General features: G+C 42.1%; 1 protein-coding gene and 1 long non-coding RNA gene across 6 annotated transcripts; one reads left to right on the forward strand and one right to left on the reverse strand.

Annotated features, from left to right (window-relative positions):
• Positions 1-28,076: 28,076 nt before the first annotated feature.
• Positions 28,077-37,218, reverse strand: LOC119049128 (uncharacterized). The gene is made up of 3 exons (XR_008390413.1): positions 37,049-37,218; positions 36,731-36,885; positions 28,077-28,130 (listed from the first exon to the last, which is right to left on the reverse strand). It is a non-coding gene; the product is annotated as an uncharacterized LOC119049128 (long non-coding RNA).
• A 212-nt stretch (positions 37,219-37,430) lies between these two features.
• Positions 37,431-175,014, forward strand: MCTP2 (multiple C2 and transmembrane domain containing 2). 5 transcript variants are annotated; one of them, XM_053658865.1, is made up of 24 exons: positions 37,431-37,537; positions 37,807-37,877; positions 62,405-62,939; positions 71,028-71,090; positions 72,322-72,430; positions 84,493-84,635; positions 85,393-85,469; positions 86,006-86,117; positions 90,078-90,113; positions 99,849-100,013; positions 102,186-102,316; positions 110,509-110,695; positions 113,201-113,294; positions 118,208-118,310; positions 119,691-119,793; positions 129,369-129,470; positions 130,207-130,281; positions 132,207-132,326; positions 149,329-149,451; positions 152,067-152,108; positions 162,142-162,251; positions 166,717-166,826; positions 170,725-170,822; positions 172,984-175,014. In XM_053658865.1, the coding sequence occupies exons 3-24, from the start codon at positions 62,472-62,474 to the stop codon at positions 173,050-173,052; spliced, it is 2,640 nt and encodes an 879-aa protein (XP_053514840.1). In that variant the 5' UTR covers positions 37,431-37,537; positions 37,807-37,877; positions 62,405-62,471; the 3' UTR covers positions 173,053-175,014. The 5 variants fall into 5 exon arrangements, with proteins under 5 accessions (XP_053514840.1, XP_053514842.1, XP_037000981.2 ...); XM_053658867.1 differs by lacking the exon at positions 132,207-132,326; XM_037145086.2 differs by lacking the exon at positions 37,807-37,877.
• Positions 175,015-288,358: the final 113,344 nt, after the last annotated feature.

Here is a 288,358-nt window from a genome sequence, read left to right on the forward strand (position 1 = left end):
TTTAGCCCAGGCTACAATCAAAGGTCATCTGAACTCTTCCTGCCCCCACCCCCACTATCCATATCAAGGGAGTGAAACTCTGGAGCTGTTCCTTTCACCTTCTGTTCCTCCACCCCCTCCCTGCCCCACTCATCATCCACAGCAGGCAAGCTAGCAGAGCTCCCCTGAGCTCCACCTCCTGTCCACCCCTTCATTCAGAGTAGAGTGAAGCTTACTTGGGCTCTGCCTTCTGCCTCTCCCTCCCTCTCCCCCCCCCACACTCCATCACTTCCCACCCCCCACTATCCACAGCAGGCAAGGAAAGCTCCCCCGGCCCCTCCTGTCTCCCCTACCATCTACAGCTGGGAATGAAGCTCACCTGAGCTCCACTTTCCACCTCCTGTTGTCGCCAGTCTTCCAGGAAATCAATCCATGGTGCACAAAAGGTGGGGGAACCACTGCACTAAATTTTATTGAGGATGCTAGCTATGCATTCTCACACCTCCCATTTGGTAAGCAAGAGTGCATTGCCAGCATGCCTGATAAAATCACTTCTTGAGGTCATGCTGCCATCCTGTGGGCAAGCATGAGGTGGTATGTCAATCATCCCCAAATAAATCAGTCTATGATAATACACAGCATGTGTAAAAGAGCCAAGTTGCCCAGAATGTAACTGCTGAAATGTCCATCCAGTTGTGTGTGTCTGACTGCTGACAGTAGCTCATGACCTGGAAACAGTTGCATCGTCTTCGGTTCAGTGTCTCTGAGTTCATAGTTTATTGGTGCTGGAAACAAATGTTACCCCAGGAACTTGAGAACCAAGTATCATTAAGACTAAGGGAAGACATTCATTTATCTGAGATAGTTCAGATTAGTGACTCCCAAATGCTTCCTGTTGGATGTGACAGAATCAGCCGGGGGCGCTTCTTAGCTATGTCTGCCTTGGGTTCTAACTCAGAAATCCCTACAATCGGTATTTTCACTCCCCCATGACTAGATGAGCACTTCTGGGTGACATGCCTAAATTGACCTAAACGTTCTCAGACCTATTTTATTTAGATTCTTACAGAGTTGGAAATATGATAAGGAGCTTACATGCACTTCTATCACTAATTCAAGTCCTCCCTCTGGTATCTACTTCCTAGGCTGTGGCTGCCATTTGCTTAATGAATCAGTGAAGTTATATAATTCTTAGTTTCTTGGTAGACTTTCTCTTCCTTGCCACAAACCAGACAGCTTTGAGGAATGCCCAAGGAAAGCCACAGGTGCTCACAAAGACCCTGTGACATCAGTCATAAGAAAACCAGTAGCCCTCGAGGAAGCTCCCAGTTCCTCCAGAACGTAGCCTGCCATGGACCAAATACCCACTTTACCCAACTAACATTCCTGCAGATGAAATGATCAGAGCGCACCTGTTCCACCGCTGCCAGCAGGAAACCGCTGCATCCTTTAAGTTCCATCTCACATGCCAACTTCTACCTTAAGTCTTTGCAGACACTTGCAACCCACGGAGCCTTGTCTGTTGGGCCCGTGTCACTTCCTTGCAAACACCGTTGTGATGCTTACTGCCCTTTGTGCGTGTCTTTTTTTCTATCCACGCACAGGGTTTTGTTTTCATAGAATCAGGAGGCAGGGTCAGGGCACTCCAGTCTTCAGAATGCCACGTCCCCCGCCATGTCCCCCTCTGACTCCTGCACACACAGCCCCATCTGCACCCTCTAGAATCCGGCACTCAGCCTGTGTCACTGGCCCGGGAACCCAGTTTTCTAAGGACAACAGAATAGACAGTCCCCTTGGGAGGCTTTCTCATACTAACTTCACCAAGTTTTAAAGGGCACTGAATGGCAAGTAATTAACTTACAGTGAAGAGTGGCACGCTCAGATGTCCGCGTGATGAGGAGTGTGCGTGAATTGAGGGGCAGGATGAGAGAGATTAGTTATATGAACAAAAGTAATTACTACCATCAGCCTGTGGGGCTCAAATGAATCCACCTCACGATAGGACTTTACCTGTCAGCAGCAGAGAAGGCCCTGCTGTGGGCAGCACGAGAAAAGCAGTCCCGCCGTACTGTCTCCCTGTGCTGGCCCTTTCTCCTGAGTGTTCCTCCTCTGGAACGAGATCAGGCTCTCGCGTTCTGCGCTAGGATCCTCCCCTGCACTGCCGAACACACCGAGACAGAGTCAGGTGTTCTCACACTCTTCAGTCCCCTAATAATTAGCCGCCTGTTTGCTCCCATGTCTGGTGTGAATCCCACCCACTGTGTCAGGAGTTTCCTGTTCGGAAGGAGCCTCCGGGTGCAGTGTGTGTGTTGTAGAGTCTTCCCCCTTTTTAGGTTCATGCCACAGTGCCTGGCTCAGAACACGTTCCCAACCAATGTTTGAATCGACTTCGGTTTTACCATTCGGTGGTCTGTTTCACCCAGAAGGTAACCTTGGAGGAAACTGCATACATTGGAAGAATGTTGGTGTCACTACTAAACTGGCACAAGGCTCAATGGTAAGTTTATCACTTAGTCTATCTCAAAAAAAAAAAAAAAAGGCAGCCAGCATGTTCAAATGGGGAAATAAATCACAGTAACTGCATGAGGTTACATCATTATTGAAAAAGGTATTCTAAGACAGTCGTTCTCAGAGTATGGCCAAAACTGGCCACGGGACCTCAAAGAACTTGATTTGGAGAGCAGTGATGAAATATATTGCATCTTCCTCCGAAGGAAGATGTTCTGGTACATCTGGAAACCAGAGGAAAGGGGGCGGGGGAGGCAGCAGAGGGTAAAGGGGAACAGACGGTGATGGGAGGAGATTGGCTTTGGGTGGTGATCACGCAGTACACAGATGCTGTGTTGTAGAATTGTACCCCCTAAAACCTACATAATTTTATTCATCAGTGTCGTCCCAATAAATTTAATAAGAAAATAAAGAAAAAAGTACTAAATTGAAAAAGATGAAGAAGCTATTAGGACACTGTGGGGAAAAAATATTACCATTAGCAATGAGAAAGCTGACCCTTTAAAGAACAGGCAAGACTCTGTTACGGACACTGTGCAGATTTGTGAAAACAGAGGGTAGACCAGAAACTTTTATGCAAATGAGCAGTCACAGGAAGGAAACCATGGTGACAAACATGTCCTTCTAGGGACTGCAGATTGCAAGTCTATTCAACTATGGACCTCACAAAGGTCCAGCAGGCTTGCATATTGTCTCTGATGTCACCTTTAATCTCTCGGTGCATCAGAGACTGGAAGTTTTCGGGTGGGTGGGAAATACTACCAATAACACCCACAGCGCCCAGGACTGAGCCAAACCACAAACGCACAGTTCCCAGCGTACAACTTACCTCTTCTCTTCAACCTCCTGTTCACAAGTTCACTAACACTGAATGCACGGCTTGGCCTGAGGCAGCAGGCAGTCATGAAAAGGTGGAAAGTGAAGAGAAAAGCACCAGACACCCCCAAATACCGGCAGAATGAGAGGGAGCACCCTGGGGACATTTAGAAATGAGCCTGGAAGGAGATGGTCACGGGGGCCGCCATCTTTGTCCCAGACTGCACCTGCTGGTTCAGCCCCACACTCAGAACAATGGGCAGTTTTTGAGATGCTGGACTGAAGCCTCTGTCTTTAAAAAATGTGTGTAGTGTCTGTATTGAGAGCTCTTCTCTTACTGATGGAGGAACAGGGGGAAGTAGCTTTATTGCACAGTTGCAATTTTACCCACATTTGAGAAAGACCAGTGTGTTCCAGTACCATGGGTTTTGCTAACAGAGGAGAACAACACCGCTGGCTGTAAATCTTCAGCAAGAAGGAGTAATGTGTTCTCATCTTGTAACACTGATGTCCTCCTAGAATTGGTTCCAGAATGTAGTCAGCCTGTGTATCAAATTCAGTGGGAAAAATTCAGTGATAGAACATCACCAATTGACACACTCAAGTCGGAAGTGTACAGACCTCGGCTACGTCCTCACAGAGCCCTGCCGGCTCAGAACGTCTCTCCTCTCTGTCTTTTCACCAGGACCAATGCCTCACAGACACACGTAATTAGCTTCCAGCTAGTCCCAAACAGGCACAATAAAGAGCTGGACACCAAGCCCTTATTATATGAAATGTTAAAGGGACTTACCTAAGAAAAAGAAGATAAAAAAGATGAACAGTGAAAGGACAGCAAACTCACAGTTATCAACAACCACACCTAAAACAAAAGCAAACTAGAGGACAGCTAGATCAGGAGCGGAACCATAGAAATGAAGATCTCAAGGAGGGTTAGCAACAGAGGAGTGGGAGAAGGAGAAGGAGGGAGAAGGTACAGAGAATAAGTAGCATAGATGGTAGGTAGAAAATAGATAGGGGGGAGGGCAAGAATAGTAAGGGAAATATAGACTCTAAAGAACTTGAGATACGTGGTCATAAACTAAAGGGTGGGAATGGTAGGGGTGGGGGTGGGGGGGGTGCAGGGTGGAGGGGAATGAAGGGGGGAATGGGACAGCTGTAATGGCATAATCAATATATATTTTTTTTAAAAAGAGCTTGACACCAATTTTAAACTTTTCTTTTTTTCCCCCTCCCCTAATCATGTACTGCACAAGTAGCTCTACAGAATTTTTGTTTTTTAACCTGCATGCTCCATAAATCCTTGGTGCATTTCTCATATTCTCTGTCCCAATGCAAACACGCCTCTGTCAAGATTAAGTCCAGCCCTGGGCTGAGCACCAGATGTGAGCAATGACAAATTCCTCACCGTGTCTACACAGATACTCGACTTCTTCTGCTGAGGGTTTCAAGCTTGCCCTGGAAATGGACACAGGAAGCACTGCTGTCACTGGCTAGACGTCAACTTGAACTCTGACGTGTCGCTGCATCTGGACTTGCTGATGTGTTGTTTGATCTCTCATCCTGCTAAATTTTTTTTGAACTTTCTGCAAGATTTCATTCACTATGGAAGTCTAGTCTAGTTCTGGAACGGAGAATAAAAAATAACATGAATTTTTTAGGTCAGCTCTCTTTCATTTTTAGGTTTTATCATATAAACAATAGAGGATGAAGGCCCTAGCCACGTAGCTCAGCTGATTGGATCATCATCATCTGGATACGCCAAGGTTGTGGGTTCGACCCCCAGTCAGAACACACATGAGGATCAACCAATGAATGCGTCAGTAACTGGAGCAAATGGGTCTCTCTCTCTCAAATCAATAAAATTTCAAAAATATAAAAATAAAAATAGATTAAAATACAATGCAAACTGTGTCAAGTACAGACATACGCTCACCTGAAAGCCCTCCACCACCTACCATCTCTTTCATTTCAGAATAAAAATCCCAGCGTAAAACAGTCCTAAAAAGTGAGTAGTTGGCTTTAGGTGAAAATTATTTTTCTCTCATTCTTTTTGCAGTTTTGTCCTAAACATACAAGAATAATGGCATCAGGAAGAGAAATAAAGGCAAAGAAAGAATGAACCAGCAGAGTCTGACTCCAGCCCTTTGTGAAACAAACGACGTTTCTGTGAACTTGCCTTTTGGGCAAGGGGAACCGTTCTCCCTTCAGAAGCTCACTGGTGCTCTGACGTCCGGCAGACCTCGGCCAAGACTAAAGGAGACGGGGAGGTGCCCTAACTGGGTCAAAGAATGCACCTACCTGTGTTGGCCTCCTAACACGCTCACATCAGCATTGAAAAATCCACAGAATATCTGGACACAGAACATCAGTATCCGGGCCACTGACAGCTCCCGGAAGACTGGGAACCCTGGCAATACTGGGAAGGCACCCCCAGGACATGCCTTCAGGGGCAAGTCTTGTCAAAGTCATTCTGCCCTGGCCACTACTGAACCTCTTCATAGGGTCAGCCAAAAAGTCTGTTACGTTTTCTCCATACGATGGCTCTCAGAGTGCTGTGTCGTCCTTAACTTTGAAACAATCTTGTTAGATTGCATTGAGAGCAGCCAAATCAGCGTGCATTAAAAAAAAAACACACAAAAAAAAAAACAAAAAACCGCACCAAAACTGGTGAATGTTTGTACAGCTATTTAAATATTGAAGATGGAAGAAAATACACATTTTCAGCATATTATACTTTATTATTTCTAGAAAGTTAAAAACACAGGACAAATGCAAAAAAAAAAAAGATTTGTGCCATGTATGGAGAAGGTGCTCTGACTGATGGAACATGGTTTGGGAAGTTTCTTGGCACTGTTGACATTGTGGTCAAATCATTCTGTGCTGTGGGGCCGCCTCACACATGGGAAGGTGTTTAGCAGCCCCCCTGGCCTCTACCCACTAGACGCCAATAGTGGGAGGTAGCCGACATACTCAAATATCCAAATCAATAGTTATTGGTGCAAATGAAAAATGTGTCTTGTATTTTATGGAAAAACCAAACAGACCATTTGGCCAACCCTGTATTTATTGGCCACTAGCTTCTTTCATTACTATCAACCTACCTCGTGTCCAGTGAGTAGAATACCTAGGCCTGCAGGTTGGGAATATAAAATGTAGTGATGACCAGGGATGAAGGCAGACTAACACGGAGAGGCAAAACCCGGGCAGGACGGGAGCCTGACGTTCCCCACCTTTCTCCCTTTGGCTCCCCCTCCCAACACAAGCCCCAGGAAGGCAAGGATGCTAGAGGAGGAGGAAGCTCGGGCCAGCCACTGGGAAAGGCTTGGGTTTCCTCCTGGGTCTACACTGCTTCTCTCTCCCTGGGGGTCATGCTGAGAACTTGAACTGCACAATTTCATCTCACGGAAGAAAGAAGGGGTACTGGGGAGCTCGAGGGGCAGCCACTTTGCAAATATGGAGGCCTGCTTCACGATGTCTTCCTTGGCTTCTTCCACACTGAGGGGGCTCCTTGGAGATGCCCCATGCAGAGCTAATGGGGACCTCTAGGACCAGTTATCTATGTCCCCATGGCAGCAATCAGAGAAGCTGCCCTTCAACCCTAGGTTTACCTTATCCTGCAATTGCTGGGGAGAGCCACAAACCACAACCAGTCAGCAACCAGAGCACTTTCTCCTACCGTCGTCATTTTCCATTGCATTTAGGACCGGCTGCTGTAAATACTGGAAATGCCGTTTCCCTTAAGAGACCAAGCTGTGCCCTTTCTGGTTTATCAGAATAAAGCAAAAATCTATGGGCACAGGGTCAAACACAGCTTGAGGTTCTGAATGGCAGTGAGCAAAGGCAGCTGGGTTCTGCTGAAGACTTTAAACGTCCAAATTGGGGCGCTTAAAATAAGTGCCCCATAGACCTTTGAACTCTCAGGACTTTTTTATCAACATAAGGCAGGCCGCTCCACAGGGGTCTCATAGATTCCGAGGATTAAAGCGCCCGGGTTGCATTGGGGCTGAGACGGCACACGGGCACACTCCACGAAGAAGAGAGTTTCCATCTGGGTGTGTTCCACTCCAGCAGGAGCAGGAGCAGGAGCAGGAGCAGGAGCAGGAGCAGGAGCAGGAGCAGGAGCAGGAGCAGGAGCAGGTATGAGTTTTTGAGACTCTAATTCGGAAATGTTAGTCGTTATTTATTGAGTACTCTAACACACTCAGTAGGGAACATTCCAGGACTTCCTGTGGAACTCCATTTAACTCTCACAAACCAAACAAGATACTTAGTACCAAAGAGGAAGAACTTGAGGTTCACAGATAACCACCCAAAATCAAGTAACTGGTAAATAATGGAGATCGGAATTTAAGAAAGAAGAGATTTTAGAGATTCAAGGTCACAGTAGATCTTCCACACTAAAAAAAAAAAAAGTATTTTTATATTTATATATAATAATTACAGTGTATAATTATATGTAATTTATATATTCATATAATTATATATAATTACATGTAATTTGTATATATAATTTATATGTAATTGTGTAAATATAAAAATTTATATTTCTATATCTTCTTTATGTTTATATATTATATATACTTATATATTATATATGTAATGTGTATAATTTATATTATACATGTTATATAAACATTTATACATAGATGTATATAGAAATACTTATAAACATAAATTACATATTTATAAGTCACATAAATATGATAAAAATAAAACATATGTATACATATATTCCCCTTGATATATATATGATATTTTATATATAAATATGTATCTTTTCCATGAGGCTGACTTCTCTGATATATACAAAATATGTATTGCCATGTTTCTCCAAGTATAAGTTGGCATCATTTGACAGATACTCCTTCATCTATCACAAAGGAAAATAAACCTGGCAATAAACTGATGGATCATCAATTCCAAGACACACTTCGATTTCAGAGATGTAAAAATGTAGAGGAAAAACACCTTTTAAGATGATAAAAGTAGTCATTTAAAAGTTAATCTGAACTATAAAGAACAAGGGAATAACTCGATGGCCCAGCTGGGGGGTAAATGGATGGGACCCAGGTGTATTTTGGTTACAGCTTGTTCTCCTCAAGGCTGAGGATGAAACTCAGGCTGAGATGCAATAGTGGGTGTTTCAGGATTTCTACCTGCAGGGGGCAGTGCAGGCCGCTGAATCTGGCCTCTGGCCTTCCCCGAAACCAGTCTCAGAAGCCTTGAGAATAGGAGAAACAGACAGGAAACCTGTTTTCACAGCTTTAACTTTTATTCGCCACATCTGTGCTGGTTCCAACCTCACTGTCATTTCCACCCCATCGTCCTATTTCCTTTTTCTTTTCTCTGGTGTTTTTTCTCTGCCCATTAACTCTTTTTTCTACCTACATATGCAAAGTTCAAGACCACTAGACACGGGATAGAAGCAAACGCTTCCTTCCCCTCCCTCTAAAATCAAACCAGAAGTTCGGGATTTCACTGGTATCTTGATCACTCTACTATGCTATGATGTTCTTGTGCCCTGCTTGTGCCTCTCTGGAGAATATTTTAGACATAATCTCAAGATAGAGAGGATTCTATTTAGAGGCTAATTCCCAGGTATGAAGTCTTCGTGCCTCCTGAGGTAGCCGGTGGCCAAATCTGTTTGTCATTTTCCCCCTAGTATCTTCAAAACCTCCCTGAGCCCTGATCCAGAACCAGTAGCCAATGCCTGAGCATGAAAACCTGATTGTAGCCTCTGCCCCCCACTTCCCTGCACACCATCTGGGTGGGGCTCCCACTACCTGAGAACACCTGTGAACCCACGCTGTCTGTGTGGCCCTGAAACCTGCTGTTCTCACTCTCTGCCCATAAAACACGCTCATTCTTCAAAATGAAGTTCAGGTTCCTTAATGAAGCCTTTCTCACTTCCACTTCATGGCCCTCCTTGGACAGTCAGCAGCTCTCTGTTCATTGGACCGCTGGTCACTTCATTAACCATCAGTGTGACAACTTTCCTCCCACTGTCTTCTTTATATTGGTGTCCCCAGCAGCTAGCCCAAGGCTGGGGATAAAGTGGATACTCAAGTGACACCTGTTGAATAAATAATTGCTTGTTTTCTAAAATACAGGGTCCGGCACAAATAACACCCCTTCTTTATTACACAATCTTTTATTACAAAATCATGAGCATGTAATTCTGTAACATCACAGTATCACACTCAGGCACACCATATGACATTTTAGGTGAAATGTTCAAGTTCAAACTATAAATTATGACACCCATATTATTACCTGACCAACCACACTCAAGCAGGTGTTTCTTCGGCCGGACCCTGTGTACCAGAAGTGACTGATACTCCCCTGGAAAGTTTTTACCTTTTGCACGGTAAAACTACCTGAGATATTTTTTAAGTTCCTGATATCTAGACCCCCGCCAAGGACCCCACCCTTGTGACCAGTGCAGTCAGAACCTCTGGGGTGTGGCCCAGGTATCAGAATCTTCCAGCCCCGCACCCAGGGGGTCTCCGGGAGCAACCAATTTTCTACGAGTGGCAAATGGCCTTCCAAGAGGGGTGTTCTCAGAGGCCTATGAACATGGGGCACCTGTGTACATGCCACGTAGAAATCAGCTCAACCTTGACCGCTGGCCCAGGTTAGTCCTAGCCTTCTCTGAGACCTGAGTTCCAGCTGCCATTCTGACGCCCTTATGTTCCCCTCTGCTCTGTGATGTAGTTTTGCTCCAAGTGGGATTGGTAAAGTCTGCACTCAGAACATTGTTTAATGTAATACCAGGTTGCTTGTGTGAAAAGGACTGAACCTATGGTGGGGATTAGAGGCTGAGGAACAAGCCCAGCGAGGGAACACGAAAGCACTCATCCAAGCCGGCCCCTGGCCCTGACTGAGAGGGGCCAATAATAGTCTGTGCAAACCTGTAAATACGCCGGAGCCCAGCGAAAATACCAGACACGAACGCCGCTCAGAGCGGTCACTTCCGGGGACGCTGCGGTCAGAGATTAGGTATCCGGCCAGTGAACTTGGGGTGAAATCCAGTCTCCAACCTGTTACCCGACATTGGTCACAGTGCAGAACCAATGTGAACCTGAGTTTATTTCAACAAGAAAGGTAGTAATCATATGTGCTTCATGCCCTGACAGGGTAACTTAATTGTTTAGTGCGTTGCCCCATAAGCCAAGGTTGTGGGTTCAAACCCTCAGTCAGGGCAGGTATGTTTCTCTTTCTCTTTTCTTCTCTCTTTAAAATCAATACATACACATTAAAAAAAACATGAATTATACTGAGATTCTGTGGAGTTAAAAATGGTGTCTGATGCTGGGCTTGAGAAGTTCTGAAATGTTAGCTGCTATTATCATTATTTTAAATTACTAATACCTTCATCATCACCATCCTGACTTAAGGGATGACCATTTATCCCACCTGCAAAGAATCAGTAATAAAAACAACTCAACTAATTTTAAATGTAAACTATGTTTCACTGGGTGGGTGTTTGTGGACACAGCTAGACAATCCTTGATCCAAAATCACAGGTCCCATGTTTTTCGGAATTCAGAAATTTGGGATTTCAGACAAGCTCTCCAGGGCACACAGCCTACGGCCACAGCACCGCCACCCAGTCCAGAGTGTTGCTCTGTACAATCAGTCACATCCACTTTTGTGTCGGGGTCCCCGAGCCTTCCGCCTGCTCTGGAGATTTGCTAGGAGGACTCCCAGAACTTGGCATGGACTCACGCCCACGGCCGTGACATGTTACAGCGAGAGGACAAAGCAAAACCGGCAAAGCTAAAAGGCTCAAGGGGCGACGTCCAGAGGCAACCAGGCCTAAGCTTCCGAGAGCCTCCTCATCACAGTGTCTTCCTCCCAGGGAAGCCACACAGGACGGCCTTAATTTCTGCAGCTACACATTCTGACCACGCCTGGAACATGCCGCCTGCCACAGCGGCTCATCAGAGATTCCGTGCCCATGGTTTTTACTGGGAGCTTCACACACAAACACCCTCTGCCTAGCATATGCCAAAATTCAAGACTCCCAGAAGAAAACAAACAGGTTTTCAGCATAAACCACAAGTTCTTAGCTGCCAATCAAGGGCCGACCTCACAGGCAGGCCTTTCCAATGATGGTGGCCTCAGCTCTGCTGCATTAAGTCGTTCCGTTCAACTTTCTGTAGGGAAATGTATGAATAACCGCACCAGGAGGAATAAAGACTGTAACTAGCCTTGTTCCACTGAAGGTAAGGCTTTGCCTGTCACCAAATCAACTCAGATGAGGTCACATATCACTGTGAAGTGTGCCATGGAAGTTTGCGGTTTGTAGCGCTTCTTGGGTTTTGCCATCGCAGATGAGGGGTTACAGCTCTAGTCTGTTCTCTCTCAGGCTCTCTGGTGTTCTCACTTGCTCCCTCCTCCCCTTTCTTTCCCCTCACTCTGGCTCACATACCCTCTCTCCTCTCTTTGTTCCCTCCTTTCCTTTGTCTCTTTCTTTCTTCATTCTTCCTCAGTTTTATTAAATGTACAACAACACAAGTTAGGAAGCAAGAATTGGAAGTGTGCTGACAGGTTTCATATCAGGTGTAAAGCGTACGACATCATGTGAAAGTAGGTAAGTCCAAGTCAAACCCTATAGAAATGACTAAAATAACAAATGATATGGTGAATGAACTAAAAAGGAGACAAAATGGAATCACATAAACATATTCAATTAATCCCAAAGAAAGCAGAGAGAGAAAGAAAATGAAGAACAAATGGGGCAAATAAATAACAGCAAAACAAATTTTTAAAAAAAACAGATTGAAACCTAATCTACCACTAATCATACCTTAAATGGCAATAGCCCAAACACATCAAGTAAAAAGCAAAAATATCAGACAGGATAAAAAGCAAGACCCACCTAGGAAAGTGAACTTAAAATGACACGGATTAAAAATAAAAGAAAGAAAAAGATATACCACATTAACACTAAAAAAGTAGGATAGGTATATTATTATTCCACAGAATAAATTTTAACAAACATTAACAGTGAGAAGGTAATTTTTATGATGATAAAAATGTCAACCAACAGGGTACTTTCTGCACACACCCAGGCCCAGCAGAGGAAGGCACAATCTGTGGATCACTGATAGCTCCAAACAGGTTGCCCAGGGCCAACCTGCAGGCAGCATCTGACCTAGGTCTGAACCAGAGTCCTTGCAGATCCACTTAATACATAGAAACAAACACAAAGAGGCAGCTAAAATGGGAAGACAAGGAAACAGGCCCAAAATGAAAGAACAAAAAGAATTCTCCAGAGGGAGAACTAGATGAAATGGAGGCAAACAACTTATCAAATATTGAGCTTAAAGTAATGATAGTAAGGATGCTCAACAGCATGAAAAAAAGACACAGAAACCAAAGAAAAAAGGACCAGTCGGAAACAAAGAACTCAGTATCTGAAATAAATAATATACAGGAAGGAATAAACAAGAGGTTAGATGAAGCAGAGGATTGAATCAGCAGTTTGGAAGACAAGTTAGAAAAAAGTTGTCTAAGCAGAGCAGCAAAGAAAAAAATTATAAAATGAGGAGAGTTTAAGGGACATTTGGGACACTAGGAAGCAAAACAACATCTGCATTATGGGGATACCAAGAGAAGAGACTGAGCAAGGAATTGAGAATTTATTTGAAGAAATAATGACTAAAACCTAACATGGTAAAACAAAAGACACACAAGTCCAGGAAACACAGAGAGCCCCATACAAGATGAAGCCAAAGAGGCCCACACCAAGACACATCATAAATTAAAATGGCAAAGCTTAGAGACAAGGAAAGAATTATAAAAGCTGCAAGAGAAAAGCAGTTAGTTACTCAAAAGGGAGCTCCCATTAGAAGGTCATCTAATTTCTCAGAAACATTTAACATCTAACAGAAACATTTCAGGCCAGAGGGAATGACATGAAATATTCATGGTGATGAAAAGAAAGGACCTATAACCAAGGCTACTTTCTCCATCAAGGCTATTAGTTAAAATTAAAGGAAAAATAAAGAGGTTCCTGGATAACAAAAAGCTAAAGGAGGTTAACACCAAACCAGTACTGCAACAAATGTTAAAGGGCTTACAAGAAAGAAGGAGGGGAAGGTAGGAAGAGGAGCAGAACAAGGAAGAGAAGGAGAAAGAGAGGCACATTATTCTGTAGAGTAATAATATCACTGTAAAATGTGCCATGAAAATCTGCTGATTTTTAGAGGTTCTTGGGTTTTGAAATGGCAGACAAGGCATTAACAACTATATTTTGTTCTCTCATTCTTTCTGGAAAAAGAGGAAAAGGAGGAGAAAGAGAAGGAGGAGGTGAAGTAGGAGAAGGAATGAGGAGAAGGAGAAGGATGTGAAGGAGGAAGAGCAAAAGGAGGAGGAGAGGGAGGAGAAGGAAGAAAATGGGGAGAAGGTGAAGGAAAAGGATGCTGAGAAGGAAGAGGAGAAAGAACACAGGAAAAGGAGAATGAGGGAGAGGAGAAGCAGGAGAAAGGAGGAGGAGAAGAGAAAGGGGGAGGAGGGAGAAGGGGGGAGGAGGGGGAGAAGGATGGAGGAGGGGGAGAGGGGGAGGAGGGGGAGGATGAGGAGAGGAGGAGGATAAGAAAACAGAAGAGAAGGAGGCAAAGGAAGTGACAGAGGAGGAGAAGGTGGTGGAGGAGAAAGTGGGGGAGCAGGAACAGAAAAAGGTGAAGGAAAAGGAGACAAAGTTGGAGGAGGAGAAGAAAGAGAAGAAGAGGATGAATGAGGAAGAAGAGGAGGAGGAAAGAAGAAGAGCAGGAGGAGCAGGTAGAGAGAGAGGAGAAGGTGAAGGAGGAGGATAAGAAGGAGGAGAAGGAGGAAAAGGAGGAGGAGGAGGAGGAGAAAGGAGAGAAGGAAAATGATAAGGCAAAGGAGGAAGAGGAGGTGAAGGAGGAGAAGGAGACAGTGAAGGAGAATAAGGTGAAAGAGAAAGACAAGGAAGAGAGAGAAGAAGGAGAGGGAAGGAGAGGGAGGGAGAGGGAGAGGAGGGGGAGGGAAGGCTAAGGGGGGAGGGAAGGCTAAGGAGGAAGGGAAGGTAGAGAACAAGGAGGAGAAAGAAGGAGAGGAGAAAAAGAAGGTGAACGAGAAAGAAGAAGAGGAGGAGGCAGAGGAGGAGAAGAAAAGGGAGGAGAGGGAGAAGAAAAAAGAAGAGAACAAGGAGGAGAAGGTGAAGGAAAAGGATGCTGAGGAGGAGGAGAAACAGAAGAAGAAGGAAAAGGAGAAGGAGGCAGAGAAGAAGCTGGAGAAAGAGGAGGAGGAAAAAGGAGAGACAGTGAAGAAGAATGAGCTGAAAGAGAAAGAGGACTACAAGGAGTACAAGGAGGAGAGGAAGAAAAAGAGGGAGAAGGAGCAGAGGGAGGAAGAGGAGGAAAGGGAGAAGAAAGAGGAGAAGGTGGGGTGGGAGGAGGATACCAAGTTGAAAGAGGAGGAGGAGGACAAGGAGAATGAAGAAAAAAGAGGGGGAGAAGGAGGGGGAGGGGGAAAGGAAGGAGAGGAAGAAGGGGAGGAAGAAGGGGAGGAGGGGGAAGGAGGAGGAAGAAAAGGTGGGGGAGGAGGAGAAGAAGGGGAAGGAGAAGAGGGAGAATGTGGGGGAGAAAAAAGAAAGTAAACGAGGAAGGGAGGAGAAAGAGAAGAAGACAGTGAAGGAGAATGAGGTGAAAGAAGAGAAGGAGAGGGGAGGAGGAGGGAAAGGAGCAGGAGGAGGAGAGAGAGCAGGTCATAGAGAAGGAGCAGGAACAAAAAAAGGTGAAGGAAAAAGAAACCAGGTTAGAAGAGGAGAAAGAAGACAAGGAAAAGGAGAAGGTGAAAGAAGAAGAGTTGGATGAGGAGACAGAGGAGTAGGAGGAGGAGGAGAAAGAGGAGGAGGAGGAGAAGGAAAGGAGTTGGAGAAAATGAAGGAAGCTAAGAAGATGGTAGATGAGAAGAAGGCAGAGGAGGAGCCAGAGGAAGTGGAGAAGGAGGAGAAGGATGAGGAAGGGGACAAGGAGGAGAAAAAGTCAGAGGATAAGGAGAAGCAGAGGGAGAAGGAGGGGGAGAAGGAGGAGAAGGAAATGGATAAGGCAAAGGAGTAAGAGGAGGAGAAGGAGGAGGAGGAGAAGTGGGAGGAGAAGGTGGTGGAGGGGGAGCAGGAAGAGAAAAAGGTGAAAAGGAGACCAGGTTAGAGAAGAAAGAGGAAGAGAAAGAGGAAAAGGAGAAGGCAAATGAGGAGGAGAAGGAGGGGGAGAAGAAGAAGGAAGTGGAGAAGGAGGAAGGGGAGGAGTAAAGAGTAGAAATGAGAAACAGGAAGAGAAGAAGGTGAAGGAAAAGGAGGCTGAAGTGGAGAAGAAGAAGAAAAATGAGGAGGAGGAGAGGGAGAAGGAGAGGGAGGGGGAGAAGGAGAGGGAGGGGGAGAAGGAGAGGGAGGGGGAGAAGGAGAGGGAGGGGGAGAAGGAGAGAGGAGGAGGAGGAGGAGGAGGAGGGGAGGGGGAGGAGGAGAAAAGGTAGAGAAGGAAAAGGAGAAGCTGAACAAAGAGGTGGAGGTGAAAGAAGAGGAGGAGTTGAAGGAGACAGAGGAGATGGAGGAGATGGAGGAGGGGGAGGAGGAGATGGTAGAGATGGTGGAGATGGTGGAGGTGGTGGAGGAGGGGGTGGTGGAGGAGGAGGAGGAGGAGGGGAGGAGGGGAAGGAAGAAAGGAGCAGAAGAAGGCAGACAAGGAGGATGATAAGGTGGAGGAGAAGAGAAGGACAGGATATGACAAAGGAGGAAGAGGAGGTGAAGGGGGAGGAGTGTGAGGAGGAGACAGTTAAGGAGAACTAGGTGAAAGAGAAATAGGAGGAGAAGGAAAGGGAGAATAAGAGGGAGAAGGAGGGGGATGGTGAGGAGAAAGGGGAGCAGGAAGAGGTGAAGGAGGCAAAGGAGGTGAAGAATGAGTAGGTGAAGGAGGAGAGAGAGAAGGTGGTAGAGGAGGAGCAGAAAGAGAAAAAGGAAAAGGAGATGGCAAACAAGGAAAAAGAGGAAGAAGAGAGTGAGGAGAAGAAAGAAGAAAAGAAAAAATGAGAAGGTGAAGGAAAAGGATGCTCAAGAGGGAGAGGAGAAAGAGGAAATGGAAAAGGAGGAGAAGAAGGCAGAGGAAAAGCAAGGAATAGAGAAGGAGGGGGTGGAGGAGACAGGGAGAACAAGGTGAATGAGAAAGGAGTAGAAGGAATATGAGGAGAGGGATAAAAAGAGAAAGAGAGGGATTAAGAAAAGGGAGAAGAAGCAGAGAAAGAAAGAGCAGAAGGAGTAGGAGGAAGAGGAGGAGGAAGAGGAGGGGGAGCAGAAGGAGAGGGCAAAGGAGAAGGAGGGAAAAAGGTGAAGGAATTAGGATACCAAGTTGGAAGAGAAGGAGGTGAAGAAGGTGAATGAACAAGAAGAGGAGGAACAGAAGATGGAGAAAGGGGAGAAGGAGGAAGGGGAGGGGGTGGTGGAGGAGGAGCAGAAAAGAAAAAGGTGAAGGAAAAGGAGGCCAAGTTGGAGGAGGAAGAGAAAGAGAAGAAGGTAATTGAGGAAGAGGAGGAGGAAAGGAGAAGAGGAGGAGAAAGTAGAGAGGAAGGAGAAGGTAAAGAAGGAGGATAAGGAGGGGGAGAAGGGAGAGAAGGAAAATGATAAGGCAAAGGAAAAGGGGTGGTGAAGGACAAGGAGGAGGAGAAGGAGACAGGGGAGAATGAGATGAAAGAGAAGAAAGATGAGGAGAGGGAGAATGAGGGAGAGGAGAGGGAGGAGAAAGAGGAGAAGGGGAAGGAGAAGGGGAAGGAGAAAGAAGAGGAGGAGGAGGTGAAAGAGGAGAAAGATGGGGAGAAGAAAAAAGAAGAGAACAGGTGGAGAAAGTGAAGGAAATGAATGCTGAGGAGGATAAACAAGAAAAAGGAGAAGGAGGTAGAGAAGAAGCTGGACAAAAAAGGAGGTGGAGGATACAAGACAGTGATGGAGAACTAGGTGAAAGAGAAAGAGGAGTAGAAGGAGTACAGGGAGGAGGAGAGGGAGAAAGAGAGGAAGAAGAAGCAAAGAGAGGAAGAAGAAGCAGAGAGAGGAAGAAGAAGCAGAGGGAGAAAGAAGAGATGGAGGGGGAGGAGAAGACAGAGGTGAAGATGGAGAGGACGGAGAAGGTAGAGAGGGAGGAGAAGGATACCAAGTTAGAAGAGGAGGAGGAGGAGGAGAATGAAGTAAAAGGGGAAGAAGAAGGAGGGGAGGAGGAAAAGATGAAAGAGAAAGAGAAAAAGGTGGAGAAGGGGTTGGAGGATGAGAAGGAGGTGGAAAAGGAGGAGAGGGAGAATGTGGAGGAGCAGAAGGAAGAGAAGGAAAAGAGAGCGAATGAGGAAGAGAGAAGGAGAGAAGGAGGAGATAGTGAAGGAGAATGAGATAAAAGAGAAAGAGGAGAAAAAGAGGGAGGAGGAGAAAGGTGAAGAAGGAGGAGGGGGAGAAGGTGGTAGAGGAGGAGCAGGAAGAGAAAAAGGTGAAGGAAAAGGAGACCAAGTCAGAGGAGGAAGAGAAAGAGGAAAAGGAAAAGGAGAAGGCAAACAAGGAAGAGGAGGAGGAGGAGGAGGAGAAGGAGGGGGAGAAGGAAGTGGAGAAGGAGGAGTGAGTAGAGGAGGGGAATGAGAAGCAGGAAGAAAAGAAGTTGAAGGAAAAGGAGGCTGAGGTGGAGAAGGAGGGGGAGAAGGTAGAGAAGGAAAAGGAGAAGCTGAACAAGGAAGAAGAGGTGGAGGTGAAGGAGGAGTTGAAGGAGGCAGAGGAGATAGAGGAGGAGAAGGAGGCAGAGGAGAGGCAGGTAGAGGAGAAGGAGGAGAAGGAGGAGACAGAGGAGGAGGAGACAGGAGGAGGAGGTGGAGGAGGCAGAGAAGGAGGAGGAGAGGAGGAGGAGGAGGTAGAGGAGGCAGAGGAGGAGGTGGAGGAGGCAGAGGAGGAGGTGGAGGAGGCAGAGGAGGTGGAGGCAGAGGAGGAGAAGGAGGCAGAGGAGGAGGAGAAGGTGAAGAAAGAAAGGAGCAAAAGAAGGCAGACAGGGAGGATGATAAGGAAGAAGATAAGGATAAGACAAAGGAGGAAGAGGAGGTGAAGGAGGAAGAGTACAAGAAGAAGACAACAAAGGAGAACTAGGTAAAAGAGAAAGAGGAGGAGGAGAGGGAGAAAGCAGGAGGAGGAGCAGCAGGGGGTGGTGAGGAGAAAGGGGAGCAGGCGAAGGAGGTTAGGAAGGTGAAGGGTGAGGAGGAGGAGGGAGAGAAGGTGGTGGAGGAGGAGCAGGAAGAGAAAAAGGTGAAGGAAAAGGAGACCAAGTTGGAGGAGAAGAAGAAAGAGGAGGAGAGGGAGATGGCAAATGAGGAAGAAGAGGAGGAAAAGAAGGAAGAAAGGGAGAAGAAAAAAGAAGAGAACAAAAATGAGAAGGTGAAGGAAAAGAAAAGGAGGAGAAAGAGTAGAAAGAGGAGGTGAAACAGGAGAAGGAGGCAGAGGAAAAGAAGGAGGCAGAGGAGGAGGTGGAGAAACAGGAAGAACAAGTTAAAAGAGAAAGGAGTACAAGGAGGAAAAGAGAGGATAAAAAGAGGGAGAAAAAGCAGGGGAAGAAAGATCAGAAAAAGGAGTGGGAGTAGAAGGAAGAGGAGGGGAAGCAGGAGGAGAAAGCAAAGGAGGAGGAGAAAAAAAAATAAAGGAATAGGATACCAAGTTGGAGAAGGAGAAGGAGGAGGTGAAGGAAGAGGAGGAAGAGAAGAAGGTGAATGAAAAAGAGATGGAGGAGAAGGATGATAAGAAGAGGAGAAGAAGGCAGGAAAAAAAAGGGAAGGAAGGAGGAGGAAAAGAAGGGAGTAAAGGAGAGAAGAGGGGGAAGGGGAGGGGGAGGAGGAGCAGAAAAGAAAAAGGTGAAGGAAAAGAAGATCAACTTGGAGGAAAAAGAGGTGAATGAGGAAGAAGAGGAGGACAAGGGGGAGGAGGAGTGTGGAAGGGGGGAGGGAAGAGGAAGAGGAGAAGGTACAGAGTAAGAAGAAGGAAAAGGAGGAGGAGGAAGGAAAGGGAAAAGAAGGAGAAGGGAGAGAAGAAAAATAAGGCAAAGGAGAGAGAGGAGGTGAAGGACAAGGAGGAGGAGAAGGAGACAGTGAAGGAGAATGAGGTAAAAGGGAAAGAGAAGGAAGATGAGGAAAAGAAGGAGAGGGAGAAAGGGAGAGAAGAGGAGAAGAGGAGAAGAGGAGGAGGAGCCAAAGAAGGTGGTGGAGAAGGAAGAGAAAGAGGAGAAGGAAAAGGAGAATGGGAATGAAGAAGAGGAGGAGAAGGAAAAGGTGAAGGAGAAGAAAGAGGAGGAGAGGGAGGAGAAAAAAGAAGAGAACAAGGAGGAGAAGGTGAAGGAAAAGGATGCTGAGGAGGAGGAGAAACAAAAAGAAGAACAAGGAGGAGGAGAAGGCAGTGAAGAAGAATGAGGTGAAAGAGAAAGAGGATAAGGAGAGGGAGGAGGAGGAGTAGGAGGAGTCAAAGGAGGCAAAGAAAGTGAAGGAGGAGGAGAAGGAGGAGGAGAAGGTGGTAGAGAAGGAGCAGGAAGAGAAAAAGATGAAGGAAAAAGAGACCAAGTCATAGGAGGAGGAGAAAGAAGACAAGAAAAAGGAGAAGGTGAAAGAAGAAGAGTTGGATGAGGAGATGGAGGAGTAGGAGTAGAAGGAGGAGGAGAAAGAGGAGGAGGAGGCATAGAAGGAGGAGAAGGAAAGGAGATAGAGAAGATGAAGGAGGCTGAGAAGATGGGGAATGAGAAGGCAGAGGAGAAGCATGTGGAGGAAAAAAGAAGGAGAAAAAAGAGAAGGTGGGGTGGGAGGAGAAGGTGGAGGAGGAGGAGGAGGAGAAAGGAAGGGAGGAGAAGGGGAAAAGGAGAAGGAAGGGGACAGGGGAAGGAAAGTCAGAGAAGGGGGAGGAAAAGTCAGAGAAGGAGGAGGAAAAGTCAGAGAAAGAGGAGGAAAAGTCAGAGAAGGAGGAGAAAAAGTCAGAGAAAGGGGAGAAAAAGTCAGAGAAAGAGGAGGAGAGGCAGAGGAAGGAGGAGGAGAAGAGAGAAAATGAATACAGCAAAGGAGTAAGAGGAAGTAAGGAGGAGGAGAGGGTGAAAGAGGGGAGGTGAGGAGAAGAAGTGGGAGGAGAAGGTGGTGGAGGAGGGGGAGCAGGAAGAGAAAAAGGTAAAGGAAAAGGAGACCAATCAGAGGAGGAAGAAAAAGAGAAAAAGGAGAAGGCAAACAAGGAAGAGGAGGAGAAGGAGGGGGAGAAGAAGAAGGAGGGGAGGAGGAAGAGGAGGAGGAGGCAGAAGAGGTGAAGGAGGAAAGGAGGAGGAGTAGGGTAAGAAGAAAGAGGATGAGAAGAAGAAAGAAAATGAGAAAAAGAAAATGAGAAGAAGGAAGAGGATGAGGAGGAGGTGAAGAACAAGGAGAAAATGAAGGAGGAGGAGAAGGTAAAGGAGGAGGCAGAGGTAGAGCAGGAAGACAGAGAGAAACCTGAGGAGAAGAAAGGAAGGAGAAGAGGGAGAAGGAGGGGGAGGAAGAAAGAAGGAGGAGGACAAGAAGAGGAGAAGGTGAAGGAAGAGGAAGAGGAGGTAGAGAAGGTGGAGGTGGTAGAGGAAGAGAGGGAGAAATGTGGAAAGGAGGAGTAGAGGAGTAGGGGGAGGGGAGGAGTAGGGGGAGGGGAGAGAAAGGGGGAAGGGAAAGAAGGAAGGGGAGAGAAGGGGGGAGGAGAAGGGGGAGGAGAAGGCGGCAGAGGAGAAGGCGGCAGAGGAGAAGGCGGCAGAGGAGAAGCAGGAAGTGAAGGTAAAGGAAAAGAAGGCTGAGGTGATGGAGGAGGAGAAAGAAGAAAAAAAGGAGGAGTAAAAAGAGAAGGGAAAGGAGGAGGAGGTGGAGAATAGATGGTGAAAGAGAAACAGCAGGAGGAGGAGAAGGTGGAGAAAGAGGTGGAGGAGAAGTAGAGGGGAGGAGGAGGAGAAAGAGGGAGGAGGTGAGGGAGATGGTGAGAGAGGAGATGAAGGAGAGGGAGGAGGAAGGAAAAGATGGGGAGGAGAAGAGGGAGGAGGGGAAGGGAAAGGAGGAGAGGGTGATGGAGGTGGAAGAGAAAGAAGAGGAAGAAGAAAAGGAAAAGGAGGAGGAGAAAGTGGAGGTAAAGTAGGGTGTAGAGGAGGAAGTGAAGGAGAAAAAGGAAAGGAGAAGGCAGAGGAAAAATAAATAAAGGAGAAGTAAAAAGGAGAAAAGAAGAAAGAGGAGGAAGAAATAAGAAAGTTGAAAGAAGAAAGAAAGAAGGGAAAAGGAGTAAGGGAAGTAGGGAAGTAGAAGGAGGAGGAGGACAACATCATTATCAGAGGAAAAAGTTAAAAAATAAAATGGCAATAAATAGTATAGATCAATATTCACTTTAAATGTAAATGGATTGAAATCTCCAATCAAAAGACATAGGGTAGCTGAATGGATAAGAAAACAAGACACATATATATGCTGTCTCCAGAAGACCCACCTCAGGGTGAAAGATACAGACTAAATGGGATGGAAAATATATTTCATGGAAATGGAACAGAAAAAAAAAAAACCCCAAAGATCAATGAATCTAAGAGCTTGTTCTTTGAAAATATAAACAGGATACACAAACCTTTTACCAGATTCATCAAGAAAAAAAAGAGAACCCAAATAAAATAAGAAATGAAAGAGAAATAAAAACTGACACCAAAGAAATTAAAGGATTGTAAGAAAATATTATGAACTATACACCGATGAATTGGACAAGCTGGACAAAATGGATAAATTCCTAGAAACATATGATCTTGTAAAACTAAATCAGGAAGAATCAGAGACTCTGAATAGATAGATTATGCCTACTGAAACTGAAGCAATGATAAAAAAAATTCCCAACAAACAAAAGTCCTGGACCAGAGGGCCTCACAGGTGAATTTTATCATACATTCTGAGAAGAACTAACACCTCTCAAGGGGTTCCAAAAAATTCCAGAGGAGGGAAGACTCCCAAGCTCATTTTATGAGGCCAGCATAATCCTAATTCCAAAACCAGATAAGGACAGTACAACAAAGAAAATTATAGGCCAATATCCCTGATGAACATAGATGCTAAAATCCTCAACAAAATACTAGCAAAGCAAATACAGCAATGCATCAAAAGGATCATACACCACGATCAAGTGGGATTTATTCTGGTGATGACAGGCTGGGACAACATTAGCAAATCAGTACAAGTGACACACCACAGAAACAAAATGAAGGATAAAAACCACATGATAAAATCAATAGATGCAGAAAAAACATCTAATAAAATCCAGCACCCATTTATGATCAAAACACTCAGCAAAGTGAAAACAGAGAAAACATATCACAACATAATTAAGGCCATATGTGACAAACCCATTTCTAGCATCATATTCAACAGGCAAAAACTATAAGCATTCCCCTTAAGATCAGGAACAAAACAGGGATATCTGCTTTTACCTCTCTTATTCAAATAGTTCTGAAATCCTAGACACAGCAATCAGACAAGAAGAAAAAATAAACGACACCCAACAGGAAGAAGTAAAGCTCATTATTTGCAGATGACATGATACTATACACAGAGAACCCTAAAGATACCCACCAAGAAAACTACTAGAATTGGTCAATAAATTCAGCAAAGTAGCAGGATACAAAATTAGCATCCAGAAATCAGTTGCACTTTAATATGCCAATAACGAACTATCAGAAAGAGAAATTAAGAAAGCAATCCTATTCAAAATTGCTTCAAAAAGAATACCTAGGAATAAATTCAACCAAGGATGTGAAAAACCTATACTTGGAAAATTATAAGACACTGGGAAAGAAACTGAAGAAGATACAAGTAAGTGGAAGCACATACCAAGTTCATGGATAAGAAGAATTAACACCATTAAAATGTCCATATTACCAAAACAATCTACAGATTCAATGCAATTCCTAACAAGATACCAATGACTTATTTCACAGAATTCAAAATTTCAAAAATTTATATGGAATCAGGAAAGACTCCAAATAGCAACAGTGCTCTTGAAAAAGAAGAACCAAGTTTGGGGGGGATCATGCTACCTAATATCAAACTATACTAAGGCCATAGTAATCAAATCAGCCTGGTACTAGCAGAAAAACAGATACATAGATCAATGGAACAGAATAGAGAGCTCAGAAATGAACACATGCCTTTATAGTCAATTAATATTTGACAGAGGAAGCAAGCAAATACAATGAACTAAATACAGTTTATTCAATAATTGGTGTTGGGAAAAGTTGAACAGGTATGTGCAGAAAAATGAAACTAGACCACTTTCTTGCAACATACACAAGAATAAATTCAAAATGAATTGAAGACTTAATGTTAGACTTGAAACCATAAAAATCCTCAAAGAAAACATACACTGTAAAATCACAGACATTGCTTGTGGCAATATTTTTTTCTGATATATATCCTCAGGCAAGAGAAACAAACAAAAAATAAACAAATGGGACTATATCAAAATAAAAAGGGTTTGCATAGCAAAGGAACCATCAATAAAATAAAGACAACCCTCTAAATGGCAGAACATATTTCCTGATACATCTGATAAGCAGTTAATAACCAAAATTTATAAAGAACTTATAAAACTTAACACCAAAAACAATCCAACTAAAAAATGGGAAAAGGACCTGAATAGACACTTCTCCCAAGAGCACATACAGATGGCTCATAGACAAGCGTAAAGATGCTTGACATCATTAATCATCAGAGAGATGCAAATTAAAACCACAATGAGATATCACCTCACCCTGGCCAGAATGGCCACCATCAATACATCAACAAAACAAGTGCTGGTGAGGACATGGAGAACAGGGAACCCCTTTGCACTGCTGGTGGGAATGCAGACTGGTACAGCCACTGTGGGAAGCAGTATGGAGACACCTTATAAACTAAAACTGGAACTGCCTTTTGACCCAGAGATTCCACTTCTGGGAATTTATCCAAAGACACCCAAAACACTGATTCAGAAGAAGAACTACTACGTTCATTGTAGCAGTTTACAATAGCTGAGATTTGGAAGCTGCTCAATGTCCATGAGTGAATGTGTGGATAAAACAACTGTGGTACATTTACACAGTGCAATAGTACTCTGCTGTAAAAAAATTTTTTTTACCCTTTGCAACTACATGGATGGACCTGGAAAACATTATGCTAAGTGAAATATGCCAGTCAGAGAAAGACAAATATCATGATTTCATTCATACATGGAATTTAATGTACAAACGGAACTAACAAGCAAAATAGAGACTGACTCATAAATAGAGAGTAAGCAGACAGCTCTGGGATGAGGAGATTGAGCAAAAAAAAGAAAAAGGACTCATGGACAACAGTGCAGAGATTGTGGGGGAAGAGGGGGAGGTGGAAGAGGGTATAAGGGGGATACATGATAATGGAAAATGATAAAAATGTTTGATAAATTAAAAACACAAACAAAAAAGTCAACCAACAGGACAAAATAATCCCGAATGTTTGTGTACCTAACAGAGCTTTAAAACTCATGAAACAAAATGTATTGAAACAAGAAGACAGACAAATCCACACATATTTTCAGAGATGTTTGTACCCCTCTTCTCAATAATTGGTGGGATAAGCAGACATAATATCAACGAGGACACGGGAAAGTTGAACAAAATTATCCACATGTATAGGAAAATCCATTCTTTTCAACCACACATGGATCTTTTATAAAGACATAACTTGGGCCAGAAAAGCTGTAACACAGTAAAAATTCAAATCATGCAAGGTATGTATGTTCTATGAGAAATTTAGAATTAAATTAGAATTCAATAACACAGAGATCTCTTGAAAATTCCTAAAATATGGAAACTAAATAACACATCTAAGGAGTGCATATGTCAAAGAAGCAATCAAACAGAGAATTAAATATTTTGAATGAAAAAAGAAAATCAAAACACATGTTGAAATTTGCCCCCAGCCGTAGGCAACTGCCTAGGTTGCCTTGTACCCAGGTAAGTGTTCCACTGTCGGGAGAACAGCAGCCAGCAGCTGGTTGGTTGGGCATTCTGGGCCTGGTTCATGTCAACACTGCTGTTAATGATACCAGAATGCCAGCACAGTTGCAAAAACAAACAAACAAACAAACAAACAAACAAACACATTTGTTAACTGCTGTAAAATAACTGGAGTTGTGTTTATAGTACTAAAGGATCCTATTAAATAGAACAAATTTCTCAAGTCAATGACTGACGTTTCTTCCTTAAAGTTCTAGAAAAAGAGCACATCTGACCCAAAATAAGTAGAAGAAAGCAAATACAGAGATCACAAATAGAAATAAATGAGACAGTAGAGGAAATAATAGAGAAAGTAAAGAAAATGAAAATTGAGAAAATTAATTATATATAATGTTCACGAAACAGGTGGTGTGGAATACAAAGAGTAAAGACCCACATACTAATGACAGATTGCTTCACAACGAATGCTACGGATATTAGTGGATATCAGGGAATTTTATAAATAACTCTATGCCAATAAATTTAACACTGTAGATTATTTAAACAAGTTACTTGAAAGACAAACTAATAAACTTATGCAAGAAAAAAGAGGTCACCTGAGTGGCCCTGACCTACTAAAAATAGATGAAGCTTTATTAGGTTGGCCAAAGAGTCCATTATGTTTTTTTTTCTGTAAAATAAGACACGTAGTTCAGTTTCACCAATAACTTCATTGAGTTGGATATTTTGAGCGTGTCGGCTGTCTCCTGCTATTGCCTTCTAGTGGACAGAGGCCACCGGGGCTGCTAAACATCTTCCAATGCATGAGACAAGCCTGCAGCAGAGAATTATTTGGTTAATACGTCCCTAGTGCCAAGAAACTTTGCAAATCACTTTTGACATGTTCCATCAGTCACAGCACCTTCTCCATACACTCCACAAATATTTTTTTGCGTTTCCATTGTGTTTTTTCCTTTCTTGAAACAATAAAGCCCAATATGCCAAAGAGGTTGTATATTTTCTTCCATCTTCAATATTAAAATGGCTGCACAAAAACTCACCAATTTTGATGTTATTTTTAAATGCATGCCGATATGACAGCTGTCACAATCTAACAATTGTTCTGAATGAAGTTAAAGACAACTAAGCACTACTAGAGCCATCATATGGAAAAAACACAACAAAGTTTTTGGCTAACCTGGTAGTTAGAAACATTCCTTCTAAGGAAACACTAAATTGATGAATTCTGGTAAGATCTATAGCTTAATTTTTTTTAGAGTGAGAGTTACAACCAATACTAATGTAGGATCTATTTCGAATACTAACACATTTAATACACTCGAACCCAATGAAACTGATTTTCAAGTTCACCACGCTCTGTGAAAGAGTGCTTTGACAGTTCCTTCTGTGCCTCTGTGCCTGAAATGGAATTCACCCACTTAATAGACTAAAAGTTATCGAAAGTTCTCATTTTGAAGATTTACTTAAATAGCCTGATCTGTGCTGGTCTTCCTGATCTCCAGTTAACATCCAAAATACAGCAAAAGCCTGTGTAGGCACAACTGGGAAACGTGTCCTTTAGTGAAGCTGTAATTGCAGGCAGCGAATCCTGTCTTTTGCATGATCCACCGGGCCCCCGTCCCAAGGTTCAGCCCGTGAGAAGCTGGAATAGGAGACAGCGGCCTGAGGCCAAACTTTATATATTTAAGCCTATTCCCTGGGCACATAGCCTCTCTTATTTCCCCTAAGAGGAAGTGGGCACAGCCTATTGTAAACCAGCCATACAAGAAGCAAATAAAAAAAAAATCACTTTCCTTTGTTCCATATCTTCTCTCAAACTCACCTGAAATGAGTTGTTTTTTTAAAAATACGAAATGGTCCATGCAGGCAGAGATTTAATTCCTTAAAATATGTCATCTTTATAAAGAAAGACTGCCTCTGTAAGTGAAGAAAAAACACCTTAAAAAGAAAGAGACATTAGTTTTAGTCCATGGTACAGGCTGTTTTTTAGAAAACGCCTTGCTTACATGAATTTATGTAGGAAGGTCTGAAATGGGATTTTTTATTCCTTGAAAAAGAGGGCAACAGTCTCTTTCGAAACAGATCAGTACCACTAGATGTGTCTAAAAGGACTGAGGGTGGGCGTGGAGAGTCTGAGACACAACCTTCATTTTGAAAGTTACCTTGTCCCTTGACGTCACTGCAGTGGCCTTGAGTTTGCCCAGGACTGGCTCTCAGTTTACGGGGCTTGCTGGAGGAGGGGCGAGGCGTGACTTTGCAGAGTTGCGAATTCCTGGAAGCCCCAGCGTTTCCCCCTGCTCTGACTTGTGTGGAGGTAAGGCAAGCACCCTTTACTAGGGCCTGCGGTTTTTCTTGCTCATTCTTGTTCGGGGGGAGGGTACCAGCTCTGAGGCGCACCAGGCCACTGACTCATGGAGAGAGGAAACAGCGTGTAGGACAAAGGTCTGTACCTGCCTTCTAAATCCCACGCACCACGTACTCGAGATGAAATGCCCAAGCAAGACCCAACATTGAATCTCAAAAATGCTGACAAATTCTAGTATGATGGTTAACAGCACTGGTGATAACCTGTGGGGATTCTGTACCCTGCACACCCCCCAGCTGGATGTGAAAATAAAGGCACTTCACCTAGATGTACCTTTCTAAAAAATGACATCGCCTTCTAATCAAAAGAAAAACAACAGGCCATTGTACAGTGCACCTGGTCAGGACTCCTTAAAAGCTGTCAAGGTCACGAGTAAGAGAAAAACTGCCACAGGAGACCGGAGAGATGGAACAGCAATGCAACCTGGCACCCTGGTGTGGGGCCTGGAACAAAAGAGCCCATTAATGGAAAAAACTTGAACTTGGTGAATGGATGAACTTGAAATAAAATGGGGACTTTAGGGGACAGTAAATACCAATGTCATTTTTTTTCCTTTTTAAAAAATGTTTTATTGATTATGCTATCACAGTTGTCCCATTCCCCCCTTCATTCCCCTCCACCCTGCACACCCCCCCCCAGATGCCCCCTTTAGTTCATTTCCATGTGTCACAAGTTCTTTAGATTCTATATTTCCCATACTATTCTTGCCCCCCCATCTATTTTCTACCTACCGTCTATGCTACTTATTCTCTGTACCTTCTCCCCCCTTCTCCTCCTCCCACTCCCCTGTTGCTAACCCTCCATGTGATCTTCATTTCTATGGTTCCGCTCCTGATCTAGCTGTCTGCTTAGTTTGCTTTTGTTTTAGCTGTGGTTGTTAATAACTGTAAGTTTGCTGTCCTTTCACTGTTCATCTTTTTTATCTTCTTTTCCTTAGATAAGTTTCTTTAACATTTCATATAATAAGGGCTTGGTGATGATAATTGAGAGGCAGATAAAGTGCTTCTCAGATAAGGTCAAGTTCAATGCCATTTTCTTAACTGGGACAAATGTACCGTGGTATTTTCAGACTTTGCCAGTGGGCAGCCTTGGTGAAAGGCGCACAGGAACCTGGGGTACTATCCATCCCCTTCATCGGACCCTAACTTCCTTGGGGGCAGTATTATCCAGGTTGAGGAGGAGCCTTCGGAATCATGAAATAGAAGTAGAAATAATCCCCAGCTTTCCAACTTAGTTGCAGGGACCCGGAGCATTTCTCTACAGTATGCTTCCATAATAACATTAGGCACTAATAACTAATCACCCGAGGTGGACAGGCGGATTTCACAGCATTTTTCACTGAGACAGCACATGGGTGCTTGCTAATTGTTAACCTCTCTTCTCATTAAGGCGCAGAGACAAATACGTGCGTCCACGGAAAGCTATGCCTTGTCTATGACAGAACCTCCCAGACTGTCTGATTTTAGCCTTTCTTTGCCCTTGAACTATAGCTTGGTAAATTTTAGATGATTAACAGCAGTGCAAATCATTCCTGTGTCTATTATGCAAACGGAACGAGTTTCCCCTCCAGCACTGGACACGGCAGGTTTGCAGCCATCTGCAGGCTCACTGTAACCTTCTTTTACCCCATTGTTGCAGAGAGACACTGAAGAGAGTCCACCCGTTGGCACCTGAGCTGGACCCAGGCCATCAGAGACTCCTCCCCAGTTCCCTGTCCTCAGTGTGTCCCTTCTGCCCACTATTTCCCCACTGGGAGTCATTTCCAAGGATGCACGCAGCCTAGAGAGAGAAAGGGGTTGTTGAGACCCTAAGAACAGTATGTGACTGAATCCCATTAGGGCCTCTAGAAAAGCTCTTAAGATTCGGGCGGGCAGGGGCAGAGTTCCCTAGTTAAATCTGCCACCCGCTAGTCTCAAGTGGCCTGCCTCTGCCTTTGGTCTGCCCTTGTCCTCCTTGTATGGGGACCAGTTTGTGAACCAATATCCACATACATCCGTGGGGTGATTTTTTCCTTCTCTCATGGAACTGGGTGTAACGTCTTAATAAGGTTCCCTCATTAATAACAAGTAAAACCTCTGCCATGTGTTCATTTTACAACTGTGTGGTAGCCGTGATTTGACCACTCTTAGAAAATTACCCTTTAATAAGAACATGCATATTATTTCATTCATCTTTGGATTCCTTATGGCTGCCCTGCCAGAAGACATGTAGTGAATGGTCATCGGACTGAACTGACACTGGATTTCATATATGTGGGCAGTGGAAGGAAGAAATCTTGCCGGTTGAGATGAAATTAGGCTAAGACACTGGGCTCCCTAGTGAAGAGCTTCATAGAGCTGCAGGTGAGGGTCACAGTTCAGTGCTGCAGACCACTCTGCCTGGTTCTAGGAATTGTATCTCGACACCCTGTGGCTAAGGGTCAGGGACGACCTTTACAATGCCAGCCACAGGAGACAAAGCCTGTCTCTGGTAGCAAGCCTGCCTCAGTTTCCTCTCCCTGCCCCCAAAGCTTGGTCGGAAGTCAATGACAGGTAAGACCCCTCATTTCCTTAGGTTGCAGGGGGGGGGGCAACCTAAGCCAGACTCGATTACTTGGGAGGCCTTCATGGAAGGACTGGGGGGGGGGCTGCATCAAAGAGCAATGGGCTCTTACCCCCCAGCTTTGACAAAGCCCAAGTCCCCATGTTCTCTGGGAGAAGCGCTTCCTGGCTCTGATCCCCTTAAGCCTGAATACCTGATGGGCAGAGGTGCAGCTCCTTGTCTTGCTAGAGTGTGTCCTGGGGGAAAATCTGGCATCACAAAGACTTGCTGATAAACCTGTGAAATCTGCTCTGCTAAGAGTGCTTTCATTCATATGTTAAGGGTTCGAGCAGAAGAGCCTAAAACTCTGTTCCTGACAGACTCTGACTCAGACTAAGCCCTTTGAAATGTTATCTACTGTTTGATCCTTGCCACCCTGTATTCCTGTGTATTACAACCCAATAAAAGCCCCTAGAGGAGGGAGCTGAACGCCTTTTTCCCCTGAGAAACTGGCCACTGCTCATGGCCTTTTTCCTCTGGGAAAATGGCCACTTCTCCTCCCCAAGCAGATCACATCACATCTCAGTCATGATTACTCTCATCTGTGGTGGCTGGGGGTACCCCCATAGTTCAGTGTAATGTCAGGAGCATTTTCCTGTGGGAGGCAGCTGTGGTCTGACCCATTAAGGCCCAGAAAGAAATGCAGGTGCTTGGTGGCCACACAGCCAGAAGCAATCTTTGCCATTTAAGGGAAGCTGAGGAGGTTCATCATTAGCAGTAGGGACCCTTGAAGCAAACCTGCTAACTACTCAAATGGCCAAAAAGCTCATGCTCTCTCCAAAGGCCAATGTAAAGAGAAGCGTCACCCCAAAATCAGTCTTCATTAAGACAAGTATTGCTGTATTCCCCAAAACAGCAGCGATAGGTCTGTCTTGAGAAAGGTGTGATCACAAAGAAGAAAATACCCACGTTGCTGTCTGAGGGCTACACGCGGTCTGCTCTTGGATTATATTGGGCCCACCTGACTTCCTTATCCTCAGATGTTTTGATTTTCTCACCCTGATGGTCTGGTTTTACTGGGCCAATTTAAATGCCAGCTCGCTTCCCCACACTGTTCATTGATCACTTGCCTTTTCATTTTTAATTTCCACCCTTTAGATGTCCAGTCACACTTTTCACGGTGCTGCTAATTCTCCTGCCATGTTTCATCATTACAGGACCATGGAAGTTTCCAGCAAGTCGGGGACATGGCCTCCTGAAGCACACACCTCGCTACAATGTGAACTTCAGAGCCACGCAAAATGTAAGCAGACAAGAGGGCAGTGTCCCTCCTAGCGTAAATGCTGGTCCTCTGAGCCTACTCCTGACTCCCAGTTCTCAGGCTCTTTAACAAAACTGAAATTTGTGTTTTGGGTTAGGAAAAAAGTCGGTTGGGTTTTTTCCATATGATGGTTCTAGTAGTGCTTCGCTGTCTTTAGCGTCAAAACAATTGTTAGATTATATTGTGACAACTGTCCTATCAGCATGCAATTAAAAAAAACTGATCAAAATTGGTGAATTTTTGTGCAGCCATTTTAATATTGAAGGCAGAAGAAGGTATGCGCCATTTTTGGTGTATTATGCTTTATTATTTCAAGAAAGGTAAAAAATGCAACTGAAACACACCCACAGAATTGTGCAGTGTACGGAGAAGGTGCTGTGACGGATAGAACATGTCAAAAGTGGTTTGTAAAGTTTCTTGGTACTACTGACATTTTGGCCAAATAATTCCTTGCTGCAGGGCTGCCTCAGGCACTGGAAGGTGTTTAGCGGCCTCCCTGGTCTCTACCCACTAGAAGCCAATAGCAGGAGACAGCCAATATGCTCAAAATATCCAAATTGATGACGTTATTGGTGAAAATGAAAAATGCCTTTTATTTTATAGAAAAAAAACTAAACAGACTTTTTGGCCAACCCAATACTATGCTAAAATAGTCTGTTCACGTGAAGTAACAAGATGTTGGGATTTGCTTGATTCTCAAGAAAAGTGATTAGTTTTTATTAGTTGGGGGGGGGGAGGGAGCACAGGGGGCAAACACAAGGCCCATGGGCGGAATCTGGCCCTGCACCTTGTTTCTACCTGGTAGCAGCCCCGAGCGCCTTGCCCCTAGTTAAGGAATAGTTACATTTACACAGTCCTAACATTACATTTGGCCCTTTGAAGGCAACTATGAGGCTGATGTGGCCCCTGGTGAAAATGAGTTTGGCACTCCTGAGATACAGTGTATAAGAAATGAGGCTTTAAGTCACGAAGCCACAGAATGTTTTCATCTCCTACGTTAGTAACTTGGATCCCTATGTTAGTTTTTTGGGAATCCCTCAGCTTGTGGTACCAATGATGTGTATGGCGATACATACCCAGTATGCAATACAAGGCTGGGCTTTTCAAATGGGAGGTACCTATAACAGCTGCATTTTACAAATTCATCAAAGTCACCAGACACCATCAGGAGGGCAGAGCTAGGTCACAAGCCACTGAGGGTGGGTACGAATGAAAATCATAGTAGAAGATCGAGACCATACCCCACTATGTCTGCCATTGGGAGAATGGGCCGAGAAACTTCCTATTTTTAAATGATCTAAAATATCTTTTGTCCTTCCCATTCTTTATTTTAAAAATCAAGACAATAGGAAGTTCAAACTACACATTTTTTTTAAAAAGAATAAGCCCTTTATACAATGTATAATTTTCAGTACAGTTAGATGTTTCCCAGTGAGAAAAAATAGTGAGCACCTGAATACTGGAAGTTAAGAAAGTCATTTAATTTTAAAGTTGTGTTTCTTACTAGCATTTTAGTTTTATTTTAGGTCCACGTTTTCTTAGGAAGCATCAACAACAGTCATTAAAAAGATGTCCCTAAAAAAAATCTATAAAAGAGGTAATTGTATAGCAAGCCAGCTTGAAAATATTATTATTATGCACTTAATAAAGGCTCATGTGCTTCCTGCTTACTTTTCAATCCCTTAATTAGTGATTCTGTACTTTCTTTGTAGGTCACCATTACAGACAGTAATTGGAGGCTGGAAGAATTAAAACTTATTGGAATTACATGTCCCAGGCAGTCCCACAGATAGTCTGGAGACTTGAAGTCCAAAGTTAGTTAATGTCTTCCACCCAGAGTGTTCTTATTATTTCTGCCTAAGCATCTGTATGTTAATTACTGCTAAACACGTCTGGCTCCACTCTTCGAAATGACCTTCTCTCGCTGGCTGGCGTCTGCTCATCCCAGGGATGTGAGTGAGGGCTCACCCTGCTCAGGGCCTGGGCTGCGTGGAGTCACGCTCCTGCTAGTTGCTTTGTACACCCTCCACCTGGTCTCCTGGCTGGGCCCGGCCTGCAGGTGCTGCCAGCAGACCTCCTCCCCCTGACCACTGTAATGCTTATTCATTTCCAAGTCTTTTCCCTTCACCAAAGTGTGAGCCCCTGGAGGGCGGTGGCTGCCTTAAACTTATTTCCCAGTGTTTACCTTAGAGCGCCACACCTTGTTGATTGGGAGACATTCTCGGCCACCTGGCTTCAGGTCACCTGCATTATCTGGCCTGTACAGAGTTTGCAATAAGGCCTGTAGGACAGCATGTCCTAGGCAGTGTGTGACCCTGTCTATTTTCTTGTATGTGGTCTCAGTCACGCATTTACCTCACAGGCCTGGCCCTTGCAGGCATCCTCATGTCTGACCCTACATGTGTCGCTGCTTCGTACAGTTAGTTGTGCAAATTAGTGTGTCAATAAGTGGACATCTGATTGCACAGAGAATGGAGCATCACCCTAATATTCTGCTCTTGAAGTTTCCTTTTGTTTCATTCATCTCCAACATTGCAAAATGAGGTCGCAAAATACAAGTCTATTACACAACGTACAAAAAGAGCATTTCTGGACACTGGACCGACGCAGGCCACTCTGAGCACATCAGTAATAAAATTAGAGAAATGAAGTCACTTGCGTTTATCTGTGGAAGCCAGGGGGTGCAAACCAGCCAGCTGCTGCAGGGAAGCCGAGCTTTGTATTCCTGAGTGGACTGAAAACTTCTGCCCCCGATCATCTTAAAATGGGGACCTGAATTTTAAAAACAACCCTGACCAACATTCCCAGTGCTCAAGGCTGTTTGTAAGAGATTCTTCACTATGGCCAAGGGCAACAGGCCCAATGAAGGCCATTCCCCGAGGCTCATTGCAACACTGTACGGTAGGAATCAGTCCTTTGCCCTGTAGGCATCTGGGGGAAGGTTCAAGCTATTCACTAAGTGGATGGAATTCACATCACCAGGCAAAAATGTTGGTGATGAGTAAGGGGAAGCTTCACCTAATCAAGGCAATTTGGATTTGCTTCACCCCCCTGATGAGAGAGGGACTAAATCTTTTTAGGTTTAGACTCCATGCCTGTAATAACTTTAACATTTTAAATGCAACTATTACCAGATGTTCACCCTGGCTATGCAGTGCTTACCCATAAAAGCTATAACATCCACCAAAGTGTAACTCGAAGCAACTTACTCACTGTGAACATTCCCAGCTAACTAGCTTATGTTCAATGTTCAATATATGTCTAGGCATGAAATAATTTGTTCCATAGGATTATAATCAGTAAGACAATGAAATGCTGGTGTTGGTTTCCAAAGGAAGGCTTTAAAATAATTTTCTTTCTGAGTAATTAGAAAGTAGAACCCCTGTTCTGGGACGGCACCTCCTTTGTTCAAGAAAACGAAACGCTACCAGCCACCTGCAGGAAACCCCAATCGCTAGTTCCATGGCCGAGTTTGGTTTGGATTGAGTTGCTAAATTTGGTCTCTCTGCACCTGCTACAGAAAAAGATGTTTTCTCTCACCTGTTATGACGATTCTACAATGGGAAAAAATGTGAGTAAATATAATAACAAAAACTCTTTGCACTGACAAGAAAAGGTTTGCTGTTCTCTCAGGGTCACGAACCGAGTACAGATGCTTCCTCATAACACACTGAGCACCTGTCCCTTGGACAATGAACTCCACTTTGTCTGAACTATTATGCTGGCTTCACACCCCGGAAGATCAAGATTTATATGTTTAATTTTTATGTATTTATTTATCTTTAGAGGGGAAGGGAAGGAGCGAGGGGAAGGGAAGGAGAGAGGGGGGAGAATTATCAATGTATGGTTGCCTGTCGTATGTCCCCTGCTGGGAACTGGCCTGCAACCCAGGCATGTGCCCTGACTAGGAATCGAACCACGATCCTCTGGTTCACAGGCCCACGCTCAATCCACTGAGCTACACCAGCCAGGGCAGAGATTTGTATGTTTACATCTCCACTGTTTTTCTACTTCAGTTTCCATTTGCCCAGAAACGACACAAAGGAAAATGTGAGGGGTGCTTGGTGCTAAGGCCTTAGCAGATCTCAGAAACCATTCTCTGGGGCATTCAAGGGCCTTGTACTCACAAGAGTCACCATGAGTTCTCCAGCCAGAACAGGGCTGGACTGCCTCCGGGTCAGCTCTGGTAGGATGACACAGGCAGGCCTGTCCTGGTTCCCCAGGAGTAGAGAACAGCTGGAGCCCTTGCTCCTGTGCATTTACAAATGGGCTCTTCTGTCTCTTAGAGAAGCCTTCTCACACCAGGGGCAAGGACTCTAGGTGATGCCAGACACTGAAACGCGTCCTATTTAAATGGCTGTGGCTCACTCAAACGGGTACAGTGACATTGCTGGCACACCTCCACTGCCGAGCTGCCAAGTGTGCGAAGGGCAGCACCAGCGGTGGCAGCAGAGGAAGGCATGGATTCGCAGAAGACCCACCGGGCATTTGCCAGCTGCAAGAACAGGTGAACTTGTTAGACTGCCACGTGCGCGCCACGTGTGCTCTCGGGAGTGAAAGCAATTGTATCTGATGGGACGCTGGCACAGGTCCCATTATCAATCACCAGACTGATAATGGGCCTGTTTTTAAGAGGCCAGCTACCTCCTTGCCTCCGTAAATTCAGAAGGCAAGGCAGAGAAGACCGCCCATTATAAATGCAGATTTTGTTTTTCAACAAGGAGCCATTTTGACACCATCAACAGTGCCTATGAAGGGCCGGTTCAAAACCTGTTTAAATCAAGAAAGTCAATGTGACAACCGTGTATGGAACATGTATCAGCTGCATAGGAGTCCAACTGCTGTCCTAAGTGGGGTTGTGCTTTGGTAGGGAAGTTAAATCAGTGAAAGCAACAGCATTATCATACTCTTCCTTGCCCAAAGCATACTAGAAAGAGGCAGGTAGCATGCTGGGACAATTGAAAGAAAAAAAAAACAACCAACAAACCTCAATGCAGCTGCACAGAGGAATGCAATATAATGCGGGAAGACCATCTGATTTTAGAGTTCCTTTCTGTAAATGTCTCACTTTCTGTAATATTCAATGATTGAAAAATACTGTTAGTCAACTTGGACTTGCGGTTGGGCTGCAGGAACCACAGAACAGGAACTGCACTGTGGCAGGAGTTAGAAGGAAAAAGCTTTTTTTGTGGGTTCACTTACTATTTTAACTCCGTTGTTAGTCAGCGTTGCAGGTACAGTTGCCGTTTTTTCCTATTTCTTTTATTCTCTATTTTCCTCGGTTCCCGCTGCTTGGTTATTTCATGCTTCTTTTCCACATCTTACACCAGGGATATTAGGGACTGTCTCACTAATACCTGAAAAGTAAAACATGACGAGGTTATATTCTTGTGCACACAGAACACCAGTTCTGTGGGTGGCCTGATTTCTGGCACCTCTGGCCGGGGTTGGGGCAGTAAAAATGGAGCCTGTTCTCTCACCATTGATCCTTCCAGACCCACGGGAGCAAGGTGTACTTACTTGAGGATCAGGGAAGACAAGCTCTTATGCAATTTTAAGTCAGCAAGCCCCTCTTGCCTTCTTTCCTGACTGTGAACTAAAACGCGAGGGAACGCGACTCTCCCACCACTGCCAGACTTTTGGGGCACTGCTGCCTTTCCCCTGAGCCAGGCCAAGCTCAAATGAGCTACATTAACCTCTCTCTCTTTGCCCAGCGAAGCTCCCAGAACCGCGCACCTACGCCTGCTTGCATCAGCCGGACAGAGTTACGACGCTGCGCTCTGGTCGAGACCCCGCCAAGGTGACGCACGGTGCCGCCTCCTCCCCCTTGAAGGCGGGGCTCGCGTGCCGGGCCAAGGAAGTGGGGCGGCCCCGGCGGAGCCCCCGCCCCTGCCGCGTCTGAGCTGCTGCCAGCGCGGGCCAGCGGTGGCTACGTTGGCTGTAGATTCCGCGCACGTGAGGGGCGCACGGTGGTCCCCTTTGCAGCCCTCGGGACGCAGCCTTGGACAGGTGAGGGTGCTGCCGGGCTTACCTGGCAGTGCGCGCGAGCGTGCACCGGGGTCGCTACCAGCTCTTTCCTGCGGGCTGGCTTCTGCTCAGCCAAAGTGGGGAGTTGGAGACTAGGGAGGGAAGTCAGAGCAGCTACTACGGGAGAGTTGCTTGTTTGGGGGTCACTGTGTTGAAGCCAGGAGGTAGATATCTGAGGTGTGGGGTGCCAGGAGTGCTCGGGGTGTGGTGTGTGCGGGGTGACCTGCCTCCAATTTCTTTGCATTTGATAGGACACATTGGGTCTCGTCCGGGCGCAGCGGAGTTAGTCACCTCACGGCCACCACCAGGATTCTCTGGAGAGGTTAGTCCCTCACTCGGGTGGGACCTGATGCGGTCCCTTCATGGGGACCCGAAGATTCCATTTTGATCCCCTAACCAGACCTTTGCTCAGCCTCAGGAGAGCAGAACGCCTTACAGTGGTGTGGGGTCCAGTGCCTCATCACACTAAAAAGAAAAAAAGAAAGGTGGTAGTGGTGAAGTTGAGAAGAAATTGCTTCCGCAATTAGTTGCTCCGCGCACTGTCCCTTTGCTAAGCAAACAGCGCGCTGACGGCTTCTGCTAGAGGTCACTTTTCTCTAAACTGGGTTAGAACCCCCCCCCCCCCGCGGACGACCCTTCTGTGCCACGTCTGAGGGTTTCAGCCGGGTCCAGATGCTTCGTGAGTGTGCTTTGGAAAGGACCTCTGCAGCGTGCACTTCCAGTTACCGTACAGCTTACCGGGGAAGCTGGGGACCTTAGGAAGCCTGACTCGGGGACGCGGAAGCGCGAACAGCGCTGTGGATCGTGATTCCCATTAGCATTCATTTTCACCTGGCTCAGCAGCCTTTCAGGTTAACAAATATTTGTTGTACGCCTGTTAGGGGGGAACTCCGGGCGAGCCAGGCTGGTGTGCACAGGTGCGCACACAAAGGCGAGTTTTAGGGTGCTCTTCCTCACTGGTAGATATTCAGAGGGAGACCAATGGCACCTCCTACTTTTGCTTTGGCGCCTCCTCTTTAATCCCTGGTAATAAGCATGTGAAGGCAGGAAGAATGTAAATCTACGAAGAATGTCATTAGCCCGGTCTGTCCTTGAGAGTCACAAGGCTTATCAAAAACCGCCCTTAAAATAAGGTTGCTAAGAATCAACTCTTGGCCGAGGGTTCGCGCTGAGCACCCTATCTGGTTGTATAAATATGCGAAGTAGATATTGCTCCCCCTGTGCAGATGGGAAACTGAGGCAGGGAAGGACCTGGCACTTTGCTGAAGGTAACAGTGGACCTGGGAATTGAACAGGGACATTTCTGGCTGTAGGTCCTTGCCCATTCCCCATTCCATGCCCCGTGAGGCATTGTAAATCTGGAAGACTTTGTGGGAATAAGAATTTAAATTCACATTCAGAAACCATCCACATCCTGGGAGTTGAAGCGGCTGTCAGGAATAAAATGAGCACTGTTTTCATTCTACTTGTGTGGTTAAACTAGGACCAATCTGTGGCAAGACGATGAACAGCTATTTTTAAAATGTCAATTTTTTTTTTTTACTGTGTCTTTCTTAACATAGTTTTAAGGACCTAATATATCCAACTGGGGCAAATAAGTGAAACTGGACGTGTATGCCTTATGTATTATACATTGAAGTAACAGCTAATTTTCATATTATTCACGTGCTTTATATAATTCAGCTCAATTTATATGTTTACATAATTCAGTATATAAATTCAGTATATAATTCAATATAAATTGATCCCATTGCTTCCAGGTGAACAGAGGAGAGTGTTGCCACCTAGAAAGGACTTTGTGTTGGTGTATAAATCTATAATCGCATATAGCTGACACTTATTTTAAAAGGCATATCTCTTTTCCCTTAAATCTATCTCTGGAAATGTGGAGCACTACAACTTCTTTGGAAAGAAATCCTAAAATTCCTAATTTAGTCTTTGAGTAAAGGAACCATAACAGCTAAACTGACACTTTCTTTAAGTGTGCGTAAACCCCAAAAGTGATTTTCATATTGAAATTGTTATCCTGCATGGGGTGAGAATATGAGAGTGCTTAGAATTTTAATACATTTTCTAACACGAAGAATACTTGTTTTCTTCAAAACTTCCTTATACTCATCGGTGACCACACACGAAATGTGAGGGGTTTTACATTTCAATTCACATAAGAAGTTGATGAAAGTGTGTTTTGTTGAAGAAAGTCTTTCTAAAGCCTGTGTTGGGATGACCAGACAAGGTATTCTGCCTGGTACTTGCTTTTGACCATGACATTGATAACACACCTCGAGCTCCTCTTTAGAAGCTTGTATAATCCTGCCTAGAAGGTGTGTATAAAGGTGTGGTTGGCCTTAAGATGCTGTCATTGGAGGGCAGGGTGGGTGATGAATGGAAGAAAACCTTAGAAAAGCCAAAGGGTCAAGGAGCAGAGGACGTGGAGTATGAAACAGAGACCAGTCTAGATTTTGTGAGACCAAAAGGTCAGTACTTGAAACCAGGGATACAAAATAACATCGGATGTAAAATGTAATAGGAAAAAAAATGTTTTTAAAAGGTAAGCAAATTTGGAATCGTCTTGAAGAACAATAATGCAAAATAAGTGATCAAAGCGAATACATATTGAGAATGAGAAAAAGCAGTGACAATTCACTGGAGAGCTCTGCCTCTGCTGAGAGCGATTTGGGCCAGCTACAAGAAATGCTTACCAAGTACTGCTTCCTGACTGCAGCCTGGCTTCCGTGTCCCCAAGAACACTCAGCATCTTCCAGCAGCTTGTCGCAGCAGCAGGACCTGTGCCAGCGAGAGGCCAGAAGCTGGGCTCCGTTACCTTTACAGACTGAAAGGAACAATTGTTGGTTGGAGCCAAAGAGCTCATGGTCTCTGGGATGTAGAAGAGCCTTCTAGCTGGGTGGGAGGGCTTTGGGCTCATGGGGGCCTGGGGCCCTTCATGTCCAGTGGACAGTTCTAAGCTTGAAGGCCCGCAAGCTGGTCTCCAGTTTGCTTGGTTTTCCAGGGATGCCTTTGACTCTCTCAGTGTTCATTCCATCAGTCAGCATTTATGGAGGGTTCTCCTTCTTAGGCTCTGGTACATAGAAGTCTGAGTTCTAGGAAGCCTTCCAGATGCTTCTGGAGCTAAAGTATGAAAACTGCTCTTCTCAATAAGGAGAAGAAGTTCATACGAGGGCTGATATATCATAGCCGTATTATAATTATGATTATAACTTATATTACTATTGCTGACATTTACTGGGCCGTACATTGTGCTAAGAATTAACTTTTTTATTTTTATTTTTGTATTTTATTTTATTTGAATGTCATTGTTCTATTACAGGTGTCCCAATTTTTTCCCCATTGCTCTCCACTTCCCACACAACCCCCACCTGCTCCCACAATCAGTCCCTACTCTGCTGTCCATGACCATGAGTCATTCATACACGTTCCGTGATTAGTCCCTTCCCCATTTTTCCACCCTTCCCTCCCTCCCCATCCTCTCTAGTCCCTGTCAGTCTGTTCCTTGTTTCCATGCCTCTGGTTCTGTTTGGCTCATTTGTTTGCTTTGTTCATTAGGTTCCTCTTATAGATGAGATCATATGATATTTGTCTTTTGCTGCCTGGCTTATTTCACTTAGCAAAATGTTCTCTAGGTCCATCCTTGCTGTCACAAGTGGTAGGAGTTCTTTCTCTCTTTCTGCTGCGCAGTATTCCATTGTGTTAATGTACCATGGTTTTTTGATCTCACTTATTGATTGATGGGCACCTAGGCTGTTTCCAGCACTGAGCTACTGTAAAGAACGCTGCTAGGAACACAGGGCTGCATAGGTCCTTTTGAATTGGTGTTTCACAATTGAATTCTGTAACACAGTCCTGCCCGGTAGGGCTATTCTCACCTCCATTTGAATGCGAGAAAATGGAGGCACAGACACAGAAAGGGTCACGTCCTAGGGTTTAAGTGTAGGTAGCCCTCCCTCTCCCCAGGAGTCTTTGACATGCCATTGTCCTGTGTTGGTATGGTGGGAAAGGTCTGGAAGGCTGGCCCGAGGCTGCTTGGAATGGCTTTATGGGACAAACCTAGGTATTTTTGCTCACTGCCTGGGGTTAATGAGTTTTTCTTTAGGTACAGACTGCCTCAATGGAGGGGAAGAATGTTATTGTCATTCACTCCTACTGCAAATTTTTAGTTTCACAAACAAATGGACAGGATTGCGTATACCTGGTTACGTAAGGTGGAACTGCCTCTCTTCCTGTGTGACTGTGGGCTCCTCTGGATTTCCACAGTGGGCGGCCACAGAAGGTAGCCTTGTTTCAGACCGTTGGGGTTTGGTTTCTCTCTGCAAGGCCTACCCCTTTCCCAGGCCACAGAGGTCTTGAAGATGCTGGTGTGTGTGGCCCTTATGTCTAAAAGTGTCTAGAAGAACTGTCCCTTGCATTTTCAGTAGTTCTTTTCTGAAAGAGACAGTTCCACCCACAATTCTGGATGTTTGTCAGAAAATAGCCGCATCCTGGTAGGTAGAGTAAGAATATACAGCTGTAGACACGAGTAGGTACATCAGTGTGGGGAAAGACGGCTTGCCTTTGGGTGTGATACTCCAGTCACTGTGTCTTTATGTCTCCTCCAGTGACAAATGTTCAGACACACATTGATGTGAGTTTGTGGCTGGAGGCAGGATTCAATCCTGAGAGTGCCGGCCATCTCATCCACGCAGTCACTCGCTCGTGGGGTCATTTGTTGCTCGCCTCGTGCTAAGTGTCAGCGTTGGGCACACAAAGGAGACAGAGTGGAGATCAGGCAGACAGGATTCCCACAGACAGGGAAAAACTTGCTCTGCTGTGCTCTGGGTGACTGGCATTAGGTGCCCTAATTCTGGCTGTGAGTCAGCGCGAGGGGAGTTAAGAAGTTACCACAGTTCAGGAGTCAGGTTATGGGGCTTGGCTGAGGGCAGCAGGGAAGCGGAGGTGGGGAGGGATTCAAGAGTCATCTGGCAGCTGGTAGCCGTGGCCAGGCGGATTTTGGGGGGGAAAGAGGGAGTGAGGTTTGTGCCCCGAGCTGTTGGGTGGGTGCCAGTAACATGGGCCAGGACTAGAGGAGAAGACAGTTTTTAAAGAATAATAATGACATTTGTGGACATCGTGAGTTTGGGATGTCTGGACGGCCCTATGGTAGAAGTTTTGGGTGGACAGTGGCTAGGATAAGGGTCTGTGTTCCAGGAAAGAGGTCAGCAGTACAGAGGTTTGGGGAAACTGGTCTTTATGTGGCCATGAAATAATGAACTATCAACTGATTGAGACAGCTGATTTGACAATTGACATCAACTCTGACTCATGCCTCCTGTCAAGGATGGTTGGCAGGCAAGAAGCAGGTCACAGAGGAAATGGGGACATTTCTGCCGGCCAGGCAGCCGAGGAATGAGTTTAATGGGATGCAAAAGGTGGAAAGGTTTACTTCCACTCATTCATTGTGGGTGGAGATGAATTCTCCACTTCCTTTGGCCTTTCATTTTTTTGATAGCCTGAGTCACCGGCCTGCGAAAGCAAACAAGAGCAGGCAGGGGGCAGAACAGTGACGAGGGGGCTTGTTGAAGCTGGCTTGTAGCATCTGAGCCCATTTCATTGTCACAAGGTCAAATGCTTACTATCGACCCTCTCAATTTATTATCTTTTATTAGAAACACTCATGTGTTATGTGAGTTCACTGTAAATGAATCCTTTTCTTTTATATCTGAATTGACAGGTGGTTACTTTTGAGAAACTGCAAGTTTAGCATAGGCTGTTTCAACTTGGTCTGTTAAAGACAGCTGCCAAGCGGGAATGTTCATGAGAGACGTGTGGACAGATCAGGAAGACAAAAAAGAAAGTATCGAACATACCTGTGTGGCTAACCATGTTCAGATCCAACTTGTAACCAAAGTGGTGATGCAAAAAACAGAAAAGCAAGCAAACTACCCAGCAAAAAACTCAAACCAAACTGAAAACAACACTCATTGCATAATTCTTCTTCTTCTTCTTCTTCTTCTTTTTTTTTGGTTGTGTTTGGGGAACTATTTTTAGCATTATGAAAGATCTTGGGGGTTAGCCTGAGAATTTAGGTAATATGTTGGAAAAGAATGCTGTGTTACTTGAACTACAATAACCAATTTATTCTTGAAATTGTTGTGCCTCGTGAAAGATTTTACATATATAAAATTAGCTTAGCTTTCTGGGTTTGTCCACTGGGAATGACCTTTGGCACCAGCATTTAGCCTCCTGATGTCCCCTGTGGAGCAAGGAGATGCTGCAGCCTTGTTTACCCTCACGGGGTCCCCTGGTGACACAGTCTCTCCAGTCAAACGTGCCTGCAGTTCCTTATCCTGCAGTGACACGCGTCTCTGGAATGGGGCCTGTCTGTTTGCTGAAACACGTAAGCCTCTTTTGGAGTCTTTCCCTCCACAGAGCCGCCTCCGCCTTCCTCCTTTCCTGCTCTCTGCTGGGTTTGTTATGCCCTTTCCTCCGAGTTTATTTCTTGAACTTTGTAGGAGTCCTCAGTGGAAGGTGCCTTCCGTGTTTTCGGTCAGTCTAAACAGGGAGGATTTCGCTGACATTTCTTTTGTTCTTTTAAATCTCCTGTGGGCTGCCACGGAGACAGACAGCTGTGGCCAGGAATGAGGAGGAGGGTTTGGTAAAGTTTCCTGTGTTAATATTGAACCAGAAGACGTGGCAGGTCCAAGAAGGACCATGATGGATTGTTTTTAAATATCATGAACTATTTCTGTGACCAAAAAAAAAAAAAAAGGGGGGGTTTGAACACATAGGGATGTCCCTGGTCATTAGTCACAGATCGGTATTCAGTCATTTATTAATTACATCCTTTCCAGCTTCCAGCCTTGCGTCAGTGTCTAGCTTTATCACGAACTCATTCCTGATTCTCTCAGGAACCTGTTGGGTAAAAGTCATGCCCATTTTAAAGAGAGGAGCACTGAGGCTCAGAGAAGTGGGATATATGCACAGGCTCACCCAGTTGAGTGGACTTTTACTTTCTCTCCCCCTACTATTTCATTCCAAGCCATCCAGCATCTAATTTTAACCACTCTTCCCTGCCTTGCTTCCCAGTGAAGGTGTTTAATCACAAGGCTAGACAGTCTCCGAGACCCATTTCAACTAAGGTGTGTCTCTGACTCCAGGGCAGGGAGCCGCTGCTCTGTGCACCCCAGGGTTGGAACCCTTCATTTCGGCGTTAGTACACTGCCAGGAGTGCCTGTCTTAATGGAACCCGATGATTCTGCATCTCTAACACCTCACTGCACAGTATTTTAGCTCCCTGGGGAGATTTGTTTGCACAGTTCTGATCACTCCAAGCCTCTCCTTAGCTGCTCCTTCATGAAACAGGTTGCAGGCTGCAGGGCCTGAGAGTGGAAAGGATACTGGGGAAGTTCATTTGGGAATCATCAATGGAAACTGCTGGGTCATAGTGCCTGCTTCCTTGAGCTGTTGCTGACCTTGGTGGAATCAGAGTGGTGGGGGGGAAATCAATATAACCTTTTTAAAAGATAGATGGGTTCAATATTGATAATTGCCTTCTTTGCCTTTTCATTTGGGAGATGCGGCTATAATGGAATACCTGACAAATACTAACGCGTGCTGATCTCCTGCTGACAGTGAGCGGCCCCTTTGGGTATTTTGAGACAAAAAGGTTTGTGATCTGGGCACATTTAATGTTTCACTGAGAAGCCTAGAGATATATTTTTCATATAAACCATATTTCACATGAGCATAGGAAATCCATTGATCTATATTTTAAAATTTTTTTCTTAACTCACAGGCAGGGAAAGACTATGTGTGCATGCATGCCATTTTAATTCATTGACAGCAGTTTTCCTCATTTGGCTCAGGCATTTGGATGGGTTCAGAGGTGACTGGATGCATGACATCAGTTTCTCATGGATGTATCCCGGTGGCCTCGCCTGCGGCCATTTCTTGATCCCCACATGCTGGGACACCCCAGCTTTGTCCAAGACCTTCAGGATTAAGAAGTATCTCAGTTTACGGAAATCCACATGTTTGTGGGGAGAGAGGAAAGAGGCCAAATAACTGTGGACTTTGGCAGAGTCCTACCCAGTTCTAGGATCTTCAGTTCTTGCTTAATAGAGAGATCAGGTATATGGACCTCAACCTGTGGCCAAGTTCATGGGCTTCATTGTAAACTTGGTGACCTTGATTTTGTAAAGATGATGAGAGGAGTGGGTAAGAGGGGAAAAGCAGAGGGGAGATTCAGGCAGATAAATCATACTCTGTTCTCACCATGGTTATGCCCAGGCCTATAATGAGGCCATGTTGGGACTGGTCACCAGGACTGACTTAATGCTCCGTATCTGGTGCATGGAACTGCTCACACACCTTATCACTGAACAATAAATATAGTACCTAATGTTATTTAATTAAAATTGACCATTAATTAAAGAACTCAGCTGTGAGAATTTTTTGGTTGATGGAATATACTGGTGTCTAGGCAGGCTTGCAGTTCCAGTAAAGTCAGGATGAGGAAAAAGTAGACTTCTAATAGTTCGTACAGAAAGTAATACAACACTTAATAAATAATAGTACAAGAATAAACCCTGTGTTTTATGTACTGAGAACTTAAATCTACTTTCGCCCCACCTGGTATTCAGTGATGACAGTAGTGGAAGGAATTGCCCCCTGAATTCATTCATTCATTCATTCCACCAGAACCTGCATGCGCTAGGTATTGGTCTAAGTGCCGAGGTGGTTTAGGCAAGTATAGTCCCATCTTCTCAGAGGACTTCTTGTGGGAGGCTGGGTTGGGAGGTGGACTGCAGAGACCAAGTGAAAAAGAAGGTAATGAAATGATTAGTTTGACTGTGAAGGCTCTAATGACTCAGTGTGACAAGAGATTATGGTGCAGAAGTGCAGCTTTATACTAGAGGGCCAGGGTCACGGTCAGAGTTAGAGTCAGGGGTAGGGTAAGGCTTCATAAGGAGGTATGCTTGACCCAGGACCTGGAAGAGCCAGGACCTGTATGGAGAACAGATTATGGAGCTAACAGCCTCAAACCAAGACAAAGACAAAATCCCTAGACCTTCACCCCAAATGTTTGCAGCACCCATTTCTCCTTGCTTTGGGGCCTCAGCCTGCTCCTTTCTTTCGGGCATGAGTGTCACACCTGATAAGACTGAACATCCTGGAGATGATGGCCTCTCCCAGGTGAGGTCCTTTCTGTGAGCCACTGAGCCTTCCTCCTTCCACACAACCCAAGTCCCCTGAACTTTGCACCTAAAAAGAGCTCCCTCTCTGTTTACTTTCCAATCGCACTGGCTGGTGAGCGGAGCACAGAGGCTGCTTGAACTTTCCTTTCATGCCCAAAAGCATACGTAATTTCACTTGGTGCTTTCAGTGACACACCAGCCTGTCGTAGTGTCACACGGTCAAGATGCTGCTCGCTGTGTCGAGACACCTGCTGGAAATGAGAGCTTCCTCTTCTTTGCAACTGTGGATTATTTTTAGCCTTTTCTGTCATGTACAAAGTTTGAATTGGTTTGTGTGTTTGTGGAAAGTGAATGAATGCAGCTGACGAGGCTTTGCAGAGGTGCCAGTTCCTGATTTAACACCCCTTCATGCTTCGTCGGTGGGAACCATCCGGTGGCGTGAACCCAGCCGCAGTGGCTTGAGCGATTTCTGTGTATTTCTTGTTGATTAATTCTGAATTAGCAGTACAGTTTGGCTCCTTTAGTATTGAAAGACTTGGTTATGCAGAACTTGACTAGAAAACAGAAATTTACCAAATAAAATAAAAAACCCAAACTTAGATGCTATTCAAGCCCTTGTGTAGAGAGAGGCTTATACAGACTGTTCTCCCTCTGGAAGCTTCTGTGCAAAGACAATACCTATGAAAGCAGTTTCGTGCAAATCAGTAAGAATTATACCAACTTACTAACAAAACCCGGTAAACAGATGTCTGTTGTGATTTCCTGAGATGCATCTGTACCATGGGAGTGCAGTGACTGCATTTATTTGGAGAACTTTTTTTAGAATATTAAGATCTAAACCTGTGTGCATGGCTTTTTCTATATTGGCCATTGGGCAAGAGCTAAGTAGCTGTCACATCTTGAGTTGCCGAGGCCTCCTGAGTGGCTTGTTCTAAGCAAAGCCAGAGAATGCTCTTGGTGCTTTGATGGGATCTGTGTTTCTGAGGTTGGTGCCAGGATGGAGCTGGCAAATACCCGGTGCAGAATGGCAGCTCCTTGCCAAAGCGCAGAGCAGAGTCCCATGCTGACGACTGGCCTTTCTCACCGAGACCCGGGGTCCTTGGCAATAATAGCTCTTCAGGCAGCCGCCCAAATTGACCTGAGCTGTGGTCATCCGAAATCTAGTTTTTCTCCAAGAACATTTGGGATCGGATTTTTCCTTTCTGCTGGAGGAAACCATACACAAATGCAAAATATCACTGCACATATGACTTTTTATTTTTATGTGGATTTATTACACAAACACATTTACACCAATATCAAAGAGAATAAAAATTAAATTTTTGGAACAAATGCAAATACTCTCCTTCTGGAAAAAACTAGCCATTAAAAGTTTTCCCACGTTCCCATGTATTTGACTCCATGTGTATGCACCATTTTACAGAGCTGCAAACATAGGTTAGTTATGATTTTATAGTTTGTGTGCGTTCCGTTTAGTTCTATCATAAATCATTTTCCAGGTGGCTCCGTAGCATCAGAAAATTAAATTTTAATGGCTGCATTAATGGAGATGAGTGGCTCATATTTTCATTCACAATGTGCGTGTATCTCTACAAATATATCACTGGAATGGTGTGTGCTAAATTTCCTAGCCTTGTAGTGCATTTATAGTTTACATTACCCCAGTCATCACCTTGTGCAAACTGTGCAAGACATTCTATTCTTCACCTGTGATCATGGAGTAATTTAATATTTCACGTGGCAAGCATGTGTTGGGAGTTAGCATGAAAGCCTTTGGACCATACATTTTTTTGTGTGGATTTTCTTTAAAATACTCCAGATCTAAAAACACATTAAGGAAAATCACTGGGGTCTCTAAAGAACTAATACCATGGAAAAAACCTTCAAACCAATTCATGTAAGTTAATTTATACCTCACTATGGAGACTGAGAGTGGTGCATCTTTCCTTTTATTAGCTCTGTGAGGGTTTTTGTATTAATCTTCAAGGTGGAATCAATCCAAAAACCATCATAAAATTAAGAGAAAAATGGCCTGAAATAACACATTTGGCTTTTTATGCTTATTTCTAGAATTCAGAGTGAAGGGACTAAGATAGCAGAATCGACAGCATAGCCCCACAATTTTAGTACAAAAATGATCTGTTCTGGGGGAAAAAAGCTGTCTCCCTTGGACCATTCAGTGGGAATTGGTGTCAAGTATTTATAGAATAAGAAGCAGTAGAAAAATGTCCCCATAGTCAAATTTTAGCAAATGTTTTATCCAAATGAGAAGCAATTGGTCGGTATTTGTATAAAGACATAAAAAGCATGGCTTTGGAAAATGACTTGGAAATAGTGGCCCTTGAATGACTTTGGTTTGATTGGAAGTCATGGGTATACGAATATCTCTTTGACTTCCTGCTTTCACTTTTTGGGGGGTATATACCCAGAAGTATAATTGCTGGAATACATGATAATTCCATGGTTAATTATTTTCAGGGACCATTTTACCGTTTTCCACAATGATTGCATTATTTTATATTTCCACTCCACCAACAGTGCACAAAGATTCCAGTTTCCCTTGATCCTCACCCAGACTCATTAATTTTAATAGTGACCACCCTAAAGGGCGGTATTAGGTGGTATCTCATTGTGGTTGGTTTTGATTTGCATTTTCCTAATGATTAATGATGTTGAGTATGATTTCTTTTTAAAAGTTTACTAGTGCAAGACCTGACATTTTGGAGTTTCATAGACAGAAGTTGCCTGGAGAGTCAAAATATCCAGATTGTAGCCATGTATCTATCCTAAGTATCCATTTGACCTTCAGCTCTATTCAACAAACATTAACTATACCTCTACTAAAAGCCGATTGCTGCACTGGGTGCCGCAGAGAAGAGAAATATAAACCACAACTTTTCCATTCATGTCTCTTGTTTAGTTTTCTTGTCTCTGAGAGTAAAAAACAAAAACAAAACAAAAACCTTAATTTTTTTCCTAATTCTAAAGTCTTAAACCTGTAATCTAAGCTTGTAAGTATAATCCAGAGTCTCTTCAGACTAGGTAGGATTGCCTGCCATCACAATAAGACATGAAAAGTAAAATACACAGGGGGGAAAAAGGCAAATGTGAGGGTTTTTTTTGAGGGATCTGTGATTAAAATATAAACCTTATACATTTACACCTTCTACTTAGTTTTAACTTATGAGTTTGATTTTGAAAGTTTAATCTTTTTTTAACCAGTTGATACTATTTACTGAATGTTCACTGGCAGAAGATTACAGAGTAGCTCTCTCTGCACAGCAAAGTTTCTTAAAAGAGTATCTCTTGTCATATGTTCTTTCTGCTTCCCCAGATCCCTGAATTCTGGCTTCTGTGTCTCTGCTGCCCTCCCAATAGTAGAAAACAAATAAACAAACAAGAAACCAAAAGAAAACAATGGATATGCCCCAGTCTTCTTCAACCAACTTCTCTGTAGTATTTGAAATAATTGCTCCCTCTTTGAAGCTTCTTCATTTCTCAGCCTTCTTGATCTTTCCCCCTTGTCCTCCCTGGCTCACCTGTGGCCCATCTGGAAACCTGAGATGCCTGCCTTTGCCTTGCCCTACCCTCCCAACCCATATGTATCATCACTAGGTCACATAGTTCACTTCATCTCCATTCTACTAGCTCTTTAGACCCTTACCATGATAGCTTGGTACATCTTGTACATATTCTGTTAGGGTCTCATAATGGGTCATAGATCACACTGTGCTGTATTGGGATTGCTTTGTTATCGCTCTCCTACTGAACTCAGAAGAATGGATGCTGTATATTCTATTCTTTGAATTAATACCTGTGGGGGAGGTGGGGGGAGCATACCTTTGTTGCTATTTATAAGATTTTTCAACCATACAAAAACATGAACAGCATGAAAATCCCCTGACTTTCATGTCACAGATCTAATTCAACTACAATATTCACACAGTTGTAACCATTAATGTCCCACAATGGAAAATGAAAGTTTTCTCAACAGCTTTAAAAAATCTGGTATTGTTATAGCTCATTGGTAGGTTAAAAGCAACTTCTGCTTTGAACGTGGTTCTTTATGGTCTGAAGGATACTGTTTACTTTCACCTTCAGTGACCCAAGTTTCAAACTTGACTCCAGTTTCAAACTGTATAAATCAAGGTTGTGCATGTATGTGTGAAGAGGATGGGGCGGCAGTGGGTGACATGATAAAAAGCTTTGGATACTTTGATGGCGGGTGGGTGACAACAAATGCTTTAAAAGCACTTGGATGTGTCTTACTTTCTCATTGCTTCTGTGTATTATTGGTACTTATTTCATAGAACATTTAAATCTCCTTAATTTTTAATTAGCCTTTGTAATTTTCTGTACTATGTCCCACTCTAACATACCAATAATTATAATGTCATTCAAAAAGTACCCTTTTGGGTTTCTTAATGCTTACTTTGGAATTATGACTGATTTATGCAAAAGAGAGATTGGGTGATACCCCAGTTAGGGATGGAAATATAAATTAAAGAATAAGCACGAATTTTGTGGTTAGAGAGAATATGGTTCAATTCCTGGCCCTCGGTCATGTTGGAGTGTCCAGAATAGTTTTTGACATAGGGTAGAAATTAAATACACCCTTCCCCCCTGTCTTCTGAATGAATACTAATTTCCACTAATGATATATTTAACTTTGTCCTTACCCTGTTCCCCTACATAATATGGGGGTCCTTTCAGACAAAAATGAAAGTCTCAGCAGTACTTGGAACAATTTGCATGGTGTTATTTAGATCTGGAGGCTATTATAATGTTACTAAGTGAATATCAGGAAGGCACACTGTCTCGGGGACTGGTGTCTTTTTGGGGAATGTGATTCCCAGTGAAGTAACGGACCTTTATGAAAGGAAGTGTAACTTTCTCGTGTTCTTATTTCTTGCACGGACGCAGCAGTGGATAATGTAAGATGAGTTGTAGGCCTGGGTCATCTTTATGGAGATCCGAATAACCAGAAAGTGAAACACGAACAAGAAAACAGCAAATTGAAGAATCTTTGATCCTTCACTCTTAGCTGGTCTTACTCTTCTGGCTCTTGTTTCATTCTGGACACATTCTCCACAGCAGCCAAAGTGATCGTTAAAACATGCACCAAATCAGACCCATCTTCTGACTGAACTTGACCTCCCCATTCCTCCTGCTGCCATGACTTCCCAGCTCTCTTAAAATAAAGTTTCAACTCTTTGCTTGACCCAGCTCCTTCCCTGCTCTCATCCCTCCCTGCGATCCACTGGATCACACAGGTGTGGCTATAATGACCTCTTTGCTATTCCCAGGATACAGGGAGCATGCTCCAGCTGTGGCTCTGTGGGGTGGGGGGTGGGTTTTGCATGGACTCTTCCCTCTGTCTGGAATCCTTCTTCCCTAATAGCTGGCATTTCCCCTGCTTGGCATTTAAGGGTCTCTTCATATGATAACTCCTCCTTCCTGCAATGGCTCTCTCCTCCTCTCCGTACACATATATGGCCTTCAGAACACAAGCCTCATGAAGCACATCCCCTATTTGGTTTGGCTACTGAATGGGTGACTATACATGAGGTCAAGTCATGTTTGGAAAGCTGATCCTGGGAGTTCATTCAAAAGAGCAACTTTCAGAGTTTGTGATACATAGGGCCCAACTCAACCTTTTCTCCTGTATATTCTGCAGCTGCAACAGTGGGGTACGATAAGCACCATGGCCTGGGAGCACTCAGAGGAAAAGCCATTTTGTTTCTGGAAACACTGCCATTTGCAGAATATTTATGGTCATTTCTGCATATCGCCCCTTCACTGTGCTCCAGCCTCCAGAGCAGCATTTCGAGTCCCTCTGTGTTATTTATGATCTCACAGCTAAATCCAGGCTTCAGGTCACCAGATAAATGGATTCACTTTAATGTTCTGTGTTTGAATTCCTGCTTTTAATTATGAGTGATTCCCCTCTCAGTGGAGATGCAAATCTTTTTTACTTCCTCCCTTTGCCTCATCACCTGGGTGCACAGAAAATCATCTGTGTCTACAGTTGAAAATGCAAATTAAATGGATGGGGGCCGGAGGAAGCACAAGGAAGCAGAGCAGAGCATAGTTTGTGAATGTTAGAGTAAACCAGAGACAAATGAGATTGTTTGTTGGAATTAATGCTTAACGAATTCCCCAAGAGGAGCACCCTTTGGAGGAGGTGGCAGCGGTATTTACTGAAAATCCTATTTAGATCCTATTTGTTTAAAAAAAAAGAAAGAAAACACAAGCATCTTGCCTATTTTAGCTTGTCTGGACTGTATTATATTTGTTACCTGATCTTCTTTCTGAAAGAAGAGAAATGGTTCTGAAAATACTGCCGGAAGGGGGAAAGCAAATTCTTTTCTTAGTATTGCAGAGGTTTTTTTTTTGCTTTGTTTTGTTTTCTCAGCAGATTAAAGGATTTCATTGTTCAGGTGCTTTTGAAATGTTCTCTCCATTCTTTCTTCAGAAGACATCCCATCCACAGGCACAGCCAATGTAAGTTTACATATTTACTCATAAATTATGCACTTGTACTGTGGTACTGATAGTGCATGTATTATTAAACAGACACAAAAATAGAAATCAAAAGGACACATCAGATCAGTCTGAATGGACTTTCAGTGTTTCCTTTGCACGCCCCATGGTGTTCTGGTCCCTCCCTGGGGCATACTCAGTTTGCACTGGGGCTGCCCTCCCCCTCTCGGGGCTGCAGGACCTCAATGAAAAGGCACCATGAAAAGGTGCCCATACTCTGCTCAGGGAGGCTGGGAGGACAATAATTTGCCAAAGGGCCCTAAATAAGCCCATCGAAGGCTTCGTTTTCCATCTTCATAGCATGATGCCCGCTGTGGGGTCATGGTCAGGAAGCAGAAACGGATGTTCTCTGTCTATTTCTGGTGCTGCTCTAAGACTTCAGTGCTTACCGCAGCTTCGTGAATCTCATCCCAAATTTCAGAATTCAAAAGGTTCTGAAAATGGAAAGTTTTTTTTTTTTTTTTTTAGCGTAGCTGCCCTGATTTGGTCACTTGTACCGGTATTGTCATTGAAACCTTGACTATGATCGGATAGAGCATTAGGTGATTGGAGTCTCATCCACCTGCAACCTGATGCCCTCCACTGCACGATAATTACCTTTCCAGGCTCCAGACGCGTAGTGAGGATCCTTCTGATCTTCATGTAGGATCCTTATCGTTTCAGCTTCTCTCTCCCCCTTTGCCTGTTCACCAGCTGGCCATTAGTTTTATCTCAGGACTATATGTATCCATATACTAAACTATCAAAACCCATGCTCAACTGGTATTTGTGTCTTTCTTGGAATGAATTCATGCCATAGGTTAAGACTAGTGATAAACTTAAGTGTTTACCATCATACCTAACTTTGGGTGGAGCATCTGATTTAAACCAGTGCTGTCTGCATAGGTTGCATGCTTTTGTTATTCAGAAACAATATTTATTTCAGGGGTTTTGAAAAACATAATTTCTTATATGTGTCAATTAACTAAAGTAGACAAATATTTAATTACTCTTGGGAAACTAATAAGTCATTATTTTATTTTCTTCCCCTCAACTGTCATTATACACTTTAATCGAGCAATATAATCTACTGTATTCTCTTTTCCCAGGGTCATTTTTCCCCATTTCTTTTTAAAAGATAGAAAATCAATTATACTTAAAGGGCATTTACTTGAAGTCACATAAGGTATTGTAGTATTACTAGGTAGCAAGAAGTAAAACTATTGTACAATTAGACTTATTGTACAATTACCATTAAATACATTATTTCACGATACCCTTTACTGTGTATAACATTTGCTAACTGAGCTTCATTTGAAAAGAATGGTTTGAAGATTGCAGTTTTCATTTATGCTTCTTGTGTGTGTGTGTGTGTATGTGTGTGTATGTGTGTGATTTTATTATGTACCATCAACACAATGCAGTTGCACAAAAATGCTGGGGTTTTTTAAGCACCTTATAATGTGAATTGTGTCTTTGGGAGATGACTCAGAAATTGCTGGTTACCATGTTGGCCTAGCATCATTTATCAAGACCATGCAAATTAAACGAATGGGGGCTGAAGGAAGCCCAAGGAAGCAGAGCAGTTGCTCTACTCTGCATTTCACTTTCTACAAAGTCACTCTTCATATAACTTTCATTGTAAAAGCAAATCTGACAATGACTGCAAGATTTATGGGAAGTGATGGGTAGCAGTTTCATTAAGTTTGCATTCGAAGTATTTATCGCTCTTCCAAGCATATTTTAAAAGCCTTATGTTATATTACTTTAGTTGCAAAATGAATTGAGCTTAATAATTCTTCTGTGAAAAAATATAGATTATTATTTTTTTCTTTGTAGTACAAAATGGACTCCTGACTTCAGTCTTTGTGACCACTGTATTTTTGGCTGAATTTTTACTTTTATACAAGTATGTAGGCAGAGTCTGGCACGTAAGCCCACAGATGAAAGTAATTCAGTTATCCATCTTCAACTTTCCTTTTTACTTTTCTTAAGGATTTTATTATGCACCACCAACAAGACAAAACTCCCCCAAGAAAGTTAAGGAAAAGAATGAACTTGAAGAGTTCTCAAGGATGAAAAGGGAAAGATGAGACTCTGAGACTAGGGAAAGCTAAACTTTCAATTTGGCCTCGAGTACTATCCAGTCTCAAAAAAGAAAGGCCTGATTCTCACTATCTTTTAGATAAAAGCAGCTGGTTAGGAAGTGTGCAGCTATTTTTGGAACTGAGTAATTTTTTTCCTGTTTCCTCATAGGATACCTTGACATTCAGATGCCTGTTAGGCAGATTTGTCATTTGTTTGTGGGTATGTGTGTCTGTCACTCAACCTGGCATCTGGGAGGATGTGCATTATCCCACTGACCTTCAGATCCCGCTGACCTTCAAATCCGCAGGCCAACCACAAGGCACTAACTCTGCTGAGGAGTCCTTGCTTCTCACGCTGTGTTTGCCAGAACACGTCTCCTCAAGAGCTGTGTGTTTGCTGTCCCTCTGAGTTTATCCAGGATCACGTATGCCCAGTTCTAAGTGCAGAAGCAGGCACAGGGTGTTCCGCAGGGTGCGGCAGAAGTACCACCAGTGCGGTTGAGTGTGGTGGGTAGGGTAATAACAGGGTGTCATAACTTATAGTTTTAATTTGACCATGCCACCTAAAATGTCTCGTGGTGTGCTTCAGCGTGCTGTTGTTATCTTACAGAGTTATATGCTTATGATTTTGTAATAAAAGATTTTGTAATAAAAAGGGGTAATATTTGTGCCAAACCCGGTATAACAGTAGTGAAAGCGTCAGAGAGACAGATAAAGGACCCCAGAACAGTGTGGCTTAAATAAGGGGACACATGGACTTGGAGAGGACAACACTGTGGGTTCACAAAGCCACAGTCCCTTTTAGTCCCCGTGCTTTTCTATATAATTTTTAAAACATTCCTGTTTCTCTGCAGTTGTATGTGTATGCATCTATTTATCTGGAGATTGCATATACCTAGTCAGGACTAATATAATACGTACAGTATAATTGGCACTAAAAATGATGTTGAAAAGGAAGGATGACTGGTGTAAAAGTAGATTGTGGAGATGGTTGTATAACTCAGAAAACTACAAATTATTCAATTACACACTTCAAATGGCTAAATTTCATGTTATGTAGATTACGCATTAATAAAGAAGGTTAAAAAAGGAAGGATGAGATGGAGATGAAATTAGCAATATATAAACATTTATTATAAATATTAAAAACCTTTTGTCCTTATTCAATTTATTCATAATCACACATTCCTTTTTTACCAAGGCAATGGGGTTAACCATGTCATCATTAATACTTTGCATTACTTGTGTTTTTTTAAAGCCCACCCTAGGAATATAATCACCACTTTAATACTTCTGCCCATTTTTCATTATTAAGGATTATCTTTGGGTCCAAAGTTTCTTTGCAAGGCTGTCTTCCCATTACACTAGAGAGCATCTGTCAACCTCTTCACTCAGGCATGCAGCTACACACACACACACACACACACACACACACACACTCACTCCACAGTGTCTCGGTGGGCACACGCCTGTTTGACCCTGTGTACGTGGCCTGAGGTTCACCCCTCTGTACTGTGCAACTTCCATTTTCCCCTCAGAGTGGCTCACAACGTCCTGTGCTTGGCTGATGAGTCGGGGCAGAGGACCACGTCTCCCTGTTGCTGGCTTTATATTTCATCGTTAGTGACTTTCACCATGGCTTGTGTATATTTTGTGACTGGTTTGTATTTTTGTTATAATTCTTTTTTATCTATCCCCCTCCTCCAACACCTATGCTCCCTGAGTTCAAGAACTTTGTTTTGTAGAGTCAGCCTTGAGAAAATTGTTCTTATTTTTAAAAAGATGCACATATTAAATCATTTTGTATACAGATGTTATTGATAGTTTTTTTTTTTTTGACCTAAGAGAAGTATAGTTGCCAGATTTTCCATTCTGAATCAGGGATTGATCAGCGGAACACTGTTATTAATATTATTGTTTAAGCTATTAGTATAAAAACTTTTTAACATCTCCAGCTATGTCATCTTCTCTTGGATCAAATGCTGTTTATAAATTGTCCATTGAAGCAGTTAGGCTGGCATGGGCTTAGTTTCAAATTCTGCCAAATTTCAAGCTCTCTTCAAATTCACTTGTAAGCATAATTGATGTTTTTGGCAGATAATAATATAGGTTTATCCCTACAGCATTGGTTGTCTTGAGTCATATCTTTTCAGAGATTGCATTACAATGGTTTGGGCTTGGTTTCCCATTCTGCTAATTTTCAAGTTCTCATGAAATTCAATTGTAAGCATAATTAATATCTTTGATAATAACAGACTTATTCCTGCAACTTTGAGTATCTTGACTCATATCTTTTGAAGGACTGCCTTATAAGGACTTCCTGAAAACTGATGTCCCAGTTTGAATTTTCAGTGATTTTTATGTAAGCACTTTCACATGAATGTAGCTTTTAGAAGGATTGACTTTATCAGGCTCCTATGCATACAATTATGCATTGCTGTAGACATTCACCTAGTATTTTATGTTAGTTTTTCCTTCAAGCCCATTTTAATATACCTTGAGTTCTGAACAACATCTCCCTCTTTTTCCACAGATCCCGTTTTATTGCCAAGTCCATGGGCAATTGTTTTCTTACCCCAAGGGCTCTCAAAGCTCAACTCTACCTGAAAAATATGATGTTATTCTCTGGCCTGGACATTTGTGTTCCAGCTCTGATATTTGACAGTGATATTGTAGTTTAGAATTCAGAACAGTGGGTTAAGGTGTCCAAAACAAATGGTTTCAATGGAGAAAATAGTCCAGCTTTAAGGAGTTTCACTCATTCAATCATCTTTCTTATAAACGTTCCTGCTTTCTGTTAGCAGGATCAAACAAGGGTCACAGAGCAGTATGGTGGAATGGGCAGGGACTGGCTCTGTGACCTCAGCTAGTGCAGACAGCGTTTCTACTGGGGGCTGTGGAAGATGTGTATGACATTTTCAATTGTCACAATGGCAAAGGACATTGCTGGCATGTATGTAGGAGGTAGGGGCTGAGGTTCATATCTGCCATCCCACAATGCATAGGCCAGTCGCAGGTAACAAAGCCTTGTCCTGTTAGGAGTGCAGGTAATTCCTCCTATTTCAGTTTGCAGCACTGTGAACATGAACAAGTTGCATTTTCCTCATCTTTAAAGTTGGAATAAAACTATTTAAAAATACACATGAGCTCATTTGGAACATTGCTGATCATGTATGTAAATCCATGCACAAGGCTTAGATGCATCCTAGGAACTAGCAAAGAATCTGGCACAGTTTTTAACCCTCCAGTGGCTTTCTAGCCCACTCAGCGTAAAACCCAGGGTTCTCACAGTGGCCTATAGGGACCTGCCTGGTCTGACCTCCTGCTGCCCTCTGATCCCACCCCCATGCAGGTTGTCTCCTGAGCCTGCTCCATCGCACTGGCCTCCTTGCTGTCCCTCAGGGTCCCTGACAGATCTGCCCTGCTCTGGATCTCTGTACTTACTCTGTCTTCTGTGTGGAAGGGGCTTCCCCTACGTACATCCGCGTGGCTCTCTCCCTCCCTCCCTCCTCTTCTCTGCTCACCTCATCTGCCGAGGCTTTCTTGGTGTGTGATAGAAAAATCATGTGGCTTCTCCACAGCCACCCCTTCCCCTCTGCGCTTGCTCTTTCCCTGATATCAGCCGACATATTCAGTGTTTTCTTTCCTTATCCTTTGTTTCTTCCAAGTGATTCTCCCATCACTTTTAGTTGAGGGAAACATGGCCCTTTTATTTTTGTATAAGACTGCTTGAAGGGGGACCATCGTGTGATGATCTGTGAGTATGTGTTTGGAAACCTGTTGCAAATCTCTAAGGGACCATCAATAAAATTATCTGTAGCACATTAGAATTACTGACTTTTCCTGTCTGCTGGGAGGAGGTGTAATCTTTCTCTGGCTGGACTATAGGTCTTTGCTGTTTCTGTTAATACGAACGTGGGCTTGGGAAATGCTTCAAAAGACTATGTTATAAAAAGGAGTACTGGCTTGGTGTTTTGGAAGTAGAAGAGTACTCAGTGGTGTGAGATGCTTATTTAAAAGATAGGGATTTATATGCAAAATTGCCTTTGTGCTTTTGACAGGTGCAGCCATTTCTCTGAAAGCTTTCGCTTTGCATCCTGAAAAGTTTGTCTTTAGTTTAGTGGCTCAAAAATAGACAGGACTTGTACCCGCTCTGTATGCACAACAGAAATTGTGTAGGGAGATATATGAGAAAGGTTTTCTTTGTTCTAAGTTAATGCGTCTTTAGTCTAACCTTTTCCCTGCCTTGAATCACCTAAAATAGCTCCTGTGATACGCAGTGTACCCAGGTGGGATAAGATTTTTACTGCACATTAACAGCTTCCCCTCATGTTTTCCCTCCGCTGGGGACGTCCTAAAGATACTTAAGACAGTCTCTTTCCGCAGGTAATTCCTGGCCAAGAAAGCCTTTAAAGGTGCCGAGAAGGTCGGGCAGGGCATTTGAGGTTTTGCAGTTGCTTTCTAATGTAGGAACTGGTTAAGAGCTCTGTGTGAGCGGCTTACTTTGGGCTCCATTAAGTGCAATTATGTGAAGAAGTGAATTACCTTCCCTTCTGGTTGGTGTGGGGTGATGGGCTTGTTTATTGCACAGTGCTTGGTTTGCAAAACTTGGGTCTGTAGTTTGCATGGCAGATAATAAATATTCTGATTAAAGGAATCAAGAAAATGTGTGTCTGTTTGGCAAGTGATGAATAGCAGCTGAGTCAAGTAATGATTGATGGCACCCTGTCATCAGAGAAGCTTGTGCCTCTAGTCTTTAGACTATGGCACTTGTCTAGCTCGAACCATGATCAGATCCTCTCAACACGCCCAACTTATGTCCCTCTTCTGCTCCAGCCCGATTGTTTGCAAGTCATCTAATCTGTTGCCCCCATTTCTCCTTCCCCCTTCCCTTCCGGACCTATTTCACTCAGGCTTTCTACCTTCTAATGCCACCAACGCAAATCACACCGAGGTTAGCAACGATCTCTCTTGTACCATGTCTGTGGGCCCAGGCCTGATGGTTACCGACCTGTTGAAGCTGGTGACACTCTTGACCACTTCCTCTATAAAACGCCCTTCCTTTGTCTTCTCTGCTTCGAGTGCTATTTGTTACAAGATGATGCCACAGTTTTCCCACCTCTACGCCCTCTGTTTTTTTAAATTTTAATTCTCCTTTGCAAGTTTATCCTGCTCGAACAGACCATTAAGTGCTAGAGCTCCTTAAAGCTCATTCCACCTTTTCAGATTTATCCTCTTCTTCATCTTCTTCTTATCCTGTTCATCTTCATGCCTCCAGTTATGACCTGCATGCCATGCTCTCCAAAGTCTTTCTCTAGACTTGACCTCACCCCACCTCACCCCGTCCTCAGCCCCATGGTCACGCACGTGCCCAGCTGCCAACCAGGCTTCTCTGCTTTAACTTCTCAAACACAAAGAGCCAGCCAGCACTGAGCTCAGAGTGTCCTTTAAAATCTGGTCGTCTGAGTTCCAGGCCCTAGAACTCTTCAAAGGGGCTGGACTTGGCCCTGGCATTTCCCTCTCTCTCATTCTCTTTGTTGAGTTCTGTCAACCTGAAGAACATAGCTCTGTTCTGTACAGTCAGTCACTTTCAACTAACCGACACATAGCTGCAGGATTCCCTGTAAACTATGCGGTAGAGAAAACCTCCAGCTGCAGAGGAATGAAGACAGAGGAAATTGTTTTCCTGACTTACTCCTTAGGAATCAAGCCAGAAATCAAACCCAAAGATAAGAACATCCCATATGTTTTAAAAATCAAACACTCTACTTCCCCAAACTCCTCTATGTCCAGAAGAACTCAAAATGGAATGTAGGACATATTTTTTTATGAATGGTGATGAAAACAGGACATCACATTTACACTCAGGGAGACCTTGTGAATCTGTGTCTCTGAAAATGCCAATACCCATCTTAATAGCGTATGTTGTTGTGATTTTCCAACCTTTTTCTTCTTCCGTGTTTCTTATTCAGGGAGTGGTTGTGGTCCTGGTTCAATCAGAAACTTTTGGGCTGGCACTTCAAAGGGTTGTTCTTTTCCATTTGGCCCATTGGTGGCAGCTAGCTGGGGAGAGTGTCTGGTTTAAAACCATAATAATTGAAACTTGCATTAGGCTCCTTGGCTTGGGGCCACTTCCTGTAAAGACCTTGTCCTGCCCTTGGTGGTTTGAAGAAGAAGAAGGCTCATTTTCCTTCAATAAATAAAAGCTGGGGAGCAGAGGTTTCTTCATTTTTAAGGAGATTCTGTTTCTAGTGCTGGTGGGTATGGAGAATAGAGAACCCTTGGACACTGTTGGTGGGAATATACATTGGTATAGTGATTATGGAAAACTGTGAGGAGTTTCCTTAAAATATTAAAAAGCAGATTCACTATATAACCCAGCTATCATGCACCCCAAGGAAATGAAATCAGTACCTCAAAGTGCTCTCTGCACTCCTTGGCTCATTGCAGACTTATTTGCAATAGCCAAGATGTAGGAGCCACCTAAGTGCCCACTGAGGGATGAACAGATGGAGAAGATGTGGTCCAGACACAGGGTGGGCCAAAGTAGGTGTCCAGGTGCTCATATGGAAGACAATAGATTAATAAATAAATAATAATAATGCAAGAATAAACTTTGCACTTTGCATGCTCACAACCAGACCCATACTTTTGTCCACCCTCATATAGACCGTGGAATATTATTTAGCAATCAAAAGAAGATGCTTCCCTTTGCAACAGCGTGGCTCAACCCAGAGGACGTGATACTGAGGGAAGTAAACCGGAGATACGAAAGCGCTCTTTTTATGAAGCCTGGTTTTCATGTGTCAGCCAAGAACTTCATTAATTGCTGGAACTTTTCTATAACTACTTTAATTTTTATAAGCATCTTTAAAAATTCTGTTCTTTAAGTAGGCTTTTCCTGATATTCGTAGGCACTGCTGATCGAATGTTTTCATCTTGATCACTTGTGGGAAAAGTGTACAATTTCTGAGTCATGTTTTCCACTTCGATGGGCCTGACCACACACAGCAGTTTCACATTCTTTCTCCTTGTGTTCTGTTTTCTAGGAGTTGCGGGAGTCTCCAGGGGAGGCGGTGTCTTTTGTAGAGCGACTTCTGGAGTCTTCATGCAGCCATGGATCTGGATAAACCGTCCGTCTGGGGCTCCTTCAAACAGCGGACCAGGCCTCTGTTGCTCAACCTGAGCAAGAAGAAGGGGAAAAAGACCTCCAACAAGCCCCTCGGCTTAAGGGAAAGGCATCACCTGGACCGCCGCCTCAGCCTGTCCGTCCCTGACCTCCTGGAGGCCAAGGCCTTGGCCCCGGAGGGTCGGCCTTACTCCGGGGCCCAGTCATCCTACACCTCCGTGCCCAGCAGCTTGTCCACTGCTGGGGTCTTTCCTAAGAGTAGCAGTAGCTCCTTGAAACAGTCTGAAGAAGACTGGGACTGGAGCCAGGAAGAAGCGGGCCATGTCCGTGGGGCGGAGACAGACCCCGAGGACACCTTCGCCTCTCCCGCCGAGGACCGGAGGGCTTCCAGCAACGGCATCTTCGACCTGCTCCAGAAGACTCCGCTGGCAGAGGACGCTCTGGAGGAGTCGGAGGTGAGGCCAAGCCTGGGCACGGCCCTGTGGCCTGTTCTCTTCTTTTTTAATTGCTTTGAGTGCCCTTGGAAGATGAAATTAGGAGTTATTTTCGTGGTTAGCTTGGATGGAGAGGATGTCATTTTCAAGAATTTAAACAAAGGGAGTATCGATTGCTCCGAGTGTTCCCATCAGTTTTGGGTTGACCTCTATGTATTTTAAAACTATTACAATGAACCTTTCCAGGATACTTTAAGGCATTAAAAGCCCTATTGGATAAGTTTTCCTTTTTTTCTCTTCTGGCAAAGAAAGTAAGAGCTTAACTTTTCCTCTAAATTTGCTTAAGTATGTGTCTGCCTCTCTGTAGCTATTTCTATTTGACCAGCCTTACCATAGGCTAAACATGCTTTTAGTACCAGCCCTAAGACATGTATGAGTATATTGACTTCCAAAGAATTTGAACTTCCTTCTACTTCATACATGCACACACGCCTGCATACTCATTCATGTGCCTGTGTGTACTTATCTGTGGCCAACTTCACTTGCATTTTCTAAAAAAAGAAAACTAAAGGAAACAAATTCTTATCAATTCGGTGATTTTACAAAGCTTGCGCATGTATTTCAATGAGCCAAAAGAGCCAAATATAACTATAAGGCAAATCTTATATCTCTCAGAGGAGTTTAGTTTACATTCAGTCACCAGAGTATTAAGCCATGATTCGATGATCTATTTAATCAAATTTTTAAAGCATTCCTCCATTAATGGCATTGAAATAGGTTGGAATGTTGAGGAAAGGGATTGGTTTTCCTACATTATATCCCAAGTTAGTGGCATAGAATGCTGGTTATGCAGCTGGGATTATTAGTTTTGCTTTTGAAACCAAAGCCTATTACTAATGTCATATATTTCAGCTTAATTGGGGACAGGCGTTGTGACTCCCCAGAGGATGCATGCCATGCACAGATTCTGTTGGAAGCTTTACTGTGTTAAGACACCACCACCCAGGAAATGACCTTACTTACCTATTTTTCATTGCCATTAACATTTATGAAATCCCTTCTGTAGCAATTTTATGATGTTCCTGTGTTTATAAATTGGAACTATGTGTTTCCACCAATCCAAATATAAATTCAGTGAATTATTAAACTAGTTCAGTATGAAGGAGGTAACATGTTGAAGAACTGACCTATGTTAATCTCCACTTCTTTTTACTTATTAGCTAATGAGGACACATTAATGGGCTTCTTGGCTTTGAGATACTAACAATCTCAAATTGGAAGACAGAGTTGGTGATCGAAAAAAGTTGAGCATCAGAAGAAGGCGTGTATTTTTCTGTGTCCACTGTACCCTTTTAAAAGTCGGGATAATTACAGTGATCACATAGGCTTCTTACTGTCAATACCTAATAATCCTGATTGGAAGGAGTATTAGCCCCTGATCATCCACGTCATCACACCACGGGGTGCATCCTCCCCTAATGTTTTATCTGGCAGCTGGCATTTTAAACAACTACCTCTGGTGCCTGCTTATGTGGGTGAGTTGAATGGGTTAGAAAGGAATCCTATTGGGATATTTCTAGAAGCTGCTTGGCAACCACAGAGCTTCAGTTTAGGGACCACAGAGAAGCAAAATGACCAACCACAGAGAAGAGACAACCTGCTGCTCCCCAAATTAAACTAGTACGTCAGGTGCTCCCTACATCAATTACGGTATGTGTTCCTCTGTTTTCTCTCAGAAAGTCATCACTGACCATCACGGTGTAATCGGGACACATGTGTTAGCCGTATTCCAGGTTCCTGTGAGGATTTGGCCTCATTTTCCTTCTTCCCTCCCTCTTGCCTATCTGTTGAGCACCTCCTGTGCACTGATCCTGTTCTAGGCCTCAGAAACACAGCAGTCTCCAAAGCAGACAGAAATCCACTTCCTCATAAAGATCCTATTTTACACAGTGGCTACAGATATATTCAGAAAGTGATGAATTTGGTGGAGAAAAAAATATGCAGAAGAGGAGCTTGGGAGTGCTGGGTGGAGGTGTTCTGTTTTTAACAGAACGGTCAGGGAAGACCTTTTCCGAGGTGACAACATTTACAAAGAACTACAGGGGAGCAGAAGCAAGTTGCATGCCTCTGTGGAGAGAAAGCATTTCTGAAGGGAACGCAGCCAGCTGCCATGAAGGCTGCAGGGAGGCAGGATGTGTCTGGCGTGTATCAGGAAGAGGGAGGAGAGGAGGGGCTGAGGGGAATGGTAGATGCCAGTTACTTCTGAGGCCACATCCCATCGTCTTTCCCATCCTGCCAGGTGACGCTGCTGGACTCTGCCAGCTACCTGGGATACAGAATGAGCAGGATGCAAAGCCTGTGGGCTTAGTGCTCTGTCGCTCACAGGCAGGGCAGCAGGGGTGAACAGCACTCGGGGGCGGAGGCAGCGTGTGCAGGCTGAGGACCCGTGTGTGGGAAGGGCTTCTCCAGCCAGGTCCCTCTCTTGGTCCCGGTAACAGCGTTGGTGCGGAAGGGGTGCTAGGAATTCAGGGAAGGACTTGGGTCACTGACCCCCTTCAATGAGTTATTTTTTCTCTCCTCTTCCCAAACATGTTCACTATCTTAACCACAAAACAATAGTGAGAATATGAATAGTAATAGACTAGCAACACCGGTCTAATGGCACTTACTGGGAGCTAGTGTGAAAGGAACTCTGATAAGGGCAACATAAATATTATCTCATTTGAGCACATCTGTTCGGTTCCCTCCATATACAGCCTAGTACTGTGTCTGGCCCAGTACTAGGGGGGTGCTCGGTAGATCTCCTCTGAGTGAATTAATTTTTCTTCTAACACTTATAAGGTAAGTATCTCATTTGCCCCTTTTATAGACATCCCCTGTCATGAAGTTTAAGTATATTTTCAAGGACACAAAGCTAGGAAGTAGCAGAAGTGGGATTTGAACCCAGGTCTTTTTTTTTTTTAAGTTTTCTTAAAAAGAGATTTTATTTATTTGTTTTTAGAGAGAAAGGAAGGGAGTGAGAAAGAGAGGGAGAGAAACACCAACATGTGGTTGCCTCTCATGTGCCCCCTACTGGGGACCTGGTCCACAACCCAGGCTGGTGCCCTGCCTGGGAATCAAACCAGCAACCCTTGGGTTTGCAAGCCAGTGCTCAATCCACTGAGCCACAGCAGCCAGGGTGAACCCAGTGCTTTCTGACTCCAGAGCTTTGCCTGCCACTGTGCAGCGCTGCCTGTCAATATGTCAGGTGAGGTGTCCCGTTGCTGGATCCCCCTGGTTCTGGGCACAGCTGTGGCACAGGAAAGAGTAGATGCCCAGGTGCTCAGGTGAAGGGCCCTCTTGCTTCCCTTTCACAATGATCTAACCTCTTAGCTCTGGCTTCTTTATCTGCAAATTGTTAACCCTAATGACAGTGTATGGGCCCCTTATAAGAAGATAATAGAAGCGTGTATTTGTAACTTACCGAGTTGTAAACAAATGTTAAGGGAGCCATTATTTTTTTAAAGTCCCTACTGCTAATAAGCATGAAAAAAGAAGTGCACAGAAGTTCACAGATAAATATTACCAAATACGGAAAGAAAGGTTTAGTATACCAGGTGCTGCCAAACTTTCCGCGAAAAGGCCAGATAACTTACATCTCCAGCTTTGTAGGCTATAAGGACTCTCAGTTGCAACTAATGAACTTGGTGTTGTAGTGGGAAATCAGTCACAGAAAATATATATACAATAGGTGTGGCTGTGTTTTATCTATAAAAGCAAGTGTTGGGCTGTAATTTGCTGACCATTGTGTTTGAGTAGGGTGTGTGTACACGGACATGCACACACATGTACACATGCATGACTTGGGTTTTGTATATCAGGTAGTATTCTAGGGAAATCACCTTTAGAGAACAATCTTGGGCATAGGGGGCAACTAAATGTATAATATAATTAATACCCTCCAAAAGAGACACATAAAAATTGAGTATGAGCAGACTCAGCCATCTGGTAGACCTGACTTTTTCTGAGCAGACATTCCTGTTTTGACCCCTAATTGCCACATGGGTGATTTTGATTCTATCGCTGTACCCAAGCAGTGCTGGATGGTCTGTCTAGGCATCTGATTCTCCTTATTCATCTTGTTACTTCCCTTGCCCTGTAGGGGTTTGCATTTGTGACACAAAGGATTCCTATTCTCAACCACCTAGATGTGACTCAGTAATTAAGTAACTAGGTATCATAGGTGTGCTTCACTGTACTCACACACTTCAGTGGAGTGTTTTTCAAAGATTTTGTAAGTGACTGCCTCCACCAAATATTTTACTCTGATTCAGCTCTCCTGGATGTGGGTTTTGTCTCCTTCTACTGAAGTGTGAACAGCCGGCGATGAGTGAGATTGTTTATCATCTGGCTTCCTGTGCGTGCCGGACAGCAAGATCCTTGAGCCACAGGGGCAGTTGTATTTGTGCAAGATCACATTTAGCCTGCACGGAAGGAAAATGCTGTTTACACACCTCTGTGTCTTCCTCCTAAGGTCCTTGGTGACAAGAGAAAAATTTGTTTTGTTTTGTTTTGAAAAATAATCCATTCTAATACCTCTCCATATCCTGATGAATTTTAATAAATTTGCATTCTCGCAGATAGGATATTCTCATCAAAAGAGAATGCAAAGTGTGGATTATCTTCCCATAAGGGTCAGTTTAGCAAGGTAGAGTGAAAATACCAATGCAAACTCACTATCATTAAACACACCCCCGACTTACCTGGGAAGCAGTGATGAGCATTCTGAGAGATGAGTCACTACATACTCATTTTCACACTGAGATGTTAATGCTACATATCTAAATAGTCTGCCATAGTAAGACTTTTTAGCATTGATGATATTCAAAATTATTTTTCCTCACCTGATCATGTCCTTGCAAACAATTTGTTTGAAGTTATTAAAACCAATGCTTCATGGATAAACATACTGCAATATACTCATATGATAGAATACTACTCAGCAGTAAAAAGGAATGGGCTATTTTGAAAATAAGATTTTGTTTATTTACTTTTAGAGACGGGACGGGAGGGAGAGAAACATCGATGTGGGAGGGAAACATAGATCCTTAACTGGGAACTTGGTCTGCAACCCAGACATGTGCCCTGACCAGGAATCAAACTGGAGACCTTTCAGTTCACGGGCTGGCACTCAACCCACTGAGCAACACCAGCCAGGGCTAAGAGGAATGGACTCTTTAGACAGAAGACGCCTTGGATGGATTTCAAGGGCACTGTGCTGAGGGAAAGGTTCCAGCATCAAAAATTTGTACACTGTATGAGTCCATTTAGATGATGTTCTGGAAAAGATGAGACTGTTCTGTTGGTAACAGATGACTGGGCGCCATGGGTTGGGGCGGATGACTGACCATAGTGGGAGAGCAAAAGGGGTTTTTGAGGGTTGACAGAACTGCCCTGGACCATGTTTGTGGTGTTGGTTACACATAAGCAAATGTGTTAAATGTCACAGCACTATATATGCATAAAAAACAATTTTACTGTGCTTTATTTAAAAAAAAAAAGAAAGACTCAGAGTGCTTGATTAGGCTTCTTTCCAATGGGACATCACAAGGAAAACTTCTAAAGATAGTGGGATACCGAGAATTCCTGATGAGAAAAATATTTATCCTTTTTTTTTTTAAACAAAAACTCACTGATGTGGTTACACCATTTACATGGAAGATGCAAACAATGCACATTTTACTCAGTGAGTGATCCCCGAGGCTCTACACCGGGTGTAGGGGGAGAGTCAGTTACGTGTCTCCCAGCAGCAGGAACCCGGGCCTCCTGGGCCCAGGTGGCATTTTTGTTCTTCTTCATGGTGACTGCTTCCCTTCCTCACTGTATATATATATGGCGTGTGACAGTTATGGTGGCTGTGGGAACCATAACTTTAAGTTCTGTAACTTTTCTGTGAGTGAAACCAGCCGAAAGCCGAAATGTTGAATTCATGTCACGCTTCACATTTAGTTTCCGTGTTGTTGTAAGTGGAAGACTTATTGCACGTTTGAGTAAAAGCTCTGCACTCATTTTTGATAGCACAGAAGTGCCGGTGGTTACATGGACTAATTGTGCCACTTGATTAAGGTCATCAAGTGCAACGAGGCCAGCTTGGGAGAATGTAGATGGGAGCCAGTCTCAGGGGTAACACCGTTGGACCACAGATGATTCCAAGCCACCGTGATCCTCGGCTAATAGCCATTCACTCAAACCAGGGATTCTGATCCCAGCACCAATAGTCTTGTGACATTGCCTTCCAATGGCAGTGCCTTCCAAGTCAAACATCGATTCATTTCACAAAACTGGAGACACTACTGGGGCTGTGCAGGCTTTGGAAGCTCAGACAAGCAGAGGTTTTTGTCAGCCCTGTAGGTGGAGGCCTGGTTGGGCTTTTCTGGTTTTGAAAATCAGGCAGGAGAGGAATTCCTAAGCATCTGGAAATAATAATAACCTGTGGTGTCAAAGGCATGAGAACCCTTTGACATTGGAGGAGTCGGGTAAGGTTCTGATGGTCATCACTAAGTGGTCTTCAGTTCTGCCCAACCACGTAGGTGGCTTTTTACAGGTAAAGCAGATGGGAGATACTAAGAACCGGGATCAGGGTGTGTTTCGCAAAGACCTCCACTGCCTCCTTTCTTGTCTGCTAACAGGTCTAGCCCCACATCGAGAGTGAGGGCTCTTCTCCTGGTGGACCAGTGTGGTTCCTTCAGGATGCTCCAGTGAGCAAAGAGCTGGGGCTCTGAGAGAAGGGTCAAAGGGTCTGAACTCCCCTGTGACCCTGTATGAGTTCATCTGAATGAAACGAGATGTATTCATGGTCAAGGGGCATTAGACCTGGGAGAAACAGGCAGGTGTGAAGAACTTTCAGTGCCTCTCTTCTTCCCGGTGAGGGCTTGGCGGGCCCCATGTGGTCTGGGCTCTTTTCTGTCTGGTTGCAGCATTTCTTGCTCTCACTGCATGCAGTGAGGTAGACCAGCAAGCCCTGTTTGTCTGCAGCTGTCCACCCTCCCTCTGGGGGGCTGAGGAATGGCCCTCCTGCTTGGAAACACAGGTTCTCTCATGGCCTGAAGCTCCACCTGAGATCCAGGCAGGATCTCCAAATTGTGCAAGGACCTCCCTGATGGTCACTGTGAGTGGGAAGGACTGAAGCCCGCAGTGCCTCTGGTCCTCGCTCCAGGCCCCAATGGTTCCTGATCATCAGCAATGTCTGCTGGCGTGCTTCAGGTCTCTAAATTTGCCCATTCCTTTGGAGCTACCCAGCCTTCTTTGGAGAAAGAAATCAGCCCTGGCTAATGAGAGTGGCAAACCAGAACATCATCCAAATGTGGTGAGGCCATTTATTCATTTCCATTCCACACTCTACCCTTCTCTGCAGGCAGCCCCCCTTATTTCCTATTCAGAACCCCCCCAAACTCCCAGAGTGCCTCTGGACCCTGGGTTTGTGCAGTTCAACGTGAACCAGTGGCGATGTCTACTGGATCCCACACTAACTGCCGAATCACGCACATTGCATTGCCCTGCAGAATCATTTCCTGAGCATCTGAGGAATATTTAAATTAGGAGACATGGACACCTCCCATCCTGAGGTCATTTGTTCAGAATATGTATTTCCTACTCTTTGGGTGGTGTGTGGTTTGAGAAAGAACTTTCAGATCCCACTTTGAAATGTTTCCTCTGTCGTGAACAAGCTTGGTTCTCTGGGTCCTGAGCTGCCGTCTCCTCTCGATGGCTGGAGGCCAGGCGGGCCCACCCTGGGAGGGACCTAGCAGGATGGCCCTGTTGCTCCCGCTAAGTCTTGGGTGAACTGGGGGTGTGAGAGTAGCCCAGCAGGAAATCAGAATCAGCCTTGTCTCTGCTCTGATCAATGACTAAGTTGGCAGAGGCCAGATAGAGGCCACTCTGAGTCAGTCTTTAATTGCCAAGACTTGCCACACATGCGGGAAGATGGCCGAGCACCAGAAATTGAGTATGAAAATGACGGCTTCCCACAGGGGACAGACCTGATGCAGGATTTTCTTATCAGTTGATACATTTTTTTGCTTTTTAAAAAAAAAAAGCCGGGTTATTTTATTTTTGTTCTTTCTGTTACAGAAGCTGTGTGGAAGTGGAGATCTTAATGCTTCTATGACATCCCAACACTTTGAAGAACAATCTGTGAGTGACATCTCTTTAAGGCAAATAAATGCTCAAGTCAATATTATAAATATTCCTCGCTACCCATTCGGACCTGCAGTTCTTTGCCTCGTTTATTTCTCAAGAATGCTCAGCTGTAGCCACTTACGAAGACAGGCCTTGCAAATATTAGCTGGAAAAGATAAATTCAGTCCCTATCGATTTGTGAGCCTGGAATAGATTCTTCTAAAAATACAGAGAAGCTATAAAATTGAGTGATTTAGTACAGGAGACAAAGCCATTTTGAAGTGCTTTGAGACTCGGATGGGGAAACTTTCAGAAGAAGGCTGTCAAGGATGACCTAGCCACAGGATCAATGAACTTGAATGTCAAATAGATGAACAATGAATGATTTCATCGGTCCTTTCTCTTTGGGATGACAAACATTTGAACTGAAAGCCTGGTTCAAAACTTTAATTGCATTCATTTAATAAATATTCTAAAGTAGGCCTGAATTGGAAATGATGGCGTATAGGAGTTGATGCGTATCTGGAGGGAGAAGTGAGCTGTTTTGAGGGCAGTGAGGCTGTGAGGGCACATGTAAGATGCACCCAAGTGGGGGCCAAGGAAGGAAAGTATATAAAAGACGGGGAGGGCATTGGATAGAGACAGAGTGCGTCCCGTGCGGGACACAGACAAGGGCCAGGTGCTGGGTGGACGTTCAGGCTCAGTAGGCTGTCTGCGGAGTGGTTTTGTACAAAAACGTTTTTCTTACACATGGATGGGGAGTTCCAGAGTTGATGGGGGGCTGGGGGAAGGAGGGAGGAGAGGGAGACATTCTGCATCTGTGTTTGGAAACACAGACACCTGTTCATGGGAACAGGCCCCCCCCCCACACACAGCTGAACCTTTGTACGTCTCTTCCCCTCCCGGGACTCCACCAGGAGTGACTGATTCTTTATTAAAGATTCCTGCCCTCAGCGAATGGCGTTCAGGGAGATCCAGATGCTGGCATGGTACTCATTCCTCTTGGAGAGTTCACACAGTGAAGACATTTCCCAACTGCCTCTGCATTCTGTTAGAACCTCTCTGGGGAGAAATACAAAGAGCATGTTTTCCATGTGGCATAACCAAGTTGTCAGAGTGAGTGGGAGTTCACAGGTGACGACCGGCCATTGGAGTGACCATCCTCTTCCCTTTACATTTAGAAGTGTTTCTGAAATTCTCTCCTGAGGGGCCCAAGGCCACTGACTTGACTTCTCCATCTGTGCAGGCCCTCGGGGAGGCCAGCGACGGCCTGAGTAACCTCCCCAGCCCTTTCGCCTACCTCCTCACCATCCACCTGAAGGAGGGCAGGAACCTGGTCATCCGGGATCGCTGTGGTAAGGCCTAGCTCTGCTGCCTTCTTTGTAGCTGCAAACCTTTTTTTTTTCTCTCTAGCCTTGTAACAATGTGGTTAGCTGGCTTTTTCTATCTCAGCATGGTTTGCAACAGACAGGACCCCAAGTCTGAGCCTCTCTAGGAACCAGGGAATTTGCAACAAATTATTTAAACACACCGAACCTGTTCTGGCTGGTGTGGCTCAGTGGACTGAGTGCTGGGCTGAGAACCAAAGGGTCTGCGGTTCGATTCCTAGTCAGGGCATGTGCCTTGGTTGTAGTCCAAGTCCCCAGTAGGGGCCGCTTGAGAGGCAACTACCCATTCATGTTTCTCTCCCTCTCTTTCTCCCTCCCTTCCCTCTCTCTAAAAATAAATAAAATCTTAAAGCAAAATAAACACACCAAACCTTATTACCTTTTACTGTTATTAAATTAATAATAACAGTAACAATGTTACTGTTATTAATAATACCATCGTTACTGTTAATAATATTAATATTAATGATATTAATAATATCATTAACAATGATAATCAGCACCACGTATAGTTGTTTTAAGTGAACTAGGGTCACCGTAATAACTCAATGCCCAGCACAAGGCAACTGCGGAAGAGAATGTATCATCACTGATACATTTATAGCAGACGCCTAGCAGACAGCCAGTCAGCTTAGCAGTTGATGAAGAAGGCACCGTACACATCAACACAATAACCAAAACAACGCAGTTTGTGTGCATTGCTTCCTATCTCCCTGTTTTAGCACCAAGGAGAGGCCACAGTCCGCGCTCTCAATTCCAACCATTGTCATCTCTTACCGGAGTCAACACATATCACAATCTGGCTTTATCTTGTATAAACCCAATCTAATCCAAGTATAAATGAGGAGTTTATAAATGGTGCCATCCCAGCACCTGTTTCTTTTATAACCAGTAGCAATTGTTCCTGTCCATTTCCTTTATTGGCAAGATTAATCTTTATATACTAAGAAAACAGCCCTCTCCCAGCAAGTTCTTTTTCTGTACGTTGGGGGTGTGTGGCGGGTCTCCTTATGCTGTGACTGTGTTGATTTCTGAGGGTATGTTTGACTGCTCACTGTAGGTTTAGGCAGGAACTGATGTTATTTATCAGGGCAGCAATAGTTTCTATGGAGCCCCACCCAGCCTGTAAATTTTATCCGACACAGTCCTTTGGACCAGTAGTTCTCCCACTTGAGTGAGCATCTGAACAGCCTGGCAGGCTTTTGGAAATACGCATTGCTCACACCCAGAGCTTCTGATGCAGTAGGTCTGGGGTGGGGCCCGGGAGTTTTCTTCACTAACAAGCTTCCAGGTGTTGCCGATGTAACTTGGGCTGCTCTCATGTTCTCAAAATGAGCCTTATCTGAATGCAGTGAATGGTCCAGATGCAGCCTGAGCCCAGGTTCTTGAGCCATCTCTACGAGAGAATAATTGTAGTTCAGCCTGCCTCTTTCTGCTCTCAGTTACTGCCTGTTGCCTGTCTGTGGGTCTCTGTCTCCTTCTCCTTATCATCTTATTGTCCTCTGCTCTGTTTTTCTCCCCCGCTTTCTTCCTTCTAACTTCCTCCTTTTGTACCTATTCTCCCTTTCCTTCCCATTTTCTCCTGGGGGTCTCTGCAAGATGTATTGCTTTTGACCAAGCAAGACAGACACACACCTGCTTTAAGTTGACGATCTGCCCTTGTCTAGTAACTCTGGGAGCACCTACATTTTGACATTGGTCAAGCAGAAAGAACCTGATATGATGAATCGATCTGAAGTCCAACTGCTTTATAACTGGGCTGGCCATAGTGGGAGTTGAGTGCTGGCTCAGTCTCCTGCAGAAGGGCACGTGTCTTAGAGCTGCCCTGCTTTCTAGGCTTGGCATGAGCACCACTTTGTGATACAGGAAAAGTGCTCAGCTCCCCTTAAATCCCAGAGCATCAATTCCTGGGAAACAAGAGCCCTTGCATTAGAACCCTGTATTTTCTCTTACTGTCAAGGCACTGAGAGAGCAGCATCCTGCTGTGGGCCAGTGGAAGCCTGTGTTGTGGGTGCCCTCTGGTGTCCACTTTGCAGTACTGCAAAAGGGAAAGAAGAGTTTGAAGGAGTTCAATGTCATTGACCTGGGTTGCAAATGGGAAAATGGAGGGTTGATCTGAGTTTTAGGCCATGAAAATTCAGGATCGATTCTTCTAGCAAACTGTTCTCCCTCTGCATTGCCAGCACAGGTTTGTTTGTAGAACACATTACAGGAAGAGAGCATTTATAGGAAGAAGTCATTTCCCTGTTTGGAAAGAATGGTTTAGACAAAAGGTTTGAAGATCTCCCACTACGCTGAAATTTCTGCCATCTATAGGTGTTTAGTGAATTGCTGAACTGCTACAGAAATGCTCAAATGTCAGGTACCTCTGATTTCAGACCTGTTTTCCTTTTGCTATTTAATAGGCTAATTGTTATGGTTATACATTTCTTCTTTAAAAAGAAAAGATACTCTTATTAGACCTAAAGAGAAACATAGTTTCTTCCTTGCAGCTGCCAATGGAAGACTGTCCACATGTATAGAGAAGTTTTAGCAGAGTTTATTTGAGCCAAAATTTTGAGGACATGCCAGGAAACAAAATTTCAACGGATTAAAAAAATGCTCTAGAGAATGACAGTTTTGCAGTTTCCTCTATATATTTATACTCAAAGGAGAAGACATAAGAAATGTATATGAAATCCATCAGTGGTAGGAGAAAGCAAAACCCAGACATCTCCAAGATTGCAGAAAAGGCAGAACGGAGAAACACTTCTTTTACCTGTGGATACAGGATAGTTAATAACTTACGATTATGGCACAAAGAGATGTATTTGGGGAACAAGATGACAATGGGGGTTTTTGTGGTCTCTGTTCTGGTGCCTGCGGTCAGGCCTTCCTGGGGTCTAGAAAAGAAAATGACTCTGACATTTCAAAGGTGTGTTATCCTAGATGTATAAGAGCAATGGGCAGGCCTGGTGTAAGGATGGACCTTTGTCAAGGAAGCTATAGGCCTGGAATATGACTCCTGCCTTGGCTTGCCAAGTTCAGAACTTATGATCAGACTATCCTGTGTGTTTACTTTTGGTCTACGAGCATTTCAGGCCTGCCCGGTGGCCCCGTTGAGCTTGTCAGGTTTGTTATTACATAGCCCCTCTCATTCACGCAGATGTAACTGAGGGGCAGATGGGGGTGTTTCTAGATGGAAAAGCAGCCACACAGCTTGCCGGCAGGTGGGTTGTGAATGGGCTCGACCGAGGGACCTATTCCCTACCCTTCAGGGGCGCTCTGTCCAGCTTGGGCCAGCCTGTCTGCAGTCTCTTGCATTTTTTCTGCTGTTCCCAACAAAAATGATCACTTTGTGTGTGTGTGTGTGCCATGCTGTGAAGTGACAAGGGGGCACTGGACGCCAGGTAAGGCTCGTAGAATCTGAACCCAGACCACCCGGGTTTGAAGACCAGCTCAGAGACGATCTAGCAGTAACTGTGAAGATCAACCTGGGGTTTGTGGGCTGGGGGTGGGATGTGGAGACTTCTGGGGACTTGTGGGAACATGCGTGGGGTGCAGGGTAACATAGCAACATACAGTCACTTTGTTTATAATGTTTTTGTGTGACTATCTCTTTAAGCCTTGCAATTCTATTCCAGAGGGCTTCTTCCTTTTTTTTTTTTTTCTTTTTACCCAGAAAGGCCTTTTCTATCTTGAGAAAGATGCACATTAACCTATATCTATTCTCTTTCCTGTGGAGTTTGGCATTTTTCATGTATCTCTTGGACCTGCCCAAGTGTATTCAGATTTCTGGCCCAGAGTAGGAACTTAGTTTTACTTTTTTGCCAAATGACCATTTGATTAACTAGGACTAAACTTTCCTTTCTCTTTATATTTTGATGCCACTTTTCAATTTCATATTAAAATGCAGTGCTTCTTGGGTTTCTCTTTGATTCCTACGGTTGTGTTGTTTTGCTCACGTGCCAGTTTAGGTATATCCAAAGGTCACCATCAGTGCTTTTTATTTAGCAAAAAACTGGGATTGGGGTCACACTGGAGTATCATCTCTGGCCACCAGATGGCGGGAGATCACTGGATGTCGTGAGAAAAGAACAGAAACACACACAACCAACATACCACAGATTGGTCACCCAAGAGTCAACCTGAAACTCTCCAAGATGCAAACACCCACGATGAAACACAGCTAGTGGTTGCTTCTTCTCCACTCGTTGAGTTTTGGCAGCCTGCTCAGGTTCCACGGCAAACAAGGGGAGCTGGATTTTGAAAACTGTTTCTTTTTAGTCCCTTCCCGTTCTGATTGAAATCATCATCATTTGGCCCTGTCTGTCCTAATAGCCTTTCATGCGTCCCCACCACTGAGCTGTTTTGCCTCTGGAGATTTTTGCGGCTGGGCTTTGCTGCGCGGCTGTGCATCCTTGTGGGTTGATGAGAAGGTCCCGAAGCTCTCTTGCTTTATAGAGTCAGTTACCTCTGGCTGCAGAGGGATTTATCCCAATTCCCATGAAGTACCCTGGAGCAAAACTGGCCCATTTCCCACGTCTGCTGCCTGAAACAAATCGCCTCACACCCAGCCCAGGCTGATTGCCTTGAACTTAACGGAGCAGGTCTTCCATTTGGGTGAATGGGACTTCTTGGTCACGGGTGGTTCTATCAGTTGTTCATTTCTGTACCGATAGAATGATATGCTGGGTTCCAGGTAGTTATTTCTACTCACTGTGCTTCATTGTGTGTGATGTTGACGTGGCGTGTTCTGCTTCAGGGTGTGGGCATGTTTTACACAGAGGGTGAGACACACAGAGGGTGAACCCATGCATTTCCACGCGTCCCTGGCTTCATTTTGATTTTAGCTACAGCACCAGGCCGTGGGTTCTCTCCTGCCATTGTGCCTTAAACATTCATAACATGCGAAGTTTGAGGCCAGGTGCTACATTGATGACTCTCTGGCTTACTATTATCTTCCCTTTTCCCCTAACTCTTTCTAATTTCCTTATATTTCTTTATAACGTTCCAGAATTGTTCAAACAGGCTGTGATAAGTGGCAAAACAGAGAGCGAGACTGATAGACAGTTATGGAGAAAAACTTATTCTATAGTTGGAAACAACAACAAAAAAAGAGCTCGTAGAAGCAGTAGTTGCCATCGGCAGCGGGGCAGGCCTCAGGGAGAACTGGAAGCCTGGCTTGGAATTCTGCTAGACTTGAACCTACTGTTCTCTTCAGTGATATAGATTTTGCTGTACAGAGAAAAATGATGCTGCTTCTTTCCCACAGGACGGAGGAAAAATTCTCTCTCAATGCTCCAGACACTCATTGTGATTTCTGAGGAGGTTGGTAAAGCCCTCAGCTGCTACCGGAGCTGTAAATACCGCCTTGACTGCTAGAGGGCAGCAGCGGCTGCTCAGAAATCTCCACTGGCCAGTCCTCCAGAAACCAGGCCTGGCTCTTTCGATTTTAGCCAGCCCCCAAAAAAGTCTGAACTCATGCACCCAGCAGAAAAACAGCTCAGGTTTAGTCCTTCTTTTAATCTTTCTTTTCTGGCAAAAAGAAACGATTTTGAATATGTGAATATGCCGAGAGGATTATAAATATATGTGTATAAAACCAGAAGCAAAAAGTCAAATTTATGCCTCTCGTGTTTCCAAGTACGGCTTGTGCAGGACGAACTCTTCTATAGGTAAGTCAGTTGCCCCCAAGACTTGGTAGATAGTTGTTGCCTTGAACCTGAACTCTTAGGTTCTCCTGACAAGCCTGATCAGACATTACAAAATGTGAGCTTAGTATAAAAGCATGAAGATAATTTCCTTTCATGAACAAACAACTGCTCTGAGAAATGTGTTTAATTAGAAACCTTTTCTAGCCTGAGGCAGCCTTTCTCTGGGAGAGGCTGCACAGCGAAATTGTCTCACTCGACAGAAGAGCTTTGCCGATTGCAGATAAGTAAGGTTTGCCTGTCAATATGGCTTCTGCATTCAATGTAGTGGATTTTTAGTTCAAATTAAGAATGCTATTAAAATTATGTTAGGTAGTAAGTTTCCATATGTGTGGGTAAACATACACATAAATGACCATTAAACGGATTTGTAGAACTACCTGTATGGGCAGGTAAGGAGGCTGATATGTTGCTGAGTGAAGAAAACAGGTAAAAATACAATATGAAGGCTGATACCTTTTTGTGAGATGTGTGTGTATATAAGGTCTAAGTACATGTTGACATTAATTTTATAGATGGTGATAATTTCCTTTTTGTGTGTATCTTTCTACTTTTTCAAGCATTGCTATGAGTTGTTCTATTCAAAAAAGTGAAGAGAAGTTATTTCTAATTAGAGCCTCATTACAGATTCATTTTATTTGCCCATTAGACTGGTTCTCCAGCCAGTCAGGGTGATATTGTTGGTTCTGTTTACCACTTACCTGCTGCAACTGGCCATTCCCCCCCCCCCCATTAATGCTCTCCATGTGGTAACGGCCTCTCAAGATGATAAATAAAATACCAAGAGGAGAACAAAACTGTCAAATAAGGTAGTTCTTGATGACTCTCCTGATGACAGATTCGAGTTGTTGTGTGCCCTTCACACTGAGCCGCCTGTTATTTTCATCAGATTTTTGCCTGCAAAGTACCCTGAAATCCTCAATGAATAACCATAGGATTGGAGAAGAGTGGTAGCCAGGAGTTCTGGATACTTTGTTATTTTTAGTTTTTATATATCCCTTTCCTTCCAGGACAGCTCAGATTGTTGCATGGAAAATTTCCCCAGCCATGTGAGATCCTTGTAAGAAATGTGTAAAATAAGGCATTTTCAGTTCACTGGATGAAGAGAGGTGATAGAACTTTCATACCTTTAGAGAGGGCAATAGAAGGAATATGAGAGAGACAAATTATCAGTACATATTATCTTGGTCAGCCAAAATAAAGTGAGTGAATACTTAATTAGTACTATGCATATTGTTATGCGCACTCCCCTATTTAACTGAATTGAATAGTAATGCTAAAAATAGTAGCTCTTAACATGGGACTTTCTCAGTTAGTAGCTGGACCTGCTACCATTGATGTGCACTGGTTCATTCCATTTCAGTGTAATTCTTTCAGGTTGGGATTTTCCTTCTTGTAGGTGAAAACAGGAGGCAGAAGGATGTGGTGTTGCCCCAAGTAATGCAGTTATTAAAAGCAAGGCCTGCTGTTTAAATTCACCATGCCCATCTTAATCCAAACTTTATTAATTCACTTATCACCTATTTAAAATCTATGTACCATGCATACAACTAGGGAATTCTGGACATATATTTTATAAACGGAACTTTGAATTGGAGGAGTTTAATATTATGTTCATAGGTGCTCCAAGTCAAGTGTTCTGTGTGTTAAAACCATCTTACGAAATACAGAGGAGAAAAGTTTTCAGCGGTTTTATTGTTGTCTGTCTTTCATGAAGGTCTTGGAAGAAGTTCTAAGTGAGAAAATGGTAAATGGCTTTTCTCGATGGTTTTTGTGACTTAACCCTTCCAGCCCATGGAGCATCTCTTGAGACAAACATTCCAAAGCCCATGTTTGTGAAACTCTGGGTTTTTACTTCTTACAGTCTCGGGACAGCTTTCTTCCTTGTCTTCAATGTCCTGGTGCTGTATTATCTCAATGGCCAGGTTGGCCTGCGTTAGCTTGTTTCTTCTGCCTTCTAAATTATAAGCTGCTGCCAGATTTATATTTCTCGAGCTTGGCTCTGATCATTTTACTCTCCTGCCCATAAGCGAACCTGAATTTCCTTCCCTCCACACACTAAAATAATTCCAGATGGACCAAAGGCTTAAGTGTAAAAACCGAAACTCTACAAAATCTGTGGAAGAAAACATAGCTGAACTAATTTAAAATCCTATAGTGAGAAAATTTCTTCTAAGCAGAATGTTAAACTACAAAGCCATAAATGTGACTATAATTTGGTAAATTTGACTAAATAAAATGAAACTTACTCACTGCAAGAAATAACATAAGTGTAAACAAATTATGAAAAAATGTATAGCCAGTGACTGATTGCCTTAATTATGGACCTGTTCAAATCTGTAAGCAGATGATAAACCATAAACGCATACAAAAGGGGGGAAAAGGTTATGAACAAGAATTCTCTTGACAAAGGAATAGAAATGCAGGCCACTAAAATGGGATTTACTCAAATGCTATCAACAGAGAAAAATGGAGATACCACTTTTCACCTCACATTGGTTTTTTAAAAAGGTTTATAATGTCCAATGTTGGTGACCATGTAGAGAAACAAGTAAAAAATTATACATTCCCTCCACTTGGTCAAAGTATACATTTGACAGATTTGGGGAGGAGAAGTATTTGACACTGTCTGTTGGAACCAGAACATGCACCCATTAATTTGCCAGGCAGTTCCAATGTCAAAAATTCCTTTTAAATGTAACCACTGACGAACCCCAAGACAGTCATACCAGATGCTTATTGTAGTACCATTTGTACTAGTAAAGAAAATGGAAGTGATGTAAATGTCCATTATCTGGGGACTAGTGACATAAATGAAGACACACTAACAGAATAACTTCCGCAGTTGTTTCACTAAAACCCAAAATTAATGAATCCGTATCGGGGATCTGAGCGGAGACCAAAGTGCTTTAATCGAGAAAGTGAAACCATGCAGTCCAGTGCATGTGATGTGATGACATCTGAGTTAAAAGCAATTCCTATATTTTTGTTCTATAAAAACACCCGAGAAACTGGCACATGACAGGCGTGCGGGGGGGGGGGTGGTAAGGAAAAGTTAAGAGGGCAGAGACTTTACTTTTTATTTCATACTTTTCCGAGTTGTGAGCATGTCTTTCCTTTGTTAAAATACGAAAAAGAAAGACGGCAAAACAAAACAAAAACACCCTCTCTCTCTTCCAGAACAAAAACGAAACTCCTTATTCTGTTATTTCAGGGCACTTTGGTCTCTGACTCCAATCTGCCTCTTAAACTTCTTTTTTTATTACATTTTTATCTATCGTTTCTGGATACATTGAAACGCTTGTCTGGCACTACCTGCGTCTTGTCCCTTTGGTCTCTGTCCCCTCCTGCCCTTTCAGTGCCAATCCCTTCTGCTCAGGGGACCTCGGTCCCTCTCTGCACATCCAGCTTCACTCAGATCTCAACTCCCATCTCTCTTTCAGCCTCCCCCGACTGTGAACTTGCATAACTTCAAATTCAATTCTGTTTTGACACTTACCTCTTGGGTTATATTTACAGTCTGCCTGCTGCCTGCCAGGTGCAGAAGAGCAGGATCTGGGATTAATTTTCCTTCGAACCCCCCTCCCAGTGCCGGGCACTGAGCCATGCACTGTCACCTGTGCAGGTGTGTGGCACGTGAGCAGTGTTAGCAGGCCTGACAGGTGAGGAGTCCAGGGAGACTGGACGGGCCATAGTGTCGCTGAGCGTGAGCAGAAATGAGGACTGTCATGCAAGTTGTCAGGAGTATAAATGGGTAAGACATTTTTGTAGGACTGATGAACGGCTGTTCATCTATCTGAGAGTGTGCAGAACCCCAGTGTGTTTGGGATAGAGCAGGGGAGCTCAGGCCACGGATGCTGAAGGCCTTGATATTCTAAATTTGAGGTTGTGTCATGCCGTGGGGTCCCCAGGGCAGATTTAGTGGCAGCCCCAGCCTGGAGGCACGGTCCCTGACCTCCCAGTGTTCTTCTCCTCCCCAAGTACCACCCTACCCCTTTATTCCAAAGAGCTTCATTGTTTCTGAAGCTCCCAGTGAAAAAGGTTAAAGTCCACTCATTCAGGTGTCATCTCGCCATTTGTATAATCTGGGCGTTGCATTTCTGAGCCGCTGCACTCTTTTCAGAGCCTGCCTAGTTGAGACATCACGTCGCTGACAGTGAGGCACTTAGGCTCGGAGAGAAGAGTCACCCTGGACTCCCCCCTTCCTCGAATTTTCCCGAACAATTAACGCCGTGCTAACTTGACACCCTCTTTCCTTGTTTGGCTTTGTACACCCTGGTCCCTTTTTCTATTAATTCCAGACATTAATATTTTCTTTCACGCAACTGCCGCCATTCACCCGTGAAACAGTTTGAACATTATGTAGCTGTCAAGATGCCTGGGGATTACCCAGTATGCTTTGCCTGTGAGAAAGTGACAGTATCAAGGCCTGGTTTTGAGATGTTTATTTTGAGAGGACGCTGACAAGCATGAAGCCCTGATCCCGGAGTGGCAATTTCATTTAATTAAAGGCCTCTTTTTATTATAGTTTTTCCTCCACTTTATATATATATATATATATCAGAATGATTGTTAAAGTCTGACTTGTAAGGGGGAGTGGTGGGCAGACTGCTTGCTCACTAGTGAGTATTGCACCGAATGGCTATGGATGTGCTCATTTTTATAATCCCACTCAGAATTGCCACTTAACTTGATGTGTGTGTGTGTGTGTGTGTGTGTGTGTGTGTGTGTCTGTCTGTCTGTGTCTGTCCAAGTTTAAACTAGAGACAGCTGGGCTTTTGCCCCCATGTTGCCAAACTTAAAATGTGAGATTTGAATATGGATATGTGTATCTTTGTAGTTTAATTTTTTTTAAAGTTAGTAGCCTTGCGATCCTGGAAGACTCACGAAAATTATTCCTCGGCACATCCACCAAGACTTTTAAACAATGTGTACTATCTTGCTTGACAGGGATGTGGCTTTCAGTGCAAATAGTTAGGAAATGTATTGCCTTCATTTTCAGTAGTTTTTAGTTCTGCAGCTACATAGGAACCTAAAAAGGAGCTAAAGTAAAAGATTCAAGTAATTAATGATGGGTGTTAATGATCTGGTCATTGTTAGTGACAGAGTGGCCTAACTACTTTTTGATTCGATATTCTCAGACTGTTTTGACTTGACACTACCATCAAGAGTTCAACTCAGTACATAAGTGCGGGCCTGTGTTGGACACTGTCTGAGGCACCTAGGATAAATCAATGAACAAAACAGACTGTTGGTATTTATGTACTTATTCCTAGTTCTGTGTTTTGTGATTAATTATATTATACCTCCCCACATGAGATTTTCTCTTTCTGTGTAGCAGTATCAGCTGGCTGTTCATTTGTGTCTTCTTTATTCATAATTCACTAGGCAACAATGCACAAGTGTGTTCCAGTCGCTGTTATGTGTCCCAAGTATGATGCCACGCTTGCATGCATGTAACCCTCACGCACCACACGTAATCCATGCATTCTGTTGGCAGGCAGTTTTTTCTCCCTCTCCATTGATCTGAAAGTGTGGAGGAGGGCCTGTCATTGGCCCCTTTTTTTCTGCTTTGGATATAGTGGCTGGAGGGACCTTATTCATTTCTCCTGGCGTCTGTTTCAAAGCACCCCAGGAGGAGCCGGCGGGTCAGGGGTGCCGCCCCGAGGCCAGCTGAGGGCCTGGCTGATGTGGCGTTCAGCTGGCGGGGCTGAAACAGTGTTCTCTGCTTTACTGCAGGTGCGGACGGCAGCAAAGAATGGCAACTTTGTCCGTCTCATCTCAGCGCCCTGGTTCCAGTCTTAGTCCCCTCGCCCCATCTTTTGAGCCAGTGCTTCCAGAGATTGATTTATTTATTATGATTATATGCTAAAGTACAGGGTTCTGTCGAGTCAGCCATCTGGCCAAATGTTTGAAAACGTTTTTTTTTTTCCCTTTTTTCACTGATTCACTGCCATTCTTAAGAGGGGTGGGCTTCTCCCCAGGACTCCTGACATTGTTGGCTGGTACCAGGGGGGTTTTTATTTCTTGAATTTTTGTGGGTAATAGAGTGCTGACGTACCTACAATGAAACAAAACAGAAAAAGCTCAAGGAGCCTATTTATATTCCACCAGTGAAGGCAAAGAAGAATCAGTCATTTACCCCAAACTGTTTCATACATCTCTCCTCTCCACCTATGGGGCCTTCAATCTCTGCCCAGGGAGAGATTTGTTCTGGGTGCACACGTTGAAATGCTTTGAGCCCGAGGAGTGTGGAAAGGGTCTTTACTTAATGGCGAGATCTTAGGCTTTCATGTATATTTGAAAAACCTGTCTTGCTCTCTGTCTCTCTTAAAGGCACAAGCGACCCCTACGTGAAATTTAAGCTGAATGGGAAGACGCTGTACAAAAGTAAAGTCATATATAAGAACCTGAACCCAGTTTGGGATGAGATAGTGGTCTTGCCCATACAAAGCCTTGATCAAAAGCTGCGTGTGAAGGTAATCCCGGGTGGCTTTTGGAGCTGCTCTTTTCTGAAAAATATTTATTTCTCAGCAGTCTTTGCCTTCTTCAAACAGAACCTCCTCAAATTAATTTTTTTTGCCATTGTTGTCCTTAAGCACTGGGTTAAAAACATTAGTGTGGAAAGAACTTTTTAGAAGCTTTGTTGAAATTGTATATTTCTTTCAGGTCCATGAGATCTCCTCTCCAGAAACTTAGAGTGAAAACAATCTCTCCATTGATTGTATTTAAACTTACTGAATGTGGAAGAATTATTACTGCTAGTTCAGCAGCAACCAGTACTAAAGCCTTTCTCATTAGGAATAACTTTATACTTAATAGAGCTTCGAGCTACTGGTTGTAAGCATTAATTGCTCTAACATCTGGGTTAAGACTGCATGAGTTGCGTGCAAGATGAGATTGCTATAGAATATTTAACAAATTTCTGTTTAATTGACAGACCTGCTCACCGTGGAAAATACTAAATTTTAATGAGAGACCATTTAAACCACAGAGAGCAGTCCACTGTGCATGGCGTCTGAATGCATATGCATAGTGCCTTAGAAGTACTTTTCTGCTGCTGTTTTGGCTGTGCTGGGGGGGAAATGGACAAGTTTGAATAATCTTGTTTTCCCCGTCGGCTTGGCTAAATTTCTCTTGCAGTGTACCGTGTAAAGTTCTCAGCCTGTTACATTTGTGAGTGATTTGATAAACTGGGTTTACCATATTAACGTGTGTTCCTGGGCTTCTTTTAAGGTATATGATCGAGATTTAACTACATCTGATTTCATGGGCTCTGCGTATGTCATGCTCAGTGATCTTGAGTTGAACAGGTAATTGTGTTTTTACCTTTGGGTAGTTCTTAGTGGATTTTAGAGGGAGCTCAAGGTAATGGTGACTGGCATTTGTTTACCTCAAATGACAAGAAAAAAATCAGAATAAATGAAAGGGTGTTTTAAAATGTGACTTTTAAGTGATTTTTGCTTTTTAGCTCCCAAATGTACTTGTCAGATAGTAAATCCTCCACACTGTATTGTAGACTGTGTATTAAATGTTGTACCCTCATTTGTTAATATTCAGGGTTCTCTTCACCTATCTAACTTAAAATAAAAACAAGTATTTAAACTTTATTTGGGGCAGTGGGTGAGAAGAATCAGTTAACCAACTGTTGAATTAGGCAATGCCAAACAATTTCTCCACCTTGAAGAGGGTTGGTTTATTTTCTGAAGTTTGGGTTTTTTTATCTTGTGTCTTGACCCTTAGTCAGATGTAGGAGAGTTTTACCATGGGCTTCTGATGCATTATAAGTCTACACAGTACTGCCAATAAGTGTTAGCCTTATTTGTTTTTGGTTTTTTTTTGCTTGCAGAACCACTGAACATATCTTAAAATTGGAGGATCCAAACAGTTTGGAGGATGACATGGGAGTGATTGTGTTGAATTTGAACCTAGTAGTAAAACAGGGTGATTTCAAGAGACATGTAAGTATCCCCATTGTGTTCCTCGTGAAATCCTTCTTTCCCATTTCCCTTTGATTGTGGGCTGCCAGATGACTGATCTTTTTGCAGTTGTTTTGAGGGGAAAACAAATATTTAGAGACTTGGAGCACTTATCTGTGGTTATATATGTCCCCTCTTTGAGAAACCAGGAAGGAAAATCAATTAAGAATTTTCTCTATTTTGCTAGGGGTATGGATCGTATTGCTGTGATTAAAATATATATGTTGCTTGTTGTTTGCTTGTAATGTATTATCTGAAAAATACTTGTACTAAGTGTTAAGGTCTTTATTTACATTTCCTTAGGTACTAGATGCCTTGGGTATTATTTAGTTATGGAAAGCAGTATCTAGGATTTACTTATTGCAATGCTCATTATTAAGGTGATCGAGTATATATTTGAAGCATTTCAGTTTCTTTGTCTTTTCTTTTAGCTACCAAGTTCTCTAGTGAGAGTACTTTTGGGAGGATACAGATTTTAATGTTCTCTGGTCTGTGGTGTAGAAATTTCTAGTTAATGCACAGCCTAGTGAAGATTCCTATAACATCCACAAAGCATTGGGTTTTGTGATGGTATGGCTGGGATTTTGTTATTACGAGCAAATATTTGAAGGCAAATAATAATCTCGTTTTATATTTAGAGAATATAATTAAATCCCAAGCATTAAAATAAGAACTAAAAGCATCTTTGATTATAACTTATTTAAAAGGTATTTTTAAAGCTAGCTAAAAGACTTACTAGAAAAAGAACCAAGATGTGTTAAAATTCAGCATGTTTAGAATCTGGCATGAAAATGTGAAGCCTGTTTATAAATTAGGCCTCCAATAATGCTTCTTGAATTGAGTCACTGGGGTCGAAGAGGAGAATATTCTTCATTTTGACATCATCTTTGCTTGTAGTTATAATTTATTTTCACAATGAAAATCATGACTGATTTACTAGTAAACTCAGAAAACGGCTTAAAGAAGTAGAAAAACTACACAGTGACTTTCCAAATGCCAGAGGGTCATCTAAATAGTTGCTATTTTTACTGCAAAAATCTTGTGGGTATTTGTTTGACGATAACTGAAAAAAATAAAACCCTTCATCGATTCTTAAAAAAGTGTCAGTGTTGAAACTTCAGGTCTCTACAACGCTGATATTTTGATGGTGAAATGTCTTATATTGATGTTGAAAATAAATTTGTTTCTCCATCCAACTTAATGAAGAAGGGATTTTCTGTAGCTTCTCTTAGGCTTCCCAGTATCCCACCAAGGTCCATATCACCTACGTGAACAGTAGGCGACCAGTTACCTGATCTGGATTCCAGGTTAAAATAACACGCAATGTAAATAAGTATCATTTGCCACATGGTTGAGCAATTGCTAGCTGATATGTTCTAATCATTTCTTACACATTCAAGTGGGGTTGGTAAAATTGGATAATTTCCCCATGAAAATACTCATGTGTAAGCTGTGTAATAACTGCATATTTATTCCCCTCGTGAATTTTTCTGTGATACATTGGATTATGTTTAGTAGTAACAGTGACGCTTAACATCTATTGAAATGTTGCTGAAATTTGGAGTTTTAAAGCAGCGCTATCTTAGTTAGACAATTTATGTCAAGTTGCAGAGAAGTTAACATTAGATGCAGCTTGGGTTTGTTTTTGTAAAACATCTCAAGGAATATCTTTGAGTCCTAAAAGTAGCCACGCTTTTCCTCGTATTTGGTTTGGCTCTCCTTGCCGCTGAGCCCTCCCTTCCTGTTTTTTTGAGAGATTTTTCAGACTGGGTATGTGCTTTCTCATGCACTTTTCTCATTTTCTTTGTTCTTTGTCTGGCAGAGGTCTAGTGGGCAATACATTTATTTTATATATATTTTATGTGGGTATTATAATATAGAAAACCCTGCCTGCTCTCATTTGTTCCGATTGGTAGTTTTATTTTCCAGTGTCTATACTTGATCAAAGTATGCACCAGCAAGGAATTATTTATCAAGGGGCATGTGTAGTTACTTATTCAATTCATAGGGCCTATCAGGGGCCTTTTGGGTATAACACATAGCAGGAAATCTCTGAGTGCTTTTTGAACTGAGTTTCGGTTAATATTTAAGTCTTTTTATATTGGGTTTTTAAATGGGAATAACTCACACTCTAGACTGGGGAGGCAAGGACCTGTAGATAGGGAATCATGTCTTTAATATAAATTTCCATTTTCATTTCAAGTCTGATGGAGAGATTGCAGTTTGAATTCTCAGTTTTGTACCCATATCTCTTTCTGTCATCATTGAGGCAATCTTTGTCACATTAGAATCAAGCAGACAAAAATCTTAGTGTGTGCAAAGCATTTCTGAATTGCCCCTCAGCACAGACTTGTGTGCATGGGGGCCGTATACAGTTAGAAGGTAAGGCGGTAGCTGGAAGGCTGACAAACCTGGCGTTGTTTTCTTTTCCTTGGCAAAAGTAGGATTATAGTTAGAGTTACGGGCTTTGTCATCCGACTGCCTGGGTTTGAATCCCACCTCCAGCATGTTCAGGGCAAATTCACAGAACAACCTTACCACTCTTAACGACAGCTACAATCTCCTCGTGAATGAAGTGGTGATAAAAAAGCTCCCCTATTTCACAGAATTGTGAAGACGAAGATTACTTTATAGAGAGCTTGGCGTGGGCTAGACACTCTCTATATGGTAGCTCTTTGTTTATAGTAAGCAGACAGTAGTGATCATTTTTTTATTAATCTCCATATCCATTTTATGTATCTTTTAGGATTGTTATAAAATCGAAAGAATTATATGTCTAAAGGCCCTAAACAGCCTTGCGACTGTTGCATAAGATGGCAATTCATTTTGGTGTTTGTTTTGGGTTGATGTGTTTGTCGATATGCTATTAGGAAAATACAATAAGAACCGATTTCAGTACCTCAGCACGCAGTGGCCAGAGCTCTCTGCCACGTGCTGAATGCTGAACTCCCAGTTTCATCGGGGGAAGTATTTTGAATAAAGACTCTTTTCAAGTCATTTCTGTACCAATGTTTCTAGTTGCTGGTCATGGGAATGTAAGTGGATTTCCCCCAAAGACTTTATTTCCTGGTCCCTAATTTATGGGAAAGATGTATTGGCAGGTGGGTAGGTCGTTTGCCTGAAGGTATTTTTTTTTCCCTCAGCATAATAGTAAATGTGGTCTGCTCAATTAGATTCATAATTGAGTTGTAATCTCCCAAATTTATCCGACTTTGAACATCCAGTTAGCTGGTTAACCAGCCAGAGTAGAGCTTCCCTGTCCTGGACTGAGATGGAAGTGAGGAGAGGATTTTGCTAGCAGAGAATTTTAATTGTAAATGAAATTCAGCAGCCTTAGCATGACAAATGAGAGCTGGAAAGAGAACAGCAGTAAAGTTCCTTGCTGTTCAGAACATTTTTCCCCCTCCCTCAGTTGTATTAGCCTCTTTTCTTCATTGTGCAGGAATGACTCAGATGTTTCTCTTCTCATTTTGAAAATTGAGGTTTCATCAGTGGAAGTAACTGGAATTATTTTTCTAGAATCTAATACAATGGAAACCTAAATATTGTCCATGAATTTCTTAAATATTTTCAAGACACTATCTGAATATTTCGCATAGTGAAAATACACCCTTCCCCTTTGCTTTTAGAGATAAAATTATAATGTTTTAAGGCAATTCAAAACATAAATGGACTCCTGCGGCAGAGCAGTATTTATATGTCCTTGTACTTTCATTGTGGAAAGCACTGTTGGAAAATGATGTAACAGCCACAGAAATGCGATTTTTCTGTGCTTTTAACTGTTTTCTTGTCTGTAACTTCAGAGAAAAGTTGGGTGTTTGTCATTTGAATGTAGTCTGTGTGACCTAACTAATAGGATAACATTTTTATATTGGTAATGAATCTATTTCTCTCTTTCCTTTTGCCATTTTTCACCATTCAATGGACACAATGCGTGCTCAGCGGTGGACAAATCGGAAGCGGTTAAGTGCCAGCAAGGTAAATATTGTTGTTGTTGTTTTTTTATTCGAACCTCGTTTGGTTAAAAGTTCATCTTTAGATGCATACATGATTAATACAAACCACCCTTTGCATGGGGCAGTGTTCAGTCCCTTTTACTGCTGTTATGAATAAGGGCACAACCTCCCTTTTAAAATTTCATTTAATAAGGACACAGCCAGATGTTTGAACTTGCACTTGGCTTTTGTGGTGACATTTTATATGGACTGGCCATGTTAGAAGGTTCCACTTCATTAAGCTTAGATTATTTGGAGTGTATTGCAGTTAGATGTAGTATTTTAGAAAGTTATTTACCATTAGATAGAAATTAGCTTCGGTGTTAGAGGGAGCAATGAAAAAATTAATTGAAAGAATTTTATGGTATATTTTATAAATGTTTCATAGCTTCTGAAAAAGCCATTTATTGCTTTTTTAGGTGAGTTTTTTTTAGCTATTTCTTCATGAAGTGCTGGTGATTTTTTACATTGTTAGTATCTACTGAAACAATTATACCTACTGCTGTCCAATTTGTCTGTGTACCAAGGTAGAAACGCATTATAAATAATCAGGTTATTAAACTAGCGTGTTGTAACTTAAGTGACTAAATGTCTAAATTAGTGTAAAAATAAACCAACCAAATGTTTTAAAAAATTATACCTTAATTTAACAGCTTGGCTGCTTTGTTAAGGAGAAATACCGACATGGTGGGGGGTTTGCAGGTTACATGGGGAGGGCAAGCCAGCAATCTCTTTGTATGCATTTATTCTCACACACACGTGCACTAATATTTGACAGCTCTAATTTCTGACCTCACTGTGCTTCAGCTGTTTACTTCTCTGTAAAGTAAGGGGCTTGAAACAAAGATTTTGTGAATATGTAAGAGTTTGTGTTTGTCTCTGAGAGAGAGAGAAAGAGAGAGAGAGAAAGAGAGAGATTTGTAACCTGACAAGCCCCAGTCACTTAGGAAGACAGGCCAGCTGGTTCTAACAAAGCTTGCCTTTTAAAAATTTAAAGGCATCAAAGTTCTAACTCTTTCTAAAATGTACATCCTTTGCATTTGGAACACTAATAAAGAACTATGATCAGGTATTTGGTTATGTGACCAATTCACTTTGTTTCCAAGACTCTGGGTCTTTGGAGAAATTAGGAGACAATAAAAAATGCGAAGCTGTCTCAGAAATCCCTGCAACTTTTGCCTTATTCCTTTATAGTCACTAGAGGGTAGAAGAACATCACTTCTGGCCACAGAAGGGAGCCCAGCTCACAGCGCTCCCACATTAAGAGTCTCTGTAACCATCTGAAGCAGTAAAGTTTCCCAGCATGCTTTGGTGAAACCTGACAAAGCAGTATTTTCTCGTTTATTGATTCTGCTGCTGCACTAAAACTCTGGTCCTGGACATCAATAACCATCTTTAGTTAGGGAGCTCTGGCCTGTGGAAGAGCACTGGCAGTTTGTGGAAGAACATAAAGGCTAGAAAGAAAAATTGTGAGCTTGGGGAATACTGTAGCCTACGGGGGACAGGGGAGGTTATGGAAGAATGGCCAAAGGAATGAAGAGGGAGAGAAAACATGTTGACGGCCTGGATAAAGATATCAAAAATATGGAAGGGGCAGAGGATCCTGGAGAGCAGTATTTATATCCACACTGCACTGAGTATTGTCTTCTTGTTTTTTGTTTTCCCCCAGCATGGTAGTTTCTAGAATTTTGGCTTCAGTGCACTGGACTGAGAGTCATAATACATGCCCAAACCTTGTACCTGTGTTTAGTGAAACCTTGGATGCATAGACTCATTGGAAGCTATTTAGGATCTTATATGAGAAAGGCAATTATATGCTGGTGAAGAATTTCAACTGGTAGGTTGACTCTTTGATACTTGGAGTTTGCAGTTTTGGAGAGGCAGATGAGACTGCTTCAATAGTGGCTTATGAAAATGAGTCACTTGGAAAATCTGTAGATGCCATGCTTGACCTTGTATAAGAGCTCTTAAAACACCCTGACCAACCTATCTTGGTATTTTGAAGCTACAGTTATAAGCTTCTTCTTTAGGATTTTCATATTATATTTTAAAATTATGTAGCAGGAGTTTGACATGAAGATTATTACTCAGCTATGAGCATCTAAAAATTTGCTAATTCCAAGTAATGTGTTTCCTAGAAAACATCATTGGCTTTTTCACCTCCATTGTATTCTTATGATAATTTAACCTTATTTAGGTAATTTGCTTCTTAAATTTCTAAGTGTGTAAGTTTGAGTCATCGGAAGGAGCCCAGAATGGCAGAGTGGTTTTAGAGCCTCGTCTAAAGTGTTTCTTTCTTGCACTGACCTTGATTTTAATGTACAACATACAGAGATTGCCTCCAAATATACATTGAGGTTTTCTCCACCGTTTTTGTTGATGTTGTGATAAGCATTTAAAAAATAAGAAGCGAGACTCTGATTTAACAGGGCCTCAACCAGATAACTTGTTTTGGGTATTTGCTGTATATAATCTTTGCTGTGAGTAGATCTGTTTCTAAACCTTACTTCTCTCTTTGTAATGTCTGTAACAGTAATAGAGATAAAAATTTAACAGTAGTTACTCCTTTTACATCACATAGTCTCGGGGGAAAATTTGATGATAAACTGGGATTGACAAATTACTGAGTGTACTCGGATCTGAATCGATGTGCGTGGGCACACATGCTCCCACCTGCTATTATTTGAGTCTGCACAGTGCGATTTAGGGATTTTCTTTAGATTAATTTGCACAGGGATAAGTGCATACTCTTCCACAGCCCCTCTTCAACCCCGTTTTAGGCAGTCATAGGGCAGCAATCCAAGGTAAAAGATGTAACGAACCTAAGGTAGGAGACGTGCCCCATACCAGTAGAACTCTTATTCTGTATGAAATTAGTTGGCTCTTGGTGCCAGTTCTTGACTTGTTTGGCTTCATATCCTTTTATCTCTGCAACTCTGTTGTTGCAGAGGCTGATCTCTGCAAGATATGTTTTCAAGGTCCCCTGTCAGCTGGCCTCCAGCTGGCTTTGTCCAGGGGGAGGAATTGGCAGGATACTAGAGCAGAGGAGAGCAAAGGAGGTGGGTGTGTCTGCATTTTGCATCTTCCATTAGCCAGACCAGCTGTGGTTTCAGCTTCTACCAGGTGACCTTGACCCTACTATTTATTGTTTTTGTCTCTTTGGCCCAGGGGTCATGGAGCGGCAGCTTGAGGGCCAAGTCTGGCCCTAGGTTCATTTTCCCAAATAAGTTTTATTGGAACACAGCTGCACCCATTTGTGTATAAATTGTCTCTGGCTGACAGTGGCAGTGTGGCATCTTTGGGACAGAAACCTGGTGACCTGCAACTCTCAATGCTTACTGTCTGGACCTTTACAGAAGAGGTGACCCTCTCCTGCCCCAGCCTAAGAGTCTTAGAAGCTTCCTCCTATTGCTTACCTTAGGTTATCTCAGTATTCTGTTTGGTTTCTCTGCATTGGGTGCCCTGTATTTTCAATACCTTGAATGGTTTTCTTTTCCTGTTGACTTCCACTAACAAATACAGGGGCTAAGTTCTCGCTTTTAGCTTTTTTTTTTTATTTGCATACTTTTTTTTTATTGTGATTACTGTGTGAGAATCATGAATTACACACTGAGGGTTCTGCATGAATTTAGGTCATGCCTTCCCTACCTTCTTTCCCCTTTTCCATTTTGTTTTTCTTTTTTGGCTCGGCTTATCACTTTGTTTCTCTGACATCTAGGAGGTAGGGCAGGCAGGCAGCCTCTCAGAGAGGTGGAGTTGGTCTTGAACCCTGAGAGCTGTCCCATTGCATGGACAAGAACCTTCTTCCTCTGTTTGTTTTCCTACTTTACATAAAGTCTTCCAACCTTAGACTCATTGCACTGTAGATCCCGTGACAGGGTGCTTTTGGGGTCTTGAGAATATTTTGTAGACCAGGCCCCTTTGCAATGGGGGGATGTTGCACCTCTTGTTGGTTCTGACCCCTCTGATAGGCTCCTGTCCCCTGGGGTGACTGATGCTGTGCGTTAGCTGTCCGACCACATGAGCGAAACCTGGAAAATCTTTGGCAAATTTTTGTGGTTCTGCTTTTGCCTTTGACTCAGTCATACAGGTTGACAGTGTCAATGTTGCTTCTGAACACTTGGCAGAGACTTAAGAGCTCACTCGGGGTTGAGCACTTAACAGGCAACATGTTTGGAGGGTTACCCTTTTGCTAAGGGCTCAGCCTCAGGTACTTTGCAAATGTGGCTTTAACAAATTCAGCTAGTTTTATGTTGGGGGTGGGTAAATTCAATAGAAGAGGATGGTCAAAGAATTTGGAGTGAATGCCCTATTACCACACCTCTTTGTGTGATGAACTCACTTCCCTACTTCCCATGTAGGCCTGGGAAGTGGTACTAGCAAGAGCCTTTTGCAAGACATGTGGTCCTCTGAGGAGCTGTCTGGAGGGCGTCAGGCCTGGAAATCTTTTCCGATTAATACAGTGCTTTTTATTTGTTTGCTTTGTTCTTGTTTCATTGTCACATATTCTTAACTCAGTACCCACCCATAGTAGCACCTTTTTTCCATTTCATTTTCTTGGTTAAACCCAAAGGATTGGAGAAATGCATACCTAGATAACAAAACAGCCCTATACGTCTATCTACCTGTTTGTCTCTGTCTACCTATATACCTAAACTACCTAATTTTTTTGCTGTAAGTGCAAATTTTGACCCCCACTTCAGACCCCTTGAATTAGAAACTCCACAGGGGCGGAGCCAGCAATCCCTTAGCAAGCCTCCCAGGTGAGTCTGAAGCATGTCCAAGTGTGAGGACCTCTGGGGTGGACCAGGGCGCAAAGCCAGAGGAGTAAGAAGGGCGGGGTTTGTAGGCCAGTGGCTACACTGCTGAATCGTAGGTAGGGCTGGGATCAGGGGGAGGCAAAGAGGTGCCCAGGGTGTGAATCAGAAGAAGTCACTTGGGGGCTCAGACCCCATCCCTGTCCTTGCAGAAGCCCAAGAAGGAATGATCGCTCCAATTGTTTATACCCAGAGCTGCACTCGCTTTACTTAGTCCCAGAAGCATTTTAAATGAAGAAGAGACATAGAAACGTGGAACATAGATGTGAAGGCCCACAGATGATGCAGGTGAATCAAGGAAGATGAGATGATGAACATGATTGTATATGAGCCTGCTGGAGATCAGGGCAAAGCAGAAAATCTTATTGTATCACATGGCCTTCTTTTTATTTTATTTCTTTTATTTTTAAATACATTCAAAGCATCTTTCTGGTCCCAAACCCTGAGAGTCATTGGGTATTTATAGACTCTATTCATTTTTCAAGTCTCTTAATTTAATTTTTACTTTTAGTTACAACAACTGAGTGATGATATTCCCTCACAATTAAAAAAATATTAAACTGAATATAAAACTTTTATAGCTAATATCTTTGTACACACAGATTATTCATAGCCTTGGGACTGTGTTATTCATCTACAGATATAAATCTCATCTCCCGTGTCCATGTGGGAAATTTAAAAGGCTTTCTTTATATTCTTACGCGAAGATTTTTGTGTAGTTGTAGGGGAATTTATGCCTCCAAGATCCTCTTCAGATGATATAAGGCACTGTGGGTGGGAGGTTTTCTGGGCGCCCGCTGCACGAATGTATGGATTTTCTCATGTCACGCTGTAAAAGCTGTTGACAATGAGCAGTAGTTTTACATGTTGAAAATGCTGGGAAGGAATATTTCAGGGAAACCTCTTATAGACCCAGGGATCTCCCTTAGCTCTTCTAAGTCGTGCTGACATCGTCGCAATCTTGCTTTCCTGTTTTTTTTTTTTTTTTTTTTTTACTTACAAAGTTCGTTCTTTTCCATGCATTTGTTTTCATTGACTACCTTCTTTCTTACAATGACTTAGGGAAAACATAATGAATGAGAGTCAAAATAAGATGCATTGGCAACATTGGAACCCATTTTGCACTTCCAATGAGATGGTTTAAAAAGTACCCATGGAGTATTTGGCACCTACAAGGTATGCTCTACTGCAAAAATCTTGTGAAAATATCTTCTCACTGCCCCTCTTTTTAATTTTTATCTTTAACTTTTGGGGCATTCTGTTACACCCAAGGGAATCACCTCATGATATCAGTCAAGCTGTGCTCCACCTTCTATGTCCCAGGCACAGCAAGCCATTCGCTGCTCTGAGAGTCTATTCCTAGATCAGAAACTCCCCAAGATGCTCTCCCTGTCGGAAGTGAGCAGCAGCACCTCAGCTTGCTTGTACTTCCAGCCCGCCTCCTTCTTTCTTCCAGTTCTTGTCTATGAAATTTTCCTGACCCGGAAGTAAATGAATGGTTGGGAAGCTGTTTCATTTTTATGAGGTCCAGGATATTTCTACGTTAGATATCACACCTTGTTTTCACTAGTAATAACTAACACATGTGTTCTGGATGGAAGTCACTCTGTTTCAAAGAACGCTGTGGATTTGGTAAGGTGGGGGCCGAGGGAGAGAGAGCCTATGAATGAATCAACATAGAAATAGTAAAAGGTTCTGATCCTTGGGGAGGAAGGAGAAACATAACAAAACCCTGATGTACTATATTTTATCCGTTATGTCTGCTGAGAAATTAGGGTCAGGACCCAGAAACTTTGCTCTATCTCTGGGTGTTTGTTTCAGCTCAGGTGGGGTGGGCTTGTCCTTTGATGGGTCATTTCCTTTTCTCCTTTCACATTCCAAGCTGCATTAAGATGACAAATTTCCCTTCCAGGCTCAGGCACAGACATGAAAACCTGAGCTATTGAGCTAACAGAGTGAGTGCAGAGGAGTCGATTTATTGTGGGGAGAAAGGGAGTGTTTGAAGACCACTAAAGAATTTGAGAGCCCGGCTCTGCATCAGAGCTCACACAGGATGGCCCGGATGCGGCCCCCAGCCAGACGCTGCTCTGAAGCCTCATTGCAACTCTCCAGGGTGGAAGAGAAATGTTAAATTAATTAAGAGACTTTTTTTTTTTAAAGCCCGTGCATGTATTGCGGAATACATTGCTAGCAGATGAAACTTCATTTGGACGTAACCTTATAGTAAGTAGTCTTTGCAGAAATATTTAGGGTGAAATAAGCACAATAAAGGTTTTATGTTCTTTTCTATCTGTGAATGGTGCAAGGCACACTTCTCTTTTCCCACCCTGCCTTTAGTAAGGGGGGAAGAAATCTTGGACGGCAAAGAGTAAGTCCGTCACATCAAACATGGCTGCGCTACATGCTAAAATGTTCAAAGTCCGGCCGAGATAGATAAAGGCTTTGATGGAAAGTGGATATTTCCCAGGGACATTACAAGCAATAATCCAGATGTTATGGTGTAATGCAACGAGTGTCCATGGATAGATCAGGAGCTCCAGCCAAGCCGCGCCTGATGGAGGCCTTAGCCTCGCCCTCCCATGCTGTTCCGCCATATGGAACCTATCTCTAGGCCCCCTTAATGACCAGCTTTGGATCCCATTTTCACAGAGCTCACAGAGCTAAGTGGGGCTGTTTTATGGACAAGTTAGATAGAAGCCTTTCCAAGATAAACATCCAATTTGAAATTAGGACATACCAAGCCACAAAATTATTTTAGGGCATATTTCATAGAAGCACTGCCATTTTTCTCAGGCAATTGCCAGACTGTAGGATGCCCTTTGATCTCTTGTGGACATTACTCCCTTCTTTATAAAAAGGATTTTGAAATAGTTGCAGTGTTTAGGGAGGAATATATCTGTCGGGACTTTGAAGCATGGCCCCGGGACAGGTCATGCATTAGCTTGTTGGTTGGCAAGTCAAACTTGGAGAAGAAAAAACTTGAAAAAAAAAAAAAGATGTTGCAGCAGGATATATGAATCAAAATCTCATTTTCTTTTTAAAAGTAGATGTTTTCAGCCTATGGGCTTAATAAACTATAAAATCTGTTAAGTGTATCTATACCTGTATGTTTGCATGTAGATATATAAATATATATACATGTACGCATACATATTTATATATGTGTCTGTATATCATGAGGGCATGTGTTGTTCTTAACAAAGAAAAAATGGCTTAACTTTAACTATTTCATAAACTTTCATTATGGAGCGTCTTTGGTTCACAGCCCAACAGCAAACAGAAGTTACGAGAGAATGTTTCTGTTCTCCAGGAGAGAGGGTTTTCTCTTCTTTTTAAAGTTAGTTTTTTTCTTATCGTCCATTCTCTGTCTCTGCACCTCCAGCCGTGTGTGCGTGTTTGTGTTTGTGTGCGTGCATTTTAAGGGGAAAGTGGCATGGGTATGAAGTTTGGGGGTGTAGATCACCTTAAATGTTGAAGGTGACTATAAAATGCCCGGCCAAATGCTTGGTGTGGCACGGGCACCTCATTCGTTCGGAGTGGCGCAGTGACGTGTGTTGGATGAGGTAAGCTGGGACATAATTAATACGGTACCGACATACCATTTGTTGTGATAAATTGTGACTAACTGGTGTCCGAGCACACTGGTGTCTAAACGATCTTGAAGATATATTGAGCAGATGACAGGGAGGATATATAGTGTTAGAAATTCATTGCTTTACTATGATACTCGGCACCATTTACATTCTCCAGTCCATTTATTCCTCCTTCAAATAACGTGGTCCAGGCTCGTGCCATTTTATTTATTGAACAGAGAACATAAATGAACTCCGCCAACTAAATGCGCGTGTACATTGTATTGGGATCCTCTCCCAGACACACTAACTATAGAAAGACATTGTGGGGATGGTCAGGGAAATGTGAATATGTTCTGGGTGTTTAATGAATTAAAGGAATTACGGCTACTTTTGTTGAGCACAGCCATAGCATGGTGTTTATATAAAAGCAGGTATGGATCTTGCTTTCCAGTAGTTCAGCCAGAAACAGTGAAGGATAAGTGAAATAAGTTGGGCAAAATGTTGAATAAGTTCCATGGAGATTTCGAATACTATTCTGCCTTTGTGTATGTTTGAAAATTTCCATACTGGAAATTAAAAATAAAGTATGCTTGACCTCTTTATACCTTAATAATAGGGGATGTTTGCCTTCTTCAATATTCTGTTGAAGGTGTGTGTGAGTAGGGATGAATAACATAATGTTGAAAAGGAAGAAAATAAGTTGACAGTTACTGAACCATCCTGGGTTCCAGGCACTGTGCTAAGTGCTTCACCCATCCTTCCCTCCCCCAGATCTGCAAAGCTCCTTTGGCTGGATGATTGCAGGCTCCATCTGAAGTGGCGGATCTTGCAATGCCATGCGCTTTTTAGTAGTAGCCCAAGGAATAAAGGGAAGTGGGGACAGATTCAAGTGCGAAGGAGAAATTCAAAACCATTATTTCTGAATGCCCAGAGGTATTGTTTCCCTGCAGAGCGATGCCTCGTTGCTTCTATCTCTGTCTCCCAGAATGCTTTGCTCCCCTTCCTGCTATTAATGTAGCCAAAGGCCCAGGTGAAGGATTCTGAGGCAAGAGCTGGGTGGGAGGACAGGCCAGTGCTGAATGCAAGTGTTGCTCCTATTCATCCTTCCCGAGTTCGCTACGAGCCCCTCCGTGCTGGAGAAGGCAATCCCGTTACTGTGATTGCAGATCTGCAGAAGCAATGAAGAGCATTAACGCTTGCACCAGGCAGGGAGTGCTCTTTGTGATCACATATCGAAAGCTGGAATGCCTGTGATCCCCAAAGTCGCCCTCGAGAATTATCAGCAAGTTGATCTCTCTTTATTATTTTTTGTTGTTGTTGCTCTAGTCCTCTTTGATACGCAGCCTGCGGCTCTCAGAGGCCTTGCGAAAGAACCAACTCTGGAACGGGATCATAAGTATAACTCTGTTGGAAGGGAAGAATGTCTCCGGGGGAGACATGACAGAGATCTTCGTCCTGTTAAAACTGGGAGATCAGAGGTACAAAAGTAAGGTAAGTCTTGTCAATTCCTTAAGGAGAACATGATCTTTAAAAAACAACGTTTTTGCAAACAAATGTTTTCCCACGTGACACTGGACAAAAATAGAAGTAATTTGTTTTTAACCCTCTTCACTATGTTAGGATTATTCCATAAAAAGTGGTCTCAATGCAGTCAATTAATATGGGTATTTCAGTGCTGACTATAGTTTATTTTCATCCAGTACCTAGAGCTAGGGAAAGCTTGCTAAGCAGTAGATTTGAATGCGTGATTTTTGTTTTGAAAGTAAACAAACTATGTTTCGTAGAATGCAGGACAATGATAATGAAATGTTTTCAAAATCTAACAAAAATAGCAATGTATATTATTTTGGGGGTTTCAATATTTGTGACAACTAAAATATTTTCAAAATTATATAGTTTTCTTTGTCTTGATAGTATTTACACACACAAAAAAGCACTTTATGTGTTGCTGGGTTTTTTTGCTCTGATTTAAAAAAAAACCCTAAAGTATTGAAAGTGGTTTGTTTTGAACAAAAGTAATGCCTTTTTTAACTCTCTTTAAAATCAGTCCTCTTATTCTGTTGATCCCAGTTCCATTTAATTTTTAATCTTAGTAATTTGGTGTGGTTTTTATTTCACAAACCATCGTCTCCAAACCATGGTAATTAATTAGTTTTACATAACTGTCAGACAGGAATATTTTCGATGGTCTGTGGATTGAGGGAACGAGGATACTGAAGAGCGAAGCCCCTTGCCAAAAGCCACATAAGAAAAAAACATCAGTGGGAGACTTTGAGAGTAGCCCCGAGCATATCTGCAGTTCGGGCTTTCCCGTGTAGGAGGCATAACAGATGCTGGCACATTGGGAACATGATCCGAGCAGGCGCGGAGTTGTCTCCGCCGGGCAGTTTGCAGTGCAAAATTGAACACCAAACGTCATTTACGCTGGCACAAGCACTCGAGATTCAAAGCTCGTGTTGAAGAATCATTTATAAAAAAGATGTGGAAAACTGACAGCAGGCTGTGGCAGAAATACGCAGATACTGTTTTAACTGGGTCGTTTCAGGCTGTGCTTGGCAGAGAGTGTATCCAGGGTATCCCCACTAAGATTCCTGTAGCCAGCCAAGGTCGGGCTACGGATTTATAGAAAAAGTATTCATCACTAGGCACACTTAGCCCTTTGGACTAAGGTGAAGTGTAGAATTAGTCCTATATCTGCTCCATTACCCCTTGAGGGATATTGCATTTAATTTGTGGTCTAATAGGTTTTTCTTTTTTTTTCCCATGGTTTCTAAATTCTGTGGTCTGATACGTTAAGTCCAATGTGAAAAACAGCTTAAACGATGCTACAGCTGAGGTCTGACTTGGCCCTGTCTGTTTTCCCATGACGTCATAGTGGTCACTAAGATTTAACAGTGGCCGCTGTGTCCTTAGGGCCTGGTACACAGGAACCAACATTTCTGCTCACTTTTTAGTCACTAATTGAATCTCTGTGTAAACGAAACAAAAAACGAACATCCTGCCAGCAAATCAAACACACGAGCAGTTTGAAATCACTCTCGGAGAACACATAAACACTCGTGGCGTCCTCCAGCCACGCTTGTTAATTTCTGAAGTTGGCTGCAGTCTTTTCTCGCACTCCCGGGACTGGGATCAGTAAACTGGGATTTAAAGGCAGGCGGCCATGTACAAGAGATGGGTTTCTTGTGTAATGCATCTGACGGATTTAATCAAGACCCCAAACTGTTAATTTATATAGTTCTGAAGCCAGTGCTGAATGAATGTGCCAGTAAAAATGATTTGATTAACCAATGAATGGTAGTTTCTGTAAGACTGAACAAATGTCTAAAACAGCCACTGAGATATGTCCTATGTATGTGTGTATATATATATATGTGTGTGTACATATATACATGTTATAATTTCTTGTGGGGTAACAGTATTCTTCCTAATTTGGTGGATAAATGATTAAATCTGAGAATCAGCTAAAAGAGTGGCAATGTTTTGCCAGTTCCCAAAACCTCTGAGTCCCTTTCCTTCCAAAAAAGGAGGGTTCAACTTTGTGAGGGACAGAGAGGTGCATTTTCTCCTGCTGCAAAATTTAGAAATGAAATGAATGTGTAGCTGCTGTCACAATGAATGGCATTTTGAAGAAAATAAATATTATAACCGCATGTTTTCTAGACACTGTGTAAGAGTGCAAATCCGCAGTGGCGGGAAGAGTTTGACTTTCACTACTTCTCTGACAGGATGGGCATTTTGGACATTGAAGTCTGGGGAAAGGACAGCAAAAAGCACGAGGAGCGTCTGGGCACGTGAGTCCGCTCTGCTTTCTCCATGGTGGGAGCTGCGTGCGGGCTTTCTGCACCAGGCTGGTCTTTCTCTGCTGGGCGTAGAGTCAGATCTCATGTCCCCACCCCAGGGAGTTAGGAGTAAGCTGGACCCTAATCTGGGGGAAGTTTTTTTTCTTTTACCTAATAAATGCCATGCAGAATTGATTAAAATGGAAGGAAGTAGTACGTTTCAGGAATCCTGTGAAGAAAGATAACACGCCATGCCAGGCTATTTGGGAACTGGTTATCTATACTTCCTATGCACCATGTAATTTTGGTTTTCCTAGTTAGTGAACTACTGTGTAATTTAGTAAAAATAGGATGTCAGGTGTCCCAAAATGATGGAAAATGTTCTTGATGAACTTGGTGGCCAACCATAATGAACTCTCTGGAGGCCAGCTCTGTTTGCTTTTATTTCTGTATTTTTTTGCCCTTCCCACTGAATTGACTCTTACCTAATGAACAATACTGAGTATTATAGCTTCCTTATAGGAGAGTAGTCAGCGTACAGTGAAGTTCAGTTGTCCTTGCGTCGTGGCTGACTCACAGTAAGCACAGAGGAAATGCTGCCGGTGGAAGCATCGCTGTGTCCGATCTTCGGACTAGCCAGTGAGTTAGCGGCACTGTCCTCCTTGTACGGATGGGGACGTGGACTGTGGGACCCTTACAGGCAACTGGGCCACAGAGCTTCAGAGCAGCGAGCATCAGGGTCAGGGGTCTATGTTTCCAAACTCCAGGTTCTTTGCACCAATTCGCTGCCTTTCGTTCTTCTCCTATATACCTGACATGTCCAAAAATCATTTTTTGTAGAAAATAAGCATTTAAAGGGCTTTCAACAAATGTTTGTCATCTTTGTCAAGCTAGGATCTCCGAAACCCCACTTTCAGGGAGATGCCTTGGGGTCACCCCTTGGAGATGGAGGGGGTCTCCGGAAATTTTCCCCTGGAGCCAGCACATCTGGGGTTCCATTGGGAGGAAAAGTTTTATGGCTGAAAACTAAAGATCAAAAACCACTCATGTAGTATAATCTCTTCGTTTTACAGACGAGGGAATACAAAGACCCAGGGAAATGAAATTTTTTTCCATCAGCAAAGAATTTAGAGGCAGAAATGAGATGAGTCCCAAGCTTACCCCAAACCCCATGCAGGGCTTTTTCTGTGTGAGATACTTAGCACAGTGTCTGGCACCCAGACTCTTAGCTCTTCTTGCTTTTATGACCTGTCTCACCCCAGTAGCTCACCCTGAGGTAGGTCCTGCCACACTCTCTGGCTCATGCAGGAGGTTGAATTGTGGTCCAGCATTTCACAGCTGCTACCTGTCTGATTTCTGGTCTGGTCTCACCTCCCCCTCCTCCATCTCCTCAGGGTAACTGAGACACCTCATATACTTCTGAGTACCTCTGACACTTGTCACCACGGTGACATACCAGTACCCTGCCAACACCCATTGGTAGGAGGATCAGGAATTTTTTTGCTAGCCTGTGGAGTAAGGATCAGTTACATCAATGTGCAGATGCAGAGAACTCTAAGTCCCGAAGTGTTATCTGAATAGTGGGGATTTGGACCTCCCGTGATGAATGGCCCCCGTGTTATTTTAGTAGGAACGTTGAATAATGCCCCTTCACTCCACATGTCACTGTGCTGTCCGCACAGAGGGGACACTGTGCTGTCCCCTCCCCTCCCCCATAATAGGAAATGCATTTCCCAATGAGTGTTGAATTTCTTCACAGACACAGAAACTAATTTAAGATGTTCCTTTCATTTCGTGTCTTGTCATTTGGGTGTTTATTTATTCTTATTTAGCTATTTCCTGTTTGTAGCTTAGATGTATACCTGCCCGCGGTCATTCTGTCCTTTCTCTTCATGGATGTTAGAGCTTTTTTCAGTATCCTTTTCCTTTTTCCTCTCCTGCGGTGCAAAAGATAACAAAAGTTATCTCTCGGGAGCTGGTTACACAGCATTATCCTGCCTTGAACTTCCAGGTGGGGTGAGACCTAGCCGAAAATAGGTACCGATTCTCCCAGTGTGGAAGAGATTATGCTAGCGTACACATACCACAGACCTGTTCCTTACCACTTCCTTCTTATGGTGAAATTCACACTTTTTTCTCATATTCTTTTTTTTAAAGGATTTTTACATTTATTTTTGGACAGAGGGGAAAGGAAGGAGAGAGAGAGAGAGAGAGAGAGAGAGAGAGAGAAGCATCAATGTATGGTTGCCTCTTGCACGCCCCCTACTGGGGACCTGGCCCAGTATGTGCCCAGGCATGTGCCCTGACTGGGGATCAAATCAGTGACCCTCTGGTTTGCAGGCTGGCGTTCAATCCACTGAGCCACACCAGCCAGAGCTGAAAATGATATTTTCTTTTCTTTGTTGTTGTAATTCGAAGGCTCAGTTATTTGCTCTCCCGAATGTTGGGAAATGCCTTTTTGCATTAGGAGTCCCTTTGACAGTGTGAGTCCTAAGTGTCTTCTAAGGCCTCTCTGTCCCAAAGTTTGTTTTTGAACAACACCTTGATGCAATAATTTAAAGCTCTAATAACCTCTCTGAGGAAATTCGTGTCCATGGAGCTTCCCCTTGCAGGCAGCTTGACACGAAGGAAGGAACACCAGCCCTTGAGTTGGACATCCTGGGCTTGCTGGTTGCCATAGCGTTTGTAGCTAGGTGACCTTGGGCTGTGAACTTGCTTGTGCAATCTAGTTCCCTATCTGTGTGGCCAGGCCGCTGGCCAACTGCAGGGTCATCGTGACTCCCAGCAACAATGTTTATTGGGTACTTAGGTCTTTTTGAGCCCTGAAATTGTAGACATTGCTATTACTATTCATCTTGAGATTTCTCTGTATGGCAACTATAGTTACAACACTTGCCACTAAAATTATGCAATTTAAGTACATGAAGTATGATGAGTAAAATTCTGTACCTTGTTTTTTCCAACACAGGATAAACATTTTTAATTTCCTCTGTAGAAGTGAGCAGTGAATTTCTCCAAGATCATGGTAGTATAGATATTTGTTGAGTGAGGGATGGAGCAGTGTACATTAATTTGAACAATGTTGGGGTCTATAGCTGTGGATAAAAAGTTGGGGTACTGGGCGGGTGTGTATAGAGAAATCACATTAGCATTGGTGGGTTGTTAGCTTGGTGACAATGAAAACATGGACCTGCCTGTCACTCAGCCTCCTCTAAGCTCTCCCAAATCATGTGGGGCTTTCTGAAACCCTGCTGTGTCATGGTGCACCTGCCACATGAGCCACGGGTGACTCCTGAGCAGGTCAGTGCTGGTTGCTGGTGAGATGAAGGAGCTTGGGCAGTTCCCCCTGAAACCAGATTTACTCATAGGCAAAGAAGAAAGGGAAGGAAGGAAAGAAGGAAGGAAGGAAGGAAGGAAGGAAGGAAGGAAGGAAGGAAGGTCGGTCTTTGATTCTAGAGCCCATCAGTGGTCCAGAAAGAGTGAAGTTTTAGGGGAAGTAAGATCTGGAGCTAAGTTTAAGCTGCTTCTGCTTTTAAACAAAATCACAAAAATATAAGTTATAGACTCTTCCATTGCAAAGCTGTTCCATTTCAAAGTAATCATATCATTTTCTCAATGCATATCTTACATATCAAGGTGACTCTACAGATTAACCTGTTATAGAATCTCCTACACTTCATTTAGACTGGAAAATTTAAGAATGAAAATGCTCCAGCCCATTCAAACTGGGCTGCCTCAGAGCCTGTGTCCTCAGCCCCGCAGGGTGACTTAGAGAGGGGCCCTGACACTCCACCGGTTTATTAGTGACTCTGACGCCTTGGAGAATCGGGGCTGGAATATTTCTCTGGACAAATTGCATTCCATGTCGTTGATCTGCTTTTACAGCCACGCTTGACACATTCACCATTTTCTTCCTGTTCACCCCCTTCCTTAGCCTGTGAGATTTACAGCTTTTAAAACTATAGCACTCTTTTCTGCCCCTTGCATTTAAGTTAAAAGCTGACCAGTCTGTAATATAAAACATAGAATTATGGTAATGAATAAGAGGTTAAAAGCTATCACGGCAAGGGAAACTTGAGCAGGTTGGGCTGACTGATATGGTAAAATTATGTGTTGAATTAAAACATTAAAATGCTGTGGGATTAATGGAGAAAGACACGCGCACAGGAGGTCAGAAACAATGCTATATCAGCACATTAACTGCCTGTTGGCTCCCGAGGGTAGCTTTAATATATGCCTGTTGCAGAGGGGAAAAAAAAGTAATTTAGCCTTGTTTTCTTCAGGTGAATAGAACCATCAGTCTGGGAGGAGCCTAGTTGAAACTATGTCTTTCCATTCCTTCCTTATATATGGGGGGAAATAGAGATTGCCAAAGATTTCATTGCTTAACCAAAAACACTGCCTTTATAATTTGGATATTTTGGCTTTGAGTTTTGTTACACCACTGGAATTTATTATTTTTTTGTTTGTTCATATTATTCAACAAAGAGGGAGCCCATCAAGTGTCAGACAACTTGCAAAGGGCTGAGGGTTCAGTATAAAATGATACAGATGTGGGTCCTGTCCTCAGCCTTTAGTGAGTTTTGGGCTACACAGGTAAGCAGGCAGTGGCTTAGGGGCAGAAAGAGTCCACCTTCTGCAAGAAAAGAGGTTTAAGATGAGACCTGTGTGATGGGAGGTCATTCACCCAACAAGGAGATTAGAGGAGAACTGTCCAGAAACGTGGGACAGCAAGGGCAAAGGCCTAGAGAGGAGGGGAACACATTCTAAGACCCTTGAAAGGAATGGGAAGGGTGGGTGGCATCCCAAGATGAGACTGGAGAGCAGAGTGGGAGTGAAGCCTCAGCACCGCCGGCTTCCATCTCCTGCAGGTGAACCATGGCTGCTCCTCTCCAGGTACAAGCTTATCAGCGACTCTGCCATTTTTGCCCCCCATGATGTAAAGCTTGTGTAGCACCTTCTGAATGAGTGTGAGATGCGGTCACTGCCCTTGTCCCTGAACTCATACCCGATGCCTCTGGAACAGACCTAATTTGCCAATGCTAATTAATCTCAATTTTTTTTACGTGGATCCTCTGCGCACATGTTTTCCACATCCATCTTTCAGGTAGAAAAGCAATTTCATAAGTTTTATTGCTTTATCATTTTTTAAAAAATTTACATCCACATAGTTGAATAGATTGGCCAGGATTTCTTAGGCTGTGGTGAGTTGAAAGTTATTTTTTAAAAATGCCCTGGCCAGTGTGGCTTAGTGGATTGAGCGCCGGCTTGAGAACCCAGTCAGGGCACATGGCTGGGTTGCAGGCCAGGTCCCCAGTGGGAGGGGTGAACAAGAGGCAACCAGACATTCATGTTTCTCTCCTCTCTCTCTCTCTGTCTAAAAATAAATAAATAAAATCTTTAAAAATATTCTTATGTCAATATTTCTGATATGTTTATCAATATGTTTGTTCTGTCAGCAACCAATCTTGTCCATTTTTAAAATGCTTTCATTGGCATAATTCAGCATAGCTTAATGATCAGCATTTTTCTAGGGCAGGCATCAGCAAATTAGGGTCCCTGGTCCACATCCAGATGGCTACCTGTTTTGCGAATAAAGTTTTATTGAGAAACAGCAGTTCGTTTGTCTATGTTGTCTATTACCGCTTTTGCGCTACGTGGGGAAGGTTGAGTATTTGCAACAAAGGCCAGGATGCTGAGACCCATCAATTTAATTTGCTTCCTCGAGTCCCTAGGAAATTAAAAGAAAGTATCAGGCTGAAATCACTCATTAGTTAACTGAGATTGTAAATGCCATTCATTCTGTGCTGAAACCCCCAGTCTGTTCTTTATAGGGCTCTGCCTCTTTCATAGATAATATTGTGCAGGTGTTTTTTCTTCATTAGCTGAATAACCTTTAAAAACGAAATAGGTGCAAAAGTCTCCCAGTGGGTGGCAATGACTGAAAGTTCATGAAAATGTATTGGCTGTGCATTTCATCTGGTACAGGATTTAGCATTTGTTTAAAATAAGAAACTGCTCTGCACAAGTAAGTTGCGGCTTTGAGCAATCACTAGGAGAGTTGGCAAAGTTATTGTAGATATGTTACTAGGGCTCTCAGTCTTCTTAGGTAACTTTTCAGGATTAATGTCATGACCATTTTGAATGATCTACAAACATTTCTCTTGTCGCCTCATGACGCATCATTGTGACTCACACAAATTAGTTGCTCTCTGAGCTCTTACCTCGAAATAACTTTTGTTGGTTAAGAAAACCAACAAAACCACCACCATAACAAAATGGTACACTTAGGACAAAAGTAAATTTCCATTATTAATGATATTAAAATGAATGTGCCTTAAAGAGGTTATTGCTAATTTGTGAGGAAAAAAGTGATCGTTAGAGAAAATTCTCACAGATTTGGAGCCTTCATTTTTTCATAAGAGTTTTATTAAAGGAAAGGGCATGTGACCATATAAAATAATGCTCAACCAAGTATTCCTGCATTATAGATGCATTACTGCCGTATCAGTTAAGGATTTGTGGGTACTTAGTTTTACAGAAATGGCAGAGTTAAAGCCCCGGAACTTTCTTTTGAAGCAAAATTAATCCCCCACTTCCGTGCTTGCTTATTAAATAAAAAATAGTTTGTAACCTCTCTTTGCACAACAGTAAGCTTTAACTTTCAATACGCTCCAGGAAAAATTTGTTTTGATTCAAGTCATACAGGATTATGTAAAAAGACATATTTTTTGTAATGTGCCTTCAGTAGAAATACATAATGGATTTATTACATGCAAAAACTCTGATGTCTAATTGCCACCTCTTCTTGTAACTTGAATCACTTGTGTTAATTAGAAAATACCCACCTATGTTTAATTTTTATACATTCCTGTCAGTATTAAATTATTTTTTTATTCTCTAATAAAAAATGGTATAGACTTTCAATACTATTGATATTTTTCCTTTTAATTGGGAAGGGATTACGAGCTTACTTTCAATTTTATTAAACTGGAACTTTTTACAAATCCATATGGCTCAAAATTGTCATTGCTTTATAGTCTATCAGGTGAGTTTACTATTTCTAATTATCTGCACACATACCAAGTCCACTGAAAATTTAGGGTAAGAATCCATCCTTGTCACACATTATGAGAAGGAGCAGTGCTTTCATCCTTTTATAAAGTCTTAAATATTCATCTGACTTAATAGCTTCAGAGGACAAGGAAGAATTACGCACACAGTCCGTCCTTCCCTCTCCTCCACCCTTTTACGCACCAAGAAAGCAGGTGTGGCCCAGGCAAATCCCAAGTTTTCCGTGTGAAAGCAAATAAGCGCTTAGCACCTCGGTCCCCCGTTATTGGTGTTTGCTTCTGTATTTAAATGTGTTTGAAGTTTTCAACATCCCCAGAACGTGAGCTGTTAAGAGGCAGAAAACACACAATTTATAGCAAATGTGGACAGCCTTTCCTTAGTGCCTCGAAGTGGGATCCTGAACAGCACTTCATGCTCCATTTGTCCAAAAGGAAACCCCATGGAACCGGGCCTAGTTGGAAAACACCTTAACGTGTTTCTTTAAATAAAAACTCACCTGTTAGTGTGTTTCTGGAAGAAAATAGTTTTTTCATAAACTCTCTCCCATGTACATTTCTCTCTCTCTCTCTCTTTTTTTTTTACCCTTTATTCTCTTTGCTGGAAAAAGGCACAGTGCAGAGAAACCATACAGAGCCATGATACTTAAAGTAGGAAACTTTTTTTCTCCCTAGTTCTTACAAGTTTTTATTCATTGATTTTTAGACAGAGAAAAGGAGAGAGGGGAAAGAAGGGAGAGAGAGAGACACCGATTTGTTCTTCCACTTACTGACGCATTCATTGGTTGATTATTCTATGTGCCCTGAACAGGGATTAAACTCACAACCTTGGCCTATGTGGATGAGCCACCCGGCCAGGGCTTCTCCCTAATTCTTGATCTCCTTATCTTTCAACAGCCCTTATTTGTCAATGGTCCGACTCCTCTTTTTATTTGCAATTCCACTTTCTTTTGTCCCTCCTCTTCTCCTTCACTTCAGAATGTGTTGGGCTGGGAATGTAATGAGCCAGGGGAGCCCCAGCCACCACCCATGCGCGGTGTGGTTTCGGGGGTGAGAAATTAACATGGGTACTTTGGATGTTCCAAAGTGGCTGTGAGTTGACCGCTTTTCTTTCTCTGATTTCTGCTTTTCCAGATGTAAAGTGGACATCGCAGCACTGCCACTCAAGCAGTCTAACTGCTTGGAGCTGCCCCTGGACAGCTGCGTGGGGGCTCTCCTAATGCTGATCACGCTCACTCCCTGCGCGGGAGTTTCCATCTCTGATCTGTGTGTGTGCCCCTTGGCAGACGCCAGCGAGAGAAAGCAGATCACCCAGCGCTATGTGAGTTCTTCGCTTTGTTACACCGTTCCCACTTGCTCCGCCACCTTTAAGTTGCACCAAGGTCTATGAATCGAGAAACTGCATAAAAAGAGACCTTTGTCCCAAGTTTAATGGTGTGCCTCATAAAACAAGACATCAGATCTAGGGATTGGTGCGTTAATGAGAGAGTAGAAGCAGATTAGAGTTTACCTTCTTGCTCTTTTACAAACCACCAGAAGTATTTTGAACTTACAGTGTTAGGTACTTTTTGGAGCAAATCGAAGTTCTCAAGAAGGCCACCTACTGGGTAGCATGTCTGCATATGGGAATAGGACTTTAAACAGAAGTTCACAAAAGTCGTTCTTTTTAAGCAACCATTCGTGTTTGCAACGTTATCGATGCTTTTCCAGAGCCTTTTAGGTTTAAGTGAGAAATGCTGCTGTCTTATAAAGCAAAGCTGGGCCCTTGACAGGCCCAGAAGACTGTGGTTCTATGCCCCTTGGGACAATGTTGGCAGTCTGAGATTTTTGTCTAAGTAGTACAATGTGCTTAGAAGTCCCCTCAGCCCTTGTAAATCAAATAGCTTTGTCATCTTCACTTGTTTTTTTCCCTGCTCCAGCTCTCTAGGTGTCTTGATTTGCATTCCATTTTTAGCGCATCTTCTGTGCAAATCAATATGTTTATTTCATTGCCACACGTGGAAGACATGCTTTAGGAACGTGGCATAAAAATGAAGCAAAGATGAATCTTTATTTAATGGGAATGTTATTCTCAGCATAAACTCTAGTGCCTCCAAAGCTTTCCCTGGACAGGCATGTTGATTAATTGAAAAACTCTTTGTCTCCAGGATTACAGAACCCAGCCACACATCTTATCGTGAACACAAATTTCTTTGTACGAGGTTGGCATACTCTAAAGATGTTTTGACAGAACCCACTGTTCGTATTTTTCTGATGGCTTTAGTGAAGCCAATGAAAAGCTGGTGATGAGAAATAAAACTTCTCTCCACATTTTTCTAATGGATACATTGCACATTTTACCAAATTCCTGAGGAGTGTCACATATTGATAAAGTGGCACTAGGAAAATCATGGTGACTACTTTCAGTAATGCCTTGGGACTCACAGAGCACTAATTGAAAAGAGATTTGGAAAGACTAATCAACATAGAAGCATCAAGGTTTTTTTTTTTTTTCCAGTTACCAAGCTGGCTGGCCTGTTTAAGAGGGAAACACTATATTACAAGATACAAGTTTCAGATGCCTGGATTTGTTTTTTAGGTTGTGAGAATAGACAAACCTTCAAAAGCATTTCCACCTCTACATTGAAAAGTATTTTACTTAAATTATTTTCATTTAAACTTAAACACTATTTTTTGTTGGTATTTTTTAGGTTGAAAATACAGAGCAGAAACCACTTTTCGAAAGTTCTTAGAAATGTACTATTTCTAAGAATAGTACATTTGTAATGGTACAAAAAAGGTTAAGCAAACCTTAATGATTATGAAGCTTTTATTATTTTAACTCCAAATGCCTCAGTAATAAGGGTTTTTCTACCCTTCCATAAACCCCCAGGGTCTGCTTATCACAGGTTTTTAGTTATTGGATGATGGCAGAAAAATGGTATCAAAAGTGGCATCTCTTTTACTGCTCATGTTATAAAAGCATCTAAAGAGAATTTATCTGCTTATATCTCTTCTATCTCAGTTTTTGAAGGATGCAAACTACATAGACATCTAAAGATTGCTACACCTGCTTAAGAATTAATAGATACATTGAATATATATTTACTAATTTAATATATCAGTAGGTGAGGCAAGAGTAGATTTACAGTTGCTCATATTGAAAATAATACAGTAATTATTAAATAATAATACAAGAATAAACGGTTTCACGTAGTCACAACCATAAGCCTACTTTTGTCCTACTGTGTTGAAGCTTTGGCTCATGCAAAGTAAGCCTTAAAATAAATGTGAATAAAAGGTGATACTTGATGCTCAATCTCCGATTTAATGAGCTAGCTAAAGCATGGACCAGAAACGCACTCTTATTTCCATTCCCGACTCTGTTTGCCGTGCTAATAAGTATCCGCAGAGGGTCCAAGTTGAGTCCTCTGGTATCCATAAAGTTCGCACAAACTAGGTCAGAATAATGGTGCCTTTCTGGGTGATTTAAAAGTTTCATTAAAGTGAAAGAAGGGGAAAAGGAGAAGGAATGTGGTTGCCCACATATTTTCCCGGTGGGATGCCTGCGCTTTCACCAGGGGGCGATGCTAAAAGTTGATTGTATGTGTTTGTAATGTGTTTCTTTTGAGGCTGTAGTTAATTAATTCTCAGTCACTTTTAATCTGGTTGCTGTCAAAACCTAACTGTCCTGTTGACGGATATGATGCCCTTTGCGAATGTTTCTAAGCCTTACATGAGAAAGGTGGCAATCGGCCCCGAATGTTCTTCCTTTAGGACTTTGTGTCATTAAATGGTACGTTAGAAAGCTGTTTTCATTTGTGATCCATGTTTCTCTCCCCTTCAGAGCTTACAGAACTCCCTGAGAGATATGAAGGACATCGGCATTGTACAAGTGAAGGTTTTGAAGGCAGTGGACCTCTTAGCTGCAGACTTTTCAGGTACATAACATCTTCATTCCTTTTTAATTTTTACCTGTCTCTCTCTTTGACATGATCTATGGCATAGCAAAATGTCTTCATAAGTAGATGCATGTACACAGCAATCACGCTCTTCCAAATGGAGCAGTGATTTTCAACCTTTCTCATCTCGTGGTACGCATAACTCATCACTAAAATTCTGCAGTAGACCAAAAAATGTTATATACTTTTGCCAACCTGGCAAAAAATATGTATTACTTACTCTTTTTGCTCCAAAGTGGCTTTTTAAAATATCATGTGCCTATACTCGTATATAAGGATTTCTGGTACCAAGAGTCAACCAATCAGACAGAATCTTATTATGTGTATAAAATGTTGTCAGCGGCAAAGTGGCTCCATGGCCAAGATTTTGGGTTACTGTTATAGAGAAGTGTGTCAAATCAGCTGCCACACTCAGCGTTTGTAACTAACACTGTTTTCCACAAGGCTTTTCTTGGTGCTTCACTAATTGAAACTTTCAGACATTGGCTAGAATAGACATGCTTTGTGCTGAACTATGCTTGACTGGGAAGGGAGAAATCCGGACGTTCCAGTGTCTGAATGGCGGGCGACTCTCCACCCATCACCAAACCACCCCCCTGTACCAACTAACAACTTAGACACCTGCAAGACAGGTGTTCTTTACCAAGTAACTTGATGAATACAAAGAATATTATATACAGCATGGTTCTATTGACGTGGTATTGCATGTTTATTTCTTTCTCATGGTTTTAGAATGCTGTCTTCTCTCTTCCTCCAGCAGAAATAATTATACTGAATTTATGTAACCTCTGAACTTTTGATACTGAGTTTGAGGAAGCTCAAACTTTGGAAAAGAGAATTTTAATTTTAAGCGCTTTACAAAAATGATGGAAAACATTAACTTTGTTTAAGAAAAAAAATTCTCCCTCTCCCTCAGAAAATAAAACTATGGAAATTACCTCTTTATAAGCTCCAAAAGAAGATGATCTTGACCTTAAGGAAATACCCAGTGAAAAATCCAAAAATTTAATTTTGGCCAATACGAATATATAATTTATCAGGGTTGTAGATAAAAAAACATTGAAATGACTATTTCTAACAGCTATTAATTAGTTGGAAATATTTATAGTATTATACTGACTTATGAAAACAATTCAAACATTTCTCATGTGCCTTTGGTATTAGTAATTTTGTTATCACTAGTGCATGTGTAGAGTTATCTTCCAGTTTTACAATGCAAATTATTTTTACTTCCACCTAAGGATGTAGATACAGCACTTATTAAACCTACTGTTGTTGATATCTCAAGAAATTTTGTCTCACGTCTATTATCTATCTATCTATCTATCTATCTATCTATCTGTCTTGTTAATAAATTTAAGGCTTTGATCTATCCCCATCTCATTTAGAATGACCTGCCCATTTCTGCTAACCAAATCAGTCCTCTCCTAAACCTTGCTTTAAATCCACTTCCACGATGAATTCTTTGTGGACTTTAACCAGCCAAATTAAATTTCCTTGAACTTGAGTTTCCTCTTCTGCACCAACGTCCCTAGCCTCCTAGAGGATTAAACGAGAACCCGAGTCCAGCACAGAGTCTTGCCCAGAGTGGGCTGAAGCATGGCTCTCTCCAGCCAACGCCATCACCAGGAACCAGGAATGTCCTTGTCATCCTGTGTCACTGGACCATGACACTCTTCAGAGGGGTGGTAGGGATGTTCATATGTTGGGTTTACCTGCATGGGTCCCCTTCGATAAAATATGGGGCTAAATAGGGACCAGAAATGCACAGATATGGCATATAAGAGATATAAGGAAATAGAGATCAAAGATGGGAGTACCTAGTCCACTGGTGGGGACATGAGGGAAGTTTTCATGGAAAAGGTGACATTTGCTAAAAAAGCAGAGATTATTATGAGAGCGCTATAAAGGTAATGACCTGGTGGCGTGTGTCCATCAGGGCCTGGTTCAGTGCCAGGAGCAGAGTGCATGCTTAATAAATATCGGTCAGATGAACGACATGACCTCTAAAATGCATTTATGACTTGTCATTCGACTTCTGTAACTCATATAAAGGTAAAATTATTTAAATGAGAAACCTCTACTTGCCGTTCAAGGAATGTAAATGGATTTTTAAGTGGTGTCAGAAATAGGAAAGGCTATTGAGTGCAAGGTGCTAAAACACCGTGAAACTCAATCGCCAGTGGTGTGACCATGTCAAGGTGACTTGGCTTCCAAATGCAGAAGAGGTCACCGAGTTGTTTTATCTGCAAAAATAGGTGGAGCAAAGAGGAAAGTGCAGACCCGAGTGTGTACATGTCAGTTTGCCTGGGGGTGTTTGCTCAGTACCATTGGGGAACATTTGGGTGTTTCATTTATTATGGGAAATAATTTTTATCCCAAGTAAAAGTACTTGTTATTGAAATTTTATGGAAAGGCCCTTTATATTTGGAAACTTTGGGGGGAAAGAAATCAATCCATAAAGTATTCTAGAAACGCCTAAATGTCTTTGTTCCTTCTTCCTACTCTCTGCCTGTTTATTCTGTGATATTAATAAATGCAGCATTTTAATGAGCTTTGATGGAATTATCTTCAGAGAGTGCTGGTGCCGGGTGTTCTATGGAGACACGTAGCTGAAGCTTCCAGTTTCTAGGAGGAAGTCTGGTCCTCATTAGCTGGGACAGCTGAGTGTGCAGGAGCCACAGCTCATGTCCACCTGTGGCCGTGTACCACAGGCTGCCCATCGCTGCCCTGCTGCCCAGTCACCACGGGGCTTTCATTAAAAGTGTCCGATGGTTTCCCCGGAGCAAGTGCTGATGAAATGTCACGTTGGTGTCTCTGGAGGAGCTGCTCTGACACCTCCTAACAGTCTCCGAGAAACGCTTTAGTAGCTGTTTCAGCCTGGGCTAAGGAAGCCAGCATCATCTATGTCAGCATTAAGCCCAGAGCATGTACCCTGTCTCATGTTCATGGCCGTTGAGACAGTGTGTTCTTGAACACTGGCGGATTCCTCCCTACTGCATGCCCTGCAAATCATTCCCAGAGTAAAGCGGTCTTTGTAGAAGCAAGAACTTTACAGATGCATTTTGGCATCCTTTAGATTTGGGCTGTCTAACATCTGAACCCCCTTGTAGGATGGGGCGGTGCCCATGGTATGTTTTGGAGCAGGGCTCAGAGCCCACTTTCATTCACGGAAGCTGAGGAGCCTGCCCTCCCTTTCTGAGCACTGGTAGTTAAGGCACGGGTGCTTGGCTGGGCAGAAGCAATCAGATGCCCCCTCTGAGGCCTTGACATCAAGTGAGGCAGAAGCAGACACAGGGAACTCATATTGGAGGCAACTGTCCTCAAGCTCCAGAGACAGGTGTGCCTGTGGGGTCCATTGCCTTGGGAAGCAGGTGCCATGCCAGACATTTCCCAGTGTGACCTATGAACTGAGATTTTAGTGCCTGTGTCTTCCTAAGCACTTCTCGGTTTCAAGTGCTTCCTCAAGCCTGATCAGGGAATGTTTGCAATGATTCTGAGAGCCATTTAATATTATTTTAATGAATGCATATTCTGCTACTTTTAGCCAGGGGCCATTTTCGTTGTTTGTGACTGACAGCGCAAACTCATCCATTTATGTCCACGGCTTGATCACTGCCTACTGGCCGTGATCATAGCACTGACTTACAAGCTCCAGCCAGGCATCTAAGCATCCAGGCCTCTAGTCAGTTGTGTGGAATCTCCTGTTTCAGGCTGACCCTTAGCCATGCATCTGCTCTTCTTATCTCTCTCTCCCTTTTAAAAAATATAATCTTCCTGCAGGCTCCTCACATGTCAGTCTCTCTAGTGATGTGCAGTATCTTCTGGTTATTAAGTGCATTAGATGTAAGTTCAGCGACCTAATTGGTCGGCCAGCAGGTCAAGAGGCCTGAGCACTCTCTGCATTAGGCCCTGGCCTGGATCTCCTTGGCCATTTGCTGGAGGAGCATCTGTCCTCATGCCCCCAATTAATTTAGTGCGCGCTGCTTTGTAAATTGCAGTGAGCTGCGGCGGCGGGCCATGTGTTCCTGTCGTACGGACATTACAGAGCCATTCATTCTTTCCCTGACAGCTGCACTTCTGGATCTTCCTGGCAAACCCAGCATCAGGGGAGAGAATCTTTACGTGGTGACTTTCTGGGTCCAGCTTTGGGTTTGGGGTTTTCTCACCATCTTTATTTATTTATTTTTCTTTTGGAAGCTGTGTGAGATAGGATGGGAAAAAAAAAGGTGAGGTGAAATAAGTAAGGGGTAAGCTTTATTTTTCTTTTTAAGGTAAAAACTTTGAGCTGACTTTTGGGAATTATACTTTTGCATGTATGTGAGCACCAAAAATGTTGCATAGTTTCTCACAATGTCCTAAGTATCCAGGGACCATACATGTTTGTGGACACTTATCCCAAAGCAGTTTTAACCCCTAAATAGCCACGTTCATGCTTTTTCTCGCTTCTCTCACACCGTACACAAGCCTCTAAGGTATCGTAGGCTGTGGGTTGTAGAAGAGCACTGATCTGTATTAACTCAAAAGGAATCCAGGAGGGAAACAGAGATGAGCTACTGTTTTGAAACAAACCATTGAAGGTGTGCTTTCACACATGGCAAGTGAACACCTGCTTCTAGACACCTGTGTGGTCATGGGCACTCCAGGCTGCACCTGGGTTGAGTGTCTGCCCCGATCTGTTAATGATGTTAAAGTTTCAACACTTTCAGGACCTGTTCTTCTCCCGAATTCCCCCACAGGGCTTCTGCGTGGCTTGCTGGAAAGAGGGCACCCCTTCGTTCTTCCAGCCAGCACGGTTTTAATGTTAGAGAAGCATGTGGCTTCTGACCACGTGGCCTCTGTCGCTTCTGAGATTCATTTGTCTCTGACCAATGTCTGTGTTCTGTTTCCAGGGAAGAGTGACCCTTTTTGCTTGCTGGAGTTAGGCAATGACCGCCTTCAGACACATACCATTTACAAAACCCTCAACCCCGAGTGGAACAAGGTTTTTACATTGTGAGTGCTTTAGCTTCTGAAATATGTGGCGGGGAGGGTGGCTTGAACGTAGAGACCAGTTTTCCCTGATATGTTTGGGGCAGCCTAGGCTTTTGAGTGGAACTTTCTGTCCATTTTTATGTGCCAAGAATGAATTTTATTGTTTTTTTTCTTCTGAAAACCTTTTATCCTTTCATTTTTATAGACTTTAGTGTTAATAATAGAAGAGACCATTTGGAACTGCATGGGAGTGTTAAAAGAGGCATATAAAGCCAATCTTTTAGTGACTAAATTAATCTGTGAGTAAATGGAAGCTGCCCTATATGCAGATGGATTCATTTCTGGGTTAAAGAAAATTACAAACACAGACCCACCTTAAATTCAAGAAGCTTATATATTACATCATTATTTTAAGGCCTGAAGGCTTATATTCTGCCAGTCTTTTGGAAAAAAAAAAGATTATCTGTGATTCCTCAAATACTCCCAAAGGCTCCTTGCATTCCAGCTAATCTGAATGAAATGCTCCGTAGTGATGCCCTGTGCACTTTCAAACTCAGGCATTTAGGAGGCTGAATGTATTCCCTAGTTTGCCATAGATTCTGAGGCACCTAAGCATCCAGGTGTGGCCCCTGTCGAATCAGGGTAAAATAAATGGTGGCATTCTATCTTCACAAGACAGAAGAAGTGCTCTGTCTGGCTTATAACAGAAAGAATAGAGTTGGTGTTTAATGGTGTTAATGGTTCCCAAGTAGACGGTTCCCAAGGATCCGTAAGTGGGTGAACTCTCTGCTAAGCAGGTCTGCAGATGGGCTCATGGCAGAATCTCTTATTTGCTGAAGATATTTCCAAGGACCACAGCTTGGCTCCAGTTTTCACTGTAGCTGATGTTAGGCTTCGGGTAAACATAAAAAATATTTTAAATATGATGGGATTTTTAGTATGTGGTATTTCATTGATAGGAAGCTTCCCAGGGACCTCAGCAAATAGTGATTTTGATCATTTTTTTAAGTAAATTCTTCATTAATTTAGATGCAGTCTTATTTTTGCTCTTCTCACTTGGAAGCTACGTGGAAATCACTCTCCTTTTACTATTCCCCTTCTGTCTCCCATTCTCGATTCCTCCTGCTTATTTAACAGTCCTATTCATGATGCACATTGACATGGAAAATGTCATAGAGTTAAGAAAGTTGACTTTTTTTATATGGATGACTGAATCTTCGGTGATGGAAGGTTTGGGAATATAGTCAGTTTGATTTAATTTTTGGAATTTAATTAAATGGTAGTTTTATCCTCTAAGGACATACAGGCTTAATTAGTGAAACTGTGTTTTCAGATATTCACGGGGCCGACTTCACGTGCGTGTTTTTGTATATATAATAAATGGTGTGTTTCTTGTCTCAGTCCTATTAAAGATATCCACGATGTTTTGGAAGTGACGGTGTTTGATGAAGATGGAGATAAACCCCCTGATTTTCTTGGAAAAGTTTCCATCCCCTTGCTGTCCGTAAGTTACATTTGTCAATACACAGTGTGTGAGTCATTGTATAGTTGACAAGTTTCTGGGGTCTGATGTTGTTTTGTTTTCGTCAACCTGGGTGAAAAATACTCCTTCCAGCTCTGGAAAGAAACAACCCTTTTAGTCCTTATCCTTATCAAGTAGTTTCAGTAGTTTCAGCTATAAAGTAGCACAATTTTCTGTGTCCGTCGAATAGGATTGAACCAAACAAAACATTTTGACCAGTCATTTAATTTAGTCTCATACTTTTCATCTTAAGATGGGAATTCCTCTTTGGTTTGGAGGAATGCTTATCTATGACCGATTTTCCATTGGTTAATAGAAACATACTTGTATTTCTGTATGACCTCCTTACTACCCATTTCTTCAGAGGTGAATTGCCAGTAACTGCGCAGTTCTCAGTTCTACTAAAGATCCTTTTCTCAAAAATTGTATTTGTCTTTTTAGTAGTCTTGTTTGCTTTCAGTCTCAAAACATGCTTTGTGGAAGAAAGCAGAGAGCCTCTCTTGGAAAAAGAGGGCTGTTTCCAAAGTCCAGCTAAAAACCAACATGCCAGAGTAAGCTAAGAGCTGGAATCGAGGGGTGGGATGGGCAGAGGAGGGCAAAGGGGAAAAAATTGGGACAGCTGTAATAGAATAAGCAAGAATAAAAAAATCACAAAACCGTAAAAAAAAAGAAGTGTACCCTATAACATTCAGAGGAGAAAGCAGCAAATAATGACCTAACAAGGGCAAAGGAGGAACATTTAAATCTGAATTCACCTATTAATTATACATTAATGTTTGTACCACATGTACTCTTCTTGAAGACAGAATTTCAGTTTTTCATCCAGCCATTCATACAATTTGTTGCAGTCTTAACCAGTCAATAAGGCTTTATTTATTTCCTCCCAAAGTTGTATTTTTCCAAAGTGCACTATTAGAGCCCTATCACAGCTGGAACAGCCTGTAATTGAATCACGAGATGAGACCAGCTCACTGGTTTTTACAGAGGGGCCAACGCCGTGCCTCTCTGCCCCTCTTCTGGTTTTGATCGCTTGGCTAATATCTCCCCAAGTTCTCGTAGCCCTGATGTTGCTTGAAGAGACTGGTGAGGCAGCTGCTCCTTTGCAGAGCTGGCTTCTGCCAAATGCTCCGCACCATCGGCAGCAGGCCCTGCTGGCTCTCGGGGAAGAGAGGCTAATTTGGGATTTCCTCCTTTTTCATTGCAACTCTGTCACTTATTCCTAAAAGAACACATGTCACAGGAACATGGAGCAGGATTTTAGAGCGACCTGAAGGGGCAAAAACAAAGACTGTCCTTCCCATGTGTTTCCTTTTTCTTTCTTATACGTATTTTTGACATTTCTTGCCTTGTTTTTGTAGGTAAATCTTTAGTAGCCTATTTTATTCCTTGCTGGGTGAATGCTTCATACTTCCTATCTTTTTTTTCAACCTCCCCGTTTTGCCTATAAAAGCTTTGCGTATTTGGCCTTTCTGTAACACCAACAAGTTCACTGACTTTCTTACTCTCTTCCCTTGTACAATATCTATGTGCTGTTGACTTAGACCTAAGAAATTACCTCCAGCTACATCAGGTTTGGGCTTTCTCAGCCTTAGCACTATTGTCATTTTCGGATGGATGCTTCTTTGTTGTGGGGCTGTCCTTGGCATTGCAGGATGCCCAGCAGCAATCCTGGCCTCTACCCACTAGAGGTCAGTAGCATCCGCCCACCCGCCACTGTTCTGATAATCAAAGATGTCTGCAGACATGGCCAAAAGTTCTGAGGGAGGCAAAATCACCCCTAATGGAGGACCACTGACCTAACTTCATGCAGTTTTCAAACTCTGTCTTTTAAAATGCGACATATTATAGATTGATCAGTGGAAGACTCAGTTCAAATTCAAGCAGACCCCAACACCCTCAACTTTTTCCAGGTTGCTAATAAGTGGACCCACCGTCTCTGCACTCATTGTGTTTTTGATAAATATCTCCCCAGGGCCCAGTTTGTGCCAGGCATTGTCTTTAGATGATAATGCTCCAACCACAACGGCAGTAAAGCTGTCCCCTCTCTTGAAACTTGTATTTTGGTTGTAGGAAGCAACACACAAACCAAAACAAAACAAAACAAAACAAAACACAACCCCTTGTCCAAACAAGCAAACAAACAAAAACCCCAAACCAAAGACAGTATGTAAGATGCTATGTAGAAGGTAAAGCAGGGGAAGGGCACACTGAGAATGTGTGTGTGTGGGGGGGGGGGGGCAGGGGTGCAGTTTGTCATGGGCCGGCCAGGGACGGCCTCACTGCAAAGGGGCATTTGAGCAAGAACATAAGGAGGTAAGACAGAAAGCCATGTGGCTGTCTGGAGAAACTCCTCCAGATAGGACATCTTCAAGTTCAAAGGCTCCTATGTATGGCCTGGGCTGTCAAATTCCAGAAATAGCGTGGCAAAGAGAATGGATGGAATGGAGAGAGCCAGGTGGATGGTAGTGGACATGGAACAAAAAAAGACACAAGGACGGGGTCACCTGGGAGAGAGAAGACTGAGGAAGACTCTGGTAGTGTGATGTTTGAAAGACTTTGGCCCTTCTTTAGTGGCGAGGGAAAACTATTTGAGGTTTTAAGCCATGCAGTGTGATTTGATTGCATTGCTTGTTTCTAATATTACAGGACTGGGGCACTTGGAGAAGTCAGCTCAGGTCCAGAAGGTCTCTGTTGGGTAGAGGCAGCATGGCCTGAGCCACATTTCCTGTTAAGGACTTTGAGGGGCCCAGGGATGTTGAGCTGAACAAGATGCTTTAGCGACCATTGTGCAGTGTGGCTCTTTCAATTCAGAGTCGTTTCTGACTCCTGGACCAATGCTTTAGAAAAGGGATCCAGTCTTTCAGAGGATCTATGTGGGACCTATGTGGGATCTATGCGGGATCTTTTCCTGCAGCTTATGTTATCCAGATGAACTGATTCTCTGCCTAGCATGTAGATATAAATGTGATGGGAAAAATGCCAAAGTGCTACGTATGTATAACCAGAAAAATTTTAAGTTGATCATTTGAAATTCACATAATTCTATCTTGTGATTTAGAGGGTATTTTAAAATTTACTTATTTAGATCTAGGTTTTTAAAAATTTAATATCTAGACTTATGTGTAAGTAGCAAACCCTATACTGTGCACTGATCATCTATTAAGTCGTAAAATCTCTGACAACTTAAGGAGGCAGGTTTTGTTATTATGCCCACTTCCCAATGAGGAAACTGAGGCACGGAAAGGATTCTGTGAGCAATAGAGGCTGGAATCAAATTAGGTAGAGTGTCCTATGGGCCTTAGTTCCTAAGAGGATGCTATTCCACCTTATTAAGAAAATATTGGTTGGAAGTTCAGAAGTAAGCATTAGAAAGATAACCGATAGATTCTGTGTTCTGTGCTGCTTAGAAGAAAGATTTATTTCTCCACTTGCTTTAATATGAGAGAAAATCATAAAAATGGATTTATCAGTGCTTCAGTATAACATCTATAAGATATGGAACAGTATCTGATTATATCTTACTTTATATTTAAAAACAGAAATTATATTCCTTGGAGAAGAGTGTGAATAATTTTTCTGAGAATACATTTTTCAAACCGAGTCATAAACTAAAACTCGATTTACACTTTTGGAGAAAATGCAAAACCACCTTTTTAAATGTCTAAGCATAAGATAGAGAATGTTCTTCAACTTTGAATCTCTCTCAAAATGGTAACGTGCTAAGTGCCTTTCAGTCTGTTAGATAAGGAGCCTGTTGTGAATTCACTGCCTCTGTTAATCAGGGTGAATGTGCTAGTTGAGTATTGGCTCATTTAAAACCCATGTACTGAAATCAGTGCATTTATTCATGGTGGTGACTTGTCCAGAGCATATACATATGTTACACATTCATCAGAAAGGAAAGAATTTAGGCCAACGAGCTATCCTTATATGTATATATATAATTAAGTTTTTTTAAAAATTATTTTTGAAATAATTACATAGATATGCAAAATGTTTTATATATAATTGAAGCAAAAATGTGATTAGGATGAATTATTACTGAAGACTTCCAATGTTTGCCCATTTCCACTTTATTCCTTAAATTTTCTAATCAATAATATAGTAAATAGGCATTGGGAAACAGTATATACATTGTAGAGTTTTAAAACATTTCCAGCATAGACACCATCTCCTAATAATTTTCTGATGCCATAGATTTACTTAACATTTCTATCCTCAACTAAGTGACCCTAATTTTGTCCTGAGAATCTGGTAGGATTCTTCCTATCTAATAGGTCCTTCTTTTTTATTTAAACATATGTTTACCCTCTCAGAATTATCTCCTCGGCCAACTTAGGAAGGCTTTGAAAATTAGATTCCTATAAAATAAGAAAAGCATTTATTTACTATTATCTCCTGATATCTGCAGTGTGATGAGGTGTTACATTTCAAAGCAAATCCGAGTTCCCCATGCAGTCCATGCCTGCACGTGAATTTGTGGTCAGAGGCACAGACCTCACATGGCCCTTCGCTTTCTCTGTGAAGCCTTGTGCGGGTAACTAGCTGCACCCATAACCACTTCGCTTAATCAGTTTTGTGGGACTAATTCCCTGTAATTGCTCTTACCAAATAAATGTCCATGCAGATCTTTATTTGCGTTTCCAATCAAGTATTTGCCTGCGTTTCACTTATGATGAGACTTGCACATTATAATGGAAACATTTACACAATCGTTTTTTGTTTGTTTGGTTTTTTTTAAATTTTGGTTTTTTGCTTGTTTGTTTTTTTATTTTTTTGACTGAGATCTTGGCCATGAAAATAAATAATGCCAATATTTTACCTTGTATTAATATTTATACATGTATAATTACATTAAAAATTAAGACTAGTCCCAATGTAGGGCTAAAATGGCGATTTTTTGGGCCACAAATATTCAACTCTCCTTCCTGCCTAATTCTGGTTCAAGGTGTTCATTGAAATAAATAAAGGAAGATAAAAGAAGGCAAACTTCTCCATGTGTCCTGGAAACAACGCAAGGGTGTCTTTGAGGGGCTGGAGTTACCATGAAATGTATGTGGTATATAGAGTGGAAGACACTTGGTGAGGACAGACAGGCTAAGGGAGGAAGATGAATGGCCAGAAGGGTTTCTTTAATGTCCTAGAACTGGAAGATGGCATGTATAAACCTGAGCATATCATGCATGATAGATAGTAAACGTTGAATGATTAGACTTTGCTATTAAGTAGAGAAACTCTTTACAGTGATTCAGAGTGAAATCTAGCTGCTGCTTCTTTGAGACACCTCAAACATAGTACTACAGAAATGGATGAGCAAAATATCCTACAAATGTAAGGAAAAGACAAGTCCAACATGTGGAGCTTTTTATGTGTTAAAAGAGTCAATTTCATTACCAATGAGGTTATAACAAATGTGAACCTTTTATGTGAATAATTTCCCATAGAAATGTAGATATATAAAAAGTATATGAAATGTAGGAAAAAATTACAAAAGTCCCAAGTAGCTAATGTAGATACCAAAACTGCAGCTATAGAATTTAATAATAAAATAGTATACATAAAAACTGTAGATAAGGGCCAAAAGTACTGTTCAGAGGAAATTCTCACCTTGAATGTTTTTTTAAAATTTTATTTAGTTTGAATGTTTTTATAATTACACAACAAAGGTTGAAAGTCATTTAAGTGTCTTAACAAAAGGAGCTAAAATAAGATAGACCAAAGAAAATTTGAAAGGGATTAATGAAGATAAAAATTAACAATAATGTAGGAGATATATAAACAGTACATTTGATAAATTCAAGTACTAGTTCTGTAAAAAGTAATTAAACAGGTGAATAGATAATATCACTAACATTAAAGGTTTTCTATTTTAATCAATAAGGGAAAGACATGTCAACCTGGCAGAAAAGTTAATTTGAACAGAATAGTTAAACTAATAATCATATGAGTGGCTCACACTTTATTCACACATAATTATGATTATCAAGAGTATAGACAGTGGATCCAGACTGCTTGGGTTGGCACCCAGTCTTCTTCCTGAACTTGCTGTGTGACTTTTGGTAGGTCACTAAACCTCTCTGTTTCTATTTTCTCCTCGATGAAATGAAGACAATTATCATAATACCTACACTGAGAGGTCTGTGGTGAGGATGTAAATGGTTTGGCAAATGTAAAGTGATTACAGTATAGCACATGGTAAGCACGTACGTTATAAACTGTCATCTTCATCACCTTTATTTAACTTAAATTATTTAATTATTTTAAGCAATCGGATTAATAAATATAGTAAAGATTTTTCAGTGATGGTGATGACTAAGTATAGAGATAGGACTTTCAAACACTGTCGGAGAGAGCATGACTTGGGACAAGCCTTGTTGAAGGTACCTTGATAAAATGGATTAAAATTTAATATACACGTATCTTTGAGCATTTATATTCTAGGTCTCTGTTTTAGAGAGTCAGTGGAGACTCGAGGAGAGAGTCATTACCCGTGGTCACACAGATGCTAAATGCCAGAAATGGGAATTGAATCCAAGTCTATCTGGCCTCCCCATCCTACCATGGCCCGCTGTTAATAAACATATGAAAGAAAATGATCGGTCTCATTAGTTATTAAAAAAGCACATATTAAAACAACCCGAGGCCATTTTATTCCTGCGAAATTGCTGTATATTAAATAAAAATGCCTACAGTTGGCGGAGTTGCAAGAAAATGGATGGGCTTCTTCAGAGAGGCCTGGAGTATAAATTAACACAGTATTGTAGGAGGGGAAAAAACATCAAAATCGCTGTGTCCTAGGACATTGAATTTTCTTTTGGCTGTGTTTTAATTGCCCTGCTTAATGGAGGTTTTAAAACTATAACGTAATTTTCTGATTTCTAAGTATAAATAATAAACAGTTCTTGACAATAAAATTATGTTTTGCTCTTATTTCCTAACATAATGCTTACCTATAGGAGTTTGGCAAACTGGGAGTTTACAGAACTTTTAATCCTATATTCTAGCGTTTGAAGTTCAATTTCATAAAGGCTGTATAAAATACAGTAAAGGTTAAATTAAAAGATTGTAGAAAATGAAAATATTTAAAATTTTTTCTTTTTGTTTCCATTTCAACATTGAATTATGATACTAAATATTCCAATGCATGGATTTATTCTTGAACCAAACATATTTCACCTGTGAGGTAGTATATTCCCCCTTTTATTCTTTATATTTTCCCAAAATATATTCCTTATAGCAGACAGACTGCAAAAGTGGAATCAACCAAATATTCCTCAACAAAAAAATTCATAAATTGTGATTTATTCATATTTTGAACATTATATAGCAGGTTAAAGAAATGAGGTAGATCTATATACTAATACAAATTATTCAATATAAAATCATATTGATAGGTACGAAATGAACTTCCAAAGTACATACAGTTTGATACTCAGACCAAAAATTTTAAATACTTTTTTCAAGGATATATTTATGAAAATAAATTCTCAATAAAAATTTGGGCAGGCTACATATCAGATTTCTCTCTAATTCCCATCCAGGGGAGGAACTATGGTATTTATGGAAGTTCAAAGGTGCTTTAATGTTTTCTGTCTTTTTTTCAAACATTTTACAAATTTTTAAACTTGGAATTTACATATTTTAAGACAATATTGTGCTACAGTGCCAAACCTGAATAGCCTTAATTATCTCTCTGTCTTTAATAGCTACTTTAATGTCCCTAGGTAGATTCTGCGTTTTGCTGATACAATTCTAGGATATTGAGAAAGAGGAAACAATCATTTACCAAATTTAAAAAAAAAACCATGAAACAACAAAACTTCTTTTACTATGAAATATTTCTTTTTATACCGACACTTCTTGTTCTTCTGTTGACCTTCCCTAACCCTTAAGAAATCATGGAAATTTTAAGATAACGGTACAATGCCTGTGGGCCGAAGCAAAGCTAAATTGGACGAAAGTCAGCTTGGCAAATGGTCATGCTGTTTTTTGTATTTATTTCTTTCAACTCTCACACCCACAATTTATTAAGTAAGACCGTGAATAAAAGAGGAAGCTCCGAATCCTGTTTGGACACCGTTTAGGAAGGGAACCAGGTCTTTATGGCGCACCCCCTTCCTTTCAGCCACCGGCCAGGAAAACCATCTTTCTGTGTAAGACCTATTCAATGCGGAGAGGTGGGGCGACTTTGGCCAGGAAGGTGACCTCTCCCTTGTAAAGTGAAATGGCTGTTTCCCCCCGCGTGACTTATTCAACTCACTTCCACCCCTGTTTATAAGCACACTTGTGCTGGATGCTTGTAGTGACAGCAATAGTCCTTTAAAATACGGCTCAAATTTCATGGCCTCCAATCTCCTATGTTATTTCAAATCTTTGGTCATTGACAATCCCAGATGGAGCTTTCGGTCAGCTCCAATTTTGCTGATGTCATTTTGGAGTTAACAGGTATGTCTCTGGCGGGCCCGGAGTTTAATCAATACGTATACGACAACTGTGTGTAATAAAAGCATCACCGCTATCCGTTCTGAAAAGAAAGTGCCTTAATGGGAGCCGAGGTGTTTCCAAAATGATGCAGGAAGTGTTTTTCTTAGATACCTTACAAGCTGGAGTCCACAGCTAGATGAGTGTGTGGGATTGATGTAGCATGCCTGCCAGCACGGGCTATCAGAGGGATTTTTTTTTTATTTTGAAGGTTTGTCAGTATTTTGCACATTTTAAATATTTTTGAATTGTTTTGACCTCAACTTTAGCGGCCTGATTAATTTGCATGTCCCCCTGGCTGTGAAACACTGATCATTTTATTAAAATTGGTTCTTTTACTTATGTTTAAAACATTTTTACCGAGTTTTTTATTTTGGAATAATTTTCAACGTACAGAAAAGTCGCAAAGATAATAAGGAGTTCCAAGATACCATTTGCTGAGTTTCCTCTAGTGTTGACATCTTTTATAGCCAGGGTGCATTTGTCAAAACTTAAAACAAAACACACACACACACACACACCCAAAAAACCAACCAGAGACTGACATTGCACATGACTGTTAACTCGACTCTGGTCTTTATTTGAATGTCACCAGCTTTAAAAGTGTCTTTTTTTCTGTGCCAGAATCTAACCAGGGCACCTACTGCATGGCATTCAGTTATCTTATCTTCTTAGTCTTCTGATTTGTGACCGCTGGTCCCCATTTCCCTTTTCCCATGACCTTAGCCATCTTGAGGAATGCTGGCCAGGAATCGGGTAGAATATTTATCATTTTTTAAAATAAATAAAAATGCACGACCTCTGAGATTTTTGAAGGAAAGGCCATGTGGATGTAGTAATAATTTCTGTCACTAATTTTCCATTAGTGTAATCAGTTTCAGCCTGGTGATTGTTACTTTATCTTCTTATGAGTCATAGCAGCACTCTAGAATTAAAAGTTGTTTTAAGCTGATTTTCATATTTGCTAAATATGTGCTTCATCTGTGTTGTACTCTGCATTCTGCATTCTCAACTTTGTCGGTTCGTTTAGTTCAAGCCCCACAGAAAGTTTGTATTGTATCTATTGCTTATAACAGATTCGAGATGGGCAAACAAATTGTTACGTACTGAAGAATAAGGATTTAGAACAAGCTTTCAAAGGAGTTATTTACCTGGAGATGGACCTCATATATAATCCGGTAAGTTTAACTGGGCATATCTTCCAGTTTCACCATACTTAACATGAAAGGTGGCCAGTCTGGAGAGACTCAGATGTAAAATATTTCAGAAGTATTGCAGAGAGGAAGAGAGAAGGACTAGGAGAAAGACCCAGAGAGAGAGAGAGGGAGGGGGTGGGGCAGGGGGAAGGGGAAGGGAGGGGAGGGAGGGGGAGGGGGGAGAGGGGAGAGGGGAGAAGGAGAGAAAAGTGTTTTAAAGCAGCCATCAAATTGGAGCTGGACATTCCCGTTTTCAACTGGTATTAATCCTATTTCTCTGGCTCATTGAGAAGAAATGAGATTATCTGTACAAAGGATGTTTTTATGAGTGAAAAGCATATTTTCACATGCAAGATGTTATTGGTGAAAAAGTAGTTCAAAACTTTGATGTGAAGGGAAGTGTTCCTATTCAGACACTTCAGTTTGAGAACTTCATGAACCCAGTCTCTGCAGTGGTTTAAAACACCTCCACTGATTGGCCACCATTCTAGGCTGGGCCAGATCCAGTCTGACCTACCCAAGTGAGGCTCCTGCAAATGAGACCCCCAGAAACACCCGCAGGGCACAGGGGTGGCCACCGTTTCTCCACTTTCCCCCCTTCCCAAGGCCTTAGGGTCAGATGGTGTTGGTTTCCCAGTTCTTCCCAGTTATTAAGAGGAAAAGGAGAGACGTGAAATCCATAGAAATGCCTCTCTTTCTAACCACGATGTCTTTCTAGATCAAAGCAAGTATTAGGACCTTCACTCCCAGGGAAAAGCGCTTTGTTGAAGATAGCCGCAAGTTGTCCAAAAAGGTGGGTCTCTGTGGGGAGCTGGCTTATTGGGGCACTCAGCATGCAGGACCTGAAGTCCTCTTCGTCATTACTTGATGGCCTGTCCCCTTTCCTCTCTGCCTCTCCCCCTTCCTCCTCCTCTTCCTCCTTTCCTCTCTCCTCCTCCTCTTTCTCCTCCTCTCCCAAAACAAAGCCTTCAGTCAGCTTAATAAGAAAAAGACTTAAACCACCTCTATTGAATAAAACAGGTGCCAGCCTTCCATCAATCTCCTGAACCATCCTATAAACAGAAATTCCTGGCCTCAAGCCTCTGTAAGTGTTCTCAGGCTTCTCCTTGTCCTGCCTACTTTCCGTTAATCACAGCCATTTCTGTCTCTGTCCTTCCGATTTTCACGGAGGTATTCTGTCCATTTAGTCCATAAAGAAAATGAACCCTGTGAATCTTTAGCGGCTTCTAGTCTTAGACTCACACACTTCTACCACATTAGTGTCATCTAAATTTGGGGTTACTTCATTGCATTTTGAATGGCTTGTCTCCTATGCTCATTGCCCTGAATTCCTCTGTCTTCATTTCAACCAAAAGTGAAGGTCTGAGCCCAGTAGGGGAAGTTGCACTTTTTTTTTTAAAAAAAAAACATGACTTTTACATTTCTTTCCAGACCCCACCCTGTCCTGTTCAGACACTGTTCAGGATTTCACTTGGTACTTATTGTCCCTCTTCAGTTGTATAACAAAGAACAAAGTGTCCCCTTTTTTAAAGCGTTTATTACTTCCACCACTTCCTGTGGGGTGAGCAGCTGTTGATGACATAAAGCGGTTAAATATAAAGGCGCCTTATCATCCTTTTGTTTCCCATGAACTTCTGGGTGCACTTGGGAAAGGCCTTGAACGTCTCCTGAAGGGAGCATCCACATGTTTTGCTTTGGTCTGCAATAACATTAAGTGTGATATTTACTTTGTGTAATTGGAGTAAACCTCTTATTTTTGTATTATTCTTGTTGCCTTTGCTCTGTTTACTTGAAAGTTAAAACCTGAGTTGAGGTAGGTGGGGTGGCAGCTTTGCAAACAAATTGAAATGAATCTGCCCACAACTGGGAGAAGAGACATTTCCTTTGCCAAACACAGACCTCCACGTGGGGTGGCTGTGGGCTCTGAGAGCACTGGCGGGGGGAGGGGGGGTTTGGGGCTGGCATCCTGGGGCATGTTAGGGTCCTCCCCACATGCCTCTTAACCACTAGGTGTCCCCTACTACTAGGTGTCGCTGAATTTTCATAAAATTGAAACTTGTGTTTATGCCGTAAATACTTCAAAGCACTTACTATGCGACAAGCACAATTCTAAGCACTTTAGTTCTCTCCACAGTCTTTAAGATTGGTGTCAACCCCACTGTATACCGAGGTTAGACACTGGCCCAAGGCATGCAGCCAGGAGATGGGAGAACTAGATTCCTTTCTCAAAGCTACACTTTCTTACAGACTTCTTCTGGACTCGATGACTTAGGATACCTGTACACCTCTACTATCAATTATCCTTTTTCTTCTAAACTAGACAAGGTAGACACTTGGTCCCATTCCCTGTGTCTCTCTCTGTTTCTCTCTCTCTCACACACACACACACATGCACACACACATGTACACACACACGCACACACACATGCACACACCCAGAGGCCTGGAGGATCTGTAGCTTTTGCCAGCCCAATTTCGTGATGCTATTGAAGCAGTTTATTCTCTCCCAAAGGTGCCATGAAATGCATTGTATTTCCCTTTCCTCTATGGACGATCGTATTTTAAAAAGGGATTTTAGAAGAAGTGTGAGGACTTTGCCGTTCTATTTTTTAGCTGGCAGCAATACAGAATACAATTTAAACGACCGAGCCGCCTGGTCTACAGAGAATTTGGGGAGTATTCAAATCCAGTTCTCGGTTTTCCATTTCTTTTGATCAGATCTTATCAAGAGATGTGGACCGTGTGAAAAGAATCACTATGGCGATCTGGAATACAATACAGTTCCTTAAAAGCTGCTTCCAGTGGGAATCCACTCTGAGGAGCACAGTAGCATTCGTGGTAAGCTTCCTTTTTCATGCTCAAATTGTTTGCTCCTGAGTCCTAACGCCAAAGGCAGATGGGCTTCATTTCACTGCCGTGACGCAGAGTGGTACCCAGTCAGCCTAGCTGCCATTCACACCTACATGGAAACTTAAACATAAATGGTATCCATTCCTTTTTCTTAAAATATATTATGGTGTAGGTCATTATGTAGAAGATATATTTGTAAGATAGTACAGTACGTAAGTCAGATTTACCCTTGGAAATCACCTAATTTACCCAAATCTTACTTATATACTACCTCTTGGTAGGTTCCAGAGAGCCAATGTTCTGGATTATTTTAAATGTTTTTGTGGTGGTGTTGTAACCATATTAGTACAATCCCTGCTTTGTGCGGAGATCTCTCCTTTCGTTCCAGTGAATGCCAGTGGTTTTTGAAAAAGGACCATTGAGAAACCATGCCTAAATTAAGGCAAAATTGCTCTAATTTTTGTTTTAAGTAAACCATTCACCAACTTTGATATAAAAAATCATTTATTCATATCACATGACTTGAGAAATAATTGATTGCTACGCGTTACAAGTTGACTCAGCCCCACAGAGGAGAACCACTAATATATGTGGAATGTACTTCTCACTGATCATATGGGCCCATGTTAATAAGTGCAATAAAATCACAGAACCTCAGAGCTGCCAGAGACCCTAAAACCACTCTGGTCAACCACTGAGAGGCCTAGAAACTTAGGAGGGCTTGAAAGCCAGCACCACGCCCTCTACATCTCTGCGCTTTCCCCTTCATTTGTGAAGGGACTTGTCTTCGATCAGATTGGTTGGCTCAGCTGTGAGAGGAGAAACCAAGTCTCTCAACTGCTAATTTTGCGCCTTTCATATCATGCCATTTGCATTTCTGTCCTATGCAAAGATCTCATTGGGGGCTCATATGACATGTGAGTGGTCTGAGTCATGACCCCAGGGCATGACCATGGCCCTTCTGTCTCCTATTTTTTGTTGTCAAGGCCCTCTCCCCACTCAAAAGCATACCTTCATTTAAAAAAATAGTCCAAAATGTCAGTGAGTTCAAGGTCACTTCACCCTTTATGGTTCCCACCTATGGAGCAAGTATATCATCTCTTTCAGAGACTTTGTTCTTGTCATTGGAGAGCATCATGGCTGGTCTAGCTGTTGTTAAGTGTTTCATTGCTTTGGCATGTAGAGGGCTTATGATGGTTGCAGCCTTGACCTTCAATAAATTTTCTCCTGGGTCTGAAGCTGGTAAGACAATTGGCATTTGTAAAATCATTACTAAGGACTTTATTAATCCACATCTGCCTTTGTCTTGGCGTGTATTCACCCATTCCCTTTTCTCAAGTTCACCTCTGCTGAGGGCTTCCTGTATTAGGTGGTTCTTCAGCCACTCTCTCCCCGACTTCTTACCTGAATTCTCCTCAGCACTTTGTGTGGGACTTTCTGTGTGACTCCAGGCAAAAGAGGAAAGTCACCACGATCAGTGGCTTCTTCCAGTCGGCAGCCCAGCCAGCCTCTGCGGGGAGGAGAGAATTTTCTCTTCCTTGAGCTTAGTTTCTGGCACCGTGATTTTTAGAAAAACAGATCTGTTGCCCTGGGTTATGTAGGAGAATGACAGAAATGATTAATGGGCTGCCGGCCTGATCTGAAGAAAGATTACAACAAATGAATAGAAATAGGTTGTCTTAATGGGCACTCTGATCGGGAAGGGAGCTTTAGTGGGGGGTCACTTCTGCCCTGTCCATTCCCTCTGCCAGCGGCTTGCTCTCTCTCTCTCTGTCTCTGTCTCTGTCTCTCTCTCTCTCTCTCTCTCTCTCTCGTCCTGAAAGTACTGGAATGAAGAGTGCTCACTTATATGTGTTTGGTTTACAGTTTTAATTTGAAACTCTAGCTCTCGTTTGTCTCACACTTATGTTGACCACTGTAGGGAATCTCAGAGACACTGCAGCTATTAGAGGGGTGCCCCCCTCCCCAAGCTGGTGAAGTATAATTTTATTAGAGAATGTTTTTGTAATGACATCCCTGATGGGTCATTCCAGAACTCGTTCTGCTCTTAAAACAAGGGCAAATAAGAAAATGCACTTTTAGGATAAAATTTTAAAAAATACATATTTTAAAGTAAGGTTATGTGTAGCCAGACCTTTATTTGGGGGAGCAACATTTTGCTTTCATGGATCTTGCCCCCAGACTCACATTAACTGCTTATAATTAACACAATTGGTAGAACCAATTGTAACTATGGATTTTTTGGTTTGTTTTGGTTTTTATTGGGTACTAATATTTTATAAACCCAAGTATTATCTATAAAAGACCCAAGGTGTAGTTTGGCATAAATGCACTTGTTTTTTTTTATGTGACAATAAGGCTGTTACTTGACAGATGTCATCATCAGGAGATTATTTTCGATAGCAAAGGTCTCCTAATGCTGTAAAAAAGGATTGCACTTATGTAGTTTGGGTTTTCCGCCAATCTCTCAGGCACTATACACCTAGTGCATCAAGGGAGGCAAGTCTGTGGGGCAGTGATGGATTCCTTATTTTATTAAATTTTTTCCTGGACGTTTGATGTTAAAAGTAATCTAAATCCTCCATATATCAATGGGCATCTTCATAAAGCTATGATTTTCACATCTGTGAGGTTTTTCCTGAAACTTTTTGAGTGGAGGAAAAATGAAGAATGTATTCTTCAGAGTTGACAGGGTCTGCAATATGATACATAATTTAAAGCATCAATCAACTCCCCTTACCCCAGAAAGGTTAAAAATGCAATTCTCCACTTTCTCAGTGATATCCCATGTTTAACATGTACAAAATCCTTCATGTTTAGAGATCCTAGAATTTTGGGAAATAATTATTTATTAAACTTCAAAGCAACAGCAGCAGTAATAGAACTGATCCTTCAAACACACACAAACACACAGAAGCAAAAGGCACTTGGGAAACAAAAAAATTTCTCTGTGGAATGTTTTGTGAGTACAGTTTAGGCAAAATTTTATATGAGAGCGTCTGTCTCCGATCTCTTCTGTGGACCACAGAACATTCCAACTGAATTTGCATTGGTACAAACGACCACTACAATGAAAATTTGCTTTCAAATTTATTATTAATTTAGGACTGGTCAAAATTTTTTGATGCTTTTAGGTATTTATGTTCGCTGTTCCTAAAAGGTTAACTTTTTCTTTCAGTTCTATCACCAGTTTATTCATAATTAGCTCTACCTGCCTTTGATTAAACTTCTAGTGTCTGTTTCCACATCTGCTGGAAGTCACACTGCCTATTGGTAGGTGTTTGTGCAGTTGTAACTCAAAGATGAACAGTGTTTACCTAAAGCTGGAGGAAATCCACAGTTGCAATCACCATTTTGCCTGGAGAAGATATTTTGTAGACATCTGAAATGCATGTGTATATATAGTTATATGCAAAATGTAGAAATACATAAAATGCTTAAAATATTTGACAGTTTATTAGTTGGTTTATTTAATATTTAAGATGATTTCCCCCATCTTCCTTCCCACAGAGGACTACATAATATATTTTAAATAATATACAGCACTTTTTTTATAAGGACAATCCATTATTGCAAATTGTGATTCGAATTTTTACAACATAATTGCACCTTCTATTGACAACTTCTCAGGCATTAACTAATTATTCCATTTAATAAAATTACAGTAATTGCATTAAAAGATTATCTGTTGAAAATGTAAAAGGACAGCCTTAAGCATTTTAGCATATTTTCATGTTTATAATTTCTATTTTATGATTGAATTTTACTTCCAGACAGAATCACAGCTATGCTGACCGAAATCAGTTGGTATTTTTGGAGTGTCCCAGTTTTAACTAGTATATGTTACATCCTTATATTTTTGATCCTAGGTGCATTGCCAGTCTTTACTCAGCCCTGTTAGATGATAAGTGAACAGTTAACTTGCCCTTTTGTATTAGGTCCGGGCCCCGTGTGGGAGCCCTCTGTCACTCTTGTGCCTCCCCCGAGGTTCCTGTTGCGATGTACTTACAGGCACACTTTCTACGTTCTGTGCATGTTCTGGGTTAGGAGCCATGGTCTTTTGCAGATTCCAGTGAATTCAGTCCGGTTCTACTGTCCAGGGAAACCCTACTATTGACTTGAACTTGATCCTGATTTTGAGATCTTAAATCATAAACAGTCTGGAGAGCATGTCACTTCTTGAGCCAGCCAACACTAGATCATCTTCAAGTTCACCTTCTTCCTCCCTCCCTCCCTTTCCACAGCCATTGTGTGTCCAGTGTCCCATACACTGTGAGATACTGAGATACAAAGGTGAATTTTCCTACTAAGCAGTCATCGGTCTTACTCCCTCTTTCCCCCTCTCCCCAACACCCCTTCTCACCTCCTTTGCTGCCCCCTGCTTTCTTTCCTCCACTGTCCTCTCCTTATATATGATACTGAGGAGCTAACCTGTTAATTATTAGATCATACCATAGGAAAAATTAAATTTTCCTTCTGGAGATCAAATTAGATAATAAGCATAATAATATTTTAAAGTGAAGTATATGTAACTGAATAGATATAACTGTAAAAATGTGAAGTGAGCTACAAATGCAGGTGGGACTTCTATGATCTGATACGAGGCCTTGCCAACCACCTGTTCAAGAAGAGGGTAGAAATGCAAACCGTTGTATTACACGCCATGGAACTAATGTTCAAGAACCAACTATTTCTGGGTCTAATTAATGTGCATGGAAGCACCAAATCCAGAAGCAGGTGAGTCTATATTTAAGGCTGTGGTAGTACTTTCTATGTTTGACCTAATGCGTTAAGGTCCTCACATGAAAAATAGGCCAGTTATGAAAAGCTGCCACAGGGATGTAGAGGACACCAGAGGGGAGACAGTCAGTGATGTTGTAATCGCTGGGCGTGGTGTCAGGTGGGTCCTGGACTTATCGGAGGGTCACTTTGTAAGGTATACACATATCTTATCAGTATGTTGTACACCTGAAACTAATAGAATGCTGTACATCAACTGTAACTAAAAAAAATGTAAATCAAAGGGATTATTGGAATGACCTAAAACTGCAGGTTAATGTCATATGCTAAAACATTCTTTAGTACAACATAGCCATACTATTGAAGGATTGCTGTAGGACACTGAGCTGCAGAAATACCAAGGCCCAGTCTCTCATCTTTGTGTAGGTCCTTACTGCCTAAGATAGTGTGGGGTACACAGCAGGCATCTAATCAATGCATCTTGGAAGAGTGCTGAAACTAGTGTAAACCATCTGCTACTGCTTTCTTTTTATTCCAACTCCTCCTCTGACCATAACAGCCTATGGACCCCACCAGGGGGCAAAATCCATAGACAACCTAACAGCTTCACCATAATTGTGTCCGAGGTGCATTTTCCTAGCTTTTTCTTGCTCCTGCCCACCCACTGGATGGCGCTAGCTAGCAAAATGGCCAAAAGGCAGTCCTCAATTAGAGACGTGGGGGAAGAGGAAGGAACCTGGAAAATCTCTAACCCTGATCAACAGGTCTTGAATCTGGGGAGATTTAATTTTGGATTTTTAAAGAGCTGAGTGTTTTTTCCCCTTCCTTTTGACCTGTTTCTATGTGTGATATCTGGATGTGCCAGCATTTTTGTGTGATGAAAAAAATTGACAAGAATATTTAGGAAAAAAGAAGAGATGGAGGAATGGAAGAAGGGCAACAGAGGTGGGGAAAGGGGGAGAAAGAGAGGGAGGAGAGAGAGAGAGAGGGACACAGAGAGAGAGATATTGAGGTGTCGAGTGCTGGTGTGTGTGAAAAGTTACAGCCAATTTCCTGCTTCACTTTTGACCTGTTGAAGAACCATGCCCAGCACTTATATTTGTGGCTAATTCAATCCTGCTTTTTTTTTTTTTTGCAGTCTGAGCTTTGTCATTTCCTAAGCTGTCATTTTATTAGCCTATCTGCCTGATCTTTCGGGGCTCCCCATCAGGTGGCGTGTGCCTTCCTTGTCTGGCTGGGCTTGGCGAGTGATGGCCCTTTTATTGCTGGGCAATGCAGGCGTGCTTGCCGGGGCAGCCTGTAATTAGACCCACCGCAGGTGACTGTTACGAGAGAGCCTGGTAATCATTCCAGCGGCCAGACCTGATGTTTATGGAGGGAAACTGTCTTTGTGGTCTAGTTAGGCTTCACTAGGCCGGGTTGTGCTTTGCCACCTGATTTATGATTTAGGAAGGTGTGTTTTGCTATCTCTCCTCCTATCCTGCAGTTGTGGCATTGGCTTTTTAAGTAATAGAGCCAGTTTTGAGGGGAAATATTTCATTAGCCTGATATTTTCTAGCTTTCGCTTTTACAAAAAAAAAAAAAGGATACAGAGACAAATCAAAATCTGACTCAATACATCACCATCTAAAGCATGTTTCTCAACAGTGTTTACTGACTTAATCTCACTGGAATTTTCCTCAATCCCCAATCATTCACACATACACACATATATACATATGCCTTTTAAAATGACTTTTCTATTTCTGCCCAAGCTTTTAACATTTTTTTGTTTTAACTCATTGCCAGAGAGGCTTCATTTTATGAAGAAAAAACAAAAACCAAAAAACCAAAAAAAAAAAAAAAGAGAGAGAGAAATACACATCTTTGCTCAATGGATGTTAAAACCAGACCCCTGTGGCTCTTCATTTAAGTCTGGAAATGCATGGAGCTATAAGAATGTCAAGTTCCAGGGTCTTTCATGTTCATCCATAAGGGGAGAAACTGCAGGCCTGGTAATGTGAGTTTTCCCAGGGCCTCACGTCTTGTTAGGGCGGAGGGTTCTCAGCCCCTGCACGGCATCTGCAGGGTGTGACTTCTGTGGCCACAAACTTTGAAATTATGGTTTTAGTTCATGAGTCCAAGCTGCATCTACACAGTATCCATGGATTTTGTTATGAAAATAAAAAATTGTTTTCCCTTAAGTCTTACATTTGGAAAATATTTTATAAGTCTGTAGAATTGCTATTCTGGAGGGGTACTATGCCACGGAGGAATACAGTCAGTATTGTTCGGTCAGGTGCCTAACCCATCTGTTCCCGTAGATGAGGCTTCTCATCAGACTTCGTGGTGATGCTGATAATGATGGTGAAGAAGAAGATGATGATCTTCTTTTGTGACACTTGTAGTGAAATAGTATCTTACATTTGCTCCTTGTTTAAAGAGAAATGGACCTCCTAAGTATAGATTTGCTGATAGCACATTTTTCTGCTGTAGTATAAGCCAGGTACATGCAATTATAACTTTTTTTGTGTGTGAACTACTCCGTAGTCAAAGCTGCTTTCCTGGGAAAACATTTTTCCTGAGGGAATTTCTGAGGGCAGATGCCCTCCTCAGAATTATGCTTTGCAAAATGGACAATGTGATGTTAAAAAATGAGCTGCCTGTGGCCTCAGTCAGCTACACTTCTTTCAGTGAGTTTAATTTTGCATTTCAGGGGTGATTTTTAAACGTTTACTGATTTACATGTTTTCAAAAGAGAATCATTGATGTTTCTGGAAATTTAGCATTCTCTCTCACACACGCACAAGGGGGAAGAAAGGAAGAAAGGGAAAGGGAAAAGAAAATAAAAAATAGACTATGGCAGGTAGCCTGACCATTGCTCAAGTTCACTTAAACACAGTCCTGCAGGTGGCGATAGAAACTCATGAATGATGAAAATCCCAAAGGTGACTGTCTGTGGACTGCTTCTTGGGGATTTCAAGTTCAGTGATTTGTTTTTAATTTGATACAGTCATCTACATGCAGACATCACAGCATTAGTAAAAAAGTAAAATTTTCATGCTGTGTAATCTCTGTTTTCATCATAATTTTCTCAGATATTCTGTGGTGTGTTCATCTTTACACCCAAGGGACACAACCAGCGTATTGCCAAGTTGGTACCGGTTTCTCATGGCAAATTGCCTTTTTAGGCCAGCTTTTTTATTGTTACTTTGCCTGTCACCAACATTTGATGCTTGTGCCCTTTGTGAGGTTTATAAAATCCTTTGCTATTGAGTTTAAATGGCTTAGGCATAGTGCTGTGTGTGTATGTCCACAGAGACACCTTCAGATCAGAGTATCAAATCCAGTTGCTTCCAGAAGACATTTCTTTCTATGGCTAATTGTTGAAGATTATTTTTTAATCTGAGCGGGATCACAGATTTCTTGAAAGCTATGTTACCCAGAGATTAAAACACAGCATAAGCAATTTCTTTGAAAACATTAGAAAACGCGTAGTGGATATGATAACATTCTATTCAATTATCGTTGTCATTTTATGGTGGACATTAGATATTGTCAAAGCAAAGTTAAAGTATTCAGTAGATCTTTCTTTCCTGCTAGTTAAGGTTCAAAAGTTCTTAAATTGCTTTTTGTGAATATATATTTTTACTTGCATATTTTTTACAAGTTTGGGTCTGAAAATGCTAACGTCAAAGTGATTTGCTTAAACATAAAGCTAATTTTCAACTCTTGTAGTCTCATTTTAAAACCCTTTTCTGCACACATTTGCAAGGGGAACTGCTTTGATTCTAAGAAAATGTAATTATTTTGGTTTAAATGCTTTAGGCTTTAGATATTGAGTGTCATCAACAGACAACTGAGATGGTCTGGAGCCAATTATTTCAGTCTTGTCTCTCTCCTGAACATTTCACTAAGTCTCATGGCGAAGTTCAAAACCAATAAGCTCTTGTATACCACACTGTTGGATACAGAATTTCTTATAACAGAAGAAGGGGGAAAGAAAAAAAAAGAAAGAAAAGAAACCTACTAGCCTTTTCATATTCTGTTTCAATTGCTATGCCAATTACTCATGAGGGGGAAGAGTAGAAAGCAAGTCAGACCCTTGACAAACCTATTTAGTTGCCTTCATATAAAGAATATTCAGTTCTCTGCTCTGTTAGCAGCTGACCAAAATCTAATCCATTAAAAAATATATTGTGGTAAGCAGTTCTTGAAAATGTTTATAATAAATGGTAAAAGCCAAGCCTGCACTGTGAGATTAACAGTTGGAACAGGATATGTTCATCAGGAAATAGGTTATTGCCTGACCAGAGCGTCCTGCCACATGACTTGCAGGATAAATGAAGATTTAAAAGTGTGCAGTGCATGGAGTTTATTTGATTTCCCCCCTTTGCTTTCTTTTGCATAGTCAAGCATTGCTTATCACACACAGTGTTTTCCTCAATGACTCTATTATGAAGTTCACTTTGGAGACAAAAAGCATCCAGTGTCTTGAAGATGTCCCCACCTCATACCCTTTGCTCATCAAATGACCTACGCATATCCATGTCACTAATTTACTTTGACAGAATGGACTGGGTTGCTGGAAAAAACTACTAAGAGAACTGTGCAAAGTCTGTGTTCCAAAAGTCTGGACTCCCCCCACCCCCCCTTAAAGATACAAGAAATACTGCTGAAGATGATGGTGATTTTTCCTGCTTTGGATTGCGGTCCAGCCTCAGAGTGAGTGGACGGCAGGGCTCATGAATAATGCCTTCTACTCGGATGATACCTAGAGTAGCACATGAGTGACTAAGAGATCAAATACACTGGCTAAAAAGCCTTAGGGAAGCATTATGTGTCTGAGGTCTGATCTATTGTCTGGGAGGTCGGAGAGTGTTAATGCACTCTGCAAAGATTACACTCCCTCTCTAATTGCTCCGACACTTCCTTAAAGGATTTAAACAGTCAGGAGAGGTGACACTCCTTGTCAATTTTTGCCGTCTGCCCCGCCGTTGAAGTTTATCTGTCTTTCCACTGAGACCACTAGATCAAGTCGCCGGGCCCGGTATCAAAGGCGTAAACTCCGAACGGAGAGTGAAAGCAATGAGAGATGTTATTTACAGCTCCATTATTACTTGCTCTTTAAATGCTTTGCATTCCATTCTGGTGTTTATATTGTGAAGAGGACAGCATATCTGTGTTCAAAGCGGAGGTGGGGGCGGTGGCTATAAAGAATCCAAGGCTTCACGTGGACTCTTGATCAGGTCTGTTTTCACCATCTACCCTGAACACCATAAGGCCCAATGGGGCAGGTTGCAGTTAGGTTATTTGGTTCAAGACATTGGGAAGAGAGAACTTGAAGCATTTCCTCCGAGCTGCCTCCCCCACCAATGCACACTCACACACACACACTCAGTCGCCCCATTGTGAAATGTTTATCCTGAATTAGACCGACCCACATGTAGGGCCTGGCCATCCTGGTACATTTCAAATGTTGTGTGAACCCATTTTGGGAAGCTCTCTTCTTTGCATTTAGAGAATGCTGATTGGATCCTGTGTGTCCAGAGAGGACATAGTAATTTTATCAGACTCTATCTCTAATGTTGCTTCGATTATAAGTCAAGTATTCTACATGACACTGAAAAGCTTCAGGGAAGGTTTACCTATTCTTTCACCATGGCAGTTTAGGAAATATCGGGGACCTATACATTTGAGAGTACTTCGAGCCCCTTAAATTCACAGTCTCTATTGCTGTAGGAGTGGGGAGGGCAAGCTTGCATTTCACCCTGTGACTTTTCTGCCCACTAGGCACTGTTGCATCCTTCAGAGGTATGCATTCCTCTTAGATCGGTTCAGATTGCTAATACATGTGGCCTACACCCTGCACTATAATATTTATGTAGCTTTCTTGGGAGGATTTCCTGTAATTCAAGATGGTAGCCTCAATGATGGGTGTGGAGGGCTTTTTTTTTTTTTTTTTTCAAGAAAGCTTTGTTTGTCCCAAGGGATTTTCACACTTTTCATCCGATGGCACTGTATTTTACTCATACTGTACGGAGCTGTCAACGTATTCGTTCTGTGTGTTTTCTACAGACTCTGAGCAGATGACGGGAACAATTGCTGGAGGGGGGAAAACACATTGGAATCAGCGTCTTCAGAAGAGAATTTCTCTAGTGTCTTCTTTTCCTGCTCCTGCACGGACCGTCCCTTGTACTTTTTCTGATCGCATGTTCCGTCACACTGCTGGGTCGATTAGACTGAATGTTTCATCTGTATATAAAAATTAAAAATTCAAACAAAAATCTGGCCCACATGAAGAACAGGCCCTTTGGGCATATGGTTCATTATGCATATTCGTTTAATTACTAAAACACTTGGGATGGCTTCCCTGCCCTTGCTTTCAACTTGCAAAGTTGGATCTCTTCTCTTGCACAGAAAAATGTAGCCCACAATTCTATTTTGAAGGAGATAAAAAAGCAAAGAAAAGAAAAAAAATAGTCTTTCAAGAAATTATTGGAATTCACCAAAAGGCGGTATGATTCTCAGTATGCGAGTGATAGGATGAGGAATTTTCTCTCTTTCTCTTTTTCTTTCCCCTTTGGTCTCCCTCTTCTTCCCATTTCTAACGCAGCCCCAAAGGCTAGTTTTACCATGGTTAGTTTATATGAATACGAGCAGGGCTGGAATGAGAGACCTTGGATTTAGGTTTCAAGTTCATTTCTTCGGAGCGACCGAAGTCTCAGGACGAAGCTCAGTTTTGTTGGATAGAAAGGGACTTGCTAGGAAAGTGTGACTTTAATTGATTTTTCAGGGCTAACAGGTGGTGATAGTTTAGACATGTCCCAGCCTTGGTGCCACTCCTAATTTGAGGCTGTGCATATACTAGCTTTATTAAAATAAACAATTTCCTGGCCGCGCTCTTACCTGAACATCTGCCTCGTGGCTTTTAAAGGGCCTTTTCAAATATTTTCATTCTGTGCTTAAATGGATCAGATCCTTAAAAAAAAAAAAAAGCTGAGGAAGACTCTATTCTCTTTGTGTCATCAGATTTACCATTTTTGTGTTTGAAATTAGATGTAAACATTGTTGTTTCAGGAATTTGACTTGGTGGTGGAGGTGGTTTTGAGCACATTTATTTACATAATGCAACAGATTTTGAACATAACAGGCCAAACATTGAGTGCGTCGTTGCTGGGTTGAAATTTTAACTTTTATTTGGGTGATCTAATGATGGTTTAAGGAGCGTGAGTGTGTGTTGGTATGTGTGTGTATGCACACACACATATATGGTTAAAGACCGTATTTTGGATTTCTTCCTGGTTTATTGTGTCATCCCAGCACCGTAGGGATGGATGCTTTTGGGGACTCGGCTTGGTTACCAAAAGTTCAGGACCCCTAATTGATTTTAGGGAAAGGACATGGGCAGCATCATTACTTTTAGTGGTGAGTATACTCGGCTCTGATACAAACACAGTTTTTCGATTGTGCAAATAGGTAGTCCATCTGAGTAATGGGAGACCATCTGAGCCATTCTTAATCTGATTCCTGAAAGAACCGTACTTTGTTATAAATAGCATTGCTCAGTAATCACCACTGGAGGGTTCCCGAATTGAAGCACCTTGGTCGGTTTCAAGCACATTGAATATGCACAGAGCTATTGCAGGCTTAATGTGAACTTATTGCCACCCCGCGTCTTTTAGTGCCAGAAATAAAGCTGTAAGTGGAGTAACTTAATACAGTGAACTGCTTTATTCTGTTACTGCACTAATGCTAATTAGATACACTTGCTTTATTACCCAGAGCACTTTTGCTGTATTCATTCTGATCCAATCTTTCTACCAGCACGAAGGAGTAAGTCCTAAGTGTTAAGTTGAAGCTTTTAGTCGCAATTGCAGGCTGATGCTCTCATGTGGCCAAAGTCAGAGAACGCTCGGAGAGAACGCTTTGTCCACTTAGAGTACAATTAGAGCCCCGTCGGACTTCTCACACGGAGGGTGCCCACAGTGCCGACAATTATGCTTCGGAAATGAGTCAGACACTTATCGGTACATTTAATGCAATTTTTTTCTTGACCTCTTCAAGATACCCAGCTTTATGGGGAATAAATAAGTGTGTGAGGATTCCTTTCTCACTTCCTCTAATCAGAGCAGAGAATTTGCTGATGGCTTTGAAAGATGTATTTACCCAAATCAGACTTTCCACTGCACAATTACCAGCTTTTGCAAAAACACATAATGAGAAATTTATTGTCTGATTCTGGACCTGAAATTATGATCATTTTATGGGGAAAAGCCAGTAGTTCCAGCATATTAGATGCCTTCTTTCTTTCACTGAGTTCAGAGCTTTTCTATTTTTTAAGCTGGCTGTTCCACCTTCATGAGTGGTATGGGGATTTTTATTGGGCTGTAGATGAGCATTTGTTTTTTTCTACTTACATAAAGTCATCAAAAGTGTAAAGTAGATGTGGCCAGTTGCATGATGCAAACCATGGGATTTTCATACATGTTTCATATGAAAAAGAGAATAAAGATTACGTACTTGGTAAGAACCTTATATATAAATACAGGTTAGAAGCATTTTTTTCCGTTTTTTTAAATAAAAAATCCTATAGGACACTCAAAAGTCAACAAAAACTATGTGTCTAGAAGACTGTGGTCTAAAAGACTCTATGTTTAATATTAGGATTATGTGGACTTCTGTGTAGACTTTTTCTAAAATCAGAATACGGTCAGCTACATTCTTCATGGAAATGTTCACTAGAGTGTTACTGTGAAAGTGGCAGTTTGAAAATTAACATACCTTGTTTATTTAAACAGTCACAGAGCACAGTAAAAGTGAAAACCACATAAACCAGGTGTCTTTCTGCAAAAGCACTGGGTATAAGTTAGTTACCAGTTGGGTCATTCCCACACAGAACTAGAATTTGTGGGTGGAGTTTTATCTCTAAGAAATAAGAGAAAGCACCCAGTTTGACCCACCCCCCCACCTCCGTGAACAAACCAGGTCATTCTGTGTCATGTAGAATGATCCAAGACCATGCCAAAAAAACACCTGAAGTGTTATGTTTCTATGCACCCAGATCTCAAGAAAACAGACAGTTTGAAAACTATATATCTTGGCAACTAGAACATCACTCAGGGGAAGCAGGTCTAAATATGTTTTTTTTTTTTTTCCACTGGAGGAAGGAGGGGAAAGTGTGGGTTAAGGCGGGAACAGGGATTTCAGTTCTGGGCTTGATCTGAGTTGAGGTTTGCCAAGGCCTCTCTTTCACGATTGGTGCCTGAATATCCCCTTACCTTCTCGCTGGAGTCTGGACCCTTCATAATTTTCCTACGTGAGTTCACCCATTTTACATTATACTCTTTTATTAGTTTTCTATTTCTACTGTAACAAACTACCACACAAGTAAGTGGCTTAAGACCACACCAATTTATTATCTCACAGTTCCAGAGGTCAGGGCTCCACCACAGGTCTCACTGGACTGAGATGCAGGTGTCGGAGGGCTATTCATTCTGGCAGTTCTGCAGAATCTGTTTCCTTTCCGTTGCCAGCTGTCAGAGGCTGCCCACATTCCTTGGCTCCTGGCCCTTTCCTCCATCCTGCCATCCAGCGAGGGCACACTGTTGCCTTCTCACTCTGACCTTGCTGCTGCCCTCGCAGCTTTTCCTGACTTTGTTTTTCTGCCTCTGTCTTTCACTTCTAAGGACTCTTGTGATCACATTGGATTTAACCCGATAACCCAGGACGATCCGACTCTTAGCAACCTTAACTCCACCTGTAAACTCAATTCCCCTTGGCAATGTAACATAAAAACCCATGGCATTTCCACACACAGCTCCCCAGAGCTAATCAAAATCCAACACGTTTAAAGGACCAGCAGAGCTCTCTTTCCTGTACAATGGCCCTCAGCCTCCCAGACAAAAGTGGTCTTGCTCTTTCTTCTGGGCTGTTGCAGCTTCTTCCTAAACTGTGTCTTAGTTTCTCATTGCCTTACCCCACACCCATAATGAAGGGACACTTAGCAACCAGAATTATCTAGCCAAATATCTGACCCTATTGTTTCTCCGTTTAGAAAATCCATAATGACGTCCCAGTTAGGTTACAATTACGTCTTTGATTGGCCACGGAGACATACACAGTTTTTTCTCGTAACCAACCCCTGCGCAGTTCCCCACCCTCATCTCCAGCCCTAACCCTTTAGGATCCAGCCCTGTGGAATGTTTTACTCTCTCCAAGTATGGGAAGCCTTTTAAAATTTTACCGCCATCACATATGGGTTATACTTCCTTTCTCCTACTAAACTGTCAGTCTAACCTAAGCTCTGCCACTCTCCAGCATCAGGCCAATCAAAGTGATAACTGAGCAAATGCCACCTCATTGAACGAGAGAACAGCCTGATTGCTTTTCTACAGAAAAAACTGGGGAAGTAAAGACCAAACCAAGTTGCTCTTCCAAGAGGTTTTCTTCATGCTTATATTACTATCCATTGCACTTGGACAGTCATCTGCTTGAAGAAGCAGGATGATGACTCGGACTCCTCACTTCCTGTGCTTCTTTACCTTTGATCTGCTTGACCCCTGTGGGCAGTTGGGTGTATCACCCTTGGCCGGGGGTGGGGGGTTGGGAGGTGTGCTCACATTCTGAGATGGATATAAAATTAGTGGTGTTTCACAGGCTAATATGTGTGATAAAAGAAATTGTATTTTATTCTCAGATTAGTTGAGGAAACAATATATCAAGTGATAGGACTCGACAGAGGGTTTTTGTTTGTTTGTTTATTTAATTAGGCTTTTGAGAGTTATTTAGATCTCAAGGTATTTGGGGAAATAGCCATGTCATTGAACTTGGTGTCTTATTATGCTTTTTTACTAGTAAGAAAGGATGCGTATATTCAAAATGGGCACTAGGACATATTAATTACATTCAGGAATTAGACAATATTCTTCTCAACAGTTGTATTTAACATTACTTTGTTAGAAATAAAATTAAGAATAAAAAAGCAAGTTGCAGATATTAGAAAAGAGGAAACAAAAGCAGATTATGTAGATTATGTGACTCAGAAATCCCAAAAGAATGAAATGAAAAGTTTTTGAAACAATAAGAAAATTCAGTCAAGATACCAAAAAAAATAATGTATACAAATTATTTGCTTTCATAGGCCAGCAATTACCCACTTGAAAAATATACTGAGATAAATTATTAATTTATAATATAAACCAAAAATAAACAATAAGTATGTAATAGCTACAATTTTTTAATGGTAGAAATAGTTTTTAGTAATTGGTAAAACAATGCTGCTTTTGGAAAGGAAGTTTTAATATTTAAGATGCAATAATTTGCCTCTTCTAAGTTGGTAAATTATAAGAATGACCTTTTTTAGTACTTATTATGGATTGATATCTCTTCCTTCATCTTCTGGACTACTTGTGATTTGGACAAGAAAGTGAGGCTTAAGCCTTGAAATAATTTGCCCAAGACATCATGCCTGCCTTGTCAAATAATGACCGTGTGTTCTTTTTTTTTGTTTGTCCCACCAAGTAGTGTGTTCCTTGGAAGTGGGGCCCTGTTTCATTTGCATTCGTGTCTCCTGTGACCACTGGGGCAATAGATACTTGGGTTCAAACCCAAGCTCTTGCTTGTCCCATTTATTTATGGCAGGGGTCACAGATCCAGAGGCTGATAGAAACTGGGCAGGTGAAATGCATGTGTTCTCTAATGTAGACCATTCTAGCCCATGATTTTCTTGGGCCCACTGGGCCTCAAAATCGGAAAATTTAAAGATTTTTAAAGAGACCTTGGAAGCCTTAAATTTTTTTATCTGAAATATTTGGATTTTTAAATATTGGCAGCCTATTTAAAAAGTTATCTTTTTTTTTTTTTTTTCATTTGAAGTAAATCTTACTGGTGGCAAAATTCGGTCTGTGGCCTGCCTCTTTGAGACCCTGGATTTTTGCATGTTGCTTTTACCTCCTTTTTGGTACCATAAATCTAGGAGCAAGAAAGTAAAGAGGGCTGATAAGAGTAATGAGGTTTCCAGGTATGGGCTCCTGCATCTCTGTGCCAGAGGGTGAGTGGCCAATCCATTTCATCTTCATTCTACCAGTTCCAAAGCTGGGTGAATCATTGCACATTCGTGCATGGGTGTGTTCACCTGTTTGTAACTGTTTCTGAAAGAGGCTGCAGAGGGAGAGTCTTGGGTTTAATTTCCCGAAGTCCATGAGTAGGAATTTAAGATTGTTCCCATACCATCTTCTCAAGCAGTGGTTCTGTCTTGTCTCCCCATCAGGTGTTTTTGGTCACCGTCTGGAACTTTGAACTGTACATGATCCCCATGGCCTTGCTGCTGCTGTTTGTCTATAATTTCATCAGACCCATGAAAGGCAAGGTTGGCAGCATGCAGGACTGTCAGGTGAGCAAAGATTCCAGTAATTTTTAGAAATTAGAAAAAAATAATGTTACCAATAGTACACCACCACCAAATCATGGCCCAAGTTTACCTGGTTTGAGACTCAAGGAGCCACCCACACACTCGTCCGTATGAAAGTAGAGATCTTATATTAGGTGGTACCTGCGGTCTTCCTTCTCTAGCACCTTGTGTTGTTGAGTCTTGACCCAATTCCTCAGGATGGGGAGAGCCCTCTGGTTCTTGGTCATCCTTCCCTGCCAGTAGCATGTGTCCCTGTGTGCACCTGATGCTTGGGAAGGTTACAGTGAAGAATAGTCTCAACCACTAGAGAAACAGCCTTTGGTGGCTCTCTGAGCCTCTTCCGGGGACCCAGAGCCTCTGGGAGGCTGCCCGAGGTCTCTCCACCCAGTCTCCCCTGCAGTATTCACCTCTGGCCTAAAGGCTCAGGGGATTCTTGGAGGCTTGCCAACTCCCAGGCATACCTGAGCGGGGGTGGGGATGCACCCCGCTATTGTTGAGAGCCCAGGTTTTTCTTGTGATCCTCACACTTCCCATGGTGTTGAAAGAAGGTTCAGCAAAAGGCCTCGGGTCAAAGACACCCCAGCTGCCCCTTACTTTCCTTCTTCTCTATGTCTTCTCCCCCAGACCTCTTATCCCAGCTCGGAGACCTTTTCCTGCCCCCAGAGAGCAGGAACTCATTCACAGGCATGCTTTATGGTACACCCTTGGCATTCCAGATCCAAGACTCCAGTTTTTTAAATAGAAATCTAAGATTTTGAGACTTGGTCACAGATCAGCTTCACACTGGGTTTTTCTAGACTCAAAAGGTGATTGTCTTCACATATTTTCCCTTATAATGTCCTCATTATTTTAAAAAATCATCTTAAATTATGGATAGGAATACTTCTGGTATCCTTTGGGATATAGGGGAAGTAGGGTAATGAGTGTTTTGGCAGGGAGTAAAACCTCAAGCAAATTCAAATTCTGTTCTGTTTGATTTTGGATTGTCTAATGGAGCAGTCATGGATATGCATCAATAATAAAGGGCCTAAAGGTGTTAGGATCATCTGATAAGTAAATAACTTTAAAGGTTCTTTTAAGAACTAAGTTTCACAGAGGTACTGATAAGGGACATTTTTACTGAGAAATATTTATAATAAAAATGCCATCAACTAACATTTTACAACTTTCAGATTTTTTCTAGCTGTGTATATGATATGTATATTTATAGCATGTATATGTGTATTTTTATACATAATGTATATAAACATATACCTGGGTACATGAGTCCAATGTATATGCATGTGTATATAAGAACTTTTTAATTTGTAAAACATTTTCAAACTCATGACCTAATCAATCTTGATAACACAGCCATGATGGAGGCAAGAATTACTATTTTCATTTTAGGCTTTATGAAACTAAGGCCCAGAGTGCCAAAGTGATTTGCCCAAAGTCACACAGCAAAAAGTGCTGGAACAGTGTGTCAAGCTCAAGACCATGTCAAGCCAAAGACTTTGAAGTCCCAATTACAATTTTTTTCTCCCATTAAATCTTTTCATTATATTTGTTTTTATCCATTTGTCATGAATGCTGCTTGCTCCAATAGTGACTAGGTTAACTCTCCAGCATCAGTGAGTGTCATACCATGTGCTAGTTCAAGTTCATGGGGAGGGTGACTGGTCAATGGTTTTAATGGAGTATAGCAGAGTACTCTCTGGATACTTTGGAGTTACTCCCTCTTAAGAGCATAACATGGACAAATATTTTTTCATGGGAACAGTGACATCAAAATAGCACGTCTGACCTTTGCAAGGTTAAGTAGGAAGGTAAATGTTCAAGCTGAAATGGGCTCGGGTTTTTTAATACCCAGCATTCTTTGCAAGCTACCGAACACATTTGAATATGAACCAACAGGTGTTAGCTTTTAAATACTGCCGTGATATGATTGAAATTTACTTAGTTGATATACAAGACTTTAAAAAAAATCTGAACCGACCTATTTGCGTCACAGCTGGTGCTGTGACCCCTGAACCAAAGCCAGGTACCCTTCGGTCCATATCAGACCCTAGTTTTCTTCCCTCACCTGCTTTCCCCCACAGCCTGAGCCCAAGGAAAACAACAATGCCATACAGAAACCTGTGACTTATTCTTGAGATTGATTATATTCAGACTAATGGATTTTTCTACTGTCTAATGTTTCAGTAATGGCCCCAAAGGAAAAGAGAAATCATTATAACAATGAGCCTAGCACAATCGGGGTATGGTGTTCTCAGGCTTAACGCAGCAGTTGGTTCATTTGTCAGAATAAGAACAAAACTGTTTACAGAAAGTACAGCTCGGCAATGCATTTTTAGAGCTGGATGCCTCCAAAGGGCACTGGCTTAATAGCTTTAGTAATAGTCAAGTTTTGTAAAGATGATGTATATTGTTTCTACTTTGGCCACAGTGGCCTTGAACTTTAAAAGTGTCATTTTAAAGAGTGTTTTTGAAATATTGTACTTTAAAAATACTAGTGCTTAAATTATGTAGAAAAATTATTAAATGTGAATGAGTTTAGTTTGCATTTGGGAACTTCAGGTGATATTTTATTAACAAGTTGTGGGTCTTCCTTTCAGGATAGCACAGACATAGATGATGAGGAGGATGAAGATGACAAGGTGAGTGTGCCAAAGAAAGAAACACAAAAGGCCAGGGCATTAATGTTTTTGGCAGATACTGTATTCTTTGGACCATAAGATGCACCTAGGTTTTAGAGGAGGAAACTAGGAAAACAAATTTTGAAGCAAAAAATGTGGTAAAATATTTAATAACATAAATAACATAATATTTCACCAATGTAAATGTAAACAGAACTCAACAGCAGCGTTAACAACCTTTATTCCTCCCGAATTTGGGGCAGAGGCGGGAGGGGGTGCGTCTTATAATCCCTCAAACACGGTAACTTCCAGGTTGAGTCAAAATGCTTTTTTTTTTGTACTGTAGAGTGACCAGTATGTTAATATTTTTGTCATTAACAAAGGGATCCCTTTTTGAGATATACTTTTATTTATTTTGTTTCATTCATTTTTAAAAAAATGAAGATGAAAAGGGGCAAAATATAAGGAGTCACTGAAATAGCATAAAAAGCATACCTGTAGGAGGAGGCCTGTCATTGGCTGCGAGCGAAGGTTCGCCGTCTCCTTGGTGTGTGACAGGTGGACGGAAGATAGCCTGGGAAGTCGCGAGGAAATCCAGTGAGACCGCTCCTCCTTTAGGTTCCTGTCTGCACGCGGCGGGGTGGTCACCCACGTCCGAGCCTGTCACTTCCCCAGCTGTTGCTGGCAATGTTTGCAGCTCTGTGTCTGTGTACATCTGTCCTTTTCCTTCTCTTGGGGGACTCTCTCAAATCTGCTGCTTTTGTTGTCATTATGCTTTCAGACAAACCTTCTGCAATAAAATGAAAAAAGGGACATGCCAAATGTGACGCCATCAGCTTAATGGACTCCCAGGCCCCCAGAACCTGCGGGTACAAGGGGCACCTGGTGGCAGTATGGGGGCCGCTTGGCTGGGAGAAAAGGGGCAAAGGGGGAATCTTAAGAGTTAGTGTCGAATATAAAATGCTCAGGAAATAGAAATGAATTTAGAAAGCACCAGCTCTACAACACAAAGAGCCTTAAAATGAATCAAGAGAGCCAGATGGTTTTGCCCATTTGTAGCAAATTGTGGGGATTACGAGGTAAGTCTTAGCTGTTGTGTTAAAATGATCATTCATGGCAAAATAATAAAGTAGTAATTTTTTTTTAGTGAACTGCCCTTTTACAGAACAAAGGTCACCCAGTTGCAACTTTCTTTTTGATGAATCGGTGTGCGTGGTTTCTGAGTGATGTGACTCCTTGAACATTAGAAGTAGGTATAGCCAAGCTAAAGGGCATGATGGGCTGTTTCACTAGAGGCAACGCTGTCTTAATGAGGTTATTTTAGACCCACACTAGGAAAAATTCTAAATTTTATTAACAAAGCCTTGGCAGTGAGGAAGATTTCTTTCTGTTTGGCCAACCCTTTTGAAATGAGCCACCCATGGATGCAATAATAAACTGCCCTTTAGAGATCAGGGTGACCTTGTGACTTTGGCACATCTGATACAGCAGAGCCTTCAGCAGAAAGGCAAGGAATGAAAAGGTGGTGCCAATACACTGGCAGTGAACAGATTCAAGTCCTGGTCTCTAGATCGGTGGTTGTCAAGGTCTAACCTTCTACTGAGTTGTCTCAGAGCCTTCAAGTCCTTGGAGGCAGGGATGAATAAGTTGGAACCATAGCACCAAATTGGGTGAGCCTTGGAGCTGTTACATTCATCCAAGCCTGGCCCATCCCACACCGAGGGGCTTGGTCCTAGGACTCTCCCTACTTCCTCCAGGGCAATTTTGTTCTTGAGGCACTTTGTAGTATTTTCACAAAGCCCTTAATAGCCACCGTGTGGCCATGTCTGTTTTGCTTCCTCGATATACTTCTGAGAAATCTTCCAGCAGGAGTGTCCAACCCACAGCCTGTGGGCCGCATGCTGCCCAGGATGGCTATGAATTCGGCCTCACACAAAATCATACATTTACTTAAAACCTTTTTTTTGCTTATCAGTTTTCATTAGTGTTTGTGTATTTAATGTGGGGCCCAAGACAGCTCTTCTTCTTCTAGTGCGGCCCAGAGACGCCAAAAGATTGGACACCCTCTAAGAGGAATGAGTCTAAAATGAAAAGTGGACTTCTATTTATGTGTAATAGAGCCCCTCCATTGTTAGGGGATTCTGGCAAACTGCACAGTCCTCCTCCATATCTTTTCACTCTCGCTTCTGAAAAGATTTGTAATTAAGGGGATTTTCAACATGAAGACCTCCGGAGCACTCGTCATTCACATATATCAGAATTTTCCATGCACAGCAGCCTGCATACTGAGATGTGCTGGTCATAGACCAGCATGGCATTGCGGGGCTTACCCACATGGCCCTTCTGGCTTCTGTTGCATGTTAGACATGACAGACCGTGCTTCTGGGAAGTGTAACACACCCAGCAAGACAGGAACTGTTTACAAATTATAAACACACAGTCGTTTCCTTCCAAGCCAGAAGAAGACAGGGAACTCCTTTCTCTCCAAACTATCCATCTTGAAAGTGACACTTCTTAATTGCCAGCGCCCCTTCCCGCCACATACCATCCCAGACAACTGCGGAGATGAAAGGGCGCCGGGCCCCCCGGTACCCCTTTCGCGGGAGGTGGATGCTCTCCCATATTCTGCCTGTCTCCGAGGCACAGACCAGGACACTGTCTGGGGTCTGTCATCCTTTTATTGTCTGAAGCAGGGATTGTTGTAAAATGACATCACAGTAGCCTCTTGCTCCCTTCTCTTGTTCAGAGTTCATGGTAGCAACCTGTATTGGAAACCAAATTAGACTTCCCCATCTCACCTTCCTTTCTTTACTGGGCTTTCAGTCACAACAGAGAACTTGCTGGTAACTAATTCTCTGGTTTTTAGGGAACTAAATGTACAAACTAAACTTTGAAGAGAGGAAAAGATTTTTTTCACTTCTTATACCTGATAGGCCACACAAGACTCGTTTGTTACACGTAGAGTTTGCTAGGGACCCCAGAACACAGATAATGATGAAGTTCAACCAACAGCAATCAGCTGACATTTCCTATGTGTATTAGATTCCATATGTGGAATTCTTCCTTGTGGACCTTATTTGTACGGATGGATTACAATGAAAATTGCATTAATTTTCTACACGGTAAAGGTCAGTAATTGAAGCATGAACCAAGAAACTATTGTGTAAAATGCTGTATTCCATACTTAGGAAAGGTCATGCAAAGCACTAATATCTTGTTTTCATTGTGGAAGGTATAAATACTTGCATTCCAGTTTCTTTTTCTAGCCCAATAATTACTTACATAGAGTAGTTCAGCATTTACTATTAACATCAGGAAGGAGAAATCATAAGGGCATGTAATAATAATTTTAAAAAGTACTGTTTATTGCTCTCATAAAGACACTACACCACGATGCTTGACATTGTGCGTTTTTTGTTTTGTTTTGTTTTTAGCTCAGCTGTCAGAATGGGACTTGAGTAATCTGTTTTTTGGGGGGGGATGATCAAAAATTTTACAATGCCTTACGGTGTTTAGGGGGAGAAAATTACCCTTTTATATTAATTATGGGTAAAAACCAGATAGATATGTTTTCCTTTAAGAAAATAAGGAACATCCAATACACTTTGTTGATCAATGGTGGAACATTTTATAATGAAAAGATGAAAATAAATATTACACTGTATCTTCTTTTCATAAGTTAGGATGTCATTGTTAAAATTTAAGTACTTTTTAAACCATCGGTCTCAGCGTTTAAAATAATTTTCATCCTCCACACTGATTCGTCCACCCCTCACGACCCAGGCAAAGCCTTTTAGAGAAAGGAACATGTGACATATGAATTCAGAAGGGATTCCTGCCACAGGTTAACCTGCATAGTCCTTTGGGTGAGTTTGGTAGGCCCATCAGGCCTCACGTCTTGTGTTTTCTTGTTTCCAGAGAGAGAAGATGATCTGTAGTATCTCGGCCAAGGAAGACCCTCATTCTTGGAGGAAGTCTCCTCACAGTCCAATAGTGAGAGCAGTTTTACTTAGGATTCCTTTGTGATTTAGGAATACCCCAAACAGAGGAAGTTAGTTTGATTAGTGATTTTTTTTAAACTATTGACCGAATGCTGGTATGTTAGGATGGTAAGGGATGGTATTTTTAAGCAAGTAAAAAGTCAAAGAATGTCTTTGAAAGATTAGCAACGATTGAATACATTCACACACGTTTTAGAACCTCTGCAAACTGTGCCCAGGGCATATTGTGGAGGACCTGCTTATGGGTAATTTTCAGGGGAATAAAGTAAATGGCCCTTCTGATTTAACTGCTTTTAATTTGATTTAATATGAATTTTAGTGATGAAGTAATTTAATTGCTAACATTTCTACCATACCATCTTAGTGTCAAGACTTTAATATTAAAATGGATTCCAGCCAAATCTTAATGATTGGTTTATGCACATTTGAATGAGAAGCGATTGGCTTCCTTACTTCCCGTAGTCTTTTCTCTGACAGGCTGACCAGCTCAAGTTTTCCTGTTAAACATGAAATCTCCATTCTTTTTTTTAATAAATTTTTTAAAAAGATTTTATTTCTTCATTTTTAGAGAGAGGGGAAGAGAAGGAGAGAAATATCAATGTGCGGTTGCCTCAGCTGCCTCTCCCGCACCCATACTTGGGGACCTGGTCTGCAACCCAGGCATGTGCCCTGACTGGGAATCGAACTGGTGACCTTTTGGTTTGCAGCCTGTGCTCAATCCACTGAGCTACGCCGGCCAGGGCAAAATCTCCATTCTTAAAAATGCTTTGGCTTCATTACCTCTAGAAGGAGTCTAGAAATGTTACTAATCTGACCTTTTAAAGCATTCATCATCCTACTTACTATCAGGCTCACCAATCCTAGTACTTGTGCTTCGAGATTTCTACTGTAAGGATTATACTTCTGTCACTCCCAAATATGGTGAAATATGAATGTACCAGCGTGTACATTAGATGAATTATCTATCCTTCTACTAGCTAATGTATACTAACAGAATACAGTCATAGGCTCTGATTTTATAGAGTATAAGGCATCCAGATACTTAACTTCCCATTGCCTGAAATTTCGACATCATGCTAATGTAGAATGCATTGGACATTGTAGCTCAGTTTCACTGTTTTTCTGAGGATAGTAGTTCTTCCTCTTATTTTTCCTAATGAAACCCTTGTTTCAGAGTGGTTTGCGCTAAGTCCCAATTATCCAGTGAGTTTAGAAGATAACTGATAGGTGATTTACAATATAATTAATAGAAAGGTAGGGTACACCACTTTGTCCTCACTCAAGGGACAAGTAATAACTTACTGTAAGTAATAAATGACCCAAAAGTAATAATTTAAAATGATCATTTGGAGTAAGACTTAGTTAAATATAATTAGGTTTCAAAATATTAATATTTCTAGCGTGCTTACAATTTCCAGGCTGTTTTTTATGTGTTTCAGCTCATTCAGTACTAAAAATAAACCATTACATGGCTTTTATTTTCCCCATCTACAAATGAACAAACCCAAATGAAGAGGAATGAGCTGGATGGGATGGTTAGGTAGCAAGACTGAAATCCAGCTTTTCCGACATAAATCACGTTTATTTTTTTGACCATGCCACATTGTTATGGAGGAAGCATATCATTAATTTATTGGTTCAATTGTCTGCATTATTATACATTTATGGAGTCTTTTCTCTGTATGGGAGCCTCTGTAGGTGCAAAGATTGCGACTATAAACAAAGTGCTCCAAAAGTAATCGGAGTATAGTGTGATTGCTATTTTTATCAAGGTTTGCACATTGTGTTGGGCAGCGGAGATGAAGTGGGTGGCTGAATCAGAAATGCCACAGAAGTCCATGTTTGAGCCCAGTCTCAGGGTAATAAGAATTACTTGTTGCATTGTTTGGTTCCATAAATATTTTTCCTTCCACCCTCCTCACTCCCTCACCTCAGAGAAAAGTAAAGGGCTCCGTCAGCAACTCCAGCTCACTGCCTGCTTACCGACAATGGTTGCTGTTAGAGAAAACCACCATCAGCTCTGCCGGCCTCGTGGTCGCAGGCATGGCATCTGTCACTGGGCTCACAGAAACTTTTCATGAAATGTGGAAGCCCAAAACACGTGTTGGTAAATACCTGTCAGAGTGGAAGCGCTGTATGTCATGAACAGATAGGTAGAGCAGTTTAAAACCACTTAGAAATTATAGTGATTCAAAATCCAAACGGTCTGTTTTCTGTTCGTTTCCCAAGGCAAAAGTACTACTGGACAAGGAAGTACTCTCCTGAAGGAGTCCTGGTTTTCTCTCCCTCGTGGTAATGGCCTTGGACTTCACCGTGTATGTGTATCTTTGTGTCCCCCTGTCCCCCTGCACATACAGCCCTTCTCATGGGAAGAAGCCCTAAAAATAGTTCCCAGTACAATAAGCCAGGATTCCCAGAGAATGATTTTTAAACTTATATGTCAGAAATATTGTTTCTTGTTCTTTGTTATGACAGATGTTGAGAGCATTTTTTTTTCACGCTAAATGCCACTCAGTCTATTTCTGATTTTTTTCCAGTTTTCAAATGGCAGGCTTTTTAATATTCAGTGGGATGAAACACTAAACAGCCTCCCAGTTGCAGTCTGAAGTTATATTCTTTCATCGTTGCTCTGGATGGCTGGAATTACTGGGAAGGTCTGGAGGTGGAAACGTTGCATCAGTGCCTTTTGGGAACCCTGTGCATCCTCTGACAAAAATGACTCATTTTTTCAGCATGTATGGTTAATTTTCTGAACTGTGTTTCTGGTTTTGGTTAGGGTGTTAAAGAGAAAGGAGCATTTTTCTTAGAACAGGTAGAAAAGATTTAAAGTCTCGTACTGATCATATAATTAATTCTTAGTCGTGAATTCATTGTGATGGTATTAACTCTCCCCCAGAGGCACAAAACTAGTTTCTTGGACCACATCCCATATTCCTTGGGGACAGGGAGAATGCCACAGGGCCCTGAAGAAGGAAATATTGGCTTTTTGATTTCGTTTTTATTTCTAAAGAAAGAACAGTTCTGTTACAACGTATGTACATTATTTGTCCTTAATTCAACTGCTTACAAAACTTAGTGAGAGGACTCATTTTTTTTCTTTCTGATATTTTAGAAACTAATGGACAATGAAAAAAATAGTGATCTTGCCTTTATATAATATACCTATTTAGATCATAGAGTTGGAGTCGTTTTCTTCTTCCTAAAATGAGCGCCACCCTTTCTTTAAAGAGTATACAAAACAGAGGAACGTTATGAAATTTGAATTCTGGATTTGAAAATTTCATGCTTTCTTCTCTTCTGTCATCTGGTGGTACCAGCTTGGTTTATAAGTAAGTGGCTTAAAGTGGACCCTAAACTGTGGCTTCAAATTTCTACTAAGTAAAATTCATTTTTTTCTCGACATCTAAAAATATGTTGTTAGCCACAATTATGTTGCTTGTTTAATCCCATTCGTGGTTATCACTCTTTTTATCACTCATTTCCCTTGAATAATTGGAAGCCTCTCGTGTTAAGGAACAACTTAAGCCCGTATGATAACAGTTCTGTCTTTCCGAGTGAATCACTGTTACTCCTCCTAGGAAATTCAGTAGCTGCAGCAGATGTAATATTGTGTTTGCTAAACTATGTTACCACCACTTTCCCCGGTTCAATCTGAAACGTGTGAATAAAGCCAGCATGTTGCAGATAGAACTGTAAGATAATCTCACATAACACAGGGCAACATGCGTAGACTTGTCCTGCATGCTCCTTGCTTTGGAAACTTCAATCAACCCCGGTATTGTTTTGACTGGACCAAACATTGGTTAGTCATCCTTTTGTCGCTTGGCATTTTTGACAGGAAGGAACTTACGTGTGTGAAGCCCCTAGAGTTATACCAAGTGCTTTACAGATGACATGATACTTAATTCTCCAAAGACTCCTTATGATCTCCCTTCTCTAGATAACAAAATCTCGACTCAGAGAGGGTAAGGAATTGCGGTGACCCCAGAGCAAGGAGAACTCGGCTGAACCTAGGAGTCTCTGATTCCATTGCCTGGTATTTAGCCTGTGGAGTTGGGGCCTCTCACGGTGTGTGTGTGTGTTTGTGTGTGTATTTCCTCCCATCACCGAATTCTTGAAAAAGGAAAAGGATAGATATCATGGGAATCATTTATTATACTGGTGTCCTAACCCATGCTTTCTTTACAACCACAACATCAGCATTTGGGTGTTTTCTCAGGGGGAAAAAATCTGTAAACTGAAATAGGAAATTTTTATGTAATGGAGCCACATGGAAATTTGAGGCATTGTCCAAAAAATTGTTTTGACCTCAACTCTGCTGCTGCTGTGAAGAGGAAGCCACTTTTGCCCTTTGGGTTGAATTCTCCAATGCTTTCAATCCCCCTTTATAAACAGGAACGCTAATGTGGCCAACAGAGATGGGTTTTCACCGTTGTGCCCGTTCATAGAGGTTGGTGGATTGCTGTGCACCAACCGGGCCTCTCGGGTAGCCAGTCTGATCTGTAATGCAAACTGCTCAAAGAACTGGAGTTAACAAGAGAGTGAGGGAAATAAGGACTTTACAGTTAGGGTGGAAGAGTAAAAACATCTCGGCAGTTTGATGTTGCAAGAGGAAACAGTGAGGCTGACTTTTCCTTCTGTGCTGAATGGTTGGATAAAGGATGACAGACCAGGTGGAAGGAAGTTACTCAAACCATCTGAGTACACTTCATTGAAAAGGCGGGTACCAGTGGTCCACTTTGACCTTCATCACTCTTGGGTCTATTTCAGCCAAGTAGCTTCACAAACAAGGGCAGAGGCGGGGAGGACTCTTTGTGCTTTTGACATTTCTCCTGTATTCCCACAATTCCTACATAGGGTGGTGGGTTCTTTTTCTCTCCATCCATGAGTCCAGTTTGAGGGAATTGAGAATGCAAGATGAGAATGAATTTTTTTTTCTTTTGGAGCGTAGAAGGATATTAGAGAAATGGTCTTTTAAATTTAGACACTTTTGCTCAGTAACTGAGTACAATTTTAACCCAAGTAAAATTTTAGATAGGAAAAAAAAAGTTTTGTTAGAGTTATCGGAGGGTTTAGGTGTGATATATTAGATGTAGCAAGTATAATGTCCCAGCTTGGCAAGAATTGAGCAGGTACTCGGTGAATCCTGGAAGCAGTGGATTTTATAAGCTAGAATATCATATCAAATATTAGAAACTGTGTAAAATTTCCACTCTGGACGAAGTATACTTTTCTCCATTTGAGTAATTTCTAAATTACTTACAAAAGCATTCACTACTTAACAGGGTAAGGCACGTTTAAGTTTTTCCATAAGTAAAGATAATATTCTTAGAAAGCCGAATTCCACTTCACATGAAGAATTGTAGACCGAGGAAGATAGCCTTATATTTGCTTCCAATTCCATGAAAGAAAAAATAATCATTTGTTGGGCATCCTCCATGGAAATCTGCTGGGTAGGATGCGGTCCTCAGTAGTGTAGTATCTGGCGACTTTGCAGCCTGTGTCCTTACTCTGTTTCTGAGGTGGTTGCCAGAGGGTGACTGCAATGGTCATCAGGCCGGCAGTAGATTTAAAACATGATTAAAAATACAGTGGCATTTGGCTAAGAAGCCACAGTATTAGGAAACTGCAGCTTCTGAATAGCCAACACGCCCTGTTGTTACCTGCTGGAAACATTTCAGAAGTACTGTGAGGGAAGGGCCAGGGGAAAGTCAGCTGGCAGATAACCTTGCGAAGACAAAGATGAAATCAGGGGCAGCCAAACAGAAGGAACTGCAAAGTCCTCTGGCAGAAACATCTGCCCCCACGGGGAAAGGAAGCTCTTGGTTGTATGGGGCTTCCATGGGATGCTCCCACACTAAGAGTGGTTGCCTCTGAGTGAGGAGGCAGGGACTCGGGGGGAGTCACTAGATATGTATGTTGTGAAAACTGTGACACCTCTTAGAGTTGCTCTGTTGATAATAACCATGCTCTTACACCACAGTAAACTAATTTCTGGAGCGGGACAACAACAATACAGTAACTGAGTTAAATCTTCCTTTTATGTTTCTTAGGAATGCGAGAAAAAGGGCTTAATCGAAAGAATCTATATGGTACAGGATATTGTTTCCACAGTTCAAAACATCTTGGAGGAAATAGCTTCTTTTGGAGAAAGAATTAAAAAGTAAGTTCTACATTTGCATTGTGGTGTTTGAATTAGCGCTTCCATTCAGAAGGATGAGTGGGGGTGGGAGGGGCAAGATCATAAAATACAAAGACCTAAACCAAAAGCGATGGTGTCAGGCACACCCTGTTCAATTTGGTGGGTTTGCTGCCTGGGTTTGTCCGTCTCACAGTTGGGCAAGTCCTTTAGACAGGGGCGACCATATGGTCTGCTCTACACCAGTGGTCCCAGCATAATTACTCATAGTGCTCCCTCTCACTCTCAAAAATATCCTGGGTCAGGTGATGAACTAGATTTTAAAAAATAGATGGCCCTATTCACAAATAAAAGGGAAAGCACATATGCTTTAAAGGAGCCTTTTAAGAAAATATCTGACCCACAGACCAGTCATGCCTTGAGTGAAATGTTTTCTCAATTCTTCAAGTAATGGTACCTCACTAGTAGCATCATGGATGCAAAGATGTGAAGTTAATTTATTGTGTACGTGAGTGCCTCAGGACAGAGGTCAACAGACGTTCTCTATAAAGGGTCAGAGAATAAGTATTGATATTTCTGGCTTTGTGGGCTACATGGTCTCTGTCACAACTACTCAACTCTGTTGTTTCTGCGTAAAAGCAGTCACAGTTGATATGTAAATGAATGGGTTTAATATGTGTTCCAATAAAACTTTATTCGAAAGTGATTGCCCTTCCCTATCTTAGAGCATGGGGCTAACTTCTATAAAGGAGTCCCAATTGAGAAAGACTCTGCTATGACTTGTGTTTGTTGGTTTATTTTGCTTGTTTGTTTGTTATACATTATTAAACTGTACACAACTTGTTCTTCATTTGGTACCAATGAGTAGACTAGTTTTTAATTGTTTTTGAATCGTAAACTTATTATTTCTCCCTTTAAATGCCTCTTCAAAGAAGAATTGTGTTAGTCATGTTTTTTTCCTAAATATTAATTAATACCTTTTAAAAATTCTTGTTAGTCAATCTATTTTTTTTAAGTAAAGGAGATGATGTTTAGAAATTGCATTTGGGTAAAGGAGAGAAAAAATAGTGCTAAAAGCCTAGTGAAAGTTTTGTCTTATTAAAATGCAGAGAAATTGGTAAATGATCATTAATATCAGGAAACATAAATATTTAATATGAAACTTTCTTTGGATACTGATCTTCTTTCTCAGTTCCTTATCAAATGGAAGTACCCTTGCCTACCCATGTATTATTATCAGAGTAAACATGTTTCTTTTGTTTAAAAAATAGGTTAATAATCATCTTTACAGAAACTTAGTGAGTTCACCTTTGTAAAGGGAATTTGATAAAGGCAATTGTTATTCCCTTTATCAATGTCATAGAAAAAGAAAAATTAAATAGTAGAACTTTTGCTTCTATATGTCAATCTGCTTTATTCCTCCATTTGATATATGTAGACAAATGATTCCTGAATTTATCTTCAAAACTGTTTAACCAAAACATAACTGACAGTAGAAAACAGTGAAATGAAGAGGGAGAAATTATAATTCTTCATTCATTCACTCATCAACCATCAGTAATTGAGTTTTGAGCACTGACTTGGTCTAAGAATGAGAGGTGAATCCATAACAACAGTCAGAGCAACACCAACTGATGTCATGTACCTTCCAATCTTACAAGCCCTCTGCTCATAGTAACTTCTTTCAGGAGTTACTTGAAGGAATTAGATTAAGTGATTTCAATACCCCTGTGCATTAAGGATTCTTAACATCCCCATTTTACAGAGTAATTAACCATGTAGCCCAAGGTCACACAGCTAGTAGCCATGGAGCTTGGATTTGAACCTGGCCTCCTCACTACTGCATTGTAACATCATTATATACCAGGGATCTATTTTCCATTGAGGGAGAAGACCAATAATAAAACAATTTGAATTCAGGAGCATTGATGCTAGATAAAGATAAGACAGGATGTTGGGGGAGGTCTGACCAGCCTAGAAAGAGGGAAGTTCTGATGAAGTGACAATTTATCAGCTTTCCTGAGACTGGGAAGGGGTGTCTCTGGGTGCAGGATTGAGGAATGGTGGCTTCGGTAGGTACGGACCATTGTGCTAAGGCCCAAGGCTCAAGACTCTGCTCGACATAGGGAGACAGAGTGATATAGCACATCTGTGCCATAGGCCATGGTTATGGCAGGCCTGGAGGTGAGGGGTGCCATTCAGGGACTTGAGTGGATTGAAAAGCCATGGGAAAAAACGGAGCGAGGGACGATTGGCTGCAAGGAGGCTGCGAGGCTGTGGAGTGGGGGCAAGACCAAGGAAGGAAGCCCATGTCTTTGGTCAAACCATCCTCATGCCTGAAAGCCTGTAACAGACAAATGTGGCTCTTGTGTACTTGATAATGATCAAGGAAATGTGTCTGATGGGAGAAGAGGGCAGAGTGATTTAAACAGGCCTCCCCCCCCTGCCGCCCACTTGACAGTGCTTTTGAGGGCCGGCTGCGCCCAGCACAGCTGCAGTGGCCACGTCCGAGACGTATTTTCAGCCATGAACAGGGCACTGTTCTGCCCAGCTGCAACACAGGAAGGCTCAGCTCCTATTAATCCTCTGACCATTCATTACTACAGTGACCTTCATGTTGCTGCTGGGCATTCAAGTGGGATGGCATGTGTAACTCCGTTGGAATTCCATTGTGATTCAGTGCTTAAGGACCAGGAAAACTTTTACCCAACTATTGGCAACTAGCAAATAAAGACTCACATAAAACCCTGACAAATGCAAGGCTTCTCTGTTATGGATGGAGTGGATCCTATTGGTACTACATATATATGGAATGAACTATGGTGTTTTTTTTTACCTACTCTAATATTACACATATTCCAAAGGCACAGATATATCAGGCTAAAATGTGAATCACCACGTTGCATCTGTATTATCCCAGGCAGCAGGCAGGATATCAAAAGTGATTTATACGTCCTGTCTCTAGGGAGTGGTGGCTCAGACTGTTGCATTGTTGAGCCAGTAGGGAAATCTCCACGAAGGAGATGATGATGTTAAGGTGGACCTAGGCCAGGGACATCACCCCTGTAAATGGTCCAGAGTAAGGCTTCAAAGGTACATCCTCAGGAACCGGAACTTTTCTGGTTAGGACGTGATGTTAAGAAACATAAGTAATGCAGATGAGAAGGCAGGTTAAGTGCATTTTGAATTAAGAAGATCTGGGAATGATAAATCAATGTGTCTTATGTTTAACCTAAGAGGAGCATGCTGAAAGGGACCAAGAATAAAGGCAGAAAAACCAGAGAGAGGGCCATAGGCCACTTGTGAAGAGAGCAGTCACAAGTTAGTGTGAAAACCATGCTTGTACATTACAGAAGAATAATCTACATTCTACAAGATTGTAAATCCAGTTGTCTATTTCTGTGGGCAGGAGAGTGAAAGGACTTCATTCATTCAAATCTGGAAAATGAGGAAAACTGATTCTATTAAAACAAAGATCCAAGAGTGAGGCAGCCAGTTTGGTGAGGAGTAAGACTAGACAATGCATTTACCCCCACCTTTGCAGATGGAGCCACATCCTTTTTATAGAGTTGAAATTTTGAAAATGATATTTTGAAGGCATGCTAGTGAATCCCAGTGGTCGAATGAGTGAAAGCAATTCATTCATTTTTTTCAACTAATTGGAAGGTTTGGCTCATTTGTCTCATTACCACCCAAATCAGGGATTCCCCCCTTAGAATTTAGGGAGCTCCCCAGTCAGGGAAATTGAGGAAATCTATGAAAATGTTTAACAAATTCTTTGATTTCAAGATGGAAAGCTTTGATTGTCCGGGCTCTTCAACCTTGGGTGTTCTGTGGAAGTGCTAACCAACTACAGGACACTCCATGATAAAGGGAGAAAGAGTCTAGTAAAAGCTTTTGAGCGTCAGGGGTTATTACTAGACAGTGTACTGGCTGGCAGCCCTGTGAGCATGTGTGATAGCTTCACCAACATTCTCTCTGGCCCATGGCCCATGGGCTCCCTGGCCCATGTCAGGGCACTATGCAGCTTCCATTGTAAATGAGTCTGGAATTTCCAGATCTGTAATTAGAAAACACAGAAGCACTGAAGCACTGTAGTAATATCCTCCCCTTCCTAAATATGTACTGGCAGCCATGTGCTGAGAGACATATTGACTTCGAAGTGACCTAAATAACCCTTCGTTTTGAAGATCGCCATGCATGGAGCTAGGGTGACAGTATTGCAGTTTGTAATCACTTTTGAGAGCCAAGGTCTCTCTTTGGAACTGTTGGTTCCAGGAAGTTCAGTGGCACTTGGGCTGGAGACTTTCTCCGGAAGAATGTTTTTGCAGTGCCCAATCATTTGGGAAGACTTTCATCTCTAGGTTTCCAAAGCAACTTTTGCAGTAGACTGTTTTCATTTGTATAACTAAGAAATACACGTGACAGAATGAATCTATGTTGCCATTCATGCCTCGGAGGATGTGACACTTGTGTTGTTTTTCTACAGCACGTTTAACTGGACGGTCCCGTTCCTTTCATTCCTGGCCTGTTTGATGCTGGCGGTCGCTACCATCATGTTGTACTTCATCCCACTTCGGTACATCATTTTACTCTGGGGTAAGTTTGGCATGGCCCTTTTGCTATCAATTCCCGGTAAGAACCAATTACTCCTCTTTAAAGTGCGACTGTAAACTTTAAATGTGCTCCCGTTGGCAATTAAATAAGAGATTAAAGGAACCATGTAGGGAACCCCAACTTCTAGGACTTCCCTGCAAAGGCCAATTGTGTGAAGGATCTGCATAGCTATTGAAAAGCCTCTCAAATAACTGTGATCAAATAAAAATGGGATCTTGCATGTGACTTCCCTTTGGCTTTCATGGCAATAAATCCTCTTAAATAATATGTCATGTGGTCCAGGAACTTTCAGGATACACTGTTATCCAAACAATGAGCAAACACCTGTACTTGCTCTTGACATTATGTCAGAGTAACCAGCTTTCTCCTGACACTTCATTTCTTCTGAAGGAAAAATTAATACAACCCAATACTCAAATCCAGAAGCAGTGGGTGCAAGAGAACCGCTCTCAGTGACTTACTTAATTCAGGGCCAGAAAGGAGAGGAAGCTGTTACCAGGGGAAATGGTGTATACAGTTTAGCTGCTTTAAAAAGGTAGAGGTAAAAATGGCAAACTTGAAATAAATTTCACGACTTGATTTACTACGCCAGCCAGCCGTCAGATGAAATACGAGTGGCTCCGTGAATATGTGTAGCTCGCTGGGTGGGCTTGGGTTGCTAGAAGGAGGGTGCATTGCAGGAAATTAATTGCTGGAGACACCATCCACCTTTCTGAGTCTGTCGCAGTTTTCCGTTGCTTGGCTCCCATGACTGCCGCTGAATTCTCAATCATTGTCACTATTAGAGATCTTCCCTATTAAGATCTTCAGAGAGGTTTCCAATATAAGAGATCACAATGAGGTGCCTTCATCTTTACGCAAAAGCTAACAGCCCCCCACAAAGGTAGGATAAACCTACAACATTCCTAAAAGAGAAACCACCAAGGTAGAATCCCGATGTCAAAGGAAGCCAAACCTAGACAGTGAGAAAAGGGCAAAATCATAAGGAAATAGAATAACCCACAACATTTCAGAAGCAGAATGATTTTAGGAGAGCACGGTCCATTCATTCTCCGTTTTGTGCAGGAGGAGAACCATGACTTATTTAACTTTGTTTGATAGCACACTATCTCGTACCTGGAAGGCACTCATTCAGGATCTGATACAGAAGCAAGCAAAGCCCTTCCACCCCACCTCACCCACCCCCACCAATATACTGCAGTCAGGGCTACATGCCAGTCACTGATATAGAGGGGTGGGCAAAAATAGGCCTACAGTTGTTGGTGTGGAAAAACACATGCAGGTTATGATTCTCACCATAGTTTTATTAACTTGATGTCACAATGAGACTGGAAACTTACTTTTGCCCGCCTTTGTAAATACCGATATCTGAAACAATGTTATAATTCAGAATCACATATAACACATATTCCCCATATGTGCAAAGCAGCCGTGCAATTTTCCTCCTTCTGACTTTCTCCCGGTGATCTTTCAGTGTTTCACTGGCGGGCTCATTCCACTCCACTGATCTATTCTAACTGTGTTCTGAGACCGTTCAATGATAGTGTCTTTCTCAAATGGTACCCCTTGGTATTTGGATCCCACTGACTTTTTTTTTTCTTTTTTGGCTAAAAAATAAATAAATGAAAATTCACAGCAGACATGCTTTCTATCGGTATTGTTTAGGTTAAAAATCTGAAACTTTGGATGTGTGATCACAATCCTTGTAGTGTTAAGACCTCCCCAATTGCTGCCTTTTTTTGGTTTCTTGGCTTATTGCCATCTACAGTAGTGAGGGTACCTGCTTCTGTCATGGTTGGAGTTTCAGGTGATAGAATCCTCTTGCCTGTGCTATCGGGGGCGATTCTCCGGTCGACCAAGGAAACTGAGGAGGGCTGGTCTTTATTATTCAAAATTTAATACTAGAACCCTGAGGCAAGGGGAAGTCAAATGATCTGTCTGAAGTCACAGAGCTAATGCATGGGAAAGTCAAGACTGGGCCCCAACATTATTCCTAGCTCCTTGCCCCTTAGAGAGGACCAAGGAGAGTCCAGGACCCCCTGTTGCCACGTGGGGGCCTTGCGCAGTAGAAAATGTGGTGGAATGGCTGATATTTGAGCCTGGGATGCCTTCAAAAAATAAGGTGTGTTTTTGAAGCATGCAATCTGAGTGCCATATACGTTTTATTCTAAGTTTTTAAACATAGACAGTCTCAGTGCATTGCGGACTACTTCTGCCCTCGTTGGTGCATTGGAGCTGGTGTGCAGGTTTATAATCTCAGTAACTACGAATGTGGTGTTTTGATCAGCTGTGATATTATCACTGCCTTGCTATTCATTGCAAAGACTCCAGATGTGCACACTATATATAATTAACAATAGAAGATATATCTTTTCTCAATATGCCTTTGTCTTCTTTTATCATTCTGCCTTGTCTGTTTTCTTTTGCCAAAGAGCCCATGCTACAATTAATGTCTTTAGAATAAAACAGTGAGTGTAGTTTAGTTTAAAGGAACGCTGGGGGAAATCTTAGCTGGAAACATAAAGCTGGCTGTGGGGGCAGAGGGAAGAAAGACAGTGCAGCTCTGACTTGGGGGAAAGGGGATCATTTGCCAGAAGAGTCTTTGCCAGCCCAACACCAGGCTCCCATTTACTGGTGAACAGCGGCCAGCTGCCATTTGCAAAAACAGATGTAAACCTGACCATCTCTAAAGAAATGATTGGAGGCTGGCATTGTGTCAGGTACGGTGCCGTCCAGGAAGTCCTGTCCTTAGACAAAAGCAAAATAGTCGCTAATGAAATTAGAAAAAAACATCAAACTTTGTACGTGTTAGGAACCATTAAACAACTAAATGTCATCTTGGCCGTGGAATTGGAGCCAGTCAAGGTAGATATGCCTCAGCTGAGGATTCATTCAGCATGATTGGAATTAATGAGACCTTCAGATATAACCCTTGATAAACAAGCTCTCTGTGGCAGAAGCTCTGAAGGCCACCGAGTTGTTCTGTATGAAAAAGAGCTGGCATTTGGTGCAAAAAGTACAGTGTGTGAGCAGTGGTCCTAGGCAAAGAGCAAAGGAGGGGACAAAAGGTGGTTAGCGAAAATCCCCTCTGAGAGGAGATGGTGGACAGAGCCCAAGGCGCTGCCACCGTTAAACATGCCTTATGTCATGAACCTCCTGCTAATCATCATTGTCCCCAGCCACAATTAACACAGACTCCTTCGCCTGGAGAAACCCACGCCCCAGTGTTGTGGTCCATAAATTAAGTTAGCAACCACAGGAAGATAATTTTCCAATAATAACTTTTCACAGTTTCCTGCAGCCTCAAAGCACAATCAACATGTCAAGTTCTGTTCTGCCGGGAGAGAGGAGAAACCTGTGAAAATGAGTTGGAGGGGGGAAGATAGATTTCTGCACTTTCTTTTTAACAACAACAACAACAAAAAACAACTCTGGCCCTGCACCTCCCACTGCTACAGTTGGTCCAGAGCCCCCCAAGCAGAGACTTGTTTGGGCTAATGAAGGTCTTTTCCCATCTGGGACATGTGTTCCCTAGAAGAGGAGGCTGTTAATCAGCGAAGTCCAAACACACCAATGAGCGCCGCGGTTTCCGCGTGTGTTTCTGCCGCCCTGCTGCTGGGATTGTAATGGGATTTTCACAGCTGAAGAAGGCAGAGTCTTCTCCGACAGTCCCCCCTGCCTTCCTTCAAGAAAAGGCATTTGTGAATGATTCCACATGACAGCCACATGGGCATGGCTTGAGGTCTAGTAATTGTTTTCACACTAATTTTTACTTGCGAATGCCCCTCCTCCCCCCAGCCAGGCGCGTTTTAAAGACAGATGGCTAGACAGACAGACGAACAGACAGACAAAGAGATCTCCCTGTGTTTCTGTTTTGCAGGCATAAATAAATTTACAAAGAAGCTTCGAAATCCCTACGCCATCGACAATAATGAGCTACTAGACTTCCTCTCCAGGGTACCGTCTGATGTTCAAAAGGTACGTAATGAACGGTCACCACCAACAGGGGGCCCCAACACAGGAGCCTTGCCAGGCCCGGAGCCAGAGGAGCAGGAGGCTGCGTTCCTGTGAGTAACTGAGATAACGATTCAGAAAATCCTCAAAGAGGCCTGGCTTGCAGGGAGGTGGCAAGAAAACCTTTGTCCCAGGCATGAGATGATTGGGGAAAATTATCCTGAAAAAGAGCTGCTTAAGAATGATCTGGAACTCCCACTGTGCGGCTCGAATGCAGTGGTGTTTGTCCCTTTTTTGATTGCTTGCATCCCCCAAAGAGGATAAGATGGGCTCAGTGAGTGGCTGAGTTTGAGGTGCACAACTCTGGGAGGCTGGCTAATTTTTCTGCTCTTCCGGATGGCAGGCATTTTATGGGAAGTAGGGGATAGGAGGATTATTCTCTTTATTCTTGTTTGCTCTGATTATCTCCTAGGCCTCTCTTCTATCTCTTTCCCTCTAAAGATTTAGGGGTGCTTAGGGTAAAGCCCCCACTTACTCTAATTCGCACAGAAGCGGAGACGGTGTGAAATAATTTGAGATCAGTCAGAAGTATTATTCACAGGTAATGGTCACTTAGTCCAGTGGTGTCGCGGTTCTGTGGCTACACAGAGATTAACCAAGGCAACAATACCAGTGAGCCCTATAAAGTGGCCTGATCTGGGTCCCCGCAGATTAGGCTGCTGTTAACCCCAGGGGTGGAGGCAGGCAGCAATTTCTGTGATGGAGAATAGGGATCATCAAATCAATAGACTGGAGACTGTGGCATGAAATAGCATCACGGTGATCAAAGACACAGTTCTTTATTATCTGAGAGAATCCCAAATCAAATACCGATTTTTATCTTTGGGCCACTGTGACGTAATCATTCCCTGGAAGCTCTGGGTGGATTTTGGGGACATGGGCCTGAATGGCCCTAGAGGTTTCTATTTTTTTCTCTTCCTTCCAAATTCTAGAGATTAAAATAGACTCTATGATGCTATAGTCCTTTAATCTTCATTTCGATGCAATGATCTATTAGAATATATTCTATGAATGCGATTTTACCTGTTAACCTTTGCATTATGTGGTTATCAAAGAGTCACCTGGACTTTGGTTGTTTTGCACGGAAGAATGACAAGGGACCTTCACCAAATACTCTGAGGACAGAGGGCTTTTTTTTCATGTATCAGCTTTGGACCACGTGGAGCTCACCTTGGGTGATGGGTCTCCTGAAGTCCTTGGGGACCTTGGCACAAATGCTCAGAGTAGCAGGCACATGTGGTCTGCTATACAATACTGTAACTAAAGCCACGCCACCATCCGCCTATCAGAGCTCGCACACACCCCAGCGGTAGGATTGCAGCATGCCGTCACTCAGGTGGCAGTGTGAGTTCACGCCAGCATCATTGGAGAATGCAAATGGCCATCAAGCCCGCCAAGGACTGTCTGTACACAATGCAGGCACCGGCCCTCAGAGCGGTCATCCAGGTGGAGCTGGCAGGAATACAGAGGAACCTGACAAAGAGCATTCCAGGAAGGTGCATGGCCTGCCAGTGAGATCCTCCGTGCAGAGAGCACTTTCCAATAACACAACAGACAGTCAGCCACTGGGGACTCTCCAAGGGTTCATATTTGTCACAGATGTTTTAGCCATTCCATTGGAAATGAAGTTCATGTTTAAGAGTGATCTGTATAAGGCTGGGGCCAGTGTCCATTCCAACATTATTTTCCTCCCAGGCGAAATACGTGTATATAATTTGCAGACATATTTTCCCCCAGATTTTAGATATTTTTAAATGAATAATTTCTAGTAAGTGGCTGTATCATATACTAAGAGAAACATTCCCAAGAGGCTGTTATTAAGTTTACTCACGGTGGAGAAGGGGCACACACTGAACTGAAATCCTCCAGCAGCGCCCAGAGCAGGTAGACCCCCGTGCATCTCATTAGAAAAATCTGCTTTTAATATTTGGGTTTCAAGAAATGATGCATGACTTCTCAAATCCTTCCTGTAATTAATCCCTCCATGTTCCTGTGTTTAGAAAATGATTCATTACCTTTGAACCTTCCTTCCTTTGCCTGGGTGTGTCCTTGGGGAGCCATTAACACACGCTGCGGTGAGCTAGGGTTACCGAGCCGCCAGCGTCACTTCTGTTTGTTTTCACAGGTGCAGTACGCGGCGCTGAGGCCCTGCAGCAGCCAGAGCCCCCTTCGCAAGAAGCGCAGCGCTCTCTAGGGCGCGCACCGACTGTGGACACCAGTGCCCGATGCTGGGTTTGGGTGATTAGACCAGTGTTATCATTCTTTCGGTGGTACCCGTGGTGTCATTCTGACATGCATGTTGTGTAGCACCCTCTCCGGACTCTTCCCCCTTCCTTCAAGTGCACGGATGCACACATGCAGATGAGCACATGCACACACATGGGTGTCTTACTTGCACAGCGGGTCACCCCAGCAGAAGGAGACAGTCCGGAGACTGTAAAAGACTAAGGCTGCCATGGGTCCGAACGCTCTCCTTGAGAACAGCCAGGAGACTACTTGGATTCTGAGAGCGACTTTGAACTTGTTTTCACACCTCTGGCGGATTCTCAGTAAGATTCATTTATTTTCACTCCCCACCCCCACACTCCTTGCAGATTCCTGTTCACTCAAGTCAGTTTTATTCCCTGATCTAACAAGTCTTTGATAGACACCCTCTGTCCAAGTAAGTATCTTCTCAACAGATTTTTAACTAACAGCCAGAAGTAGCCCACCTATTTGGGAATCATGGAGCTGTGATTAGTAACGACCTATGTGTAACATTTCAGTAAACTCCTCGGTGTTGGGAGCCAGACTGTGCCCAGATCCATTGCTGGCAATGGACGCCCCAAAGGGTGCACTCGTCAAAAAGCAAAGGGTTCCTGAGAGTTATTTGGTTGCCTTAAAGCACCATTCCTTCCAATTTCACCGTTTGCTTATTTCCGAGATAACATGTCAACTAAAGCATCAGAAAGGGGGAGGGAATGAGGGAATGAATTCTGAGGCTTTTTAGAAAGGTAAAGACTATGGAGCAAGGGGCCAGTAAAGGTGGCTGCTTACCTGATTGTCGTAAGCAGTTCAATTGCCCGCATTTTTTGAGCAGAAATGAAAAATACTGTAGCAGTCCAAATTGATCCTAAATAAGCTACCCATAATAAAAATATATTTCAGAGTCTTTTTCCGAGGAAAGTACTGCTTCCTCTGAGAGTGTCTGATTCCTATAGGCCCCGCCATTTCACAGTGATGCTCCCCAAGTTAAAAAAAGTTCCAATTTGGGGCACATATATATACATACATAATATATGAAAATTTCTTTCTTTTCAAATGACATGTAAGTTGTAAAGACTGTATTTTGTTAACACATACTTTGTATGTACATTTCTCTCTCTATGTATATGTATTGTGAAGAAAAGTTGAGGTAAGAAGATCTGATTTAATCATAAGTTTTACTATGTTTTTTTTTCCCCTCCCCTCTCTGGGTTGTAATTTAATAATCTTCAAACAAAATGTTTATGAAAAATGCCAAAGATTCTAAACCTTATCGTCCTGTGTCTGTTTTTCTTCATATTATATCTTCCGGGGTTGCTCTCTGGCTGAGCCAGATTTCTGCATGATTTGATTTACTCCAAGTTAATGAAGCTGGCTGGAAAGAGTCTTGCAGAAATTATAAAAGCTCCAGTAAATCTCTTAGTTGTACATACAATAGATACCCGAGAACCTCTTTTGTTAAACCAGTTACTCAATCTTCTATGTAAACAATGCCTCATTGTCTCACTCCTCAGCTATCATCCAGTGTCTCATAGTCTATCATTTTGTAAAGACCTAAGTCAGACGTTTTTAAACAGACATATGAGATCTGATCAGTCATTTGAATGAAAACTTTCAGCAGCAAAACAACCCCTTATTTATTTAAAAGTGGAACCAATACTTCATTGTTGCTCTTTTTTTTTCCTGTAGAATTTCAAAATGAAATAATTCTCCTGACAAGAAGGCATCATTAGTTAGACTTATTTTCTTCGTAGCCCAACTGAAATCCTCAGCATTAAGTTTAAGCCACAAACAGCCACTGGAGTGCTGGAGCAGGACTGAAGCAACCCTTACTAAGCTATAGATGGAAAATGGGCGTTAATTGATTCAGTACACACTGGACATTAAAACTCAGTGTCAGTTATAGGTGAAATGTGAAAGTTTATGCACATCATCAACTAGATGCTTTAGATAAAATTGTATGGATTGTGGATTCACAGTGTGGTAAAGATATTTTAGCAGGTGAGCTGAAGTTCGGCCAAGCCACACTTCTGAAACCTCACACGCCCATCTCCTGCCCTGCCTTGGATGTCTCAAAGGCATCCGAACCTCAGCAGGGCAGAAACTCAACATTCCCTCTCCCTCCATGTCTCCAGCATTCCCAACCCCATCATCTGCTTCTAGCTCTCTGATTTTCCTTAATGGCGCTGGAATCTTCTGGGCTGGGAGACCCTGGGCATCCCCTTTTCTGTTCCTCGTGCTTCTCTCCCATCTTCCAATGCATAAAATTGGGTGTATTCAATGCTGGCACAGTATCTTACTCATTTCTCTCTTGTCCATTTCCTGTTGCCACCACCCTGGTCAAGGATGGCAATGGTCTGTCTCAACCACATTATCTCATGTTCATCCTCGTTTAGACTGTTCTATTCGCTGGGAATACTTTCTTCTTCGTTTCTGTCTAAATGATGTCTACCTTCCTTCAAAACTTTCACAAGTCTTCTGCCCCATCTAGGCTTTCTTAGTTCCTTGGCTGGATGAGATTCCACCCTTCTCCTTTGCTTCCCCACACCTTATAAATCTTTCTAGCATCTGTCCTATTCTGCCACAGTTCATAGTTACCAGAGGCCTTGACCTTCTCTGTCTTCCACTGGTTAGCCCATCCTATCTGGTATCTAATAGACAGTCTGTAAATACACATATTTAACTGACTAGGTCACAGAGGACTTTTCTTTCTCTACCCTTTCATGTGTGACTCTCAGAACAGGGGGCTGAGCTGGCTAGATGAGCGTGGTCCCTCTAAGGAAATAATTTCTTGATGAAATGCAAAGCTTATATTGTGTGGTACTGTTTATAAGCTCTGGCCATAATATTTGTGGGCTGTCGAACAATTTTTGGTTCTTTTTTTCTTGTCATTTATCCTTGATGGTCTCGCTCAACAAAACAGGCCACATTCCCTGAATAGAGCCAGACATTACACAGATGCTTTGGAGCTGTGGCATGACAGTCTGAAGTTTTAAAAAGAAAATTTCTCCTGCAGGTTGGCAGTTATGCATGTTCATGGAAGAGTCAATTGTAGAATTCCTGATAAGGTGGTAGGGGCCTGGACTTTCAAATGGTGGCACTGGAAGCAGGAAAAAAAATGGAAGTGAAATTGGGAGATGGTTAGGGGGTTAGCGGTGGCCTGACTAGGAGTGACGGAGAGAATAGAGTCAAGGGTGACTCTCAGTCTTCTCATCCCCAGGTCTAGGGAGTTGGCGCTGCCCTTGGCTGAGGGAGAGAATTTCAGGAGCAACCAGGGAGGAACTGCATGAGCCTAGATTTAAAAGGTGTTGAATTTGTGGTGCCTGAGAAGCATTTAATGGGGATGTCAAAGAGGTAAATGGATGTATAGATATGGAACACAGAATGAATACCTACCTGGTGCTTGAGGGAGACACAGTACTCATAGGAAAGGATTGAAGTTACATGTTTGAAGAGTTTTGAGCTCAACACTCAAAGACACATGGATACAGAGGAGTCAGCTAACAGTATAAATAGAACTAGAATGAGAGGAGGAAAAGGAGGAAGCCTGTGCTTTCATAGAATTTAACAATAGTGTTTCCAGACAGCAGGCGTGATCAATAGTGCTAAATTTCACTGACATCACATAAGGTGAGGACAGCATAATGACTTTAATTTCATGACATGGCAATAGGGGGGACCTTGTCAACAAGTCGTTTTAGTGGAGTGGTAAAAATGGAAAGCGGATTTGGATTGAGAAGTGATTGGGTGTCGAAAAACGGAGGCTCTGAATGAAGGTAACTCTTGAGAAGTTCCACTGGAAGGAGAGGGGAGAAGCAGGGCAGTGACTAGGAATGAAAGAAGGTCTATGCCATTGACCTTCTTAGAGTCACTCTATGGGATGATATTAGGAAAAAAATTAGATGTATCATAAACTCCGTGTACACCTATTAGCTACAAAAAATTCCTCATGAGCATGAGACAGAACTAACCATATTTGTTACTTAAAACCATCCACTCATTTTTATAGTATTCATCTAACTTTTATGGCAGCAGAGTGGTTGAAAAATCAAAATAGGATATCCTCTGAAAATGTTATGAATAGTTATGAATTCATATGAATGTTATGAAATGTTATTGATCGATAATTGAATGAAAATTGAAGGGTGATTTCTAAGGAACAGCTTAAAGCTCATGACCTCTTCATATAAGTTTCTTTTTATAAAGCCTGCCTTTTTATTCTGGCATTTTAATATAGTGATTTACATGGGGAAAATGGACAGTCAAGCATAAGAATAGTTAACATTTTATAACACTTATCAAGTGGCAGGTACTTTCTAAGTGTTATAGATGTAATTTAATAATTTAATAATAAAAATATGAAATCAAACAAAACACCAATATTATACAAACTCTGAAAAAAGCTAACACTTTTATACACATTTTATGAGGCCCATATAATCCTCATTTCCAAACCCAACCAGGTGATGCAAGAATGGAAAATTAGTTACCAAAATTCTTAATGAATATAGATGTAAAATTATGAAAGATGTATAAACCTCTACACTGAAAAAATAATGGGAGGAAGGAGATAAGTGAAAGGGATTCATGGGTTAAAATATTCAATAAATTAAGATGTCAATACATGGAATGTAAGCCCAATAGAAATGATAAGTCTGTTTTTGCACAAATGAACCAGCAGATTCTAAAATGTGTATGGAATTACAAGAGTTGGAGAATAGCTAAAGCAGTCTTGCAGATGATTAACATTAGCAGATACCAAGATATATTATAAAACTATTGTAACTAAGATAATATGGTATTAGACAAGAAGTAAAAAAGAGCAGAAGCAGACCCACACATATTTGGTGTAACCTCCGACCTAATTTATGTCCAAGGTAACTTATTTGCAATGTATAAGGAAGAGACCTTTTTGGAAAATGATGCTGGGTGATTTTAGTATCCACGTGGGAAAAAAAATGAATTGACCTGTTCTTTATACCACTCACAAAAATGAGTTCGACATAAATTTGCAGACACAAAAGTGGAGGGCAAAATAAAGATTTCAGAAAATGACATAGAAAGATGTATTCACACTTACATGTTAAACAAAGATTTTTTTTTTAGGCTGGAGACAAGACACTAATCATACAGGGAAAGTATTGATAAATTGGAGATCATTAAAAGTAATCTTTTCTCAAAAAAAGTAAGTGGAAGGATAAGCCACAAAATAAGAGAAGATATGTAATCTCTCTATATAATCTCATAAAGTATTCTTACCTAGAATACATAAAATATTTCTACAGTGAAAACCCAGTAGAAAGATGACTGAAAGTCTTGAATAGGCACTTTACAAAAGAGCCTATCCAAATGGCCAGCAGGTATATAAAAAAGGTGCTCAGCATCATTAGCTATCAGCCAAATGCAGGTTGAATCCCCAAAACAACACTCCTGTACATAGCCTGAATGGCTAAAATAGAAAAGATAGTATCAAGTACTGTCAAAGATATGGGAAAAGTAATTCACATGCCTGTTGGTGGGTGGAAATGTATGTTGGTATGACAACTTTGCAAAACTAGCAGCATCTATTAAAGGCAATCATCTGCATACCTTATAAGCCTTCCCAGCCTGTCACTCTTCGGTGTATAACCAACAGATAATGGGCCTATGTTCAATAAAAGGCATGCCCCAGAATATTGATAGCAGCACTCCTGGTATGATTCTAAAGTAGGAACAGTATATATCCCTCAATATCTGAGTTGATCAATAAGCTGTGACTTGGCAATGGAATACCATACAGAAAAGAAATGAGAAAACTAATGTTATATGCCACAACATGGATAGATCTCACAAACAATGTTAAGCACATGAACTAAGACACAAGCACAGAAAAATTCAATGCGTGATTTCATTTATGTAAAATTGAAAAGCAGGCAAAATATAATCTACAGTGTTAGAAGTCACTGTAGATTAGGAGGCTGGGGGCCTAGACTGAGATCATGAATGGGCTCCTGGAATGACGTTAATTTTCCAGTGTTTTGGTTTGGACTGTGGTTAACATGAGCTTGTCCACTTTGTGAAATTCATTGAGCTGTAAACTTATGCCTTGTGTAATTTTCTGCGTGTTTACTATAGAAAAAAAAGAAAAGAAAAACTATGAAACATGACAGTTTTATCCCTAATTTAGAATAAAGAAACTGAGGCCAATCACTGTTAAGGTTTTAAACATGAAAAATGAGAACTGATTCAAATAAACATTTTAAATTGTGTAAGAGCTAGGAGTCATTTTCAACAATAAACCCCAAAGAGATGGTTCCTCTATAATCTTATTGCATGTGAAACTCAGTTTTATTTTAGCACATATCCATCATCGGTTTTTAAAAACTTTGTTACCAGGAATACTAAAAATGACTTCCCCTAACTGATCACCTATGATAGCATTAAAAAGGCTTATACGCCGTCTGAACAGGTGAAGAACAGAAGAAAGGCACTTAGAACAGGAAGACAAATGGCTTTTTAGAAGAGGAGGAAGAAACATGTGGCACATGGGAACACAAACAACTTTTAGGGAAAATAGATCAGTCCTTAGGAGACCAGAGATGTGATAGCTGTATGTCAATCCCCCTTCCTGTGCAGTGTCTTATCATCATCTCAGGTGTTAAGAGTCAATCTTCCCAGGTTGCTCTTTGGGAGGGGATTCAAAACAATTGAGTTCCTTTGGGGGGCTCTGCTTTTATTCAGCTAAAGAAGTACAAAGGAAAAAAATCCTTTATTTGTTGATTCTCCAGTGCTTTCAGCTCAAAAAATAATTTTGTACCACAGCAGCATATTCTGGGTGCCCCCCTCAATATGCAGATATGTGTTTAGGTATATACACACCTATTCCAAAATTTTTCTGAAGTTACATGTGCCTCTAAAAATTGTCCCATAGACTCCAATTAAAATCCAAAGAACTTGTGTTTTCAGGCAAAACATTCAAAGTTTACCTCTCGCTGCATTTGAACCCTTGGGGCGAAGAGCATGTTTTTACGGAGCCCCGTGTCAGTAGTCTGCTCTGCCAGGATTCAACTCATTTATGATTTAATCCAGCTTTTCTCTTGGAAATATTTTATTAGGCCCATCTTTGGAGCTGAGAAATCCTGAGATTTCCATTTGTTTTTCTGTTCCTTTAATTCATTATGGTAATACATACAAGCCTCTCTTCTGCATGTGTTTTCATTATTAGATGAAAACAAGTGGTTGGAAAAGTAAAAACACATGAAACCATTTAACTGCATAACAAATAGCTAGCATGATTGATTTAGTATGCATCTCCTGGATTATGATCTGGTAGTGGAATTGTGATCTACATAGTGATAAATGCTTGTCTTAAATTTGTTTTTATTTGTGTGTGTGTGTACCTCCGAAAGGCCTGAACAAGCTGAAAAGATCCAGCCAACAACAACAAAGATAATAGGGACAAGTGGAACATTCCTTGCACAGTAAATGGAGACAGCAGATTGATTTTTCCCCCCTAATTGAAGCATGAATTGCCTACATTTTATGTGTTCTGCATGTTGGGCTGAGCCCGGGTAGAAACAGGAGATTGATGAGAATCTGATGGAACAACTAGGAGACAGAGTCTCTGACTTTGAGGAAGGGTCAGGCAGAAGGGAACAGGGGACAGATTCTCCACTTGTGTGGTCACAATTCTGTGCAGAGCTGAGTTTACTAGGGGGAAGAAATGCAGGGCACGTGTTGTCTTCAACTCTGAAAGTGCTGCACTTGACTGTGTATTGTCGCCCTCAGATACAGAAACTTTAGCTCCAGGGAATTTAGAAGTGCTATGTATACCTAGCCTATGATTCCGACTAGAGAAAAAGCCCCTCATGGTATAAGAAGAATATTATTGTCTGTACCTTAGATAGATAGATAGTTTCATTTAAACATTACCTGAAATATTTGTGCTGCGTATTCTCTCTTCCAAATCATTAATAAAGATGCTACAACAAGACAGCACATGCCCTGATCCCTTCCACCTACTTAACCAGACAGACACCTCTCTAACTAGACCTCGTAGTTTTAATCATTATCACTGTCTTAAAAAATATGAGTGGTTTTCAACCTACCAGTCTGTTTTTTTCTTTCCAGCAAATTAAGGTTGGATCTTGGTGAGACCCTGATGAATCTTGTACTACTTATTTTATTTAAATAGCAAACAGATCTTAGAATTATTGCCAGAAAACCACCCTCTACTCTCTATTTTCAAGTGCAAGCTTTATAGTTTGTAGCAGTGTATTTGCTTATAACACAGTGGGTCCAGAGACAATCAATCATACCAGTAGGTACCATTTATTGATGGGCATTTATATTCCAGGCACTTTGAAATCACAGTTTTTAGTCCATTACAAAGATATTTTGCATTAATTAACAGGATCTGTCTAGGCTCAAGGTTTTGACCTGTGCTCCAGTCCTTGATTTTACACGAACCACTTAAAAAGAGTCATGATTGGGGGTCTGGCAGTGGGGGGGGGGCGAATACTCTAGGGTCTCAGCAGTTTTAGAACTATTGATTCTTAAATGATGAGACTTGCTCCTGATAGTCCTTTTCCTTGCTCCTTGTAAATGGGTAGTTGGTCAAGTGGCCCATTTCTGTTGAGTATTCATGTTAGCTGCTCCTGTCAAAGATTTCCAAATGAGTAGTGTCTCGTTCATTCTAACAATTAATGCCCCCTTTTCTCCTAACCTTAGTTTTTAGCCTAGATTTTGATTATTCATAGTCCTTTGGGAGTAGACATGAATGCAATTTACAGGTGATCCTAAAACTTCCCATTAAGTTTTAAACTTCGGAGTGTCAAACTTCTCTCCCAATGTCCAGCCAATTTTTAACATTTCTACTTTATTTGATCTTTGTTTTACCCACTTCCTCTATTTTATAGCTGTCCATTCTCTAGTTCAGAGGCAACAGACATTTTACATGTCCTAAAATAGGCCTTATTCACAAGGGAGAAAACTCAGAGGACTGATTGAGCCCCAATTTGGACCATGCTGAAATAAAAGCCAGTTCTGCTTTTTCCATCTGTTGTTCATTAGCATTTGATTATTACTGGCATGGAGTTGGGTGAGCTCAATGACCTAGAGCCAGAAAGACAGAGGTTCAAGTTCAAGATTTGGTACTATGGTACTAAATTCCTGTATGTCTTTCGTCAACATATTTCTTGGAGCCTCCGTGTCTTCATTTCTAAAATAAGAATAATAGATCTTCATTTCTATGGTTCTGCTCCTGATCTAGCTTAGCAACAGGGGAGTGGGAGGAGAAGGGGGGAGAAGGTACAGAAAATAAGTAGCATGGATGGTAGGTAGAAAATAGATAGGGGAGGGCAAGAATAGTATGGGAAATATAGAATCTAAAGAACTTGAGACACATGGTCATAAACTAAAGGGGGGAATGGTAGGGGTGAGGGGGTGCAGGGTGGAGGGGAATGAAGGGGGGAATAGAACAACTGTAATGGCATAATCAATAAAATAAAAAATTTTAAAAAAGGTAAAAAAAAAAGAATAATAGAACCCCAATTGTGGGTGTTTTGCAAACATTTTTCCATATTATGATTTCTGTCTTATGATGTGTCAATGGTGTATTTTAATAAAAATGAGCTTTAAATTTAATGCAGTGTAATTTATTACTTTTTCTATTGCATGTGCTGTTTGTATCTTGCTTAAGAAATTTTGGTCTAAAGTCATAAAGACATTCTCGTTTGCATCTAAAAGCATTACTTGGTTCCCCCATGTACGGTTTGCTTTCTCTGGTTTCAGTTATCTGCCATCAAATAAGGCCTGAAAATATTAAATGGAAAGTTGCAGAAATAAGCCATTCAATAAACACTGTATAACTTTTTTTTTAAAGTCATCACCCAAGCACATGCTTATTGATTTTAGAGGGAAAGGGAGGAAGAAAGAGAAATATCTGTCGGCTGCCTCCCACATTCGCCCCTACCAGGGGCCCAGGTCGTGACCTTTTAGACCTTTTGATTTACTCCAACCAACTGAGCCACACCAGCCAGGGCACAAATGTATACATTTTAATGTGCGCCCCTCGGCAGCGTCAGGAAGTTCCGTGTGAGAACTCTCGCGTGACGAAATCTCGCGTGAAGACACCTCCTTAAAGGGAATACGTGTTCTGCGCCGCCCTCCGCGGGAGGCTGCGTGGTCCACGTTTGCCTGCGTTTCCAGAGCCTTCCAGAGTCCCGGCGGTTGTGGCGTACAAACCTTCTCCGTTAGCTACTCAGAGGCTGTCCCGGTGGTTGTTGGACAAATGGTCACTGTAAGCAGTGCTTGTGGTCGAGCGACCCTTATTTTACTTAATAATGGCCTTAAAAGCACGAGAGTAGGGAGGCTGGCCATGTAGCGAGGCCCCAGAGAAGCTGGAAAGTGCTCGTTAGGAAGGTTTGCCAAACACGCCGTCCTTCACATGATTTCAGCTCAACTTGGAGGCTGTTCTATCACCTCAAATTCACAAGAACGGTGAGTACAGGAAAACAAGGTGTTTAGTGAGTCGGCCCATTCACATACATTTTATTTCAGCATACCGTTACAATTGTTCTATTGTATTGTTAGTTATGGTTGTTTATCTCTCGCTGTGCTGAATTTATAAATTAAACTTTGTCGTAGGTGTGTGTGTATAGGAAAATGTAGTATGCATAGGGTTCGGTACTGCCCATGGTTTCGGGCATCCACTGGGCGTCTGGGGACATGTACCATGAGGACGAGGGGGGGGGGGAACCACTGTATGGTGTTACATTCACACTTAAGTCTAAAAACCCAGAAATGAGTTGGCCGTACTGTGTGAAATAAGGCTCATCATATCTATTTTTTCAAATGGCTATCCAATGGACATTGTGTTACTCATTTTTACATAAAATTATTTTCCCAGAAATTTTAGGGTAGAGACCTGGGTCAGGATAGCTTCATAGCAATAGTTGTTGCAAAGTGATTTAAACCATGTCCTTGCATTTCCCAGTTCTTCGCCCTTTTCTCGTCTCTTCCACAGCTGTCTAAACCTTTTCTTTAATATTCCTGTCCCGCTCAATTGTGTTTCCATTCCTGGCCGTTCTTTAACTTACTAGGGGGTTTTGGTTTGTTGGTTTTGAGATTCGAGGGTTCCCAGTGCCCAAGGAGCTCCAGCTGCCTCAGACCTCAAAGTTGGCGTGTGCAGAAGCCCTTTCTTTTCTGGTTCAGCTGCTGTCCTCACGTTGCCTGCCGTAGGCCTCCAGGTAGCTACTGGGCATTTGCAGGTTCTTTTAATCTCAGGCTCATTAGATGCCCCTGCTGGTAACATGTCAGTATTGAAACTATCAACAGTTTGTGCTTCCCCATTTATATTTGGGTACATGCTGAGGTCAGATCAGGTGGTTTGGGGGATGTGTTGTATATGTTTTGGTTATGCTACCATAGTTTCTCTGCTTATCTTTATGAACGTATTCAGGAAGACTATATTATATATAAAATTATATATTAATATATGTGCATAACAAATTATATATTATGTATTGGTATGTGTGAATATATATATGCATATATATGTGAATATATATACATATTATATATGTATCTATATGCCTGGTAATGGTAGTGGATGAAAAGGGACTCTAGCCTGTATCAATGAACTCCAACAAGGTCAATACTATTTTATTTCTACTATTCTATGGTCTGTTTATAACTAGTTGTATCTAATGTAACAAACTTCCCCTTCTGACATGTTTTATAATGATATACAATTTTAATAGTCTTGTGTAAGTGTATAATTTGTAAATAAATAAGACTATAATTATTTGGAGCTATTCAAAATGCTTTGCTCAGTATTCATAGATTTTTTAAAATGTAAAAATCTAGTAACTTAATGTGCATTAAATTATGTAACATCAGGATGTATGAATACTTATATGAAAGAAAATAAGAACCTTAGAAAACAAAAATTTAGTTTCATCTTATTTGTAACAGTCGGTTATAATGTGAGGGAAGTCGATGAAAATACATGAAATAATAAACAACTGTCTTCATATTGTGGATTCCGATTCTGTAGCTATCCAAATTTTATATGCAACAGAAAGTACAAATTACTGAAGTTTCATGTCATATTAGCTGCCTTGAAAAAAGAACTATTTAGAGAGAAACATTTGATGGATATTAGCAAAACACTACACACCAGACTGTTTTTCTCCCTTCACTATCAGCTAAAAGTATAATAAAGAGAAGTACAGTGAGGATGTCTGGAGGTACAGTCTTCTGAAATCATTAAAAACTAATAGAGTCAAATGGAAAAAGGAGAAGGCATTAAGAAGTACAAATTAATAGCTACAAAATTGTCATGGGGATGTTCTATGTAGCATGGTCAATAATATTGTAATAACCTGGCGTGATGTCAGATGGGCTGCAGATTTATCAGGGCGATCCCTTCATAAGCCGTATGAATGTCTAATCACTGTGTTGTGCACCTGAAACTCACATAACTTGTCAGCTCTAATTGAAAAATACAGAAATTATTTAAAAAATGAAAACGTTAAAGGAAAAAGGTTAGATTGATTGGCAGAAATATTCAGTGAGGTCTAATTTTGATGCAGTCTCCTCTTTAGGAGAATGTCTTATTGGTTCCCATTGCCAGTTTCGCAGGGGGCACACTTCTGCCTTTTTTCCTTAGAGAATTCTTTCATCCATGTTTATTTTCAAAGAAGAAGTTCTTACACCTGTATGGGTTGTACTCACACTTTCACATGTGGGTGCATATACACACATGAACACATTCCTAATTTATTCAGAGCATCAATGAAAAATAGTACGTGGAAAAAAACACATCCTTTTCATAATGAGATGATGTCCTATTAAAGCTGATGTGTGACATGGGGTGATACAGAGAACACTAAGATCAGAATCAGGACATCTCGGTTCCTGACCTGAATCTGCCCTTTTAGGAACTTTAATGTAGATCATTATCAGTAGTAATGCTGGAAACAGTGGGGTAGAGAGTCATGGGCGTTTATTTATCTCAAGGGTATAAATAAATAAGTTTCCCATCACTGAAACTCTATTGTGGAGCCTCCAAATCAACTAGTTAGTGGTCAGCTCCAGAGATGAAGGAGGGGAAGGGATAATCCTACTGCAAATTAGAGAAGAAAATGCTTTTCTATAGTGGGGACAAGCTAGGAGGCTCGTCTCAGTTGAATAAAAGCCAGGCTCCAAAACGCGAATTCTTTATGTCATCACTACTATTAATTGTTGAGACATTGAATGCAAAATTGCAATATATTCTAATTCAGTTTCTCTACTAAAATAATAGGATGATAAATTTAGTAGTAGAGTCTTAAACACTGTCACAGTGAAAAATATTTGCATTTTTTTAACATCTTGACATTGGATTACTCCATTTTACTCTGTAACAATATTCTGTAATGACATTCTGTAATAATATTTAGTGAAAGTGAATGATGAAACACCACTAGATATACTTTGGTATTATATTTCCCCAAATCTTAGTTTTTAATGAGCCATGTTATACTTGTCTCCTATCATTTCAGAGAAGCCACAAGTTGATAATTATAATTACTTAAATCTTTTTGAACAAGCTGTTAGAAATAGAGGCTTTAAACAACAAAAAAAATCAAGTCCTTTAAATTGATTAGTTTGGAGAACTCTTTGGATTTGGGCCATGATTGGATTGAAGTAACTGATCATCATAATAGTGTACTTAAATTTTAACCATTAAGTTGTATTACTTTTAACTCACTAGGAAATGATTTTGTCAGAACTAGAAACCATAAAGCTAGAAATTGTATAACAGAATGGCCAATTAAGCTGGGAGTTGCAGAGGCAGATTTGAGTCTTAGCTCAAACCTAAAAACAGCAACTGAAGGCATTTATTTTCTTTCTGGATGTTTTCTATTAATATCAGCTGCGTAGAACTGGGTCTGCTAAAGAGACGTTAGGTGTGCACATTTGGGAATGCACATATGCTTTTCAGCAAACAGACAACAGGTCAGGCTAATGAGAAGCGTTCGCCTGAGGAATTCATCTCCTTTTAAACAGGTTTGTCATATTGACAGGAAGGACCATGCTAGTCATCACTGGCGCAAAGGTGAGCCCTGGTGGTGCCCACCAGCTTTGCATTTCAATTCTCCGTGAATAAAAGTTCTGTTGGCACCTACTCCCTCCACCACCTATTATCCTGCAGGACATAAATGTAGCTAGGTTCAGTTTTGTGGAGAATTGTTTAATGCTTGACCAAGAGAAAAGGTACTTTTCTAGCTGTGTAAACTTCAGAGGTTAATCTCAATCTGTTTTGGTTTTCTGGTTTGTCAGATGGGGATTTTTGTGTGGATAAAATCTAGCAATTTCATGTACTTAAAAAGAGACGAGAGAACCAATGAGAGGGAGGGAGGAAGGGAAGGAGGAAAGGACCAAAGTTGGGGCGGGGGCGGGGGGAGGTGGGGAGAGATGGGGGGAGGGCAGGCAGGCAGTCAGAGAAAGGCCAAATGTTAAAGCACTTTGGAAAAGTGCAACATATTGTTACCATTATTGGAAGTGATACATTTTTTGTCCTAATTTTGGATAGTCTACGGGGGTTTAATATATAGATTTCTTTACTGTGAAGTAAATCCAGGTTATATAAGTGTTTTCTTTTCCTTTATTCCTTTCAACCACCTGCCTCTATTCTGTTACTCTTCATCCGCATTTCAGCTCCTCTGCATTTAAGAGCCCACCACACTCATCTGCCTCCCACCACTCCCGCGTACTGGGGTATGAGGTCCTAACTCTCCTGGGTCACGGCTCTGTGTTTCAGGGCCACGGGCCCCCTCTTTCCCGATTTTCTCTCTTATGCTGCAAGTACCTCTAGGAACACCTTTGTAAGGAAGAATATGTAGCAAGTGAACTATTTGAGCTCTTTACTGTCTGAAAATGTGTGTATTTAGCACTCACCCTTGCCTGCAGTTCAAACGTCACAGTTCAAGTGCTAGTTTCACAAGTGTCCCCTTTGGAATTCCGAAAGAATTGCATCTCATGGCTGACAGATGGTTGGTTGCCAAGCTAATTCTGCTTTATCAGCAACAATTTTCCCTTTCTCATTTAACTTTTTAAAGAAATTTTCTCCATCTTTCTTGAAATTTCATGAGAATTTCTCTAGGTCTATGTCATTTTTCAGTTCATTCGTGTTGGTTCTCAAGCGGACATAAACTCTTTCAAACTAAACCTTGTCCAATTCAGGCCTAGAAAAATTATCTATATTTTATCCAGTAGTTCCTCCTCCTATTTTTTTCTTTCACAGGGTTGCGTATAGACAGAAGTAAGGTATCTTTGAATAATCATTTATCTCTCTTTTTTCATATTTTCTCTTTTGCTCTGTATTCTGGAAAACCTTATTGCTTTTCTTCTTCAATCTTTTACTAAGGATGTAATTTGACCAGTAACATTCTTGAATTTCTTAGTTGTTTTCTATAGCAGTCTATTATTTTTTGTATCCTCTCAAATCTGAAGATAATAGAGTGTTCCCTTTCTTTCTTTTTATCTTTTAAGTTTTTAATCTATTTTCGTGGACATGTTACACATGAGAAAACTGAGACAGAGCTGGCTAACAAAATTGTTCCAAGTCACACAAGTAGTAAGAAAAAGAGCCAAACTCTGAATCCAACTTCTCTGGCTTTGGAGCCTGTGCCCTTGACCGGTACACATTCTTCCTCAGCTCTCTTCTGAGAGTTCAGTGATGTTCTCTGAAGAAGAGACCTCCCAGTTTATGGACTGAGACTTGACTGGTTGTGTCTTTTTATAAACTGCCTGTCATCTCCCTCTTCTCAGCCCATCTTTTCACTCATGCCCTTCTTAGACCCTGCCAGTGCCAAGCTGAGCCTTCTTAGGATTGCCAAGGACAAAGGAGCACCCTTGTCTATGCCATGGGTATGGATGACTCTGCACCGGTGTCGCTCCCTTTTGGCATTAACTCTCCCCCGGGACTATGATGTTCCATCTGTCCACACACTTCTCCATAGCCTCTGTCTGGGATGTCTCTTCTGCACTCTCTTAACTCTTGTGGATTTACTCTTTGTTTTGTTTTGTTTGGTTTGGTTTGGTGCTGTGCTTTCACTGATTAGCTTCTCATGCCAGAAGAGTCATTCCACCATGTTCAGTTGACCAGATTTTATGGCACCAAATTAAACAACATTTTTGGCCCTTACGTACATATTTATCAGCTCAAATGTTATACAACAACCTGTGGCAGTGAACACAGTGAACACTGTGGTATAATCTTCCTAACCTAGTAGACAGCTCTGATTAATCCAGCTTAGTCTCATGATAAAGATGGGAATGGATGGTATTGTTTTCCATATGCCTAGACTAAAATATGTGCCTTGACATATATATAATAGCCTATTTATAATAACACATCGGAAGACTCTTGAAATTTTATTCTGAAAGGGTCTTGTTGTGAAAAATGTATTCAATTTCCACTAGTTCCTTTAGATAATTTTAAAATAGTGATTATAATGGTAAGCATTGAATGAGTCTTGAGGGTCTGAGAAAAGAGAAATTCTCTGCCTTTTAAAGCCTCATGAGTTTGTGGAAAAGCTTAATTCTAGGTCTATTTCTCAGATCTGAGAAACAGGTTCTACTAATATAACAAAAATTATTATCTTAAAATTTAAACTGTCTTCATGAAGTCTGTTCTTAGACATTTCAAGTCACTGAATGCTACTTTTTTCCTATGAGAAAAGTACCCATGGAATTTTAGCTGGAAACTTTACAGAAAGTCAATGCCACCTCTTTGCATTTATCACTGCCAGTCTCCTCTGCATATTTTCTTTGGTATTCGCCATGCATTGTTAACGGTGATTGTCATGTAATTAAATCACTGCTCATCACAAGAGTCTGTTTTTATGCTGAGATAAGCATCAGAAGTGTGCTGCAGGACTCCAGATCAATAAAGATGTTCCCAGTAGGATTACAAAGAGGCTGGGGTTGAGCAGGGCACCAGAATTAATTAGGAATGATTTCTCTTTTTCTTTCTCCTTTCAATATATTTTTAATTGTTTTTCCATTTTCAATGGGCTCTACCTCCCTTTTTTTTTTTTTTAAAATTCTACCTGGCGCTCAGACACCTCTGTCCAGAGATTTGCAGGAATTGAGCTCTTAAACTCTCCCTTTGTTTCAGTCATATCCCCAAGCTGCAAGTTAGTTTATTCTCAGTGAGCATAGAGCTTCTTCATTTTTCAAGAAACTTCGCTGCTAGAGGTGGCCATCCAATTTCAGAAAGCTATTTGAACCTTAAAACCCAAGCTCTGAACTGTAGATGGGTTTCTCGTTGTAGTTGGCATGTTCTTGATAAAATGTAATATCCAGTTCCTGGGAATATCAGTGAACTCTAAAATGAAACAAAATTCAAATCAAACGTGAATTTAAAAGAAGTGAAACTTCTTGGTCTTCAGTGCACTGTGTGTGACATCCTCCTGGGAAGTGAGTGACGTGTAACAGAAGTAGGAACACAAGGACTCCATTTCTCCAGTGCAGACCTTGTATTCTAAGTAAGAGGTGTGTCCCTGAGCAGATGGGGATGCTCTTACAATAAGAGCACCAGTATTTCTACCTTCAAGCATTATTAAAGTCCCTGGCAGCAGAAAGGGAGGTAAGGAATTAGTGAAGCAGCAGTTGTATGTAGGTGAGAGTGTTGGTAGGGAGAGGAAGGTCTCTTCAAAGAGTGAAAGGTGTTGGGAGTATTTCCAGAAACTGAGCAACAGATTTCATATAGAGGAGGAAAGAAAAAAAAAAAACTGAATATTCCGAAACAGGAAAGAGAATGTGATCTATTCATGGTGATCCAAAATGAGCTCATGGTGAGATTCCACTATCAGCCACACACGGCCACAGCTGGGCTTTAACAGAGCAATCGTGGGAAGGGATGGTGACTTTGATGCTTCCTGCACGCACTAGTCTTCAACAATTAAGTCATGAATTCATTCTTTCTATCAACACACTCTTGCTGAGGGCCTACTCTTCTAGATATATGGCATTTAAAGGGCCTATCATACCCCTCTCTTCTCCCTGAGTTTAGAAATAGCCAACGGATAAATGCAGGTATCAACAAATGGAAATGAAAATCTGTATTTATTATTGTTGGTGGACAATGAGGACAAGCGGGCTTCGATTTAATACTGAAACCCAGAATTAAATAGAATTGCCCAGCCAGACACAGAGAGTGTTGGATTCCAGAGCCCCCTCCACCTCTCTACCTATTGCCCCACATAGGAGCATAGTCTGCTGCTGTGTAGACCTGAGCAGAAAGGAGCAAAGCAGAACCCCACTTTCTATGGACAGGAGGGTTCCAAAAAGAAGGAGCAAATGGGCCTGAGTGGCCTCTTCCCTGGGAAGGTGTTGATGGGGCACTGGGGGAGGGCAGGAGTGTTACTCTAGCATAGCTCTCTGCATGGCATTGTCTTGAGTAGTGGCCTAGGGCAAGGGACTCTTCCTCTGAGAAGCAGCTCTATGGGCTAGGAGGGAGATTCCTGCCAGGCAGAAACTGGGTATGGTTCCACCATGCCTTCAAGGAACTTACCATTCAGTATGGGAAATAGAGCAACACACAAACAATAATATGTGTAAGCAACTTTCTCTTCTGTCAAGGTGAGCATGATGGACTGCTTAGGAAGTAGCTGGGCCCAACTTAGTTTTCCAGTCCTATATAGCAGTGCTTTTCTCAGAAACATGGACAATTCCACTCAGACGCAGTGCTGTTCAGTCCTAAATATATACACTTGCCTTGATCTGGAATAGCTTTTTTTCCCCCTTTCTCTCCCCATGGCAACCATTCATTTTTCATTGCTTTTTCCATACTGCACTTCTTTGAGGAACATTTTTCAATCCCCACAACCCTGCACACCCTTTCCTGCTTTTGGCAATGTGTACCACTCTGTTCCTTTCTGATGGCATGCTTATAATATCCTATGTTGTATTGTAAGCGTTCTTCCACTCATCCCATTCCTTCTTGAATCGTGGTGTCCTCCTCTCTGAATCTCTCCTAACATCTACTTCTGAGGCTTTTCAGGTGGACATACCATAGTGGTGTTCAAGGAAGAGCAAGTACTTTTAAATAGGGAAATTGAAAAAAAAAATCCACTACTTCACCATCTCACCCACTGCTGACAGTCAGTGTTAAATTCTGGGTATTAAGTGACTGTGACACCCTGTTTGGAACCGAGTCCAGGAGAAAGCAGTGGCGAGAAGATGGTCCCAGGTCTCCTCTCCTCTATGACAGGCAGGCCTTACTCACTCACCTTTCTCTGTGTGTGCTCGGATGCCCCCACAGGGGAGGAGGCATAGAACATACAGCCAGAGTGACTTCTCTCAACCCTCCCCATCTCTCCGTGCAGGACTGCAACCGCCATTTACCATTTGAAGGTATTTGCATCTAGGAGGTGGCAGGTCTGTTGTCAAAGGGAATTCAGGTTTTGTGTAGAGTTCCATGGGAATACAGAATTTCATCGTTTGCTCTCTGCCGTTGTCTTCACGTCATCCCTTTGTAGGCTCAATTTTCCCTGCACTTTGTATTTTTCATAAAACAAAACATTTTCCCTTCCAAGTAGAGGCTCCCGGTGACCTTCACGCTGTTTATTGCATCTCTGGCTGAATTAAACCTTCACGCTGCGCCGTGGGACTTCTAAAGGACACAGGCCTCAAACCTGCCAACCTGTCAATTTAGTGGGGAGAAAAAATAGAAGTTGGCGCACCTCTCACATGCTTCAGATGGTTTTTGTAACCACACTGTTCACTAAGAAACCCACTCTTGCAGAGTTTAGATCAGCTGGCCCTCTCCCCTCCCCACCTTAGACCTTTCCAAGGCTTGCTCTTGTCTCTCGAGATGGAATTGCTGCTTCTCGTCCTGCAAGCAACTTTCTCTCCGAGGACCGTGATATAATGTCAAAAGCAAGCCACTCCAACCCCGCAAGTCCCCGGTAGTGGTTTGGGAGGTGACTTTCTGTAATGAGGTCTCGCTGCCACATGGGCCCTAAAGAAAATTATGGAGTAAGCCCTTGGAAACTCCCCCACTCCTTATCTGACTCCCCACACAGGCAATCAGTTTATTGGTTTTGTTTATTTATAATGATGTGTGGTTTTTAATTTTTTTTTAGATTTATTGGTTTTTAGAGGGGAGGGAGGGAGAAGGAGAGGGAAAGAAACATCAATGTGTGGTTGCCTCTCGCAACCCAGGCATGTGCCCTGACTGGGAACCGAACCAGCAAGCCTTTCATTCACAGGCCAGAGCTCAAATCCACTGAGCTGCACCAGCTTAGGGCTGGTTTTTAAATTTTGTGGAATTGAAAAATGCCCTCTTGAGTTCTTTCTTCTGCTTGTGAGGTGTTCTCCTCTATCCAGCATAGGCAAATATTACACCCAGGACCGGAGTCTTCTTTAGGTTTCATATACAGGCGTGGAAGAGAGCTGCTAGATTTTTTTTATCTCCGCCTGCTGGGTTGGAAGGAGCTACTGGCAGCTACCTTGTCTGCCAAGTGGACTAAATCAGCCTGCGGAATAAAACCCAATAGAGACAATAACTGTGAGATGTAAGCTCTCGGATCCACCTGGAGCTGAAGCGGGAACCGTTCCCAGACACCCTAGTTAACGGAGGCAGTAGTTTCCCTTCCTGAATAATTTACGTTGTGTTGAGATTCTGTCAGTACCACATGAGTCTTGACTAATGCTCATGATAATGCAAAAATGCTCATTACGTGTGAGACTGAGCATTAATTCATGTTTGCTGGATATTTCTGTTTCTTTCCTAATTGTTTTTTTCATGCTCTTTGCCCACGTTTGACAGTTTTCTTTTTGTTGCGTAATCATGTTTTATATAGCTGAGAGTATTCATTTCTTTTCTGTCATATATTCAGCAAATATTTTGCTCCAAATTGTCATGTTTTTGACTTTATTAGGTTTTCTTGGCAAACGCATGCTTTTCTTATGTGTTCTGCCTTTGACACTATGCTTAACAAAGCCCTCCCTAGTTCAAGATTACTTTTTTTCAATTCAGCATACAAAATAAAATTAAAAAATCAATAGCATTTTTCTCTTTAAAAAGATTTTATCTATTAATTTTTAAAGAGAGGGGAAAAGAAGGAGACAGAGAAGGAGAAATATTAGTCTGTGGTTGTCTCTCATGCACCTTGTACTGGGAATCTGGCCCACAAGCCAGGCATGTGCCCTGACTGGGAATCGAACTGGCGACCCTTAGGTTCACAGCCCAATCCACTGAGCTACAGCAGCCAGGACCAATAGCATTTTCTTATACTGTGAATAACCATTCCCCCCCAAAAAAACCCCAAGAACAAAGTAAGATGCCTTTTTCCAAAAGCAGCAGAAGCTACAAAGTGACTAGGGTTTAGAGTGTCCAAGACTGACATGTGTGGAGACCATACTAGAAGAATTAAAGGACATAATACTATATTTGGTTACATAAAGGGATATACTATATTCTTGGGTGGAACAACTTGATAGTGAACTTAATATTACTCAATATTCTCGGGGAGGGGTCACAAAATGGCAGGCATTTTCTAGAGGTCTTCTCGTGTATTAGCATTTCAACCACGCACTAACACTAAGTAGTAATATTATCTATGGCATTGGAGTGGGTGCTTGCTGGGCTTGGAAAGTGTAAAGTCTGAGACATGGAATGATGAGAAGAAAGTCAAGAAGATGGAGCATGTTTTACAGACCCATGGGTGATAGCCCTGAACTGAGCACTTTTATCAGGTGTTTGCCCCTGAGGTCCAAAAGCAAAGAAAAAAACGGAAGTAAAAGAAAATAATAGCCTAAACCCACATTACCTTCTACTACTTTTAATGTGTTATTTTTATCTGGTGTAAATCGTGAGAAAGCATTGACCTTATTCAGTTTTCTCTCCTCCCCTTAAAAAATTTTAGCTAATTGCCTGAATATATTTTATGGGTAATCCCTTCTTTCTTAATATTTCAAAATGCCAAGTGTATTTTATAATAATAGATGGATCTGTTTCTGCTTTTTGTCATTCTGTTCTTTTCTTACACCAGTGACAAACTTTAAAATATATTAGCTTCATATAGTCTTTTGACTTTCCATCAATCAGTCACCAAATCTCATTAATTCTACTTCTGAATATTTGTGAAATTCTTTCAATTTCCATTGCCAATGCCCTCACCCTGGTTAATTACACCACCATCTTTCCACCGGAATACTGCATTTTCCACTGTTTAGTCTCCCTGTGTGCATTCTTAATCTATTCCAAACCATTCTCCATAAAGTAGAAAAAAAAATAAACTTCTTAAGCCATTGATTTTATTATGTCACTCCCCTGCTCAGAACCCTTAGGAACATTTTCACTGTGCTCAAATAAAATCCATTTAAAAAATCTATTCCCTTTTTCATGGTCTGCATGCGGTCCCCACTTCTCTCTCCATGTCATCCTCTGTCAGGAGTTTCATTTCTTGTCCACACTGAACTCCTTTGGTTTCCTGACTGTGCCAAGATCTTCCCATTGCTGGGCATTTCAACTTGTTGTTCTTCTACTGGGAACTCTCTTCCTCTTTCCATCTTTGAGCAGGTTCAATGTCACTGACATAAAAACCAACATTTATGGCTTTGGGTGTGTTTCATGGCAGGCCAGTGGCACCATCTGTGTGTCAATCAGAGTGAGGTCCTCTAATTTGAGCAGAGAATAACTGCACCCCTAAGCACTGCTTCTCTGCAACCTGTAGCTTGCTTTTAAAACACATAGCCCTGGATGGTGTGGCTTAGTGAATTGAATACTGGCCCGCAAAACCACAGGGTTTCCGGTTCAATTACCAGTGTAGGGCATGTGTCCCGGTTGCAGGCCTGGTTTGGAAGGGGGCATGTGAAAGGCAACCACATATTGATGTTTTTCTCCCTTTCTTTCTCACTCCCTTCCCCTCTCTCAAAAAATAAAGTCTTTTAAAAAACCCACATTATAATTTGTAATTCAGTACTTATAATTTTGTGCCATTATTTTTACGATCTGTCCTCCATCCGATTGCAAGTTTCTGGAAGGCAAGAACCATGTTTGTTCTCTCCCTCCCACAAGCCAAGTGCACAGAGTAGCTCCTCAAAATATTTACTCAGTGAAGGATTAACTCTGCCTGGTCGTGCCATCCCTTAGCACTTAATATGTGCCAGGTATCTCTTCTAGTGTATTTTTCTACATAATCTTTTGGAAGATTGTGTATTTTTCTATATAATCTTTTTTCTACATAGTCTTCAAGCTGTAACATCTCCTACTGGAGTTGTATTACATTCATAGATTATTTTGGGATGGTGTACCATGTTCACAATATTAATCTCTCAATATATGGACAACAATAGTATTTTATAGTTTTGTTCATAGTAGTTGTACATATTTCCTGTAAGGATTATTCCTACTGTATTTTGTGTTTATTGTTACAACTAGGTGAAATGTTATTGGAGAGAGGGATCTTTTTCTTATTCTATTTTCAAAAGTAGATGTATTTCTAATGTAGATAATTACTAGCAGTTTATGTATAGTTTTTAATTGCCAGGTGTACTTAAATCAATCATTTGTTTTAATGACTTCAGCAGATCTTACTGAATTTTCTTAGGTAGGCAATCATGTCATTTACAGACAACCTTTTCTTTCTCTCTTTCATTATTAGAGTTATTACATTTTTGTATTTACTTTCATCAGTTATTATTTACACAATGATTTCCAATAATAGTAGACAAATGAGGTGACTTTATCATGTTTCTAAATGCAAAGAGAATTTGATCAGCATTAAGTATTACACAGTTACCCGGTATATATTTGTTTTTATGTTAAAAATAAGTGTTTATCTTCTTTTTCAAAAACGTTGAAACTGAAAATGTTTTATCTGAAAATGGTATTTAATTTTATCAGATGTTTTTGAGTTCCTAATGTGATGAATTAGAAGGAATATGACTTGGGAAAAACAACTGTGAAAGCTCAAATTTGAATACCTTTAATAGCACCTTTTTCACCCTTGATGAATTGCAGTCTTAGGGGCCACACAAAAAGCTATTAAGTACTGACTTTACCAACTTTCTGTAGCCTACAGTGCAAGCCACCTAGTTTATCAGATACTTTGCCACATACTAGTCTCTTCATTATGATTTCTCTCTGATTCTGCTGCAACCATATAATATGGTGCCAATAACATGGTTGAAGGGAAAATAGTGTTATAAGTCCCACATAAAAGGAATACTCGAGCTCATTATTATTAACTCTGGGATACAAATGCATCTTCCGATTTTCTTCATCCTCTAAGCTACTGCAAAATTAAATATGAATTTCCTTGAAGAGTAAGTGACTTTACTTTCTTTGTGTTACTCTTTCTGCTCATGTGGGTCAAAACTCATTCAGGAAAATTACAGGTCCTTGATCATTTTTGTTACAGGGAGCTGAATCTCTTTTCTCCCCTATTATGAAAAGAATTTTTATTGTATGTGTGTACATGTTTTGAAGGAGAAAGAAACGTAAGAGCCATCATACCTGGCAACATTAACCCATTGTCCTTGGGTGCCTAAATTAAATCACCAGAGGTGTGGGCCCCCTCCGCTCACCATTGTCTGTAGCTGTATGGACCCAACACCCTCTCTCCTTCCCCCTTTCTGAGAAGCTGGCAGTGTTCTCCTTCTCATCCTTGGGCACCTGTCATCCCAGCAGCCCACACAGAAGCATTCCTCACTTTCGCCAAAGCGATCCCCATTTATGGAGCAGCTGGCAGGAGCATTCCAAGGCCAGGCACTCCCTGAGAAGCGAGCCTGCGTCTCTCCGCTGTCAAAGAGCTTTATGAACTAACACCCTCCTCCGAGGAAGTCAGAATAGCAACAGGAAAATAACTAAAACCTATTATAAAACAGTTGTCCAAGAACGTGGGCGCGGCGCGGGGTAGAGATCGATACACTGTGAAGGTTAAATCTATTTTCACATTGTGTTCTGTTTCACAGTTTAATGGTGTTTTAATGTGTCTGTCACTGAGCCCCTTCATGATCTGCAGGTAGAGCCTTTGCAAAGCGGGAGGAATCTGGCTTTTCAAGCTTTGCTGTAATATCGCATTTACCAGCTGAGATCTGAAATGTTCTCTTTCTCTTCCAGGGCAACAGCCGGTCTGGCCTTCCTCTCAACACCCCCTGGCTCCTCTCTTTCCTCATTGGTACCTCTGATTTTGCAGGAGGCAAACAAAGTTGGGGTGATTGATCTGAGTGACTCTTAGATCCCTCTCTCTCTGAAAACTTTCCAGGGTGGGTGCTGGTATCAAAGAGGAACATGTCTAAGACTTTTGGGACCCTTTCACCTTGTGTCCTCAGTTATCATCCTGCCTTTTGCTGGGGACCTCAGCTGGTTCTGGTTGATCTCACTGTCCCCAGGGCTTTTTGCTCAATCCCCAGCCTCATCTTTCTCCCCACACTAGAGGTCCCTGAGCGCATCTGAGTCAGGGATCTTCCCCAAACTCCCCTACCCTTACAAGAGAAATCCTGACTACTTATTTTTACCCCAAAAGATGTTCCTGTGTCCTTTATATACTTTAAATCATATAGAAACGTAGCAATTGAATTAGTTTCCTAGGACTGCTATAACAAGGCACCACAAATGTGGTGGCTTAAAATGGTAGAAAACGATTCCCTCGCTGTTCTGGAGGCTGGAGGTCTGAAATCAAGGCTGGCAGAGCCACACTCTCTGTGAAGGCTCCAGGGGAGAATCCGTTCTGTGCCTTTCACTTAACTTCTGGTGTCGCCAGAAATTCTTCGCTTTCCTTGGCTTGTAGACACAGCGCTCTGATCTCTGCCTCCATCGTTATGTGGTGGCCTCACAATGCATCTCTGTCTTGCCCACTCTATTCCACCATGACATCATCTTAACTAATTGCCACTGTAACAACCCTTATTTGCAAAAACATGGTCACAGTTTGAGGTTCCGGGAAGGAGATCATTTTGGGGGAACACTATCTGTGATGGTTAATTCTGTGTAGCTCCTTGACCAGGCCATGGTGCTCAGGTACACGACCAAATGTTATTCTGGATGTTTCTGTGAGAGCCTTTGTGGATGACATTCACATTGAAACAGGAGACTTGGAGTAGAGCAGAGTGCCGTGCATAATGTGTGGGCCTTATCCAATCAGTTGAAGGCCTTAATAGAACGAAGACTGACCTTGCCAAGAAGGAGGGAATTCTGCTAGCTGGCTGTCTTTGGACTTGAATTGAAGTCTTGGCTCTTCCTGGGTCTTCAGCATGTACCCTAAAGATACATGGGCTTGGCTACCTCTATAATTGCATGTGCCAGTTCCTTCAATCTCAATCTCAATCTCTCTCTCTCTCTCTCTCTCTCTCTCTCTATATATATATATATATATATATATATATATATATATATATATATATATATATTTGCCATTTCAGTATACAACACTCCTGCCAAAACTACCATCCTAAGGACTTGCAAAATACATATTGTCCTATGTTTTATGTTTTACTTGGCAGCCTTACTCTGGAATTATGACCCATGGAATGGCCACTTACTAAGGTAGCAAAGACTAGGAGAGAAATACTTGTCAGTGAATTGGGTAAATCAGTTGCATGCTATTAGGACAGGTCAGGATGTAGATGAAAATTTGCAAATCATCAATATGTAGAGGGTGTTTCAACTGTGAAAGAAGAGAAAAGGTATATAGAACAATGTTGCTATTGGAGGGAGGGAAATGTAACAGAAAAGAATCAGCCAAGAGAGGAGGGAGGAGTGGCCATTGATGTGGGAGAATAATAAAATGTGTATGTTTGAAGATTACATGACTTTAAATATTCGGAATTTCATGGTGTTTCACAAAGAGAACGATGCCTTCTGATCTCTGCCATGCAAACAAATGTGGGAATCATAGTGGGGAACTTTGTGCTCTGAACCAAATATTTATTGATGTCTGCTTCAAAGAATGAGGAGAATAATAAAAGCTTAGGATAAGTCATTCATTTATTCATGTACTCATTCATTCACTGAGTTTATTCTAGAAAGCCTGTAAATATTAATTAATTCATGCACCGAGAATATAAATTTAATAAAATCTTCTTTCTAACCTCAGCTAATTAAGGAAGGTTTTGATAAAAATATAGGACCTGAACTTGTATTTGATTTTGATGGGGATAGAGGGGAAGACTGAGAAATACCTGAGAATGACAGATTTGGGTTTTATCTGTAATTTGGATCACAGATTTTTTTTTTCAAACAACTTATCACAGGATTTAACGATGCCGAGTGAATGTGAAACTGGGAGAATTAAGGGGAAAAAATGGCCAGGTCAAGTTAATTCATGAGATATTCTGAAGCATTACCATTTCTCCTAGAATTGAGACTTTTTATCGCCATTTTGCACTTTCCCAGTGAGGTTATGAACCAGCTGCCTACTGAGCAAAAATATTACCATCCAATTAATATTTTGGAAGCACTGACAGACTGTTCTAACCTCCTGGCTCAGCAGTCTGCTCAGAGAGTCTGATCATACAGGAAGTGGGATAAACTCAGGGCCAGTGGGTTCATCGGGTCCTCACCACAAAGAGCAGAGGCCACTTACCGACGTCTGAGAATCACAGAAGGCTGCGGCAGGGGGGTTTGCATTTGAATTATGAATATTTAAATAGGCTTATTAAAACTGTGTCCACAGAGAGCAGAAATGCATTTGCTTTTAAGACAATTAAAAATACAAGGGGCAGTGTGGAACAGTCACTAAACTCATAAAATTTAGAGTCTGAAGATGCACAGTAAATCCCTAGCACCAGCATTGCCTAGCCGTGTGGCATGGGGGAATGAATTTGACCTCTACAAATTCATTTTAGTGACCAAACCCCCCACTCCTTCACTTATTCTCATTTGTTTAGTGAATAACAATCTTAAGAGCAGGCTTGTTTTTGTGTGTTTTTTTTTTCCCCTGGCGCCAGGCTGTCTAGATTTGAATCCGGCCTCTGTCACTTACCAGCTATTTGTAGCTGTTGCTCAGCCTCTCTGTACCTCAGTTTACCCTTCTGTCACTGAGGATAATCCTGGTATTTATGGAAGGACTCGTTGTGAGGGTAAATGGGGTAATTTATATAGTGCATTTATATAATAAACACAATAAGTGTCAGCTCTGACATTAACTATTATGTTACTAGTGAGTACAAGAAACTCTGCTTAGTGATCAGATGAAAGAACGAGCAAAACAAACACAAACTTTGTTCATATCGAGACAATTAAGCACACCGTAACAGAAAAGGTGTTGTGAAAGTTTACTATGGAAAGTGCAACATTAAAGGAGCCCCAAGGCTAGCATTCAGGGGTCAAGGAAGGCTCTCAAAGAGAAGTGACATTTCCGCTGAGGCATGACAAGTGGACAGGAATCAACCAGTAGCATGAAGACTCCATAAGAGTAGGGACCTTATCTGTTTTGTTCGTCATTATAGCCAGTGCCTTAAACAGTGCCTCATGTGTAGCAACCACTGTATAAGTAACAGTTGGATAAATATTTTTTTAAAGATTTTATTTATTTATCTTTAGAGGAGAAGGGAAGGAGAGAGGGAGAGAAACATCAATGTATGGTTGCGTTTGTGCGTCCCCTGCTGGGAACTGGCTTGCAGGGAACCTGCCTGCAACCTGGGCATGTGCCCTGACTGGGAATCGAACCATGATTGTCTGGTTCGCAGGCCCACGCTCAATCCACTGAGCTACACCAGCCAGGGGATAAATATTTTTTTAAAAAGCTAAATAAGAATTCTTTCAATACTCAAGTCTGGAAAGAACAGGGGTATTAGAAAAAAAATAAGTGAGGGAGCAAGACAAAGAAGAAAATCATGTTCAACAACATCATCGTTTTTGTAAGTTAGTAACATGAGAATGTTACTAATTTACAGGAACTAATGATTTTGACAGTAGGAATGTAATTTTTTATTGTATTGGATTGTTGACCCTTGGGGAGTAAGGATGGCCTGTGGGAACCCAGGTAAGGGCCACTGAGATAGTATTTTTCTCGCAGCCATTTTTTTTTGTATGCTTGCCCATTTTTGTCTTACCTCTTTGATTTTGGCCTCACTAAAGACAGAGATCATGTATTACACTTCTTTTTATATCTTTTATAAGGTGTGTCATTTGTCTTTGTCTGTTGGACAGTTGTAACAAAATGCCATAAACTGAGTAGCTGAAGATTTGGCGTCTGGTAAGGGTCAACTTCGTGGTCCATAGACTATGTCTTTTACTGTGTTTTCACATAGCAGAAGGAGCTAGGGAGCTCTCTGGGGTCTTTTTTAAAGGCAATAATCCCACTAGAGAGGATTCCACCCTTGTGACCTAATCACCTCCCATCCTAGCACCATCACAATGGGGGTTAGATTGCAAGATACGGATTGGGGAGGGGCACAAAACATTCAATCAAAAGCCCATTTCTTTGAACACAAAGGCTATGTATATATACTGACCATTTGTATTTTGGTGCTCATTGAAGATTTCCCAGTATTTCTTAGCCCTTAATTAACCTACACTGAAAAAGGAAAATAGAACAATGTGAGAGAAGGGTAAGAGGGAAAATGTGATTTCATGATTCTGCCATCACCATAAAACTGTTTCAAGGGTTATAGTCGTGACCTCCACCAGTGCCTAGCAGAGCCAATGATGGGAGAATTTAGGATTGTCTTAGAGCTATGTCGGGCCATGTGTATTCAGGCAAAGAACTCACTTAGAAAGCATTCAAAGAGTATTATAGAGGCAACTTGGTCATTGTCTGGACTAGTTTCACTAGCTCCACTGTCTTGGGTTCAGTTCTTTCAGAAACAGACCTGGGAACAGGATCCAGTGGTTTCCCGGGAAGCACCCTCAGAGTCACAGGGAAGTGAGTTAGAGGGTGCAGGGGAAAGAAGCCAGCAAGGAGCATTGATGAGCAAGTTACCGCTGCAAACAACTGGAACTTCACTTTGCCAGGGACATGTGGGGGATGAGTGAGGAAATGGGAGTATTTTATATCTCACTCCCATTCCTCACTGACTGGAAACCACTTTGGGGGGGTGTTACATTTCCAGGATTTTGTCGGCCTTGCCTGCAGGCCAGGAGAAAGTCCTTGGGAAGAGTCTTGGGTATAGATGTTTGAGGGTGGGATGTTATTGGCATGTCCCCAAATAGAGAGGGCTGAGGGGTACTGGGGGCTATGCATAATGGCATCTGCCCCAGTAGTGTCAATAATGGATCAAGAGTGAGACCTAGCAAGCAACTGACAAACGGCTAATGTCAGGCAGTCACAGCCACCCTCTCCTCCACTGGGAAGTTGGATAATCTCCATGTTGTGTCAGTAATCAGTACTTCTCTCATTTTCAAGTTCTTGTTCCCTTGAAACTATTGCAACCACTTATTACATCTCTTTCTCTCGCTCTTTGATTTCCTTAGCCTTTGGATTTTTTAAACTGTTTTTTTCTCTCCCCAGGAATAAAATACATGCAATTTCGAAGGGGAAGATTTTTGTGACAACCACACATGTCCTGGCTTATTGGAATACCAGGATGCCTGTAGGTTTAGCTGGGATTTGGAATTCACGTAGTTAGAATTATAAAAAGAACTTTTTTTCAAATTATGGGAACAAATCCATTTTTCTCATCTGAGAAGTGTATCACCGAGTTGATTTTAGCATTGCCTCCCCCCTTTCTGCTTTTATAAGTCTGATTTTGTTTTATATCTTCTACCCTATTTCCCTTTCAAGACTACTGGCAAGGGGAGAACATGGTAATTGCTGTTTAATAGTAGGTACTTAAACGGAAAACAAATTCCCTCACATGGCTATAAGCACCAGACTGAAGTTTCCTTTGTGAGAAATATAATAAGGGCTGAACACTGAAGATGGTCAAAAATGATAATTATTAATGCTATTTTTGAAACTCTGGGACAATACAATATGATGAGATGTGGATGTTCTCTGGTGTGGCATAGACTCAAAATATTAGCATTGTCGTATTAGCAAAATATTAACATAAGGCTTGCAAGTGTTTTTCAGGGACAATATTTTATCCAGAAGTACAAACTCAATTGACCAGTCAATTATCACTGTCCAGATTTTCTTAGCCCTCTCCCAGAAAAGGCAGCGTTAGTACAAGAGTTAGAGGACAGTTTGACAAAGAAAATAGTCTAAATATTGATACTAATAGTGGCTCTTTTGGTGAAAAGTACATTAAGCCAACATTGGTAAAATCAGCTGGTGTGATTGTCAGACACAGTTCAGTTCATTCTTGTATGTGCCCTTATTAGAGACCTGAGGAGACGGACCTCGTTTTATTTTGTTACATTGCTCTCTTTTTGGGGTGAGGGAACTTGAAGGCCAGTGGTAAGTAAACAATTATCTTTCCCTAAACACTAACCCTTGGCCGTGGAGTTCACTGAAAGCCTGAGGCAGGAGGAATCTCTTTCGACTCGTTTTTAGAGATATTATTTAGTATGGCACTTCAATAATGTTTTTAACAGTGGCCTGGTAATAACCTGTCTGTCCCTAATGTTGGATGTCTGTCCAAACTGAGGAGCAATCACGTGGTTAAGTCTGAGATACTGGCAACTCAGCATTCTGCATCTTATTCGCAAATATTGCCTTCTATTGCTTTAACTGACCACCTCTGGAATAACAGGTATTAGCGCTGTCCTCTAAGGTCTTCGAATTTCTTCTGGATAAGAAACCAATTATTATTCTCTTCCTTTCTAATATCAAAGTATGGAAAAATTATTTAAGAGATTGTGGGAGTAGGACAAAGGCACAGAAGTTTGTGATTCTTAAAGGTCGTTTTCCCAGTAAAATCCTCAAGTCTGCCCAGTATTTTGATGAGTTGAGGCTGTGCTTTCTGTCCCCATTAAAAGAACTGCTGTCCAGTGGATTCCAGCCCAGGATAATCCTCAGTTCTAATTAAGGTGCTTTGCAAGCCCACTTATCTGACAGGAGCACGCAGCAGACAATACGCACTCTGAAATGAAACCTTTGTTTTAAAGTCCAGTCTTTTGCTGCCTCCCCATTTACACGCCAATTTCCTGGAGCACAAAAAAAGGCCTTGACAATCCTATCCCTGGCTCCAGCAGCTGCCTCCATGGCTGTTGCTCACATTGCTTCTTCTCCTCAGTCTTTTCTGCTGAAAGCAGAAGGGAAACCACTCCAGCGAGGGAGCCATTCAGCTATTGCATTGACATGCCCACATGGGTCCGTATTAAAAGCATCTTTATTTTTGCAGTCACCCCCAACAGGTGATTGACACTCGTTTATTTGACAATGAAAAGGCGAACAAGCACATTTTAAACACTGCAGTTTACAAATGTTCTGAGTTTACTACCATTTCTCCCCTAGAATAGACTCTTGGAGGAGAGAGGGCTTATGAAATACATACATACATATATATATATATATATTACATTACATATATGTATAATTACACATATATAATTACATTATATATAGAAATACACATATATAAATTAACATAAGGCTTGAAAATGTTTTTTAGGGACAATATTTTATCCAGAAATACAAACTCAATTGACCAGTCAGTTATCACTGTCCAAATTTTCTTAGCCCTCTCCCAGTAAAGGCAGCATTAAGTACGAGAGTTAGAGGACAATTTGACAAAGAAAATAGTGTGAATATTGATATTAATATAATATATAATTATATTTTGGCTTTCTCTTTAGCATTTTTGTTAAAGCCATGTATCAATTACATTATATATAGAAATACACATATATAAATTATATATATATATATATATATATAAAATTTAAAGTTACAAAATTATGATCACCTGGAGTAAATGGGAATGGCTTAAAAGCAGAGGGTTTCCATGATGGAAAAATCTTGGGGATTATGTATTCTTGCACCAAATTTTTTAAAGAAAGTATTAAGGGACAGAAAGGTCAAGTGACTTCCTCAAGGTCATATAGACAATCAGGGCCTATTGAGACAAGTACCTCGGGGCCTGCTATTTTATCCTGACAGTGCAATACTCCTCAGAAGCATTGACTTTAGAAAGCAAAACGAAGAAACAAAAATGCAGTATTGAATTGTTAAGTGAGCATGGATGCACACACTCAGGAATCATGCCATTTTGACAGGCAGTGAGATCTAATAAGTATCAAAGGTGAAGAGGTTATGGAATGTCGGGAAAATCCGGAAGCTTCATGGAACTCATAAACAGAGTATTGGTCTGTAAAGAATCACTTGGGTGAAGGGGTGACTAGAAAGGGGTAAGGGGTACTGGTCAAGTTCTGTGTCATAATGTGGGAGCAGGTTGCATGTCTGTGTTCACCTGGTGAAAAAATTTCCAACTGTTCACTTGTAGTATATCTCAAAACATCCTCCTATGCTATAATAAAAAGTTTTACATACATCTTTTTTTCTTAAGGAGTTTAGCCTTCCCTAACTTTCAAAAAGTAATGTGGCTGAGTCTTAATCTGCATTTTTCAAACTTTAGGGAGAAAAGTAGTAATCTTGGTGAAACCTTGGAAAATCCCATTAATGGCCTGGATTCGAGGGTGGTTCCAGATTCCATCAGACACCACTGAACTCTCTAGCTGTTTTTTTAATCTTTAAAAGAGATATGATAAGACATTTACTTCCTCAAAGACTAGGGGCTGTATATAAAGGCTGTTGAAGTACTTACCACTAAAGTGGGAGATGGTGTAGTGGTGAACAGATAGGACCAGTTTGGAGTAAGCAGAACCCCTCCCTCACCCGAGGCCCTATGTGGCTATAGAAGCACTAATACTGACTCACCTGCACTATAATTTGTCCCCAGTTCTCTATACACCAAAAATCACTCTACTTGGAAGCAAATGTAAACATCTTTAGCCACCATGTACCATAACAATCTTTGGGTTAACTATTCGAAAGCCCACTCAGACGCAAGAGATGGGACCAGAGACACAAATCCACAAATCGACAGGAGGAAGTGTCCAGGAATTTTACAAACATGCTTTAAAACCACCATAGCTGTGGTGGTTTAAAAAAAAAAATCTATCCTTGCCTTTTGATACACGACATGGCTTTAACAAAAATGCTAAAGAGAAAGCCAAAATAATGATAGACTGGCCCTCAGACCCATGGTGTGCAGTGTGAGTTGCTAGGCTGAGTCATAAACAGGGATGAAGCTTCTGCTTTGTTGAAATGTTGGCATTAGAGCTCTGAGCGGCTTATATAGGAATCTGACCATCCTGAGATGGCCATGTTGTGAGAAGGCCAAACCGTAGGAGATGCCACATGGAGGTGCTTCATTCAGTCTCTGAGTCATTCCACCCCCAATACCAGGTGTGTAAGTGATGGAGCCTTCAGATTCCAGCCTTAGCCACTAAGTCACTCCCTTGTCTTCCTAGACTTCAAGTCATCCCAGCGAAGGCCCTCGACCTTGAGGGGCAAGTCATCCCCACTGTGCCCTCACTGAATTCCTGGTTCACAGAATTCCTGAGCATAATAAAATAATTACTTTTAAGCCTCTTAAACATTGGGGGAGTTTGTGACGCAGCAGCAGCAACTGGAATAAGAACCTAAGGAAAACTAAAAGTTTAATTAGTTTTAGCCAGTATGATTCTACTGGAGAGACTGGGCTCTCTTTGTATGTGCCAGGATGCATCATGGTGAGTTGAAGTGTGAAATGGGAGACAGACATGGGTGCAGACAGACAACCATGGCTGTCGACTCTGAGCTTTAGTTGGGTCATTTGCCAGTATAGGAGTCTGAGTGCCTTCCCTAACATAGTCCTACAGTCGTGACAAGGCTCATGAGAGTGCTTAAGAAAGCATTATCTTTCTAAACTATGCACATTAGGGAAGTAGTAGCTTATTCTTAAGTTATACTTTCTACTTAGGGAAGAGGACTCCATGCTAGTCCTATTGACAACAGCAGCTCTTCTAGCCCAGGTAATATTGTGAGAAATCACAGACAGCTCTGGAATGACTGGGCCATTTAGAAGAGCCACCATATCAACCACTGAAATACAGGGCCTTGCTCATGGTCCCCTTTTAATCAGCTCTTGTGATAGTAGATGAGCTGCGAAATGAGCCTAGGTTCTAGGTAAAGGAAATAGCAGGCTGAGTGTTAGAATAATGTCTGCATTTGTGATTGAGGCACATCTTATTTACTTCATTTTTTTCCCCCACTCTACGGGGAAATGATATTTGTGGCATACTAAATAGAAAAATGATTTTTTGTAATTGTTAGATCCTTTATCTTTGGTCACCAACCTTTAAAAACCAGGAGCTCTGAGCTCATCAAGTTGAGAGAATTCTCCCCCACTAAAAACTAAAGGCACCCCCTAAACTCTCCTGGCTGCCAAAGACTTCATCCTCATACCCAGGATATTATTATAAACAATAATTTGGGCAGCATTGTCTCACTTGGTTCTACTATAAAATGAGGATAACATTCCTCGACAGGAAAACTTTTAATTAATACGCAATGTTAAGAGTTCACAGTGCAAGAAAAGCATTAGGTGATTAGTCTTATACTGTAGAGTCCTGGAGGGTGGAGGGCGACTAACCTCAATAATGTATAAGGGAACTAATTCTGAATATCAGATTAAATTTGTTCTCGTATATCCCAGTTTGTTTTTTTCATCCAAACAGTATTGTATGTCATACATTGTGTTGAAGTCTCCTCCCTGTGTGAAGGCTGGGTTACATCCCCCACCCTGTATCTCTTAACAAGCTCCTTGGTGCAGCTGGAATTAATGCTTCCTGTCATTTTAAATAATGTGACATTGAAATACAATTTTTTAATGTGCTGGCATTTAACATGCCACAATATTTCAGTTATTTTGCATTCATTTGGGTGCTCTAGTGTTATTACAGCTGTTATGAAATTCTGACAAAGAGATGCATTTCTTTCTTCTGTTCCACCATAATTGCTTTTTTGCTGCATCTCTGAACCGTAACCATGGCGATCTGCAACATTCATCAGAAGACCTCTTGTTATTTCCCTCGTGTGAATAAAAAACAAAGTGGTATAAATACTCAGAGAAGTTTTAAAAGGCAGTTTCTTTCTTTCTTTCTTTCTTTCTTTCTTTCTTTCTTTCTTTCTTTCTTTCTTTCTTTCTTTCTTTCTTTCTATGTGTTCCTCCTTTCTTTCATTCTTTTCTTTTCAGTGTTCTTTCTTTTATTTTAAAGTTTTTGTATGTGGTCTACTTGAGGGGAAATTAAGCTGCATGGCTAGGAATTTTTATTTATTTTTAATGAGAAATTATACAGAGGCTTTCTGTGGAAAACACAGAGAGAAAATGAGAAATTAAGTCAGTTCCTTCAGGAAGAAGGAACTGCTGTCGTCAAGAATAAAAAAGGAAATGAAAGGTTTAGTCTTTTCTAAATTTGACTTGTTACAAACAAGCTCTTGTTTGAGCTGCTTAATGTGTAATATCATTACCATATTGGAACAACTTTGTTGATGTTTTGGCTTGTTCTTCCTTTTTGGTGGGGAGGTTGAAATTACCATGTGCTGATTGCACTTTAAATTGCTGTCTTTGTGGCAGTTGAGGAGGATGCAGGGAGGTCAACCCTGTCTCATTGATCTGTACTCTCCCCAACTCTTCTTTACAATGTAACATAGTCATGGGCAGGCTGCCCATGACTTTTACCAGTGTTCTGTTGGTTAGAAACAACACACATATTTGCTCACCCCCAGGGGAGTGCATCACTCCAGGGTATGACTCATGGACATGGGGTCATCATGGGGTATGCCCACCACTTCCTGGTTTCCTCTCCCATCAAATGACTTCTTCCTGTTTCCTTTTAGTCTATGACTTCTAGTAGGCCTGGACTACCAGTTTGTTGGACATGACTTGATATGCCTCAGTCCTTTATGCCTCCATTGTGCATTAGCATGGACTTTTAACTGCACCTTTAAAATGCATGCCATCCCTCTACTTGCCAATATCTTCACTTAACCCTCTTATTCCAAGTACTATCAGTGTTGTCTGCACCACTGCCCATGAACTGGTCTCCATCCTTCCAGGGCTCCTACATCCCACTTCTGACAGCTCAGAGCAATCCTTTAAAAAGTCAAGAGGCAGATAGCGTTGTTCTCATATCTTAAACTCTCCGGTGGCTTCCCCAATGTACTGAAAATCCAAACTTCGCACCACAGTCAACAGGTTGTCTTTACTCAGACCTCTGCCTCAAACACAGACCTCATTTTCCTCTCCTCAGGGAATTCCACAATTTCTCCTCAGAAATTCCACAAATGCTGGATTGTTACCTTATTCTCTTTTAAATCTGTAAGGCCTAGAATAGCACCTGGGAGATTTAAGAGACCCTTAAATCTGGTGGATGCTTCTTAGGCTTGAGTTGAGAATTCGTTTTACCAAGAATGGAGAAGTGAAGGTCCTAGGTTAACAGAAAAACACAGCACTGTAACAATGGGCTCCACTCTAGAGTGAGAACTGGGTTGAGAGCAAGCTGACAAAGGACATCACTGGGGCACTGTAGCCAACTGATAACACGATGCTGCTCTAACAACCCGAGTTAAATGTCTTTTAGCTCATGATATGATCCAGCGTAGCAACTTGCCCTCTCCTACCAGCCCTAGTCTCCAGTTCCTAGGAGTCAAAAATGAAAAGTCCACTGGTGGCTTCAGGATAGGAACCTGATTTTCTGGGACTCGGGCCCTTCACAAGTATGTGCATGGAATTTTCTAGATTGGGTTTCTAGCCTCTGGTACTACCCCCAAAGCCAGCATCTAACGGTTTCTGACTTTGCCTTTTAGTCTGATATTCTCAATCTAAAAACCTATTTTGAGGTCCTTTGCTCACTTTTTATATTGGATTATGATTATTTTTGCTGCTGAGTTTTAGAAGTTCCTCCTAAATTTTGCATATTAAGTCCTTATCAGATGTATCAGCAAATATGTTCTCCATTCAGTGGGCTGTCTTTTCATTTTGTTGATGTTTTCCTTTGCTGTGCAAAAATTTTTAGTTCGATGTAGTCCCATTTGTCTATTTTTTTCTTTCATATCCCGTGTCCAAGGCAATATATCAGAAAACATTGCTATGAGCAACGTCTGAGATTTTACTGCTTATATTTTCTTCTAGGATTTTTATATACTATTTCAAAAGAATGTAAGCATCCCTATGGTCATTGCAGTGTTATTTACAATTGCTGAGATTTGGAAGCTGCCCAAATGTCCATCAGTAGATGAGTGGATAAACGCACTATGGGGCATTTACACAATGGAATAGTACTCTGCCATAACAGGAAAATTTTACACTTGCAACAGCATGGATGGACCTGGAGAACATTATGCTAAGTGAAACAAGCCAGTCAGAGAAAGACAAGTACCATATGATTTCACTCATATGTGGAATCTAATGAACAAACTGAACTAACAGCAAAATAGAGGCAGACTCATAGATAGCAGGCTGATAGCTTTTGGGGGCAGGTGTTGCTGGGGGCTGGAGTGAGTGAACAAAAAAGAAAAACAGCTCAGGGACATGGACAACAGTGTGGTGATTTCAAGTGGAGTATAAGAGGGTATGGGAGATAAATAACAATGGAAGAATACTGTAAAAATGAACTATTAAAAATAAAAACAAATAAAAACCAAATCTGAGTTCCCACCCTGCTTGTGTTGCTCTGAATTTAGGAACAGCTCCTTTCAGATAAGAGTCTGTTCTCCACCTCCATGCCTGTGACAGACACTGATGATAATAAATCAAGATGCATTTCCCTCCTGGATGATCTCCATCGCCACTTCTCAAGTCCATGTCAAATATGTCCCCAGTAGCCATCAACGGGTTAGTATTCAGGATGAAGACTATTTAGCACTCTTTAGGAAATGGAGACCTCACCACCAAAGTATTAACCCTGTTCTAAGGAAAGGTGGTTCGATCTTTTCTTCCCCATTTTAAATCCTCAGGGTCAGCTTCCCTCTCAGTGAAACCCACTCTCTAGAAAAATGCTGGCAAATGTCTTTCAATCTAAGTTGCAAATTTGGGTCAGCTGTTAGTGGCTGCTGGAGCAGTGTTGAGAGTACTCCTGTCATGTTTGGGCTCAGGGACAAAGTATGTTTTGGTCCAGGATGAAAGCTGCTATGAATTTCACATCCTCCTCCTTGTTCTCTCTGGAAACACCTTTTCTGTGGACGAGATTGACAACACCGCGCTTGACAGTTCCCTGGGCTCACGGCCCAGGATCTCTCTGCATTTACTGACCCCATATTTCTCAGAAGCAGCAGAGCTAGGCTGTGAAACTTCCTTCTGCCATTCAAAAGGACACAATCTCATTTCCTGGCGCAGACAACTTTGAAATCCATACAGGACACCTAGTGTTTTATTTTAATTTAATTTCCCCTTCTTTGGTTCCTGGCAACACAAAGCAGAAGATGAGGGGCACAGAGTGAGTCTTAAGCCATCAAGAGCTGCCCTGGCTTTTCCCGGCACAGTGCATTGGGAGACACCATGTGGCGTGAGGCATTCACTAGCAGGTACAGAGCCTGTAAAATTGTATTCTAAAACTTAAAAAAAAATTAATTAGAAGGCAGCATCTGTGAACTTTTTGCTGGAAGCCACTATTTCTTTTCCTGACAAATTATTCCAGCTCTGTGTCCCCTTCCCACCATGTCAGAGACCGTAAAACCAGCTCCTCCTCCCCTTGTAATGCTCTGTAACAGTCAGATGGAGATTTCTCTGCTTAATATTTAACGAGCTACTGATACCGATTTCAATAAATTGAAAAACATTTAATTTAGAGCCACTTCGTTCTTCCTGGATTTTCTTGGCTGCCCTGCTTTTCTCTCAATCCCTTCTTTCCAGATGGTGCAAACAGAAGCTAGGTATGGCTTCTGAGGAGTGTATCAGCTTCTCAATCTCTTCCTGATGCCGCCCTCTGCTTGAACCAATATAATCCACCCCAGCAGCCAATTTGGGGAGCCACTGATAAAAATAATCGTATTCCAAGTGGGCACTAGTTTATCAGATGCAAAAAAAAAAATCCTGCCTAGCAATGACGGGTTTCTGTTTTCATTTTCTGAGCCAAGTTGGGCAGAAGTTGAACAGGACAAGCAATGAGCCAGTTGTGCCATTTGGTCAGAGGCATCTGGGGATGTTGAGGATGTGAGCCTTCAGGATTCATGGCCTGGTTAGCCGAAGAGAGACAGCTAGTAAGGGCAGGTGGGTTGTCAAGGTCTACAGCCCAGTGATGTGTTGAAACACAAAGAGGCAGGTCAGGACACTGGGAGGCTGGCTATAAAGACCATCTGGGTCTGAGTCTATGAAATGAGCACAGAGGGAATAGAAGAGGTGGTCCCTGAGCTGCTAGTTTTGAGGGTCATGAATCAAGGATGATGACCAGCAGAGATGAAGGCATACAACTGGACTAGAAGAAGCCTAAGGAGCAAGGTGTGGAGGGCACAGATCAGAAAGGCTGGGCTGCAGGGCTTTACCAGCAGACTGAAAAGGGGCTGTGGGTTGAATTGTGTCTTCCCAAAAGATGTCGAAGTTCTAACACTCAGCACTGGTGCATTTGATGTTATTTGGAAATGGAGTCTTTGCAAATGATGAAGTTAAGATGACATCATTAGTGTGGACCCTAATCCAATATGATTAAAATGGGGAAATTTGGACCCAAAGACCGACATTGAGGAAGCCATATGAAGATGAAGCCAGAGGATGGGGTAATGCATCTACAGACTAAAGGATGCCAAAAACTGCCAGCAAACCACCCAAAGCTGGGGGAGAAGCATGGAGTAAATTCTCTTTCAGAGGTCTCAGAAGGAACTCAGCATCCTGGCCATTTGATTTCAGAATTTTACTGTGAGACAATACATTTCTGTTGTTTGATCCTTCCAGTTTGAGGGACTTGGTTATAGCAGCCCTACCAAACTAATGCGGTAGGTATCACACCCATGAAGCAGATAGGACTAGTTTCCCAATGTCTGGTTTCCACTTCTTTTTTACAACTTTGACTTCGAACTGCTTTACATTACCAACTGAAATAATGTCTATTTCCTGGCCTTCTTCGCAGTTGGCTGTTCCAGTAAATTAAACCGTGGTGTGCTATGGGGAACCTTAGAAAGACATCTTATGAGAAAGGGAGCATAGATTGTTTACTTTTTCTTTGTTTCTTTTTCTTTCTTTCTTTTATTTGTAGTCTACTCTGCTTCCTAATTCTTCTGGAATTTAGTTCCGGTAGGAGGGCTGGAGCTCCTGGTGCTGTGGAAGCCAGTGCTGAATGGTAGGGCAGCGAGACAAAAGGAGCTCCCGTAGCAACCTTGCCAGCCTGCCTCTGTGCCTCTTAGGTATGAAAGAGAAACAGTTCTCATTTAATATTGTTTAGAGCTTACTGTGGTAAGACACGCGACCTACCCTTAACCAACACACTGCCGTTGTACATTTGAGAAGACTCTAATTCAGGGAGAAGTCATGACCCACCCAGTGACCGGAAAGCTTTAGCAGTTGGCAGAAGCCCAAGCCAAAGTTCATGTTCTCTTGCACACTTCAGCCTTTACCTGAGCGTAGTCCATGTACCCTCTTTAGAATCACTGACAGTGATGTTTGAAAATCTGATTTATGTCTGTGCTCAATCCTTCTGGATTTCAGGTTTTGGAATTGGAGCCTGGCACTCTGCTTTGTGATCAGCAATGAAGTTGATTCTTAATTGCAATGCAGATTGAGAACCCCTCTAATTCAGGCCACCTCAGACTCAGGCACAGGGGCCTGGAAACCACAGTGACATTTCCCAGATTCAATCTTGTAAACAGAGGACACTGTTGGAATTACTTCTTCAGGAGTGAGTGAACAGGCAGCAGAGCCCTCTGCCACAGTTGCCTCGGTAGAGGGTGGATGGAGAGTTAGGGGACTCCCTGACTTTCCCTGGGAGTGTAGGAGGGAGCAGGGAAGAGCTGTGGTCAAAGCAATTCCTGGGCATTCCAGCATACCCCACAGTCATCAGGATCTGAGGCTATGTGAGTCAGTCTTGCTCCTATCACTGCTTCTACATGATTGTCCTCCTTCCTTTCCCTCCCTAAACCTCTGCTCCTTTGAGGCTCCATCTGCTTGTCTAGACTTCCCTCTCTCCCTCCCCTTGTCAGCATTTACCATCCTCTTTGTCCCTCCTCCTCAATCACTGATTACTTCAGCCACTGGTTTACAGCCTCCCTTTTCATCTCGAATCCTTCCCATTAACCAACAAAAAATTTTGACCTCTCATCCTTGACCTTATCTTTTCCAAAGCTATTCTTGTTCTCCCCACCTCAGGCTCCCACATCCACTCTCACACCTGAAACTTGTTAGCAGACCCTGCACTGTTTCTGAAATCACCAATCAAAACAGCTGATTCTCCCAAAGTAACCCTTTAGTCTCTGAGCATCTCTGCTCAAGTACACCTACTGCAGTATTTTATCAGACCTGGATCCCTCCCTATTCTCTTCATCAATTAGTCTCTCTTTTATTCAGTTTGTGTGCCTCCTGCTCCTCCACTGAGGCAAACATTCTTTTGCAAATATGTTTATCTCCCTGCCTCTTGGCCCGTTCAACAGGAGCAAAATCCCAGACCACAGAGAGCCCAAACACTTGTGTTCTCCATCTCATATCCATCCTAAAAATTAAGCCCTACTGGGGGATGAAAATCACACAATTAGGCAGATTAGAATCATTATGAATTCATAATCTTTTAATCACCTGCCTCAGCTGGGCTCTCATTAAAGTCTAGCAAACATTCTATTTCTCTCCTCGGCTTCTACTTCACTGTCCTATCAAAGGAAGATCCATCTGCCCAAGCACTAGCTGCCAGGGATAACACTGCCTTATTCCCTGTCTACCCGGTGTTATAATTTTCTTCCCTACTTTTGCACTTTTCCCATTAGTGATAAGCTAGCTTGATACTCTCCCATCTGTAGGAAACAGAAACAAGCACAGAAGCTAGAACTTGGAAGTGGCTACTACTGTTTCACTTTACTCACCTTCACGGCCACGTTTCTGGAGCTCTTTATACATGCTACCTCCCCATCGACACCTTGCAATCATTTATAACCTGCTGCAGGCTGTTCCTGCCTCTGCCCCTGTCCCAAAGTCACGGGTGCTCCCCCCATTCTCAGACCCAACCATAAGAGAAGGTTCTAGTCTTCATTTTATGTTGCCTGTGGGTTGTTCTGCTTCTGTTTCATGTCTCATTCCAGAGCCCAGGCTGATCCTCCACCCCTGTCTGGATTATGCCCCGGGACAGAACATTCTCACGGTGGAAGGAAAAGTTCAACGGCCAGTTGAGCAAAGGCTCTTCTGCCTTCCATTAGGACGTGGCACAGGTTAAGTCTGCATCCTTCACACTGGCCAAATTAAGTCACATGAAGTGTGGTTATACTCCTCTCAAGAGTGCAGGCAGGCAATACACTGCTCGACACACAGTGACAGGGAAAGGGTAGGCAAATACATCTGCCACAATGGTTTGAATTTCTTGGCTTTTCCCAGTTGTCTTATTCCATCACATACGTTGTGGTCTCACTCACCTCTGTACTTCCTGGTCCCTCATGTCAAGGCATCGAAACACAGTAATTTGCTAATTCCCTCCCACTTGACTATGCCATTTCTGCCTTGGTTAACTTGCTCTATAGTTTCTTTTTTTTCTCTGGTCCTATTATTGTTGTGCATTGAGGAATAAAGGGGAGGAGAAAAACACCGTTGGCTGAGTCCACTGTGTGGCTGTAACTTTATGGGCTCCTCACTGCTATAGTCTTTCTTCCATGTCTTATTGAGTTCCTTGTGCGTATGTCTGAGGCTCCATTAAAACAGTCCCCGCCCTTTTCTTTCTCTGTGTCTCCCCATGGTGTCTTCATTTCAGTGGATAATCTGGGCTTTGGTTATGTGAAGATGTTTCAAGCTACGCGATTTACGTTCCATTGGTTGTCTTCCTTGCTATCTCTAAATCTCCAAATGTTCCCTCTCTTCCTCTTCTTCACCCTTCACAGCACTAGAAGAAGTGTTTTTTTTTCACCCCTCTGGAAAAATCCAATTTTCATTACTTTATATTCCCTTGGGATAGTATTATAACCTTACTGTATTCCATTTAACGCTCTTTACCGAGAATGCCTTAATTACTGGTATAGGGAAAATACAAATAAATAACGTGACTTTATCTTCCCAAAGACAACCGGGGTTACATATGTGCCAAATAGAACATAATAGATAGGGACTTATTCCTCCATTGACTTTTCAGGCTTGCTTATCTTTCAGAGTAATTTAAATTGAAATGAAAGACAAATCCTTATTTGATTGTTAGGCAATTTCTGTGCCATTTATTTTGTGTAAGTTGGCATGGGGTATAAGTGCACTGTTGTTAAAAGGCTATTTAATGTCACAGAGAGGGCCTATTAATTTTTTTTTGATAAATCACCAACATGTCCAGTGAGTTGCATCCATTTAATATGGGGAGTCCATCTCTCTGGATGTCTGTCTCTCTCCTTTGCAGGGATGGTGCCATAGTTCACATGCTGTTAGGCCCACAGCCTTTGTTCTCAGAAGTCTGGAGATAAATCTCAAGGTAAATGTGTAATTCTGTTAGGAGAGTTGGGTCAAAAGAGCAGTACAAGTGTTGTAGCACAGCTGATAGTTAACAGGCAGAGCAAGGTGGAGATTATTTTCTTTATTTTTCTCGACGACTTGATTTGTATTGGAAATGGAAAGTATAATGACTGACGTTGAATTTCAACATATTGTTGGGAAGGAAGTCTCCTTGTTTATTCTTGATGCTGGACCTTATGATAATCATTTCTTCTATGCTAGATCTGAAAGGCCAGAACTCATAAAGTTGTTTCTTTTTCTTGCCTACAATTCCCATATATTTACTAACAGATGAGTGCTGATTCCTGGGATATACAAATGGCCTGTTGAGAATAGAGACAAGATAGACAACAGGGACAAGATTACTCTAAATTTCAAATAAAGGCATACATTTCCTGGTGACTAGTTTTTTTTTCTCATATGACTTATTGGGCAAAAAAATGTAAGGAAGAATGTAGTGTCTTATACAATCGGGAGTCTTATCTGTTTTAAAACCTAGCACAATACGTGAACATAGTAGAGTCAGTAAGTATGTGTCAAACGGATAAGCAAATAAATGAATGGATAAAAGGAGGAAGAAGAAATACAGATGGTACCTGTGGCACACTCACCAGAAGAATGAATGCGGATTGAGGTTTTGACAAAGTACACTGCAATGAAATAATAATAGCAATGATAATAGTAATAGTAAACTTTAGTTAAGCTGCAATCTTTTTTTTTAATCCTATCAAGAAGGGATACAGGTGTTTCGGGGAGATGTAATACAGCATCAGGGAGCAGGTCGAACATTAAGCTGGAAAACCCTGGGGCTGGCAGGAAGAGAAGAAAAGAAAATGTGAGGGTCAAAAGTGAGGGTCATGCTGCCAAGAACATAAGGGAAAAGAGGTCTTGCTGAACATATGAAGAGAAAGATGGAGACAGATTAAAATAAATGAGAAATAAAAGAGAGAGATGAATGAAGACTTAAAAGGATTAGAGAGAAAAAGAACAAATGAAGAATAAAAGAAGATCTAGCCCATGTGTTACCGATATTTCCAAAAAAGAAAGCTGAATTAATGGAAAAAATAAGAACTGCTGAAAGAGATGAATGTTACAAATCCCACAAGTAAAATAAGACTGAATCTATAGATTTAAGAAGTACTCAGTGCCTAAGAAAATAGCATAGAACAATCCAACAATAAGACGTATACTGGTAACGTCGCTGCACTTTACAGAGAAACAAATATCCTTTGAATGTTAAGTAAAACTATTCAGTTTCTAAAAAGGAGATAAAGTCAGACTGGCATAAATGTTCTTGTTCTCTTCCTCTTTCTCCCTCCCCTCACCCCTTCTCCCCCTGTCCATCCACACACACACTCACACACTCACACACTCACACACACACACAGCCATAGCCATACCCCACATAACAACATTCCAGTCAAGGTTGGACCACATATATACAACAGTGCTCCCATAAGATTATAATGGAGCAGAGCAATTCCTATCACCTAGTGCCATCATAGCCTTCATAACTTTGTAGCACAATGCATTACTCATGTGTTTGTGGTGATACTGATGTAAAACAAAACAAAAACAAAACCGACTGGACTGCCAGTCCTGTAACAGTTTAAATACACAAACAGTCACCATTGTGTTACATTGTAATGAAACCACATTATTCAACAACCTGCTGGGCGTGAAAAACAATGTTTCCTTTCTCTTAAGCAGGTTACTAAGAGTGCCTGCCTGCAGAAATCTCCCGATTGCAATCTTCCTCTGGTCATAAGGAGAAAGCTTCCGTAGTTGGGAAGAATAAGAACAAAGCACTAGGAGAATCAAAGCTGATAGATGAAGAAGCCCTGATAATAGAGCTGGAGCCTGTGGATGGAGCTGTGTTCAAACTTGTACTTTCAAGTTACATGAGGCTACACATCCCTTTGAACCAGCTTGAATTTGGTTTCTGACACTTATATCTGTATGGCTCTTGCCCAATACCAAATGTGCCTATGCCCCAGTTTTCATGTACATTATGTCTAATCTCTCAACTACAGAAATACCATTTTCTTCCTCTCCTTTGAGATAACAGACACACTGAGAGTTGAAGTACAATATCCAAGGTCATGTCACTTGCAAGTGGCTGAGCTGAGACTGGACATCAGACTCGTAGGACTCTGAGAACACAGAGCCACAGTCATAATCCTTGCATCCCAATACCTTTTTTGGCGTTCCAATAAATAAGACATTGCCTAGACTCTTAGACCAAAACCACTGGGTGCACAAATGAAGTGGAAGGAAGACCCATGTGGGTATCATGCAGAAATAGAAGAGCATGTGGGCATACTAGTAATTTTCTAAAGAGAAGACAGAGTAAATTTAGCCAGAATCATGTCACAAAAATTTGAGAAATGTTATAGTAGCACCTGATATCTGTATGACTATATTCTACAAAGCAGCAAGATACATATACACTGTCCTCTTCCATAGACCATTTAAATGATTCTGATAAACTGGCATTGAAACCACTGTCATTGCCCACAGGTCCTTTTGAGGTCTCAGCAAGGCACAGTTCCTTGCTTAATGTTTCATAGTTAGGAAGTAACTGAAAACTAGAGTTGAACCCACCACTTCTGACTGCCATTTACAGTGGTCCAATTAACAGAAGAACATGGCATTTTTAATGCCGTGACTCTTCTGAGGTTATGTGCGATACTGTGTGAACTCTGCTAGGTAACGTACGTACGTAAAAACTAGTTTCTTTGTTCATATTTCTACCCTCCACTCCTTCTCTCTGAATCCCTTACCCCATGTGACCTGGATGCCAAGTCCCCTCACAATAAATGGATTAATATGCTGATTTCTACATGCACATTGAATAAAACCACTGCCACACTTGAACTACTGCGGATCACGTTTAAACCCTTCATTTTCGTCAAGTCCTGAAGCAGTCTTTATCATGCGAGTCCTTGTTTTTAAAATTCACGCTCTGCTTGCTGTCCTCTTCCACCCCTCACCCAGTGCAGACCCGAAGGTGAGCTGAGCTGGGGTTCTAGCGCCAGAAGGGCTCAGGTGAGGGACAGAAATACTCTGGGTTTTGTGTTTTTGAGCTGCAAGGCCTGGCCTGCTGCAGAGGGAGAGGGGAATAAGCGCCTGACCTTGTCAGCAGGCAGAGGACAATGGGCTCATGTGTGAACATCACTGCAGTGAGGCTGGGAGTGGTTGCCGGAGAGAGGACAGGAAACAGCTCAAGGAGTGCATTCCACAAGTTCCTGGACAGGGAGCTGCTGGCTTTTGTAGTTTTCCAGTTTGGTTTCCATATATCTAACTTGGTTAGTAAGATCAAGGTTAAAGGAAAGAGGAGAGATACTTCTATGTAAATGCATGCTATGCCATTGAAGCATGTGATTTTGCTTTAAAAATATCTAGGGGAAAGAAAACATGTAAAGAGAGGCTTCTCTGATAACCCTGAAATGACTATTAGGAAAAAAATATGGTAATAGTGCAAATAGTCTGAATTTTAGCATTAATAAAGTTAAATGGGAATTTGATTATGCTGTGTTACAGCTACACATAATGTTCTCAAGCATAACTTTTTGCAAATCTGTTAATTCCACTGGTGATTAGATATGTGCATTTCAACACATCTTGCTGCCCTTTGAAATCTAGTACAATCAAGATGTTAGGTTGTACGTTATTTTCTGGTTATTAAGATGCGTTTCAGTCCTCATCTTTAATCAACTGAACAGTCCCAACATGGCTTTGATAAGCACACTGTTGTGAGTGTGTGTATGTGTTGTTACTGTCATCTCCTGGGCCTCAGGATGGACCCTCCAGTAGACGTGACGAATAAGGAACCTGTGTGGCGTTTCTTTCATTTGTAAACGGGAGGGGGTGTTCGAAAGGACTCTTGGCATCTTAAGGTCCTGGCTGGGTGCCCTGAGGCTTGGTTCCTCCTGCTAGAGTCTGCACTGGAAGGCAGAGCTCAGAGAAGTGGGGGGAGGCAGCCAGTGGGTAGATAACGCCTCGCTGCCCTCCGACCCTTGGGTTAAACTGCTGTCTGGGCTGCTCCGTCTGGAAGCCGAGTCCCAGGAAGGGAGCGCTGCCAGTTATCTGTCAGTGCACCAAGGCCTGCACTTCATCACAGTGAAGCACAGAGACAGAATCTTCCTAATGGCCTTCTCTTGCGGGGCCCCCCCTCCGCTGCAGCTTGGAGGCCAGGCCAGTGTACACAGTTTAGGGAGTTTCCCAATTACCCAGGGACCGACAACTTCCCTGGACATTCCAGCGACAGTAAATGACCGAGCATGTTTACAGACCGTTGTATCTCAGGCCTTCGGTTGGCTATCTGGGCTGAGGGCATGGGGCTGCATTTGCCAAAGTGCTGCTGTCACCATGAAACATGTGGCAGTCCCGTGATCGACATGAGTGGCGTGGAGCGCCTTCACCAAGGATCTTAGTCTGGGGTGGGAAGGGCAGACAGGGTGGTTTTATGAGTTAGACGCCACTAGGTTACACATAAAGGGAAAGCCACTGGACGGAGAGCAACAGAGACAGTGAGACAGAGAGAAGAGAACAGGAAGGGACCCCAGAACAGAGAGGGCAAGATGGGGAGATGCAGACAAATACGTGTACACACACAGCTAGACAGACAGACACAAGGAGAGACAGAGTTGGAGACCCACAAAAGGGCCAGGAAGGCAGAGAGGGATGAGGAGAAGAGGCAGAGAGGGACACGGAAACCTGTGCAGAGTGAAAGAGAAGCAGACAGCGAGGTGAAGAAATGGGTAGAGAAAGTGGAGGAAGAGATGGACAGACAGAGCTGGAGGCTACAGAGCTTGTTATGGGAAAGAGCTGTGGAGGTGCAAGGTGGAGGGGGCTGGAAAGCTGGGTCTAAGCTATGAGATGGCTGGTAGGGAAGACACCCTTGTCTGCTGGGGTGTCCTCTGAGCACCGGGGTGTGGAAGGTGGCCCGGGCATGGGAGGTGGCAAAGATGAGAATCCCCTCTGGTTGAGCTGAAAGCCCATAGGCTGGCCTTTCTCTCCCATCAGCTCTTCAACCCTCCTCCTCAGAGGCCTGTTTTTCTTTGCTCCATTTTCTCCTCCCCTCCATCCCTCTGCTCCTGTCTTTTACTGCATCTTCCCTCTGTGAAGGCTCTGCTTCCTAGTCTTGTCTTTTCTTTTCTTTTCTTTTCTTTTCTTTTCTTTTCTTTTCTTTTCTTTTCTTTTCTTTTCTTTTCTTTTCTTTCCTTTCCTTTCCTTTCCTTTCCTTTCCTTTCCTTTCCTTTCCTTTCCTTTTCCTTTTCCTTTTCCTTTTCCTTTTCTTTCCTTTTTCCTTTCCTTTCCTTTTTCCTTTCCTTTCCTTTTTCCTTTCTTTTCCTTTCCTTTCCTTTCCTTTCCTTTCCTTTCCTTTCCTTTCCTTTCCTTTCCTTTCCTTTCCTTTCCTTTCCTTTCCTTTCCTTTCCTTTCCTTTCCTTTCCTTTCCTTTCCTTTCCTTTCCTTTCCTTTTTCTTCCTTCCTTCCTTCCTTCCTTTCTCATCCATCCATTCATTCATTCACTCATTCTACAAATATTTATTGAGAACCTTCTACGTCCTCAGCCTTTCTCTAAACCCTGGGAATAAGTCACTGAAATGAATCAGCTGGGGCTCTCCTTAATTAAGGGTTTTGTTGCCAGGGTCCCTAAGCATCACACACGATGGTGACAAGGATTACATTCCATAGCCTGCGTGGGCAGAAAAGTAGAGCCAGTGACCGATGTATTGAATGAAGACCAGTGTGATATGTGGACAGAATTTAAGGGGGGTTTGTAGTACTGGGCATGAGTAAAGGGAGAGAACCGCCCACCACTCCCAGGCCCGATGGCTGGTGTGTCTCATTCACCTGTGTGCCAGGCACTAACTAAGCATCTACTATATACCAGCACCTGGGTCAGATGCTTTAGCTGATTCAGGGTTAGCATGTTCAATATGAGTGGAACTTAGTTTGGGTTCTTCCACTGTTTTCCTCAACTAGTCATGTGCAGATGCAAAAGAGGCAAGCAGGCAGCAAGGTCAAAATCAGATGTTGTTTGCCTGTGAGTCACTGAGGAGAACAGGCTCAAATGACTTTGTCCTTTTTATCCAAGGTCATCACCGGCTATTGAAAGTTTTTGTTGGAAGTTCACGCACTGCATAAAAGACTCTGATCTCCACCGCTGCTTGCACCAAAGCTGCACTTCTCGCTGAAGTACAGCCAAATTAGGCAGAAAGCAAGCGCCAGAGAACATCAGTGTGGTCCCTCCGTGACAGCTGAGATCTGAGGCATGGGTCCGCCTGCCTCCCAGAGCCACCGACACACTCCAGCGGTGGCTGGCGGTCCCTGACTGAGCAGAGGAGGGAAGTCAAGGTAAGCAAAATAACTGTCTCCTGGAGACATTGTCTTTTTCACAATCACATAGCTTTCACTTAAGTTCTGTTTAAACCTGGGGTTCAGTGACCCCCTGTGGCCTGGACGCAGCTCACATTTTGACCTTTTTCTGGAGTGTGGAAAATCATAGTTCAGTAGGTGGTGCTGTTTGCTTTCTAGTCACCCTCAGACGGGACCCTGGCCTTGAACTAGGGCAGCCTAAGGGTGGGAAAGATCACGTGTTATATGAAGGGAAACTGTCACTGCAACATAAAAGAATGTGTGCCGTTTTATAAATAAGGTTTTTAGGCACAAACTCAGCTGAGTATGACCATTTTTCATGCTCTTCTAGAACTATTTACTGATAGCACACAGGCATTTATTTATGCATTCATTTACTCAGGCCATAAATGTATACTGAATTGCTCTTCTGTACGAGGGAATATGTGGGACTCTTTCCGAGACTCTGTTAAGAAGAGGAAAGAAAATGTGTAAAATACGATCCCTGCTACCTGAAGCCTTTAAACTGGTATTAATAAAACACATTAGTTGAGTACCTACCATATGTTGTATATTAAGTGTTTGATATACATACATATGTGTGCGTGTGTATAATTTCTAGTCTTTTAAGAAGTTTTCACTTGCCAGCTGCACAAATGGATATTTTGAAATGTGAAAGGACGTACTCATGGTTGCACAGCCAGCAAGTGTCTAAAAGGGAGTTTAAGGCCAAGTCTATGACCTTAAACTCCATTTCCTTTGTGTTGCAATGAGGTTATGTGGCTCAGACTAGGACGGGACAAGTGAGGTGCCTGCTGGAACTTATGGTCACACTGGTAAGGCATAGGCAGAGATTGGGGGGCACATATCAGTCAAGATGGGAGATCCTGGGGCTCAAACCCCAGTGTCAGCTGAGCAGCCTTAGGCAAATGACTTGATCTCACTCTCTCTTGGTTTACTCATCTGGCAAATGGGGATCATAACAGTACAAGGCTCTACGCTCTATGTGGGGAGCAAGTGATAGAACATATATAAAGTACTTAGAATAGGGATGAACACATAGCTAAGCATTAGATATTTTTATTAACGTACTGAAATGATTAGACAAAAAGGCTGTAGGTGAGAAATCTCCTCTAGAGAGGCAGTTTAAGCTGTTCAGTTTATACGATAAAAATGTCTTTAACTAGAGTGACCTTGAAGGTTGCATTCGAATTGTGCCTTGACAAGACTGAAGGATTTTGACAACTTCACGTGATAGTATTTGCAGCAACAACAACCCCACTTTATTTAGTCTTTATGCTAAGTGTTCTGCTGAATCCTTTGTCTTCATCTCCTCATTTCATCCTGTGAGAACTCTGTGAGGTAGATACACTTATTACCATTTTCAACTCAGTCAGGGCTCTCTCTGTCCATGATCACCTGGCTGATAAGTGGTGGGACTGGATGTCCATTTCAGGTTTTCCTGATCTCAAAATTCATGCTCTCAGCCTCTGGGTAGTGCCATGGGGTAGAGTGGTCCAGGCAAGGCATGGTGTAAAGGGAGGCCCACCATGGGCAGATGCCCTTGTTCTATTTGGAGCATAGTGAGAAATCCACATTATCTCATGCAACCTAGGGTAGTATAAGAGAACAACATGAGAGTCGGTATGGGCCATAACTTGAACTTGAAAGGTTCTCAAGGGCAGGCAACAAAGTCTAGACACTACTAGGTCCTGAATGAGAAACAATTGTGGTTTGAAGACTTCAAATAACAAGTATATTTGCCAGATACATTTATATGATAATTGAGAAAGAGCTTGAATGACCCACAGTTTGGTTAGACTTACATTTTAGAAACGGACAATTTAGGATTAAATCCTCCTATAATCTTGTATTGTTGAAATGATAGGGTTCTTTGTATCTATCCTAGAAGAGGCTGTTTGAAATTTTATGAGTTTAAAAAAAAAGGGGCTAGAAAAGTGAAGAATTTTAAAGTGCCAATTGGTTATATTGAATTACCTGCCTTGGCTCTTCATTTCCGCCTCTTTCATTAATTCAAATGCATGTACCACCTAGGGAAGCATTTTGAAAGTGCAGCCAGGCATTCTTCCCTAATAGCATGGGCTAGGATATTTCTAAGAAAATTGCGCTCTGAGCACAGAATTTAACTCTTAAACCAAGACCTCATTATTATCCAGAAAGATTTAACTATAATGCTCTTTCTTGAATACTTAAATACCTGCACCCCTCTCCTCACCCTCACCCTGTACAACATAACCAAGTGCAAAGGATTTCTGCTGCTCTTGGCTATCTAAATTCATCCTGCCCTAAATGGCAGCAGACAGGGACCCTGCCTCCCTGACTTTCAGCAAAGCATGCTAGAATGAAGACCTCCTAGTCATAATGGTTGTGGTTTATTTATTCTTCTATGAGCCTTTGCTGCATAACCACAACACCATTATGACCGGGCCAGACCACAGGAAGAGGAAGTTCCCGTAATCCTCCTCCTCTTTGCTCTTCTTTTTATGTTGCTGGAAGTCAGCTTCTCTCGGCAGCTTGCTTCACGGGCTTCCGGACTTCACTGGGGCTTTGTTCTTATCAGCGATGCCCTCCTGTCTCATGTCCCTCCTCTCCCCCTTCCTTCTTCCTCCAGACTGTGATGAAGGGGAGCCAGTGAATAGCATTTCTCGGACCTGAACCATCGTGGAAAAACATGCTGGCCAGGAAAGTGCCACACACTACTGGAATGACAGGGTCTCCCTTTCTCGTCCTGCTTTTGTCCGTCTTAAATAGCAACTGTAGGAACTGATGCCTTTCACATGGGTTCCTCAGGAGACCACAGTTATTAAGCAAGTGCCGATGGTGTACTTAAGAGGAACAGCATTGAGTAAGCATGTGTCTGTGAAGAGGGATGAAATTTTATGGTGGGATTCCATGCACTTAGGGAAAAATTTCTTCTTTGATTTAGGAGGATAAGGCAGAGTGTCCCAAAACAGAGAAGAAGGATTCCAGAGTCTCAGGTTTTCCATCACTTTTAATACCTCCTTCACGTGTTGCCTTGCTCAGATCATCCCATGTGACCACAATGCTATGTGGGGTACGTGTAGTTCATCCGCTTTGCCTGGACAGCTCGGGGTATGGTGAAAAACACACATGCTTCAGAGTTGCCTGAACGTGCATTTGAATCCCAGTCTCGCCATTTTTCTAGCTGGGTACTGTGGGTGGAAGGCTCATAGCCCCTCTGAGCCTCGCTTCCCTCAGCTGTGTAACAGGGAGAATGATACCTGTGATTAAACAAGACAACATCTGTAAAGTGTCAGGTAGGCAGTAGAAGCCTAACTAATAACCACTTCCCCTCCTGTTCCTCCTCCTTTGTCTTATTACTTTTATTTTTCTCATTATTGTTATTGGGTTTTTTTTTTTTTTTGGTAATTCTGGGAACTGTGGCAAGTAAGGGTCAGTTTCTGAGTCCTGGCATGAGGAGGACTCAGCTCAATGTGATCTTACTTGGTTGTGTCATATGTACACCAAATAAGCAAAGGCTTTTTGGAAACCAGCCGCCCTGTTGCAAAGAAACCCAATGGCTTTGCAATTAGAGCTTCTCAGATGGAGAGAGGTTCCCATGCATCACTAATGGGAAGGGAGGCTGTAAACGCAGTGCTGGACTTATTTGAAAGTTTCTAAATTCCTAGGGTTTCACCCAGTCCTTGTTTCTGTCTATACACAGTGGCTGAGGGCGCAGAGAATGGAGGGCCAGGAGTTTCTTTGAGATACTGGGATTTAGAATGCAGAGTGAAGCGCATGCCACTGGTCGTGATCTTGTCTGTTTACTAAAAGCTAGGATTTATCAGGAAGAATGCGATACTAAGAAGCATGCTTTTAAATCAGGTTGAGTCAGAAAACTAAACTAAACGTTGAACCTGTATTTACTTTCCCTCTTTCTTTCATAAATATTCATGGTAGACCATTTATGTATTAGGCACTGGTAAAACAGTGGCGAGATAGCCACAGCCTCCTTCAGTATCTGTGGTGGCTTCATGATGGCCAAGAATTTTTTGACGCTCCTCTTGAGATTTCCCTTGAATCTAGGCCCACTCTGTGACTGACTGCTTTGGCTAATAGTGATGTGATATCAGTCTATTAATTTCCTCGGGCTGCTGCAAGAAAGTACCACAAACAGGTTCACTTAGACAACAGACATGAATCTGTTCACATTTCTGGAGGTTAGAAGTCCAGGGTAAGGTCTCGATTGGGTCGGTTCCTCCAGAGGATTCTGGGAGAGAATCTATTCCGTACCTCACTCTAGCTTCTGATGGTTTGCTAGTAATCCTTGGCTTGTAGATATATATCACTCCAACCCCTGTGTTCATCTCTACAAGATGTTTTCCCTGTGTTTGTTCACATCCTCTTCTCTTTGTGCATGTCTGTGCCTGTGGCCAGTTCCCTGATTTCATGAGGACATCAGTCCTATCGGATTAGAGCCTACTGTTATGACTTCATCTGAACTCGATTATATTTGCAAACAGCCTGTTTCCAAATAAGGTCCCATTCTGAGAGACTCATTAGGGCTTCAATGCATTGGTCTTTATGAGACACAATTCAACTCATAACAGCCAATGTTCGAGCCCTGGTCTTAGCAGCTTCTACTTTCTGTCTCCTGGAACATTGGTTTTGGAAACTAGCTGTCACGTTATGAGGCAACCCAATGGCTTTGTGGAGAAGCCCATCCAGAGAGGAAATGAGCCCCATAGCCAATAGCCCTGGTTTGGTTCCTCAGCACCAACTTACCAGCAGTGAGCAGGTCATCTTGGAAGCGGACCCTCCAGTGAAGCGAACATGACCGACTGTGTGCTGAGTTGTCCTTTTAGTTATTGTGGATGAGCTCACCCCAAATTGTATATTTGTGAGCAAAATAAATGACCTTGTATTTTAAGCCTTAAGTAATGGGGGGCTATAGAACCATAACCATATCCTTGAAAGCAGAGTGTAAACAAGTAGTTAAGTGTGGTAAGTGCTAGAAAGGAGAAGTCCCTGGGGGTATGTCAACAAGACAGCTCACCTGGTCTTGTCCTGTTCTGCTTTGTTACTAAGTGAATGCTCTTGTCTGGAAGGATCAATCGTATGTGTTTTACTAGTTTGGTATTCCCAGCAAAGGCCTTTGTTCCTGCCCACCTGACTTTCTGAGATGCATTTAATTTGAAAACACCTTCACTCTCTTTGCATCTGTGTTTCCCTTTTGGGAAGTGGGGAGGGCAGGAACATACATCGGTGGGGGGAAGGCAGTGCCCATCCGAAGTGAACTCCATTTACTTTTCATCTCCTTCATAATAGCACAGAAAATGGAGCATAAAAATGTCTAGTGGAAGGTTAAGTGCTCTGTGCGAAATGTGGAGGGTGCAGAGGAGGCAATGAAGCGAGGGTTGGAGTGAACAGAGAGGGGTGGGTTCTGATGAGGGGTTTGGGTTTTTTGCTTTTGCTACTGTTCAAACGAAGCTATGTGATACCACAACTAATAGTAAAGGGAGATTGCACAGAAGATAGGCAAGGGTGACCTCTTTTGATAGAAGTCCCTATCCGAGCAGATAACCCAGAGAAGCAGCATACTGCAACAAGTAGACCCAGACAAGGCCATCTCGTCTACGAAGGAAACCCGAGGCTGGGCTGTGTGTGTTCCGAGTTTGGGGTGAGGGATAGAGAGACCGGGATGGAGCCTGATGCAGGTGACATGTTGATCATCATCACCGCAGGAGAGTTATGTTGGGAGCCTGGGGGGTATTTAATTTGAGGAATCCAAGTGATCCAGGCTTGAGACGACAGTGGAACTTTAAACCTGGCTTCCTGGGTTGGTTCACTCGGTATAGTAAATGCCTTTCACGCACCAGATATTGGTGTAGCGTTAAGGGTGTGGCAGAGAACTAGAATCTATTCATGTGACACACTCATTCTGTCAAAAGAAGGAGAATATACAAGCAATAAACCAATATATGTATGTATATATACAAGTACTAAACACATACATAATTTTTGATAGAAATGAAGTCTTGTCAGTCCTTTTATTCAAAAACCTCTCATTCAAATGGTAAAATTTACTTATTTCAGAATAAAGTGCAAATGATTTCTCCTGGCATTTAAGATCCTATACAATCTAGTTCTGGCTACGTTTCCCAAATTATTATTATTTCTTCTTACCTCATTCCCGAAGACACAGCCATATACTTCAGTCTTATGAGGGAGTGAAGAGCAAAATCTCTGGCATCAGACTCCCTGGGTTCAAATCCCAGCCTTGGCACTTACTAGCTGTGTGACCTCAGGCAAGTTACCATCTCTGAGCCTTAGCTTTGACTTTTATAAAATGAGTAGAATGACACTTCTATTTCCCAGGGTGATCATGAGAATCAGATGGCCTTGGGAGAGCAGCATTTATAGTCAAGAAAGACATGACTTGCTTACTGATATTAATGACCATAGTATCTATATGTATGTAGGTCTCTATTATATACAATTTCACCATGGCTCTGCCCTTGGCAGACTATATTCATATCAGTGCCGCATAGTAAGACGTGGACGGTGCCTGCTTTACTCTTCCTTCCCAGTTGGTACATGCTAGACAAAACATGCTCAATTCCCTTGTGCATCCACCAGTGAGTGGTAAAGGTCCTTAACCAGAGAGACACTGTTTCACAAGGCTCAGAATAAGTAATTAGGAGACTGTCGGTGTGAAGCAGTGAAGAACTGCGCTCTTTAGCTTTAAGATCTGAAGTTGGGGGCCGTATTATGAGAATCCGTATGAGCCACTTGGCAGCATTAGAATTCTGAGACAGCGATCTTCAAAGAGATCCCCTCCCCTTGCAGCCGGGTGGTGAGGTGGCCCCAGCTACACTAGAAACAGTGGCGAGCCTTTTATCCTTTATATATCATTCCAGCAGGGACAGCCAAAAGGGACAAAATACTGAAAATAAAAGTTAATTAAAAAATAAAATCAAGAGAAATGTCTCTCAGAGGCCACCTCTGTTCCAGAGACCACCTGTCCTTAAGCATTTTTCCTGTCTATAAACCCGAGATTGTGAACCAATGGACTCCTCCGTTGTTTAATTTTTAATGCTGCCTGTCTGGTCTTGGAGTAGCTGTCACAGTCAGTGGCTGTGGCGTAGATACGTCCCTTGCCCGGTGAAAAAGGGAGTGTGCCCACTGCCAGAGTGGACAGCCACTGGGAGGAGGAACCCAGACCCCACCCAGGGAATCTGCTCTCACAATGATGCTCTTTTCTCCCATCACTTTGGATGAATTAGTGTGATAAGAGAGGAGGGAATGTCCTTGGGAGGAGGAGACCTAATCATGGCTTCTCAGCAACAGAGCATCATCTTCTCGCCATCTATCTGATTCCAGAGCATCATCTTCTTGCTGACTCTCCGATTCCTTCGGTCCTTGATGCAGTAGGAATGTTTCGAGCATCCACTAGGTGCTATGCATTGTGGGAGGTACAGAGGTGGAAGCAGTGAAGCCATCGGGGAAATCTCTATTCTCATGACCGAGTATTCTGCTCAGGAAAGGGAGAGAATAAGCACGTTAGCAAAGAAGGATGCCGGGTCATTTTAGATGATGATAGTTCAGGGAGAAGACAAGCTGATGATATGGTTGGTGATCTGGGAATGAAGGCTCCCTGAGGAGGTAACAACTGACCAGTAAGGTGAATGGCGAGAAAAAAAATCAGCAAAACTAGAACCACAGGGAACAGTGTTCTAAGCAGAAGGAACAGCCAATGGGGATGGTGTCAAGAAACAGGTTTGGCACTCTGCTAAAATAAAGGCAAATAGGCAAATGATGAAAGATCAGGCAATTGAAAGAACCTGAGGACTCAGAACCTGTGGGAAAGGGAAGGATTTGGTCTATGGATTAAGTTTCAAACCTGGGACCAAAAAACCCAGGTACAGATTCATCCTTGCAAATGTTAAAGAAATGTGTGTGAGGTTATGAATTCATCTTCAGTGAGTTGATTCACTTGGCTACGCTTCCTAGAAATGAGAAATGGCATCTTACAGACCTCCTGCCTGAGTCCGCTCAGGACTAGTCCCCTCCAGCTGGCATGAATGCAGTGGGCTCCCTGCCAGGACCCCTTCCTTCATTCTAGGCCCCAATATTCTGTCCTTCCACTGCTTCACTCTCAGTTTCCCAAACCACACCCCAAGACGCCTCCCTCCTGCTCAGTCGTGGGCTTCATATTTCAACAAGCAGCTCCAACCCCTCACTTTAGTGCCCTGGACCCTCACGGTCTGCCATCTGCAAGCCCCAGAGCCCATGTGGCTGTGCACTGTGTTCCTACAGTCACACATGCTGACATCAAGCTCAGTGGCCTGCTGGGCCTCCACTACCTTCACCTGGGTTCTGGTGTTTGCCTGGATCGCTCAGCCTCTCCCTCAGCCCTGGGGAGAGGCTTTCTTATTCCTCACGTGTTACTCCAAGCTGCTGTTGGCTACCTTTGGGAAGCCTTCTCAATTTCCCAGTCTCCTAGAAAGATGTTTCCTCTGAAAAAGGGGAAACTGGGCCGGGTGAAGTGTTAGACTGGAGAGCAGGTGGAGGCCGGGCAAACTTCAAAGGGAAGAGTATTCCAGCAGAGAAAATGGCAATGCATAGACCTGGGTTGGAAGTGAGCTCAATTGGGTGATTTCCCATTTACCTTGCTACCTTCTGAGCTCTGGGCTCCTAGGGGGCTGGGCTGGTGGGGCAGAGAGTGCCTATGGCTTGTATTTTGTGCCTCCCCCAGGTTCTGCCACACATGGGAAGAGCTCATCCTATTTTATAAAATATATTTATTTATTTATTTGCCTACCTGCCTGCCTGCCTACCTATCTATATTTAGAGGGAAGGGAGAGAGAAAGAAAGGGAGAGAAACATCGATAGGTTGCCTCTTGTACATGCCTCTTGTACAGGGACCTAACCCATAACCCAGGCATGTGCCCTGGCCAGGAATTGAACCAGTGACCTTTTGCTTTGAGGGATGATGTCCAACCAACTGAGCCGCACCAGTCAAGCAAGGCTCACCCTATTTTTGAGCTGGTATTTTGAAGATCTTTGCAGGAACGTAGAGGGGGGAAATCCTGTAGTACATTTATTAAGTGGCACTATGAAAATGAGTTCTACTGTAGCTTCTGTCATGAGAGTCATAAATAGCATTTAATGTTTAAAATCTCATTTTTGGAGGACTGTAATTTTGTTGTTCCAGGAATGTTTATAAAGTAGAAAGGAACTCCTGGTTGCATAACTGAGCAAGGGAAGCTGTTTCAGAGGGGCCTGGAGAGATTTACAATACTCTCTGTTTCTACCCTAATTAAGGCAATTGTGTTTTAATAGCTCCATGGTATCTTGTACTAGAGGTAACTGGGTTTATCAACGGCTTTTTTCTCAGGAGGGGAGGGGAAACTTTCCTTTCCAGTTATAAATTGTAAAGCCCTGAGTGGGATGATGGCGAATCATCCTCATCTACTATCCCTAGAGCGCCAGGCCCTGGCCCCAAACTGCTGAATCTGAAACGCAGCGCCAAGGGGTCTAGAAAGCTGCACTGGGACACAGCCTGCAGGTCATCGTCATGCCTGCTCCACTGTGAGGACCACTGAGATAAAGAAACAATTCTAATTGAGTCTTTATGGGCCAGGCACTCTGCTGGGTTCTTGCTGCTCAAAATGTGGTCCTCAGACCTGAAGAACGCAGGTCCCCTGAGAGCTTGTTAAATGACTCTCAGCACTCTCTGAGACCTGCCGAGTTCTCCGAGCTACCTATGAGACGGATGGGATTATCACCGTGGAAATCTTTGCTATATGTGTTTTTTTCTAAAACCACTCTTCTGCTTTTCATTGTATTTTCTTCTTCAGTTTGGTGATTTCCAGCAGCTCAGCAGCAATTTCCTTGTTCACAGTAAAGCTTCAATTTAACCCCATAGAGTCGCTTGCTGAACAAACTTTTATTGACTTGACTTCTCTCCTTCCCTAAATCCCCTCTGTCATTCTCCCTTCCATCACTAGTGTTTTTTTTTGGGGGGTGGGGTGGGGAGGCTATACCATCTATGCAGTGGCCTATTCAATTACCCAACTCCCATAATTTGGGCATTTAGAGTTTTATTGTTTCATGACCACTGTGGTAGGCAGCTTCTAAAACAGTTCTCAGTAATCCTATAACCACAATAGAAACCCCATGACCCTTCCTCCTTTCTGTCTGTCCACTCCCTTCCGTATTCATTAAGCCCCCAGGACATCAGATTCTGTAAGAACAAAATAGACCTGAGGGTCTATTGACCACAGAAACACTTGGGTCAAGCTAAAGATAACATCTTGACTTCAGTTGTGTTTCAGCCCCAGGACCACAAAAACTGAGTGATCTTAAGAGCCACACTCTCATGAAACCAGACAGAACAAAGCCATGGCTGACATCAAGACCTGATGTAATGATCAGCTACTCCCTACCCTGGCCCCAGCCAATCAGTAGAGCCCATGGCCTGAGCTCCTTTAGCCACCATGATCAATGATTTTTTTTTCTCTCTATAACCTATCCCCTGGAAGGCATTGGAGAGCCAGGGCTTTGAGCTTTAGCTCACCTATGACTGCAGGCTTGGCACCATTTCTTCAGCTTATTAACCCTTACTTTCTTGGCTGCAAACTCCTTCTCAAATTTGATTGGGCTTCAATGTATGCAAGCAAACGGACTCCTTTAAGTCTGGTGACAATCCCCACCTGCTGGCTTGTACCTGTTTTAGTGCTTCACTCCCCTTGAGTTGGGCTGGACTTGTTTTTTTTTATGAACAGATTATGGCCAGTGTGGTGGGATGTCCTTGTGAGATTAGGTTATAAGTGACAGTGACTTCTGTCTTGCTTACCCTTTTCTCCCAGGTCTTTCTTGGGTGGCTAACTCCAATGAGCTGAGCCACTACAGTGTCAGGGGCCCTATGTCAAGGCTCACATGTCAAGGGACTAAGAATAATCTCCACCTGACAGCCATTAAGGAACTCAGGGCATAGGTATAAGAACCTCGCAATGAACTGATTCCTTTCAACAGCCAATGAGTGAGCTTGGTATTAGATTCACCCCTCTTTTGAACCTAGAGATGACTTCAGCCTTGGCCGATAGCTTGATTATAGGCTGGGAGTTACCCAGAGCCAGAGGTCCCATTGAAATAACACTTGGACCTGACCCACAGATGCCGTGGAATAATAAATGTTATTGTATAAAGCCACTATGTTTTAGGGTAATTCAATATGCAGTAATTTTAACTACCATCATGTTCCCATCATTGGAGGTTCACTGATTCAAGGTCCAGTGTGTAGGATTGTTGGAGAGGTTCACTCAAACTGTGAAACCTTTAGAGGTTTGCTCTAAAACTGTACGAAAACTGTGAAACCTTTAGAGGTTTGCTCTAAAACTGTATGAAAAAATCTAATGGCAGAGACCACAAGCATTTTTCAAATCTGGTTTTTCTCCCTTTCCTGTATACAGTGTAACCCCCATTTCCTGATCCACCCTGATTCCAGATGGAGAATGGGCCTGATAAAATGTGCCTAGACATGATGAATACCTGGCAGAGGCACCCAGTTTGGTTCTGAAAACACACCCCATTTAAGGAGATTCCTTCATGTTCTTCCTCTTTGCTCGTTAGCTGGTTGGATGCAGAGGGCCAAAGAGAAGACTTTAAGGAATATTTAAAGGATAGTGAGCTGATGGAAGAAATTTGGTCCTGAGTGACTACTTTGAGGAGTGTCTCCTAGGAAACTGGGAACTAGGAGCATTCACATTGAACTTTGTGGGATCAAGAATCAATCTTTGTTTCACTGAGTCTTTGAGATGCTTGGGTTGTTTGCTATGTAGTTAACACAGACTCTCCTGGCCATTCATTTATTCTTTGTAAATATTTATTGGCTGCCAGGCACTACGCTTATATTGATGCAGAGCTCAGAGTTTCTCCTTTAAAAAGTTCATAATAAGTTAGGAAAGTAGACACACAAAAAGGCAATTTAATTGAAATATAATAGGGGTATACTCATAGATCTCATTCAAATTCCTTGACACATCAAGCACTCCCCCACCCCCTGTCTTTAACAGCATGAACCTTACAACCTTCTTCATCACATTTATTGAACATCTACCATGTGTGGAGGCAGGGAAGTGCGGCTGTTTCAGATCGCAATGAATTTGGCTCAAATAGAAGTATTTTGTATGTAGGAGATAAAAAATGAAGTCACTGAAGGAAAACATGCCCAGACATTTGAAATGCATTCACAAGGCACTGGGGAGCCATTGATGGTTATAGAGAAAAGATACAGAATAAACTTTTATTTTAGGAAGATTTATTAGGAAGAGGTATGCAGGGTGGCCTGGCAGAAAAAGGCAAAATGCGTGCAGAATGTCTAGGTGGAAGGCTGACTGCATAGTAGATTAGGCATGAATCAACGGAGTCCTGCCTGAAGGCAATAGGAGAGGAAATTAATGGATAGAAGTTAGTTCTAAGAGAAAAATCTATAAATCTGGCTGAGAGAAATTCCCCTCACATGATCTGAGAAGATTGCTTGGTGGTTAACTTTTTATTTCTTCCATTTGTATTTAAGGGTATGTGTGTGTGTGTGTGAGAATCATTTTCAGAGTATAAGATGTGACGCTATATCTAGAAAAGGTTCTATTTCTAATAATAATATTGAATTGTAGTTATCTTATACTTTATTCTGTAACAACCTCCCCCCTCCATTCAACACACTTAGGAATAAAGTTAGAAAAACCTAAATATACTAAGCCAGGAAGACAGGGCTTCATTCCTGGTGGGTAATGGGGAAATGGGAAGGGAGGGGTCTTGAAACCATATGATTTTACACATGGCTAGCAGTAGGGGAGCCTGTGACTCACCGGGCTCTCTAGGTGCACAGGGACCACTCAGTGTGTGCTCATAAACCAATTACCAGCTGCATCTGCGCGAGAAAGGGAGGCTGCCATGGGGAGGAGCCTTGTGGGAAGACAGCCCAGGTGGCCGGGGTAGGCTGAGTCTAGGACATCAAGGTCAAAATCATTGTCAGTGAAGCAAGGATACTTTTCACTGGAATGACCCAGTTGTACTGAATTCACCCTGTGGACATACCAGAGATGAGAATGTAGAATCACAGGCTAGGACAAGATGTCAACTTTCCCAATGTCTTGACTATTGGACAGACAGACATGGGAGGAGGTAAGTCCTGGCAGAGCGAGCAGAGCCAAAGAAGACCTGGAGCCATGCACAAGTCTGGAGAGCTATGCTCCTCTTGCCACTTCGAGTACAATTCAGACCAGCAGTTTGGTTGGAAATCAGCATTGCAGTCTCCACATGTAGGGTGTGAGGCAGACTGTGGAGCCAGGAGGGGACAGATCTTGGAGAGCCTTCATGTGCTACTGCGTCATTTGGAACTTGCTACTGTGAGCTCTTTGAAAGCTGTGACCCAGATTACTTCCTCTCAGTGCATCCCACAGTGCATCGCACCTGGGTGCCCACTGCTAGGTCCAGCGACCACAAGGGATATGACCACGCGATCTTTGTTTATCAACTGACCCACCTCTGTTGGTTCGCCTGACCTCTTGATCCACTGTTTAAAGGTGGAGTCATAGCTTTTCTCTTACTCAGAAAAAAGAAAACAGAGTGGTGTTTATCTTCTAAAATAGCTCAGCACCGTGATGGCAGATATGGAGATAAGTAGATCCTCTTCCTCCTCCTCCTCCTCCTCCTCCTTTTCTTCCTCCTCCTCCTTCATTGTTGCAGACCAGTTGCTGGTGAACTCTCCCTGCTCCTACCTCCCAGTCTCCTAGGCTGAGGACCTGGCCCTCCCATTTTAATGGTGGGCATAGCAAGCACTGGTTATTGTGGCTAATATTTCTAAAGCCCTGGAAGGTCACCTGGGATTAAGACAGATGCAGCCTGAATGGTAAGGTAGCATGCTGCTGTTTTAATTATGAAAGACACAATAAATAAAGGGAAGCCCCTGGAACGAAGAGAAGAAAATTCCAGCCACAGCCCAACAGGTGAATAGGCTTTTACTGGAGCCTGGGGCTTAGGCTTGGGCTTCCCAGGGCCTGGGATCAAAGAGGAGGCAAGAAACCATGCAGACCTCATCTCCTTGACAGTGTGATCCTACTAACCCATTTTCCTCAGTAATGAGCAGAGCCTGTCTTGAAGAGGACAGAAATTGGAGATAAGTTCGCAGACCTACGTGTGTCTTTTACTCTCAACAACATATGTTTATGCCTGCGAAATTGTACCTCACTTTTACTTAGAAGGAAACAGTCATTTGCTCTACAGAGAAACACGTGTTTACTCTCTCTGAGGCTGTTTGAGGTGATCCATTTTGCTGGAAACAGACAGAGCAGGTTTGTGTCTGAGAATCCACAGAGGCTCCATGGCTGCATTTCCTGGAGAGGAGGTTGTGCTGTTAGGCACTGTAATTTTTCGATTTTGTTACACACGCAATGTCTCGGAAAATGGATATGTCTTTTCCAACAACCATCATTTTTATATAAAATGGAAGGTATTCATGTTATATCTTCATCTTCCGTATCTCAACTAGTAACAATATCAGAACTACTCCCTCCTGACAACTATATTCATTTCTCATTAAAGATATTTCATGTTTTATTCAGGAATTTAAATGAAGCTATCAGAGCCTGGAATGGCATCCACTTGGAATAATTGTATCTCACTGATGCCAGCCCCAAGAGTTCTAATTAATATATATTTAGCTCCCTGACTGTCTTTAGACCAAACGGCTGAGCGTAGAAGACAGGAAGAAAAAAAACACATTGAGATTTGAACGGGAAAAGTCTTGTTTAACAGAGGGAATTTTTGGTAATTGTGCATTTCAAGTTCTCTGTTCCAGTATCTATGACAGAAATTATGTTCTGGCCACTGAATGCTTTATGAAAAATGGACTACTTGACAATAATTATTTTTATTGATCACATAATGAAGTTATTAATTTTTAAATCTCTTTTCTTTTTCTGTTGTTACAGAAATGTTCATGCCCGGGGAATTGTATGTGCTCATAATCCTCCTTAGGTCTTCTCTCCTCGTTCCTTTCTTCCTCCGACATCACACTATTAAAACGAGATCTTGTTCCTTTTTGCCAACGAGAAAATAACTGGAGCCATCTTGGGATTAATTGTCCTCCCTAAACCCATCATAGGAAAAGAAGCTAATTGGGTACCAACCTCATTCCTTATGGGGTTTGCCATTCCCCCTTATTCCCTCCGACCACATCCCCATCCTCACTTGCAGGAAATGAGTTTGGGGACATTTCTTGTGCTGGTCTAACGTTGGAATTCACAGCACTTGTGTTCACTTAGAAGCCTCAATTCACTTCGGGTCCCGGGATGCCATGGGACTGTGGTTTATAAATCATTGCAGTGGTGCACGGCACGCAAGAGATCAAGACCCCTGTGAGCTCCAGTCTTATTGAATTGCACCAGACAATGGCGTGTCCTTGAGTTTACAGTAAGGAAAAACAAAGGTCTTATAAATAGAACAATTCGGCTGACCTTACGCCATTTACGAGGCACTGTTGAAAAGGGAAAGGGCCCTATTTTCCTTTGTTTGCAACCTCAGTCTCATTCACTGCCGAGGGTAGCTCTCCAATAGGACCTACAATAAACTGGGGTTTAGAAATCACCTGCACCAAAAACCTGAGTTGTTATTTAAACAACGTTTGGGGATCATTTAGTAGTTTATTAGCTTGCCATAAACCTACCAGGAACCTGGTTTACCTGGGGAAGATTCGTGCTCATCCCTGGCCCTTTGTCAGTGATGTCGTTGACACTTCTCATTGATGTGAGAGAGACGGAGGCAGGTTCTGGCGTTTGCGACACGCGTGATGTCATGAGGGAAGCCTCCTGTCCCTCAGGAGCCAGTTTCTCAGCGTGAACCCAGCATATAAAACTGTGTTTATTTCACTGGGGGTGTTATTAGGCTCACTGTGATAACAACAAAAAGAGTAACGTGCTGTACCGGATGCTTATCTTGTCGAGGCATGGTACTAGTGCTGAACATCCATTTTCACACTCAGGAACAAAGATCTAGTGTCAGTTGTTGTAAGTGACATTCTTACACCAATGTGGATAATACTGTTAAAATCTGTATTTAACCAGGTTAATATCTGCCACCCCACAGGGAAATCAGACAGGGTACTCTGGGGGAAAAGCAGAGTTTTTGAAAAGATTTCTGTTGGAAGCTAGGTTCAGTCTATTTCCCATTTTGTCCAAGAGAGCATCTTTCTAAGCAAAAACAGTCTTCCTGGGCTGGGGGTTGTGGAGCGCACAGGAGTGCTCAGGCACTCATGCTCAGTTGCTTTCCAGATACATTAGCACACAGCCGTGTTGACTACCACTTCCATTTGACCAGGCTCAGAGGGGTTTTTATTATCTGAAACGCCTCACTGCGTGGGCACGATGACAGTTGTGTCACGAGGAGAACAATAACCAGAAACAGATGCATGGAATATTCACTAATGTGTCAGCAACTACCATGCATGTCAGCGGTGTGCATCCTCACCAGAACAAAAAAAAAAAAAAAAAAGGAAAAGAAAGAACATTTATTTCCACAAAGCCAATTTCCATGCCAAACCGAGCATCTGTCTGGCTTTTGTGTTTGGTATAAACAGGACTCACACACACTCAAAAATACTGTCAAAAGTTCAAAGGGTGGAGAGTTGAGAATTCTCACGTGGGTAAATAAATGAGGTCTGCGGATTGGCTGGCCTTCACTCGGCTTTACATGAAGTGTCTCCTTGGGGCCAGGGTGATGTGTGGCTTTGATTCTCTGCCCTTGTCCTTCCATAACCTGGTTTGGAATGTAGCCCAGTCCTAAGAGATTGGGGGTCACTCCAGCTTGATTGTGTAAGGTCAGAAAATGGAATGAAGCTAGGATATCTCAATTGAGATTTGAGTATATAAAAGTATAAATCAAAAAGCAAAATCCTTGAAGGTACACCTTGCAGCTGTTGCTACAAATGAAAGGTTTCAAAGTAAGTAGATACAAGAATGTTCAGACTAGTGCCACTAATAATCCTCCTGGAGTTCTATTTGAAGAATGCGAGAATATAACCAAACCCTGAAAAGTGAGGAATACATATTATTCCAAGCAAGATGCTGCCCTGAATTTTTTAATTTTGTACTGTTTCAGGGGCACTAGTTTGAGTATTTTGACCAAAAAATAAATCCCCTCTTTCACATGGTATTTAGTAGCATGCAAATGAAAAACTCTACTGAGGAACGTAAGTAAATATCAGAATTTATGGGATTATTTCTTTTTGTTCTTGGGAAATCTGGATAATCTCGAAGTTGAGCCACTCATTCAGGAAGGAAAAAAAGTAAGAGGATTTTGTTTGCTGTTACTCCTAAATGCCACAGTCTCATTTGGCTGTAGGATATTCATGATTTTATGTTTATTTAAACAGACATATCTCTAGTTTATGGGCATATTCCAGAATAGAGCTGCATGTTGCTTGGAGTGTAATTCTTACGGGCAAACACCTGATCCCCTTTAATAAAAGATAAAAGGGAAATGATTTTCCTGCCATTCAAAGACCATCCTGTGTCTTGCTCATAGACACAACCTTGTAACTTGACCTTTCGAACTGGTACATGCATCTCATGTACAGAACTCCAGGTACAGTGAGTGCAAATGACTCTTCTAGCTGCTACTTTAAAATTGACCATAGCAGAACTTGTCCAAATACAGGATTGCAAAACAAGACTTAGGAGATGGCGAGGTATCTGTGATGGGTATTGAGAATTAACATTAAACTACATCAGATTACTGCCCTCTAAAATACCATCAAGGCAACATTTTCTCAGACACCTGCTTTAAAGCTATAATTTCCTTCCATGGTAAAAAAAAAAGCATCCCAATTTTCAGAACACTCACCTTTAATACATTTATTTTTTTAGGTTATTATTCTCTTGTTTGGAGAAAGGCAATGGATCATAGTTATACAACTGTGTATATACCAGCTAAATCAACATTTTCCAAAGTATTTTCTATGATACACAGATCCCAAAGAATGTTAGTAAGTTATAGACAACTAAAGAGACTCTGGGGAAAATAAGTTTGAGAAATGCTGAATTAAATGTGGTCCAAGAGTTGTATTAAATGTGGAACTTCCTAGAATCTTTAATATGCAAAGCAGCAAGTCATTTCTTGGTGGAAGGTATGCTGTTTCTTCATAGTTTTCAAAAAGCTGTGAATCTCTATTTCTAAGACTGTGTTTACTGGTCTAATGTTCTAAGGGATGAACTTGGGAAATGCATTGCTAGGTGCAATGGCACACGTCTTAGGCTACTTGACAGAGAAGACTGCTACTATTACGATGGTTAATGTTAGGAGCGAGTGACAGTGGAGTTTAAATGAGCTCAACTGGCCCATGTTTCTGTCTAAACCAAGCTGAACATAATGAGGACTTTAAAACTAAAAGGGCTTTAAGACATGCCAACCTACCTCTTCAGCAGCCACCCACTAGATAACTTCATAAATCATTTAAAATGTGACAAGGCAAAGAAAATCTGATCAGATGACTGTCCAAATAATTATAGTTTATTCTTCAGCATTTTCTCATTGAAATCACATTGTCATCTGACTAGTCTGTTCGACACAACTAATTATTACTATCCGAGGAAAGAAAAAACCCTCAAAATGTCATTTAACCAATTCTCAGCATTATAAGTAATCGTGGCAAAAAGGGAGAGTGGAGAATGGAATTCAAAATATTTTCCTCTTTAAACTTCTGCTCTGGCTATCCTACCCAGGTACCTCTGCACCGCATTTGTCTTTTTCCCCTTTTCCTTTAACCTCTCTTGTCCCCATTCATCTGTCTCTTTGTCCCATAGTTTTAGCCTTTGGTCTCATCACAGGGAACCTACATGGACAAAACCAGTTGAGAAAGACCCCTGGGGATGTACAATGGCTCATGGGTCCTATCCAGCTTGCCATCCAGGGCTGGGACCTTGACCTAGCTTTCAGTCTTCCCAGGTTCCATCTCTTCCTCTGAAAGATGATGCTGTTGGACCAGGCAGCTAAAGACTCTGAGAGCCCGAGTCCCATGACTCTACTATTTTTTTCTTTTTTGAGAAATCTACAACCTCAAGGCAAACTTCAGAATTATCAATAATTGGCAAACTGTGTGCCTTAAAAGGAATGACAATCAAAGAAGGCAATAGTCAAATTGACCTGTGTGAAAAAGGAGATGGCTTTCTGAAGGTGTGTGCTCCAATTCTGATCACTGCCTGGGTGCTAAGTTGGACATCTCTTCCGGGGCCCTTTAATGGACAGCTCCATATCAAGCCTCCCGTGTTCATCCCTTGAATCTCCGCCTGGGTTCCTCTGCAGCAAGAGCGATGAAAGAACTGGCCTCCTCACCACTGTCTTTCACAGAGAAAGGAAATTGCACTCTGTGCCTGCTCACATCCAGGAGGCAGGAATTAAATCACTCCTGAAATGGAAGCATTCAACTCTGATCGCTGCTTTTCTCCACGGTTATTTCTTAGGCACAGCCTCTGTTTATGTGCCAGCCCAAGTGCAGGAAAATAAAAGCACCTCCTTGAAAGTAAAACTGCCTAAATATTTTGACACAAGAATATTTTGCTCTTGCCCGAATTCGGGGTTGCTTCCCTGTCCTGGTTGGTCCTGGGATTATTCCAGGGAACACGTTCCGGAGGATGAGAATGAGGCCAGTGGATGCTGACATTAAAAGGACATGGCATCTGCACAAGGCGAGAGAGGAGGCTGGTTGCACAAATTAAAGTCAAACACATCACCACTCGATTAGCAGACATGGACTTGAGTGCGTTGTCTAGGATTTTTTTCTCTCCCTCCAAGTAACAGGAAGGCAATTAAAACAAAGGGCCAACTCCATTTGTTTTCTATCATCATGTCCTCTCACTTTCCCTGGTCCTGGTTTCTTACTCTGTTTATCATGAACACAAATCACAAATTGAAGACAAGAAAAATTTAAATGTAGATACCTATTTAATTTCTCTCTGATTTGTTCTGGTCAATGGGAGTTTTCCCCCAAATGCAGCTTAAAAATATAAAACTACTATAGCAAAAAACGCGTACATGTAGTATTGGAATAAAATTAGTTTTCTTACTGCCAAAAATCAGATAAATAGCGTATTTTCTAAAAAACAGATTCAGGATTTGATACTCCCACCTTTTCACATGCCACAGGATTCCTTTCAGTGGGTGAGTTGTTCACCCCATGAAGAGCTTTAATTACTTGCTACGTTAAAATAATTTTTTATTATATTGAGAGAAGGGGAAGCAGAAATGAGTGAGAGACATTTGTGTGGGAGAAGTCTAAAGCTATATGTGGGAGGCAGAGAGTTTAAAATGCAATGTCTTTAATGAAGAAGAATTTCATTCCCGCAGTAGGGAGCAGTTTTGAAAATGTTTCATGGCCTGCTGCCAGTGTGGTGGTGGGGGGGGCATTCTATGAGGCAGCAGGGTGGTGAGTAGAGCTTGCAAAGGCGGTAACCACTAGTTACAAAAAGTTTGTTTGTTGTTCTATTTTATTTTTCTCAAATCACATTAATTTCTGTCAGGGAACACGGAGTGAAGGACTCACGGGTCTGGTACAGGAGGGACAGTTAAGCAGACACGAGGAGGAAGAACTCAAGGAGCTTCCTGCACTCCTTCCGGCCTGAAACCTCCTTTGTTCCAATATTCTCGACACAGCTGTTTCCTCTTCAGCCACAAACCCCCAGCTGGTGGAGTCTCCACCTCCTGGCTCCTGCGGCACATCATGTACAGCAAATCTGAACGCTGATAAGAAATGCCCTTTTTCCCCTCTCCCCCTCCCCCTGCCACCCTGTCCCCCAGCCCAGTATTCCCTTTGATCTTCACGGGGAAGAGTAGTGAGAAAAACGGCCAGAAACATTTCACATTCAGACCTTCAAAATGGCAAAGTAAATCCCTGAAAATATTTAGAATCTCGGATTTCTAGTTTGGAAGCATTTCAGAAACCTCCTTTGTGAGACAGAAATTGATGGTTGGCATCACTTTTCCAGCTTGCTTTTAGAAATCAGTACATGTTAACAAACATTAGTGTGTGAGCTCCTCTTTGGTAGAAACTAGAATATAACTGAACTCAATGTAAAAGAAGAAATAAACAGTAAGCGGTAGTCCTTCCTTTAAACATTTATAATTTTATTTATTGCTACCCTCATTCAGATTTGGGGGCAAAAAGTAGGGAAAAGGCTAGGTCCCACTCATTGAGGAATTTATCAATAAATGTAGAAGAAAAGACATGTAAGTAAAAAGGAGGAGAAAATAATGAAAAGCCATATTTGAATCGTTGCTAAATATTGGAGCTTTTTATCCTATTCCTTGATGTGTGGCTGGAATGCAGGGTAAGAAAGGGTCCACAGAGCCCGTGCATTGGGGGAATGGGAAGGGAGAGGGGTGAGTGGCAGAAAGCCCATGGTAGAGGTGTTCTGTCTGAGTGAGTAGGGAAGGAGGTCAAGGCAATGGGAGATGGCTTCAACAGAAGCCCAAAAGGGGAGGCACAATCTTTGGATTTCAGATAGGCCTTAGAATGCGTAGGAGCTGCTGCCTCGTTAACCACAGGGCACAGTGAATTGTGGAGAAGGATGCTCCAGCTCCAGGTTGCAGAAAGCCCAGAAGCAAGAGCAGAAGCAAGAGCAGAAGCAAGCAGAACCAGTGTCCTCTCTCTTCCCCATGACACCACTCTGCCTACAGCTATGCCTCTCTGCAGCCTGTGTGGGTGATTCTCCTGTGCTATAATTGGGAAGGGCTTGCTTGCACCTCAGAGCCAGAAGAGAGGGTGGGTTTAGAATTTAGCTGTGCCACTTATTTGCCATATAATCTTAGGAAAGTCAGTCTACACTCTAAAATTTTCAGATTTCCTATTGGCAAACTGGCAATGAATTGCATCTTGCCCCTTGGGCTATAATGAGGATTAACCAAGGGATTAACCAAATAGCTGTAGAGTTACATAAATGTTTGCTTTATGTACTAATAATACAAATTACCATTATTAAGAAAGAGGATATATTTAGGCTGGTAGGGGATTGACTTAGCTAGAGTCAATATGTTCTCTGAAAAGATGCAAAGAAATTCATCTAGACAGATAAACCATCAAAGTCATATTAAAAAGCAATTGATAACAAATAATGTTTAATATGAACAAGAGAGTTTTTATATCTTGTTTTAGTTTATAATATGGTTTCTCCAAAGTGAATTTTAAAAATAATTTTTAACCAAAAATTAGCACAGCGAGTAGTTGATGCCCACAACCATTTTTACACTTTATTGAATTATTATAGTCTATGGTCATTAATAGCATGGATGGTTGAGCCAGGCTGCCTGGCATTGGAATCCAGCTCTGCCATTTAGGAGCTGTGAGACATTGGGCAAATCACTTAACCTCTCTGGTCCTCAGTTTTCTTATCTACAAAATGGGAATTAGGTTGTAGAGGGGAGTAAGTTAATATATACAAATGTCTTTGAACAGGGTCTGAAACATGGGTGCCAGGTATTATTATTAAAAATAATCCTTTGGTTATATAAATAATAACAATAATGAATGAATACAATTAGAATAATACAAAATAAATAATAAAATAAATTAATAATCACTACATAAATATTAAATAATACAACTATCACAGGTAGATTTGTTGTGATGAAAGCATAACTAACTAACAAAAGCTTTGGAGTGTCCTTCCTACTATTTACATGGATGGATGCTCTCTAAATAATTTGCCTGCCAGTATTTAGATGTTACTTTGCACCAGGTGGCAGCAATCACAGTGATAGGCTCAGTTTGAGGGGTGAAATAATCAGTCTTATAGAATCAATGAAGTTCTAAGCCTCTAAGTACTTCATGTTTTATAGGGCCTACAACTACTTTTGTGTTTGCTGTGTCAATTCTCATACTTAAAGTGTGATTGGGAAGGGGGTTTCATTGAAACTCTCTAAAATCCACTCATAGTACAGCTGCTTCTTTGGGCTTTTCCAAAGCATTGGTGAAACAACCAATTATGCCAAAGTGGCATCCTTGGGCCAGCAGCCCCAGCACTGGCTGGGTGCCAACTAGAAATGCAGTTCTCGGGTGCTCCCCACCTGTGGCATGAGAAACTCTGGGGTTGGTCCAGCAAGCTCCCACCCTGGATGAGAGCTTCTGATGCCTACTCAGTCTGAGGACTACTGTGGTACATCAACCTAAATACCAGAGTTGGCATAAATCAAGCATTAATCAAGTGATTATAATGGCTGCTGGATATCGCTGGAGAGGCGTGCATGCATTTTCTCCCCTCCACTCCAATTTCTGTTTCTTGCTGACACATTCTTCCTCTTAGATGTGTTAATATTACTAGCCACGCCATGTTGAAGTGACTTTTCCCCTGAGCCTCAGAACCATTTCTGTCACCTCCTATTATGCACTGATTTAATTAGTTTAACCCTGGGAAGGCAACCTTAGTTTCAACTTTGTAAATTGCACACCCCTGTTCATGATTTACCTTTGCCAGTGATTCTAATACTCTTTTTAAGATCACACACTTATGGGTGCTTGGCAATGATTAGTATAGGACCTGGCATGGTTTCATAGGGAGGGTGTGTTTAAAATTCACAGGCTGTGAGCTTGCTGTTTAAAGATTGGCCATTACTAGAGAAACTCGGGTGGGGCTGGAAAAGAGAGTGGATGGGGAACTAGAGAAAGAGACACCATAAGCAAACCTGGATAAGTGTTTTAGAGTGGGACTGGAATTCTGGTGCAATTTCAGGGCTGATGGGCATCAGAGGCTATGACAGTGACATTCAATTCTGGACAAATCTCAGATGTTCTGTGCTACTTTGCTCCATGTAAGTTGAAGGTAGGAATAGACAGATGTATTTTTCCATCATCCATCTATCCACCCACCCACCCACCCATCCAACAAACATCTATTGAGCATCTCCTATTTGCCTGACTGTGGTATCACAGTGGATAAACAGAAAAATATCAGCCCTGTGAGGTGGATAAAGCTAGTTGAGTCACACCTAAAGCATTAGGTGTGACTACATATAATAGACTGCTCTATCCCTAACTATTGTGGCTGACACACAATAGCATTTATTTCTCATTTTGTAAAAAAATTTAGAAGGGTAGTAATACAATAGCTCCAAAGGCAATTTTTCCAGTGATGGCTGGCTTCTTCCAGAAAGAGTGTTCCATGTGACTAAGGCAGAAAGCTCCTTATAACTGCAATGGTACCTTTGTATTCGTTAATTCATTCTGGAAGTCATAATGATGAGTGTCAAAACCAATGAGCAACAATGAAACATTTTCTCTTGTAGGGCAGTGTCATGATTCATACAAGTTCTAGCAAGGGCAAAGAGTCTCAAGTAAGTGCTGAGTGCTGAAACATTTTTTTATCACCAAAGTGTGATGAGTACAGGGTTTGAAGTGTTCTAAAGGCAACAAGTAGCAAGGTACAACTGTAGCTTGACAGTTATACTTCTCCCACAACTCACTCAGGCCAACTCAGATGTAAGGGTCGGGTAATTAAACTCCACATTTCATTGGGAGGAGTGGAAAAAGATTTGCAGCCATATTTAATCTACTACAAAGTGGTTGCAGAAGAAAACTGGCTAGTAAGTCCATTGGCTAAGCCTGGAACTTAGACTTTCCTTTGTATCATGAGGGTCCAAGCAGCAGGTCTTGGTGCTCTTAGAGTCAATGAAACAAGCTGATTTTTTTTTGAAGCATGGAAGATCATAGCTGGTTATGGGACAGCAGGAGGCAGTAAGACTTTGCAGCATTGGTATCTTTCCTGAATGCCCAGACTGCAGCACTTTGGAGAGTGCCCTGGGGCTTTGCACTCAGCCCTTTAGGCTGAGTCTTCTACTAATTGTAGCTGGTAATATTGGTTATCCTCTTCCCCAAACCTCCTTCCTCTACCCCTTCCTGCTGAACAACTGGGCTACTGCTTCATTGTCTCTCTCATATTTGTGAATACTTTCTCCAGTCTGGGAAATCAGATTGTCTCATTTAAATTTAATCTGAATTTCTGTTTGAAGACTCAACCTGAGACATCAAAGGGAATCCAAAAAAATGTACTACAAAATAAATGATCAAATGACTTCTGAAAACATTGCACTTCTTTATCTGGAAATATTGGATCAAAACTCCAATTTTTTATTGTTAAAATTAAAGGGAGACTTAAAAGAAATTGCCATGTAAGTCTGACATGGCATTTAACCAACAGACAAACTGTTATAACCTTGTAGGGTTGTAATCATGCATTTGCTTTCTAACTCGTAATGACTCAGATTCTTCCAGTCACTAAACTTCAGCTTGGTTTCACCTTAGTTTTCTTCAAGTCATGAAAATACAGGTCACAGATGCCTAATTTACAGAATGGGAATAATTAATTTGTCAGTTTATCTGCTCAAAACAGTAAGTTTTGTGTTGAAATGTGGGCTTTGAGAAACTTTTTAAACAAAAAATTTAACCTTAATTATCTGTGCATTTAATTTTTGAAGATCTGAAGGCCCTTTCCTCCATTTTCATATACTTAGAAGTGGACATTAGAAGAATCAGTCCCACAGCGAATTAGTACTCAATGCAAGTCCTGGCAGGTGCTTGGGAAAACACAAGAGAAGCAGGGCTTGCAATCTGTCCTCAGGGATGCCAAGGTGCTCTTCCCAGAGGGAGGAAGAAGAGCACCTGGTGAATGAATGAGCCATCACAGCTGGTCCCAGCAAGAATTTGATGGATGATCAGAAACTTGAGTGAGTGATGTCTTGCCTTGTTAGGAACTAAAAGCCCAAAGTGATGGAGAGAAGTCAATTCTCTGCAGAGAATTGGAGACAAGGAGTTTCAACCAAAGGCCATGATCCAGAGGGAACCCTTTCAGCCGGGGTGAGAGGAGAAGATTTCCTTGTTTTCTGTTGACCAACAGAATTGGGTTGGAAGAATCCATAATGAAGAGTTAAAATCAAGAATTATTTTTTATTTTATTTTATTTTTATCCTCATCACTTTTCATTGCTTCTAGAGAGAGAGAAAGGGAGAGAAAAAAACATTGATCAGTTGCCTCATGTACACTCCCCAACTGAGTTTGAACCCACAACCTGGGTATGTGCTCTGACTGGGAATCAAACCTGCCACCTTTCGCTTCTGGGAAGATGCTCCAACCAACTAAGCCCCATGGGCCAAGGCAAAAAATAATTTTTTTAAAGAGAAGGAAATGACTATGGAATTCTGGGAAAGGAGTAACGCTCCAGCCAGGGACTCATGGAGTTGGCTGTTTTGTGTGCGTTTAGGAAAATCCACTGATGGACCTTTTGCCAACACCCATTCTCCTCTCTCCTGCTGTGGAGTTAAAGGAGAGGCTTCTAACAAACACAATAGAATTTTTGTTCGACCAAATTATAGCACTATGAAATCTGTCTGAGCAATATGGTTTGATTTTCAGAATGACTGGAGAAATATAGGAGGAGTGACAAAGGGAAAGAATCCCATAGGAGAGTAAACCCCTCCAACAAAACAGCAAGTCCCTCCAAGAGAAAGACTGGCTGGAGGGAAGCTTCTTGAGGAAGGCAGCTTTGCAAGATTGAATGTCCACGTTTATATCAATTCCTGTTCTGATCAGTGCTGAAGCCCCTCTGCCTCATGCCCTCATCCCTACTAGGTACCTTAGTAATGGTGCTCTTTGGGGACAGTGGGGGAAGGGTGCCTTTTTGTGCTTGGGGCAGTGACGAGGGAGTCCCTGAGGATAACAAGCACAGAGGGTGAGATACTGGTGCTTCACTAGGCTATAGCAGCTAAGCATGCTGCAGTGTGGACCAACGCAGAGATGTGAGCGGAACATTCATTCCCCCCACCTTTATGCACCCCCAATACCAGAGGAGCTTGACCCCTCAAGTGTGTGTATTTGTGTTGCTCTGCATGTGAAAGAGCCTTGGGGAAGAGAGCCAGCCCTGCCCTTGGAATGGAGATGAGCTAGTCAGAATTCAGACCCTCTGATTGTGTGCGTCTGCATTTTAGAGGAGGCAGCAGTGTTCATGTGGGTGCCAGAGTGATTAGAGTCTGCTTTCCTCCGAAAGGAAGGAAACGTCTCCATGCACCTCCCTGGGAGCTTTGGCTCCATATCAACAAGCTTTCCCTGCACAACCCCTCTGCACTGCTCTGGTCCCTGCAGGATACTACAAAGGGCTCGTCTGGTACTCTTTTTCTTAAGTTCAGCAATAGGAGTTTCTGCCCTTTCTCCTGGGATGTCTTTTATATTTCTCCATTATGAACTCACTGTATGGATTTGAGATGTTGTTATTTTAATTGATCAAACAAGCAACAGAGAATTGTCTGCCAGTCCTGACTCAGTAGAATCTAAGACTGTTCCAACATTAGAAAAATTTCCAACTGAAAAAGGTGATAGAGGAGGTGAAGGTGTAGGGGGGAGGGGAGATTTGCTGATCCCTGCCTAGCTACTGTCCCATTTATCTCTGACATGTATTCCCACCCGATTTTTAAAAATACCATCTAACCTAAGTGCCTTTTCTTCCTAAAGACCAAGAATGATAGAGTATTTTTCTAACTGAAAGGTAGGAATTGTGGTTTATCAAAACGTATTGATTTCGATATATTCAGTAAACATGACTCTATCAAATCTGGCCACTGCCTCCATCCCTTTGGCTTCTGCCTCACATAAAATCCTCATCACCTAGCTGTCCAGCTTCGGATCCTTCACACTGCTTCCCAGGCTGTTTTTCTAAAACACACATCATCATAGCTTGCCACTTCCTTGCTCAAAGAGTCACAGTGAATATCTTTTGCCCTCCCGAATCTGGCTTTTCCCGGTCCCTAAGCCCCTCCCACCGTTAAGCCAGTTAACCATGTAGAGACCTTGGAAGTGGATGGGCCATCCTTCAAGTGCAACTTGCTTTTTCATTCTCCCACACCTTTCGCATCTCATCCCCTAACCTGCCCTGGCTACTACTACTATTTGACCATCAATTCATGGACAAAATTACTAATGAATATTTCCTATGAGCTACACACTGGGAGAAGACTTTTTAAGATAATGCCTGCATATGTAATGATTAATAAAGGGGCATAAAAGAGATCCTGTCTTCAAAGACTTGCATTGTAAAAGAGAAAAAGGAATAAACCAGTACTTTCATAAATGCAGGATTATCCTTATAATGAAGATTTGAGAAAAACAAGCAATGACATAGTGCTCAGCCCTTAGCATGTGAAAATGAGATAATAGACCAAAAGGGATAAACAGAGCAAAAATTCTTAGTTTTCCAAGGCTATCATTCCACAGAATTTTAATAAATTATACAATTTAATATAATAAATTATACAATTTAATATAATAAATTATACAATTTAATATAATAAATTATACATTTATTATATTGTTTGCTCTTTGTACTATTGTAATTACTTAAAATTAATTTTAAGGCAAGAAAGTAGCTATAGCAGATTGGGTTAATACATTGAAGTTGCATGGTATTTACATGCCAAATAGCAAGCTAATGTGGGACCACATAAAATATTTTGTAAACTATTAAAACATTGAATTTTGCAGAAAAGTATATTCTAAGTCATGGGATATTGTTTCAACAAAGAAGCTTGATAATGGAGTTTTGGGGCAACCAAGCATTATAATAGTGACTAATACCCAGGATAAGCAGGCTAACCAGGTAGAACACGTAAGCCAGAAACAATACTGGAATTCAGGGGGCACAGTGAGAACCTGAAAGATCAGGGAGAGGGAGACAAGACAGGACAAAGAGAGGGGTGGAGATGAGTGTATCTGTGCAGCAGGTACACTGGAGATGGGAACGATGAGAGGATGGGAAGGAAGGAAGGAAGGAAGGAAGGAAGGAAGGAAGGAAGGAAGGAAGGAAGGAAGGAAGGAAGGAAGGAAGGAAGGAAGGAAGGAAGGAAGGAGACTGCAAAGATGAGTTAGAAGGAGGAAAAGTAAGAAACAAGAATCACTAATTTTAACTTGTATAAAGATCAGCTCCTTGTTGAGTCTAAGTTGGGCCTTTGTGAATATTCAGTAAATCTTTTAGACCTTGCCAATAATATATAATTAACTAGGAAAGATTTTTTTCTAGCCAATTGGGTAAAGTTGAATGCAGACTTTCCTTACTACCTTTCACCATATACATTTTCATAGCCATAAGCTAAGCTCTTGATGTGTTCTAGAGCAAAAATAAATGAACTCTGCCCACAACTCAAGATGATTCTAGAAATTGGTCAAGCTAATTTAAGGCTGGTCCATTAACAGCATATTTGTTACACCTGGCAAAGTTTGAGATGTTTTTAAAAAGATATTAACTATCAAATTTGATCAGAACCAATGTAAATGAAAGTAAGAAAAGGTATAATCATAATTAGTAGAGATGATTGAAAACATTGAGAATGGTGAAAAAATGACCAATGCATTGCACTTGGGATGACTTATTCAGTAGTAAAAATTATTTTTAAGGACAAAGAACCCATCTTAACAACATGCAAAAGTTTAGTAGCCAGTGAGGCAAATGGAAAAACAATTGATTGAATAGATTATAAGGAAGAACAGCTTAAAACCTCTAGTATGACTAGAGGCTCCACTTCACGTTAGAGTCTATTAGCTTAATCTTTGCACAAGTGCAGGGTGAGAGTTGCTTAACCTCTCAGTGGCTAAACCTAGTGTCACATTGCTGCTAATGCTTACACCACAAAATGAAGGTTCAAGACCATTTCCATAGTGTGTGGTCTCCAAGGGAGGGACGAGTAGGTGAATCTGGGAGCAATTGACATGCATATGACCCTAAATCATTGAAAATGCTGGGATCCTATAAAAACAGAGTATGGAAAGTGAATGAAGAATTCTATAGAGTTCTGAAGAACCTCACTTAGAGGTTTAACACAGGGGAAGAAGCCCATGAAGGAACAAGGAAGGAGCATTTATTCAGAACTGTGGAAGGAAAGTCAGAGTGTCTTGACCCAGAAGTCAAAGAGAGACAGGATTTCAAGAAAGCTGAAGGAGTCAAATTTTAAATCTCTCTGAGCCTCAGTGAGAAGAGGATAGAAAAGCTTCCATTGGTTTGATAACCTGGGGATCTTATTAGTATCTTCTTAGTGATACTAATAAAAAGTTCTTATTTATTGGACTAATGAATAATATTGCAATGGACTGAAGCATAACTAAAATGAGGGAAATGGGGGACGGCTTCCATAGATATTGGCAAGGAATCTCTTTTGACAGAGAGAAGAGATAATAGCTAGAGGAGTCTCTGGGGTCCAAGGGGCATTATTTAAAGAATGGGAGGCTCTAGAGCATGTCTGTGAGCTGTTGGGAAAGACTGGGTGGGAGAGAGAGGGAGAGCATAACTGGAGAAGCAGTGTTAATTTTTTTTAAATAAGACTTTATTTATATATTTTTAGATAGGGAGGAGGGAGAAAGAAAGAAAGAGAGGGAGAGAAACACTGATCGGTTGCCTTGTGTCTGTGCCCTGAGTGGAGTCTGAACCGCAACCCAGGCGCGTGCCCTGACTGGGGATGGAACCAGTGACCTTTCCCTTTGCAGGGTGATTTCCAAGCAGCTGAGCCACACCAATCAGGGCAAGAAGCAGTGTTCCTGATGAGACCCTGTCATCAGGGAGAGGCCAGGACTCAGGAGGGAGAAAGGGAAGGTGCATATGGACCCAGGTGGGTTTTTGATAGATGGGAGAACATTCAGTGGTGACTTTCATGAGCACAGTGACCCATGACACAAGACCATCGGCTGACACTAAGGAAGGATGGACCGAAAAGCAGTGGGTGTAGCAGTGAGGTGGAGGTGTGATACAACTGTGATGAGCAGACAAGTCCAGAGAATAGAGAAACACGCAGAAGATGCTGGTCTGCATAGATCACCACATTTTTAAGGTCAGAGTATTGATGCATCATGACAATAATCTGTATTACCAAGCGATTTTCTGCAAACACTTGGTTGCATTGGTAGAGGCACAAGACTCATGAATGGATATTAGGACTTTCCAGGTGAATGAAATGGAGGGAGAGAAGAGCCAGGGAGTTGAGGGTCATTGAAAGGGAATGATTCTAATAATGAGCTAGAGTCTCTGAGTTGGCTATGAACACAAGTGAAAGAAGGAGGGTGCTGTACACACCTAGTAGGATGGCTAAAAACCCAAAACAAAAATGTGACTATTCCACGTCTTGAGGAAGATATGGGGAAATTGGAACTTCTGTCCATTGCCGGTGATAAGTTCATCTCTGAGGCTCCCCTCTCTCTACTCCACCCTTTATTCTATCTCCCACCCCAAACCCAAGCATATGGCCGACATTAAATAAAAATTTATTGATTGGATAAATGAATGGCACACATCAACTTTGCATAAATGGAAACTATGTATCTATTTTTTGACCTGAGCCACCAATTTCCTTTTCGTGGAAACCTTTGCAGAATTCATCTTGTTTGAGACTTCCTCCTGTTTGGGAGATGCAAAATTTAGGAACCTGAACTTTGTACTTTCTTAGGGTTTCAAGTGTGGAGGTTTTAATCTTTTTTCTTTGAACGAGTTCCTTTTGATGTTAGCGCTAGACTATGCACTGGCTTTGAAATGAGAGCAACAGCCTAATGCTTTATTATTTAATCATTAACATTTCTTGATGTATTTGGGAGAGAGTTATAAACATAGCAAGCTACAGAACAGAAGGCAGCTGTGGAGGCTGGGGCATGTTATTGAAAATGGAAATAGCAGCGATCTTGATGGAAAACGACGCTGTCTGTGCGTCTGGTCGTGAATGTGCAGTGCAGTGTGTTGTGCTGTGCGTGCTTTGCACTAACAGGAGTGCTAATATGATGTATTAAATGTCAGCCCGGCATCGCTGGGTATGTGTATCTCTCCTGTGGTACTGCCTGTTTATGCTTATTCAGCCCTTTGAATAATTTAACATGTTTCATACTCTAAATTACTCCCAGCAATTTGATGGGGCTTCTGGCAGTTTACTTGAAGTGCTCAGTGTTAGGTCAACACAGGGTCCCAGCTTCTGCTAAATAGAAGTACTCTGCCTACTTAGGAAAACATAATTAGTTTTCTCCGTGGATCTCCTGAAAGGTGGGGTGGAGTGGAAGAGTGAGTGAGTGAGTGGGGAGAGCCGGAAGGTAGCCACTACACGTGTTCATCAAGTTGTTGATCCAGAAAATGCCAGCCATGCAAGAGTTAAAAATTTAATGGGGCAGGAAGCTGGCCTTCAGGATAAGGAAGAGTTGAAGGGCATGGAAAACAGTTTGAGTGTGCTGTGCAAATGGGTGTGTATGATAAATGACCCTCATTTAGTCCGTACTGACAGCGGCTGGGTCCTCCTTTCAATTTAATCCTAATGTAAAACTGGCCATCCTCCGTGAGACTGGCCACAGCCCCGTGGTGGAGGTGCTGCCGTGTGGGGTAATCTGGGCAAGTGAAATGGCGAAGCACTGTTTGATGGTAGCCTCTTCATTACTTACCTCTGCCCTCAGTTTACCTGTGTGGAAGCTGCCAGCTGCTCGGAGCTCTGCTCAGAGCTGGAGGTGCACTGGCTCCTTTAATGTTCTAAGAATGTAGTTTTAAGAAGTAGCATTCCCTTCACCCTTTTCTCCCTCATCTGTGACATCCAGCATAGAAAGGGCTTAGACTTTCGTGAAAGGTGAGTGTTTTCCATGAAGACTTTAAATTTTACCTTTGATGATGCATCACCTTGAGTGAGGTCCCAAGTATTCTAGGGACCCCAGGCAGCCAGTGTGGCAGTGGAATGATGATGCAGGAGGCCCTGGGCTCTGCTCTTTGTTATGTGGCAGCAGGACACTCATTGACGGCACCCTCTGGTTTGAAACTCCCCCACCGCTTTCTGGATATGCTGAAAAAACCTTCTTGAGGATTCTGAAGAGTCTTACATATACCAAGACACACGAAGTGCTTGCTTATCATCCATTTTTACCCCTATGAAATAGCCTGAGCCTCTATTGTGACCTTGGGTCAAAACTATTCAGGGTGGTGGAAATTCATGATAAATACATGCTTTTGAAGGTTAGAATGCCATCAGTTTAAGAACATCAGATTATCCTTTACATTTAAAAAATTTAAAAAACTCTCCAAAGTGTAAGGAGGACCAGATGAGTGTGCATAAGTGAGTGTGTGTGTCTATATCTGCATTTGTCACACTCAAACACAAAAATGGAGCAATTTGCACATCAAAATACATAGACATCCATTTAAGCTGTTTTGTTTAAGAAATGAATGGCATTTTGAGTCATAGCAGACGAAAGTTACATATATATGCATGTATATGTATATATATATATAAATATCATTTACTATTAGAAAGAAATATTCCATCATCTATCTGAAAGTCTATATTTTTTCTGGCAAGAAAGTGAACACTTAAATTTCATTAGAAATAAAGTCACTGAAGAATACCATTTCCATGGAATAATACTCTTGAATAGTCATCATTACCTATATTTATTGGCATTATCAAAATATAAAAGCACTTGTATGACTGCTCTTTTAACAACATAGTTTTATTACTTAGAATAATATATATTTAAAAATTTTCTGACCAAAGTAGTACATTGGGTATATAAAATTCATTTATTCTTTTTATTCACAATAGAAGCCACATTTTTCTCAGTAAACACACCACATTCATTAGAAAAATGTTATCTATAGTTTAATATTTATTTTGGTTGCTTTTTATTCCCAGAAGGTGGAAAGTTGCCTTGGTAGGGCTATCATCAAAAAGAGTACTTTTAAATTCCCCGTCTAGGTTTCTGTAAAAACATTGTTCAATGGACACAGGGCAAGTTTATTTTACTGACTGCCTATGCAAGTTAGTAAAGGGAGGCCTGCTCTCAGCCCAGAGCTGGAAAAACCTCTCTAGGACTATGCTGAGTTTTCCACCTTGCATGCCAGTGACCATGGTAGTGTAACCAGTGAGGAACTGACAAGTGTGTTGTCTCTGGTCTTTGAGGATGGTGCATTTGCAAGATTTACTCTGTGGGAAAACTGAGCATCTGGACTTCAGACACCCAGAAGGCAGACACAAAGTCCAAAGCCAGAATTTCCCAGTAGTCATAATCCCAGCTGACTGCACAAGATGGTTTGAGCTGCAGTATTTGGGTAGTCAGTCTTAGCGTCCTTCACTTTCAGCTCACTCTCTTGAAGATTCTTTTTCAACAAGGGTCAAGGCGTCCATTCCCTCAGATGCCTAGCTCTTATACCTTCTGCCTGTAAACAATAGATTTTCCACATGAAAAGAAAGGGTGAGTACAACTCGCTGTCAATTCTGACTCAGTGGAGAGATGCAGTGCACCATCTCTATTATTTCCCCTTCAGTTTTTTTGGTGACTGTTGCTAGGTGATACCTTTTCCACTAAGCACAGGAATCTAATGGGAGGGTTTGGAGACTAGTTTTCATTATATAATTAGCTTTTGATGTGTTCTAGAATCTCACATATTTGTGTTCAGGTGAGAAAAAAAATGTTCCCAGACAATCCTCAGGAATATTTACAGCTGGAGCGTGTAGTGATCACACAAAATTAAAAAGTGCCCTCTTCCTAGTATCTTAGGTCCTTGCATTTTACTGCTAATATCATCTTGAGTTATTCTCTTGCAGATTTGCTGCTGGAGTGGATGTGTTAGGAGCATTTGTAGAAATAGCAAAGCTTTGTGGACATTGCTCTTGCAAAGTGGGGGTTTCATAGAAGGTACATGGGATATGCATAAGGTCAATGCTTACCAGCAGGAGGATGTACATATAGCCATAAACAAAAAAGTAGGAGGAAAGAAGAAATGGGCAGGGCAGTGTTATCAAGTCTCCAGTACACAAGGAGAACAAAACATGAGAACTGATGTCCGTTGACCTTCTAGTTAGAAAGGAGCCTACTCGTGCAGGATCAGACACCGGAGCCCTGGGCTTGGCCAGCTTGGTCACCTCTGCAGGTTCCCCAGTTGTCTGTGAGCAGAGCAAGGGGCTTAGTCCCTGTCTAGCGTCCTATTGCTGGGAAGTCCTATGATGCGGCATTATTTGGGTTTAATTTGTGTTATTTTGCTGCATGATAAAAAAATTCTCTCCTTCTACAAATGATAGAATCACCAAGATTCTTGATGCCCATTCCTGCTCATCTACGATGGTCTTCTTCAGTGAATCACAAAGTGTGTGATGTTGAGGGGCAGAGAGTATGGGGGACCAAGTGGCAAATGAGTTCTGGTAGCAGGAAAGGAAGGGGTTTTGTAAACAGGTAAAGCCCCTCAGAAGAAGAATGAATGCAGGCTAAAGGGTGATACACATAATGTGTGCTGGGGCTGGGCAGGTGTTGCAAGTGGCTGAGGCTGATGGGTGAGACATCAGACAAGGGGGAGAATAGTGGGGGGAGGGCACACACCTCCTGCCTAGGAGGCTGGGGTCATTCCTCCGGAGAAGCCTAATAGTGAGCTTTCAAGTGAAATCTCCTTATTTTCAAGTGTCAGCAACTGCTTTAAATATAGAAACATTGCACAAACGTGTCCAGGTATTGAAAGATTATTTTCTGTCATATTTCAGCATCTATCTTCTTAAAGCACGCCACAAAACAGTGATTTAAAGTGGCCAAAAGATCTCAGGTTTATATTAAATATTATATCCTCCCTACAACATGGAGACATCTGGACACCCTTACACAGGCAACTTCTGATTTCCTATTTTGAAGATGGAATTAATTTTTTCCCTTTAAAGTTATGTGTCCTACAGAAGAAAAAAATCTCTTTGTAGAGTGGAAAATTTTAATTTATTTTCTCTTAGGGCCAAAATTAAGTGGAATAGATTAAGTAATTTTTTTCAAACCCACTTCAAAAATGGTCCTGCAAGCAGTGAACCATTCTTAAGACCTGACAGATTCCCCCATTTTGAATAATTCCAAAGTTAACAGGAATATTAACAGGAATAGGGAATATTCGATTTGAAAGAAAAATTGAGAGTAATCTGAAGTATTTAACTCCCACTGGGGGTCAATCATGTTATTCTTCTTCTTAATAGCTTTTTTATAAGCTATGGAGTTCTTTCCCTATGGCTGGAACTTCCATTCAGTTTGAGAGAAAATCCTTCCTCTTTCAGACACCTTGAAAACCATCAAAAGAGCATTTCTAAAATGCCCTCATTTTTAGGGAGTCAGAGGGGAGAAATAGGTCTTTTCTTTGTATTTACCCCTCCAGAGGCTTTCAAAAAAGATGTCTTCTGATGAATTTGTATTCTAGCTAATCTGACCATGGCTTCTTCAGAACTGTGAGCAATCTGCTGTGTGACTTTGGACAAGCCACATTCCCTCTCTGGGCTTCAGTTTCTTTCTTTGAAAGGGAGGGATTGATTTAGGCAACCAATGTTTTCTCAGCTCTCTAGTTTATGGTTGTAGGCTGCCTTTTAAAGATAATAAAAACCAGGACTGAGTTTTGAGAATGAGCTGGGCATTGAAACCAGGAGGTGCACCTTTTCCTGTCGTGTGTGGAAATGGTTGTGAACTTCAGAGAGTTCCTAAATACCCCTTTCTAGAAGGTCTCACTCTACCAGCAAAACAGATATCCCATTAGCCATTCATAATTATTCCTACTGTTAATCAACAAATCTTAATATGTATCAAAACACAGCACTTCATAAATATCAAGTGTTCTGTTGCCTCTATTCAGCATGTGCTGGGTGAATTAGAGACATGTAAGTAATCTCGAAAACTGTTGCTATTTTAAGGGCAACAACAACAAATTGGAATGCTATTTATTTGTTTAAAACCCCAAATAAATTAAACCCCTCTGTCTTTATTCTAACTGCGCTAAATGTATCCAGGCACCCACCACTGGCACAAAGGCTGGTGCAGTGTGTGTGCAAAAATCTCAAGCGAACATTGGCAAATAGTTCAAGAACTAAGTATATAAAATCCTAGTCACATCATGTATGCGCCATTAATCTAAAATCCAAACCATTAGCTCTATTAGATCCCTACTTACAGTGGTAGAGAAATATTACTGCATACAGAGGAACATTTTTCACGGCAAGAGGACCTGTATGATAGCTGTAATTCATTAAACAACTTCTCTATAATCTACATATCCCTACTCTCCATCATACATATCCCAGCAATCTAAGAGCACTTGGCATTTTGTGAACATGGTGTTTATATTTGAGGTTAGCCACGAGATGCAAACCCTAAGGAGGTTTAAGAGCCTTTTGCAAAGCCCACTCCATCTCTTGCAATACCACACACATGGAGTGGACTTTCCCCTTTTGGCCTTATTCATGTGTAAGATGAAATGTCAACATCATCTCAGTCACATTCATGAATCGTGAAATCAAACACAGGTATGGGAATGCTCTAAGGTTCTATGGAATCTTAATGTGGTTTTGTGTCAGAAAAAAAAAATCTAAACCAAACAAGAGTGAAGGAAAAGCAATTGTAGCACTCAGAGATGAGATGGAATTCATAACACACTGGTTAATATGGTGGGCCCTTGAACCACATGATTTGAAATCCAGTCAAACCACATGTTATCTTATAACTTTGGGCAGGCTGGCTTTTCTGAGGCTCAGTTTTCTCATGTATAAAATGGAAAAAAATGACAGTTTTTACCTACTGATAATGATCAGGATTATATAGGTAATACATATAATGTATTTAGAACAGTTCCCAGCAATGTAGCAAGTGAGCAATAAGTATTGTTTATTATTCCTTACTGTTTCAGCCAACACCAAAAGCACCACTTTAATTAAATGGGTTTTGTGAAAAATTTTAATGTAAAAAGGTCATCAAAGGATCTGAGAACTAATCTAAAAGCAATGATAATTAGAAAAGAAATAACATTTAAGTTATATAATTGGTAAATTCCTGTGCTGATTCTGGATGCACAATAAGAGACGCACTTCTGCCAAATTTAATCTAGAATTACAGCTATAATATACAACGTTAGAATTTTAAAAGGGAATGTTATTATAACTATGCTTATTAGGAAAACTAAGAATCCTGTATGCAGTCTTATAAAATGATTATTCGAAGAAATGTACTCCCTATGAAACTTTCAATGGCATGTTTCACAAAACTAGAACAAGTAATTCAAAAATTTGTATGGATACTCAGAAGACCTTGAACAGCCAAAAAGTCTTGAGGAAGAAAACTAAGTTGGAGTTATTATGTTCTCTGATGTTAAACTATACTACAAAGCTATAGTAATCCATACAATATAGTATTAGCATAAAAACAAACAGGTCAATGAAACAGAATCTAGAGTCCAGAACTAAACCCGTGTATATGTATGAACAATTAAGTTATGACAAAGGAACACACAAGGGAGAAAGGACAGTTGCTTTAGTAAATGGTGTTGGGGAAACTGGACAGCCACATGCAAAAGAATGAAAGTAGGTCACTATATTATACCTTACACAAAAATCAAGTAAAAATGGATTAAGGACTCAAATGTAAGACCTGAAATCATAAAATTCTTAGAAGATAACATAGGTAGTAAGCTCCTTGATGTTGGTCTCAGCAATATTTTTGTGGATCTGACTCCAAAATCAAGGGAAACAAAAGCAAAAGTAAACAAATGTGACTACATCAAACTTAAAAGCTTCTGCACAGTTAAGGCAACCATCAACAAAATGAAAAGGAAAGATACTGAATGGGCAAATGTATTTGCTACTAATATATGTGACAAGGGGATAATATCCAAAATATCTAAATAACACATGCAACTCAACAACAACAATGACAAAAAAATAGGCCAAGGGTCTGAATAGACATTTTTCCAAAGAAGGCACAAAGATAGTCAACAGGAACATGAGAAGATGTTTTGCACCATGACTTATTAGGGAAATGCAAATCAAAACTAGAATGTAATATCATCTCACACCTGTTAGAATGGCCATTATCAAAAAGACAAGAAATGAAAAATGTTACAGAGGGTGTAGAGAAAAAACAACATTCTTATACTGTTAGTGGAAATGAAAACTGGCATAGCCACTATGGGAAACATTATAGAGAATCCTCAAAAAGTTAAAAAATAGAGCTCTACCATACGACCCAACATATCCACTTCTTTGTATTTATCCAAAGAACAAAAGAACACTAATCTAAAAAGATATATGCACTCCTATGTTCATTGCTGCATATTTACAATACCCAAGACACAGAAAGAGAAACAGCCCGTGTCCATCAATGGATGAATGGATAAAGAAGATGTAGTGGATAGATAGTTGTAGATGGAATAGAATAATTCTCAGCCAAAAAAAAAAAATCTTGGCATTTGCAACAGCATGAATGAACCTTGAGGGCATTATGCTAAGTGAAATAACTCAGAGAAAAATGAAACATTTTGTTTTGTGATTTCACTCGTACGTGGAATTTGAAAACAAAACAAACAAGACTCATACATGGAATTTGAAAACAAAACAAACAAGCAAAGCAAAACAAAAGCAAACTTATAGATAGAGGGGATGGATTGGTGGTTACCAGAGAAGAGGGGTGGAGATTGGGAGGGATGGGTGAAGGGGATCAACTGCATGTCATGGACGGTAACTAGATTTTTGGTGGTGGTCACTTTGTAGTACATGCATATGCAGATGTGGTCCATAATGCTGTACACCTGAAACCTATATAATGTTATATTCTAATTTAACCTAAAGAAAAAAGTATGACTATTAGAGAAAATAAAAGTTGATCCCAGAAAAAAATGTGTATAAGCTGTTCAGGTAATATTTATATATTTCCAAAGAATAAGGTACTGACCCCAGATGGTTTATTAGGTAAATTCCAGAAAACCTTCAAGGAGTGAAGAATTCCTGTTCTGTTTAAAATATTTTGGTGAGAAAAATGGAGAACATATGCTCAAATTAATTTTATTATATTAGCATAACTTTGCCTCTGAAAAAAATTGCATACTTTTCTGGTTCACCATCAATTAGTTGCACATATTCTAAATTAAATGGTAACAAGATTAAGTTGAAATCAAGGATGTTTCAACATTGAGAAGCTATTAAAATAATTTTTACATGCATAGGTCAAAGGAGAAAAACATGATTATCACAATATATTCTGCAATCCATTTGAATTCCAACACCCATTTTTCATAAAAATTATCAAACTGTAAAATAATCTTTTCTTAATATGATAAAAAGATATGCAACCAACCACGAGCATTACAGATGTTGATGAAAAGTTAGATTTATCCTCATTAAAGCTAGGAGAAAATATTTTGTAATATCTATGAAAGTGGCTCCCAAAAGATGTCCCTGTCAAATTCTTGGTACCTGTAAATGTGACCTAATTTGAAAGGAGGGTCCTGTCTTTGAAGATTCATTTAAGGATCCTGAGATGAAGGTCCCCTCATTTACCTGGGTGGACTCTATATCTAATAAGAGTCCTTAGACATACAGAGTAGAACAGTTAGACCCAGAAGAAGACTCTGTAAAGAGGAAGGCAGAGACTGGAATGCCAGAAGCTTCCAGAAAGTGTGAAGTAGCAAGAAACAGGATGTCCCCTAAAACCTTTGGAAGGCCCATGGTTCCCATCCTGATTTCAGACTTTGCTCTGCAGAAGTGGGAGAGGAAGCATTTTGGTCATTGTAACCCACCTGGTTTGTGGTAAGTCATCACAGTAGCCACTGAAAGCGATGCATAGGCCAACAGGCAGAACCTCAATCCCAAATACACGCTCAGGTTTCTGAGCTCTAAATGGTGAAGAAGAAGCCCAGAAGGAAGTCACTTTGGTCTTTGTCACACTAACATTGGCTCTAGTAAGAAATAAACCAGTGTAAGAATTGGTCAATTGGTCAATACCCTGCACAATTCACAGAAACCACACCCCTGAAATCAAGAGACAGGCGACCCTGCAGAGCCATAGACAGTGGAGAGCAGCCCCTCCTCTGCCAGACTGGGAGCACTGCCAACCCCACGAGACCTATTTTCATGCACAGGAACTTCTAGAAGGGAATTACGGTGACATAGGAAAGTGGTTGTTGATGAACCATAAGGAACAGGGGAAGATGGTGGTCCTTATATCCCTGTGGCTGGCAAGACATACAACTTGTGTTTACCTCTTCTCTTCTTTTTTCATGTCTTTGTTTCTTATCCATGTGGTTAGAGTGTCTGTTAGGCTGTTCAAAGGAAATTTTTACCCTTGAACCTGTGTATATGTGTGTATGTGTATAAGGGGTATAATAATTAGAGTCAAGGACATTCTGACAGCCCAACAACCAAGACTAGCACCATGTGTACCAATCTCTGTCTCCAAACTGCGATTTTCCAGGTAGAATAGGTTTAATTATTTTGTGTAAATCAACCGTATGTCAACCCTAAGCACTCATCCCCCTGAACTGTGGGCTGTGTAACCCCTGTCACTCTTAGTGATCCTTCTCATCCCTAGTTCAGGAATGGAACCAAGTTTCCAGAATCTTTCTGTAATGTCACACATGAGGGATGTTCATTCACCAGCTATGGGCCCCAACCCCTTTGTCATTGCCATGAATCTACCTCAGTCTGAATGACCTCTTCAGGTTCAGGTTCACTCATTCTCTGGCACTTTCATTTGTGGCCTGGGGCTCCTGGGTGAAGGTCTGAAATGCATGGCCATTGCCCCTACAAGGTGTACCCAGCTGCAGGTTTCCATTTTCCAGAGCCCGCTGACCTCTTTTTATTTTCCCAGGCTTTGGGAGACTCTTCCAGTAATTAAAATCCTTTTCTCTCTTTGCCTGGAGCTGCATCCCCCATGCCTCTCCTCAGATAAGATAATGTTCTCTGTGGTTTTAGACTTTTGGAAACAAAATGCAGGAATACTTCGTGCCCCACCTCACAATTCTCTGGAGACAGACATGTCAGAGGCTGTGAGTTGCATGAACCAAAACAAGAGAGAAAATGCAGGTAGAAAAAAATAGCAATGAAAAAAAATTCTCAAAAATTTACTATGCCATTTTGTCTGAACACATTTGTGCCACAGTTTACAACAAACATTTGCTAACCAGCCTGGACAAAGGGGCCATTATGGACCTCAGCCTCAAACTAGGCTTTGTTTGAAGCCTAGTTCAAAACAAACTAGGCTTTGTTTTGAATGACCACCTTGCAGTGGTCATTCAAACTCAGGGAGAAGGAGGGAAGGGAACATAAAGGTCTTCAAAAGACTTAGGAATTTGTTATTAGCATCGTAGTTTGGAACTACAGATCCGAGTTAACTTCCTCAGCTTCCCAGCCTTCTTGGTTTTCTTTCTTAGACATGTGACTGCCAGTTCATCACCAGCAGCCCTGTGGGGCTGCAGGTGACAGAGGGGTGATGGCTATGCCTCTGGTGGCACTGCTTGTCCCCCGGTATGAGGACATTTGTGAATGCCAGGGAATCTCAATGTAGCTTGTCTTCCACTGACCTGCAGAGAGCTGTCCTCAGGTAAAGTCGCTCAGCTTCCAAGGGGAAATTACACTCTGCGATAACAACATTTTTAAAGCTCTGTGCTTAGCAGAACTTGACCACATGACTGCACACCCACCTATTCAATTATATACTCAAGGATAAAAACCTCAGAGACACTGAGATGCTCCAGAAATGAAATGTTTCCTTCTCTGGTCCAGCACACGGGTGGTGCAGGTCCATGCGGATAGAGTGCTGCGAAAATCTCGAGAGGCACCATTTCAATTCCCTTTATGGGTCTGTGAACGTAGTCACTCAAAGGAACTGACCAAATGTGACGTTTTTCATTAGCGCACATCTCAGGGCAACGCGTCTCATTTTCTTCAACTTTCTTTAACATTCAGAAAAATATTTGGTAGTCTTCATTAAAGATACAGCCTCAACTACCATCCCTTTCTGCTCGTATCTTCCAGATTTATGTCTCCAGGCAAAACCCCTCTCCTTTGGGTCAAAAAGACTATTCGATGTACTTGAAATGTCATCTGGTGTCAATCGGGCCTCTCTGCAACATTTCACAAACTTCCCTCACAAATGAATTTCTCCACAAATGTCCTACTTCTCTTGTTTTCTCCAGTTTGGCTAATGCAGCACCATCCTAGTTACTCCAAGCAGAAAATAGACTGCGAACTTTCACTCCAACTCATTTAACTCTATTCCTTTCTATTAGGCTTGTGTTCATCCTGCAGTTTTTTCCAAAACTTTTTGCTCAGCAGCTTACAACAAGCTTGATATCACGTACACAGACGTATCTGAAATACAAGTTTTGCAAAACACTACAGCCTCTACTTTGGGTAGCACACACTAATAATTTACTATTGTATTCTGTTGTGTTCTATTTCACTTCTTTTTTATATGCCTGTTGTGTTCCCTGAATTGGTCCCACAACCCGCTCATGGGTTGCAACCTGTAGTTTTAAAAATATGGCCAAGTGGAACCACAGAAAATTAAAGACATGAATGTGATACCTTTGTGAAAATATACTAATACACTACAAATATGCAAATATGCTTTTAAAAACATTCAATGATTTTTGCCTATTTTCTTGAATTTCTATTTTTATTCTTTCTCAAGTATTATCCTAATGGAATACAGTTATATGTTTAAAAATCCTTTCTTAATCACTGTATCATACATACCTATGACAAAATGTACACACATGGTCTGCATACATATAAAAAATATTTTAATATGTTTCCTGTGGACATAACTATTAAAATTTTTTTCCAGATTGGGGTACCATTACATTATTGTTAAGCAGTATAAACAGATTATAAATTTTGACAGTTACTAACGGTGAATGAAATTCTATAGGAATTGCTTTTATGGGTCAGATAAATTATGCCCAGAGTTTTTCTGTGCATTAATGCAAGAGACACAGTTTGCTGGCAAGAACTAGTCTGTCTGGAAGCCAGCATATTAGTTAAAAAATATGAAGTAGGAATTATTAAACCTTTTATAGGATAAAATAAAATGACAATTGACTATAATTCAAATACATATTTAATGATAATTGTTAAAAATTAGGCTTTAATAACACCTTGAAAAACACAGGGAATATGAAATACATCACATAAAATTTTTATCTGAGATTTTAACCAGTGTCTCTTGAAAAATTTGGTAGTCCCATAAAATACTCCAGTTACAGTGAAAAGTTCCAGTCGTCTGACCACTCTGCTTCTGCTGTTTGGAAGGAGCTTAGCTCTGCAACTCTCTCTCTCTCTCTTTTTTTTTTTTAATTTTGTTTAGTTATTTTTAGAGAGAGGGGAAGGGAGGGAGAAAGAGAGGGAGAGAAACATCACTGTGTGGTTGCCTCTCATGTAGCCTCTAATGCCCTGCAGGTCTGGCTTTCCCTAAGGATAGGTACTGAGCAGAGCGGGAGGGAACTGCTTGCATTCAGATCTGGGAAAAATAAGAAGCAGTTTTAGCCTTTCACTTTTCTGTGTTCCCTCTAGTTTCTTGTGCTACGTTGACAACTGCCAAAAAATGGAAGACTCCAGTCCTTGCAGTAGGTCGATGGGTTTATGGTAGCTTGGCCATAGTCATTGGAGGAGGCTTCCCTTTGTATGGCACAGAGATTTTCCTTCCTCAGGATGCTGGACCACATTACACTTGGGGCAGCTTAGGGGAACGCCTTTCCTTCATGAAGTCGAGAAGGGAACAGACATTCGAGTGAGTTCTCAGGCCAATTCGTTTTCTAAAAGAGGCTGCTTGGAAGATGAATATGTAGGAATTAACTTCCTTACATTGATCCATAATCTTTTATCCAGTATAAGTCCTTTATGCTTCCTGTGAGTATCCAGGGAACGTGACTTAAAACCAAACTTCAAAACAAAAGATTCTTCTTGGAGGTGAAGGACTGGTCCCGAGTAACTCCTTTACTATTTTAGGGGTTGGGAGGTAGGTCTGAAAATTTCTATTTATGTCCTTAACCTAACGTGCTTCCTTGGAGCTCCTAAAAGATTTATAAATCCATATAATTACATTTGCATTGCAACATAATTTTTGGGAGCATGGTGTTAGATCCAAGCTTTGATCAGAATCCAAAATAATGTGTGACCACAGATAAGTTTAAGAGTAACTGCCTTGGGGTACCATTTTTGATCCCTGTGGAATCTCTAAAACTACATTGCAAAATACAATAGTGGATCAGTGTATCAATATTAAAATATAAATGTGTGCTGTGTAGCAGCAGCAAAACATTAAGAGAGTCAAGTTACATCTTAGAGTCTAAATCTCAAAGTCTTTCCTGAAGAAAGATGACTCTAGGTTTCACCTGAGACATTTCAAACAGGAACGTGCCTGAAAAGATGATATACACATACAACCTTTAAATATTTTCCTTCTCTGGAAAATTTCAAACCTGTGTGAGAGAATTAGTATTGATAATGCCAATAGCTATAATTAATGACCCATTACTATGTTTCATGCACTTTACATACAAAACTTCCAGACACCTGCTGCTTTTTAAGAAATGTGAAAAATATGGTTCAGAGACTTTGAGTAAGTTGCCCGAGTTCATAGCCTGCAAATGTCAGACCCGAGCTTGGAGCCCCCATGGGTTACGATTCCCTGCATGGTCCCATTTTTTTTTTTGGAAGGATGAGTACACTGGACCAAAAAAAGCTGCCAGTTCCAGAGATGACAACCTTAACTATTGTTCCAACCTTTCAAATGTCATTTGAGACTTTGGAAACCTGGTCCGAAAGGGATTCAGAAGGAACTTGAGTGCCCGCCATGACCCACCTTGTCTGAGCTGTGTTGTGCTTTCTCTGGGTACTCATCACTAGGTTGTACTGTCCTTCCATATTTCCTTGGCTTCTGGTACCTGTCAAGCATTCTCCAAATCAAAGGGGCTCTCTTGCATTGGCTCGCTTATTTCAACATGACTGCTGAGTCTTTAAAGAAGATATATTCGACACGAGTGCGATTTTTCCTTCTCACTTCTCTCTCCCACTGAGTTATGTCTCACATTCATTCCTCCCTCTGCTGCTGTATATTATATCTCCCCAAATTCTCATTTGTTTTTCCGACATTTCTACCTGGAGTGTCCAGTCTCTTAGGCTTGTCATCGTGTTTGTACTCCACTTGTCTTACACCTCTGAGGGATTTCACCTCTTAAAAGCTCAGTGCCTTGGCTCATGGGATCCTAACACCTTGCAGGATCAAAGCAGTTGGCATTCAAATGATTCTAAAAACTTCCTAACCTTTCTGCCTTCTGGAGTTAAAATAACAAGTGAAAATCAGTGAGAAGCAGATGTTTTATTTGCATTTTCATTTGCAGCAGTTTAAACTAGTTTGTCTGGGTCATCCATTTAAGTGGGAGTAGTCTCAAGGAAAGCAAATTTACCTTTGGTAAGGTGTAAGCAACATCTGACATGCTATCTGATGAGCATCCCCTAGTTCCCAGTTCATGATGCTTTCGTTTTTGCAAGTTTGGCCACAAAGGAATGGCTAAAACTTGTATGAAATAGTTCAATTGGGTGTTAGTCTTAGAAACTTCAACTTAGGGACTTTGCCTTTTGTTTATTTTTGTGCTATACATCACACACTTGGAGATTTAAGATGTTACTAAAAGCTTTCATATTGATACAAATCACGCATTTGTCATTTGATGCAAATATGGAAAGTCTCTTGTGAGACAGGGTACCTTCTATCTAATGTTCAGAGACTTGGGGACAGGAGCCACACTGGGTTCATATTCATTCCATTGCACTTAGCCCAGTGCCTGCTGCTTATTAGAGCAAAGATGCGTGTGGGCTGAATGAATGGATGCAGGCTCCCTTCTATAAACTGGAATAATGTTCTTGACATACTGTCCACAAGACATGTGTATTTCCTGTAATAGAGACAGACATGTGCCTGGCTCCTTCCCCCTCTGTGGCATTTCATTGGCTGGCCCAGATTCTGGCTCATCTTGGCATCAGGAAGCAGATCAGCTGGCTGGCACGTATAGGGACGTAGTTACAGATGCCTCTGCTTCTTAAAACCCAGCCTCCCCTTCTGGATAACTGAGTCCTCAGAGATCTGATCTGGCCTGACATCCTTGGAGGTTGGAATGTCAGAGGAGGCCGTGGAGAGTGCAGCAGGGCATCTCCTGGGCATAGATCAGTGGGAGCTGAAGTCTCCATCCACACGAAGGTAGATTCAAGAAGCTGAGAGAAGCCCTGGAAGCAAGTCCAGGAGACCAGAGAGACAGCAAAAGAAAATTGTCATTGAAGGTTTACAACAGAGGACCAGAGACTGAGCAAGCTGCTTCCGAGGCCAAGCTGGAAATGATCCCAGGAGTGATGAGAAACAGAAAAGCAGCCTTTTACGCCGAAGACAGGACCTCTACAGAAGCCAGCTGGGAGGGGGGCCAGCTGGTGAGGTCACTCAGAGAGATGAGTGCTGATGCTAGCTAGCTCTCCAAGAAGCCCCCTGTGCCGAATGAATCTCAGGACTTCGGGTTGTAAAGACCTGGTGGGTAAAAGATGAAGAAAACAAAACAGGAACGCCCTGACCTATCACCCACACAGAACTGTCACTTACAAGCAGTGAGCAATTTCTGTTTCTTTAGACTTGGGTACTTGAGTTCATTGTTGGGGATACTTCTTTTCCACGAAAGCCACCGAAATGAGCTACTTGGTTACCCAAAGACAAAGCCAGGTTCCTTTCCTGACCCGAAGACATGGCTCAGAAGCTTTTAAAATAGGCTTCAGAGTGGAAAAGGGAAGATTTTCTGTGCAAGAGGCAGGGTCACCCAGAGGCCACGCAGCTGCTTCTGCAGAGGGTGGGAAGGGCACACAGGGGCAGGGCAGGCATTGTTTTCCATCCTCTCCTCCACTGTGCTCGGGATCCTTTGGTCTAAGTGTGTAGATGGGTGCTGGCAGCTATTTCCCTGAGTGACAAAAAGAGCATGTTCTAAGGGAGCTACTTCAGGCCCCCGTAGCAAAACATGGCACAGGGCTGATGAGAGGGCCAGCCATCCTGCCCGGTCCTCAAACCTGGCATGGGTCTGCCACCTCAAGGACTATTGACTGTTTGAGTGTCTCACTCTCAGTGTAATCGTGGGGCTGGGTCTCTTGGTGGCACCATTAGCAGAACCAGAGCGATGCTCTTGCAAGTAGCAACTTAGGTAATGGATTGTGACATATGGGCACCCATGCAAGAAAAAAAACAAGGTAGTGTAGACCTTGTGGGCAGCTGAGAGGCATGTGAGGAGCCCCCATGGGGGGCTCCCAGAGTCTGTGAGAGAGGCTGGAATGCAGATCGTAATAGCAGTACAGTAATACTAACAATAGGGTTCAATTGAGTAATGTGTGCAAAGAACTTAACAGCATGCTCAGTAAATGTTAGCTCTTACGAATAAACTTGTGTTTGTAAGGACATTTAAAATGATGTCAGCAGAAGTTGAGAATGGCCAGGAAGTTAAAAGCAAAGATGCCACTGAGCTTGTTTGCTGCATAATGTGCTGTTGTCAACAAAGCGACTGTAGGAAGTTTGCCTGGATTGAGTAGATACTGAGAAACAGGTTGCTAATGTGCCAATAAAAATGACATGTAACACGAAGCTGTAACACTTGAGGTAGAAAGCTCAGATCTTGGGGAATGTGTCAATGATGTGAGCCTGCTTCCTGTTCCACCTCTTCCTCCTGCTCTCGACAGCTCACTTCCCTGACGTCATTCTATTCCTGGGACCTGACTAAATGTTGTTTGGCTGGTGTCCCCAAGCCATCTTTCTTCTGACTTTATTTCAAGGTCAAAGAATGCCTCTTTCCAATTTTATGGGTCCTTGGTTCACAAAATAAAGTTTGTAGCTTTGTAGTTAGGAGAATATTAATCTTCTTACCCCTTCTAGAAGTTTTTTGTTTGCTTTTTTTCCATGAAAGGTACTCTGGTGTGCCTGCACTATTTTAGGTACATGATTGTTATTACTAATAATACTGCTGCTGTTTTATTATCATCATATTACTATTATTCTTTAGAAGGCCAACCCTTAAGAACGCCAATTTTGATGGCAAAACTAGACCACAATGTGCCTTTGCCTGGGTTCCTGTCTAAGACCTCTTTTAGTCCTAACATTGCTTCACGTGTCTGGCCATCTGTTGAATGGATGACGGAAAGGATACCTGGAGGAGGAGAGAAAGAATGTACAAAATGAAGGCTAAATGTATGCATGATCTGTGGGCTCTGACTGTGGAGCTAAAGCCCAACCATGGGCCAGCTGGTGGACAGATCGGCTGCAGCCATAGTGGTGAAGTGCAGACCAGATGGTTCTTTCAGTGTGGCCTGGGTCTCTGGCATCCCTGGGCTGCACCGTATTTTCCAGGATGAGCTTCCCAGCTTCTTATGAACTAGAAGGGCCTGCTAGCTTTCTCTTTTAGTCCAAGAGAGCCAGTGTAGGCCTTTGCTGCTTGTAGTCAAGAGCCTTGACTGACAGCAATGGGCGTGGATGAACCCAGAGAAAGGAGAAGAACACAGCTCATAGTCAGCAGGACATCTACCTGGCTCTGTGGGAAAAGAACAAGGAAGAAGAGCTGGCAGTGGGGAGAGCTCAGTGCCACGGAGAGAAAGGGAAGATAGAACCTCTGTTTGACTGACTACTGCATGCCAGCCCCATTTCCATGAACTGCCTTGGTTAATCCTCATGGTTCTGTGAGTTGCAGACATTGAAGAAAGATAGGAAATTTAGGGTTTATTTTTAATTCCCAAGAGAACATGGTGGCAATGTCGGGTGTTGGGAACTGCCCTGCCTGGTTTCAGAAGCTGTAACCCCCCATGGCTAAGGCTGAGTGAGCGACCTTCAGACCACAAGCCACTAAGGAGACAAAGCTTATCTCCCTGGCAGGGGCACCACTTCTGCTCCTTTTTCTTCATCCATAACTGGCCCCCAATGCTTGATTGGTTAGCCAATGATGGGTAAGATTCCCCAAGCAGGGAATTACCTAAGACAGGCATGATTACTGTCCCTCCCCAGTAATTACTGGAGGCCCCAGGGAAGGACTTGGGGGGCTACAGCAAAAGGGGGTGATAGACCCTCACCCCTAGGCTCTGACAGACCGTGAGTCCTCATTCTGTCTGCAAGAAGTCTCCTAATCTCTTGGCTGCCTTACTTCCCCTGCCTGACTTAAGCCTGAAACAATGACAGAGGGCAGTGTGGTTCTTTGCTGGAAAGGGCAGGTTCCCTGGGTGATCAGGCCTAAGAAAGAATACATAGACTCCTGTGAAAACTGCTTTGCTAAGAATGCTCTCAATTAAAGGATAAAGGTCCGAGCAGGAAATGAGTTTGTTTCCCGAAGTTTTGTAGCCCTTTAGCTAACAGACCCTGACTCAGAATAAGCCCTCAGAGTTCTTTGTATATTATCTATTGTTTGATCCTTACTGCCTGGCAATGATTGATGAGATTTACCTGTATTTCTGTGCAAAATGAACCCAATAAAAGCCCATGGGTGAAAAGGCTCAGGGCCCTTCTCCTTTGTGAGATCAGCTACCTTTTCTCCCCAAGCAGATCATGTCTTAGTAAACTTATTCTCATCCGTGGTGGCTGGGGGTTGGGGGGGGCCTGCAGATGGAGCTCCTCCACAGTCAGGGGCTGTAGTGGGACAGGGGGAGAGAATTTTTGGCCAGAGGGACTTTTCTTTTCCTCAAGGCAGCCTACAGAGCTACCTTATTGACATGTGTGTCTGTTTCACCCACATGGACTAACAGGTGAACTAAACAGCATATAATTTTAACACGCCTGGTTGTATGGGCCTGGTCATTATTTAATCTAAACAGACAAACAGCTTTTCACCCATTACCCAGTTATTAACCACGTGGATTTGACTGAAGTTTATTTTTATCCCAAGGCAGATAATTTATTATGTCCTATCCATTGTTCAGAAATGGGTTTATCAAAGAACATTATGTTCAGTCATTTTTTTTCATAGTTCAACATAAATAATTATAGCACCATTCTCAGAATAATTTCAGGACGGGGTCAGAGCCCTTTAGAACTAGTGGGAAACCTAGTTCAATTCCTTTATTTTTGAAATGAGGAAAGGGAGGCCACAGACCTGACTTGCCAATGGTACAGGCACATTTAAGGCCAAAACCAGAAAAGGCAGATCAAGAATCCTAACTCCTGATCCACTTCTCTCAACGCTTGACTGCATTAAGTTTGACATAGATTTTATGAGTAGAGTAAAATTTTATATCTAACTGGGGCTCCTTGGGATCACCTTCTTAGACAGCTTAAGTAATCCGGACTCATATATCTTCTGAGAGCGTTGTTCAAAGGAGTCACACATATCAAAACATTAATCATATTTTCATTTTACGTCCATCAGGCAACAGGAGCCTTGTACATCATAGTGCACCTATGAGAGTTTCCTATTAGTATTATCACATTGAAAGAAGAGCAAATCCATTTCTCAGACAACTCACTCTTCCACGCAGGTGCTAGGCCCTTCTATGATGACACACTGGGCATGCAAAGCTCTTGGTTTGTCCTTAATCCTTCTGGAAAGCTGTCTTCCTAGGACCCAGTAGGGGACTTTCCCGTATACCAACACACTGAATTGAAACCACCTCTTCATTTTCTTTCTTCCTTTTTCTTCTTTTGCCTCTTCCTCTAACCTGGAAACTCCGTAAGAGCCTGGAACACACCTTGCTTACCCCAGTTACCCTGGCATTTAGGAGAGTGTATGGGACACAGCGGGGCTCAGTAATGCTTCCTGCACGGAAGAACTGAGCCCGGCCGGAAGCCAAAGAAAACTGAGAACAATCTAAGAGGGTTGAGCATTGACTCAGGAATTAAAAATGATAGGCTGACAGTAGTAGATGTTTTTGTTTGAATCCTTAGCCAAAAAAGACGTTTGTACTCAGTGTCACCCAAGAGTGAGACAGGACCTAAAGAGGATTGTTCATCTTTGAGAAGAGAGCTGACACAGGGACGTAGAGCGCAGCATGGGGAATACACTCAACAAGATTGTGATGACTGTATGGGGCCGGGTGAGTACCAAGTGATGATCACTTTGTAAGGTATACAAATGTCCAATCACTGTGTACACCTAGAACCACTACAACACTGTATGTCAACTGGAATTAAAAAGTAACATTTACAACTTTTTTCATAAAAAGGGAGGGCTGACCTGGTAGTTGATAGAAGGTTTAGTGATAACTTGGCATGAGTCTTGGATAAACCAAGGAAAATTATGTCTGCTGGATTCCTCCAACTCTGTCCATGGCTCCCCATGACAGTGAACTTGCCACCTGACAGCTCAGCCTCACCCTGGCTCCCAGAAGAATTCTTGTCTGTGAGTGAATATTGAGTGATTTTATCGTCACACCCTCTCCATCACTGCCACACACATGCACACACACGGGCACACTGCATTTTGTGCCAATCACTTCTTGAGAACTGGACCTCACCTTGTGGGCCACCACACAGTTCTGTCCTCAGAGGACCCTACCTTTCTCACTGGCTTCCCCTTCATCCTGCGGGCTCAGCTCTCATCTTCCAGGTCTCTGATGGTCCTCTTGGACAATGGACAATTTTTGTTTGGTTCCTGGGCCCATGTGGTCCTCTCTCACCTCTTCCATGTCAGGAGTCCTGCTAGTCTTTCAGATTCTAGGGCTGAGCTCCTGAACCCAGGCTTACTGGCTGAGGGCCTATTCTCTCACTGATAGATGTGCCTACGATCACCTACCTGCCTGTCTAGTCTTCACTCTGAATTATCTCCCCATGGCTCTGCTAGCCTTCAAGGTGGGATACCACATTTCTGCACCCTCAGCTCCTTTCCTGTCCTCTTGAGTGGGTCTAATGCTATGCCTCCATCTTTCTGCCCCCACCCCCAACTACCTGCCACCCTGCTGAAACTGAGCATGGTCCACTTAACCATGCATATAAGAATCCGGCTATGAGTGGAGTGGAATTCAAGATAAAAACTGATATGGGGTATTGTAAACTACCTCAAAGGACCCTATTACAGAAATGTAAATATAATAGAAAGTGACCTGGTTTGTCATGAACTTTCAACGCTTTCCGGCTGGATCTCCTCATTTGATCTGTCAGGGCCTGGTAATGTTAACTTGCATGCAATACTTCCCCTAAAAGCAGCTAGGAAGCACTGGATTGGAAATGTCTTCTGACCAAACGGGACATGATGTTGATACGGGTTGCATAACGTGTTGTGATGAGAGAGCCCCTAGGAAAACATATGGAAAAAGAGAAAGTAGCTCAGTGGCATTAATACTGGGCTTTCTTCATGGAAACCAAGAGATGGTACGTGTCAGTGTCTGACCCTGCCTCCATGAGAGGACTTGGGGACAGGTTTGCTTTACTGACCTTCCATGGACTGTTGGGAAAATACAGACCCAAAGCTCTACAGCAACCTTCATGTGTGGTATTAGAAACCACACAGGTTCCTCAGGCTTTTGCTGAGAAAAATGTGGGTTAGCACAAAACTCAGTATTTTGCATGCAGTCCATTTCTATTCAACCCATAGAACCACCTTCTTCTGAAATTTCACATTAAATTAAAAGCATTCAAATGACACTATAAAGGAATCATGTAAGAAGAAGTAATTTTTCTTCTCATTGAAGTTTTTCTGGCTTCCCTCTCTGCTAATCCCATGAGCCCTTGATAACTATAATCTCCAATAGTAAAGGTTCTGTATGCATTTTTTAATGACCGTTCATTGTCAGGGCTCATTTTTCCAAATGGCTGTAGCAATGTGAAAGATGAGTGTATTCCCAGTAATTTGGCCACATGTAACAACTCCTCTGGCATTCGGAGCTCCCCTGGTAGCTCAGTCATTGGTCTTCGGCATTGCTGGGTTCTCACTCTTTCCAGTGCTCTTGTCTATGTCGCCTTCTCTCCACTGTTCTCATTTCTCATTACTTTGCTGCTCATACAAAAGCAGTCGGTCTTTTGTCTTCCCATCTCTGTAAATTTCAGTCTCAGTTCTATTACTGATTCTATTTGCCCCCGTAATAATAATAAAATAACAACAACAACAATTGCAGGTAACAAAAGATAAGTATGGAGCCAAGAATCTCAATGGACAAAATGGAGAAGCAAAATAAAAGCAAGAAAAGCAATGAAATCTCTACTCCAAAGCACATCTGTGCACCTGAAGACTTAATTCTAAGCACTGCTGTCTCTGTTGCTCTCTCCACCCCAACTTCATCCTTGGTTGCCTTTACCAAGGACACCACCAGCTCAGTTCCTTCCCTCATTCCCACAGCTTGTACCCTTGTTGACCTCTGGTCTCAGGGGGAAGTGAAAAATAGCTCGTCATCCTGAAAATGGCCCTGACCCTGCTGAATGAGTGGTATAACTGGACACGGTGCACTTGTTTTCTGCCCCTTAGTATCTGGTTCCTTATAGACACCTAGGTCTGCTGTTGTTTAAACCTTGGAATTCTGTTGTGGTGTCCATTGACACAGACAGTGGAGGGCTTCCTGGATGCCCTTGAATGCCTTTATGATAGTTCTTACCTCCCCAAGGTACCATTTCTTAGCAGCCCTTGAGGTTAGAGCCCTCATTCGATAACTTTGGGAACTGAGGCAGTCACACATTCCTGGTTTCCTTTCCTTCCAAATATACATGCAAACCCATGTCCCTAGAACATTTTAAGACAGAGTGAGTATCTTCGATGGTAAATCCCTATTTCTTCACAAGATGTATACTGGGGGCCTCTGTGCTCATTTCTGTAGCCCCTCTATAGGCGGCACCAAAGAATGGAGCTTTAGGCCTGCATTGGAACCCTTCACCACCACCACTGCCCCCAAGCACACAAATAAAGTGCCTTCTGAACAACAGCATCCTTGCTGAGCAAATGAGATTTTCAGCATGTCTCCTAGAGCCCCCCGCCTACCTCAACACCCAACTCTCAGATTGCAGGACCTGGCCGCCCTCTCCTAGGCTGTGTTGACATTCTGAGGTTTCAGTAGGACTCTGTTTGCTCTTCAGCATGGAATGGATTTATGTTTCCTTCCAGAGAACAACACGGTATTCCATGACCAGAGACATAGTTCTTATTTGGTCTCTGAATATTTACTTATTTTTCTGATTAATTCCTATCATTTCCGATGATGTGCTGGCATCGATAAAGTTAGCCATCCTGTACTAACTCTTAGATGGAAAGGAGAGGGACTCATCCTCGATGCTACAGCGAGATTCATCTGCCACGCTAAGTAGACATCTCAGCTCTGCTCTCAAATGGTGCACAGTCAGCAATGACAGACAGGCACCTGAGTCCAATTTCATGGAGCTGTGGGTAGTGGTGCAGCAATGTGCCCAGATAGCCGGGAGGGGGGGCACCAAGAAAGGGCACTCTGCCTGGGTGAGGAAAGAAAAGATAGGGTGCTGGGGTGAGAGTCTTCAGAACGAGAGGCAGGAAGTCAAGGGCTTGACGGACGGGTTTGAAGTAGTCTTTGAGGGATTTAAAAAAATGAAACAAAGATTTTTTTCCAGGAAGAAAAGGAGTGAGGGATAAAGAGAAGGGTGATTAGAAGATGTGAAATGGAACGGAGGATTGGTAAAAGTATACAGAGGATAGGTTGGGTGGACTGGGCCCTGAAGAGAAGGGAAGGGCAAAAAGGTGACTGTACCTCGGGCAGGGTTTCAGCTCACGGCATCTGGGGAGTCTGAGGAGGTTGTCAGGAGAGACCTGGATTGGTCAGGTTTGTTTGTCAGACTCCTCCAGCAGAGCTCAGAGGGTCTGAGCCTTTCACAGAGGGTGCATGGGCCGTGCCAAGCCGTGGGTGGTGGTTGAGTTCAAGTAGAGCCAGAGCTGGCTTGACAGACTTAGGGAGATGAGGATCCTGAAGTTTCAGAAACTAGGGAGTTCACTGTCAGGAATTCAAACTTGCATAAGTAAACAGTGGGAATTTGTCGACTCTTGCAATTAAAATGTGAAGAAGTTTCTGTCTGTAGACTCAACGGGAAGCAGTGACTTAAACTGCTTCTTGGCAGGGCAGGGGTGGGGGTCTGTCGTGCTCTCTCCAATTCTGGTACACTTCTTTTGGCCCCTTTGCTTCTGAGACAACAAAATACATCTCAGGAAGTCCTCACAGTCCATGTTAGCCACCACAATACCACTGTGTCCATTACCTTCCCCACCTGTACCTCCATGCCTTTCGCCTCTACCACTGCTTCCATCACCACTTGCACCTCTACCTCCACCACCACCTCCATCACCTGCACCTCTACCTCCACCACCTCCATCACCTGCACCTCTGCCTCCACCACCACCTCCATCACCTGCACCTCTGCCTCCACCACCTCCATCACCTGCACCTCTGCCTCCACCACCTATAAGTCTACCTTCACCACCACCTCCGCCACCAACTTTACCACATCCACCAACTCCAGCATTTTCCCCTCCACTACCACCTCCATCATCACCACCTTTATTAATTTCACCACCTTTATTAATTCCACCCCCTCCTCCACCACCATCATCTCTGCATTCATCACCATCACAACCTCCACCACCACCCCCTCTTCTACCACAGGCGACTTCTGCACTTCACTTAAGCATCAAGCACCATTCTAACTGCTGCAGGCAAAGCAATGAACAAAACAGACAAGATGATTTGCCCTCGTAGCACTTGCAGTCTAAGGAAGCATAGCACATTTTCTTGTACCTCTGTCAGGGAAGTCACAATGGAGTTAAGTGGATCAGGGCAAGCATATTTTAATTGGTGATATGTGTGTTGGTTTGGAATCAAGGCAAGCATGACTGTTTGGTTTGCATTATCTTTTATCTTTATTGATTCCCCACTTTCTCTGCTTCGCTAGCCCTGGCCCCATTTCCCCACAGCTGTCATTGCTCTGGGAGTTTTCATTGGCACAAGACAGCCAGCAGCTGAGCCTGCAGCCTCCATTGTCACAATTCTTTGACCAGCAGACTAGGAGGAAACTGTACCTGACAGGACTCCTTCCAAAGGATTCAGCATCAATTCCAACCCTGCATCATTTCAGACCAGAGGACCAAACATCCCTGCTGCATCATTAGCGCTGTATGCAAAGATCCTGTCGGGTCTCTCAGTTTCTCCCCTGAAGCCCTGGACCACAGTGACTTGACTTTTCCCCTGGTTCTTGACAGAAGAGGTTTTCTGCAGGAGTAGAAACCAATGACCTTATTAACTTGAGAAAAGAGAGAGAGAGTTTCAGGTCATGCCAGATTTATTACATAAGTGAGCAAGCCATAAAATCTAACAATTTGCAGTCATTTTGTTCAATATAGTATCTGAGGGAAAAATTAATACAAAAATTTTCATATCTCCTGTAGATTATTGTCACACAATTAATTAGTGCCCTTTGCTCATGGAGATAGTTGGGTAACAAATGTAGTGATATAGTTTAATGGGAATGACAAGTGACTTGGTGAGAATCTTTGGATTTCCACCAGGGGAAGTGCCTTAGGAAGACGTATCAGATCCAAAACCCTCATTTTACGGACGGGTAAACTGAGGTAGAGAGGAAACGGTTCATGGTGGAAATGGTGATTCCAAGGTGGCAGAGCTTGGGAGGAAATTAGCTTCTATTCCAGTGCTCTTCCATGAATACAATGAGGTGCCAGCATAGGATTACCTGAATAGGAACCCATTCTGGGTGGCCTGAACCACAGACTAGCTGAAAGCAGGGGCTCATGCTCTCCGAGCTGGCTGGCTCCCCTCTTCCCTCAGCATGGGGGCTGCAGCATCCTGCTGCCCAGATTGTATGTGTCTGCACAGCCAGTGTTCCTTGGTGACTGTCACGTTTGGGCACCTTAGGGCCAGACTGCCTGGAGATGAGCAGTTCACCTTACCTTCCCCAAGGCACTCTTGCCCTCGTCCCATTCAAAGAGACACCCAAGAGGGAAGGGCTTCTTCGCTCTGAAGCAGAACCCCACTGTGGCTGGCAGCCTTTCCAGAGGATAATGAGACAATCAGGGACCCCCCCCCCCCTTCCTCTTCTCCTGCTTCTCTTGGCCTGTGTGATCTTTGCCCCTTTATATGTATTCTTAAGCCCACATTGTGTGTTGTTTTGGGATTTGTCCCCAACTCTGGTACCTGACAGGTGAAGCAGATCCAACTGAGACCCTCCTAGCAAGACACGCACTTCACCTCTGACCTTTAATTTTCGAACTGCAGACTAGAATTATATCTGCTCCTAACTACTTAATAGGTCTCCAGAGAAAAATATGATGAAATCAGCATGCGCTTTCCTTATGGGCGAGGTCCTGGAAATGAAAGCATTTTATAATTTGAAGTGTTCAGGTTTTGCTCTCCATACGTGAAGCTCACTGGCTGGAAGAGTATCACCTCATTCTCTTGCTAATTCGGGCCTTATCATACGTTCAGTGTTCCATAAAGGTTGACTTGAAAGCTTTCATTTAAAACCCAATTCATATGAATTAGTGTACTACTCAAAATGTCAGGCTGCTTAATAGGACATACATGGCAACTGGAAATTGAAATAAGTGCATTTTAATAGCGCTCAGAATTAGGATTTCCTCTATCTGTTTGACGTAGTATCACCATCATAACTGAGGGTAAATTTTTTTTCTGTTGGCATTTAATGACTTTATCCAGAATTATCAATCATCCTGAATTTGGTATACTATTTTTCAGACCTAAAATGGCAAAAAAGAAAGAAACCCAAATGCTCTTTAATTATGATACTGATACAGGAGTTTGTAGTACTTAATACAAATAAAGGAAGAAATGGATGGGTTTACTATTCAATTGACAATTTCCCCACCAAATACCAATTAAGTTCCCACCTGATCATGGTATTATAATATAGTTATTTTCTTATGTTTTTCTTTTATTTCACCATTTTTATCTCTGAAAAGTGGCTTGGTTCATTACTGACAAGGTACTTTGAGGGTTTCAATAAATGTGAATCCCTCATAACAAAAATATGCATGTTTGTCATGAATGTTTGGCTCACTTTAATATCAGTTTTTCAAAAGTAGTGGAAATATAGACATTATTCTTTTCCCCACATTAACTGTATTTGAGCACTTGGATCTGACTGATGGGTCTCCAAGATAAAATAGTACAAAAGTCAGAAGCACTGCCCCTGTGTGCCCCCACACTCCACAAAAAAACTAGGAAGCATCTCACTCTGGATTATGGACAAGTCAGATTATTTCATTGGTTTCTAAATGAATCATGCTCAGCTTCTAAATGAAAGTGGAAATGTCTTTATCATTGCAGATTTCCCAGCCTTAAGCCTATAATCAGTGACAGAATAATCAACACCTGGTACAGGTCCCAAATTCTCTCAGGCGGTTAGGATTTCCCCTTACATCCAGAAGAGGGCAGTCAGGTTACATGATTCAGACACAATCACCATTACCCCAGAAAACAAAAATTTTCAGTAAAATTTTCAGTGATTGCAATGAAGCTTCCTTTAATGGCATTAAAGGATATTTAGAATTACCTGAAGATTTTTTTGTCTTTTTATTAAAATACAACTTACCTTTACGAGCTAGATACTTTGTACAAAGGGATAAAAGCGTTACAAGTTGTCTGTTCCTTTCAGCCCTCTTTAACATAGGGAGGGGCAAATCGTCTTTTGCAGATGGCCCTCCTAGTTTAACTTTGTGACATTTTGTAAGTAAAAGGAAGTACATTGTGCAAGGCAGAGAACACACTCATCAGCACTTCAGCATCAAATCAAGAAGACAGAGAGAGAAGGAGAAAAAAAAAGATTCACAGCAACTGAAACCCAGAGATCCACCAGAGAGAAGCTTCGTACTTCAAACACTTCTCGCAACACTTACTAGCTCTGAGGAAAGAAAATTACACTTTTCAACTGGAACGTGGAGTAAAACAGCGTTCGAAGAATGTAACACTTTTTCTCCTGAAATATTTTCTGTAAGCTTCTAAGTGAAAATGAGCATAGAGCTGAACATAAAATATCACAAATATGTCTGCCACCTTTTCCTCTTCTTCATTAGCAATAATTCCAAAGACAGGGAAGCCACTAACTTTACTGAAGATAGAAAACCAGATATATTTGTGAAAGAAGCTTGGAGAAAGTATGGATACACACACATAGGGTGGAGCAAAAGTAGATTTACAGCTGTGAGTATGTGAAACAGTTTATTCTTGTATTAATATCTATTTATTACTGTATTTTCCCCATGAGTAACTGTCAACCTACTTTCACCTCATCCTTTGTATTCCTATTTCCCCCAACCTTCTTTCACAGATTTAGTTTAATTTGACCACATAAGAAAGAGTTGGTTTTAGGGAACTACTTCCAGTGGAAATATAACAAGAATTAACTCTATACCTCGGTATTTATTTTGTCTCTGTACTAAATCCTGCCTTTGTTCAAACAGTGCTTCAAACCCTCTTTTTAGATGATTAGACCTGGAACAAGTGGTATTATATTATTCAAATGAATGTGTGTGCATGTATGTTATACAAATACATCATATTGCGCTGTTCGCTTCTGTCAGCTACTTGTCCACCAGAGAGCTTTCTTGGTGGCTGTGGAATTCCCCACCTCTGCACACGCCCCACCTGAGGCCCATGGATTAGCTGGGAGCCCAGGTGATTTTCCACCTGATCTGCGCCCCAGGCCTCCTCCCACCGCTCCTGGAGATGCCGCCTGTGGGAAGAGCTGCCTCTGAAAGTGACCTTGCTCGGCAGTTCCGATTGGCTGATGCAAAAATGCCTTTCCCAGAAGAAGTGCTGTGCCATGCCAAGTTGTGCTGCCTGCTGCAGAGATGGGGAGGGGATGGGGGTGGGAAGGAGGAAGGAGAGAGCGTGCCAAGTAGCTTGGGCTACATATAAACAAACTTCAGGGCTGTGTCTCCAGCACATTGTCATGGAGGGGGGAGGCGGGGCGCTTACTGTGTCAGGGGCTCCATTTATGTTCTGTGTAAACCTTGGGGAGCACTGCCTTTCAGGGACTGATTCGATTTAGAAGATGATTTCCATCAGCCACTTTTCAAAGATATATACTATTTCAGCACAAAAGCTGAAGCCCCTTAGAGCTGCACTAGGGATTAAGAAAAGGCATGTATGTTAATGCCTTATGAATAGGAGTAGCTGATAAAAGGGGCTCTTGTTACCCCTGCTACATTTAAATGTGAAAAGCAGCAGCTTCTAGTGGGGAGAGGGAAAGGGAATGGAGAAGAGATATATTATTTTCATAGGGATTTAATCTTCAGACGACACTGAAACCCTAGAATACCATTGGCCATTCACTTATCTGCAGCTCTCTAATCACGCTGAGGTCTGTGCGAAGGTGGAGAGGGAAGAAGGACAAGAGGGACCCGGGGGCAGAGAAAGGGATTGTGCACGGCCACAAGGCTGGTCATTTTCATCTGCGTGGACCTTTCGAGCCTCAAATCAAAACGCGCATGCAGTGGACTCTTTTCTCCTTCCCTTATAACTGTTAACCCTTTAAATTGTTACAATGCCAGGCAATTAAAGAGTTTGATGCCCCCAAAGCTGTCTTGGGAGCATGGGCTCAGCAATGGCCCCTGAGAGAGAGATTGACCACTGAGACCTCATTAGAAATGTCAGCCGTGTATGTGTGTGTGTGTGTGTGTGTGTGTGTGTAGCATGAAAGAGACTTTCTTTCTGCATGTCAGGGGTAGCATATTTCAGGTAGGATCCAAGAGATGTTGTGAATCCAGCAGGAAAAGGCTCCTTCTGCCTGTTTTATTGCCATAGGATGCTGATGGTATGAACGCAGCCTGGGATTGTTAAACTAGCCGCAGGTCTTTGCCAAATGCTTTGTGTTTGAAGAGCTACGACTGAAGAAATGTATGTATATCCTTCGAATGAATGGATGGATGAATTAATCTGGACCTCATGTTTTCCCTGCCGGGTTATTATTTTATAATGTACTTTTGTTTATTTTGATATTGGACTTCTTGAAATTGATCGCTAATTTTCTCTGTACATTTGACCTCTGAGATTTCTAGTGTACTTGTCGAAAAACCTCGGATGTTGTTGCTTTGGGCTATTTTAAAGATTTCTTTTTGATAAGAACTCATGCTATTCCTGAAATCCACTCTGAATGCTTCTCAGTTTGTTTTCATATTACTACTTTCAAGAAGTTACAGGATTAAAAACACGCCTGGTAGTAATAAATCAGTAGTTCTTGCCTAGCTTACAATTAAGGATAATTCTCATTGGAGGAAGGGTTGACAGCTCCTGCCCACGTGCTTAGACATGAGCATCAGGATGAACCCCTGAATCCCTGGAAGCCACAGTGAAGCCCCATCCTCTCTGCACGTGCCCTCCAGGTGGAAAGACTGTGACCAGCTCTTCCGGCCAATAGGATGGACAGAAGGGAGGAGGAAGAGCGAATTTTTAGCTGCCTGGCCATGCATCAGAAAACCAGGGTGGGCAGTGAGGTAAAAAGGTGGGAGTTTCCAGCTCCCAAACATGACCAGGCCTGCTGCCTGGAGCTGTTGGGGCAGTAGGCCTGGTCACCTCTCCCACCTGCTCAACCTGTGCTTTCAGTCAGACAGGAGGCCTCCCTGGCCTGGGCAGTCCTACTGTCAGGGCTCTTGAGTGGTCAAGTTCAGGGTAGCCTAGTAGAGCAGCCTGCAGTGCTGCTGGAGCTACCTTGCGGTGCTACCTTGGCACATTAGCCATAGCAAATGAACTTGACCTGCCTGCTTCTTGTGCATGAGGCATGTTACTAATAATGGGTTTGTGCTGTTGCTCTAGGGTTCAAGCAATAGTTTGATTTCCTGATTCAACTTCCCTCCGCTAAAAACAACAACAAAAAAGGCCAACAGACCAGCCACACCAGGTCTTACTGCAAGGCAAGTAGAGGAGGAGGCAGGCAGTGAGAAAGAGCTGTAGCCAGCACACAGAGCCCCGGCCAGAGCAAGTTCAGGGAGATGTACAACAGCAGCCCACTGTGAGCTGGAAGAAAGTTGCAGGGTGCGGCTGGCTGGCTCCTTGCTGGCTGCAGCTGTGGCCACTCCTGCCTGGCCAGCCCAGCATCCCTGCTTCTGAAACCGCTTGCTTCCTTTCTTCCCTTTTCCCACCCCCTCTCCTTACTTCTTCTTCTTTTTTTTTTTAAACTTGGCTATGGAACATTAGGTTTGACGAAGGGAAAGTGATTTAACATCTTTTAACTGAGGGAGGCTGCTTTTCATTTGAGACCAAATGGCTCATTTTTACCTTTTTAGCTCCTGGAAGAGTAAAAAGTGAGAGGTCAGCCCAGCATCACCATGGCAACCCACACAGCTCCGGGCCTGGAGCAGATGAAGGGAGATGATAATGGCAGAGAAGTTTCTCTTGCTTACTTGGCATTTTCTCCCCACTCAGGGATGTGCCTGGGTATACGAAAACAAATTTTGCCTTTTTAAGTTTTAAAATATTGCTGCCGAATTGTCCATAGCTCTGACCTTATGAAGATCATATGGCTTTTGGTTTGTTTGAGGCTGGTACTGTCTTAACCATCAACAGTGTCCTGAATTACACCAGCATGACCATGGGCCCTGCCCTGGAGGAAATTGTCTTTCAGTCAAGAAGTCCACCCATTGGGTTCGAATAGCCAGAAACCTTCATGAAAGGAGAATCTGGCCCTGCTGGAGGCTAAAATCCAGCCTCCAGGGCCCCAAATCACAGTGCCTGACACCGTACTGGAGCCTGTCTGCAAAGGACTTCTTGATCCCATTCCTGTTCATGGACAGTAAAAAGGAAGAGAGAAGTCACAATGACAAATGTGCTGGAAAGGCCAAGTTAAACCCTGCAGCGGGTAACCTGGGCCAGGCAGGAAGGAATTCCCATTTGAACATGTGGACTCAAATGTTCAACACATTCATCCCCCAACTTTTTACCCCATGGGGGTAGATGCCCGAGGAACATAGAGAGAGGCTGACGCCCTCCTCCAAGATCTGGGCTTGAACAGCTTGATTCTCAGTCATGTGAACTTGAACAAGACATGCAGCGGGACTGAGCTTCAATGCTTTCATCAGTGAAGTGAGGGTATTAATGTGTATCTCCAAGGCTGGGGCGAGCATTAGGAGACACAACTCTGCCAGCTTCCTAACAGGGCGCCAGGTTCATACAAGTAGATGCTTGTCCCCTTCACGCTCCTTGTCTCTTCCACTTCGCACTTCCCTGGCATTCTCCCCTGTGTCTGGGCTCAGGCTGGCAGCCTTCCTGCTCTCATGGCAACCGTGATCCTTTCTGAGCTGCACCTAAGTTCCAGGCAGTCCGGGTGGCCCTGTTAAAGCCCCAGTCTTCCCCACAGGATTGGAGAAGTTTCCCAAGCATCATGAGCAAAGAGAGGGGGACACTTTGCTGATTATAGTCAGCGGGGAAGCTGTCTGAGAAGAGGAGAGTGCTTGGCTGGTTCCCTTTGCTCTCTCTCCACCTCCCCTCTCATCAGCCCTTGTGTCAGTCACAAGTCCAGGGTGGTCCCTCTGCTTACCATCTGCACAGGCTTGGAGTGCCATGTGCAGCTCGGAGCTCTTCCCCGCTCCCTCACACAGGGCAAGGTTCGAAGCCAGCTCTGACTTAAT

The sequence above is a fragment of the Artibeus jamaicensis genome, unplaced genomic scaffold (assembly GCF_021234435.1).
Source record: "Artibeus jamaicensis isolate MK-2021 breed Jamaican fruit bat unplaced genomic scaffold, CSHL_Jam_final scaffold_612, whole genome shotgun sequence".
In the NCBI taxonomy this organism is placed as follows: Eukaryota; Metazoa; Chordata; class Mammalia; order Chiroptera; family Phyllostomidae; genus Artibeus; species Artibeus jamaicensis.

Excerpts from the sequence above, each read along its gene's own strand:
- MCTP2 (XM_053658865.1), top strand. The coding sequence starts at position 62,472 with ATGGATCTGGATAAACCGTCCGTCTGGGGCTCCTTCAAACAGCGGACC. Across the intron at positions 90,114-99,848 it reads AGCGGTTAAGTGCCAGCAAG|TCCTCTTTGATACGCAGCCT; the intron begins GTAAATATTGTT and ends TTGTTGCTCTAG. Across the intron at positions 113,295-118,207 it reads CTTAGCTGCAGACTTTTCAG|GGAAGAGTGACCCTTTTTGC; the intron begins GTACATAACATC and ends TTCTGTTTCCAG.